This window comes from Globicephala melas, chromosome 21 (assembly GCF_963455315.2).
Source record: "Globicephala melas chromosome 21, mGloMel1.2, whole genome shotgun sequence".
Lineage (NCBI taxonomy): Eukaryota > Metazoa > Chordata > Mammalia > Artiodactyla > Delphinidae > Globicephala > Globicephala melas.
Window position 1 is genome coordinate 29974259 of NC_083334.1, and position 219527 is coordinate 30193785.

Here is a 219527-nt window from a genome sequence, read left to right on the forward strand (position 1 = left end):
CATCATTTATTTAATACAAATCTAGCAAATGATTTTGAAAGCCTACTAAGTGCATGGTACTCGCTGGGCAGAGGGAGGAGAGAGATTTTAAAAGCACAGGGTTCCTGCCTACAGTACTATCCAGCCATCATCAACATCAATATCATCATCTTCGAAAAACCCTTCTTAATGCTAATAAGTCACTTATAATCCACATATGCGACCTCGCAAGGCTTACTGAGCATGAATGCGGCCCCCAGCTCTGTGCCCTAAGGTTCCTGCCCCCACGTGATTTACTGTCAAGCTGGGTCAGAACTTGAACACAAGAAGCAGTCATGGTCACCCAAGGTGTCGCATAATCATGAGCTAAATTGTGACAGGGCTACACAGGTCTTGTCAACTGGAGTCCTCCTCCAGCTGTAATCAAGTGACCTTCATTCTCACTTTTTCCCCTAAGTCTTGGTTTTTTGTTTTGTTTTGTTTTTTTGGCGTGGCATCTTAGTTCCCCTACCAGGGACAGAACCCACGCCCCTGGCAGTGGAAGCATGGAGTCTTAACCACTGGACCGCCAAGGAAGTCTGTCCAGGGTTTTTTTTTTTTTTCCCCCTTAATCTAGATGGTGGCAATTCCGTTCTCCAAGACATGCAAAGTCAGGCCCCTTTCCATCTTTCTTCTCTCTTATTCTGTCAGCAATTTTCTCGTCTGCTTTTCGAAGACCCCAAAGAGTTGGTCAGGTCAACCTCAGATGCTCAGATGCTGCCAGAGTTTCCCAGGAACTTGAGGCGCACTCTCTGAGGCCACTGAGCCCAGAGTCCCCAGGCAGGAGCATCTGGCCGCACCTCTGGGGCTGTGAGGAAGGAAGTTGTAGCGCTCAGTGGTCAACCAGCCCTGGGAACTTGGGCCTCCTTGGGTTTGCCCATGGAGGTGGGGAAAGCAGTCCTTTGGTGCTCTGACCCTGAGAACTCTGGCCTTTACCCCTGAAGCCCTGGGCCCACCTCCTCCAATCTCTCATCTGTCTCTCAGAGGGGGTGTTGAGGATATGGCAACAGACACTGGGAAGGAGAGGAAAAGGCCGGTTCTGTAAATAAACGGGCTGCTCCCGGATGAGGCACCGTCCTTCCCACTCCCATCCCCTCACCCTTGTGACAGGCAGAGCAGAGAGCAGCCTTACGCCAGGGATTAGTGCAATCACAAGGTCATGGTGCCAGGGATTAGTGCGATCACAAGGTCACGGTAGATACCCAGGTCTGTAAATACTCCTGGAGAGCTTTAGTCATTGAATAGGAGCCAGGAGGGGAAAGACCGAGGGAGGAGGGAGAGCTGGATGCCGGCTAGAGCTAGCTTGAAAATCTACAGTAAAAGCAACAAAAAAGAAAGAAGCCTGGCTTTCCTCCAGAATGTGAAAATCTATAGAGGGAGTGGAGAAGGGAGGGGAAATGGGCAATTCCCACAAAAGTACTCATTTTTCAGGGTGGTTAGCCTGAACCTCAGAACACTGATCTGCCCCCCAAATGTTGTAAAAAGAAACACAAGAGCTAGTACCACCAGAAGTTTCAGGATCTCTGGGAATACAGTCAGCATCAGAATTGCTGAAAGTTCAAAGAAGATGAATTTTTGGCACCTTTGCTGGGGAGAATCTCAGAGAAGCAGGAAGAGAGAGCAGGGCTCCTGGGCTGATAGGGCTGGGGAAGAGGTTATACACAGTCTCCTTGGATAAGCAAGGACCACAGAGCAAGGAGATCACTTGTCGGAGGGGCCGCTCTGTGGGTTCTGGGGACCCTCAGGATCCTTAGGTCCTCACCCTCTTTAGGGTCGCAATCTGGGTGGTGCAGGCAGATAGAAGTGGTGGAGAAACGTGATCGGGAGATGAAAAGCTCCACGTGGGAGCAACTTGCCTAAGTGCATGGTACCTAAATAAAGAAAGCCATGGGGTGCTGGTGACAGAGCCACGGAACTGATATTCCACATTTTCACCAGATGAGGGGAGGGCAGACGAGGGTGGCTCAGCTGCAGTGTCACCAGCAGAGACAAATTCCAGAGCAGCTTGGATGAATCATCTTGGCACACGTACACTCACAAATGTTAAATGTGGAAGGTGGGGAGATGCAAACCCCGTTAGCAAAAGCTAGATTCGGGGTACATAATTTTTGGACCTGGTGTGTCTAATTCTGTTTCCAATGATTGAGTTGTTTGGCTGCTTTTAAGCGAAACTTGGAGCCACTTATCTAAAGACAGACCACCGTGAAGCTTCTGTCGTCAGAAGGCGAAGACCTAAGTGACTTAGGGTGACTTGGTGAATGCAAGTAGCTAATCAGAAAAGAAATGAGCTAATTGGGACACGGTCACACATTTATTAACATCAAATGCTATTCATATCTTTGTTTTCCTTTTAAAACCAAGGTTCCTAGTTCCAGAGTGAGTTTGTGTTTACAGCTGATGCTCAGAGGAAAGAGCTGGAACCTGCCCTTCCCACACCTCCCTTGGAATCTGCGTTGGAGACAGGGAATTGCCTCGGGCACACAGCAGATCTGACGCACTGGGCCAGTTCTTATCCACAGAGAAGAGCCTTGAAATTAAAGTCCTCCTTTGCCTTTGAGGACATGGGTTCTACCTCTGCAGAAAATAAAGATGAAGGAAGATTGTGATCAAGCAACTGGGAGTATAAGAAACTCTCTTAAGAGGTTCAGAGGTTAAAAGCTAGCCAACAATAGCTCTTGGAGCTATGAGAATGTGGACTCTGTTAGGTGATATTTAATCAATATGACATGTGTTGCTGTCATCTAAAAAGTGAAAACTCAAGGTATCAGTCCAGCAACAGATATTTAGTACGAGTTTGTTGTGTGCAGTGAACTGCACAGGCCCCTGCTCCGAAGACATCATGTCGCGTATCAAATTAGATTGGTGAGTCAAGAAATGTATGGAAAGCCACACACAAAAAAATCCACTGAAATTTTTTTTTGTGTGTGTACTCGGGCCTCTCACTGTTGTGGCCTCTCCCGTTGCAGAGCACAGGCTCCGGACGCGCAGGCTCAGCGACCATGGCTCACGGGCCCAGCCGCTCCACGGCATGTGGGATCTTCCCGGACCGGGACACGAACCCGTGTCCCCTGCATCGGCAGGCGGACTCTCAACCGCTGCGCCACCAGGGAAGCCCTCCACTGAAATTTTGTACCATTAAATGAGGAGATACACGGACTTAAACTCCACCGGGGAGCTGCGCATCGCTTGTTGCTTGAGACCAAGTGAAGTCACCACAGTTAGGGTTAATGGAAGGATGAGCCATCATAATCTGTAATTTGATTTAAAGTTTCGAGTCTTTCGTCAGAAATCGTTAATGATCCCATCTCATCTGAGCTCCAGCCAGCCACCCTCCCCTCAGCGCGGCTCCGTGTGAAGTCTGTGCAGGCATCTATGCCTTCTTGGCAAAGCCCCTGGGTGAACGGCTACAGCTGCAGCTGTTCGGAGAGCAGGGGAATTTACGAGCTTCACAAGGAGCACATTTGCCTTTGGAGTCCAATTATGACTTTTTTCAGGGAGAACTCGTAAAAAAGTCATCAGCGACAACAGAGTGCTACTGACCCCGGTCAGCAGAGCGCACGGACAACACACGTCCCATGTATATACTTTCCAGGACTCAGCAAACCTGGCCGCCTCTAAGCTGAGCTCCTCCAGGTCAGTTTTGCCTCCCCTTCTGCGAGATGCAGCTGCCGAACAGGCAGGGTACATTCCGAATGCATTTCTCAGCACCCGCCAGCACCATTGAATAAACAGCAGAGACACTGCTCCGAGCACGGGGCAGACTCATTTCCTGATTCTCCTTTGGTTCATCCTCATTCGGGTCCCACCCATGACAAGCAGATACAAGCTGGTAGAAGCCACACATTGACCTTCAACATCAAGGTCAAGAGACCCTGAAAAAACATCTACAGCAGTTACTGCCTAGAACACGCCGTCCAGCACTTGATTATATAGTCCTGGGTTATTTTGTAATTATGTCTCACCTATCAATGTGTCAGGTGATAAATACCAATTAGTGTCTTCTATAGATATCATGATCTCCCATCCCCAAATAGAGGGAACAAGTTACTTCTTTATTCTCCCCAGCCTACACTCCGCAGTGCTGAACACTTAGCAGGAAATGATAAACTGATAAGTTCAGTCTCCAACTGTCCTGCACCAACCAGCTAACCGATGTCCTAGCGTCGTTAGTCATGGGGTGAGCGCTGCAGAGACAGTGGATGACACGGACATGGCAGAATGCGGAGAGGTGCCTGACAAGCAAAGAGGTTTCCAAACCCATGCCCCATAGATGTTTTTAGCTGGCCAAACTCTTTCCCAATCTCAGCCTTACCAATGAGGATCAATGCACTGATGTAGCTAGTGGTGGGGACCCTATTAGCTCAGAAACCGGTACATCCGCTATAAGTCTCATCTGACGTCATTACAATTTTTCCTGAGCTTCAGTAGTTCTGGCAGAATTATCCTATGTAATCTTAATATGCAAAACAGAGAAAACTACTTCTCTTCATACAATAAGGTATTCCAAGATCTATGCTAAGTGGTAGGGAATACAGAGGAGTAAGAGAGGGTTACGCGTGAACAGGGAAAGTTGCATGTAAACTGAGAAGGGCCATGAAGTGTTAACAGGGTTATGCTAGAAGGTCATCCAGGGCACATCGAGGACGGACACAAAGGAAGGAATGGTCCATTCTACTGGGGGGCAGTGACAGGGAAGATTACCTAGGTGAGGGGACATTTGATCTTTGTCTTGAAAGGTGAGTAGGTTTCTGTTGATGATGGGGGGGGGGAACACGGTACACAGAAGAGAGGAATCGTGAGTAAAGACTCGGCAGTGAAATCGCAGCTACAGGGACTTCCCTGGCGGTTCAGTGGTTAGGACTCTGTGGTCCCCTTGCAGGGGGCACGGGTTCGATCTCTGGTCGGAAAACTAAGATCCCACGTGCTGCTTGGTGTGGCCAAAATTTAAAAAAAAATAAAAAACAAAAGCAGATCCATCAGGGGATTTGGAAGTCGCTTCTCACGGCCAAGCAAAGGGGTTAAGGAGGCACAGGGAGAAATAAGGGCAGGAGAAATGTGGGGCAAGGTTATGAAGGGACTTGTAAAGCCAGGCTAAGGGGGTTGGGTGTCATTCTGCAGGCAAACAGGAGCCACTGAAAGTTTTTAAAACCACAGAGACACATAATCAGATCTCTGTTACAGAGGGATCAGCCTTGACGCTGTATTGAAGAAGGATTGGAGGGGTAGACCCAGGAAGACATCTCACTCTCCTGCTTGAAATATTCCAAGGGATTAAAATAGATCCAGGCTTCTCATCGTGGCTCAGAAGGGCCCCGCCCACTCCTCCACTGCCTTCTCGGGGATCTACAGCCAAGGGCCCTTTGGCAGCGCTTCTCACACGTGGCCAGTCTTTCTGCCTGAGGACCCTTGCACTTACTCACGGTTTCTCTTGCCTGGAGTGTTGACCTTGGGCTCTCCCCAGGACTCCTTCTCAACCAGGAGGCCTCCGCTGTAATCTCAGACCATTTTAATGTACTGTATACATGTGATTCTTTAGCTTTTTAAATTACTATCTTCTGGGCTTCCCTGGTGGAGCAGTGGTTGAGAGTCCGCCTGCCGATGCAGGGGACACGGGTCCAGGAAGATCCCACATACCGCGGAGCGGCTGGGCCCGTGAGCCATGGCCGCTGAGCCCGTGCGTCCGGAGCCTGTGCTCCGCAACGGGAGAGGCCACAACAGTGAGAGGCCCGCGTACCGCAAAAAAAATAAATAAATAAAATAAAATAAATTACTACCTTCTACCCCCTCAAAGAGCCTTCACGAGGGAAGGGGTCGTTCTTGTCTTATTCGCCAACCTTAGACGGCTGAATGAATGAATGGAATTAAAGAGTGTGAAGCAGCGAGAATTCATCCGTCTTGGTGACTAAATGGACATGGGTGGGGAGAGAGGTGGGGGAGGAAGACCGAGATTTAGGTTTCCGGATTGGGTGACCGAGCAGTTGGTTATCCTTGACAGAGACGGCGAATGCAGGGGCGAGAGATTTTTTTTGGCCACACCTGCGGGGCTTCTGGGATCTTAGTTCCCGGAGCAGGGATCCAAGCTGGCCGTCCGGGCAGTCCTAACCACTGGACCGCCAGGGAAGTCCCGGGAGAGACTTCTGAGGCAAACTGTGTGAGCTCAGTGTTAGGTAAATTCACTTTGGGACATTCCGGGGTAGGAGACCAGGAAGCAACTGGATATGGGAATCTAGAGCGAAGGACAAAGGTCCAAACCAAAGACACAGATTTAGGAGCTGTCAGCACATTCGGCAGCTGGAGACCAAGAAAAGACATCAGCTAAACCAGAGAAGGAGAGGGTGTGGCTGTGAGGGGGAGAAACAGGAGGCGAGCACTGGGCCTGAGAACACGCCTCCCACGTGGGGAAGAAAGCAGGTCCGTGCATCCCAGGCTTCCCCAGGACTCCTGCGATGGTGGTCCCACTGCTGGCTGGGCAGATGCCACGATGCTGGGACTCAGGAAGGGTTTATAGAGCCTTCCAGGGCTTGGCCTCGGAGAAAAGAACAAAAGGGTTCAGTCCCCCAGAGACCTACCGAGGAATGAATGGCGTTTAACCAACTGCTTTGGACCCGTGCGCAGGAATTTGATCAATACAGTGTGTGCACGAATCTTCAATCTAAACAACAGAAATAGTTTCCTTTCTGAAAAAGAGACATTCTGGGAGAGTGTATAAGCCCACTTTTACAATTCCCCGTTGTACCTGTTTATTTGAATGAGGTACACTTCAAAGAACAATAGTCTAAATGCATTAACAAAGAAAGGAGAATGTAAGTTATAATCTTCCAAAAATAACACTACAAGTGTTTTTTTTTTTTCCTCCACGGGCTTTGCAAAGCCTAGTTAAAATCATATATATCATCATATATGTATATGTATATATGTGTGTATACATGTATTCACTTCCTTTGGATGTAGTCAGTTGTCCCTTGGTGTCTGCAGGGGGGATTGGTTCCATTGGATACCAAAATCCGTGGATGCTCAAGTCGCGTACACAAAATGATGTAGTATTTGCATCTAAGCTACACACATCATCCCATCTACTTTAAATCACCTCTAGTTATAATACTTAATACAATGTAAGTGCTATGTAAATTGTTGCCAGCGCTCGTCAAATTCAAGTTCTCCTTTTCGGAAGTTTCTGCGTTTTTTTCCTGAATATTTTTGATCTGCAGTTGCTTGAATCTGCAGATGTGGAACCCATGGACACAGAGGGCTGACTATATCCCTATCTATCTGTCTATCTATCATCTATCTATCTATCTATCTGAATCATTGTATCTTGCTTTTTCTTCCAAACATCATCTTGTATTTTTTTCCATGAAGCCTCAACATTTTGATGACTGCATAATATTCTTTCCTTATTATTGAACTTTTAGACTATTTCTAATTTTTCTCTATTTAAAATATATAATGATCTTTATAAATTGTTGGGGATTCCCTGGCAGTCCAGTGGTTAGGACTCCACGCTTCCACCGCAGGAGGCCCAGGTTTGATCCCTGGTCGGGGAACTAAGATCCCTCATGCCTCTCAGCATGGCCAAAAGTTAAAAATAAATAAATAAATAAAAATAAAAATTGTTGTATGTTAGTTTGCTCAGGCTGCCATAGCAAAATACCACAGACTGGCTTAAACAACAAATTTATTTTCTCACAGTTCTGGAGGCTAGAACTCTGAGATTAAGGTGGGTAGGGTTGGTCTCTCCTGAGGCCTCTCTCCTCGCCTTGCAAATAGTCCCCTTCTCGCTGTGTCCTCATGTGGTTTTCCCTGGGTATGTCCTAATCTCCTCTTCTTACAGGACACTAGTCATATTGGATTAAGACCCACCCTAAGGGCCTCATTTTAACTTAGATCTTTAAAGACCGCATGTCCAAATACAGCCACCTTCTGAAGGCATTAGGACTTCAGCATGGCAGTTTCGGGGGGGGACACGATTCAGCTTACAGCACATTGTGTATAATTTTTTTCTCACCTGCATTTCAGATTGTTTCCTTTGGATAGATTCCTAGAGTGCAAAGCACTGGGCTAAAAAATAAAAAATACTTTAAGGCTTTTGAAAATTGTTTTCCCAAAAGGATGTAACAATTGGTACTGTAGCAATCCACTTTAAAAAATATTTTTAAAATAAGAGAATGAATCAACGAAGGATTTCGTTCTGCTGCATCTAACAGAAACTCACCTCCAATAACTTAACAGGAGTTTGTTCTGGGACTTACATCGCAGCCCGGAAGCAGTCTAGAATTTGTGCAGGGGCTCCAGGGCAGCACCAATGTCGATGTCACTGGTCCATCTTAGTTTCTGCCTCCCACCTTTCCCATCTTTACCACGTGGCTTTCAGGTCTGCAGCCTTTGCACTGTGCTCTCTCTGCCTCTCGCCCCCACATCATCCCTGGCTGCTGCCTCATGTCCTTCAGATTTTTATTCCAAAGTCACCTTCTCAACAGCACGTTTGCTGGCCTCTACGTCCAAACTTCACCTCCCCTTTATTTCCAAGCCTTCTTTCCTGCTTCATTCTTTTCTTCTTAGCACTTACTGTTATTTAATATATATTTTTAAATTATTTCTAAATTTTATGGGGTTTTTTTCCTCCTCTAGGATGTAAACATCATGAAGGCACAGGATTTGTCCCTTTTGTTCATTATCGCACGTTTGCATACACACATGCGCACGCACGTGCACACACACACACACACACAGACACACACACACATACACACACACACACACACTTCCACTCTTAGGAAAGACTAAGCCCAAATTGATCCTTCCTTCCTCCCTCCCTCCCTCCCTTCTTTCAGTTTCTGAGGTGGCTTATCCAAGGTCACACACAAAGTTAGTGACAAGCCAGAAGAACCTGAACCCTAGTTTCCTGAGTTTTCTGCCCTTTCCAGCATTCCTAAACAAGAAGTCATGGACCCTGAAGAAAGAGCCTGATGGGTTTATAAATATAGATTGCTGGTTGAATTTAGATTTCACAAAGCTTTTTTTTAAAAATTTTTATTGGAATATAGTTGATTTACAACGTCGTGTTAGTTTCAGGTGTACAGCAAGGTGAATCAGTTACACATATACATATATCCACTCTTTTTTAGATTCTTTTCCCATATAGGTCATTACAGAGTATTGAGTAGAGTTCCCTGTGCAGGTTCATAATAGTTATCTATTTTATGTGTAGTAGTGTGTATATGTCAATCTCAATCTCCCAGTTTATCCCTCCCTCCCCCCCCATCCTCTGGTAAACATAAGTTTATTTTCTACATCTGTAACTCTATTTCTGTTTTGTAAATAAGTTCATTTGTACCATTTTTTTAGATTCCACATATACACGATATCATAGGATATTTGTCTTTCTCTGTCTGACTTACTTCACTCACCATGACAATCTCTAGGTCCATCCATGTTGCTGCACAAAGCTTTTGAAACACAGCACTAAGGCCATTATTTTAAAGTTGTTAGTACAGTACTTCCAATTACTGACATTTCTGGGGAAGTAGGAGGGAGAGGCTAAAGTATGGGTTTGTTCTGCCATCTTTATTCAATTCCTGATTAATCCTTAGCCCACTTTTCCAAAATTCCTTATAAAATAGAGAACACTGTAAATAATATGTTAATATTTGCGTAAAACAGGAGGTTAAAAATGTATTAGAATGTTCTTACAGATGCGCAGAATATCTCTGGAAAGACACACGAGAAGCTGTCAAAGATGATTGTGGGGAGGGGCAATGGGCGGCTGGGGGCACAGGTGGGAGAGGTGACTGGCCACCATGGGACCCAAGGCTACCTTTGAATATGGTTACAAAAAAATAAAACAGGCAAAAGACCCAAACTCTTCAGTCAATGCCTTGCCCCAGGAGCAGCCTGCTCATCACGTCAGATGTGACGCTACCAGCTCTCCATGTAATGTGGCCCCGCGCATGTCTCTGACCTCATCTCCTAGACATTCCCCTTGTATGGGGGATACGCTCGCTCCTGCAGCAAGGGCCTTCTTGCTGTTCCTTGAACAAGCGGAACTCGGCGCCACACGGGGCCTTTGACCTATGTTGCCGTGGCCTGGATCCCTCCTCTCCATCCTTGCATGGCTCACTCCTTCACTTCTGCAGGTCTCTGCTCCGCTGTCACCTCCTGGGGGAATCCTTCCCTCACCACCTCAGATCCCCATTGCTCTCTGCTCCTCCCATGCCACTTCCTCTGCCTGTCACTTACTCATAGGTTTCCTTGCTCATACGAGCGCCGGGAGCCTGGGACTCTTTTCCTGAGCACCTAGAATAGGGCCCACCCCAAAGACAGCACTCCATACATGTTTTCTTTTCTTTTTTAAAATATTTATTTATTTATTTATTTATTTTATTTATTTTTGGCTGCGTTGGGTCTTCAATGCAGCGCGCGGGTTTCTCATTGCGGTGGCTTCTCTTGTTGCGGAGCACAGGCTCTAGGTGCCCTGGCTTCAGTAGTTGTGGCTCGTGGGCTCTAGAGCACAGGCTCAGTAGTTGTGGCACATAGGCTTAGTAGTTGTTGCTCACAGGCTTAATTGCTCCCCGGCATGTGGGATCTTCCCGGACCAGGGCTCAAACCTGTGTCCCCTGCATTGGCAGGCGGATTCTTCTTTTTTTTTTTTGATTTAATAAAGTTTTATTTTTCAAAATATACAGTTGGTGGGACCTGTTCATGCATCTTCACTAGCAGCTGGAGCATCTCCACCCTTGGTATTTCTGGTATACATTACTTGAGCTCTGTGCTTTGAAACCAGTTTAATAAGTCCTTTACTAAGGAGCTCCTGCAGGGCTGCCCTGGCCAGGGAACCACGAATCCTCAGTCTCTCAGAGACGACAGCTGGACTTATAAGCTTATAGTTGGGAACTTCTTGACAGAGTTTGTCATACGTTGCTTTGTCCAACAAGACTAGGTTATTGAGCTTGTCCCGAACTTTGCCTTTGGACCACTTCTTCTTTTTGGCCTTGCCCCCAGATTTGTTCACTGGGTCTTTGTCTTTGTTGGCTAACTTGCCAGCATCTTTCTTCTTCTTGTTGTCCTTGGGCGGCCTAGCGAAGCCGGGAGAGCAACTGCTACCACTGCGCCTCGCTAAGGTGTCGGACGAAAAGGGCAGGTGGATTCTTAACCCCTGAGCCACCAGGGGAAATCCAGCCCCTGCAACTCTTAATATTCTGTTTTTTCCTAACCTGGGGGCTTCACTTTCTCAGAGCAACTTTCTTCACCAGCCATAAGTAATCTCACACCCAGCTTCGACACACCCAAGAGGACCTGGATGTTTAAATTCAGCTCTAGGCTCTCTCGGCCTTAACGCCATCTTCTGAGAAACCTCCGAGCCATGAGAGCCAAGTGGAGGAAGAAGAAAATGCGCAGGCTGATACGCAAGAGAAGAAAGATGAGGCAGAGGTCCAAGTAAACTTGTACACCCGTGGAAGCCGCAGGAGCAGAAACAAGGGCAGCCAGGGGCCAGGGACGCTGGTACAAATTGTTGGACTGCATGCCCACTGTCTAGAACTTGTCTCAATGGACCTAAAGCATCTATGGCCATTCTGATCGCCTCAGCCACCTTTGAGAGACCCACCTTGCTTGTATCAAAGTGGTCCCTTTAGGTCCTTGGCCCTGGACGTGGACAGACGTGGGTCACAGACCCACCCCTGGACCAATCAAGTAAGCCATGTAGGTGGGACAGGGTGATGGGCTCAAATTAAAGCAGGGATCCATTGGTGACCAAGTGACGGTACCAGGGAGAACACGGAGACTCCCCTCTGGAACCAGAGTTGGGCGGGAGAAAGGGCATTCTCAAGAGAGCCGGGGTGTAGGGAGGGGCATTCTCCAAAGCTGAGATACGTGAACAAGTGCACTGGGCCGCTGAGCACGGGAGCCAGTCCCCCATGACTGGTAATTATAATATAATCTGCTTCCCAGCTCTCCCCTCAAGCCCTCCCAACCCTCGCACCAGACGCTCATTGGCTTTTTGCCCCACCTAGTTACCAGCGATCCTCTTCCAAATCAGTGGCTTTGATGGGAATCGTATCGTTACTGTTTTCTAGAATTACTGAGGTTCGCCACGGGCACAGGCTGCAGACCAACGGCTCCTCTTACCAAAGTCACCTGAAGTGATGTGGGCGGAGGTGCTCTTTTCCTCATGAATTATTCCACCTGCAGTTGACTCGTGCTTTATTTTACTTCCCTTTTCACATCTGTGGCCCAGCTCGGCCCTCTGCCACCTGGTGTGACTATTATTCCTCCTTCCTTCCATATTGAGCAACGCAGCTCTCTCCTCCGAGGGCGGCACAGGGCCCCAGCAACCCCGGCAAGTGTGCCCACTTACTCGTAAACAGTTGTGACATCTGCAATCTTAGCACGAGAAGGGCCCATGGCAGTCAGCTGGTCCAACCCTGTATCTTACCGGGGAGAAAATGAAGCTAAACTATTATATCTGAGTTTCTCAAGGTCACCCAGGACAGCAGGGGCACAGGATAGCTGAGGTCTTGGTGCTTTCTGGTTCCTAACACAGTGATGTCGCCAGGAACAGGACAAAACGACCAGCAAAAAATAGAAACGGGGGTGGTGCAGAGAATCGGGTCCTGTGACCAAAATTCCCCACTGTCATCCTGCTCTTTGTGTTCTCTCTTAAAATAAATCCGTTCCCCTTATGAACACATGCACTGCAGGACCCCTCACCAAGACAGGACGAGACTCCTGTCCTACTCAGCAGTTGGTTATCAAGCCACTATCATGCTCTGTGGGGAATGGAAAAAAACAAACAAACAAAACACGCCAAACCAAACACCCCAGCCAAGAAAACAAACAAAAAACACATAAGTTATGGTCCCTAACCATGGGAAAGTTTTCAACCGGTTTGGGGGGAAAGCCCCAAAATATTTGATCAAGTTTAGGATACAAGGACTGTCAGAGCGCAGGGTGGGATGTTACTGAACACGTGGTGGAGACCAGCTTCCCAATAGTGCCCTTGCTCTGCATCTTGTCATCGTCCTATGTAAAAGAAAATGTAATAAAGACTTGCCCCAACCTCCATAAAGATGCCCCCAAGTCTCCTCCAGTTGACTTTAGAGGTTGAATAAACATAATTATTGTGGAAAAGGGATAAACATCAAGTGCCAGGAGCTCAGGGGACGAGAAGAGTGTTCGGGGAAACCCCTCCCGAGGGCTCTGATTACCGCCCCTCTTCTGGCTTATGCACCAGCTCCTCATTTGATGTCTGAGAAACTGAAATCCTGTAGCAGAGGAGGGGAGAATAGGACCAGAACTCAGATTGCCTGGTTTGTCAACTTTCAAACGATCATATGCAAGCAGCAGATGCACACAGGTTTTAAAAAAATCAAATAGTGCTACAAGGCTTATCACAAAAAAATAGCTCCTTTCTTCAACTGCCACCCTTACCTGAGAGGCGGTCCCTTTCAGCTTTACCTTCTTAGTTTCATATATCATGCTTATGCTGCTAGTTCTTGATTTTTCCTTCTATGGATATCTTACTATGAAATATGAGATTTTAGCTCCCTTACTACTCTCCCTTCCAGTTACATAACATTTTTAAAATTATTTATTTATTATTTATTTATTTTTGGCTGCGCTGGGTCTTCGTTGCTGCACGCGGGCTTTCTCTAGTTGCGGCGAGCGGGGGCTACTCTTCGTTGTGGCGTGCAGGCTTCTCACTGCGGTGGCTTCTTTTGTTGCGGAGCACAGGCTCTAGGCGCGCAGGCTTCAGTAGTTGTGGCGCACGGGCTTAATTGTTCCCCGGCATGTGGGATCTTCCCGGACCAGGGCTCAAACCCGTGCCCCCTGCGTTGGCAGGAGGATTCTTAACCACTGCGCCACCAGGGAAGTCCCACATAACAATTTTATCAAATCAATGTTCCATGTTTACATTAGTATTAAATATTTATGTAAACATTGTTCAGAGAGGAGCCATGTAGCACATGGTGATTACCTTTTCTTTCCTATATAACTTTTTGTTTTTCCTGGAATTAATAACTGCCTCTTTGTTGTTATTGTTGTTTAATTGGTTTTTTATGTGTCTTTAATTCATCTTCTAACTTTATGAATTATAAACTTATAATTTAAGAGTTATAAAATTCTTAATTTTATGAATTAGAATATAATGTATTAGAAAGTATTGAATATAATGTAATGTATTAGAATATAATGTATAAGAACTATACAATTCTTCCTAATACATCCAAACACATCAGGTGATCTCCCAATTTCTTATTTTTTCTTTTGAATGTCTCTGAGATTCCACAATCCTGAATTTCTCTGACCTCCAGCTCAGCTATGGACTGCTTTTTCGTAGGTCTGATGCACAGCTGTGATTCTGAAACTTCCCTTCATCTTCATCCTGGGAATTCCCTCCACCTCTCTCCTGTGTTAGGCCTATTTTCCAGGGATCTTAGTTTGTCTCTCCCTTTGTTTGGGAGGGATGCATCTTCCAGTAGCTTTTTGGGAATGGGGGAAAGGGAAGTGAATTTTTTGAGACAATGGATGCCTGAAAAATATCTTTATTCTGTCCACATGTTTGTTTTACACTTTTTTGGGTACAGAAGTCTAGGTTAGAAACCGTTTTTCCCTCTTGAGGCCTTTTGAAGGTCTTGATCCTTTTGTCCTGCTGTTCAGAAGGCTGATGCCATTCTGACTCCTTGACTTCTCTGAGTGTGACCTGTTTCCGGAAGCTTTAGGGATCTTCTCTTTATCCCTGAAGTTCTGAAGTCTCACAGTAATGTGAGAGGTTTGTGAGGGTTTGTGTTCATTCACTGTGTTGGACACTCGTTGGCCCTTTTAATTGGGAAACTGATGTATGTCAGTTCCAGGATTCTATCTTGATTTAGTTTCTCTGTTTTCTCTTTTTGTAACTGTTACTTAGCAGGTATTGAGACTCCTGAATTTATATCAATTTTTTTCATCTTTCATGCTTTCCACCTTTTTGTCTTTCTGTTTTACTTTCTGGTAGAGTCCCTCAACTTTATCTTTCAACCCTCCTATTGAATTTTTTTCTATCATATTTCTAACCTCCATGACGTCTTTCTTGTTTTCTGTATGCTCTCTCTCTCCCTCTTTAAAGGGCATCCTGATATTTTTTTAAAAGGTATTATCATTTAAAAAATAAACACAGTATCTTTTTAATCTCAATATTATAGTATTTTTTTCTCTCCCTGCATTGCCTCTGTTTCTTCAAAGTTCCCCCTACCTCCCCCTATTTGTTTTAGTCTACCTTTTAGGTTGGAGGATTCCCTCAAATATTTGATGTTTTTTTTTTTTTTTGGCCGCACCATGCAGCTTGTGGGATTTTAATTCCCCAACCAGGGATCGAACCCAGGGCTTCAGCCATGAGAGCTCAGAGTCCTAACCACTGGACTGCCAGGGAAGTCCGTATTCAATGGTTCTTGGTGGTGGTTCACAGTTATGAGCGAGGCACTAAAATCTATTGGAAAATGTTGAGCATAAGTGAGTGGCCTGAAGACAGGTGGGTGCACCAAAGCCATTGTACCAGGAGACAAATACCTGATTCTGTAGCCTTTGTCCCTTGAGCTGCAATGTCTCCCAATGAGATTATACCCCACGTTCCTGCCTAGGTTTGGGGGTGAGAATTGGGGAGGTATAAGCCTTCTTCAGCATTTTTCCAGCCAAATTGGGCAAGGGAGATGGGGGGTGAGTGTTGGCATTCTGTTCATTATGCGGGCTGTCACTCCACTGTCTTATTTCTGTCCTTGGTGGAGCCTGGACCCTAAGCCCTGAGCCTTCCTTGTTCAACCTCAGTCTTCTTCCTCCTCACGCAAGGTTTCAACCCATCTTCCTGTTTCCAGCCCCACCCAAACCATATCTCCCTCCCCACTCCTTTCAGAGGCTCCTGGTCCTTGAATCCCCCAGCCTGTCTGGGGCTTGGAGATGCCAAACAGCTGGTTTCTTGCTGCTTCCAATTTGCACAGGTCTAGGTTTTTCTGATATCGTAGGTAAGTTAGTTTCCACTGATCATAGCTTTTGTGTTTCTTAAAGGTTTAACATTTATTGTTGGTTGTGGCTGTTTTCACGTTCTTTGTCCTTGAGGATGTATGCTCCTCTCCTCCCTTACTGCCATTTTAGTGGAGGTTTGCAAAGCAGCAGAGATAAAATTATGTGTTCAGTAGATCATGCCTGACTCAGATTTCCACACGCCTATTTGAAAATTCACTGTTCCAGCTTTCTTTCTTTCCTCTGTTTCTCTCCTTCCCTTCCTCCCTCCCTCCCTCCTCCCTTCTCTCCTTCTTTCCTTCTTTTTCTTCCTTCCTCAATCCCTCCTCTGTCTTTCTCTCTTCTAGAACGCTGTTCCTCCCTCCTTGACTGCGTTGGGGAGGCTGATGTCCTCTGCTTTTTAAAATACTTTGAATATAAGTAGTACCTTGGACTCTGGTTTTAATTTAAACACATCACGGTTCTGCAATGGACTTAGAAATACCAACGCTCCGCAGTCTGCCCTTCCTAATCTCTTGCCTTCCTTGTGCTTGCTGGGAAAACTCTTTGGTATTTCTGGGAAGTAGAGTACTGGCATTTCATCCATTGCAGGTCCAACAAATTTTGTTCAGAGTTTGAGTTCCAGAACCTTGGCCCAGGGAGCATAGTGAGAGAGGGTAAAGAGCTCTTGACCAGGAAGGAAAATGGGGCCAGGTGAGGGTGGGACAGGGTATTAATTAACTGATGAATTAATTCAAAAATATGTATTGAGTGTCTACTATATTGCAGGCATCGTCATAGGTACAGGGGTTATGGAAATGAGTAAGACATTCAGAGTCTGGGGGGTAAGACAAACAGATAAGCAAACACAACATAAGTGTAAGTGCCCTTCATGCTCAACAAAATTAATTTAGCATCTACTGTATGTCAGGCTCTGTACTACCGGGCATTTTTATTTTATTTATTCCTTATAATAACATTGTATGTTAGACATTATTATACCTATTTTTTAAATTCAAAATAATTTTTAATTATTTACTGTTTTTAAGAATTTTTTATTGATACGTTTTTTTTCTTAAATTTTTATTGGAGTATAGTTGCTTTACAATATTGTGTTAGTTTCTACTGTACAGCAAAGTGAGTCAGCTACACATATACATATATTCCCTCTTTTTTGGAATTCCTTTCCATTTAGGTCACCACAGAGCACCGAGTAGAGTTCCCTGTGCTATACAGTAGGTCCTCATTAGTTATCTATTTTATACATAGTATCAATAGTGTATATACGTCAATCCCCATCTCCCAATTCATCCCACTTCACCCCTTTCCCCCTTGGTATCCATACATTTTTCCTCTATGTCTGTGTCTCTATACCCATTTTAATATAAGGAAGCTGTCAAAATAGAGGAATATACAAATTTATCCTCCCTCTCTCTCCCCCTCTCTTTCTTTCTTCCTTCCTTCCTTTTATTTCTTTCTTCCTCAGTCCCTCCCGCTCCCACCCCGTCTCTTTCCACAGGAGAGGTGAGCCCCCCACTCTGGTGCCCCTGCTGGGCTCAGTGTCCATCTGCAGAACTGAAGGCAGGGGCTCTGCTTATCGCAGAAGATCCCATCTGAAACGGGCTCTTCATCCTTGGACATCACCCGTGCCATCTCCTCCCTCCCACCTCCAAATCTAGGGAGAGCATCTTGTGTTGGATCAGAAGGAGAATACACGTCCCACTGGTAACCAGCCACGTTACTGAGCACCGTCTTCAGCATGGAAAGGACCAGGGGAAATCAAGTCCTGAAAACCTTGCACTAAAACTGTCCCAAACCACAAAAAACTCCGATGTGCCATCCTTTTTCTCTTCCTCATTTTTTTTTCCCTTTCCTTTTTCTTGTCAAGAACAAAAATGTACCAGAGTATTGAGACACCAGCTAAGGAATGGCCATGAGGACGGTGGGGCAGGGAGGGACAGGGTTAGGTCTAGAGAGGTTCTTTAGAAAAGCAGACCAGCTGTCCCCCTGGGGGAAGATCAAGGGGGTCATGTGGGAGATTTGGGGAGAGGCAAGTACACACACCCCTCTCTGAACTTGATCAGTTTGTAAAGCTGTCTCTGAAACAGGAACTTGCCTTGGGTCTCCTGAACCGAGGGGCTCAGGTCTAGCCTTCCTCCTTGTCACTGTCACCTTGTCCTTGGTAGCACTTGGCTGGCCGAGCTGGGTCCCTTGGCCAAGAGCTTTGCTCTTCCCAAACCGGGGCGGGTAAGTGGAGGCTGGGCATTCCTGGGGGGCTCTTCTCACTAAGGATGAGGTAGAGGAAGTTTGGGGGTGGAGGCATCCGAATGTCCCATGCATTAAGAACGGGAGGTGGGGGGCTTGCCTGGTGGCGCAGTGGTTGAGAGTCCGCCTGCCGATGCAGGGGACGCGGGTTCGTGCCCTGGTCCGGGAGGATCCCACATGCCGCGGAGCGGCTGGGCCCGTGAGCCATGGCCGCTGGGCCTGCATGTCCGGAGCCTGTGCTCCTCAACGGGAGAGGCCACAACGGTGAGAGGCCCGCGTACCGAGAAAAAAAAAAAGAACGGGAGGTGGTGGTGGGGTACGACAGAGATTCTGTCAAATTACGGATGTAGCCGACTAGATCCAGAGCAATTCTCAAGGGAGGTCCTCCCACACCCACAGGGAGGCCAAAAAAAGGCTTGAAATTCAAATGACTTTTGGTGTTTGGGGGTGCGAGAGAGGGCACTGGTAGTAAACAGAACAGAAGGGGAAAGAGAAAACAAAAGGCCTGCTTGGTGTCTTTCCTAAGAAGCAGCTCAGGGTGGCGGCAAAGGTGATCCGATATGAGGCTGGACTTGAATAATATTTTCTCTTATGTATCCACGGGCTGGCCTGCAAAGGGGACTATTCACACATTTTATATAAATTTGGTGTCTGCCCTGATTGCAGCAGCTGCTGTTCCCTCTCCTTTTTTTTAGCCACTGTTTTCAAGGCGACAGGGCAGAGATGCTTTGCCCACACTGTACCCACACGCTGTCTCTGCTTCTCTCAAACCAATTCCTGGCCCTGGTTTCCTCCAAAACTTGGTCCTTTCAGGAATACCATCATATTTTGTTATTGTTGTTGTTTTTGCTTTGGGTGAGAAGGATGGGAACACCGTAGGAGGACAGATAAAGATGGGCCCCATGATGAGAGGTGAGAAAACAGTAATTACATTTGAGAATCAGGTAGATGGAGAAATAAAAGTCCCTTGGTCCAGTACTTTGTTCTGTCCAGGTCTCAGTTTTTCTCATCTCTTAAAAAGAATGATGAGGATTAGAAAGGGTTGCCAGATAGACTGTAGATACTGGACTCCCAGTTAAATTTGAATTTCAGATAAACAGCGAATTCGTTATTAAAAATCTGACCTTATAATTCTGTGTATTTGAGGTAGCTCTTAAATCGCCACCCTCAGGTGATGTTTAAAGGATGGGCACCCACGGGGCACACAGTCTTAGAGAATCAGTTTCTCCATCTGCCTGAGATGGAGAGAGAGTGGGGTTTCATGCCCGTCTTCTCTGCTCCCGCCTGCCCTTTCACACCGGCCCTCTCTCTCTTCTAAAAAAGGAAAGAAAGGCATTGCCCTTTGTTGTAAAAGCCTCCAGGGCCAAGACAAGGGATGATTAGAAATATCTGTGTTTTTGTTGAGAAAGCAAATGCCTTTTGTAACTGAGGTACAAATCATTTCACAAGGTAGGTGGCTTCCAATTGATGGCTTTCCATAAAACTTGGAGGAAAAAAGCCTAATTGAGTTGACCACTGATAGATCATTACAACAATTTTTTTAAAAATAGGCTTTATTTTTTAGAGCAGTTTTAGGTTCACAGCAGAATTGAGCAGAAAGTACAGAATGTTCCCATATGCTCCCTGCCCTCCAACCTCCCCCATAGAGTAATTTTTGACATGATGTCTGACCTATAGCTCGAAGGAGTTCAAAAAATTGAATGACACTGCCAAATTCGGCTCTGCTGAAAAACAGATTTTTAGCTCCCTGACAAAGGTGGACTCGCTAGAAATCTTCACACGGGGTTTGTGTTCATTGAGTCTTTCCAGACGCCGCTCTGAAGCCGTGAGCCCAGAAGTATGTCCCAATTTTCCTTCCTTCTCATCAGCCCTAAGCACTGTCATAACAGCCTCACCAATTTGTTCATGTGAACAAGGTTTCTCAGTGCCTACGTTCATAAAAATGAGAAATAGATGGGTCTCTAAAGCTAGAATTGGACCTTGAGGAATAGAAATCTTCCAGTTCTCAAATTACATTGTGATTGCCATATAGCCCAGGTATGTGTCTGTGGTTGTCTTTACATGACTTCCGGTTCTGTTGCTGTTACTTAGTTCCCATGAGGTCTTAGACACTTCTTTTCCTTACTCTTTTTCCATGTGTTAAAAAAAAAAAAAACGAGTAAGACGGATAATACTGGTGCTAAACCAGCTCTTTCTTCCCTAAGTAATATTAATTAATGGATATTTAAACTAATTACATATGTATGTAAATATATAAAAGTACATATATTTATGTATTAAGGGAATAATTTCCAATAACATTTTACTGCTCTATGTTTAGTGATCAATAACATATATATTTACCTTGTTAACAAATAATTGTAATGATGACTTAGTTTCCAAAAAATGTTTTAACACTCGGAGCCTGAAGGTCGTGGGATAGTTTTAAAATTTTAAATTGGAAATCTATTTACATAGGCATTTTTGCTTCAGAAAATGTGAGGGGGTAATCAATAAGAGATGTTCAAATAATAAAAGATGTCATAAAAATATGACATTTGGATACACTTGTTTAGAAGAAGTGGAATGAATATAGAGTTCCAGGAAGAAAGGAAAGGATTTAACATTTCTGACTGTTAAAGAACTGCTTGTTCATTTTGAAAAAGGAATGATGGTAAGTGTCAAGTTACTGTGGTATTAGATTCTGTTGGATACATTTTAAAAGAGTGTTATGGGAATTCCCTGGTGGACCACTGGTTAGGACTCCACACTTTCACTGCCGGTTCCCACAAGCCCTGCAGCATGGCCAAAAAAAAAAAAAAAAAAAAGCTATATGACAGTTTTATTTTAAAATATACCATGCTAACAGAATACATCCTTTGAACCACTCAAACCTGTGATTAAAAGTTACACATGTCAATTTAAAAATGTTTGCAGAGATATGTAGTTTTCTATCATTTTTTTAGGGGGTGTTGGTAAAGAAAAGTTTGAAGACCACCACTTCATATCATTGTCTTCCCAACATTTCTGCTCATAATCCTTATATTTCTAGATACTTTACAACTTTGAACAATAAAAAAATGTAGACATCATTTTACCTACAATTTCAGAGGATTCGTAGTCCCCAGTTCTTTGTACCTCATCATGTTGCCCATCTACTCTGAACTGGGTGGTAGTTCCACGGTCATGATACAAGGGCTTAAATTGGAGAAACCAGAAATAAATCAGCCCCTAGACCTCAAGGCTGAACTATTTCAAGAACATGCAGTTACATTTCAGTGACCATGATTTGACTCATGGTGTACTCAGTAACATGTAATTACAAGCTGCGTTCTAACGGACTTGACTTCTACTGTAATGCTTGCTTGTCACCTTCTGAGTACAGGGGAGCTACCTCAGGGTTGGATGGTAACTAATTGAAATGATCTAACCGACCCTGATGTGCACCCCTCTGGAGAATGACTTTCTCGCATACCAGCCAAGGTTCTGGTGGACTTTCTTTTCAAGGAAGGCAAAAAAACGAATGCAAGCAACCATATGCCCAAATGGCAAAGGAAATCCACATCCACGTGGGGGGAAGCTCGGTCACAGGGATTGTAGCAGTTGAAATAGGAGAGTAAAGAAGCACCGTTCTTCACATCAGAACTGAAGAGTAAATGACAGTTCTTTTCTGTCATGTGCACTTCTGAGATCTCCTCTCTTATCAACTTTCAAATATACTATATGGTATTGTTAACTATAGTTACCATGCATCCATCCCCAGAACTTATTTATCTTATAACTGGAAGTTTGCACTTTTGACCACCTTCATACATTCCCCTCACCCCACACTAACCTCTGGCAACCACCAATCTGTTCTCTGTTTCTATAAGTTCAATGTTTTGTTTTGTTTTGTTTTTTTAATAGATCTTTATTGGAGTATAATTGCTTCACAATACTGTGTTAGTTTCTGCTGTACACCAAAGTGAATCAGCCATATGCATACACATGTCCCCATATCCCCTCCCTCTTGCATCTCCCTCCCACCCTCCCTATCCCAGCCCTCTAGGTGGTCACAAAGCACGGAGCTGATCTCCCTGTGCTATGCAGCTGCTTCCCACTAGCTAAGTATTTTACATTTGGTAGTGTGTATATGTCGATTCTACTCTCACTTCACCCCAGCTTCTCCCTCCCACCTTGTGTCCTCAAGTCCATTCTCTATGTCTACATCTTTACTCCTGCCCTGCAACTAGGTTCATCAGTACCATTTTTTTTTTAGATTCCATCTAGGTCCATCCACCTCACTACAAATAACTCAATTTCATTTCTTTTTATGGCTGAGTAATATTCCATTGTACATATGTGTCACATCTTCTTTATCCAGTAATCTGTTGATGGACACTTAGGTTGCCTCCATGTCCTGGCTATTGTAAATAGAGCTGCAATGAACATTGTGGTACATGAGTCTTTTTGAATTATGGTTTTCTCAGGGTATATGCCCAGTAGTGGGATTGCTGGGTCATATGGTAGTTCTATATTTAGTTTTTTAAGGAACCTCCATATTGTTTTCCACAGTGGTTTTTTAGGTTCCACATATAAGTGAGATCATACAGCATTTCTTTTTCTCTGTCTCACGTTACTTAGCATAATGCCTTCAAGGTCCATCCATGTTGCTGCAAATGGCAGGATTTCCTTCTTTTTTATGGTTGCATATATTTCATTGCATATATATATGTGTGTCTATATATATATGTGTGTCTATATATATGTGTGTGTCTATATATATATGTGTCTATATATATATACATATATATATATATATATATACACACCACATTTTCTTTATCTATTCATCTGTCAGTGGACACACTTTGTTTCTATGTCCTGGCTATTGTAACTAATGCTGCAGTGAACATGGGAGTGCAGATATCTTTTTGAGATAGTGATTTTGTTTCCTTCTGATATATACACAGAAGTGGAACTGCTGGATCACATGGTAGTTCTATTTTTAATGTTTTGAGGAACCTCCATACTGTTTTCCATAGTGGCTATACCAATTTGCATTCCAACGGTGCCTGAGGGTTCCCTTTTCTCCACATCCTTGCCAACTTGTCATTTGCTGTCTTTTTGATGATAGCTATTCTGATACGTGTGAGGTGACATCTCATTGTGGTCGTGATTTGCATTTCCCTGATGATTAGTGATGTTGAGCATCTTTTCATGTACCTGTTGATTACCTGTATATCTTCTTTGGAAAAATGTCTATTCAGTTTTTCTGCCCATTTAAAAAATCAGATTGTTTGTTTTTTTGTTGTTGAGTTGTATGAGTTCTTTACATATTTTGGATATTAATCCCTTATCAGATACTGCAAGTATTTTCTCCCATTCCGTAGGTTGCCTTTTCATCTTGTTGACGGTTTCCTTTGCTGTGCAGAAGCTTTTTGGTTTGGTGTAGCCCCACCTGTTTATTTTTGCTTTTGTTGCCTTTTGTTGCTTTTGGTGTTAAATCCAAAGAAATCATTGCCAAGGCCAATGTCAAGGAGCTCACCCAGTATGTTTTCTTCTAGAGTTTTATGGTTTCAGGTCTCCAATATTTTAATTTATACACTTTTCTTTTATGTACTTTTTATTTGTAAAGTCTTTTGTGGGGGCATTAAATAATTTTTTAAAAATTTATTTTTAAGCAAAAGAAACATAATGCACATAATATAATATCTGAAAAATATACAAGAGCATGAATGAGTCCTGTCTCCTCTTACCACCTCAGAAGTGATCTCCTCCCCAGAGGCCACCACTCTTACCAGCAAAACTATATGAAAATTTCTGATCACAGTTCAAACACATTTTCCTACCCCAAGGTCATCACTGGGAATGAAGAAGATTGTCTGGGGCACATATAACCTCTGGGAATGCTTGTTAACTTTTCTTTCCCTCCTTTGTTGTTGTCAGCTAATCCACTTACAGAGAGGAATGAACTGAATAAAGTCATTTTCTCCTCCCCCTCCCTCCTCCGTCTCCAAAAGCTTTTTTATTTTCTTGGTTTCTAATCCACTGAGGACTGGGAAACCACATAACTGGACCTTCTGAAATTAGATCTTCAGCCAGAATCAAAGAGCAAGCCTAAGAAAGGCATCTCCATGAAGATGCAGGGACTTGGCTACGCAGAGGCTCTTCCCCTCTTACCTTCCGGTTCAGAGTTCTGTTCCAGGGATTGAAGTTACCAGAAAGTGACCTCCAGGTCAGGACCATGTTCCTGATATGTCTTTGCAGCAAACCAGGACTGTGACATCTTCTGACATTATATGCTGGAGGGAGCATTTGGCCACTTATCCAATTAGAACATCCAAACCATCATTATGCATTAGGTGTAAGGATAAATCTAGCTTGTTATTGTTTAATTCCTAAATGAAGGAGTTAAGCTGGACTGGGCTAAAACCTCCAGCCTAGTGTTGCACTTAATTTTAACAACATTTGACAGACATGTGGAGTCATCATACAAATTATGATGAAATTTGAAAGAAGATTCCTTAGCAAATTACCTGTCTCCAGTGACTCATACTGAGTTTCACCAGTTCTCGGGGTTCAAACTGCCAGTCAGTTTTGTATATCTTTTCCAGTGGCAGGAATTTTAACATGAATGGATATAAAGTTGGCTAAAATTTCTTGAAAAATATATCAAAGACACAATTATTTTTAAGTTGAAGATAAAGTTAGTGGTATGTTGTTGCTTTTTTTTTAAATCACAAAGCAGCTGTGAGATCTCTGAGGTACTTTTAAATTAAAAACTAGTTATTTGCTTATAAAGCTAACTTTTTTCCTATAATCATAAAATAATACATGCTTATTGAAGAATACTTGGAAAATTCAGAAATAGAAAGGATTCTTTCTATAAATTTATTTATTTTATTTTTGGCTGCATTGGGTCTTCACTGCAGTGCTTGGGCTTTCTCTAGTTGTGGTGAGCGGGGACTACTCTTCGTTGCAGAGCACGGGCTTCTCATTGCGGTGGCTTCTCTTGTTGCGGAGCATGGGCTCTAGGCGCGTAGGCTTCAGTAGTTGTGGCACGCAGGCTCAGTAGTTGTGGCACACGGGCTTAGTTGCTCTGCAGCATGTGGGATCTTCCCGGACCAGGGCTCGAACCCATGTCCCCTGCATTGGCAGGTGGATTCTTAACCACTGCACCACCAGGGAAGCCCCTAGAAAGAATTTTTAAAAATAAAATATTTGTTCACTCTTCCTCTTTTGTACCTTTTGAACTTTGTATAGTGTGCATATATTTCCTATTGACAAAATAATGGAAGGACATAAATCCATCTGTTCAAATACCCTGTTTGATTTTCTTTGTTTTGTAATCACCAGCTTGTGTTGTGAACCACTGAAGTAACAGCCAACCCGCTTCACTGACCACCATAGGCATCTCTTGGAATAAACCAGATAGTTTATTCCAGTTGCCAACTTTAACTATATTCACCCCCAGTATTTTCTAATCGTAGCCCCTATGTAGGCTCGGTGCTGAGGAAATGAATTATGAAACTAGTCTAAGCAAAAATAAAGTTTAGTACGAAAGCAAGGTCAAAAATAAAATTTAGTACGAAAGCAAGGTCAAGGATCCAAACCTAAGGTATCTATCTATTCATTCTCTCTCTCTGATTCCACAGGCCCAGTTCTTCCCTTGTAATCACAGGGCATCACTGGGGATGCAGGATTCCAAGCCATGCACTGCCCTTGTTCAAACTGACGGAAAAACAATATCATCAGCATGAATCAATAGGAATGGTGCATTTAGCCAGGAGACTCTTATTTCTGGGGACTGGATGGGCACTTCATTTTGAAGTTTATATTAGTATCAGATTTAGCAGTATGGCAATGTTTTCCAAACTTTGTCACAGGGAAGTAATTTTGGCATGTGTACATATGTAATGTCTATATATATGTATGAGTATAAAAAGTACTATAGAGTGGGTGGCTTAAACAACAGAAATTTATTTTCTCACCGTCTGGAGGCTGGAGTCTGGGATGGGGTTGCCAGCATGGTTGCGCTCTGGTGAGAGCTCTCTTCTAGGACTGCAGACGGCTGCCTTCTTGCTGTGTGTTCACACGGCTTTTTCTTGGTGCTGTGGAGACAGGGAGAGAGATCTCTTCCTCTTCTTATATGGCCATCAATCCTATCGGATTAGGACCTCACCCTTATAAACTCATTCAACCTTAATTACCTCCTAAAAGCTCTACCTCCAAATGCAGTCAGATTGGAAGTTAGGTCTTCAACATATGACTTTTATTATGGAAGTAGCATAATTCACCAGATATATATACATATATATATATATTATAAATTTGATTTTATATACACACTTCCAGGTATTTCACCAAAGTTTTCTCGTTTTTGATTTTATTTTATTACTGTCCCTTACTGCTGTTTCCCTTATCCTATAAACAGAAATTGTCAATGTTTTTCTATTTTTCCTATTCTCAAGGCTCTGAGAATTGGAGCTAAGTGATAACCTTGGGTGTTGGGCAGGGATCACTGAACCAGGACTCACAACTCATGTCTTGCTATGTGATTCTGAGACTGTATCTCTCCTTAAAAACCTAAAGTCTTCCACCTGTAAAATGGAATTAATAATCTATAAACCTGTGAAAGTGTGAAGAAAGAATAGTTAATAATTTGTCGTGTAATGTTAGCTCTTTGTAATAGAAGTTTCAAAATGAAATGCAAAGATTTTAATTCAAAGGTATGAAGCTGATTGTTAAAGTTTAACAGACATTCTCAGCAATTACCATGTGCCCTAAAAACATTAACTCAGTCTCAACAGCAATGGTATGAGATAAGTTATCTGTTATCACCACCTTCTCCATTTTATAGAAATACAGAGAAGCAGAGTAACTGGTCCATGGCTACAGAGTTAATTAGGAACAGAGTCAGGAGTCACATCCCGGTGGCAGCTTGGTGTTAAGAGACCAGTTACCATGCAGTCATGAACTATGAAATTGCTGCTTATTTACTTCTAATAGTGTCACTTCCTTGTTCAAAAACCTCCAGTGGCTCTTAAAGCCTAAAGTAATAAAGTAAAACTCATTTGCTTAGCAATAAAGACCCTCCAGCAACCTTTCTTTCCTGTTTTGTTCCCCATGAAAATCCTTTCTTCATCCTCCCTGCTTCCACCGTGCTCCAGCTGCACAGGACCAGTCCCTTTATCTGGAACCCATTTATTCTCATGCCCCTCTCCAGCTTCCACATTTTACACTATCTACACCTTCAAGGTTCTTCCAAAGTGCTATCTCCTTCATACATTTTCTCCTGCACCTCTCAACCCCAGCTGGTTGTTTTTTTCCCACAAAATTTTCTCTTTCCTCTTGTCCCTGCTTGTGTTAGTTTCTGGCTTTTCTTTCTTTTTGTTACATTCCCTCCCAACTAAATGATGGGATTCTTGAGGGATGCGATATGCTTTCTCATAGAACTTTAAAATTTTTCATTATAATTTTAAATCATTATTGTTCTTCTTTGATAAGCAAATGTATGCAGGCTTATTGCAAAAAATAACACATTACAGAAATACATCTCTTAGAAAGTGAGATTCGTCATTATAGTCCCTCTTCCCATGCCCTAAGAGAACTGTGGCTAACAGCTTGGAATATAGTCTTTTAGACTTTTTTTCATGTAATAAATATGTACGGTTTTTATTTACAGAAATGGGATTGTATTATACAGGCACCTTTGTACCTTTTTTAGTCCTACTTATTTAGTATTTTTTCATATAGAAAAAATTTCATATAGTATTTTTCATTCTTTTTTAACAGCTGCATAGTATAAGATTATATGGCACTAATGGTATTTACCTGTTCAATCCCTTGCTGATGAGAATGACAGTGATTTCCAAATTTCACTATTATGCTGCAGCAAATGTGTATATATATTCCAGATATACACTTCGTATATACAAATAAACATACACTCCATCTATACTATATATATCTCTGGATGACTTTCTGTAGGACAAATCTTTGGACATGAAATTGCTAGCTGAAAAGGAAAGGAGATTCTAAATGATGATAATTATCGAAAATGTGGAGGGAAAGAGTCTTGTTTTATGTCTTCCTGAATCCTTCACAAACTTGGTGGTTAAGAGGGGGCCAGCTCTGGCGTCAGACTGCACAGGCTTGTAACTAGGCTTGGTCTCCATGTTTTAGACATCTCATCTATAAAATGGGGAAATGGTAGCACCTTACTCCCAGTGTTGTAAGACTTAAATGAGACAATACAGGTAAAGCAATTAACATTTAGTAAGTACCTGGAAAATAAGTAAGTACAAGATATATGGGAGGAAAAATAGTTAATAGGTTCAGATCATTGTTTGCTGAATGAATAGGACTGAATAGAACAATAGTAGTTTGAGTAATCTTTCTAGAAATGGATGGTACTTTGCTATTGAAACCAACAACAACTCTTTATAAAATGACCAGCTAGCACTAGAAGTGTGATGGCCTTGGAGCAATTCATCTTTGTGCGAAATTAACTGGCCTGAACCAGGATCAACCACTGACCTTGGCCTCTTCAGTCCCACACTTTCCCCAACGGAACTACCCGGCCCCAGCTTCAGCCTGGTACCTTCCATAATGGGTGTCTCTAAGGACAGAGCACAATGTGGTTCCCCAGAGGGTGCCCTGGCTCACCACTGAAGGTCGTTAGGGCATCTAGTTACCCAGCCGTGAACACTGAAAATGAATAGAAAAGTGCATAAATGGGTATAGAGTATAAGGCTCTCTGTTTAAATTCTTAGGTTCTGGACCAGTAGTCTCCATCTTCATGGAAAGGTTCCCACATCAATACTAGAAGATTCTGGGGGTAGTCAACCCTGGGTTCCAGAAACACCTCTGCCACTAACCAGCTGCAAAACCTTCAGCAAATTGTTGAACCTCATCTTGCACTGATACAACAGGGGACTGAGATAGCTGATGTGAAAGGCCTTTTTTGACATTCCTTTCCCAATAGACGGAGTCACATTTTCAGACATCCGGGCTGTTTATTGCACTGAAAAAAATGAATGCATAAAATCAGTCAATGTAAATACTTTCAAAATGTGTCAGAGATGGCAAAAGGACCACAGCAGGGCTCAGACGCAATAGACACTCTGTGCCACTATGGGAGGGGGTGGCAGGAGACCTCTGAGGAAACAGTGGAAGTACAGGAGTCAGAGAAGAAACTGTAATCTAACTGGGGCCAGGTCCTGGCTAGCGATAAATGTGGCAGTAAACGGGGATCCCAGTGAAGTACAAGCATCATCCAAAGTGCACTGATGACCCCCACCCCCACCCCAGCCCAACACTGGAGTCAAATTGTCCCCATCTTCTCAGGCCCATTTCAAAATTCACTACTTCCTTCTCGAGGACCCCTCCCAAACATATGCGTGTGCGCGCACACACACGTCTTGTTCCTCTAAAAGTTGGTAGTACTTTGTCACTCTGTGCCATTTTCATGGCATTTCCAGGAGGGATACAAGGCTGCGTCAACCTCCTAGTAACACTTGCATCCTCTCGCCGAGCTTTGCCTCCCAGGCATCCAATACAGTAGTGCTCAGGAAATATTTGTGGCTCTGTGACTGAGTAACTCAGGCAGGCCCCACAGGGACTAGAGTTTTATGGGTTTTAATATGAACCGTACCATGGAATCTGAGACTTTTTACCTCATGGCTCATACTGGAAACCATCCGTTCCAGTCGGATTTACTGGGAGCTGGATGGAATTTTGTTCCATTTCACCCTGAAAACCATAATCTAATTTTTAAATTCAAAAACATTTACATAGCACCTACTTCACGTTCGGCAGTAATCCAAACACTCTACAAATGTTAGCTCATTCACTCTTTGTAAGCATCCAGATGTAGAAAATAAGGCACGGAAAAGTTGTCACTTGCTCTGGGATCAAAGCTAATAAGCACCACAGCTGGGATTCAAACCCAGGCCATCTGGTTCCAGAGTATATGCTCTGCCTGAAATTTATGTGAGTGGCAAAAATCTTCATGAGCAGATAGAAAAAAAAAAATTGACGTTGATGTATTTATTTCAAAGGAAATGCTTTTTTTCTTGTGTCCCCCTTTCCTTCCTCATTCAAAGCAAAATGTTCTAAAGCAAACAGTCTTTTTTCACACCTGAGAGAGCAGGTCGGTTCATTTTTGCTTTGGCAATCAAAATGGAAGAGGAAACGTGTGGTTTCATCACTAGTGCTTTCGGGGTGTGTGCTGAGCGTGGTCCTACCTTCCTCCCAGCTCGTCTGGCTGGGGCCCCCCTTCCCCCAGGCTTTGCTACCTCAGGTCCTGGAGACTTTTTAACAGTCTGCCTTTCCCCTTCCAACACTGGGACGTGGACCCGCCTTTCCCGCAATCCCGCCCATCTAGCCTCAAGGGTCTTCTTCGGCCCTCCCCTGCGTCAAAGCCTTGTAACTAGGACTCGACCTTATCAACTATATTTGCACCAAAATCCCCAGGAATCGCAGCTCCCGGTCGGTCCTCCATCCCAGGGTCAATCCACTACGTTTCTGTGTTTCGAATGTTATGTGCCTGGCTGCATGTACATTGAAATATCTATCTCCTCACGTGCGAGGCCGGCATCAGAACCTGACAGACGAGCCATTGATAACTGTGGGACCCAGGGCAAATTCCTTAACGTCTCTGAGTCTCGGTTTCCTCATCGTGAAGGGGATTGATACCCATTAGGTTGCAGCGTGGATCAAATGCGGTAACGCAGAGGCTGCACCGGCACCCGACAGTTCTCTTCGGTTCCTCTTGGCAATATTACTTAATACCTGCTGCTTGTCTGTTTCCCATTTTCCCCCAGAGCTCCCTCCCGCTCCGAGGGCTGGAAAGGCGTCTTTGCGCCACGCTCTGAAAAAGTCCCTATACAGCCGTTAGAACTTACGACCCCCTTGGGCTCCTGGGGCACATGCATGACAACCCGGGAGAATCTGAGATGCTTCCTTCGACGCTAACCCTAAACCCCGATGGCTGAAGGCTCTGGGTCCGGGGAAGGCCCGGCTGAAGTCGCTGGAGCGGGCTGGGGGAGGAGGTGGGTGCTTTGGGAAGAATAAACGGGGTAAAGAGTGAGCCCGCGGGCCGGCTCGTCTCCCTGTTTCTAGGATGCCCTCATCCCCGGGCCCCTTTCCCACTCGGACACCTGCTGCCCGGGGCCGGCGTCGGAAGCAGGGCCTCCCCCTGCGCGGCCGAGGTGGTCCCGGCGCGCAGCCTCTGGGGCCGCCTCCGGGCGCCCCGCCCCCGCCGAGTCCGCGCAGCCCGCACGCCCGGCCGCGCCCCCTCCCAGCCCGCGGCGCCCCGGCACCCCTCTCCGCCCCCGGCGGGCTCGGCGGAGCATTGTACTCACATCCGGGGCTGGGTTTTGCTTTAATGCGAAACGTAATTAACCCGGAAAAAAGAGCCGAAGGACAAGAGAGAAGGAGGGAGGGAGGAGGGGAGGGAGGAGGGGAGGGGAGGGGGAGAGGAGCGAGAGGCGCGAGAGACCCCGAGAGTTTGGCGGCGACAGACATCCCCCGAGAGCGACGGCCCGCGGGGCCCCAGAGGCGCTTCCCAGCCCGATGTAACCCACGCACCCTGCCCGAGCCCCGGCCCTGCGCGGCGGGGTAAGTGGGGCGCCCGCGCGGGCCCGGGAGCGGCGCGGCGCCGAGGGGCGGGCGGGGGGGGAGCGCCCCCCCTGCGGGCCGAGGGGAGGTCGCCGCCGTCCCCCGGCCGCCTCCGGTGGCCCCCGGCGAGCCCGCAGGGCAGCCCCTCCTCCGGCCCTCGGGAGCGCCCGGGGTGTCCAAGGTCGCCGCCGCCAGGGGTCGGGCTGCGGGGTGGGGCCGCGGGCAGGGTGGGGGCGGGTGTTCTGCGGAGCTGCGTTTTCTCACGTTTGCAGCGGCGAAACTTCTCCGCGGGTTCTGGCGCTGGGGCCCCGGCTTGGCCACGACTTCCCGGGCAGCGGGTAGGGGAGACGAGCAGAGAACGTGCAGGCAAGTCCCCGGGGGCACGGATGGGGCCGTGGAGACTCATCTTTCTCTTCCCCTATTACCTTATTCCGTGGCAGGCCTAGAAGCCTCCCGAGGGAGAGACCTCCCTTCCCTCTGGGTCCAGCCCGGGCCCCTCGGGCTTCTGGAACTACGGACTCTGGGGTGACTTAAAGGAAACTGTACTAAAATGCAGATTTGGTGTCAGGTCGGGAAAGCACTCGAGGGGAGCTGTCTGTCTGTCTCACGAACTTCTTCCTCACCTTACCCGCTTCCCTCTTCTGCTCCAGTTCTGAAGACTGCTGTTTCATCGAATTAAAAAAAAAAAAAAAAAAAAGAGAAAAGGGAAAAGAGAGGCCTTGTAGGAACGAAAAGTGTGAGAGGAGGCGCGGCAGGGCCACCTCACTGGGGTCGGACCCATCTCCTCCCCAGGCCAGCCCTGAACCCCCAGCCTCTCGCTGTAAGGTTTCCTTGCTACTTGGTGGATCTTCCCCTTCTAACTCCTTCTCCCGCCACCCGCCCCGCCTTTCTTTAGGACTCCAGATGGGGATTTTCAGAGGAGAGTAAGGGACGGGGAGAGAAGGGGAGGGGACAGGCATTCTACCGGGACGCCAGCGGTGACACCCCCGAGGCATCTCGGTCCGCTGAGTGGTGGTTGCACTTGGGCTGAAGTTCCAAAATTGTACTTCTGTTTTCTTAATATATCTAAGTCAATCCCCTTTTTCCTCCTTTCTGGAGCTTCATCATTTTTCTGTTTGGTGGCAAAGCCTTCAGAAACAGTAAAGCCAAAGATCTTGAAAGAATCGAAGTGTTTTCTATTTCAGTTGCATTCAGCTGACATTTATTGGGTAATTAAGACACGAAAGGCAGTGATGAACAAAATGTAGCCTCTGTCTTCAGGGATTTTACCATCTGATGCAGGACACACGCGGTACACCAGGGCCTAGGACACAATGCAGTTGCTAAAATAGAGATCCAGCATGCTTTGAGGAGCCAGAGGAAGCTTTAACAGCCTTCTCATCCTTTCATATACTAGCTTTCACCATCGTGTGCCACTTGAACGCAGGTGACTTTTGCCATAGCTTGCAGTCTAGACTCTGTGGCCAGCCTGGTGTGTGACATCTACTAGGTGCTAAGTAAACGTTTCTTGAATGAATGAGTGAGTGACTGCAAGAGCATGAATTGTTTGCCCCTATCCAAATGGAAGAGAAGAGAGCAATGTGGTGGTGCCTCAAGCTCGTCTGAGCTGGTTCATGAGGGCTTCCCTTGGGTGTTGCCTTTGGACCTAAGTATCCTTCGCCCTCCTTGTAAGCCCCGCTTTTGACAAAGTGCCTATGGCACTCCTGCTGATGGGAGCCTCGCTCACTTCACAGATGGGTAATCACCTAGGTACGGATTGGGGAACCACCTGCCCTTTGGTGGAGCGTTTGCAGTGCTGCTTTTCCCTTGTCGTTGGTGCTTGCTTCTCTCTTCTGTATAAGGAAGTAGGGCCTGCAAATCCCATCGTGTCATCGTAGTGTGCTGAACCGTAATTCAGCTTGGTGTTTTCCCCCGAGGTTAAAATAAATCCTGGAGACATGCAGATTTTGGTCGGTGCCTACTTATGGAGAGATTCTGCAAAAATGGGAAGGGAGAGTCATCAGCCCCATCAGCCAGCCACGCCCCTCCGAGCAGCCCTCCTGCTGGCTTGCCTGGTATTTGCTGAAAGTGCCGGATCACTAGGGAGCCGGGAGCAGCAGGGCCTCGATCTCCGGATGTGCATCCAGCTGGCGCTTCATTGATCTCCGGTCTTCTTCATGGGGCAGGTGGGCAGGTGGGTGATGCCCCTGTTAAAAGGCTGGAACGCCTCAAATTAGATCTTGCTGTGGCCCCAGTGCAGTAAATATCTCTTCTGTTTCCCTGAAACTGTAGTAAGTAGTTATTTTGGCCGAGATAGTCGTGGAGCTTGGAAAAGATGATCTGGGTGCTGGGGCGTTGCACTGCTCGGCCTCTTCCCTCTTCCCACCGCTGCCTTACTTTCAGTTTTCCACGTGTCTTAGTGAGCTGGAGAGGACTCCGGCAATCCAATCTGTTAGGCTTTGGAAAGGAAGGAAGCAGAGCAAATAGTATAGTGTGACAGTCTATGGCAAGAGCAGAATCCTAGCCCTGCCTGATATAAGCCCATCATTGAGCCAGGGAATTGGCCAGGGCAGGGAGATAGGGCGGCTGGGGGGTGGGAGGGATGGGGTCCCTTGCTTCCTGTTCTGCACAGGTCTGTGGTTGCTGTAGTGGGACAGTAATTGGAAGGCCCCGTTGACCTTTACTCCGAACCTTGGGCTGCCTTTCTGCCCGGCCAGCTGAGATAAAAAGGGAGGTCCCCTTCTCCCTGAGAAACACTGGGGTTAAAGTGCAAAGGCAAGGGCTCGCCCTCCCATCAGCTGGGACTCCCTTTTGGCCATCCATTTGCGGAGCGGATCTCTGCTGCTGTGATTCTCCCACGGGCCAAGCAGGAGGTGGCTCCAGAGACCCTTCCTTGGCTTCTGATCGCAGGCCTGGTTCTGTTAACTTTCAGGGTGGCCTGGCCGAGATGGAGTCGGTGGATCTCTTGGACTGTTTTTTTTTAACCTTTTGGAGAATTTTTGAGAAATATGATGGTTCTTGGAGTAGACGGAAGAGTGAGGGCAGCTTGTGTCTTTCCTTGTGAGGGATTCCAGCATCACTGCCTTCCCAGTGGGATTTACTTACTGATATTTGAGGGGTGGAGACAGCCTGGCAGCTGCCTGCCCTGCTTTACCTAGCGGTGGGGGTCATGTACTACTTGTTAGGCACTACACACGCACACATCTTAACAACAACAGTTACACAGTGCTTGGTCTTTGCCAGACCTCCTCTTAAGCCCTTTTCACACATTATTTCGTTTAATGCACACAGCAGCCTTTGAAGTAGGTACAGCGATTCTCTCCATTTCGCAAATGAGGAAATAGGCCCTGAAGAGTTTAGTAGAGTCTGTCTGACTCTAAAACCCATGCTCTTTCACTTCACTCCAGCACAGCGGTGGGTCACTGAAATCAGCTCGCCCTCTTCAATGGTCACGTTCTTGCAAGAGTTTTGTCAGATGCTCTCAGACCCATCCTTGTCACCTGCACGTGCTCTGTGCCACACCTGGCCCCTCCTCCGTCCCTACATCCAGAGACGGGAGCACAGTGCCTTTAGACAGGCAGGCTTAGGCCCTTTAGACTTTCCCCCAGCACTTTGCAAGAGGCTGGTACGTAGGAGAAATAAGGATGCTTTCTTTTCCTTCTCCTACTGCCCAGGTTTTAGTGGGTGAGAAGGTCCAACTTTTAAATGAGGACCAAGCTGCTGTGCTGCTACCAGTAAGAAGGCCTACAGTGAAACTGAATCGCAGAGCCTAGTAACTGGATTCTGAAAGTGGGAGATCTCAGTTTTTATAGGCTATTTATAACCCCTGGGGCTGGTCCCTGTGCTGGTGAACTCTCTGGGGGGAGGTGGTCTCAGGAGCCTTGAGTCAAGGGCAGGCCTTTGTTTCGTACCAGCTCTAACAACCACATTTTCTCTGAACATAGATGAGGCTGCTGTTCAGAGAGGTCATGAGAGTTTAAAACATTTTGCTGTTTTTGGCATCTTTGTTGGAGTGGTATCAGTAGTCAGTCGTTCCTGCCGTTTCCCCAGTATTTTTTTCCCTTAAAAAATTCCTCGAGTGTCTCTTGCCCTCCATTGAGAGTTCTTGGGTCCAGGGGACGTCGGGCACCTTCTCTTACCCTCCCCATTCCTGTGGATGTCTGCATTCCTCAGCCTGCTCTTCCGCTGGGAATGTGTTCTCAGTACATTCTCTTCTCTCTCACATTATTCTCCGGCCTCAGACTATTTGGAATGCGCTCCTATGACAGCTTCAGAATGCAATGATGTTATAACGGTAGGAAATAGATGTTCCCACATTTTGGAAGTTAGAGTCTTTGGCCCAGTCTCAGAGCTGTGTTCTGAAATAGCCACGCTTGCGTTTTGTTGTTGTCATTCTTGTGTTTTTACTGGGCCCTGGGCATTCGTGGGCCCTCTGCAATGCACCCTTATGTAGGTGGGAGATGGAAACATAGGCGAACTCTCTGTTCGCATGGCCCATACGTTTTCTAACCTCCACACCCCAGTTCCTGTCTGCTTATTACAGTCCTCTCTGAGACCTCTGATGTCATTTCCCGATTAACTTTCTCCTGTAGAAATTTAGCAATTTCCCGTTGGTATCTCTCTCACTTACCACTGATGCTACTGTCCCCAGCTTCTACCCTCGAGGATGACAAGATAGCAGATGTATTCACTGCATCCCTGCCCGCCCCCCTATGTTAAGAAATGCCTTCCTGACTTTTTTCTGGAGCAAAATCCCTGAAATTCCCTTTCCTACCAACGCCAAGTAACATGAAAGAAAAATAACCAAATTTAAAAATGGATTCATTTTTTTTGAGTTTTGAACTACCGGAGATTATAGTGGATTATTTCATCCTGGGGCCAATACCATTTAAGGCTTTATCTCTGTTACCACTTTCTTTCGTTTGTATTTACCTCAGAAGTATCAGGACGATCAGGCAGATGAATCTCCCTTATTTCACTCTATTTTTTCCTGTATCTTCAAGCCACATTAGAGATCTTACAAATAAGACGTCCAGTACAGTAAGCCAGAGCTTTCATGACTTAATAGCTCTTCAGCTTTTCTTTAAAAAAACAAACAAACCTATTTATCCATCTTTTCATTCATCTATCTAGACATTTAACTTAAAGACGTCAGTCCCATCTCCCAAGTTTCAAGAAGGAAAATTCCACTGGGGGCGGTCTTTGTCGGGATCCCTGCTTCTGGGCGTGCTGTGCTGCAGGCTCTGTGACAGCAGAGGGAAAGAGGCACTGACTTGCGTGTGAATCTTCAGTTGACCCCCAGGACAGGGGCTCCTCTTATGAAGACCAGAGAGCAAGCAACCAAACCCACAGAGGAAAGAAAGAGCCTCTCTTAGGGGAGGCTGCAGTAGGAAGTAAGAAACCCAACTAGATTGGAGGGTGCCAAAGCCCTCTGGGTAGGTACCTAGCTTTTGGGCAATTGTGATGGGTGGAACATGGCTTTATTAGATTTAAGACTTTGAAACACTAAGAAGTCTCAAGAGCGCTATAATTTAGGCAAGGTTTTGCTTGTTTATGGACTCTGGAGAATTGAGAAATTTATTCTCAGCTTCAAAACTTGTACGCTGGGGATGGGGGTGTGTGTGGAGTTAAATAGCTTTCCCTCCTGCTAAATAAAGTAACATACATTTCCTGTAGAAAATTTGGAAAATATGGAAAAAAATATAGATGTAGATAAAATTCGCCTGTGACCCATAGATAATAACTGCTAATATTTTGGTGCCTGGATGTCAGTCTTTTTCTATCCGAATATAGAAATATAAAAATAACACTTAGAGGACTGGGATCATATTCTAAATCATATTATTGTATCTTTAAAAAACTTTGGGGGAGTTTTTCCCTAATTCATTTAAGTACTTGAAAACATAGCTATTTAAAGATTGTGCAACATTTCCTTATGTGAATGTCCTATCATTTATTTATTATTCCCTAATCATTTGGACATTCAGGGCATTTCCAACTTTGTGTCATTATAAATTCTGTTGCAGTTGCCATCGTTTTATTTTAATCTGTATTTGCATCTTTGTTTATTTACTTGGATGGAATTCTAGAAGTAGAATTTCTGGGTCAAAGGATAGGAACATTTTTAGCTCTCTAGTTCCATACCGCCAAACTGCTTTCCGGAAAGCTTCATACTACTGTCCCGGGTGTATAAGAATCCTAAGAAGTGTCTTCAGGAGACAGCCTTCTTACTTTTCTTCCCTGCTAATGCCTCAGTCTCCCATTGGGACCTGTTTTATTTTCTTAGGGTCTTGGTCCCAAGTTGTCTCTTGTATATTAATGAGCCTGATAAAGATGTCCGTTGTCTCAATTCCTAGGGGAGAATTTTATTCTTGGCTTGAATCTCCTCCAATGATGGAGGCTAAGGCACTGGAATGGGCAGTAGAGGAGATATTTGGGACGGGGATGTTGCCCTGTGCCCTCATCTCATTCGATGGTGGGCAGCCATTGATTCTTTTCTCATGAGCTTCATCTCGTCAGCTGGCAAGTGTTGGCCAGGAATCTCAGGTTAGTTGACATTTAACCCATTTTCTGCTGCTCATCAATGGGTAACTCCATGCAAAGTCCCTTTCTTTCTAAAAGTTTCACTTTTGGGAATTCCCTGGGGGTCCAGTGGTTAGGACTCTGTGCTTCCACTGCAGGGGGCCCGGGTTTGATCCCTCCCTGGTGGTGGAGCTAAGGTCCTGCAAGCCTCGTGGCCAAAAAAGAAAGTTTCACTTTTACCATCAATTAAATATTTAACATATTTTCATTTGCAGCACATACTTAGCAACTTATGTACTAAGGAAATCTAGATGGTGTAAAACTTGCTGCTTTTCTATTTTACTTTTCATTAAGGTACATTATTTACTTATTTGAATTATTGAGGCTATGTTTTGGTTTTGTTTGGGGTGTGTGTGTTTGTGAGAGAGAGAGAGAGAGAGAGAGAGAGAAAGGGAGAGAGGGAGGGAGGGAGACGGGGAGAGAGAGAGAGAGAGAAATTGATTGTGTGCAGACATAATTTTTTTTTTGCTGTACGCGGGCCTCTCACTGTTGTGGCCTCTCCCGTCGCGGAGCACAGGCTCCAGACGCGCAGGCCTAGCGGCCATGGCTCACGGGCCCAGCCGCTCTGCGGCATGTGGGATCTTCCCGGACCGGGGCACGAACCCGTGTCCCCTGCATCGGCAGGCGGACTCTCAACCACTGCGCCACCAGGGAAGCCCCACACATAATTTTGATTTGCATTTAACAAAGTCTAGGAAGGAATGTGAAGCAGGAAAGAAACATGAAAAAATGTTCTGCCTCACTGGGCGTCATTATATATTTAAACTAGCCACAGTTTAAAATAATGAGAACATTCAATGTATGTAAGATTATAGCAATGGTAACAATATATTGCTGGCTGCAGTGTAAACAGATGAAATACTTTTAGAAAGCAATTTTGTAATAAGTCTCAAGAGTTATAAAAGTTCATAACCTATGGTCTAGTCTTATTACTACTTGGAATTTATACTGTATCCATGTGTAAAAGAAGAAGAAAGTATAAAAAGATGAATTTTAGCATTAGAAAAATTGGATATCATCTAACTGTCTAATCATGGAGAAATGGTTTAAGTAAATTATAGTAAATCCAGTCCAGTGATGTTATGCAACCATTAAAAACACTGATTATAAAGACTGTGTAGCAACATGGAACATGTTTACGGTATAATTGAAAGTTTTAAGAAGGTTGATTATGTGGACAGAAGCATGAAAAAGCATGCAAAAGTGAAAACAGTTGGCTAGAGTGATTTTTTTTTTTTTTTTTAGCGGTACGCGGGCCTCTCACTGCCGTGGCCTCTCCCGTTGCGGAGCACAGGCTCCAGACGCACAGGCTCAGCGGCCATGACTCACGGGCCCAGCCGCTCCGTGGCACGTGGGATCTTCCCGGACCAGGGCACGAACCCGTGTCCCCTGCATCGGCAGGTGGACTTTCAACCACTGCGCCACCAGGGAAACCCTAGAGTGATTTTTTTTTTAATGCTAGCATTGTTATATTGTGAATTTTGCACTAGAAATGGAAGACACTGGGGAGATTGGCGTGCTTTGGAAAGACAGGGTGCTGAGTGCGGTGGGCCGAGGTCCCTTGCTGGGCACAGAGTCTGTGCTCTTTCTTGTCCGTGTGTTGTGATGGCCTAGGAGCTCCTCGCTGGGTGGTCTCGTTACGGAATCAGAGCGAAGGTGGAGGGGCTGGCCTGAGAGAGTACTGTCCGGTGCTCTGACACAGCCAGAACACTTTGCACGCTGCCCCAGGAGATGGGCTGAGAGTCATTGTCCAGTTGAGGGACCCAGGATACAGTGGGGGTGGGCATGGGGCAACTCCTGGGGCGCATCACCCAGTGTCACCCTCCCCCCAGTATTTTTACACTGGGGAACTCGGTTAAAATGAAATTTAAGATAACAAGTGATTTTAAAGTTTAAAAGACAGGCTAGAACTGTATAACCGAGGAGTGTCATGCAAGTTGGAAGGGACATTTCGAAGAGGTGATAGACAGTATGTGTATGTGCATCAGGGTGTCCTCCCCCTTATGGATCGGCTGCTGGTACTTCCTTTTCTCCCCTCCCTGCCTGGTTTTCGGGGCTGGGGGGGTGGTGGCAGAGTTAATCCCATCCGAGGAGCCTCTCTGGGAAAAAGGGGAGGAGCCAGCGGAGACTTGGACGATGCTGGGGGGCAGGTTGAAGAAGCAGGGAGAGGGGATTGGGGGCCGGTGGCGGCTGGCTCTCTGTACCAGCAGCTGCTGGGACAAGGGATGCACCCACGGGATGAGGATGCACTGTCAGAGGACGGGGCTCGGGACCTCAGGTTTGTGTGTCTGCGCCATCTTTGGGTTTGTCGCTTCTGTGTGGGTGGGCTTGTTCGTTCTAACCACACTTCCCGTGTGATGCTTGGTTCTCCTGCCGCCCATCCTGCCCCCACCCACCTCCCACATGCTGATGAGCCCTGTGACTCAGCTGCTTCTCAGGACATCAGAGCAGCTTTTTGTTTTCTGGGCTAGAACCACAGTCAGGAGATGTATAACCAGATTTCTTCTTTTTATCATCTTTCCTTTTGGTCCCTGAGGGTCCTCTCCCACCATGCAAGTGGGAAGCCCCCTCTACAAGAGTAGACTGTTGGAGGATTGTGGAAACAGTGGCTTCTCTGGCCTCTGACTTGAGAAAAAGACAGGCCCCTTGGGCTGAAGAGGGGACATTGGAAAGGCAGCGTGAAGTCGGGTGCTGTGCTTGCTGGCTGCACCCAGAGACAGTTGGCTTTGTCATCCACTGCAGTTTATACCCTTCCCCTTAGGGATGTCCCGGGTGGCGACAGCGCTGAATCCCCCGGAACGTCTGTCTCTGTGGCTGCGCTGGCATCAGGGGAATTTGCTGAGTTTTCTTGGGGGTTGGGTGCACCCTCACTGCAGGGCTGACCCAGCCTTTCTGCCTGGGACTCCTGATTTCCCCTGATTCCCTGGGGGAAGCTGCATCCTTTCTCAGGGATCCGCTTCCTCCCCAACCAGCGCTGGGCCTCTCCCTCCCCATTTTTGACCCTACCCCTTGGCTTGAACCCATCCCTCTCCCTTTCCTGAACTCACTTTGGCCAGTGGTGAGACGGGAGCTGGGATGGAGGCTTAGTTTGGGGAGGTACCGAGGAGCTGGGGATCTGGCCACAGGGACCTCTGACCACGTGATGCACTGCGTGCAGGGGTGTCTCCCCCCTGGCCCTCACCCTCGGGGTCCTCCTCTCCCACTGTGCTGCTACTTCGTTCTCCTCTGTCCTCTTTCTAAACCTCCTCTTTCCACTTTTTCTCCTTTTCTCTCCTCCTCTTTTACTCCCTTCTAGCTGTGCTGTTTCATCTGTGTCCTGTTTCCCTGCCTGCTTTCCTTTTTGTCTCCCATCATTGCCCAGCGAGTCGCCGCGGGATCCCCTGACCCGCCTCCCTCCTGACTGAGTCATCTGCCCCGTTGGGATTCTGCCTGACCTTACCTGGAATCAAGGGATTCACTGTTTCCTGGCATCCTGGTGTGTGAGCAGGGTATTTTTTTCTTGGGGCAGCGTCTCAGCACCGCAAGGCCCCGCCACCATCCACATCCTTAGAATTCGCCTCGTCTTGTGGGAATGTGTGTCTCTGCATGTGGGACTTTCCTCCTGGCCAGGAAGCCTGCGGGCGTGGCATCTTGGTAGCTCAGGGGCTCACCCAGGGTCATGGTGCAGGGCACGGCCCGAAGCCAGCCGTCTCTCAGCTGTGCTTAGTCATAGGCTCAGGGCCATGGTGGGCTTGGGTCACAGTGAATTTTTGCTTTGTTGGAGCCAAGCAGGACCAGGGGTGGGTGGGGTGGGTGGCGTCTGTCCTTGAAGTTCTGACTGTCACGTGGGGTTTTCTAACCCTTGGGCACCGTGTCGCACTTCTGCAGTGCATTGTGCATCCAGGTGGGGTGTAGCTGCCTGTTGGAGGGTGCTTTTCCTCTTGGGGAGGAGAACAGAGCTCCTGCCTTTTCCTTTGGCTCTTCAGACAGACGGAAGGGAGCCGGGAGAGGGGAGGCCTGTCTGAGGGTGCGGAATGTCTCAAATCGCCGGACCCTCTTCTGCAATCAGGAAAGTGTTCAGGTTTGGGCTTTCTTCTGCTCCCTCATTCCTTCGATTACAAGTGGCTTCTGGGAAATGGCAAAGTGAAGGAAGTGGTCCTGGGGCTGAGGGGTGTGGCCCTGCCCCAGGAACCCCTCGGATTTGATTCCTTGGTACCTTCATGGAGCTGGAGGGGCTGCTCTTCACACCTGAATTCTCGGCAGAGTTTATCCAGGCGTTTGCACGGGAGCTTAAATCCTTTCTGCAATAGTTTCTTTACGTATAAATTGGGTTATAACCTACTTTACAAGGTTTTTCTGAAGAGTGATAACAATACCTAGTGTTTATGAATGCTTTGTCTGCCACATACTTAATTCTCGCCAAAATCTGGTGTAGGTCCTATTATTATCCCCATTTTACAGACGCAGAAACTGAGGCATGGGAAGATTAAACAGTTTGTGGTCACACAAACATCAGTAAGTGACAAGAACTGGGATTTGAACCCAGGCCCCTGACCCAGAGTCTGGACTCACATCTTCCACGCGTGTAAAGTTGCCTAGCGCTCTGCTTGGCACGTAGTGGAGCCTCAGGAAAGTTAGTTGAATTAATGGATTTTGGTGACTGTTCATGGAACAGAGTTGACAGAAGTTTCCAGGGTCTGGTTGGGGTGGGACATCTGGGGCCCTGGGGAAGGACACCAGTGGGAGAGGGTGGCAGCCTCCCTTCTGCAGAGGGGAGTCAGGCCGGAGTGAGGCACCTGCTGTACTCTCCTTCTCACGGCCCCTCCCTCCCTCCTGCACACAGGGTGATGTGAGCAGAGCCCAGGAATGCCTTATGTGGATCGGCAGAACCGCATCTGTGGGTTTCTGGACATCGAGGAGAATGAGAACAGCGGCAAGTTTCTGCGGAGGTACTTTATTCTGGACACGCAGGCCAACTGCCTTCTCTGGTACATGGACAACCCCCAGGTGAGAGGTGGTGTGGGAAGGGGCAGGGTGGCCGGCCGCCCATCATTGCTGGGGGGATGCACACAGGGTTAGCCTCAGGGGCTCCCTCTGTCATGGGCAGCACAACCTGCTGGTCAGGAGGGAGGGAAAAACCCCACAAAGGGGCGCGCGCGTACACACACACACACACACACACACGCACACACACGCACACACACACATGCATACGCACACGCATGCACGCATGCACAGGAAACCATCCCAGACCTTAGCTGGAGGAGGAGGAAGCTCATCTCTCTCCTGCCCCTGGGGATCTGGTGCCTTTTCTCAGGCCTAGGAATTTAACCCTTGCACAAGTCCGGCAGAGGCCGGCTGGGCTGGATGCAGGCTCTGAGGCATGGCTTCCTTCCTCTTACCTGTGTCAGGAGTGCAGCCTCGTGACCACTCCTGTTCTTCCAGTCTGGGGCTCCTGCCCAGCAGAGAATTGACCTGGTTCCCTGAACTGGACAAACGTTGGACCTGTTTGGTCTCCTGCTCAGGGAGTCATAGGATCCTGGGTGGGAGGTGACTTTGGGGGCCACCCAGTTTGTGACAGATGAGAAACTGAGGCTCACATTGGAATTGACTTTGGCAGGGACGCGGCAGAACGGGGTGACTCGCTTAGCGTTCTGGGGCATCAGGCACGAAGACAGCCCCCGAGGCTTTACTGCTGTGCCCGGGAATCCCTTGAGTCATCACCAGTCTGGGAAAAAGTTGCTCTGCTCCTGATTTGGGATCTCAGGTCTTCTTTTCTGGCGCTCTGAGTGTTGTTCAGTCTTCCCTTCCTGCTGCCCTGGAGCAGTCTGGTGGGTCCCACACCCCTTCCCGCCCCAAGGCCTGGCATGGCCTGTGGACCCAGCAAGGTCGTGGGTCACGACCCTGTTGGGGCGGGAAGGGGTGTGGGCTGAGAGCTGGCTCTCGTTCAGAGACTTGGGCAGAGGAGAGTCTGAATGTTAGGGGAGGGGTTTTGCTTTAAGAGGTGAAGTGGAAAAAATCCGGGTACTCATCCTCTAGAGGCCTTTGGCATTTGTCCTCTGGATTTGATGGCTGAGAGAAAATGCTATAAATACAGACCACGTACTCAAGTCACTGCCACTAATCACCTTCTCTGGGAAAGACTTAACCCTAAATAGAAGCCCCATGTTTCACCCCACATCCCTGGTAAACCCTTCTTTGGGCTACTTTCATTTAACGTGCTGAGCGTGCAGAGTGAAACCTACACACAGACCCTCCCATCCTTGACGTACCTGGAATGCTCGCCTCTTACCATGTTTTGGTCTTGGGTTTGCCTCTGGGCTCTGCTACATCATTTTCCCTCCATTGCTCTGCACGGGTGCCCACAGCTGGGGCAACACATCTACTATGAAAGGAAGTAGCATTTAAGGTGCTGCCTTCCCACCGTTGGAGGGATTGGACTCAAGTCTTTGTTGCCAGTACACTTGGCTTCTGATGGGCCAGGGCTGAGCCCCAGGCTGGGGTCTCTGGGTCTACTCTTTTCCCTTTTCTCCCTTTGTGTACCTTCTCCTGCTCACCTGCCTTATTAACTCAGGTGTTTCGAATGGATTTTTGTCCTGATTTACCTGCTTAGTGCCATGCTTCCTGCCTGGACTGTTGTTATCGGAAATTCACATGCTTGGGGAACCCTGCCCAGCTGTTGCCAGCTCCCTCCCCTGAGACTGGACCCTCCTTCACGCCCTGGGCCACAGGCTGAGGGTCTTGCTGTTGGCGACGGATCACCCAGGACCATACTGCCACCGTCTCGAGTCTCAACTGTTGGCAGTGCTCGGGATTTCCCTTGCTGTGTCCTGCCCTCTGATTCGGCTGTTCCTTGGTTCCAGAACCTGCACTTCCCTCGGGCGCTGTGCCTCGGGCCGCCTTGCAGGGGTCTCTGGGGTCAGCCTCTGCGGCAGGTCGCACCCTGCCCAGGGCAGCCTCCTGCACCTCTCTGCCCCCTGAGCTGTCAGGATGCTCTTTGTTCCAGAGCCTTCTTCGAGTTTGAGTTACAAATAGAACTTGTGGTCCCTGCTCGAGATTCTTTACATTTTCCCTGGAAGCAGAGGTTTTAGCTGGCTTGGCAGATGCCTGGAAAAGGAGAGTCTTGCTGTGACATAGCAATAGTTCAGAACATTTTACTTCTTCTTCTTCAGTGGTTAGCTTAGCACTTCGTTGTGTTAACACCAAACAGCCGTTCCAGCTAAAGGGTAGATCTTTTTTGTAAGCTGTAAAATGGTATCAGTGAGCATTTATTAATATGTGCCACGCGCTGTTCTAAAGACTTCATTGGTTTTTTTTTTTTGAGTATATAAATGATTTTATTGCATAACAGTTAGTAGGCATTTTGGATACAGTTACTCTAATTTGGGACTTCCCTGGTGGCACAGTGGTTAAGAATCCGCCTGCCAATGCAGGGGACACGGGTTCGATCCCTGGTCCGGGAAGATCCCACATGCCGCGGAGCAGCTAAGCCCGTGCGCCACAACTGCTGAGCCTGCGCTCTAGAGCCCGTGAGCCACAACTACTGAGCCCGCGTGCCACAACTACTGAAGGCCATGCGCCTAGAGCCCGTGCGCCGAAACAAGAGAAGCCACCGCAATGAGAAGTCCATGCACCGAAATGAAGAGTGGTCCCCGTTCACCACAACCAGGGGAAGCCCACGTGCAGCAACGAGGACCCAACGCAGCCAAAATTAAATAAATAAATAAATTTATTTAAAAAAAGGCAATTAGTCTAACTTTAAGACTTTTTCACTTTTTCTAAATAAAACATTTAGAAAAATGTTTTTATTATCTCACTCTCTTATTTTTTATTTATTTATTTATTTTTATTGGAATATAGTTGATTTACAATGTGTTAGTTTCAGGTGTACAGCAAAGTGAATCAGTTATACATATGCATATATCCACTCTTGTTTTAGGTTCTTATCCCATATAGGCTCATTGGGTTTTCATTTCATTCCGACAGGTCTAGTTGGTAGGCATCATTATCCTCATTCTAAAGGTGAGGTGGGTGAAGCAGAGAGGGAAAGAAATTTGCCCATGGTTTTGTCATAAGAACGTGACTGAGCCGGTATTCTAACCCTGGCCGTCTGAATCCAGCTCGCCTGCTCTTATTGCTGAGAATGAGACAGTCATCCTAATGCTGCTTGGGAGGAAGGAGAGCTCTCAAAGGTGAGTCTGTGATTAAGAAAGAGAAGCTGGGGGACTCTCAGGGCTGGGAGGTCCTCTAGAGGGCAGGTGGTCGTCTGGCGTTTGATCCAAGTGTCCAGCATTTGATAAATGTGCGCTCATTGAATGAACGAATGAGGCTGTCAGAAGGGACGCCTTTGTGAAATGCAAAGTGTCCAGCACTGTTCTCCTGGGACTGGGGGTGGAGTCTACACCCAATGCAAGCTCTGCAGAGTGGGGCGAAGCAGGGAGCCAGGAGTCAGGAGGAGATGGATGGGAGGTGACCCAGAAAAGCAAACTGGGGGGCAGGGGGGTTGGCCTTTCACTGTGGAGAAGGACATTGGGGACTGTGTGTAGTTACTGAACATCTTAAGTTTATAAGGAAAAGGAGACACCTGATATAATAGTTTAGGTATTTAATAGGCATTAATAAGCAGGATTTTTTCTGAACTCAGGTCTTTGATCTTTGCCTGTTTAAACCACTTGGAAGTCGGTGTTTGGGAGCCTGTTTTTACTACCACTGCTACTAGTATTACTAACTGCGGGTTATACTTACTGAGCGGTTGCCATATACCAGCCATTGTGCCGAATGCTTGGCATGTGTTATCTCATTAGGTCCTCCCAGTAATCCTGGGGCGCGGGGACTCTCTCACTTTCTCTGCAAGGTGCAGAGATGGTCAGCGGCTTCGTTCAAGGCCATGCAGGTGGTAAATGCCGAGCGGGCCCTGGAGCCAGGTCTGTCTGACTTCAGCGTCTGCACGCCTCATCTTTGTCTGCCTCTTTCCTCCAGCGGATATGTGTGGTCCGTCCTGTGCAGGGTCCTGGAGATGGTGTGGAGGGGAATTCACCAGGAAGCTTCAGGTTTAGTTGGGGAGGTGAAAACAGCACACATAAAACTACAGTGCTAGTGGTTGCTGAGGGGGCAGGGGGGCAGGGGAGGGACGGAGTGGGACTTTGGGACTGGCAGATGAAAGCTTTTATATAGAGAATGGATAAACAACAAGGTCCTACTGTGTAGCCCAGAGAACTGTATTCAGTATCCTGTGATAAACCACAATGGAAAAGAATATGTTAAAAAAAAGAATGTATATATATATACACGTATAACTGAATCACTTTGCTGTACAACAGAAATTAACACAACTGTGTAAATCAACTATACTTCAATAAAAAAATAAAATAAAATAAATTTACTGGTAAGCAGCAACAACAAAAACAAAAAACCCTACAGTGCTAAAAAATCCCAGTCCCTCTTTATTTATTATTTTAAAATGAATTTTAAAATTTTATTTATTTATGTTTGGCTGCGTTGGGTCTTCGTTGCTGCACACGGGCTTTCTCTAGTTGCAGCGAGCGAGGGCTACTCTTCGTTGCAGAGCACGGGCTCTAGGCGCACGGGCTTCAGTAGTTGTGGTGCATGGGCTCAGTAGTTGTGGCTCACAAGCTCTAGAGCGCAGGCTCAGTAGTTGTGGCGCACGGGCTTAGTTGCTCCGCAGCATGTGGGATCTTCGCGGGCCAGGGAATCGAACCTGTGTCCCCTGCATTGGCAGGCGGATTCTTAACCACTGCGCCACCAAGGAAGTCACCCAGTCCGTCTTTGTAACAAGGTGGCGTATCATTAAAGTGAACAGCCCAGATGCCAATAGTTTGGGTGAAGGAGAAGGGGTTGCAGTTTTCCCCTGCGGTCCAGGGAAGATGTAGGGCCTGGAGGTGGAGTCTCAGATGGAACGGTCCCAGGCCTGGGAGACAAGAGATCAAGGATGAGGTCCTGGCTCTGCCACTGAGTTGTTTTGTACGTTAGGCATGTCATCGTAGGCACTTTGGGTGATCCTTAACGCGCGGCTTTTCGCCCTTCTGTTTCCCAAGGGGCTGAGACTAGAGCAAGACCTTTGAATTCAGCATCATTATTTAACACATATTTGCTAAATATGCCCCATGTGCCAGGCATCAGCCTAGATGCTGAGGCTGCAACAGTGCATTAGACAAAGTCTGGGCTTTCATGGAGCTTGCACTGTAAGTGAGGATATAGAGGATTAGATAAAATTGCTGCAGGGAGAACTGCAGGGCACCCCTTCAAGGAGGGGTGGCTTAGATCCAGGTCTGCAAGGATGAGCAAGGTTAGAGTCATTATTGCTACTAGCGATTCACGTTTGTAGCGCATTTTACAGGTCTGAAGTGTTCTCACTTACAGTATCTCACTTGACTGTTAGGCGCCTTGTCCTAAGCACAGCCAAAGGGGACAGGAGGGCACCTGTGAGGGAAGCAGCGTCACTATGGGACAGAGGCAGCACCCAGGAGGGAAGGCGAGCTTGCCTGCTTGGAGGGTGTTCAGGCTTCAGTTCCCCAGAAGGAGACCCTGAGACCAGGACTCACCGAGACAAGGATTTGTGGAAAGTTCTTTTTTAAGGAGAGAACTGGGAAGCAGGACAGGGAAGGGGACCGACGAGGGTCTGAGCTCAGGCCGAAGTCGGCAAAGGCTTAGTTAGCCAGATGCCCCGGGGGACCTGCCGTGAGTCAGGCCCAAGAGTGGTCCCAAGGGAGCTGGCTTCGCACACCGCACTGTGGACGGTCATGGTCTTGGCTCTACGCAGGGGGACGGAATGGATCCACTAACCTGAGGACAGCCCTTGGAAGCAGAGCTGCAGCAAAACGGCAGATTTAGGAGGCCAGCGGCATGTCCACTGGCGGGATGGTGGTGCGTGCGTGTGGGGGGTCAGCGTGCTGGACCAGGTACAGCCTTGAGTGCCTGATGGAATTTAGAATCCATGTGATAAAGTATGAAATCAAGGCTTTTTTAATCCAGGCAGTGGTGGCACCAAACAGATAGAGGATGAAACCCATTAGCTAAAAAGGACCCTATAAATGGAAAGTTTCAATACTATTGATTATGGCCCCTGATTTGTTTCATGCATTTAAAAATCAACCTGCTGACAATATCAAGCACACAGATAATTCCTGAATAGAGACAAACATTGGCTGGATTTCCTGCCAAACATTACAATGATATTATGGCACCAGCACATGTATTTAATTTAATGTTGGTCCCTGTCATGACAGAAAAGGTGAAATTTCTTAATTGGCCTGCTCTACTTTATTACCGACCAAGTAACCAACTATGTTTTAGTTGCACGGCGATGCTTACGTTCAACTCTTGTGATGCCCACGTGGATAGGTAATTGCGAGACTAAATTATATTGTCCCGAACGAAGGATAAACAGAAGCATGAAAACAATATTGCACTAGATAGTTGTCCTTGTCAGATTTACTCTGTAGATTGTATTTTCTCTCTTTTGCCAGTAAATACTCAGATGCTTTTACTTTACAAAGGCCATAATGTGAATTATGAATCATCGTAATATCCAAAAAGATAGCATTTCTCCCCGTAACTCTGGGGCCCCGATAAAAGCCCTTTGCTTTTTTTTTTTTTTTTTTTAAAGCTGAAAGCCGTTCTTTCCACTGAAAGGTGCACAGAGCTTAGCAGTATTACAAAAAGATGGATATTTGGCTACATTTTAGTAGAAAGAATACAGAAGAGTGGTAGAAAATGATATTAACATATAACATGGAATGGACAATAGTTTTGCCTTAAAGCCTGGGTGAAAATTGCTATTTTTAAAAAAAATTGCATTTTCTGTATCAAAAACCTCTTTGAGCAAAATTTGGCTGAAATCCAACAACGTTTAAAAGATTTTTGCATCATATGCTAAACCTGCCAAGAAAGTCAAAATGCCAAGAAGCAGGATGATAACTTTCTTTAAAAAATGGCCAAGGGCTTCCCTGGTGGCGCAGTGGTTGAGAGTCCGCCTGCCGACGCAGGGCACACGGGTTCGTGCCCCGGTCCGGGAAGATCCCACATGCCGCGGAGCGGCTGGGCCCGTGAGCCATGGCCGCTGAGCCTGCGCGCCCGGAGCCTGTGCTCCGCAACGGGAGAGGCCACAACAGTGAGAGGCCCGCGCACCGCAAAAAAAAAAAAAAAAAAAAAAAAGGCCAATACATACACATGGTATAAAATTCTAAATGTGGGAAAGCTGATTTAGTGACATGTGTTTCCCTTCCACTCCTGGCCCCCAGTCACAGGTCCCCTAACTAGAGGCAGCCAGGATTTCCAGGTTCTTGTGTGTCTGTCCAGAGATATATATTCTCAGCACATATAACCATCATGATAACTTTCAGGTCTTTATCAGTTTGGGGGGCAAAGTGTTGTTAATTCATGGATTTTATGTAATTGGTGTATTAACTATCCATGGAGACACATGATTTCAAGGGTTAAGTGGAATTTCTGGCCTGTTTTTGTCCATACTGGGTTAGCGTAGAATGCAGAATGCCTTTGGGGAAAAAAACTCCAAAAAGAAGATTTCGAGCAACAGATCTTTTTTTTTTTTTTTCCCATCAAAATGCAAATTCTGCTTAGGGTAAATTATTATTAAATTAATGGTTTTAGCATTAAAATGTTGTATGGACTTTTCGAGAGTTAATATAAAATACTGTAAGTGTAATTTTGTTTTACACGCTTTCTATAGGAATCTTACTCTTTAGGGCGATTCTCGTTTTTATAACAAGATGTACTTTGTTTAAATTAAAAAGAAGTAAAAATTAAGAAGCACTTTGGGGCAATCATGTTAATAGCTAGCACTACTGGGTATTAAAGTTCAAGCAGAGGTTTTACTAATGCAGAACCATGGGGATGACTGTTCTAAGTTTTCTTAAAATTTGTCTTCGGTTATGTTGTTGTTAAGTTTTGCTTTAGATTGTAACCTTCAGCATTTGTTTAGTGTATCTATTATATACATCTCTTTTTATATAGTTATATATGTATTTATATACAAAAGAATGCCATTTTATTATTTTAAAAAATGTCTCTAAGGCAAAGCAGGCAACTGTGTGTTTGCGAGAAGGGCTGCATATCAGATTTTGCTTCAGAATCCATCCTGTTTAGTTACGTCAGCCAAGCACAGGACAACTTGATGAACACGTTAATTGGGAAACACCCCTGTTTTTGAGCCTCTGTTGTCTCTACCTCTGACATTGTTGCTGTGAAGATTAAATAAAGTAATGAATGGGAGAGTGCTCTGATAAACTCTAAAGCACTACAGAGGTGCTATTTGTTCACGTTTGTTCTGGCAGTGACATCAGGATGGGCGGGGAAATGGGAGGGCCTGGAATCAGGGAAGACAGTGAGGAATTTGTCCTGGATTTTCCTGGGGTGTCTGCACGGTGATGGTGCAGTGGGAACAGAGAGGAAGGGACAGATAGATCTAAAGGCCGATTGAAGGAAGACGGTGGCAGGCTTGGTGACTGACCGAAGGGCGAAGTTCAGTGGTCAAAGGCGTGGTGACCTGGTTGACTGTGGGAGAATGTGGAGCGGCTGATGGACGTGGGGAGGTTGGGGAGGGAATCATTTAGAGCTTGGAGGGGACGTGATGATTGAGTTTGAGGCAAATGTGTTGGAGGCTGAGTTGAGGAAAGGTGTGAGGAGTGGGCTTACTGAGTTTAAGGTCCTGACTGACTGCCAGGCACCCAGGAGACACATAGGAGAAGGCCAGAAGGCCCAGCATCTCTCCTTCCCCCTGTTCGCTCTCTGAATCCTGGTCTTTTGGAGTTTGGCACCCAAGAGCCAGTTTGACTAGTTCTTGCCCTGCCCAGTTTGGGCAACTGTTTAGGGCGTCTTGGTGTAACCCTGCTGGTCCGGCTCTTGTATTTACCTTTCGGTGATAATCAACTCTTAGATAATGAGCAGGTCCTGGTAGATGTGAAGGACTGTCTCACAGGAGGTGGCCTGGTATAAAGGAAAGTGCGTGGTATTTGAGAACCAACAAGGGCTGGGTTCAAATCCTCGCCTGACTACCCAGTACCCATGTGACCCGGAGCACTTGCTTCTCCTGCTCCATCCCGACTTTCCTCATCTGTGAAATGGGTTGTTAGGGTGAACTGACAGTGTGCAGCAGGCTTGGTGCAAAACAGACTCTAAACATCTGTCAGTTTCCGCCTTCCTTTCTCGGGCTGTGCTTTGCCAAAGCAGCCGATTGACTCTGGGAGTTAGGACGTCTGTCTGTCTTCACCCGGCTGCTTGAGGAAGTCACTTCCTCAAGGTGAGGCTTAGAGGACTCGTGGTGAATGATGGGGCAGCCGTAGAACCCTCTGGCACTGACATTCCATGAATTTAGGAATCTGTAGATAGGTCTTCTGGTCATTTCTGTGTTCTTGTTACTCTCACTAGAAGATGGGGACATTTTTCTCTTTCAAGAAACAATGTTGCTTCTAGCAAAAAGGCTTCCCCTGGGAGGTGTGTCACATCTCTGTGGGCACCTCAGCTCCTTCCTTGGTGATGGGAAAGAATCAACCCCCTGCTTCCCAGTTAAGGGAGTGGGAGCTCCCTTGAGGCCCTTGGTGGCAGGAGAACCCTTGAGCAGAAAGCAAGGGTTGGCCGCACCTTCCTAAAGCCATCCGCCATTAAATAGGAACGTGCCTTATGCCCTACGTTGTTCCAGAAAATTTAGAAGCCCCAGAAACGGACAGGCTGCTCCTGACTCACAGACACCCAGCGTGGGGCTGGGATCTCCTTTCCCCCTCTCTGCCCACTGCCCTGGCGTCTTCCGCTTCCCTCTTGGTGATGGTGCAACGACGGGGTGACTGGCCTTTCTCACCCGCTGCTGGGTCTCCAGTGCAGAGTCAGCAGGCCCAGCCAGAGTCTGCAACTGGGGGCCTGAGACCTGGCCGTGGGGTGGAATCACCTTCGAGCTTTAAAAACATACAGGTGCCTGGGCCCTACCCTTTATGTTAAAACCCTGGAACGAAGCATGGGCATTCTTTGTATGAAAACGTCCCCAGGTGATCCGTACAGGCAGCCTCCCCACCAACCTCTGTCTCCACTCCCCGGCTGCTGGCCCCTCCCTAACCCCTTCCTCAACTCCCTCCCCCAGGTCCTTGACTCCCTTCTACTGGGGACCCTTTCCTTTCGCTCCCCCCTGCACCCAGTTCCTGTCCCACAGGAACCCTGCCCCAGGACAGGGGAACTGCAGACTCAAGTGACACCCAAGTTCGAACTTGAACGGGTCTTCCCGAAGGCACAATGTTTGCCAGTGGTAGAGAGAAGCTGTCCTGGTTGTCCAGTATCCTGTGAGGGTAGCAGGCTCTTAAGGACTGGTTTGGGAACTTAACCACCATGCAAATTGTGTTTTCATTTAAAAATCGAGTTGTCTCCTGGGTAGAGGAATAAGATGCTACTCGTGTCCTCAGAGTGCTTAAAATCTAGCAAGAAGAGACTTAAACTCACAGTAAAATACACTCCAATACAAAACTCAGGGCTGGGGGCTTCCCTGGCGGTCCAGTGGTTAGGACTCCGCACTTCTACGGCAGGGGGGCACGGTTTCGATCCCCGGTCGTGGAACTAAAATCCCGCAAGCCGCACGGTGTGGCCAGAAACAACAAACAATCCAGGGCTAGGCTTTGTCATGTGGACCGGTGTTCTCAAACTCGGGCCTATTTAGGGGATGCTTGAAGAATGAATGTGCACTTTCTGACCATATTCCACTTGATTCTGATTCAGTGTTTTTCCGGGTGAGGCTTGAGCCTGGGCCTTTTAAAACAGGCTGCCCGGGAGAGGCTGATGTGCACCAAAGTTGGAGGATGGCGTGCACGAATTCAGGCGGGGGTGGGAGGGCAGGGCAGGCTGCCGCGGTAGACAACAAGGCTTTGTGAAGGCAGGGCCTCCCATCCTTTCCCCGGAGGACGTGGTGCTTGCCTGGGCTCTGACACCTGGCCCTCCCCAGGCGCTGGGCCCTGGTGATCCTGCCCTGACATCTGGCTGCGAAGCCCTCTGCTCAGGCAGCTGGCACATTCTTCCTGGCCCGGGAAGTGTCTGCCCGGGGCCGCCATCCTGGCAGCGAGCTGTTGTCATTCATCTCCGAGGTCCAGCAATCGGAGCGGACCCTGAGCCATCCGTCTGGATCAAGCCTCTGTGATCTTGGCGCTATTTTCTCCTGTCACTCACTTCCCCCTGGGTGGGGAGGAAGGTGGGGGGAAGCTGCATTTTCAGACATGCGTCAGATTTTCCTGGCTCCTCATGGAGGAGGGAGGTGCCTGTGAGCCTAGGAGCAGGCAGGCCGAGGGTGGGCCGTGGTGAGGGGCCTGGGGACACCCCCGTCCCAGGGTAGCTGGGCCGGGAGACTGATGTGGCCTTGTCTCTGAAGCGGGAGAGTTCAGGGGGGCAGGGGCTGAGGGTGGAGCTGCCCTCCCTCTGGAGGGTAGGGGGGAGAAGTCGTTGGAAGGGGATCAGCTCATATCTGGCAGGACGCACAGGTTAGTGTCTGAGTGGCTCCCCAAATCCCACTTCATCGCTTGTAATTCAGGCTAAGGCTCTGGAGGCCTTCAGGCTGCGGTTTGGGGTGAGGAAAGCAAGTTGAGCAAGAGTGGCTCTGAGACTTGGCATCTGCGTCTTGTAATTAGCGCTCTGGGCCGGGGATGGGAGCTGCCCTTTGCTGGGCTTGCGCTGTTTATTCTTATGTAACTCTCACAACAAGCCTAGGGAACGGGGCGGATGAGCCCCATTTTATAGGTAGAGAAACTTGCCTGAGGTCCTAGGGCGATAATGTCTCAGGTGGAATTCCAGACGCTCAAGGGTTTGAAATGACAGTGTGCTGCGTCTAGGGTATCAGCGTGGAAGTCAGGAGACCCGAGCCAGTTATGTGACCTTGAGCAAATCCCCTCACTCATGAGTCACTTTCCTCAAGTGCAGAACAGGGGCTGGGGGAGGGCCAGGCGCCCAGTATCCAGCAGAGGCCTAGGGTGGTTCACGGCCTCCTCCGGGGCAGTGTCAGCTGCTCACTGGCCTTTTGGGGTGCTGTGGCTCCTTTATGGACTCTGATTTAGGGATACAAGGCCTATCTGTCATTACCCAATAGAGATTTTTCTTTTCTTTTTTTTTTTTTTGCGGTACGCGGGCCTCTCACTGCTGTGGCCTCTCCCGTCACGGAGCACAGGCTCCGGACGCGCAGGCTCAGTGGCCATGGCTCACGGGCCCAGCCGCTCTGTGGCATGTGGGATCTTCCCGGACCGGGACACGAACCCGTGTTCCCCTGCATCGGCAGGTGGACTCTCAACCCCTGTGCCACCAGGGAAGCCCCCAATAGAGATTTTTCTAAAAAAAACCCCAAAAAACAAATGCAATCACTATGTAGTTAAAACAAATGTGTAAATCTAATCGTCCATATTCAGAATGCTAAATCAGCTACTCAAAAGCAGCTTTTAGACTTATGGCCTCATTTGCAAAAGGGGGGAGATGACCTTTCTAGATTTCTCTCTAAATTTCTTGAGCTCTGAGAATCCTTTTGTTGTGGTTTTATCCCCATCCATTTTCTTGTGAATAGGAAACTTCACGCATTGCCTTTGCTTCAAGTGACGCATGTTAATTTAGGTAATTGGGCCTAGAAGGACACTTCCCTGCCACCTAAGGTATTTCTTAAGGGCAGTCTCCTGGAATGATGGGTCATTTCACCATTGACCCTTTAGGAAGTTTACTAAATCCCCATCGTCCTAGGTTTGCCTCTGTTGATTGCTTTGAGAAGACCCCAGGTCTTCAAAATGAGGGCTTCCAGGTTATTCTTTGAGGCCTACGGCAGCAGTTTAAGAGGCCACCAGGAGCTATGGACACCTCAGGTCCCTGTGGGATTGGATTTGCCAAGTTATAAATGAGAAACTCCACAGCTGTGATTTCTCATCTTGGCCATTTTTTTGGTACGCTACCGCCCGTGTGTCTTCATCACTTCATTTCTGACAGTGGAGAAGTTAGAAAGCCGAAGAGATTGTGCCAGGGTGGAATATTGCCAGACAAGGTGCCTGTGAGTTTCTTGATGTTTTTTAATAGTGCACTGACTTAGTGTTTTATAGTGTATGGACATCATTCCGTTTGGTACTCATAAGCGTCCTTTGAAATAGACTGAACAGCTATGTTTTTTTCTTTTCTTTTTTTCCTATATTGTGTGAACCTGTACCCTCTTTGTTAAGAAAAGAATTTGAATTTGAAGAATTTTTATATATATATATATATATATGAAATAGCTAACACTTGTTCAGGGTCATCTATATACCAGGGACACTTCCAGGTGGTGTAAATCTATTAACTCATCCTTAGAACTGTCTGGTGAGGTAGGTACTATCATTATCCCTCTTTTTACAAAGGGAAAACTGAGGCTTAGCAGTGAAGGAACTTAGTCACAGTCAAATGGTGGAGCCCCCAATTTTAACCACTGTACTAGAATACCTCTCTATAATAAATGAGACCAAGGGAAATGTTAAGTCCACATACCCACAGCAAGAATTATCACTATTTTACAGACGAGGAAAGTGAGCTGAAGAATAGGTAAGTGACTAGAGAATGAACTTATGGTTACTAGGGGGGAAGGGTAGGGGAAAGGGATAGTTAGGGAGTCTGGGACTGACAGGAACACACTGCTATATTTGAAAAGGATAACCAACAGGGACCTACTGTGTAGCACAGGGAACTCTGCTCGATACTCTGTAACAACCTAATTGGGAAAAGAATTTGAAAAAGAAGAGATACATGTATATGTGTAACTGAATCACTTTGCTGTACACCTGAAACGAACACAACATTATTAATCAACTGTAGTCCAATATAAAATAAAAAATCAAAAAAGCAATAGGTAGGTGACTTGCTCAAGGTTGCAAAGCCAGAAAATGGCATCAACGGAACCAGAATCTTGGTCTTCTGACTCTCAGTCGTGCTTCACTGCCTCAGATAGCATCCTTCTTAAAACGCAAAACATGTGTCTTTCAGAACCTGGCAGTTGGGGCAGGAGCCGTCGGATCTTTGCAGCTGACCTACATCTCGAAGGTAACGTTGGCCTGGAGCTCTGGGGATTCATGGTCCGTGAGTAGGTTGAGGATGTAAACCAGAGGAAGCGTCACACGTCGGGCATTGGCATCTGGGGATGTTGCCTGGCCATAAAGTGCTCCCCTTCCGCGGTGGCCCGTGGAAGCTTGTGGCTGACTGGGGCGGGGTGGCGTGTGGTCAGCAGGTTCTTGGAGGGTGGCCTGCGGCCTCTCACTCCTGGCACCCAGCAGTCAGTGATGCTGCCAGCTCCCGCAAAGGAGGGATGGGGGGTGGAGGGAAGAGTGGGACGTGACTTTGTTTTTGCAATCGGGACAAAAAGGAACACAACAACAAAAAACCTGGTGACCGAAAAGGATTCTTCCGAATGGCGTGGTTCCACTGGCGTGGCTCACAAGGAGTGAGGGCTGCACTGGAATTATATGCATTTCATTGAAGGGCCAAAAGTTAAATTATAATTAAATCACTGTGTTTTCAGAATGATATTTAATGTTGAACAACAACAGACACGTGGTCAAACCAAAAGCGTGGGTTGAAGTATATTTTTCATCTTCCAGTGCATTGGCAATTGCAAAAAAAAATTAATAAAGGAAAAAAGGAATTTAATATAAGGATATAGAGGTGAATTCAGTGTCTAACATTTTTATTTATTTAAATAGTTATTGACCTGTGATGACTTCCTAGTCTTACCATTTTGTGTCTTTTTATTGTTATTCTTCTTCTTTTCACACACTTGGTTCTTGGTAGGTTTGCACAGCAGAGGCACTTCATGTTGGCCCAGTACCCAAGTAGCCTTAATCCCTTGGGCCTGTGTCATAAAATGCATGGATCATTAACAACTAAATGTCCCTGACACCTTTCAGATACAGGGCTGGGCTTAGTAACTGGCCAACTTGGGGGGAGTGTTGAGGGGGTCTCTAGAACATGGTCACTGGATCACTGTGGCGGGGAGGCTACGAGCGCCCCGAGGACGTTCCCAGATGAGCCAGGAAGCCATTCAGCGGCCAGATAAGGGCTGGAGGGTCCGGTGGGCAGGCCGACAGTCCGTCCCCTGGTCCTGTTTGCACAGACAGGGCGAGAGCAGCCCCTCTTCCGTGCCGAGACCTGGGTGGGGCCTGGGGCTGCTTGCTGATGCCCAGACGGAGCTGCTGAATTCAGCTTTGTTCAGGGGCCCCTCCCTGGAGCAGGCACCAGCGCTGAACTGTGGTGCAGCAGTGATAAAAAAAAAAAAAAAAAAAAAAAAAAAAGGCCGGGAGATTTAGAGCCTCGTTAGAAAGAGGAGCTCTGTCCAGTGAGGAGAGCCAGGTGGCGCCCAGCCAGGACCGAGGTTCCGGAAGGCCCGCTCTCCCCACACACCCCTCACGTCAAGTCTCTTGGGGACCTCGGCTTCCTTGTCCACGTTCTCCCATCCTCAGGGGGGATGAGGCCCTGATCTGAGTGGCCCCTGGCTCCTTTTTGTAACAGGCTTCGGGAGTCCTTGGGCAGCCCTCCATCTCAGCTGGGCCGGAGGTGGGAGCAGCTGCAGGGGCTGCAGGCCAGAGTCTGGCAGACACAGCCGGGTGCCAAGGCAGAAGCTGCAGGCAGTGTCTGAGCGCCTTAGAGGGAGCAGGGAAGGACCTGCGGAGGGGGAAGGGCCTGTGGAAGCAGCCAATTTGCATGCCTTGTGGTTAGAATGTGGCCGCCTCCCGGCCCAGAGGTCGGAGGCCTGGGCCCTCCCGTCTCTGTCCTGTCTTGCTGAGAGCCCATTAGGTCATTTCGTTAGGAGGGTCAAAGAAAGAGGATTCAGAGAGCGGGGAGCAGAGAACCTCAATGTTAATGAAACTCCAAACCCTCTCCTGTTTGAGAGGGTTTTGTCGTTGTTGTTTTTCCTGATGGGAGAAGAGTGAATACAGTCTCCTGCAGAATCGTGATGTATAAACGTAGCTCAGATGAGGGTTTCTAGATTTCTCAGCTTGGGAGGCTGCCGTCATTTAGCAGGGATGTTCCTGCCTTTCACCCTTCATGGACAGGAGAGGCAGGACTGGATGGGTTTTGCAAAACCCACAGCTGCCACTGGGTCAGGTTTCACAGAGAGGAGAGCCTTTAACTGCTGCCTGACCCAATGTCAGAAAGCAGGGGTTTTCCCAGAAAAACATTTAGCCGGGCGCTGGTATCACATTCAGCGTTCCGGGTTACTTCTTGTTAACCCCTAGGTGTTCCCGCCCCGAGGAAAGCGTTTACCCGGCAGTGGCAGCCTGGCCGGAGCGTCTGTGTGGCCTCTTCGTTCAGGCGTGCTCCTTCTTGCAGGCTGGTGTTGGGAAGATGGGGTCCTTCAGAGAGGCCAGCAGAGATAAAGGTTCTTGACTTGACAGAGGCAGGACCAATTCTTGGGCAAACCAGAAAAAAATGGATGCTGGCCTCTGGTGCTACCCACCTCCCCGCTTTGCCTGGGGGCCCTTCTCTTCCACACAGCCAGGCCCACCGTCCCACCTCCAGCTCGCATTCCGTTTTGTCAGGGCCTGGCCCTTCCTTAACTGTAATGAAGACCCTCCTGGAACAGTGTTCCTGGCTTTTGCAGGGGCGGGGTGTCAGGGATCCTTTCTAAAGTCTGGTGAAAAGCGTGGTCTCGTTTCCCAGGTAAATCACGCACGTGTGCACACACCCTGATTTCGCCTGTGGCTTCAGGGCCCCTTGACTCCCTGAAGCTGGTCCAGGGACCCCAGCTTAGAGCCCCTCCGGCCGCTCCGGGTAGGTGGCTGCCCCTTCCCCTGCTCTGGATGCCACTGCGTGGGGCAGGGTCTCCATGGACACGGAGGCCGCGAGCTGCACCGGAGCTCCGAGACCGTGGCCTGCTGCTGCTGCTTCTGCCAGAGGGGCCCCAGCTCCACTTCCGGCCGAGGGCAGACAGGGTGGGGCGGGCTAGCAGTGCCCCGGCGTCCCACGACTTTGCTGCTCCTGTGGTCTGTGCGCGATCTGATAAGAGCAAGTTCCTGAGAGTCAGTCGAGCTGTGGGGCGGCCTCGCTTGCGTCACCCTGCGGGTGACCCATGCCCGTCCCTCCCTCACGTCCCCACCGCCTCTCGCTGCCTTCTCACCGAGGATTCATCAGTCAACACCGTTGTGCAGCTACTTAACTGCAGCCAGCGTCAGCCTGTCAGCCACGCTGCTTCTTCAAGAGCCTCTGTTCCTTCACTTCTTGTGAAGGAGGCTGCACGGCCTGTCCTGGTTACCAACAGACGGTAGGGGTGGGAGGAGTGGGGTTTGCCTCCCAGGTGGCAGGGATTCTGCTGGGGGGAGGCCAGAGCTATACCTGGAGCTACGTATATTCATGGTAAGTGAGACCCCCCCCCCCGCCCCCGCAACCCTGGCCCTTCTCTTGGAGGGCACAGCAACCAGTAGCTATGACTTTGTTTTCTTCTTTTGTCATTCCGGGACTCTAAGAAGGGGACAAGTCATTCCGCTCTGGCTTTGCCAATCGGGAAGCTGATCAGAGATGTTGAGGGTCTTACCCTTGCTCAACAGCCCATCGGGGCTGACCTGGAACTGACGTCCTGTTAATTCAGCAAGAGCTGCTTTGCCAAATAATCCTTCTGTGGTCACCATGAGGCAAATTATAGACGTGCATGCATTATTAGACGTGTAATCAGCATACCCCCAACTGAACGCTGGATAAACATACAAAAACAAATGAAACATACAACTGAACGCTGGATAAACATACAAAAACAAATGAAAAACCAGGCCATCTCTTTGAAAGCTTGGGTTCCGGTAATAAGCACATTCTCCCCGGATAGGCTGGTAATAAGTTGTGGTCAGAGTGGGCCTGTTTGTCACCCAGCCAGGGCGAAAGGGCCCACAGCAGTGCTGTCTCTTGTTGATGATAAATTGTCAGTGTCGGGGAGAAAGAACGAGTCCCCTAATAAGCCAGAGAAAAGTCTCGAAGCACCCAGCTTTTCACTGCCATTTGAAAGCCAAAGGTAGAAGGGCAGCCGTGAGATAGGTGGATACTGAGGACCGGGATGGCCGAGGCAGTTCTGTGACGGTCAAGGTTATACAGGAACCAAGGGCAGGACGCACAGGAGCTGTGGGCTCAAGGACCTGCAGGAACACGGATGCTGAAGGAGGAAGCACATGAGCCACTGACAGATCAGAGCATCAGAGGCAAACAGGATAAAGGCACACAGCGTGGCTCAGGTTGAATTCTGGGGTCTGAATCGCAGGAGAACAAGATGGCACGGGGGCCAGGACTCAACGTCCTGAGGCTCCAGCGCACGCCTCCTGGGAGCGCTGAAGATGTAACGGAATTTGCATTGTGTGTGTCTGTGCTCAGGATATGGGGGCTTACCTTTGCATACATCTTCATGTTTTTCGGGACTATTTAAACACTTTCTTAGGCCCTCTGTCCTCCACCTCACGTCATGGTAAACGTATCAAAATACACTCACATCCCTCGTTGACCCTAATTGTCCGGCTGTAAGATATTTGAAAGGATTTAAATCATTTTACTTTTGGAATGATTTGGCTGTAACTCATTTAATTTATGATTGGCTCTAATTTCTCGGCTGTCGTCTTGCACATCCAAGGATTCTCATGAACCAAGAAAATCGAAGCTACTAATTATTTTCGAATGTAGTGTGATTTTTGTGAATGTTTAATTGAAACGTGAATGAAGTTGACTTAATGTGTGACATCTTGTAGGCATTTATTTAAATACTTGTCAGTGAGGTTGATATAATGTTATACAGACATTTAATTAAATATTTATTAATGTTGCATTGTTTTAGGCCCCGGAGAAGCTCGCAAGGCCCTCAGCATTTTGCCCATTGTGCCAAGCACGGCACGGTATGTGGAGTGGGTGTAAACAGCCCCTCCTTGGTTGAGCAGCTCCTGTATGACAGGATGGCTCAAGTGCTTCACCTGCACGGTCACATTTAATCCTCACCATAGCCCTATGAGAATGTGATTTACTAACCCTATTTGATAGAACAGGAAATGGGGGTCTGACAACAGGGCCTCCTGGGTTTGGGGGCCAGGTGCTCTGGCACCAAGCCCAGGCTGTACCGCCTGTCCTTCCTTTGATCTTTTATAGGCTGCCACCTTGGTGCCCGTCTTGAGTACCCCGGGCAGTATTAAGGTTAATTCTCAGGTACCGTGGTGGATGCCGGCTCCAGCGAGGTCCAGCCCCCATCAAGGGCAGTCACCTAACTCCATGGGATGGAATCTGCTTTCCTTAATTTGTTCAGTGTATTTGAACCTGAATGAGGTGGGCTCACAACATGCACATACTCAGGAATATACATGTAAGAGGCAGGCTTGAAAAAGCAAGATAACACAGCAGGAGATAGAAAAACCCTTCTGCTTCAATACAGGTATGCTCTCTGATTCCATCGGCACCTCTCCGGGCAAGTGCTTATTTTCATGGTGAAACAGTCAGGGTAGAGATAAGGGAGGCTGGTCAGTTGTCCCAGTGCAGTGAGTGACGGGCTGCCTCACCTTTCTGCGAACTCTGATTGGAATCTATGTATTTGTGACAGTTCCACCTTTAATTCGAAGAGCTGTTTAGGGAGCAGGTTGGTGGTTGGGAGAGGAGTGGAATCTTGCTCGTGTGAATGGGGCCAGTGCATGTTTGTGGTCCAAAGAGAAGTTTTTCAGGACTCAGTGGATTTTAAGAGTTTTTGCAAGGATGACGATTCGACACAGATAAGAGGATAATGATTATCTCCGAGGGGTGAAGACGGGATTCCATTAGGGAGGGGCACACAAAGGGCTTCTAAGAAATAGGACCGATAGTGGCTTATTTCTTGATCTGAATGATGAGTGCAGGGTTTCCACTTAATTATTAGTTCTTAAAATGTTCAAATATGTTTTATATACTCTTCTTTTTGTATAAAGTTTTCCCAATTTAAAAAATTTGAGGAAAAAATTCCCCCCACAACTTTACAACACTGTTGGAAACATATTCATGTTTCTTTTATTTTTCATTTGATTTAGGTGAGCATAGCCACCCCAAAGCAGAAACCCAAGACTCCGTTTTGCTTTGGTAAGTACTGAGCCCAGGATGGGTTTTCTGAACACTCCTACAGCAGCTTCCTCTTTTGAGTGGAGACAGTCCTGTGACCACATGTGACTTACACCCTGTGTGTGTGAGTGACTGCTGTCCCAGCCATGTCCGTGGGTCTCAAGTGATACTCCTTTCCTTGGTCTCCCTGCAAAGATTGTTAACAACATGAGACAGAGGCACGGGGGCCAGTGATGTCTCAGTTTTCCCGGCTCCGCAGGGCGGGGTGCCGGGTATCTACCTGAAGTTTTCGGGAACCTTCATCTCAGAGCAGAGTAACGGTGTGCTTAGGAAACGTGGAGACTTGAAGGAGTTGGGGGATCATAGAAAAGGAAGAACGTTCTGTTGAGCGTCTTGTTGCCAAATGAGTGACCGGTGAGAGTGACACAGGAAGCAGAGCTGCTCAGTGGAGGCAGGTCATTGAATCATCAGTATTTAACTGCGTTCCACTGCCTTCTCAGTGCTGTGCTGAGTGCTACGAGCAGATGCTAACAGATAGCTTCTGTTGTCTCTCTGGTTCTGAGTGTGAGCTCCACGAAGGCAGGAATGCTCCTCTGCTTTGTCTTTGCTGTATCCCCGGCACTTAGAGTGTGGTTCCTGGCACACAGCGGGTACTCACTAAATATTTGCTGAATGAATAAATGAATGAACTAAGGGACTCTCTGTCTACCCCACAATGCTCACCTCCTCCAGTTCCGGCTTATTTATGCCTGGAAAGTAAAATAGTCCTTTGATCTGTCCCCTTTCCCAACTTCAGGTTGCTTCAAACTTCTTTTGTGCTCTTTCACCCACTCCCTTTAAATATCATGACCAAGCTCCAACATGACTCTCAGATCTTGTGGTCAGCGGATCTTAAAAAAAAAAACAAAAAACAATGAATCCAGAAGTAAACTGTTGACTTTATGGAGTGCTCAGAGGAAAGACCAGGTTGAAAATGAGGTCCAGGTCACAGACTTGATCGCAGGCAAGCTTCGTTACATTTCTCAACCACAGACAAGACCCCTAACCTGGGTCAGTTGTGCCAGTGGAAACTAGGGACACTGGGGCCAAAATTATATATGTATCATCACGACGGTCAATCTCTCGGTGCCTCTGAAAAGCTGTCCAGGCATGTGTCTTAGGGATGGTGGATGAGCTGCCTCCCAGCAGCACACTAAGGCTATTGTTGTTGTCTTGTGGCCAATGGAATAATCCACACCTTTTAAAAATGAGAGCCCACTGCTTCCCAGATATTCACGCGGGTGACTTTGCACCGTGGGGAGCATCTTCGTCTGCGCGGCGGGGATCCTCCGCCCTGCTAGTTGAAGCGCCTTGGTTTTGTGGAGTCTCTGTGTTGTGTGTGTTCTGACCCGGGTTCTTCTCTCTTCGTCCCCGTGCCTTTTGCAGTCATCAACGCCCTCTCGCAGAGGTATTTTCTTCAAGCTAATGACCAGAAGGATCTGAAGGACTGGGTCGAAGCCCTGAACCAAGCCAGCAAAATCACTGTATGTACGATCTTTCTCCTTTCTGGAGGGGGTCAGGGCCTCTTCCCCGCACAGGAACGACCCAGATGGCGGCAGGGACTTTCCCAGGACCCTGTTCCAGACTAGTTCCCCTACCTCTTCTCACACCTTGGCTGACTGACCACAAGTTGAACTGAGAGTCTGAGTTTGAATCAAGCTCAAGGGGAAGTTTATGGAGTGTCCCCTTTGTGCTTCCTGGGAGGGGAGGGCTCCTGGTCAGTCGTGGTTTGGGTCATTCTGGGATGCTGATTCAGAACGTGGCGGGATTGGAAAATGGATTGCTGACTCCGAGAAACAGAGTAAAGGAAACTCACATGAGGAGGGAAGTCGGAACTTGGTCCTGGCTTGGGGGAGACTCTTCTGACTTTAGGAAGCCACCTGGGGACCAGTCCAGGCCATGCACCGACCTGTTCTGGGAAAGCCTTCCGTTTATAAGCACCAGTTTACTGGCTGTTCTGTGAAGACTCTTGTTTTCCTTGACTCGGCTAACGAAGAACTCCTTTCTTAGAAATACAGAAAAAGAAAGGGAGACGGGTAGGGAGGAAGAGAGGGGGAAACTATGTTTGGAAAAAACTGGACCTTTAACCGATAATATAGGCAGGCTTCGGGCGTGCAATCCATGCTTTGCTGAAAAGCTTGATTTTCTGTATCGTACAGTCAGAAATGCTTACATTCTAGTGACTTCCGGTAACAACCCTTCTGTGCTGGGGCAGATCATCTTCCCCGGTATCTCAGGGTTCCCGTGAATAAAGTAATGGAAGAAACCTGTACACTCTACCCAGCCCTTGTGATACCGCACCCAAGCAGAGTACAAAGCGGATTTGCTTGTGGGCCCGTTATTCTGATAAACGTTGGTGAACCTGTGAAAAGAGAGAGAAATGCCGGGGTGGCATGGGGGAGGGAGCCGCTCACTCCCTTCTGCTACCCACATGTTTGTGTGTGCGGCTCTAGAACGCTGACTTTAGTAAAGGTTTTCTTCATTCAGGTTGAGGTCTTCACCCTTCTGTGTCTTCCACAATCTGGGGAGTTTCTTTCAATGTCTAATACCTTCTTCTCGTTAAGTGTTTCCTCCCTTGGTCCTGCCTGGTGAGCTGGGCTACACAGCCTGCGAGGCAGCGGTGGCCTCTTTGCCTTGCTGTTGTGCCTTGAGTGTAGAGTTGCTCTAAGCAGCTAGCTCCCCGTCCTCTTTCCTGGCCCCACTGGACAGAAGTGATTGGCGACAGGAGTGGGAGGGAGCGAGGTGGTACCGAGAGGCCGGGAGTCCAGAGGCCTGCGGGGGTGGCGCAGCCTCTGCAGGGGCTCCGTAACCTCCAGGGTCTTCCTGACTTTCCTTTGCTCCGTTTATACATCCCTTCACTCCTCCTGCCAGAGGTCCTGTGTGACAGAAGGAAGAGGAGGGGTACCCTCCTGCCTGATTACCTGCATTTTTATCTTAGGGCACCTTGTGTGCGAAGTGAAGCATCCCAGGGGAGATGCAGAGATGAAAGACACAGACAGCGTATCCAGTGAACCAAGCTTTCTCACGGGCCACATTCATCACCCCTCATGTCACTCCTGTGAGACAGGTGCATTCACTGCCATTTTTAAGATGAGGAAAACGGAAACGAGAGTCTTGCCCCAAATCTAGAGTTTAGTAAATGGCAGAGCTGGGATTCAAACCCAGGACCTTCTGCCTTCCAAGATCTCAAAGAGTTTATAAATATATGAAAAATGAGCAGCAGTTGTAAAAAGAGGTTAGATTACACACCACTTTTATATCTATGGCTTCTTGTAGCCTTGTGAAAACCTTAGGTAGGGAGGGCAGGTGTGATTATCTCTGTTTATAAACGAGGCAGTGGAAGTGCCTGGAGATCAGCGACCCTCCCAGGGTCAGGAGCCAGTTTTTCTGCCCGCAGATCACTGGTCATTTAGTGCTGGGTCATTGAGTTCTTATGACTGAAGATAATGGCCGACATAGTGGTATTTAAAGAATTGAGTTCGCTCGGAGTATCAGTATTCCTGTGTTAGTTTTCTTGGGCTGTCGTAACAAACTGCGTGGCTTAAAGCAACAGAAGTGTGTTCTCGCCTAGTCCTGAGAAGCCTGAAATCAGGGTGTCGGCAGGGCCCTCCATGTGCCCCCTGAAGGCTCAAGCGGAGAATCCTTGCTTGCCTCCTCCAGCTCCCAGTGGCCCCGGGCCGTCCTTGGCGTTGCCCGGCTAATAGCTGGATCCCTCCATCTCTGTCTCCACCACTGTCTGGCCTGTGTGTCTGTGTGACCTCTCCTTTTAGGAGGGCATCAGTCATTGGTCTTAGGGCCCAGCCTAAACCAGCATAAATTCATCTTAATTTAATTATATCTGCGAAGACCTTATTTCCAAATAAAGTCATGTTCTGAGGTTACGGGTGGACAATTTTGGGAGACATTATTCAACTCACTAAAGTTTTTCAAAAGGGTTGAAGTTTGAGCAGTAAAAGTAAAGCACAGCTTTCTCCCCTTCCCTCCCAAGTTGGATTATTCCTTGTAGCAACCTAGCCACGCCTGGTGGGAAGAAAGATGAGTCCTTGCAAATTTCGTTTCACATTGCAAATGGGAACCCTGTGGGCCTTCCCCATCAGAGGACCCTCCACGGTGGGTGAAAGGGGTCCCACCTTTCACTGGGATTCTGGGAGATACACAAACCAAGAGGATGAACTTGTTTTCGAGATCTGGAGTGTAGTTATTGGTGAGTTTGCCCTCTGCAGGCTGATTCAGAGTCTCAGAAGTGGAAACAGCTTTGCAGAGGCTCCAGGCGGTTGGCCAGAGGCAGCCCACGATGCAGGGACGTGAGTGGTGACAACCAGCGGTTCTCCGGGTGGGCTGACGGGTTGAGAGGCAACACAACAGCCAAGTCACCAGGAGTCCTCTTCTGGCCACCGTGAGCGCTGAAAGGCCACTTCCCTCCTTCTTTGCTGGGTTTCAGGAATTCATTTGGGTCATTTGGAGGCAGTCGTGTTGTTCCACGGTGATTATATCTCTGGACACCCCAGCACTAATCCACATCCCTAAAGAATTCTATCTTATCAGAGCAAACCACAGAGAAATCGGAAAGGGTGGTCCAGGTAGGTAGGTAGTGGTGTTAAGCAGTGGGGCAGTTACTTCATTTCAGCGAGCTTTAGTTTACTTCATCTATGAAATGGAGAAAATAAGGCCTACCTGATAAGGTCGTCTGAGATGAGAGATAATGCAGTAAAGAGATGGGTACTTTGCCTGGCACTGAACAGAGGCCCAAAGCAATGGGAGCTGCGGTTGTCCCTCAGCCAGAAGGGAAGGACAGGGTGGATTTCTGGCCCAATCTGGAGAGTTGGTGGGCAGAGGTCACCGTGGTGTAAGCTGAGTGCACAGGCCAGGAAGAGGGGCCCTGTCTCCTTTCTGGGGCCCCAGCGTAATCATGATGGTCTTAGTCGTTTCGATAGATGCCAGGGGGTGTGGCCTTTGGTCCCTGTCCTTGGCAGGCAGAGTTCTCCTATGGCCCTGAGCTGAGAGCTCTTTTTTTCTCCCCGTGGCTTGCAATAGTTTATTTTTTTTAATTAAAAAAAAAAGTATTTATTTATTTATTTTTGGCTGCATCAGGTCTTAGTTGTAGCACGTGGGATCCTCTGCTGCGGTGCGTGGCCTCCTCGGTGCGGCGCGCGGGCTTCTCTCTAGTTGTGGCGCACAGGCTCCAGGGCGCATGGGTGCTGTGGTTGCGGCTCGCGGGCTTAGTTGCCCCACGGCATGGGGGATCTTAGTTCCCTGACCAGGGGTTGAACCTGCGTCCCCTGCATTGGCAGGCGGATTCTTAACCACTGGACCACCAGGGAAGTCCCTTAATTTTTAATTTTTATATGGTTTTTAAAGGTTCCTTTCCATTTGAAATTATCACAAAATATTGGCTATATTCCCTGCATTATACAATATATCCTTGGGCCGTGAGCTTCTGAACAGTCTGGATTCTTAGGTCTTTCTAGCTCCCAGGGCTGTAGAAGAAGTGGAAGAGGATGTTAGTTTTTCTCGTGGTGTCTGCAGTTATGTTCCTGGCAGATCCACATGGGGCGTTGAGTCCTTGTGAAGAACAGGCTTTTTTTTTTTTTTTTTTTTTGAATTTTATTTTATTTTATTTTTTATACAGCAGGTTCTTATTGGTTATCTATCTTATACATATTGGTGTATACATGTCAATCCCAGTCTCTCAATTCATCCCACCATCTCCGCTCCCCACCCTTCCGCCCCTGCTTTCCCCCGTTGGCGTCCGTACGTTTGTTCTCCACATCTGTGGAAGGACAGGCTTTGTGATGCTGTGGGTACTGCCTCGGCAGCATCAGGGTCTGGTCTCTGTCTAGGTATTAATCGGCTTTGGGCAGAGAACCAGACTACTCTGGGCCTCTCTTGTGATGAAAAATTTTCCAGTATAAATGAGAAATGGACAAGGTGGAGGAGAAGCGAATGAGGATCGATGACCTCGGGTTGGGAGGGTGTTCAGGACTGTGGCGAACTGAAGAATCCGTTCCCCATCCGAAGAGTGGACAGCTGCTTCACTGGAAATCAAGAGTTTTACGCGAAATATCCCAGATTTTAACAGTGGATTGAAAAACACACTGGATAGGACGAATGAAACACAGTTGGGGCAAGTCTACCTTTGGGCCACCAGTTTGCAACCTGTGGTCTCAAGCTCGCCCTAAAAATTCCGTGATTCTTGCACCAGCAGTGGTGCTCGAACTCCATCATGGAGAGGAGCAAAGATAACTCATTCCACAGAAAGGACTGCATTTGTAAACGTTAGCACCGTTTATAAAAAGTTACTTAGAATATTTTGACAATTAAAATACTTTTGTAGTTTTATTCATATTTCTAACGTGTTGAAATTTATATCCTCTATCATTTGATGGCCGTGACACCTGTATGACTGCGTCACTCAGTTAGTGACAGGTCAGGAGTTACACCCCAGGCCCTGGGGCCCCAGAGCTCATGCTCCCCGAGTCCTGTACCGTATACCACAGGCATCTTACCCACTGCTGAGCGTGCTTTCTCCCGTCTTCATGTTCCTGGCTCCTTTTCGTCCGCCAGGTTACTGTTTCGGCATCTCTCCCCTTGGAGACCTCCACCACGCACACCAGCCACGCCAGGCGTTCCATCCCAAGCCGTTCCCCTGCTGCTGTCAGTCCCAGCTCCTGTTTATCGTCCTCACGGCACTCACCACGATTTGTAATCACTCTGATTGCTAGTCTTGCTCTGTAGTTTCGCTCAGTCTCCCTGATCAGCACGTATGTGGTGTGAGGGCAGGACGCGTGTCAGTGTCTGCTGTTTTACCTTTGGTCTCTAGCCAGGCAAGGGCTGACTCATAGCGGGTGCTCCGTACATTTGTTGAGTGGGTGTGTGTGTGGGTGTGCGTGTGCGCGGGGTGGGCGTGGCTTGCTGAATTCCTCATATACAGGTTTGGATGGATGGAAGGGTAGCGGGGAGAGAGGCATCGTGCTCTAATTTCGTACATTAGCTTTCCTCCCCTCCCCCTTCCTGCTGTTGCCTCCCCAACTTTTCCTAGACCTTCTGTTCCCTGTTAACTGTTCCGTCATTCTTCCCAGGTACCCAAAGTTGGGAACCTGCCCCTGACGACCGAAGTTGTCAAGAGCCTAGCAACTCCTCTGGCCCTGGAGAAGAAGCCCCAGGTGGCCTACAAGACAGAGATCATCGGAGGCGTGGTGGTACACACGCCCATCAACCAGGTGCTGGGGCCTGGCGCTGCCAGAGGGTGGAGGGGTTCGGGGGTGTCCGTGGTGTGTCAGTGACATGACAGAAGGGCTGGACCGAGGAAGGGGTGAGGGTAGCGGGGCCAGTGCACATGGGGTGGTCAAGAAGATACCGGCAGTGCAGAAATTGAGGCCACCGCCTCTGAAGCTCTGTGGCAGTACGGCTTTGCGTCACCCACGGGGACCGGCACTGTGAAGCCCGTGAGAAGTGGGGTCGAGGATGGCTGGAAACAAGCCCCGCTGTCCCTAGGCCTCGTCCAGTTTGCTTCAGAGTCTTCCCTTTCTCCCGGGTCTGCCCAACCTCCCCAGCCTTGGTCTGTGAACGCACCCCGTACAGTGCCTTCCCGGGGCAAAGCCAAAGGGTTTTTTTTATGGTTTCTTTCTCTCTCTCTCTTTTTTTTTTAACATCTTTATTGGAGTATAATTGCTTTACAATCGTGTGTTAGTTTCTGCTGTATAACGAAGTGAATCAGCTATACATATACATACACCCCCATATCCCCTCCCTCTTGCATCTCCCTCCTACCCTCCCTATCCCACCCCTCTAGGTGGACACAAAGCACCGAGCTGACCTCCCTGTGCTAGGCGGCAGCTCCCCACTAGCTACCTGTTTTACAGTTGGTAGTGTGTATAAGGGCATGCCACTCTCTCACTTCGTCCCAGCTTCCCCACCTGGTTTATTTCTCACTTGACTGCCATCGTGGCCCAAGAGGAAGAGATGATTGGCCGGAGAGGGTGGGGTCAGGGGTGTGGCTGCGTCAGGAGGGGGCGGTGCTAATCCTGCAGCTGTTTCCTTGTAGAACGGTGGGGATGGGCAGGAAGGGAGTGAGCCCGGCTCCCACGCCATCCTTCGAAGGTCTCAGAGTTACATCCCCACGACAGGCTGCCGTGTCCCCACTGGGCCCCCCCTCATTAAGAGCGGCTATTGTGTGAAGCAAGGGAATGTGGTGAGTGTCCATGCGGGGGCTGGGAGGGGTTCTGGGGACCCCGGGAGCCAGTGGGTGTGGGCGAGGCAGAGGGGAGGGCAGTTTGCAAGGAGGAGCGTGGAGCCAGCCACGCCCAAACCGCCCAAACCAGGGAGAGGCTGGGGTGGGGAGAGCTCCCGCCCCGCAGCTCGAGGTGATCCGAGGAGTCGCCCCATGAGAAGAAGTCCTTGCCCCTGACCCCCAACGTGGGAGCCTGGCTTCGGTGGGGCGGGGTCCCCAGGAGCTTAGAACCCGAACGCACCCCCGGGAATGCTGGGAACTCTTCTAACGTCCTGCTCTTTACCGTTTATTTCAGCGCAAGAGCTGGAAACGGCGCTTCTTTGCGCTGGACGACTTTACCATCTGCTACTTCAAGTGTGAGCAGGTTTGTAGTCACTCTGGGGCCCGCCTGAGAGGCCGTGGAGGGCAGAGGCACAGGAGTCACACCCACGTGTGTGTGTCCGAGCAGAGATGTGGGCACACAGACTCCGGGGGTGCTTGTATCTGACCTCCGTCCTTCTGGTGTGCGCATCTTCATGGTGATGTAAAGTGGCCTTAACTCCCTGCCTTCGTGGTCAGGGCCACAGAGCATCATCTTAGATTTCTTTCCTCTCTTGATTATTTTGAGACCTTGTCTTGTTTGCCACCTGGTCTCAGCCAGTCATCTCTGATGATGATGGCTGCCTGGTCTGGGCATTGGGCTGACAGCCTCATGCACTCTCTCTCTGTTTCCCCCCAGGACCGAGAACCTCTGCGTACCATATTCCTCAAGGATGTTCTCAAGACCCACGAGTGTTTGGTCAAGTCTGGGTAATTGTCTCTGCTTATTCTTCTCTGGTCAGAACTCCGTGTGCCCTCTTAACTCTTCTTTATTTTTTTAACATCTTCATTGGAGTATAATTGCTTTACAGTGGTGTGTTAGTTTCTGCTGTATAACAAAGTGAATCAGCTATACGTATACATATATCCCCATATCTCCTCCCTCTTGCGTCTCCCTCCCACCCTCCCTATCCCATCCCTCTAGGTGGTCACAAAGAACCAAGCTGATCTCCCTGTGCTATGCGGCTGCTTCCCACTAGCTATCTCTTTTACGGTAGTATATGTAAGTCCATGTCACTCTCTCACTTCGTCTCAGCCTTAACTCTTCTGTTACTCCCCTTCTGAGGCTCTATAGCAGAAACTTCTTCCAAGAGCAGGAAGATGTTGTCTCCTTGACATCTGTGGCTGATTCTCCACATCCAAGCTGCCGCAGCTGTGAAATGGCGCTGGGCAAACCTATCCTCTTCCCGTCCCCTTACTCTCGCTCCTGAAATGGGCCTATGTGATACTTTTCTGATGGAGAAAAAGAAAGGATATAGAACAAAGGAGAGGTGCTTCTCAGGTGTCAGCTGCTCATCTCACCGGAGGACTGGGCTCAGAGGTGGAGGGGGACTGTGCCCTTAGTCACTTGCTTTTCAGTGCATCTGCTCAGACCCCTGTTTATGCCATGCCTCTGCCCTGAACTTGTTATGCCTTTCTCCTCTCCTCATTTTGACAAAGTCCCTGATGTCTTCTTAATATGGGGATGAGTCACAGCAATGCTCTCGGGCAGGACGAGGAAGTATTTTTAATGTGTTCCTCTTTCAACTAGGAAATGGTCACCTTTCCAGTGCCACAGAGCGTAGGACGAGTTTGGGACCTGGGGCCTCTTCGAGTGCTCTCCCATATCCAACACCCATACAGGTGCCCCTGGAACCAAACTTTAGAGACTCAAGGGCATCCGGGCATCTAGCAGTCCTCATTTGGCCCTCAGTCTGCAGTCTGTAGGGGTACTATATGGAATCTCCGTCCCACGGACTGTGCATGCAGAGCCTGCGTCCCCAGGGAAGCTGTTAGCAGCAGGCTGACTGTTCTCACATGAAGGCATGGAAGGGTCTTGCATGAAAACGAGGTGTCTTGTGGCCCAAGGAAGCAGGCACTGTTGTGAGCCTTGCAAACGGCAGTTGCAGAGTGTGGAAGATTAGGGAAGTTCCCACCGACAAATTATCATGCGTGAAAGGTGCTACAGATGGAAGCTGCAGAAGTGTGGCCCCAGCGGTGACAGTGGGTGGAGGAGAGATGAGGCTTGCTCCTGACCCTGGAGGCCCGTGCAGGTTGATGGGTGTATTGGGGCAGCTTAGGAAACCCAGATAATGTTCGTCCCTAAGAGTGCTTTGCACTTTGCCTGAGCCAGAGTCAGACTGAACTCCGAGGAAAAGAATTGAGGGAGTTGAAGATCCTCGGGGACGGAAGTTGCCGAGGCCCTGCAGGTTCCAGGCCTGTGAGACTGGGGTCTCCCAAACCCAGTCACGGGGGTTAGGGCCTCTGAGTAGTCAGTTAATGTTTTGTTGACTTGAGTTGAATTGAAAGGCCACATGTAGCCTGAGAAGTAGATATGAAAAGGGTGGGGATTTCCTCCCTGTTTGCGTTTACCTCCCCTGTAGTAGATTACATGATTGTGCTGCATGTGCATGAATAGTTGAAAAGGTTAAACCATCTTATCCAGAAAGAAGAGCCATCTCCACTCGGATACTCAGAAAGTGATTATAATAGCTAATGAAATGCATTTCAAATGACCACTCTGTGACATTCATTGTACCAGGTGCCTCATATAACTTATGAGATGCCTTATATAACTTATAACTGATCTTTGCGGTAAGAAGCTTGGTAGAGGAGTGCTTCTGATTTCCATTTTACAGTTGGGGTAGAAAGGCTCACAAAGTTTTAAAAATATTCCTAAAGTACCTTTTCCCAGTGGAGTCAGGATTGGGCCCCAGGTCTGTCTGACCCCTGATTGCTGTCCCCGCCCATGTGGGGCTCTAGTCTCATGCTCCTCCTTTGCCCAGGTGCCCATGTCACTGGCAGCGCACCTGCCATTTCCTTCCAAGTCCTGATTCCTGAAGCCAGCCCTGCCTGTGATCAGTCCTTTCTTTCTTTTTCTTTCTTTCTTTCTTTTTTTTTTTTTTAATTTTTTGACCACACCACATGGCATGTAGGATCTTAGTTCCTCAACCAGGAATCAAACCCGGGCCCCCCTGCAGTGGAAGTGCAGAGGCTTAACCACTGGACCACCGGGGAAGTCCCCCTGTGATTAGTCCTTTCTTGGAATTATTCTAACTCTTGGCATATAACACGCAGTCTAACATCTGACTGTAAAGTTTTGCTCTTTTATGTTCTTTCATGGGGAAGGAATTAGATCTTTCATTCCTTACATGTTCCCCGTAGTGACTGGATGCACAGAGCAGGCATTTCACCCTGTAAATAATTTCGGGATGGGAGGTTTGTGGCTGAGCACCAGCTACCTCTCGCCTTCCTCCCGCCTTCCTCCTTGCGGAAGTAGGGTCCCTCTTCCAAACCTCACACCCAATTTGAAGCATCTTCCAGTGGTCTACTCTCTCCTTCCCTTTTTCCTCTTGAGCATCCAGTCCCCTTTTGAGAGCAGGGATTTAGGGAAGCTGATGCAGTTGCTGTGTGGGTGGAGAAAGGCTTTGGAAATAAGAGATTCAGGTCCCTTAGGAGAGGCACCTGGTAGTGGAGTAACTAAGAGCGTAGACTCTGGAGTTGGACCCAGTTTCAAATCCTGGCTCTGCCGGTTCCTTACTCCGGTGCCGTGGACAAGTCATGGAACCTCTCTGAGCCTGGGTTTCCCCATCCATAAAGTAGGGAAAGTCTTACTGCCTCATTGGATTGTTGGGAAGATTGGATGAAATAACACATTAAAAAACACAAAGAAGGGCTTCCCTGGTGGCGTAGTGGTTGAGAGTCCACCTGCCGATGCAGGGGACACGGGTTCGTGCCCCGGTCTGGGAAGATCCCACATGCCGTGGAGCGGCTAGGCCCCTGAGCCATGGCCGCTGAGCCTGCGCGTCCGGAGCCTGTGCTCCACAACGGGAGAGGCCACAACAGTGAGAGGCCCGCGTACCGCAAAAAAAACAAATAAACAAACAAAAAAATAACACAACAGATTGGTGGTTGTCAGAGGCGGAGGGTGGGTAGTGGCCGAAATGGGTGAAGGGGGTCGAAAGATACAAACCTCCAGTTATCAAATCAGTAAGTCCTGGGGATGCCATGTGCAGCACGGTGACTGTGGTTGATAGCACTGTATTCTATATTTGAAAGTTGCTAAGAGAGTAGAGCTTAAAAGCTACAATCTCATCACGAGAAATAAAATTTGAGTGTTACGTACGAGACAGTGATCATTTGCAGTGTATACAAATATCAAATCATGTTGTACACCTGAAATGAATATACTGTTTTTTGTCTTACAAATATACTGTTCTATGTCCATCTCTTAATAATATATATGTATATAAAATATATATTTAATGGAGCATAATGGACAGAACAGTGTGTGCTTGTGTATATATATAAAACCAATAAAATTTTCATCTACTTGACCCTCAGATAAAAACACTTGAAACAGTGCTTCTCACCAAGCACTTTTTATCAGTACATCTGAGCCACTGAAGAAACACACAGTTCTAGACAGTGTGGGGTGTGGTGCATGTGAGGCAAGAGGTTTTGGAGGCCAAGGAGCTTTGTCCTGTTAGAACTGGTGGTGGTGTGTACTGGGGAGGGGGATCCATGGGGATGGTTAAACCACTTGAGACCCTCCAGGAAGTGAAGCTGTAGGAAACCCTGTAATGCCTTCTGAGGCAGGGCAGCAGGAGGAATGGCCTGTGGATCCCCTTTTTAGGGTAGGGGGCACGGGTACCTGCCTCAGGGTGAATCAAGTCCTCAGTGGGTGACCAGCATGCCTGGTAACTTTCAGGGTGGGGGCATGGGTACCTGCCTCAGGGTGAATCAAGTCCTCAGTGGGTGACCAGCATGCCTGGTAACTTTCTATCTCTTTCTCTGTCTAGCGATCTGCTGATGAGGGACAACCTGTTTGAAATAATAACCAGCTCCAGGACCTTCTACGTGCAGGTAAAAAGCTCGCTGCCAGAAGACGCTGACGTTCCTTCTCTGTGGGTGGTGTGCTTGTAGGCCTGCCTTTCCCTTTGCTTTCTCTTTTATTTTGTTCGAAGTTTCTAGGTGGTAAATTTAGCCCCCGATAGTCAGTCCGACTCCCATTTTATTCTAAACAGGATGTTTGCCAAAAGCTTCCCAACCGTAAAATAATAAGAACGGGTTGAGCCGCTACACTGGGGAATGTGAGTTTGTACCAGCTGCTCGTAGCTGCTGGGCGCCAGCTCAGCAGAGAAAAGGGGAACTGGTCAGTGGTTTCACTTCTCCCTTGGAGGGTGTTTATAAGCCCCGTCTATGTGTGGACAGCACTGTGTGCGGAAGGACAAAAGCACAGAGGGCCCTGTGCGGGTACCAGGTGCACAGCCAGCTGCACAGAGAAAGCGATTGTTTGGACTCCGACGGTTCAGCTCTCAGAAGCATCTCCCCTCCACCCACAGCCTTGGAGTTCTCCCAACTCCTTCTCAAATCATAGGAGCTAGAAAGGCAGATTTCTAGCCTCTAGCCTGGCCTAGACTTTCAAGGCCAAGTCCTCGCTGCAGCCTGCCTAGCCGTCCACAGAGCGTGCCTTGATTCCTGCAGCCTCACGGTGATGGTGCCCGTCGAGCGCCAAGACTGCCATGGAGTGTGTTGGTTGAAATGTGGGGCTCCCCGACCAAAGCTTCTCAGGGTTCCCCGCGCGCTCCCCACTCAACACCTTCCCTTTCGTGAGGTCGACCCTCACCCATTTCGTGAGCAGCAGGTCCTTCTGAGCGGGTCCCCTTTCCTGAGCCCAGCAGACATGCTAGCAGCCTGAGGCATCTGTGTTCCATTCATTTAGACAAGCATCTGGGAAGAGCTGTGGAAAAGTGCTGCTGGGGCCCTAGAGCAGCCTCCACGGCCATTCAGGGACATGTTTGAGCTGTCGGTGCACCAAAAGAGTTTCCAGTTCTTGGACTAGACAGATGGGGCGTTGCCTCATCCTGGGGACCCCGCATTCAACAGAGCGGATCCTGAACCCGAGAGGGAGATAGTCAGGTAAACAGGCAGTTAGAACAGTGTGCAGAGGTGGGGAGGGCGTGTTGGAGAGATGAACGCAGGGGAGCTTTCGGGGCAGTGGAACTGTCCTGTGTGATACTGCAGTGGCAGATGTGTGAAATCGAATTTCACAGCACAGAGCATAAACCTTTAATATATGCAAATTTAAAAAATCATTTAGGAGGTCAGGTGATCCTAGCATGGCATGCAGAATATGACCAAAGAACCTAAATGTGTTACAAGTATGAAACAACCTCACTCGTGGGAGTGGGGGAATAAAACAACAAAAAACAAAACAAGAAAACTGTGAGAAGGGCTACCCTTAGAGTGAGTAGTCGTTGCCATGGGAACTCCCAAGAAGGGTACCTCCCCCAGTCTCAGGGAGTCAAGGGAGGTTTCCTGAAGGAAGATACACCGAAGCCAAACCCTTGGCGGAAGAGTGGCCCAGGCAGAGGGAACAGCAAACAACAGGGGTTAAAAAAGCTTGGAGATGAAAGGGGCACAGGTGCTGGGAAGCTGATATGGAGGGCCTGTGGCCTGTGGGCCTTGTTCAGGAGCTTGTATTTCATCCTGGGAGTTAGGGTCCTTGGAGGTTAAGCTAGGGGAGTGACCCAATCAGATCTGCCTCCTAAAAATCCCACTTGGGCAAGTGACCTAAGAGCCTTGTTTTCCTCATCTGTAAAGTGGAGATGAGAGCCCTCGGTCCTGGTCCTGTTGATGGGATGCTGGCGGTGAATGTCCTGTTTGGTGCAGTGTAGGGGACAGGTAAGAAAAGGGTTAGACAGGAGCCAGGGAGAGCAGTTGGAAGGCTGTTGTAATGGTTTCAGTGAGAGATAAAGGTAGCCTGAACTTGGATGGATGGAGAAAAGTGGAAACATTTGAAGCTATTGATAAGTCCTTTCCAGGACTTGAGAGTTGATTGGATGTGGGGTGAAGGGAGCGATTATGCTGGGGTTAAGAGTCTAGAACAGAGCCTTGGACTGGAGATAGTGATTTGGGAAACATGAACGTCAACCAAAAAAAAAAAAAAAGTTCAGAAGACACTGCATCCATCATTGGCACGAGTGTCTGCACATTGACCAGGACCTTATCATCATTTCTGTCCTACTTTGCCATCTGCTCCCACATTTCTAGGATACAAGAACACTCACATCCCCCTGAATAAATAAATGAGCAAATGGACAAATCTGTGTATAGCACCAAAACTCAGAATAGAAGGTTGGAGAAGAGTAGAGATTAAAACTCTTTAAGAATATGTATTTATTCATTTAAAAACAACAACTATAAACTCGTTTATGTTAATACAAGTAACATTTAATGAAAAATAACGCTTTCTAAAACAAAAAAGCAACAGGAGTAGCATTTTTTAAATATATTTTTGCAAATCTCTTTAATGGCTGGTTTATTAGAAGACAGCAGGATTCTCATATCTGCTTCTGCACTCAGTCTGTGGCCATATGTTGTTTTGATGGAAGAGTATGAAGAAAATCTGGCCCCGCAGAGACATGTATTTGGAATAAAGGGATATTTTAATAGCTCTTTCAGATAATTGTGGATCTTCTTTGATTCTATACCGAAACTTGACAAATCGTAGTTTCTTAATGTTTAGGTGCTGTGTGGAACCAGAAGCTGGTATCAATAAACTTTCATACTCTTACATTAAAATCCATTGGTCAGTTTTGCTCTCTGAATGGATCATATGTGGCAGGGCTGTATCTAAAGGTGGGATTGGTTCTTGGGGAGAGGTAGGGGTTATTAGCTTGTTGGAAAGGGAGGGCTGCAGAGGTTGGGAGTAAGATTGAGAAGGAGATGCCTAAAGCTTTTGGACAGCTGCAATGGAAGTAACCAGAGGTGCATATGGGAAGCCTTTTATTGATGGCCCGTTAGAACTCAGTGCTTGAAACCATTGCAAATGTTATGATACCGGTCTCATACCAGGTAATCAGAGCTCATCTGACTGCAGTGAAACCACAGACTGCAGTGACGCTTTTAATACCCTTCGTTCCTCTCACCTCAAAAAGTGCCCTCACGGACGGAAACCCTACTTTTCCTTTTGAACCAAGCACCAGAGACACGTACACACTTAAGCAGACCAGGAAGAGGGGAAGGTATAAGCTTGGCACTTCCCTTCTCGTTCTGTTGAGTTTCAAGGCTTTTTTTCTAGTCTCTTAGTAATTCACCACAGGGTGGGTGGATTTCAGCTCTGTGTTTTACTGGTTCATGGAGCTACCTGTGTGATGTGGTTTTAAGATAGTTTTGAGTGTTTGATGAAAGCTAAGCACAGGCTTTCCATAAAAGATAGGTATACACATACACTGTAATTTTTGCATATAATTTTTGAGGTTTCACTTAATTTCTGTTGCCAGTGGAGTCCAGTTCTTAAAACTACTAATAGAGATTTAAACTGTGATCTCAGTAATGTAATATCCTATTTCTTCTCGTGTGGGATCAGTATCTGCTTTTCTCTTTGAATAGTATATATATATATATATATATATATTTTTTTTTTTTTAATAAATTTATTTATTTTTGGCCGCGTTTGGTGTTCATTGCTGTGCATGGGCTTTCTCTAGTTGCGGCACGCGGGGGCCACTCTTCATTGCGGTGCGCGGGCTTCTCGTTGCGGTGGCTTCTCTTGTTGCGGAACGCGGTCTCTAGGCGTGCAGGCTTCAGTAGTTGTGGCACGTGGGCTCAGTAGTTGTGGCTCGAGGGCTCTGGAGAGCAGGCTTAGTAGTTGTGGTGCAGGGGCTTAGTTGCTCCGCCGCATGTGGGATCTTCCCAGACCGGGGCTCGAACCCGTGTCCCTTGCATTGGCAGGCGGATTCTTAACCACTGCGCCACCAGGGAAGCCCCTTGAATAATGTTTTAAACATTAGTGAACATTAAAATAATGTTTACTACTGTTTATTATCCTCATGGCTGGGTTCATTACCTAGGTTATCTGACAGAAAAATGTCCTTAAACGGAATTAGTGCATTAGGGAAGAAATGTAATTAGCAAACAATTTCCGTCTCAAATACTAAATGTTTTAAGAAAGAGATTTAATTGTTTTTCCCATCATATTAGCAAAGATTTTTTAAAAATTGTAATATTTAAAACAAAAAAAAAAGTAAAAAATAAAAGGGAATTCCCTGTCAGTCCAGTGGTTAGGACTCCACGCTTTCACTGCCGTGGGCCCAGGTTCCCTCCCTGGTTGGGGAACTAAGATCCTGCAAGCTCGCACTGTGGCCAAAAAATAAAAAAAAGTTTTTTAACTGTAATATTTAATTCTAACAAGGGTGCATGTAATATACATACATACATATATATGTTTAAATGAAATCTATATTATTGACTAGACATCACTCTGGCCATATATAAGAAGAGCCTTAAAAGCGTGGATACTCTGGGACTTTTCCCGGCGATCCAGTGGTTAAGACTCTGCACTTCCAGTGCAGGGGGCGTGGGTTCGATCCCAGGAACTAAGATCCCACATGCCATGTGCTGTGGGCCGCCCCCCCCCCGCCCCGCAAAAACATGCATACTCTTTAGCAACTTCCCTGGGAGCTGAAGAATCTTAAGTATGAAAAAAGCTTTATACACGAAGATGTGAATAGCAGTATTGTTTATATTAGAGAATTGGAAATGATCTGAACGAATTCTAGAGGATCTGGATTCTTGTGTTTGAGTTTCCAGCTGTTAAGTCAGGTGATTCCCAGTGTTCTCTGATTCAGGATTCCTTGCTAAGTGGAGCTGGGGTGAGCACACCTAGGTTGGTTGAGTGATTGCTCCTAGAGAAGGAGTGAGTGTTTGTTGACTATCTCAAAGGACAGTCAGATAGGTGGTCTGTGGCTTGTGGGTGGGGCGTTTTTTGCTCTGGTGATAAAAGGACTAAAAGTAGCTTAAAAAGCCCTGGAAACTGACTATTGGACTGTCATCATGGGGGTCTTGCAGTCTGGTTAATGGGAACGTTCCATCTCCTGTGTGATGCGGGAGACCTTTGTCTCTCCCTTAGCTCCCATCCCCATCTTTCCCTCTGTCTTCTCACATTTCCCCACCAAATCAACTTCTGTTCCCCTAGAAGGAAAATCTGTAAGAAATGCTATTCTGCTGATGGACAATTTAATTGCCACCATCTCATTCCAATTCAAAATAGCCTTTCTTCTCCCCCAAATACGTTATCTTATTATTATTACTTTTTTTACAGAAGTTGCCTTTAATTATCTTTTGCTCATATTATTTTAATTTACTTGACAATGACGATAATTTACATGCAGAGGCTCTTTCCATATAACGCACCCCCCAGAGTTGCAACTTGCTGTCTTCTACATTACTTTTTGTTTCCAGGGTCATCTCTATAATGTAATTGACTAGTGAAGTAATTAAGAATTTGAATATGACTTTCTACATAAATTAAGAAGCATGCTGGGGCTTCCCTGGTGGTGCAGTGGTTGAGGGTCTGCCTGCCAATGCAGGGGACGTGGGTTCGTGCCCCAGTCCGGGAGGATCCCGCATGCCGCAGAGCGGCTGGGCCCGTGGGCCATGGCCGCTGAGCCTGCGCGTCCGGAGCCTGTGCTCCACAGCAGGAGAGGCTGCAACAGTGAGAGGCCCGTGTACCGCAAAAAAAAAAAAAAAGCATGCTGTAATATTATTCTGCTTACAGTTGAAAACTTTTTTAATTAGCAAAGTATTCTTTTGAAACTGAGATTGGAAAATGCAATGTATAATTGGTCACTTTATCCAGAGAAAAGCAATACAACTAAGGTGAATTGAGATATAATACAGTTTTACTTTAAATTTCCTAGCTGTAGAAATAGACATTAGCATTTATGGATAATGTTATTTATAATAGAAATAATTATTAATATCTTTTCAAACAACCCAAGGAATCTGAGAGACTTCAAGAAATATAGACATGTGTACAGAAATCCTTAAGAAGGCTGAAAAGAATACAATAGAAAACAGGTAGGCAGTGAAGACCTGGTCACCCTCCTGTCTGTAAACCATTTTATGGGGCTGATAAACAAGCATATTAAGAAAAAGTATGTTACCTTCCTTGATCCCAACAATTTGATCCTTTAGGTAAGAATTATCCACAGTTTGAGTATGAAGAAAATGAAATTAAAAAGTTGTAGGGAGAAGGCAGCAAACATATTTATAATACTGGAATTTAAGGCTTCATCTGTGTCCCTCATATAATAATAACAACAACAACGATAATGACTAATATGAAGCCCTTTCTGTGTATTAGGCTCTTTCAAACTGCCTTACCTAAATGAGTTCATTTAATTTTTCCCAATAGTTCTACTTGTGGAACAGGTTAGCTAGCCCTGCTATCAGTAAAATACCTTCTGGAAGAATCTTGGAGACCGTGTCCTGGTTATCTTTTTAGACTAGGGATGGATTTCTCTTTCTGGGAAACCACCAGGTTGTCAGGTAACTGGGAAAAGAAAAGTCCAGGGAAGAGAGAGGGCAGGTGAATTTGCAGCTATGGTGCGTGAGAGGGGTCTTCTCCAGGGGCACCGTTGCTGCCTCTCTTTGGCCCAGCGTGCCAGGGTGTGAAACTGTTCCCCTTGTAAGTGTCCTGCACACACCTAACCAGGGAGGGTTGGTTTGGGGACAGGATGGGGTAAGCATGCAAATTTGAGGGTTTTAAAAAGACTGGTCAAGTATTACCTTGATATAATGCAAAGGGAAAGCATCATCCTAGGGATGGGGAGAGTGAGGGGTATATGTGGAGAATTTTGCAGGCCAGTGTGTGTGATGTTTGCATTCATGTATGCACGGGCATGCAAATGCACGCCGGTAATTTTGGGTGGCTCTATTGGGGAAGGTGCAGGGCGACAGAGAGAGGTTAACTAATAAAACGTTTCTGGAGGTCAAGGTTTCATTCAGTCTTGGTCCCATCTGTGTGCCTGGTACCTGATGTCACGTGTCACCCTGAGTAAGGCCTCAGTAAATGTTTGCCAGGTTCACTTGGATTCAGCTCCTGTAAAGCTGGAAAGCACTGAGAATTCCCAGGGCTCTACCTACTGTGGCTTGGCTTCTGATTTTCCTCTTTCTTCACAGAGCCGCTGCTGCCCCCTTCTGGGGTTGCTCGGTATTTCTGAGGGAGGAACTTTTTAAGGCCTCGGCTGTGCCCTCCCTGCATGTTGGTGAGCTTGGTGCTGCAAGTCTAGCAACTCTTGAGGCCTGGATGGGACTCAGGACAGACCCAGATCACTTGTGCTTTGAGAGAAGCCCTATTCCTGGAGAAACCACCTGTCTGGGAGGATTTGGTTTTAATGGGACTGGAGCTGAAAGTGGGATCATTTGTTGGGATAGCTGTGGTAGAAGGATGACTGCACTGGGTGTCAGAAGAACTGGAATCTAGACCAGCCCTAAACCTTGGGCTCTGGCTTTCTGGGCTTCATTTTCCTTTTCTGTAAAACAGGGGTGAGGCCAGGCCGATTGTGTTCCAGAGGGGGTGAGGGACTTCAGTAGGGATGGGCCTCTAAGCTCTCCCTCTGTCACGATCTCTGCCCCACTTTGAGCCCTTTTATTTATGGGGTGACAAATATGATTTTTCTGGGGAAAAAAATGTCCTCAGAAGTCCGAAAGCCACCGGCCTGGATGGTCTCTGAGATCCCTTCCAGCTCTAATGGTGTGATTTTACGAACTTAGAATTGAGTCACAGGCGTGAAAGCTGAAATCACAGCGCCAGACGTGTCTCTGTAAGTGTGGTGGGTGTTTTGCAGGCAGACAGTCCAGAAGACATGCACAGCTGGATTAAGGAGATCGGGGCAGCTGTCCAGGCCCTCAAGTGCCACCCCAGAGTAAGTCACTTCCTTCCTGTTCACAGTCACTGTCAAGCTCGTGAGGAGTTGTCCCGAGTGGGTGGGTTTTATTTGGTGATGTAGGGAAGCAGCCCGGTGCCCAGATGCAGTTGAAGCCCCGGGCTGTCTTGCTTGTTTTTCTCTTTTGACTGGTTTGGGTACAGATTTTTATTTTTTGTTTTTTTCAGTAGTTGGAGGAAGTGAGGTAGGGTTGGATAGAGAACCAGAGCTTCCGATGTGTCCTGCACATCTCCCTGCCAGGCAGACCTTGACACTTCTGGGGTGAATGCCGCTGGCCATATTTAATTTCTGTAGACGCGTGTCTCTGGGCCTGTGAGGGTGGTGATCCTGGAGGGGGTCCTCTTCCTGGGACCTTGGGATAAACATTGTCAGGAAAACGCTTACTTTCCTCTTTTTCCCGCCTTTTATTTTTGTAGGAAATGTCCTTTTCTCGATCCATTTCTCTGACCCGCTCTGGAAGCTCCAGGCTCTCAGGGGGGCCCAACTCTGTCTTGTGCAGAGGGCGGCCGCCTCTGGAGGAGAGAAGGGCCCTCTGCAAAGCCCCCTCCGTGGCTTCCTCCTGGCAGCCCTGGACACCTGTCCCCCAGGCTGGGGAAAAGCTGCTGCCCACTGAAGAGACTCCTGAGGACTCTTTCTTCATGCCTCGACTTGGGGAGAGCAGTACTTCTGGGGTGCTGCCCAGCTCCCGGATAAGGCACAGATCGGAGCCCCAGCACCCCAAGGAGAAGCCATTTGTGTTCAACCTCGATGATGAAAACATACGGACCTCTGATGTGTGATGAGGCGCAGTGCCCAGGAGGGAAGGGGAGGACTCAGATGTCCAAGGGGCCGTGACTCAGTTTCTCCACCTGCTGGAGGACAGTCGGAGGCCTTCCTGGCACTCACATCCCTGTGGAGCTCTCTTGGGGGAGGGGAGCATCCAGCTGTTTTTTTTTTTTTTTTAAAATCAATGCAGTGTTTTTAATTCGGGAAAGTCACCAGGTTAGACCTGTAGGCTTGCTCAGTGGAGAGCAGGGTGCCTCTTACCTTGACTCTTCCATGGTCCACCTGGTGAGCGGAGGTTGGAAATCCAATTTCATCCCTAACCAAGTTTTTGTTCCTTGTCCTTGTCTTATTAGTTTCTTCCCTTTGTTTTCAGGCCAGGTGCAGAACCTTGAGGCCAGTCATCTGGTTTTATCCTATTGCTGTTCATTGGCTGAAGTTTGACTGTGAAGTAGGAGGGTGGGAACTCACCCAACTGAAACTGGGGGAAGCAGTGGGGGACACCCAGGCTCCAGCTTGGCCGGGATACATTCTGAGGGGAGGTGTTAAAATCTGGGCGCTGGTCGTGGGGGGGCCCTGAATGTCGACCAGGGCAGATTCCCCCAACCTCCAGGGGACCTCCATAGGGGAAGAAATAGGGACTTCTTGTAAGGAATGGGAGAATGCACTCCCTACCCCAGTGCATCAGCCAGTTTCGGGAATTACTCTGTTCTCTTTGAGATGTTCTTTCACCCCAAATACTGTCGCTGTGAGAGACAGACCTGCCCACCCTGTTGCTGTGTCAGGCCCTTAGGATAGGTTTATCAGTGTTCAGTGCTGAGAACAGAACAGACATTGCCCTTGATACGGCGTTACTTGGAATGTGTGGAGGGTTGATGAGTGTATGATAATTCACTTGTGTGATACATCACATCTGTATTTTAGAGTTTGAGAGTTGCTTTAAAGCAGGTGCTGGGAAGAGATGGTGTTGAGTTCATCCAGCTAAAAATTTTTGATCCATGTTTTCCAGACAGAAGAAAAGGTCTCTTTTCGCAAAGACAGATGATCTTGGGTTCTTGCCTCTCAGCTCTTCTTTCGTGGGCCGACAGTAGTCTGATTTGAAGTGCTGTATATTGTATACCTTGGCAGGTTTGCTTTCTTTCTGTTCTTTGTGTTGCCCTTTGGGTGATGCCTCGTGTCTGTACTTGCATGATGAAATCTTGTCGTCTGACGAGGTCCTACGTTCATAACAGTGAGGAGATAACAAAGATCATCTTGAGAGATATTTATATCTTTAATAAAATAGAAACTGTGCAGAGAAACATTGATTTACAGCCTATGCATTGCTGGTTAGAGATTTCCCAGGTAGAAGAGCATAGATTGTATTTCCCATCCCGTATTTTAGGATGTACCTTCTTCCATTTGACAAGAGATCCTATTTCCAGGGTCCCTGGGAGAAATTATCTGTCCAGCTTATGTGGTGAACTGCTACCAAGGTTCCCTAAAGGGAGGGAGCTTAACTCAGTTCTATCTAGAACTCTTTATCAGCTAGATCAGTTAATTTTGTCTTTAAATTAAGAATTAACGAGTAGAGGAGGAGACTGTGATCAGAAAATCCTTAGTGGCTTGAGGGAAATCTTCTGTTTGTTTCGGGCAGTGTAGTTTCCTTGAAGACTGTGTCAGGTTGAGAACTTTTCTTGACCGTACTTCTTTGGAGATAACTTTCACTTAAATTGTTTGCCCTAGTGGTCCTGACATAAAAAAGGAAATCTACTCTAGATTTCTCTCTCTCTCTCTTTTTCCCCTCTTTTCTGCAGCCTCCTGTATACTTTTGTCCTTAGAAATCCCTGGTTTGGAGATTATTTATTTATGAGCGATCAAGGTGATAACATACTTCAAGTAGCCTGGTTTCAAGAAGCCATTACGAATTCTTAAAGTTCTTTGTCTCAGGTTTCATCTTCAGATTTTCCTCAAGAAAATTCTTTGGCTAGGTGAAAGAAAGTGCACAGAGATATGGAACTAACAAAGATAAATTAGGACCTTTTGAGATCTCTGTAAACATTCCCTGACTCATGGAAAGGTGTCATCTCCTGGTGTTTAACTTGTGAAAATCTACCCATTTCTTCCTCTTTTAAATCAACTCTCTGCTCGATTACTACTGCTAAATTAATTGGCCATTATGGTAAGCTGATCTGTTTCTTATTCAGTAAGGTTTATTTTGAGAATGTATTAAATTAAACATACTTATAAATCCAGATTATATTATCATAATAGAGGGGAAACAAGGATTCTAGTTGGCAGATACTTGGGAATTCCAAGTTAGAGTGTTGTTAATGTAGTTCCAACACCAGATAAATATAATTATCTTCAATGAAGCTTAGAGGCATTCTCATTGCCAAATCTTATTTCAGAATTCCTTTCGTGTTCATATTTCTTAGCTTCTGCTTAATTTCACATCACACCTTTTAATGTCACTACACATGTGAGCCAAAGATGGTGCATATACGACCAAAGCATTTGGTTTCAAATGTGAAAAATGGAACCAAATGGAAAAAACAAGGAGGGGATGCAATATCGATTAGTAGTTAAGTGCATAGGCTCTGGAATAAATCTGTTTGTTTTTTTTAAAAACAGGAACCAAAAAAGGTACTGCATTTTTTTGTGTGTGTGGAATAAAAACGTTCTCTGAGTTGTGCTGTCTTCATAAGACTTTTGACATGGTCTTGACCCACTGTGTGTAACAGCTTCAGGTGTCTCCCCATAGGTGAACTATTATTGTCCACTGTTCTTGAAAGTTAAGGAATTGCTTGCTCAGGGTCAGCTGATGGCTGGTGAACGTAGTTTGGCCTTTTGCATTCTGTGAGATGACAGTTCGTACTAAGGTGTCCATCAGGTAAAGCGATCTCAGGTGAAAATTGCAGAGTTACACATCTGTTTCTGAATAGAATGCTGAGCTCCCATGAGAAAGAGTCCAACTTCATAGTTCACTTGAAGCAGAAGGTGGTTTGTTGTTTTATTTTTTTCCCCTGAATGTCACTGTGCTCTGATATGGTCTGAAAGGATCCAATAAATAAGTGGCAGATTCAGTAGTTGGGCAGTGGGATTTGATATGTTTGTTTTCACTGTTAACCAGATAAATAGGCATAAGGAAGTAGCAGAGTTTTGGAAACTGAGTTTCCCAAATCAGCTTTGTTTATAAAGTTTGAACATGTCAGAAACGGACAGACTTATTACATCTTTTCTACCAATGTCACTTTTTTCCCTTGGTCCCTTCTTCTCTCTGTTACTGCCTGCAGTAGTGAATTACAGTCACTCATGCTTGGTAGAGTTTCAATAAAGAGATTATTTGGCCCAAAAACATATTGTTTGACCCCTTCCCCCGCTGCTCCCCAAGATGTAGCATGATTCTGTGTTTTGAACCAGTATGTTTCAGCTGTGAAATGCACTTGTAGGCTGAGCTGAGTGCATGGAAACTCTTACGCTTCTCATTTTAAGCGATCTCCTACTTGGTATGTAGCAAAAAATAATTTTCTAAAACTGTTTTGTCGCTTGTTTTGTAATAAAAACCATGTGAAATACTGAAGTAGGTTGTGTGTTTTCCTAACTCTGATCGTCTGTCCGTGGGTGGGTGAGTTGTCAGTCTGCCCCCGTTCTTGGTGTTCTGAATTCCACGAGGTGGGGGAAGGGCCGGGACGCGGGGCGGGGTGGGGAACCGGTGTGTGTGGAGAGGGCTGCCAGGTTCTGCCCCTTAAAGTCGGGGGCTGAAGGAGGCGGCATCCCAGTCCGGAGAAAGCGTTGCTCGTCTGAGAGCAGCTGCGGGTCCAGAGGAGAGTCCGCGGGAAAGTGGGAAGGAAGGAGGAAGGGAGCGGGATGACGAGACCCCTGCTGCGGCCCGCCGGGCTCGGACCGTTCGTCCTGACGTGGCTGCCGCTGCCCGCGTCTCCGGGGAAAGAAGTCCAGGCCAGGAGGGCCAGGCCCGCGCCGCCGTGCCCGCCACTGCGCCCCCTGCTCGGCGGGGGACGGCCCCGGGGCTCGACCGCTGCGGGGGCTGCCGCGTCTGCGCCGCGGCCGAGGGCGAGGCCTGCGGCGGGGCGCTCGGCCGGCCGTGCGCCGCCCGCGCCCCGGCTCCTCGGCGGCGGGGGACGGCCGCACCTACCCCAGCCTGTGCGCGCTCCGCGCCGAGAACAGCGCCGCGCGCCTCCGAGGCGCGCTCCCGGCAGTGGCGGTGCGGAAGCGGGGGACTGTGGAGCCCCAGGTGAGCGGAGGGCCGTGCGCTCTCCGCGCCCTCTTCAGGAGCGAGTTCCGTTCGCGCGGTTCTCGCTGCTGCATCGCCAGAGCGATTCAACGCCTCCTAGGTACCGATTTTCTTCCCTCCTTAGGTGTCCGGTTACCGGTTCCCATGTGGTTGCTCCCCAATTTCCTCCCTATAGCTGGTGGCCGCCGTCTTCCCTTTTATTTTCAAATCGGGGTGACAGGTCTGGTCTCATGCGACCGCAGTGAATACACAGTGGGAGACCGAAGAGAGGAAGGGGAGGGAAAGCGGAGAGAGAGGGAGGGAGGAGAGAGGTGATGCCTGATGCGGTCAGGCAGCGAGGGTCGTCCCCCACCCCCACCCCCGCCCAAAGAATGGAGCATCTCTTTGCGGGGACCAGAAGCGCAGGCTGGCTCAGGAGCAAGTACAACTTCATCGCCGCCGTGGTGGAGACGGTGGCCCCGTCCGTGGTCCACTTACAGCTGTTCCGCGGGTAAAGGAGGTCGGAGGAGGACGTAAGCTCCCCGGGCTAACTGTTCCCGAGCGCCTCCCTGCTCCTGGCCCCGCGCAACCACGCTCCCAGCACAATTTAGTTGTAAAAACCACGGTGAGGAAATCAAACGGCTCAAAGAGGTTGCATAGCCTGTTGGTCGTTTAGCCAAAGAGCAGAGACACAAGGATTCTGACTTCCAAATCTGGGCTACTCCTCTCTCTCAGACAAGTTCAAGGTCAGAGGTAAGAGCCAGAAGGCACCTTGATGGTGATCTTTGCCCGGCCCCTTCTTTTGCATGTAAGGAATCCCAAACCCAGAGAGCAAGAGAAACTTGTCCTATGTCACAAGGCCAGTTAGTAGTGGAACCTAAGCCGGGACCAGACTTCTGTGACTCCCTTCCTGCCTGGGTGCTGGATAATGTAGCACTAGGTCCACTTTTGCCCCCAGTATTACGATTAGGTTAGTCGTCTTTGAAGCAGAGGGGTGCTGCTTTTCCTGGAAAAGCAGAGTTGGAATCAGCTCTCAGTCCTGTTTCCAAAGAGACGGCCAGGACATTGAACACAGAGTCTAATTACATGTGGAGAGAATGAAAACAGGCAGGGAAAAGTAAAATGTCTGAGGAAACTGTGGTGGAAGAATGTTTCATAAATGCCAGGTTCCCATGCTTCCGGACTATGGCGGATGCCCTGATTTGCCCACCTTCTGCTTATGCTGTTGTCTTGCTGAGACAGGTCGCCTCTCAGCAGTGAGGATATTCTTGCATCCAGTGGCTCTGGGTTCATAGTATCTGAGGATGGGCTTATTGTTACCAATGCCCACGTCCTCACGAACCAGCAGCGGATCCAGGTGGAGCTCCAGAGCGGGGTCCAGTATGAAGCCACTGTCAAGGACATTGACCATAAATTGGATCTTGCCCTGATTAAAACTGAGCCAAATGTGAGTCTGCGATCCGAGGATTTTCATCAACTTGCGATATTTTCTTCCCCACCCCATCACATGTCTTTTCTCCCTGGCATATACTTTTTTTTTTTTTTCTAGTTTGCTTTTTTTCTGTTCTTCACTCCTTCTTTTGTTTATTTTCTTCCATGCCTGTCTGTATGTCTGTAACAATTTTTATTAACTACCCAGCTGTCTTTTTTTCTCCTTCAGTTCCTTCTTCAACAGATGCTGCTTCTGGGAAACTTATTTCTCTGCTTGTCTCAGAACACCGGAAATGATTGTAACGGATTCAAAGCTGCTAAGGAGTGCTTTGAGTTCCTTGCTATACGAAGTGTGGTCTGCACCCCAGCAGCATTGACATCATCTGAGAATTTTTTAGAAATACAGAAACTCAGACCCTACCCAGGTCTACTGATCACTGGGAGATTCATATGCACATTAAGGAGAAGCACTGCTTTGGGTGACCTCCTTTCTGTTCGTGGCTTATTAACTTTGTAAACTTCTGAGCTGGAATGGTGCTAAGTAAATTGCTAATGTCAGTTTATGTTCATCAGTTACTTCACTGGCGGTTTACTTATTGTAATTTCTATAAGCAATAATTTTAGATTTTTAGAGATGATCCCTAGCATCTTAACAAGTGAGAGTTTAGTGGTAGTTGGAGTGTAAGGAGGAAGACTCAGGCAGTTGTAGAAACTAGGTGGGTGGGTGATTCTTGCATTATAAATGCCGAAATGGTGGAGACCATGTCATATATGGATTGTATACAGATGCTGATTGATTCCAGTTTTAATTTGTCCATCTTGTCCCTCCTCACCCATGTGCAGACTGAACTTCCTGTATTGCTGCTGGGAAAGTCATCTGACCTGTGAGCTGGCGAGTTCTGGTGGCCTTGGGTAGCCTGTTTTCACTGCAGAACACAGGGACGGCAGGCATTGTCAGCGCCACACGGCGAGAGGGCAAAGAGCTGGGGCTGAAGGATTCAGGCATGGACTATATCCAGACGGATGCCATAATTAATGTAAGTCACAGGGGTAGGCTGTGCTCAGCCCATAAGATACTGGCAATGCGGTGAGAAGAACACTTCAGGGGGCCTTCTTTTCCCTTTGGCCTTTCGGGGATGTCCGGAGATCAGGTCTATCCTCATGAGAGGTACGGAATGCCACGCTGTTAGAGGTGAGCCTGTTTGATGTGATAACTGGATGGTCTCTTAGGGTCTGTCGCAGAGATCACTGCTTCCGTAGGAGGTGGCGGTCCTCTTGCTGTTGTTCTTTACCTGTACCGACTTCGGAGATGATCATGATGGGGCCCAATTTTGCCTGCCCTGGGGAAACAGGGGCTCACGAGGGCAGGCTGTTTTTGGGAAACCTCTTTGGGAACTATATATAGATGACTGGGAGAAAAGTACTGATGGCTTTTTCAAATTCTGTCTTCAGCATGGGAATTCTGGGGGGCCTCTGGTGAATTTGGTAAGTGACCACTTTCCTCGCTGCTTCACGCTTCTTCTGAACTTTCAAAAACTTGACAAATTTCATGATGCAGACTGGGATGTCGCTCTTGTGTGGAGATGTGTGGTACGATGCTTTTCTATTATTGCATCTTAAGTAAAGGGCTAGGAAAAATGTAAGATCTGTGATGGATTTGTCATCTTGGCATGTGAGCTCCTCCAGCCGAGGGGGTCAGGGTTTCCTTAACACCTACTTACATCTCTTCAGTGTGCTTTCTGCTTTCATTGGGTACTTAAAAAAGTCCTGGGTACTAAACCCAAATTGTGTCAAATGACAACTGTACTATGTAGTGTATATCCTTGAAGACCCCCTGCTTCTGCATGTGAAGAACTAAGTCTCATTCCAAAATGCTAATTTAGTATTGACCTGCTTAGAGACGACAAAAAAGCCACAACAACAATCCGTTGCTCTGTCATGTATTTAATTCTTAAATTTTATTTAACGTCCCTAATGGAAATGCCAGGGTTTCTAGTTGCTCAGATACAACAAGAGAGCAGTGCTGTTTGACACACGGCCTGTGATCATGCTCTCTGAGTCCCTTGAGCTGATTGTTTCTGGTTTCTCTTCACATATTACATTTGCTTGTCGGAGGAGGAATTGTGTGTGAGATCACTGAGCGCTTTTTATTCCTAACTTTTTTTTTTTTCACATCTTCATTGGAGTTTCAATGCTTTACAATGATGTGTTAGTTTCTGCTGTATAACAAAGTGAATCAGCTATATGTATACATATATCCCCAAATCCCCTCCCTCTTGCGTCTCCCTCCCACCCTCCCTATCCCACCCCTCTAGGTCATCACAAAGCACCGAGCTGATCTCCCTGTGCTCTGCAGCAGTTTCCCACTAGCCATCCATTTTACATTTGGTAGTGTATATATGTCCATGCCACTCTCTCACTTAATTCCAGCTTCCCCTTCCCCCCCGTGCCCTCAAGTCTGTTCTCTACATCTGCGTCTGTATTCCTGCCCTGCCACTAGGTTCATTAGTACTGCTTTTTTAAATTCCATATTTTTTGGATTCCATATATACGTGTTAGCATATGGTATTTGTTTTTCTTCTTTCTGACTTACTTCACTCTGTATGACAGATTCTTGGTCAATCCACCTCACTACAAATAACTCAGTTTTGTATCTTCTTATGGCTGAGTAATATTCCATTGTATATATGTGCCACATCTTCTTTATCCAGTCATCTGTTGATGGACATTTAGGTTGCTTCCATGTCCTGGCTATTGTAAATAGAGCTACAGTGAACATTGTGGTACATGTCTCTTTTTGAATTATGGTTTTCTCAGGGTATATGCCCAGTAGTGGGATTGCTGGGTCATATGGTAGTTCTATTTTTAGTTTTTAAAGGAATCTCCATACTGTTCTCTATAGTGGCTGTATCAATTTACATGCCCACCAAAAGTGCAGAAGGGTTCCCTTTTCTCCACACCCTCTCCAGCATTTATTGTTTCTAGATTTTTTGATGATGGCCATTCTGACCGGTGTGAAGTGATACCTCATTGTAGTTTTGATTTGCATTTCTCTAATGATTAGTGATGTTGAGCCTCTTTTCATGCATTTGTTGGCCATCTGTATGTCTCCTTTGGAGAAATGTCTATTTAGGTCTTCTGCTCATTTTTGGATTGGGTTGTTTGTTTTTGTGATATTGAGCTGCATGAGCTGCTTGTATATTTTGGAGATTAATGCTCTGTCAGTTGCTTCATTTGCAAATATTGTCTCCCATTCTGAGGGTTGTCTTTTCGTCTTGTTTATGGTTTCCTTTGCTGTGCAAATTTCATTAGGTCCCATTTGTTTTATTTTTGTTTTTATTTCCCTTATTCTAGGAGGTGGGTCAGAAAGGATCTTGCTGTGATTTATGTCATAGAGTGTTCTGCCTGTGTTTTCCTCTAACAGTTTTATAGTGTCTGGCCTTACATTTAGGTCTTTAATCCATTTTGAATTTATTTTTGTGTATGGTGTTTGGGTGTGTTCTAATTTCATTCTTTTACATGTAGCTGTCCAGTTTTCCCAGCACCACTTATTGAAGAGGCTGTCTTTTCTTCATTGTATATTCTTGCCTCCTTTATCAAAAATAAGGTGACCATATGTGCGTGGGTTTATCTCTGGGCTTTCTATCTTGTTCCATTGATCTATATTTCTGTTTTTGTGCCAGTACCATACTGTCTTGATTACTGTAGCTTTGTAGTATAGTCTGAAGTCAGGGAGCCTGATTCCTCCAGCTCTGTTTATCTTTCTCAAGATTGCTTTGGCTATTCGGGGTCTTTTGTGTTTCCATACAAATTGTAAAATTTCTTGTTCTAGTTCTGTGAAAAATGCCATTGGTAATTTGATAGGGATTTCATTGAACCTGTAGATTGCTTTGGGTAGTGTAGGCATTTTCACAATATTGATTCTTCCAATCCAGGAGGATGGTATCTCTCTATCTGTTTATGTTATCTTTGATTTCTTTCATCAGTGTTTTATAGTTTTCTGAGTACTGACTGGTCTTTTGCCTCCTTAGGTAGGTTTATTCCTAGGTATTTTTTTGTTTTGTTTTGTTTTGTTTTGTTTTGTTTGCGGTACGTGGGCCTCTCACTGTTGTGGCCTCTCCCTTTGCAGAGCACAGGCTCCGGACGCGCAGGCTCAGCGGCCATGGCCCACAGGCCCAGCCGCTCCGCAGCATGTGGGATCCTCCCAGACTGGGGCACGAACCCGTGTCCCCTGCATCGGCAGGCGGACTCTCAACCACTGCGCCACCAGGGAAGCCCCTATTCCTAGGTATTTTATTCTTTTTGTTGCAGTGGTAAATAGGATTGTTTCCTTAATTTCTCTTTCTGATCTTTCGTTGTTAGTGCATAGGAATGCAAGAGATTTCTGTGCATTAATTTTGTATCCTGCAACCTTACCAAATTCATTGATTAGTTCTAGTAGTTTTTTGGTGGCATCTTTAGGATTTCCTATGTTTAGTATCATATCATCAGCAGACAGTGACAGTTTTACTTCTTCTTTCCCAATTTGTATTCCTTTTATTTCTTTTTCTTCTCTGATTGCTGTGGCTAGGACTTCCAACACTATGCTGAATAACAGTGGTGAGAGTGGGCAGCCTTGTCTTGTTCCTGATCTTAAAGGAAATGCTTTCAGTTTTTTACCATTGAGAATGATGTTGGCTGTGGGTTTGTCATATATGGCTTTTATTATGTTGAGGTAGGTTCCTTCTATGCCCACTTTCTGGAGAGTTTTTTTTTTTTTTTAAATAAATTTATTTATTTATTTATGTTTTGGCTACAATGGGTCTTCCTTGCTGTGCATGGGCTTTCTCTAGTTGTGGCGAGCGGGGGCTACTCTTTGTTGCAGTGCATGGGCTTCTCATTGCGGTGGCTTCTCTTGTTGCAGAGCATGGGCTCTAGGTGCGCAGGCTTCAGTAGTTGTGGCATGCAGTCTCAGTAGTTGTGGCTCGCTGGCTGTAGAGTGCAGGCTCAGTAGCTGTGGTGCACGGACTTAGTTGCTCTGCGGCATGTGGGATCTTTCCAGACCAGGGCTCGAACCCGTGTCCCCTGCATTGGCAGGCGGATTCTTAACCACTGCACCACCAGGGAAGCCCTGGAGAGTTTTCATCATAAATGGGTGTTGAATTTTGTCAAAAGCTTTTCTGCATCTATTGAGGTGATCATATGGTTTTTATTCTTTAATTTGTTATATGGTGTATCACATTGATTGTTTTGCGTATATTGGAGAATCCTTGCATTCTGGGATAAATCCCACTTGATCATGGTGTATGATCCTTTTAATATGCTGTTGGATTCTGTTTGCAATATTTTGTTGAGGATTTTTGCATCTATGTTCATCAGTGATATTGGCCTGTAGTTTCCTTTTTTGTGACACCTTTGTCTGGTTTTGGTATCAGGGTGATGGTGGCCTCGTAGAATGAGTTGGGGAGTGATCCTCCCTCTGTTATATTTTGGAAGAGTTTGAGAAGGATAGGTGTTAGCTCTTCTCTAAATGTTTGATAGAATTTGCCTGTGAAGCCATCTGGTCCTGGGCTTTTGTTTGTTGGAAGATTTTTAATCACAGTCTCATTTTCAGTGCTTGTGATTGGTCTGTTTATATTTTCTATTTCTTCCTGGTTCAGTCTCAGAAGGTTGTGCTTTTCTAAGAATTTGTCCATTTCTTCCAGGTTGTCCATTTTATTGGCATATAGTTGTTTGTAGTAATCTCTCATGATCCTTTGTATTTCTGCAGTGTCTGTTGTTACTTCTCCTTTTTCATTTCTAATTCTGTTGATTTGAGTCTTCTCCCTTTTTTCTTGATGAGTCTGGCTAATGGTTTATCAATTTTGCTTATCTTCTCAAAGAATTAGTTATTGATCTTTGCTATTGTTTCCTTCACTTCTTTTTTATTTATTTCTGATCTTATCTTTATGATTTCTTTCCTTTTGCTGACTTTGGCTTTTTTTTGTTCTTCTTTCTCTCATTGCTTTAGGTGTAAGGTTAGGTTGTTTATTTGAGATGTTTCTTGTTTCCTCAGGTAGGATTGTATTCCTATAAACTTCCCTCTTAGAACTGCTTTTGCTGCATCCCATGGGTTTTGGGTCATCGTGTTTTCATTGTCATTTGTTTCTAGGTATTTTTTGATTTCCTCTTTGATTTCTTCAGTAATCTCTTGGTTATTTAGCAGCACACTGTTTAGCCCTCATGTATTTGTGTATTTTACTGTTTTTTTCCTGTAATTGATTTCTAATTTCATAGCATTGTGTTCAGAAGAGATGCTCTATATGATTTACATTTTCTTAAATTTTCCAAGGTTTGACTTGTGACCCAAAATGTGACGGGAGAAGGTTCCATGTGCACTTGAGAAGAAACTGTATTCTTCCTCTTTTGGGTGGAATGTCCTAAAAATATCAATTAAGTCTTTCTGTTCTGTTGTGTCATTTAAAGCTTGTGTTTCCTTATTTATTTTCTGTTTGGATGATCTGTCTATTGGTGTAAGTGGGGTGTTAAAGTCCCCCACTATTATTGTGTTACTGTCGATTTCTCCTTTTATGGCTGTTAGCATTTGCCTTACGTATTGAGATGCTCCTATGTTGGGTGCATAAATATTTATAATTGTTACGTTTTCTTCTTGGATTGATCTCTTGATCATTATATAGTGTCCTTCCTTATCTCTTGTAACAGTCTTTATTTTAAAGCCTATTTACTCTAATATGAGTATTGCTGCTCCAGCTTTCTTGTGATTTCCATTTGTGTGGAATATCTTTTTCCATCCCCTCATTTTCAGTCTGTATGTGTCCCTAGGTCTGAAGTGGGTCTCTTGTAGACAGCATTTATAAGGGTTTTGTTTTTGTATCCATTCAGCCAGTCTATGTTTTTTGGTTGGAGCATTTAATCCATTTACATTCAAAGTGATTATTGATATGTATGTTCCTGTGACCATTTTCTTAATTGATTTGTGTTTGTTTTTGTAAAGCTTTTGATTTCTCCATCAAATCTGAATGAGATCCTTGCTGGGTAGAGTAATCTTGGTTGTAGATTTTCCCTTTCATCACTTTAAATATGTCCTGTCACTACCTTCTGGCTTGCAGAGTTTTTGCTGAAAGATCAGTTGTTAACCTTATGGGGATTCCCTTGTATGTTATCTGTTGCTTTTCCCTTGCTGCTCTTAATAGTTTTTCTTTGTATTTAATTTTTGATAGTTTGATTAATATGTGTATCGGTGTGTTTCTCTTTGGGTTTATCCTGTATGGGACTCTCTGTGCTTCCTGGACTTGACTGACTATTTCCTTTCGCATGTTAGGGAAGTTTTTGACTATAATCTCTTCAAATATTTTCTCAGACCCCTTCTTTTTCTCTTCTTCTGCTGGGACCCCCTATAATTCAAATGTTGGTGCGTTTAATGTCTCAGAGGCCTCTGAGACTCTCCTCAATTCTTTTCATTCCTTTTTCTTTATTCTGTTCCCTGGCAGTTATTTCCAACATTTTATCTTCCAGCTCAGTTATGTGTTCTTCTGCCCCAGTTATTCTGCTATTGATTCCTTCTAGAGTATTTTTAATTTCATTTATTGTGTGGTTCTCACTGTTTGTTTGCACTTTAGTTCTTCTAGATCCTTGTGAGATGTTTCTTGTATTTTCTCCATTCTGTTTCTGAGATTTTGTATCATTTTTCCTATCATTACTCTGAATTCTTTTTCAGGTAGGTTACCTATTTTGTCTTCATTTATTTGGTCTTATAGGTTTTTACCTTGCTCCTTCGTCTGTAATATATTTTTCTGTCGTTTCATTTTTTTTTTTTTTTGATGGGTGGAGCTGTATTCCTGTTTTACTGGTTGTTTGGCCTGAGGTGTCCAGCACTGGGGTTTGCAGGCAGTTGGATAGAGCCGGGTCTCAGAGCTGAGATGAGGACCTCCAGGAGGACTCACTCCGATTAATATTCCCTGGGGTCTGAAGTTCTCTGTTAGTCCAGCGGTTTGGACTCAGAGCGACCCCCAGCCTGGGAACCAAGATCCCACAAGACGTGTGGCATGGGAGAAAAAAAAAAAGAAAAAAGGAGCAATACAATAACAAAGAATAAAAAAGAAATAAAATTAGAAAGACAAAAAATATATTAGGAAAAATAAAACTATAATTGAAACAGCTGCAACAAGGTAAAATAAAACCACAACAGAAAAAAGGAAAGAAAAAAAAGGGAACAAGCAAAAAGGAGAACCATAACAAAGTATAAAGAATAAAATTAGAAAACTAAAAGATTTATTAGAAAAAATAAAAATATAAATGAATCAAGGTAAAACAGAACCCCAATCTAAAAGAGGAAAAAAGAAAGAAAGAAAAACAAAAGCCTTGGCTATGGGGGGGTGGAGTTTAGGCGGGGGTGGAACTTCAGCAGGGGCAGGGTTTAGGGTGGGGTGGGAGCTAGGCGGGTGGGAGGTGATGTTTGAGCATGGGGCTGGGCCTAGGCGGTCGACGTTCAAGCGTGGAGCGGGACTTCTGCTTAGGGCCTGCAGGGAAGGGGAGCACATGGAAAGGAGGGCCTCTGGAGTGTGGGGTTCGGGAGTTTGGAGGTAGGGCCCTGGGTGAGGGTGTGTGGGTTGGGTTTAGGCCCAGCACGTTGGAGGGGGTCTCCGAGTGTAGACGTGGGGCCCCGGGTGGGTGTGCAGGGGCGGGCCTTGGGCTCTGCCCGGCAGGAGGGAGGCTCCGAGGGCTGAGGATTAGGCCCGGGAGCCCAACAGGTTCCCCGCTGCCTAAGAGGACAGGGAAAGCGCTGGCTGCGTTCCCTTCCGTTCCTCCGCGCCCCTCCCCCACCATCTCCACCAGCTGGACCCCTAACCGTGGGTGGGTCCCGCTGGGTGTAGGAACTCCTTCCTTCCCCCAGTCGCCCCTCAGGGGCGCCAGTCCTGTCCCGCCTCCACTTCTCCTCCCCCTTCACTCCCCGCGAGCCCCACATCTTACCTGGTCACTGGGGGTTCCTCCCGTCCCCTTAGGTGTCCATGGTCCCCCTCCAGTGCCTGGTAGGTACCCTAGTTGTGAGGAGACGCGAATTCTGCATCCTCCTAGTCTGCCATCTTGACTCCGCCCCCTTTACTCCTAACATTGCATGTGATTTTTTTTTTTTTTTTTTTTTGCATGTGATTTTTGTGCCTGCTTTTTCTCCAGTAAACAATGAGTTTACTAGAGCAGGGATGAAATGCAGAATTTCAAGCCACACTCCAGACCTATTGAATTATAATGTGTATTTTAATGTGATCGGAAGTCTCTTTTCTATCCTTCCCGTTACCTAACAAAGGCTAAGGGAAGATGAAATGCACAAAAAGGCAAGCATTTCCCACTTCATAAGTTTAGTTTCGTAGAGCTTTGTTCCTAAGGTCAATTTACTGAATCTTCTGAATAGTTTCATTGAAGTGTGGCTGGAAGTCAACAGATTTTTGCCTTTTCCGTGTTTATTTTTAGTCTCATTTAAGGAATGGAAAGGCATATACTCCTTACTCTCATATCTGTGTCAAAATACAAACTGTGGTTCACTTTGAAAAGCAATGTAATTTGGCCAAGAAAAAAAAGAGCTCAAGATTAAAACCCAGAATTCCTCAGCAGGATTTTGCACGCCTTGGTCCGCTAAGATGCTACCTGTTGCTCGACCGTAAGTGACCCTAAGCTCTCCTTCCTTTGCTTGTCAGTCTGCAGAACTGGGCTGCTGAATTGATGTCTCCTCCCTTGTCAGGATGGTGATGTGATTGGCATAAACACACTGAAGGTGACCACAGGAATCTCCTTTGCAATTCCCTTGGATTGCATTCGACAGAAAGGTAAGGGGAATTAGGAATTTTTCTTCCCCTCCCATGCTTTTCAGGAGCCCTCAAAGGGCTCCACTGTGGTGGAGACAATCCCTTTTTCTGGTCACGCTGCGTGGCTTGTGGGATCCTAGTTCTGCAACCAGGGATTGAATCCGTGCCCCCTGCAGTGGAAGTGTGGAGCCCTAACCACTGGGAAGTCCCTGAGACAATCCTTTGAGTTCTGTAGAAAACAGTCACTGGTACTGAGCTCTGATCACAGTGATCCAGGCAGCAGTACCAGCGGACTAGGTGCAAAGCCCAGCCTGAGCTGTACCCAGAGATAGTTGGATGGACTATTGTGGAAAGGAAAGCCCTGGGCTGGATGTGGGGAGGTGGGCCTGTGCCAGCGACAAAGGTTCTCTGAGGCATGTTTGTCTTGGCTGGCAGCCCGAAAGGGCAGCTAACATTGGAAGGATATTCTGTGACTCGGTCTGCCAAAAGGAGAGAAGGCTTTGTTAGTAACGCGTTGTAATTCTCCTTTCCAGGAAAGGCTGTTTCACAGAACAAACAGTTGGCTCTGCGCATGCTGCCCCTCACTGTGAAGCAAGCATGGGTGTGACCATGCCTGGGTTGTTTTTCAGAAGCACAAGCTATGGGTAGAGAGCCTGAACGGGGAAGGTAAAGCATTTGGACAGCGGCTGGCTCCTCTCGTGACTGCAGGCCCTACTTGTCACAGGGTAGGTGACTGCATCTGCTGGCACCAGCACACACTGTACTTTTCAGTGGTTTCTTTCACTGTGTCCAATGGTTCTAGGCTTCGGCACAGGGAATCAGACCACCCCTGGGGAAGAATGATGGTGACCAGCTAGAGGGCATCCTTGTCCCATGTGTGTGAGCCCTGAGCAGAGCAGATAGAGTCCCCACTGACAGTTGGAGGGTTGTCCAGGGCTCAGGAGACTAATTCATTGTGCTTCCTAACCTCATGGGAAAACTCTTCTGTCTCTTCTTAGCCTGCTTCAGGAAATGAAAAGGCCAGATCCACATTTCCATGATGTGACCTCTGGAGTTTTTGTATATGAGGTGATTCGAGGAACAGCTGCTGAAAGGTAAGAGCAGCTCGGGCCTCTGACCATCCTTCTCTGTTCTCACTAGATGTGCCCCGTGGTAAATGTGTGTAGGATCTAGACTTGCCCTATCTGATAACGGTGGGCCCTGCCTGCTGTGAGGCTACTGAACACCTACCTGAGGGGTGGCTGGTGTGACTGAGGAACTGCATTTTTAATTTTATTTAACTTTAATTGATTTAAATACAAAAACCCAGAAGCAATGTAAAATATTCTCCCCTGAAACACACTTTTTTTGTTTTGGGGAGACTGCGTTTCACTTTAATAACTGCATTGTGTAAGAGATTATCATCGTATAGCAGCATATTGGGTGTGTGCTGTTTCTAGAGGATTTCAAAGACTTAGAACAGAGCGTAAAATATGTATTAATAATTATTAAACTATGATATGTTAAATGATATTTTAGATATAGAGTTAAGATATTAAAATATATTTTTATATTATATATTAGTTTCATCTGTTTAAAAATTTTTTGAATGTGGCTACCAGAAAATTTTAAATTATATATGTGGCTTGCCTTACATTTCTGTTGGACAGTGCTGAGTGTACTAGTAAGGGCCCCCCTACCCCCGGCTTTTCTTTGTTTGGAAGGGATGGTTCTCTGCAGCCCAAGAATTCATGATATGAGTTCATGACCTAAGTTTAATTTGGAATTCCCAAATCTACTCTTTTGCTACCTTACTTATTAAGAATCAGAAGAATCCAGGGAGATAGGAGTTTAAGAACCTATTTTAGGTACTTTAAAACACTTTTTCTCTTTGAATTTCGGATGACAGTATCAGAGGCCAGCACTAAGGGCTTCCCTGGTGGCGCAGTGGTTGAGAGTCCGCCTGCCGACGCAGGGGACACGGGTTCGTTCCCTGGTCTGGGAAGATCCCACATGCCGCGGAGCGGCTGGGCCTGTGAGCCATGGCCGCTGAGCCTGTGAGCCATGGCCGCTGAGCCTGCGCGTCCCGAGCCTGTGCTCTGCAGCGGGAGAGGCCACAACAGTGAGAGGCCCGCGTACCGCAAAAAAAAAAACCAAAACCAAAACAAACAACAAACAAACAAACAAGTACACACAGTAAATAAAGCAAAGGCAAGAGACGTTTTGAGACATTTACAGTAACTACTTCGAGACAGGGTGACTTGGCCTACAAATATTCTCCTGGTCTCTCTCTTATACTTCTTCCATATCCCTCTCTCACTGTTTTTGTTTTTTAAGAGCTCAACAATCTGCTTAGATTATGGCAACTCTTTTCATGGGGAAGAATCTATAGGGTACTAACTGTTCAGAAGAGTTAAGTGTTAGGCCTCCTGTTACTAAATTTGACTCGTCACAGGCTTTTCTAGATGTTCTTGGTCCCTGCCCACCCCCTCCCCCCCACTTATTTTTAACTTCTGGCTCAAGGCCAAAGCTATCTCTTTCAGCTCTTCAAGTCCTTGCTCCTCAAAATGTGGTCTGTAGACCAGCAGCAATAGCATCAGCTGGAGCTTTTTAGAAATTCAGTGACAGGAGCACCACTGAAAAAGGACTTGAAAAAGAACTGGTATATGTATAGGTATAACTGAATCACTTTGCCGTATACCTGAAACTAACACAACCTACTCCAATATAAAATAAAAAGTTAAAAAAACATCAGAATCTGCTTTTTAAACAAGATCTTCAGGGGATTCAGATGCACATTAAAATGTGGGTATTACTGCTTGCTTGAAGTCCCTGATAAACTGCAAATCATTCTGCTGTCACCCACTTATATCTAAGAATAATGACAATAATTCCAGTAATAACAGCTGGCATTTATCAACCACTTATTATGTCAGGCATCATTTAAAGTGTCTTACGTACTTGTTCGAGCCCCCAGTAATTGTGGGATACAGGTGTTATTTTACGGAAGCAGCAGCTGTGGTGCAGAGAGGTGAATGACCTTGAGAGTTACACTGCAAGTCAGAGGGCAGGGATGTGCAACCTAGCTTAGCCCCCGTATTATCCTGCTCTTGCGTCTACTTTTGTTTCTGAGAGGCAGAGTGATTGGCAAGAAAATGGGTTTTCAAGTCTGAGAGATCCAGGATGAAACCCTACTTTAGCCTCTTACAAGCTGTGGGACACGGAAAAGGTCTGTCATCCTGCCTGAGCCCCACTTCCTCATACTTGGTGCACAGTTTGCATTCAGTAATACTTTGCAGGTTTCTTTCTCACAGAACTATCATGAATTCAGTTCTTTCTTTATGCACTGTCCCAGGCATTCCCCTGAGCTGTCCTGCTTCTCAGGCTTTCCCTGCTTTTAGTTCTATGCTCAAACTTCACATCCTCTTCCTTTAAATTTTTTTAAAAAACAAACTCTACATACCTTGGTAATCCTCCCACATTATCAATCTTCCCTGGGCTTCCCAGCTTCCAGTTTCTCTCTCTCTCTCTCTTTTTTTCTTTGGCTGCACCTCACGGCTTGTGAGATCTTAGTTCCCTGACCAGGGATCGAACTCGGGACCCTGGTAGTGGGAGCACTGAGTCCTAACCACTGGACCACCAGGGAATTCCCCCCATTTCTCACAAATGGTGTCGCCTGCAGTCATTTAATTTGATTTCCAGGCTATTTTTGACTTTAAGACAGATGATCAGCATGGCTATATATTTATTCTAGTGTTTTGTATTTGGAGCTGGTTTTTGTTTCTAAAATATATATTCTACGTGAAGCAAATATGTTGGAGGCTGAGTATAATCACAACTTTGAGGAAAAGGAGCCTAGAACCAGAGTCTTAAATATTTAGACCTTGGTGACTGGTTTTTGACTTACTGGAAGCTGCTTCTGTAGTGCAGCTCAGCATACCCTCCAGGTCCATAAACTATGGGTAAAGATGGGGCAAGTAAGTGGGCTGTCAACATCAAACTGATTAGAGTGTAACTGTCTGGAAAAATATATATTGCTTGGGCTTTTCACGTTTGTTGGTAAGGCCGAGTGTATGCTTCAGGTTAAGTGAGGTCAGGGATTAATAGAAATGAAAAGCTGAACCCCCTATTGCAAACCAAATCTCATATATGGGAGGAGCAAACTTCTTATACATTATTCTGGTAGAATATTGATTTTGGAAAGGCAAATAGGGTTGTTGTCCTCCAGTGATTTTGCAGAATACATTAGAGCAGGCCTCACATTCGGAAGGATGGAGGCTACTTCTGGTTTCCTGGTCTGTATGTTTTTTTTTTTTGCTGTATGCGGGCCTCTCACTGTTGTGGCCTCTCCCGTTGTAGCACAGGCTCCGGACGCACAGGCTCAGCAGCCATGGCTCAGGGGCCCAGCTGCCCCGCGGCATGTGGGATCTTCCCGGACCGGGGCAAGAACCCGTGTCCCCTGCAGCGGCAGGCGGACTCTCAACCACTGCGCCACCAGGGAAGCCCATGGTCTGTATGTTTAATGCCAGCAAAATGGTAGTGTCTTAAGAGACAGACATTAAATTCTAGATGGGGATAAGTAAAACTCTTACAGTTTCATGGTCCTTTCTTCTCCCCTCCCAGCTCTGGGTTGAGAGACCATGATGTAATAGTCAGCATAAACGGACAACCTGTCACACGACAACCGACGTGATTGAAGCTGTTAAGGCCAATGATTCCCTTTCTATCCTGGTTCGTTGGAGAAGTCAATCGTTGATCCTGACAGACACACGTGAAATAATCAATTAAGCGTCTTGCTTTAAAAAGAAACGATCTAACAAAACCAAAGCTTTATTACCTGGTTTCTATTGAAGATGTGCCAAAGATGGCAAGGGGTTTTAGGATCTGTTTCTTAATAAAGGAAAATGAATGCTTTAAAACACAAATACACACACTCTGGAACCATTAGGTTGGGGGTGTTATAACTGCTGCTAAGAAGCATTCCTAAGGCAAGTGGAAGAAGGACATGGTGCCAGGAAGTCTGGGGAGCTGATAAAATTTTATTTAAAGACAGGAAACAACTGAAAACAGGCAGAGTTTCTAGTTTAACCTTGACAAAAAGGACGCTTCAGTATTTAAAAACTTCTCTATAGCCACAAACTGGATATAACACAAATATACACAAACAAATAGATCTATCTACCAAATATTAAGAAAAAAACTGAATCCAGAGTATAAAGGAAATCACATTTTTCAAAATATTCCTTTATTCAAATAGTTTTTCAGGTTGTGTCACATTTGGCCAGGGTTTGTGAATACAGAGGATGGGCATCACCTAGAAGCCACACTGAAACTGACAAATGTGGATCGTCACAGAGGAAGGTAAAGATTCTCAGGCTGTCACCTAGCAGTAGAAACAACTTTGATCCCCATCACCTTTTCTGTGAGAAGGGCTTCTTCTTTAAAATACAAAATTTAGTAACTTACAGACTTTTACCTCTTTACCCAAGCTCTTCCTCCTGGAAACATTAATGATTAATGATTTTGAGTCTGAAAGCTGCCACAGTTTATTTTTTATTTTTAAAGGAAAATAGCTTTGGATGGGGTTTGTGAATATCCTTAAGTTTTTTTTTTTTTTTTTTTTTGTGAGATGAAGCAGGATTTGTGGTTTTAAAGTAGTATCTTATTTGGGGTAAGATTTCAATTTTAGTTTGTTTTCCAGATTTTTCTTAGAAGTTTTTTTTTCTTTTTAAAAGGGGGCATCCTTGAACCCTCTTAAGTTCTATGCAAAATTTTATGTTTCTATGCATTTTTCTGGGGAGAAGGTCCAGTTTCTTCATGACCCACAACAATTTAAAATGTACTGCCTTAGAGTGTAGAGATTATAAATAAGAATCTATCAATTATTACTGTTATAAAGAAGGTTAAGGTCAACGTGGTACAGAACTTTCAGGACAAAATAGAATAATCTGTTTTAACTTTTACATAATTGCCACCATTTAATACCGTAAGAACAGTGGTCATATTAATCAGAGATAATAAAGCTGAAGCTCTTAGGAAAACTTCATAATGATAGAGCATATTCAGAGTTATTTTAACTGGGATTCTTGGTCTTTATGTCAATTATTATGAGACTAAACTTTGAGCAGTTCTACCTTGATTGTTTCTAGAATTTATAAGTTGCCCAAATACCAGGCTCTTACTTTGATTTACCTTACAAACCCCATTTTTACCTTATATTCTTTTCAACTCAGATTGCAAGGGATGGGAACTAAGTTTTAAAAACCACTTATAATTCAGAACATTTTCTTTTATTCCCAGTGATTTGGGAACTCGAAACCTTGGCTGTCTCTTTCCCTATGACTGATTGCTATAGCCCACACTGAGAGATTTTGGTACCATGCTTATTTTGACAGAATGTGTTCAGTTTCTTTGCCCCCCAGATCACATCCTAACTCTACCCTGCACTCAGTAGTAATATCCTTTAAGGAAGAGTCTGCTTTTCTTTCCAGGGGCCTGAGGCCCCTCATATTATCTTACCTAATCATGAAGAACAGATTTACAGTTACTTGTATGAAATCTTTTTTTTTTTTTTTTACTAGTCTACAACATGGGCTCTCTAAACTGGTAAATACTACTTTTTTGATAGGAAAAGTCTGCCAAGAGGATGGCTGAACTCAGCCATGTTCAGCTATCCAAAACATAACTGGAATGAGGAAATTACTGTACTGGACATCTTCCCTCTCAGGCATAATAATGATGAAACAATAGGGTTTATTATCAGGCTCAGTTCAAATGCTTAGCTTTAAGCACAACAAATATAATTTTGAGTTTCATTCTACCTACTGAAAACACCCAAACGAGCATTCCAGGTTGGCAACATTTATTCTGCAATTTAAACTCAGAAAGTCAGAATTTCAGTGTAATTAAAATCCATCGTCATTTCTACTTCTGAAGATTTTCATTGGTTTAGCTTCCGATCTCCACTGCATGAGGACTCAGGGTCACAAAAGGCACAAGGCTAAAAATATTCACTTTGCTTATCCTGTTGGGTCCACTTGCTCCAAAGGATTGATTATACAGCAACGCACAGAAATAAAGTGTATGGAAACCCTCCTGCAGCTTATAAGTTAATCACTATCCTTTATATTTTTTGTATATGAGGAAAGGTGCAAACTTGATACCCATAATACTGTTTGCTTGTCATTTCTAGTCTGCAAGGTGAAGTTTGGGTTGAAAATCCACAGTCCAAAGAAACCTTCCTAACCAAAGCCATTCCCTCCAAAGAGGAAGGCAATGGTCAGGTCTGATAATAAGGAAGAGTTCTGAGCCTGTAGAGATGAATTCAGGAGACTTACCTCTCTGGGCCACGGTAGCCGCTCTTTTTAGTAAACAGTGCACCAATTGCTGCCGTCACTTGGCATCAGCCCTCCAGTAATAAGCAAAATAAGGTCAACAAACCACCAAATCCCAAGTCCTCCAAGTGTCAAGAGCTTCCCTACTGCTGTGCCAGTGTGTCCCAGACAGAAACGATCTACTCCAAAACATCCCAGGAAGAAGGAGTAGAGCAAAGTGGTTATGAAGTAGTGTCCGGTATACCTACACAAAGGGAATTAAGAGGAAGATGATTACCACGTGAAAATGAAAACACTCAACGATTAGTGAATTTCACGTAAGTGAAAAGATGGTGAGGCAGTTCCTCTGTGACCTCTTAACTGCCCCCCATCCCGCCCCCAAAAAGGAAAATCTCTAGTTTGTCTAGACCCTCAAAAGAGTACTTGCTAAGGTACGGAGGACCTTTAGGAATCAATACAGAGCTGGACTGAACAAGAAACTATCAAGCACATTTGCAAGACAGGTATGCTGGTAGGTGTGGAGTCTGGGCCCCCATCCCTCCTACACAGGCTCCTTTCCGGAGGGAGGCTGCAGTTCTGAAAGTAGTTCTCTAATGAGGTGTTACCTTCCCTTAAATGAACACTGATCTCCATATTCCTTTTCTGCTGTTTTGTGGCACCTAACAACAGGACTTCTTTGTAAGGTCTTATGTACTGTACATAAGACTGTACACAGTCTTATATGCTGTGATAACAATCAATTGCAGATGCTCTAACAGCATCACTTAACACAGTCACAGACTCTCCATTAGCAAATGGTACATGTAAATTCTGTGCCTTCAAGCGGAGTTTACAGAAATAACCCTAATTCTTTAAGGTAATACCTGATTTTCAGGGAGAAGCGTCCATACTTTTCATAATAAAATCTTTATTCCTGAAAATCTAAGGCTGTCTGCAAAGGATTTATGCCTATCCTAGGACTTTGGGAGCTACATCATCTGGTCCAACTCCTTCATTTTTCAGATGAGACGACAGAGACTGGGTGGCCAAAGGTCCTTAGCTGGTTGGTGAAAGAGACATTTAGAATTCACAGCCTCTGGTCTCCTGTCCAGTGTCCCCTCTGTTATAACTACATTGTTGGTGTCCATGGAGGATGCACAGTAGTAATCATGCTGCCCCTTTAACACTTAACGGTAAAAGAAAAAGTCACATCAAGAAATGACAAAACAGCTCTACCACCATCCAAGTAACAACTGCTCCATTCAGAGTAACACTTACTTTATACAAGGTTTATTCTCTCGTAAGAAGGTCCTAGGACTGGCACATTCGATTCCGTCCAGGGCGCGGCACTGTACGGAGGTGTGTTCCACATCACTGTAGGCCTGACCACCGAACTGGGGAAGAACGACCAAAACAAAACAACCAACCAAACTCACCAGAGCAAGTAACACAAAATATATCTTTATATTAGTAAAAGCTGACTCAGGACAATAATTATTCTAACAAAGGTGAGGTAAAGCTCTGCTAAAGAGCAAGGAATGCGGTGACGTGCTTCAAGTGATTTTACATTATTCCATCCTAAATGTACACTGTTTTAAATAAACTCTTTTTTTTCTTTCCTTATGACTGCCTTCTTTAATAATATAATAGAAAAGTTTATAATCAGTTTCATTAAATGCCATTTAGAGTAGACACAACACTTTATCCTGTATTTACAGGAAAAAAGAGCACATTACTGAACATTTGGGAATGGGTATTTAAAAAGTCAATGTGTAGTTGAGGTCTGTTTTATACATATTATAAACGAACATCATTAGGAAAGAACTCAGAATATCAGCTGACTCAGGACTTTACTTCGGTCACGAAACTGTGATTTTCAGATGTCTGTAATATATCTATAGTATAAGTTTAAATTCCAGAAAAACATTTCAGAACAGGACCTCTGACCCTTTGTGTAACTGAATGCTTGCAGAGAAAGCACAGCTGTACATTCTCCACTGGCACCTTACTAAGTGCTTCACTACTGTTTTTGCTGAAACATTCCTCAAAGGGAAGGGGTGGGTCCTGCCCCAGGACACGGGTGCCTGAATGTTGACAGTCCTCCAGGACTTCTGGGGGAAGTGACAGTCCGAGAACCTTGACAGGATCAACCCAGTGTTTAATGAAAATGGGTAAACGTAAGTGATCTCTATACAATACTCACTCAAACTTTTATCAGTAATTACCCATAGAACAAAATCTCATTGTATTGAAAATACTTCTTTACACATGACTGCAGTAAGTGTGGCCTTTTTGGCCTTATTACTTTCAGGTTTATTCCTCTGTGTCTGATTTAGCACAAAGAATATTTTCCATAATTCTCTTATAGCTGACTCTGTCTTGACTTGTATTATGTAGCATAGTATAACATAATGGTGAGTCCACAGTGGGGAGGAAGTATGTGAACTTCACTGGTTTTGGGGAGACTGACTAGGAAGCATGCATCCAGCTTTAGGGATACTATTAATGGAACTGAATGGCTTCTTTCCATTTCAAGAGGCCACTGTTATCAAAGGCTTCTCCTGAACGCTGTAACCTCCTACAAAGACATACACTGATAGACCCTACCTATTTCCTAAGGACACAGTGGAAACTGCTTGTGTGGTGAAAAGAAAGGTCACTGGCAAGAGGATCTTCGCTCCAAATGCATGTGTAACAAAGATACTGCTCAATCCATCATCAGTTTTAGAAACTGCCTAAACCTTTCTTTTGCTCTTTCGGGAAAGTACATACCTTGAAGGACTGTCAGGGGTGATATTTGAGTTCCAAATCTGTCAATCTCAATGGCCAAAGGAACCAAAGACAGGTTGGTCTTTGCACCTGGGTAGTTTTGGCACAGAGACTGCTTCTTCCTGAGGAAGCTAAATGTCTTGTTCAGCCACTGACCCTAGCCATGCTGAAAATTTCCAGTAATAGTCATTCCAATGAATTTTACAAAAAGGTAACTTAATGCCCCTTATACTTTTCTGTAACAGCATTTAGCCAGTACTATTTCTCTATGGAAGAGTTTGCTCATAAAACAAAACAAAAACCCACCTTGAGACAACCATAACCAAGTTCCTGGGATGCCGTTGCATTTCCAACATGATCCACTGGGTCTTCACATTCTATAAATTCATCGGGTCTGTAAATCACCAGTAAGAGCATCACTGTCATCATCATTAAGGTTTTGCAAATGGCTGTTTACATGTATATAATCAAAACAGGCAAGAGAAATTTCTTTAAGTTTTCTGGGGGTTAATTTCATTCTGACTCTTCCCCAAGACAAGAAATGCTGTCAGTTAGGCTGAAGCACAGCCGGTCAAACAGCCATCCAAATGACCCTTTGGTTGTGCCAGGGGCGTGTTTCTGGTCCTATTTCTACACGGATTCTACCTCTGCCATGGCTTCATCTCTTCCCTAGGCAAACAGCCACAAGGTATGAGGGCAAAATTGAAGCCAAAGGATTCCCAGCCCTCTTTGCATTTCCCAAACGCCTTTTCTTATTTGACTTAAAAGAGAGGTTAAAAATTTTGACTTGGCTCTGCAACAGTAAGGATATTCTTTTTTTTTTTTTTTGTAAGGAAGTGCCTTGTAGGTACAAATAACTTACTCCAATTGTGCCCCACTCAGTAGCAGCACCTACGATGGTTTCTCCTTAGGTTAAAGGGAGCAGGACAGAGAAGGCACAACACGTATACTTCTTCCGGAGGCTATATGATGTCACTCCTCCCTAGTTCTCCTCTTTGGGGATCCCAAAGGATCTGCCATCGACACACAGGGTTTTCCCCTGCATGAGTGAGACGAGTGAGAAACCTGTCACGATATTTACTTCCCGCGTTTTGACTTATTAGGTCCTCAGGTGGAGAGAGGCTGGGGGAAAAAAGCAGCCTGCCTCCCTCCCTTCCTCTCCCCTGCATAACACCCATATGTCCCAGGCCCCATCTCCATCTACACCCGCCTCGACGACTGCGTAGCTTACAGGTAAGAGCAAAGGATGACTGGAGAGTGGGGGTCGCCATATTCCCAGCTCGCGGAGCCGGTGGAGCTCTCCGGGTGGGCGGCGCCAGCGGATGTGGGCTCGGGCTCGGCGGTAGTGTTGTGCGAGTGGCTCCGAGAGACACAGTGCAGCAGCAGGAGATTCCCCATCAGCAAAGCCGCCTGGCCGCAGAGGAGTAAGTAACTCACCGGGCAACCACCCAGCACCATCTTCCCGGGCCCAGTGGCGGAGACCCGGACTCAACCTCAAACCCCGGCCGGCACCGCCGACCCAAGCCCTGCCTAGTCAGGCCTCTCCGCGTAGCCCCGCTCCTCGCCGCCAAACAGCCAATGGGAGAGCAGCTCGACGCTCCGCCCGACCCCGACAGCTAATAAGAAGAGGCTGCGCAGGAGGCGGGGCTGCGCGTCACTTGTGCCTGTCAATTCCGCTTCTGGGTCTCACGCTCCGCCTTCTTTTGCCTCGATTGCTTCCTCCAATGGGCTCCCTCGACCCCCGAAGTAGGCGGGCCTTGGAGGGAGGAGGCGGGACGGATAGTGATGGGCGGGGCAGACTAGTGAGGGTCTTAGGGGCCCGATAGAAAGTCCGTTCTCCCGCCGGGGACGGATCGCTCTCTACGTCAGTGTAGCCAGCGCCGCGTCGGGAGCGAGCTCGGACCAGAGCCGACTTGCGTCAGTGCCGAGCGCGCGCATCGCTGCCAGCTCTGGGGCCCCGGCAGGGCTGGGAAATGGTGGAGCGGGCGGAGGCAGGGGCGACCGAGTGTTGAGGGGAACCTGCGGACTCGGCCGAGATGGGATCGGGCGCGGGCTCGCCCTCTGGGACCCTCTGCTTCCTGTGGCTGATCTTGTTCGGCTTGGTGAGCCCAGCCCTCGGTGGGGCTCGGTCAGGTGGGTGTCCGCCCCCAGGACCCTTTGGGATTCGCGTTTCTTAGGGCTGGGATGCTCGGAGTTACCCTGTAGTGCCTGGGAGTGGAGGGGCCTGGCCTGGGGACTGAACCCGGAGTCGGAGGCGGAGCCGCTCAGCTGTGTGTGGACAGTGCTCGGACCCGAGGCTCGGGGTCTGGCGCCCCAAATTCTTCTCGGCACTGTTCTCGGGTCTGGTTCCTCGTCCTCGGTCTCATGCTGGGCAGAGCCTTTTGCGGCGCGCCCCACCCCCATCTCGCGCAAGGCTGGGGCCCCCAGACCCTCTCGGGCGACTCTGGGTCCGACCCTGACCTCGGGGGCTCGGCTGAGAGCCTTGGAGGCTGGGTGCGCGTGGGGGTTTTGAGAAGTGCTTTGAGAAATGGAGCTTGCTCTTGCTTGTACAGTCAATGTCACTGGGAAGCAGACCGGGAGATGGAACTTTTGCTCCAGGTTATCATGATTTGAAATTTTGATGTTCATTTTATTAGCGGAGTCACCACTAGGTACACAGAGCTAAATTTAGCGATGGAATGGGGGGGGGTTCTTATATTTTTCTTGGGCCATTTTGTTGTAGTAAGAATACTTTTTTGGAAACGAAGTGCTACATTTCTATAGCCAAACGGTCTTTTATCTTCTTTTTTATTGGGTTGGTAATATCTCAAATACGGACGAATAATCCCTGCTCTGCTTAACTCACAGGATTACAGTGATTTATGTGAAATCGCTTTTGACTTGTGAAACTAACCTTGAATATATAAGGTATTTGTATTGGAGATACCCAAACATAGTGGAAACAAACCGCCAACACACTAGCTTCTTTCTGGAAACACCTTCTTTCTTTATTTTGGCTCGTGTTAAATTATTGTTTGCACAGTTGTGTTTTCTTTATCAGCCATAGAGTATGATGGAGAGTGGGGTTTCTACTAAATCTTTATCTTGAGAGTTGTTCAAAGGTGAAGATTTCAGTGCAGGACTAAATTTAAGTTTTTTCTTATGTTTGGTTTATTCTTTTTCAATTAGGTAAATTTGCCCCATTGCAGGAATTTTGAAGCTCTAAATACTGAAACTTTATTGATGGGAAGCTACCAAATCTTTTATGGTTGAGACTGTTTTTGCTGTGGTATTCTATATGGTTAACATTTACCAACATTTAAGGGGAAGTAGGTTAAACATCTGGAGTTTTAGTAATCCATGATTCTGTTTATTGCATACCCGTATATAGATGGATGGAATATCCTTATGTTTTTTAACAGCAGCTTTAACAGTTTATGGCCAGTCCCTCACTGAAGCATGTGTATGCTTTCAAAATTTAGTCAGCGTTTATCAAACGCCTGTAAACACCAAGCTCAATGCTTGTGGAGGGGCAGAAGGTGACCAAATGTGCTGGGTCTATCTGAGGGATATAGGGGAAGGTTTTATTTGACAAAGTGATATTTGAACTGATCTATATAGGTGAATGTTCAAGGAAAGGAATAGGAATTCTTTCTAAGCAGAAGGGTTTTTGCAAGAGTATGGAGAGGTATGAGGATAGTTAGGGAATGATGAGAATGTCACCAGGCAGTCTACATGAAAGGGAGGCACGGAAAAAACCAAGGTAGGTTGCTACCAGCTGGGGAGAGTCTTCTTGTGATGTGCTGTGGGGTTTGGACTTTACCCTGGAGGAAGTTCTTTGGGCAGGATGGTTTTTAAGTAGGGATGTGGCATAACTAGATTTGCGGTTAATATAACTGGCTACACAGTAGAGGACAGAATATAGGAGGGAGGGACTGGAGGCTGGGAGAGAGCAGTTAAGAGCCTTTTGTACTAGTGTGCAGTGAGTCAACTCATGTTTCCCTACGGGAATGTTCTTCCAAAATCAGCTGACCGAATTTTTGCAATACAGGATGTTTAAAGCAGCACTGAAACCTTTTCTGCTAATGAAAGAGGAATTTGCGTACTCAGTAAGTACCACCTACACATCCGGTTACATTAGGAGTTAAATAGGTTTTGTAGGATTTTTTTTTTTTTTTTTTTTTTTACCATTTATAACATTGTGTCGATGAGGAAATGTAGTATAAATTCTCAAAAGCTGACACAGTAAACGTTATATATTTTTTTAAACTGGGGCTGACAAAGGTAACTTTGTATCATTGTGAACAATAACAAAGGGAATCAGGCAGGTATGAAACCTCATCTGATTTCTTCTTTTAAGATAGTGATTATGATGTGCAGACCTAGAATTTTTTTTGTTTTTCAAGACTAGAATTCTAGAAGAAATGAGATTTAAGGCTTACTCATGATGAATCATAAGATGAACTACATGGTAAGAATTTAGGTCTGTACTAATTTTGTTTTTAGGTGCCTGTGAATTATTTGGATTTGGTATGTTTGTGCCGAATAGGAGAATGTAGTCTTTTAAATATAAAGATAATTTGAGTTTCACTTTTATGTAAAAAAATAAAACATTTATAATTAAAATATGCACAGAACAAGTTGCTGGGTTCCAAGACAGTTTTCCAAACACATTTTAAATTTTACCTTACCGGGAATTCCTTGGTGGTCCAGTGGTTAGGACTCCGTGCTTTCACGGCCGGGGGTGCAGGTTCGATCTCTGGTGGGGGAACTAAGATCCTATAAGCTGAGTGGCGAGGCCAAATTTAAATAAATAAATAAATAATTTTTACCTTACCAAAGTTGACTTTATATGTGTGTGTGTGTGTGTGTGTGTATATATATATATATATATATATTTTTTTTTTAATCCTAGTTTGTGGTAGAATCCCCCCAAAGATGCAAGCTTTAAGTAACCGGAAGCATTTTCTTGGAATAGCCACAAGCTCAAATATATGACATAGATAGCCTCATGATATTTCTTTTTTTTCTTTAATGCCTAGTATATAGCAGAGTCTTGGAGTTATGCCACCTTTGTGTTAGAACTATGGGACTGCCGCATAAGTAAATCTGGTCCTCTAGGTATCTCAGTAACTAACCTCCCAACCACCCTGCCTTTGAATGGGGCCAACATGGACCCAATTAAAGTTGAATTGCACTTTGAATTGTGTAGTCTTGTTCATATATTATTGTAGTTTATTTTTCATTTTGTGAAAGTGTTATTTCAAATCGTTTTCCCCAAAGTGATCATGTGTCGGGTACTGCTTGAATCACACCCTTCAAGAATGAGTTAGGGAACCTGAGAAGTTCACTTATAAATACTTTGGTCAGTTATTAAATATGCGGTTGTTTTCGTATCGGTTTATGTTGATTTTAACGTAAGAATTAGAGTATTTCAGCTTATAATAAGTAAAAATGATGTCACTGCCAAACATTTGTCATACTGTAGGATAAAACCCATTCCCATACATGGGAAATGCTTCTTTCCCTTTGACACATTTTCCTTTTAATGAGATTTTTTTATGGCTTAACTCATTTTTGGAAGGTTCCCCCTACCCCTTCCTTTAGTAGCCCCTAAGAACTCTCATACAAGTAGACCCTGGGAGAGCCTGTTCCACATCCATTGACACATTGGCTGCTTCCGAGGGGAGGGTAAGCAGTCAATGATAGAGTCATACAGTGAAATGTGGCATTGCATTAACATGACAAATTGTGGGCCGTGAGGATTTGTGGAAAATTGATATGAAAGGTGCTAATCATAAAAAATAAAGCTTATTTTAGGTTGTACAGAATCATTTGCAATTATGAGATCTATGTATGTATAGCTGTAAAGATCAAAAGAGGTCATTTACTCAATACATTTGTTGAATATCTACTGTACCAGTGCAGGAAATAGGGGATGAGTACGGTACCATCCTTGGTTTCAAGAAACTTAAATTCCTTGGTAGAGGAATTTAAATTCTTTAGGGCATTAAATCTTATAAATGGTGAGTGTTTTTCCCAAAGGGCCACTTACAAACAAACTAGAGCAAAAGCCCTATTTCTTTTTAAATGTAAAACTGAGTAAATGTAAAAACAAATTATAACGCAAAAAATGTCAGAATGTAGGACGTAACAGTGGAAATTATAATTATGTTTGAAGATAGCTATTAATATATAATATATGTTTACTGGGCACTGACCTTGTGAATGGAATGGAAAGATATGGCCCAAAATACAGCAATTTATGGATCTAATTGCAATTTCTCTTCAAGAAATAACTCAGACAACAGAATTATCTTCTTCATCTTGTATGTGAAACCCAGGTTTATTTTCTATAGTGAAAGTACTTAAGGGTGGTTCTCTGTTTACACAATAGGTGGGAAGGAAAGGAGAAAAGCCCTTGGCTGAGGGTTTACATTTGTTTGCTTTGCAATTAGGTAGAATTCTTTTAACTTATATCCGTCTACAGTTGTAACCGAGGAAGGGCTTCTGTGTCCAGGGCACAGAAAGTCAAACTCTGACAGCGGGTGTTTGCAGCAAAGTAAGGGTATGTTGCAGGGCGCCAAGCAAGAGAGTGGAAGATAAGTCTCAGATCCACTCCAGCTTGGCTTTTTGAGTGAAGTGTTTTGTTTTGTTTTTTTTAAAGGGGAAGAACAAAGATGCTGGGATTAATCATCATCTTCTGACATTTCTTAATCCTGGTTTTGGGAGTCAGAATGCCTCTGGTTTACATTCTCTGGCCAGGTGGTCCATGGCTGGGGGTCTATGAGGGCATCTTGCTCCGGAGAAGCAACCTGAGTTTGTACGTGAACGATAGTAGTATCTACAATAGCAGTTTTAGGCACATAATGATGTTATCAACGACAGCAATCTCAGTCATCTAACTCTGGTTGATTAGTGTTCAGTTAGCACAGGATTGAGGTCAGAGAGGGCAAGAAAGGGGATAAAGTTTTGAATAGAGAGATTAATCATAAACTAAGTAAGGGGATTCATTTTTAGGGGGACTCAGTTTCTCAGATGCTATTACAAAACATGTATTTAGGCTTCCTCCAAAACACAGTACGTAAAAATATCTAAGGAGTTAAAGGAAGAAAGAAGTGCAACTAACACCTTTTTCTTTCTTTTACTAAATTTAAGACACTTTAAGTTTCATGTTTCAACTCTTATTTTTTAATACATTTATTTATTATTTTATTTATTTATTTTTGGCTGTGTTGGGTCTTCGTTGCTGTGCACGGGCTTTCTCTAGTTATGGCGAGCGGGAGCTATTCTTCGTTGCGGTGTGCAGGCTTCTCATTGTGGTGGCTTCTCTTGTGGAGCACGGGCTGTACGTGCGTGGGCTTCAGTAGTTGTGGTGCGCGGGCTTGGTAGTTGTGGCTCGCAGGCTCTAGAGCTCAGGCTCAGAAGTTGTGGCACACGGGCTTAGGTGCTCCGTGGCGTGTGGGATCTTCCCGGACTAGGGCTGGAACCCATGTCTCCTGCGTTGGCAGGCGGATTCTTAACCACTGCACCACCAGGGAAGCCCTCAACTCTTACTTTTATCTCCAGCCCATGTTTTCTAGTAATGTGACTTTTGATGGTGTGCATCAAATTCTGATAAAATAGTTTGTATTTTCCATGGAGCTGATTGTATTAAGATTTTAGTTTTCATTGTGAACTCTATACCAGTGGTTTTCAGGGGGGGTGATTTTGCCCCCAGAAGGCATCTGGAAGATAGTTTTAGTTATCACACTGGTGGTGCTTCTGGCCAGTGGTGGGTAGAGGTCAGGGATGCTCCTAACTATCCTACATTGCACAGAAAAACACCCACAGCAAAGAATTTTCTGGCCTCAAATGTCAATAGTGCTGAGGCTGAAGCTTTATAGTACAAATACTGTTGATGCACGTTCTCTATAGTGACATGGGAAACTTGATCTCTAGATTCCCACGAGCAAGTGCTACTATTTGGAATTAAAAACAAAAAATAAAAGGAATTTGGGGAAAATCTATGCAAGGTATGAACGGGAAAAAGAATAAAAATAAGCCAGGACTAGGGATGAAGGAATGTTGAAAAAATACAGGAAGAAGGGGTTTCATACAACCAGTGTATATTGTTTTTCAATGACATAACCAAAATATGTGCATTTCTTATGATGTTTTGGAACTCCTATGGCATTCAGAAAGTGGATCCTTGGATTTTAAAACCAAGAAGTCAGTATCAGAATAACAGCTCTTATATGTAAATAGAAGTTATTTTGGGGCGGTGTAATTTTGAAAGCCTTTAAAAAATAAAAGGTTCATTTTAATTTTTTTTCCAAAACAAGAATTGTGCATTAAAATGGGAGAAAGGGTAGAATGTGTCTTATATTCCTTTATTGGACTTTCATTCTTCTCTAACCATCTTCGTAAAAGATCCATAGCTTCAGTCCTGGCCTGAAACTAGCTATGTGACCTTATAAAGTCACTTAACATGTTTCAGAATGAGAGCTCTTTAAATATGTGCCTGCTCATTTGTAGTTGTCTTTTCTGAGGCATTTCTGTTTCTCTGTGATGTTTGCTTCTGAGTTGTGATGAAAAGATTTCAGTTTAGTTGCATATTGTTTAGCTTCTAGTATAAGAGTTGCCTGAGCCTATTAACATTTTAATCCCTGCCTGTAAGGATTTACTTAAGAAATCTTTTATTTTGAAATAATTATAGAATCATAGGAAGTTGCATATAAATGCACAGGATGATTGACTTTTTTTTTATCACACAGAGCTTCTCCTCTGTAACTCACTGAAAGCATTTATTCCTGCCATCTGTTCCTGCCATTACTTTTAGAGTGACTGTCTTAGTAGTTGAACAAATTACCATGATCTAAAAGAAAAATATTAAGGATAATATTGAAATTTGTGTTTTTAGGAATTTGAGAAAACTGAAGGTCCTTGAAAGGTTTATTCTGGGTGAGGAAATAGTCCTGTACCTCAGTTAATTTAGGATGAAGGATATTTCTACTTAGTGATTTGAAGCCTGCTTCTATCAAGGCCACAGATTTCTTTTGACACGGCTCCCATTTGGCAACTCCAAATATCTGAAGGATATTTTATCATAGTATGTCGTAAGTATGCCTTAGATCAGCCAGCCCCTGGTTGCTTTTGTGAGTATTGGAGTCTATTTCTGGTATTTTTATGTAATGACGTGAAGCCCCATTTAGATGGTATGTTATGCCTAATAAGATTTAAGGGGTTGATGGGTAAAGAGTTTGCAGAGTGTTAGTATGACATGTTGTACTGAATGAGATTTAATTTATATTTTCCTGTTTACATTGTATCTTTAAAAATTCCAAACTAGACAAGGTTATAGACATTTTTATGTACAGTGTTAGCTTGTGGAAGGTTAGGTGAAGATGCTTCATTTTAATTTGCATTTGAGAAATCTGAGAGGCATAAGGCAATTAAGGAGTGAATGAACTTGGATCCAAAGGAGAGGAGAGAGCGGGAGTGAGACGGTATCATAGTCTGGATGCGAGGTTAATGAGGCTGATGGGAAGACAGGAGGTGTTGAGATAGTAGATAATCAGTACTTTAAATAGTTTGTGCTTTTCTTTTTTAATTGAAGAAACACTCCTTTTTCCCCCTTTTAATTTCAATGGTAATTTGGGGTTTCAAAATACTCATTATAAAAACAAATTCAAACAATACGGACATGCATGAGTACAGGAAATAAAGTCTGAGTCCTTATCTCATTACTCTCTGGTTCTATTCCATCGTGGTAGCTGCTTTAAACAAGTTTGGTACATTTACTTATGATACTTACATGTTTGTTATGACACATCTTATAGTCTCATATATATGATATATGTTATAATTGTAATGTTTCATAGACACTATAAATAATACAGAGCTTATAAAGTGAAAAGTCTCTCCTCTCATCCCACTCCCTATAGATAACTACTTAAAAAATAATTATTTTACTATTGAAAATTTTAAACATAACAAAACAGTAGAGCGAAGAGTAATGAACTCCTCTGTACCCATTACCCAGTTTTAATATAGTTTCATATATCTCATCCCTCAAACGCACACTGGATTATTTTGATGCGAATCCTGGATGTCATATCATGTTGCCCTTGAATATTCAGAATGAATCTCTATGACATAAGGACTTTTAAAGAAAACATTACCCACAATATGCTTATTACACTTAAAAAATTAATACTAATTCCTCAAGATCATCACATATCTATACAGATTACATATCTATAAAATTTCCCTGGTTGTCTCAGAATTTTTTTTTTCTGTTAATTTATTTTAATTAGGATCCAGATAGGTCCAGATATTGCATTTGGTTATATGGCTCTTTTAATTTATAATGGTCCCCTCTTCCTCCTTTTCATGGCATTTATCTGTTCAAGAAATTCTACTTAATGAATTTATTTCCTGAATTGATCCCCACTGAGTAGAAGCTGTGAATCTGTTCTTCCCTCAGTGTTTCTGTTTGTGTATGCCATTCTCAAGCCTCCTCATAACAAATGTGGTGTTGGTATATGGAGATATATAGAGATAGAGGTTTTTCATCCGTGGTCCTTAGATGGTGACCATCTACTTCGTCAAGTTCTCTGAACAAACTGACATGCCATCATTGGCAGTTATGCTGGAGGAAGAAGAGATGTGTTGGATGTATTGAGAGACTGTATCAGATGCCAACATGGGGTGTGCCTTCCTAAGGGATTTGAATGGGCCATTTTAATTATACCCAAATTTTGCTTAAGTGATGACTTTACTTTTTTTCTAGTTATCTTATTTTTTAAATAATATATGATTATTTAATACCTTTGATAATTTCAAAAATACAAAATGGAAACCTAACAATAAAACTTTGTATTTATACATAAATCCTGCTTGACTGCTTCAATGCAGTGAATCAACATGGCTTTCTGCTCATTGTTTTATTTACTTATTTATTTTCATTTTAATTTTTTTAGGTAGATTTACTTATTTTTTTTCATTGAGGTATAGTTAATTTACAATATTGTATTGGTTTCAAGTGTACAGCAAAGTGATTCAGTTTTATATATATATATATATATGTATATATATATATATATATATATTTTAAGATTATTTTCCAGTATAGATTATTATAAGATATTGAATACAGTTCCCTGTGCTATATGGTAGGTCCTTGGTTTTTTTTTTTTTAATTTTATTGGATTATAGTTGATCTACAATGTTGTGTTAGTTTCAGGTGTACAGCAAAGTGATTCAGTTATACATATACATATATTCATTCTTTTTCAGGTTCTTTTCAGTAGGTCCCTGTTGTTTATCTGTTTTACATATAGTGGTGTGTATCTGTGAATCCCACACTCCTAGTTTATCCCTCTCCCCTCTCAAGTGATGAGTTTAGAACCCAGGCCCCACTCAGACGTGACTCCACTGTGTAATGAGCTATACAAGATTGGAATTGGGAGGAAGTCTTGCATGATGGTTCTGAGTACTTTATTTTTAATACATTTTATCTATTCAACTTTTTAGGACAGATTAGTGGCAGTAATTTCATTGGAGATAATTGCTACATTGTTAGGTATGTATTTATTAGAGTTAATCCATCAGGCATTAAAAGTAACTTTTCCCTCTTATTGTCCTTGACCGTATTGTAAGTATCCCCGTACCATCTCAGGGTATCATTCATGTTGGGTGAGGGTGGGAAAAGAGACAGTAGTAAACGGTGCCATGTTCTAGATGCCTTCCCTCCATTTCCCCACCGGAGCAGTTTTTTCCTTGTGTTTATGCCTTAAGATTTCTTTTAAGACAAGGGATTAGGGTTTATAGCTAAAAATTGTTTGAAAATGATTGCTGTGTATATACTGTTTGGATAAAGGCCGACATCCTTTTTTAAGAAATACATTTCTTCCCCCTCATACTTATCTAGTATATTGCTATTTTCCTATAAAACTTTGTATAAAACTATATATATTTTAGTGTGGGAATATCAGATGATTTTTCTATGAATTGAACATTCAGCTTTTGATTTCCATTGTATTTTAGGACATGTAGTTTTTCAGGTTCAGTTGTTATATAATGTTTGTTATTCCCTTTTCTGTAGGCTTTCAACAGACCTCCCATCTCTCTTCTTATGAAATAATAACTCCTTGGAGATTAACTAGAGAAAGAAGAGAAGCCCCTAGGCCCTACTCAGAGCAGGTAAGTTATCTCTTGAGAAATATATATGTATTTAAATTTCACTTTTTTTAAGACAAGGGTGTTATTTTCAGGAGTGATTGGTTCAGTGAGTAATGTCAGCCAGTGATTACGGCACTGGTGTCCATTGGACATTATTCTAGTAAAGTGACATACTGATCCTTAATAGCTTTTTTTTTTTTAAAGACAAAATAATCAACTTGAAACGTAAGAGGATGAAATAGTCAGTTAAGTAAAATTCTATGACCAGGGTAGGATGCTGGTTACATAGATTTCTGACCCTTACCTGACTGGTGATGGTTACAGTGGTCTTGTTATAAGAATAAGAATTCACCTCTCTCTCAGTGTGTGACAGGTAGAGTACTACATGCTGTATCTTTACTGACACTGGAGAATAGTAGTGTGTTATATGCATGTATTTCATATCTGGGAATGTTTGCTCAAAAATGAGTTTTATCTCCATATCAGAAGAAACATAATATGCTAACAGGGTAACCAATGCACAAAAATTAATTTTTATACTATTTTTCTCTTACTGTAAAGCTCAGAAATAATATATTTGGATATCAACTGACTTTGCAAACCCTTCAACTTTATAGAAGTATAATTTAACTTTATTATAGTTTAACAGTAACAGGTGATGAAGGATAGAGAGTTTAGCTTATTACCTCTGAATTGCCGATATATTTCTAACGATAAGGCAGCTTGTCCATTGTTTAGGGACTAGGCATAGTGAAGAGAACATTGGAGTTAGCGTCAGGAGCTTTTAGCTTTAGCCCTCCCTCTGGGTGCTACCACGAATTGGGTAGATCATTCGTCTTCATTTACTTCTTTATAAGTAAGGAATAAATGACTCTAAGATCTCCTTCCAGTGGAACAGTTTGTAATTTTTCCTTGTTTTGAACTGGACATTCTACTCTTTGATTTTTGTTTTGCCTTTAGAGTAGAATTAATTTGTGTTTTCATTGTTATTTTCCCCCTTTTCTTCACTTAGCAGCACAGGGACGATGTTTTCTACTTTATCGTGTCTCTGATGACCTTTATCAACACTGCACACATAGATACTTGGGATTGTAGTAAATGTCCTGCATGCACCCTGATAAATATTTGGGGAAGACGTGGAAGCACTGTTTAAGCACTGGGGATATGGCAGTGAACAAAACAAACTCCATGCCCCTGTGGAGCTTCCATTCTCGTGGGAGGAGAGGAGGAGACAAATAAGCAATATAGATTAATAATAGAGATTACTTAAGATGGTAAGAAGTGCTATGGGGAAAATTAAAGCAGGGAGGGGGTTGGGAATGTTGGAATTGGGGGTGGGGGTGAGGGGGTAGGACGGTTTGTGTTTTTTAATAGGATAGCCCGGGAAGACTTTACTAAGAAGGTAACCCTGGAGCAGAGCAAAGACCAGAAGGAAGGGAATGAGCAACCCAGGCAGCTGTTTGGGGGAAGAATGTAATATCACAAAACAATTCTCAGATTATCAGAATTCTTCTCAGAGGAGATGACAGTGATGTTTTTACGTCCTGTGTTTGTCCAAGAGCAGAAAGGATAGAAACACACACTCTAAAACTGTGGCGTTGGAAGGAGCTTGGTATTTTTGATGCCTCAGTGGAGAAAGAGGTAGATCGCAGAGTCCTGAGGTCCCCACACAGGATGTGGAAGCAGAACCCCAGGACCTGGATCTCAGTCTTGGCCTTAGAAGTCAGATGTTGAAGTGCCCTAGGAAAGGAGATCCTGCTGTTTCTTGGCAAAACATTCACTTAGAGTCCAGAAACAGTAGGGAGAATAAGAGGACACTCCTGATACTATTATTGTTTGTTGAGTCCCTCCATGACTGTCTTTTTTATTAGAATTATGGCAAAGTTGAATCCCCTGGTTCTAGAGATCACATTAAAGTGCTTCTTGCTAATGAAACAGTGAGTCACTGGGCAAGTTATTTTAGCGTTTGAGGTAGAGAAGAGGATCCCACAAGCTGAGGATGTGTAAGTGTAAGTTGCCTCATCACACTGTTATTTAATGTACCACTAATTAAGAAAGGAACAGAGTGCTACCAGTTAGACTGCTCTGCCTCTGTACGATGTATCCGGATTTCAAAGATGTTCACGTGAGGGGGGAAAGTCTGTTTAGAAGCGATGAAATGTGTTGAGCCATGTGAAGATATAAAATCATAAAAGGCTATTAATTTCGTCTAACCAGAACGAAGGAATATCTTTTGAAACTAAGAGGTTCATTTCATTTAAAACAAAAGGAAGAACTACTTTATACTATAGGTAATACAGGGATGGACTTAGTAAAAATAATCCCTTAAGTTATAGCTCAATTTTAAATGAATTTAAGAAGAGTTTAGATAAACATGCAGGTTGTTTTCCACAGTAGTTTATTAAAGGAAGGTAGGGATGATCAGAGTATATTTTTATGATTTACGAGTATATTTAAGGTTCTTTCATAAAATAGTTCTAGTCAGTACCAAGTTATTTTCATTCAGGATGGAATTTCTGTTGTTGAAAAGTTATTTAGAAGATAGTGTTTTATTGTTCTTTTCTCCTTTGTGCATTTAGGTATCTTATGTCATTCAAGCTGAAGGAAAAGAGCATATTATTCACTTGGAAAGGAATAAGTAAGAAATTTAATTTACTTTGGCTTTTCAGTAATTTTTTTTTCAGTGCTATATGGGTATCTTTTCTAGTTAGATATTGCTTAGTAGATTGATAAGAAGGTGAGAAAATAAGAGTAGATGTATGGAAAAAGCCATACTATTTTGCATTTCCATTGACATTAGAGCAAAGGAAAATAAATCTAAATTAAAGGAAGAGAAAGTTGTATTTAAGAAAACTTTAAAATCATGATCGGCCCAAGAAACAGCTGAGCAGGGGGTAAAGAAGTCTTTAGTAGTTTTATCAGTCTGCTAGAGCTGCCACAGCAAAGTACTACAGATGTAAACAACAGACATGTATTTTCTCACAGGACTGGAAGTCCAAGATCAAGGTGCCAGCAGGGTTAGTGTCTGGTGAGGGCTCTCTTCTTGGGTTGCAGATGGCCACCTTCTGGCCAGTGCTCATATGACCTCTCCTTGGCCTGTGTGCACAGGAAGCGGGGTAGATGGATGAGCGAGCTCTCTGGCTTCTCTTCTTGTGAGGACGCTAATCCTGTTGGCTCAGGGGTCCGCCTTATGACCTCATTTAACCATAACTTCCTTAGGTGGCCACATCTCCAAATACAGCCACTCTGGGGGTTAGGGCTTCAACATAAGGATTTTGGGAGGGGGACAAAACATTCAGTCCATAGCAGTGGTCTCTCACCCCCCTTTTTAATCTCTTCTCATTTTGTCATGTTTTCACCTGATCCCACCTCAGTAAGGCTAGTGATGTATATACATGTGCGATGTCTGGTCTGCATTCCTATGCTCTTTTTTTCTTTTCTTTTCTTTTTTGTAACATCTTTGTTAGAGTATAATTGCTTTACAATGTTGTGTTTGTTTCTGCTGTATAACAAAGTGAATCAGCTATATGTATACATATATCCCTATAAACCCTCCCTCTTGCGTGTCCCTCCCACCATCTAGGTGGCCACAGAGCACCGAGCTGAACTCCCTGTGCTATGCAGCTGCTTCCCACTAGCTATCTGTTTTACATTTGGTAGTATATATAAGTCCATGCCACTCTCACACTTCGTCCCAGCTTACCCTTCCCACACCCCATGTCCTCAAGTCCATTCTCTACGTCTGTGTCTTTATTCCTGTCCTGCCCCTAGGTTCATCAGAACCATTTTTTTTTTTTTTTAGATTCCATATATATATGTATTAGCATACGGCATTTGTTTTTCTCTTTCTGACTTATTTCACTCTGTATAACAGACTCTAGGTCCATCCACCTCACTACAAATAACTCAGTTTCATTTCTTTGTATGGCTGAGTAATATTCCATTGTGTATATGTGCCACATCTTCTTTATCCATTCATCTGTCGATGGACACTTAGGTTGCTTCCATGTCCTGGCTATTGTAAATAGAGCTGCAATGAACATTGTGGTACATGACTCTTTTTGAATTATGGATTTCTCAGGGTATATGCCCAGTAGTGGGATTGCTGGATCATATGGTAATTCTATTTTTAGTTTTTTAAGGAACCTCCATACTGTTCTCCATAGTGGCTGTATCAATTTACACTCCCACCAACAGTGCAAGAGGGTTCCCTTTTCTCCACACCCTCTCCAGCATTTATTGTTTGTAGATATTTTTGATGATGGCCATTCTGACTGGTGTGAGGTGATACCTCATTGTAGTTTTGATTTGCATTTCTCTAATGATTAGTGATGTTGAGCATCCTTTCATGTGTTTGTTGGCAGTCTGTATACCTTCTTTGGAGAAATGTCTATTTAGGTCTGCCCATTTTTAGATTGAGTTGTTTGTTTGTTTGTTTGTGGTAAGCGGGCCTCTCACTGCTGTGGCCTCTCCTGTTGCGGAGGACAGACTCTGGATGCGCAGGCTCAGTGGCCATGGCTCACGGGCCCAGCTGCTCTGTGGCATGTGGGATCTTCCCGGACCGGGGCATGAAAGCTTGTCCCCTGCATCGGCAGGCGATCTCTCAACCACTGCGCCACCAGGGAAGCCCAGGTTGTTTGTTTTTTTGATTGAGCTGCATGAGCTACTTGTAAATTTTGGAGATTAATCCTTAGTCAGTTGCTTCATTTGCAAATATTTTCTCCCATTCTGAGGGTTGTCTTTTCGTCTTGTTTATGGTTTCCTTTGCTGTGCAAAAGCTTTTAAGTTTCATTTGGTCCCATTTGTTTATTTTTGTTTTATTTCCATTTCTGTAGGTCAAAAAGGATCTTGCTGTGATTTATGTCATAGAGTGTTCTGCCTATGTTTTCCTCTAAGAGTTTTATAGTGTCTGGCCTTACATTTAGGTCTTTAATCCATTTTGAATTTATTTTTGTGTATGGTGTTAAGAAGTGTTCTAATTTCATTCTTTTACATGTAGCTGTCCATTTTACCCAGCACCACTTATTGAAGAGGCTGTCTTCTCTCCATTGTATATTCTTGCCTCCTTTATCAAAAATAAGGTGACCATATGGGCGTGGGTTTATCTCTGGGCTTTCTTTCCTGTTCCATTAATCTATATTTCTGTTTTTGTGCCAGTACCATACTGTCTTGAGTACTGTAGCTTTGTAGTATTGTCTGAAGTCAGGGAGCCTGATTCCTCCAGCTCTGCTTTTCTTTCTCAAGATTGCTTTGGCTATTCGGGGTCTTTTGTGTTTCCATACAAATTGTGAAATTTTTAGTTCTCGTTCTGTGAAAAAATGCCATTGGTAGTTTGATAGGGATTGCATTGAATCTGTAGATTGCTTTGGGTAGTAGAGTCATTTTCACAATATTGATTCTTCCAATCCAAGAACATGGTATATCTCTCCATCTGTTGGTATCGTCTTTAATTTCTTTCATCAGTGTCTTATAGTTTTCTGCATACTGGTCTTTTGTCTCCTTAGGTAGGTTTATTCCTAGGTTTATTATTCTTTTTGTTGCAATGGTAAATGGGAGTGTTTCTTTAATTTCTCTTTCAGATTTTTCATCATTAGTGTATAGGAATGCAAGATATTTCTGTGCATCAATTTTGTATCCTGCTACTTTACCAAATTCATTGATTAGCTCTAGTAGTTTTCTGGTAGCATCTTTAGGATTCTCTATGTATAGTATCATGTCGTCTGCAAACAGTGATAGCTTTACATCTTCTTTTCCAACTTGGATTCCTTTTACTTCTTTTTCGTCTCTGATTGCTGTGGCTAAAACTTCCAAAACTGTGTTGAATAACGATGGTGAGAGTGGACAACCTTGTCTTGTCCCTGTTGTTAGAGGAAATGGTTTCAGTTTTTCACCATTGAGAACGATGTTGGCTGTGGGTTTGTCATATATGGCCTTTATTATATTGAGGTAAGTTCCCTCTATGCCTACCTTCTGGAGGGTTTTTATCATAAATAGGTGTTCAATTTTGTCGAAAGTTTTTTCTGCATCTATTGAGATGATCATATGGTTTTTCTCCTTCAGTTTGTTAATATGGTTTGTCACATTGATTGATTTGCGTATATTGAAGTATCCTTCCTGGGATAAACCCCACTTGATCATGGTGTATGATCCTTTTAGTGTTCTGTTGGATTCTGTTTGTTAGTATTTTGTTGAGGATTTTTGCATCTATGTTCCTCAGTGATATTGGCCTGTAGTTTTCTTTCTTTGTGACATCTTTGTCTGGTTTTGGTATCAGGGTGATGGTGGCCTCGTAGAATGAGTTGGGGAGTGTTCCTCCCTCTGGCATATTTTGGAAGAGTTTGAGAAGGATGGGTGTTAGCTCTTCTCTAAATATTTGATAGAATTCACCTGTGGAGCCATCTGGTCCTGGGCTCTTGTTTGTTGGAAAATTTCTAATCACAGTTTCAATTTCAGTGCTTGTAATTGTTCTGTTTATATTTTCTATTTCTTCCCTGTTCAGTCTCAGAAGGTTGTGCTTTTCTAAGAATTTGTCCATTTTTTCCAGGTTGTCACCTTATTGGCATATAGTTGCTTGCAGTAATCTCTCATGATCCTTTGTATTTCTGCAGTGTCTGTTGTTACTTCTCCTTTTTTATTTCTAATTCTGTTGATTTGAGTCTTGTCCCTTTTTTTCTTGGAGAGTGTGTCTAGTGATTTATCAATTTTGTTTATCTTCTCAAAGAACCAGCTTTGAGTTTTATTGATCTTTGCTATCATTTCCTTCATTGCTTTTTCATTTATTTCTCATCTGATCTTTATGATTTCTTCCCTTCTGCTAACTTAGGGATTTTTTTTGTTCTTCTTTCTCTAATTGTTTTAGGTGTATGGTTAGGTTGTTTATTTGAGATTTTTCTTGTTTCTTGAGGTAGGATTGTATTGCCATAAACTTCCCTCTTAGAACTGCTTTTGCTGCATCCCATAGGTTTTGGGTCATCGTGTTTTCATTGTCATTTTTGTCTAGGTAGTTGTTGATTTCCTCTTTGATTTCTTCAGTGATCTCTTGGTTATTTAGTAATGTATTGTTTAGCCTCCATGTGTTTGGTATTTTTTTACAGATTTTTTCCTGTAATTGATATCTAGTCTCATAGCATTGTGCTTGCAAAAGATACTTCATATGATTTCAATATTCTTAAATTTACCAAGGGTTGATTTGTGACCCAAGATATGATTTATCCTGGAGAATGTTCCATGAGCACTTGAGAAGAAAGTGTATTCTGATTTTTCTGGATGAAATGTCCTATAAATATCAATTAAGTCCATCTTGTTTAATGTGTCATTTAAAGTTTGTGTTTCCTTAATTTATTTTCATTTTGGATAATCTGTCCATTGGTGAAAGTGGGGTGTTAAAGTCCCCTACTATTATTGTGTTACTGTTGATTTCCTCTTTTATGGCTGTTAGCATTTGCCTTCTGTATTGAGGTGCTCCTATGCGGGGTGCATAAATATTGACAATTGTTATATCTTCTTCTTGGATTGATCCCTTGATCATTATGTAGTGTCCTTCTTTGTCGCTTGTAATAGTCTTTATTTTAAAGTCTATTTTGTCTGATATGAGAATTGCTACTCCAGCTTTCTTTTGATTTCCATTTGCATGGAATATCCTTTTCCATCCCCTCACTTTCAGTCTGTATGTGTCCCTAGGTATGAAGTGGGTCTCTTGTAGACAGCATATGTACGGGTCTTGTTTTTGTATCCATTAAGCCAGTGTATGTCTTTTGGTTGGAGCATTTAATCCATTTACATTTAAAGTAATTATCAATATGTATGTTCCTATTATCATTTTCTTAATTGTTTTGGGTTTGTTTTGATAGGTCTTTTCCTTCTCTTGTGTTTCTTGCCTAGAAAAGTTCCTTTAGCATTTGTTGTAAAGTTACTTTGGTGGTGCTGAATACTCTTAGATTTTGCTTGTCTGTAAAGGTTTTAATTTGTCTGTTGAATCTGAATGAGATCCTTGCTGTGTAGAGCAATCTTGGTTGTAGATTTTTCCCTTTCATCACTTTAAGTATGTCCTGCCCCTCCCTTCTGGCTTGCAGAGTTTCTGCTAAAGATCAGCTGTTAACCTTATGGGGATTCCCTTGTATGTTATTTGTTGCTTTTCCCTTGCTGCTTTTAATATTTTTTCTTTGTATTTAATTTTTGTTAGTGTGATTAATATGTCTTGGCGTTTTTCTCCTTGGATTTATCCTGTATGGGACTCTCTGAGCTTCCTGGACTTGATTGCCTATTTCCTTTCCCACGTTAGGGAAGTTTTCAACTATAATCTCTTCAAATATTTTCTCAGACCCTTTCTTTTTCTCTTTTTCTTCTGGGACCCCTATAATTTGAATGTTGGTGCCTTTAATGTCGTCTCAGAGGCCTCTGAGACTCTCCTCAGTTCTTTTCATTCTTTTTTCTTTATTCTGCTCCGTGGCAGTTATTTCCACTATATTATCTTCCAGGTCACGTATCCATTCTTCTGCCTCAGTTATTCTGCTATTGATTCCTTGCAGAGAATTTTTAATTTCATTTATTGTGTTGCTCATCATTGTTTGTTTGCTCTTTAGTTCTTCTAAGTCCTTGTTAAACGTTTCTTGTATTTTCTCCATTCTATTTCCAAGATTTTGGATCACCTTTACTATCATTACTCTGAATTATTTTTCCCGTAGACTGCCTATTTCCTCTTCATGTGTTTGGTCTGGTGGGGTTTTAGCTTGCTCCTCCTTCTGCTGCTCCTTTCTATGTCTTATGTTGTTTAACTTACTGTGTTTGGGGTCTCCTTTTTTCAGGCTCCAGGCTCATAATTCCTGTTGCTTTTGTTTCCTGCCCCCAGTGGGTGAGGTTGGTTCAGTGGGTTGTGTAGGCTTCCTGGTGGAGGGGACTGGTGCCTGTGTTCTGGTGGGTTGGGCTGTATCTTGTCTTTCTGGTGGGCAGCACCTCGTCCGGTGGTGTGTTTTGGGGTGTCTGTGAACTTAGTAGGATTTTAGGCAGCCTCTCTGCTAATGGGTGGGGTTGTGTTCCTGTCTTGCTAGTTGTTTGGCATGGGGCGTCCAGCACTGGAGTTTACTGGCTGTTGGGTGGAGCTGGGTCATAGCATTGAGACGGAGATCTCTGGGAGAGCTCTCGCCATTTGATATGATGTGGGGCTGGGAGGTCTCTTGTGGTTCAGTGTCCTGAATTTGCCTCTCCCACCCAGAGGCTCAGGCCTGACATCAGGCTGGAGCACCAAGACCCTGTCAGCCACACGGCTCAGAAGAAAAGGGAGAAAAAATTAAAATTAAATAAATAATAATTTTAAAAAATTATTGTAAAAAATAATAATAGTTTAAAAAAAAAAGAAAAGAGCAACCAAACGAATAAACAGATTCACCAATGATAACAAATGCTAAACAGTAAGCTGAGATAAACATAAAAATCGGAAAGAAGTCAATCGCAGACAGCAAACCCCAAGTCTACAGTTGCTCCCAAAGTGCACCGCCACAATTTGGGGATGATCGTTGTCTATTCAGGTATTCCACAGATGCAGGGTATATCAAGTTGATTGTGGGGATTTAATCTGCTGTTCCTGAGGCTGCACAAAGAAATTTCCTTTTCTCTTCTTTGTTCACACAGCTCATGGGTTCAGCTTTGGTTTTGGCCCCGCCTCCGTGTGTAGGTTGCTCCCAGGCATCTGTTCCCACCCAGACAGGAGGGGGTTAAAGCAGCGGCTGTTTAGGGGGCTCTTGCTCATTCAGGTGGGGGGGTTGGGAGGGGTACAGTAGTTATAATTGGAATGCGGGGCGAGCCTGTGGTGGCAGAGGCCGACGTGACGTTGCAACAGCCTGGGGCATGCCGTGTGTTCTCCTGGGGAAGTTGTCCCTGGATCATGGGACCCTGGCAGTGTCGGGCTGCACAGGCTCCTTGGGGGCGTGTGGATAGTGACCTGTGCTCGCACACAGGCTTCTTGGTGGCTGCAGCAGCAGCATTAGCGTTTCATGCCCATCTCTGGGGTCCAAGCTGATAGCCGCGGCTTGCGCCCATCTCTGGAGCTCGTTTAGGCAGTGCTCTGAATCCCCTCTCCTCACACACCCCGAAACAATGGTCTCTTGCCTCTTAGGCAGGTCCAGACCTTTTCCCGGACTCCCTCCCGGCTAGCTGTGGCGCACTAACCCCTTCAGGCTGTGTTCAGGCAGCCAACCCCAGTCCTCTCCCTGGGATCTGACCTCTGAAGCCCGAGCCTCAGCTCCCAGCCGCCACCTGCCCCAGCAGGCGAGCAGAAAAGCCTCTCGGCCTGGTGAGTGCCGGTTGGCACTGATCCTCTGTGCGTGAATCTCTCCGCTTTGCCCTCTGCACCCCTGTTGTTGCGCTCTCCTCCATAGCTCTGAAGCTTCATCTCTACCAGTGAAGAGGCTTCCTAGTGTGTGGAAACTTTTCCTCCTTCACAGCTCCTTCCCAGAGGTGCAGGTCCCGTCCCTATCCTTTTGTCTCTGTTTATTCTTTTTTCTTTTGCCCTACCCATGTTTATTCTTTTTTCTTTTGCCCTACCCAGGTACGTGGGGAGTTTCTTGCCTTTTGGGAAATCTGAGATCTTCTGCCAGCGTTCAGTACGTGTTCTGTAGGAGTTGTTCCACATGTAGACGTATTTCTGATGTATTTGTGGGGAGGAAGGTGATCTCCACGTCTTACTCCTCCACCATCTTGAAGGTCCCCCCTATGCTTCTTGAATTAGTGGGCAAATGTACTTTTCCAGGCATTTGTTAAGAGGAGCCAGGTCTTTGAATATCTTTGAAAGGCAGTCATCAAAGCTAATGATCACTAGCGAAAAAGAGTTAGGATAGATAGCCTATTATTATGGCTATCAATGAACGGGGGACTCTGTTTGAGTGAGCGCTTATTTTTTTCCTCCCAGGGCTTCTACAATGGCAGTCTTAACCTTTTTTGGTCATGAATCCTTGCTGAAAGATACGAAGCCTCCTTGCAGAGGGATGGACATAATTACTTCTGCTGGGTTATTTGGCAGGGACTGTGGGTTGTGGGGCCACCTTTTCTCTGCCTGTGCTCAACAACTTTAAACATAAACTAAAAGGGTGAGTTAGATAGGAGGTCAAAATACCACTTTTATTATTGATGAGGGCTGGGTTAGAGGATTTACCATAGAATGAGAGCCTGATGGACCTGCCAGTCCTGAACCCCGGATTAGGCAGATTCATCCACTCACGTCAGCCTGCACGGTGGCAGGCCTGCTCCTGGAGGAGCGTGGCAAAATCTGTGCTCCCACTGGCAGGCAGTGACTTCCAAGGAAGAGGAAGGGCAGAGCAAAGCCAAGTACCATCTCCAGTTTATTCTTTTTAAATTCACCACCAGAGGGAGCAAAGAGTGTGTATGTGTTGGGGAGAAAGGGGAGAGACAGGGCAGTGACTGAACAGGGTTGGATAATGGAAAGGACTCAAAACTCCACGGGCTACTCCGAAGCTCACTCAAGGAGACTTTCATAAAGGTAAAGGGTACAGGACATCAGGACAAAGAAAGCAGAGGAGATCGTCAAGGAGTTTGAACACTTCCAGACAGAGCCCCCCAGGGTCCTTTTTCAGTTGCACAGATGTGCTTTGTCTTCAGATTACAAACCACTGAGATATGACTGAAGCATCATCTTTTCAGGGTAAACAAGCATCATGTTTACCGAAGGGGTCTTTTATACTATATTGGTCACGTGGCTAAAGTCAGGCTGTGTAACTGATTAAACTGCACGTAAACCGTTGATCTCTCCATCTCTTAAACAGTCTAGACAGTCTGAGCCTGGAGTTTAGAAGGTTAAGGGTTACTTCATAAACCACTAGCTGGCACCCTGCATCCATGCCTTGTCCATAAGCCTTGGAGATGAGTATACTGCTGCTCCATTGCTGCTGCAAATGACACAGGTCCTTTGCTTGACCAGACTTTGGTCAGGCTACTGAACTTTCCCCTGGGTGCATGTCTACACTTCCTTGGAAAATCCAGTTTTAGCAAGAACCCTGCTAAGTGAGTTTAGCAAGAACCCCCCACCCTCAACATCTGATCAAATTCCTCATCTTCCGCCATCCCCTCGGGTGATGTCTGGTCACCGTGGCCTGTCTTCAGTAAGAATCCGTGAGTCTGTTTAGCCAGAGCTTCCTTCACCGTGGTGTTTCATCTTAGTAATTTTCCATCCACTGACCCCCACCCTGCTCATTGGGTACAAATTCCCACCTGCCCATGCTGTGCTTGGAGTTGAGCCTGATCTCTGTCCCTCACTGTAAAATGCCATTGCAGTGGTCCTGAATAAGGTTAGCCTCACCATCTTTAACACGTGTCACTGAATATTTTTTTCTTTGACAGTCATGGCGCCATGACTCGTATAGGATCAGATTCATCACTGGACCCCCCGGCCTCTCACTCTGGACCCTAAGTATGCACCTTGAAGCCCTTGTCTTCAGTCCTGACTGACTGATCGGGGATCCATTGGTGACTCTGACTCCTGAACCATTGCTCCAGACAAACATCTGTTGAAGCTGACTTGATTTTTACAGTTTTGAGTATACCCTCCGAAGCTGGGTTAGAGTCCCAGGCTTCTTTCGACAGGTACCTCCTGGGCTGGAAGGTCTTCCTGGCTCCGTGTTCTGAATGGGGATTACTCCCTGATGTCCTGGGCTGCAGCTTCTTCCTTCCTGACTCTGTGTGAAGTCTCTCTGTTCTCTCTTTTGGATCTGGCTTCTCCCTTTGGAACTTCTCAGTCAACTAAACCACCTCTTCTCACATCCTGCTGACTCTCTGCTATGCCAGCTCTGTCTGCTTCTGTTCTTGTTGGCATGTTTTGCTGAGGATAATTTGGAACTTTGTTGGCGTCTTTTGGAAACTTGAGATCTCCCCAGATTGACTGCTCTAATACTGCTCCCTCCCTGTTGCTTCTGCTCCTCCGTCCTCCTCTTACCACCATCAATCTTTCCCCCAGTTCCCTTGGATCCTTTGATATGTCCCACTTCAGACCGCCACCTCCTCCATCCCTCTGTGCACACCCGTCAGACTTTCCTCTCCCACTGCAGCCCCTCAGCTCCCCACAGCCACTTCCATTTTTGGTCCCTTGCCATCCATCGGGGGCTCTCAAGAAACTCAGGTAGCCTTTTTTTTTTTTTTTTTTTTTTTTTTTTTTTTTTTAAAACATCTTTATTGGAGCATAATTGCTTTACAATGGTATGTTAGTTTCAGCTTCACAACAAAATGAATCAGTTATATATATACATATGTTCCCATATCTCTTCCCGCTTGCGTCACCCTCCCTCCCACCCTCCCTATCCCACCCCTCCAGGCGGTCACACAGCACCGAGCTGATCTCCCTGTGCTATGCGGCTGCTTCCCACTAGCTATCTACCTTACGTTTGGTAGTGTATACATGTCCATGCCTCTTTATTGCTTTGTCACCGTTTACCCTTCCCCCTCCCCATAGCCTCAAGTCCATTCTCTAGTAAGTCTGTGTCTTTATTCCTGTTTCACCCCTAGGTTTTTCATGACATTTTTTTTTTCTTAAATTCCATATATATGTGTTAGCATACGGGTCTCTTGCAGACAGCAAATATATGGGTCTTGTTTTTGTATCCATTCAGCCAATCTGTGTCTTTTGGTGGGAGCATTTAGTCCATTTACATTTAAGGTAATTATCGATATGTGTGTTCCCATTCCCATTTTCTTAATTGTTTTGGGTTTGTTATTGTAGGTCTTTTCCTTCTTTTGTGTTTCTTGCCTAGAGAAGTTCCTTTAGCAGTTGTTGTAGAGCTGGTTTGGTGGTGCTGAACTCTCTCAGCTTTTGCTTGTCTCTAAAGGTTTTAATTTCTCCATCAAATCTGAATGAGATCCTTGCTGGGTAGAGTAATCTTGGTTGCAGGTTTTTCTCCTTCAACACTTTCAATATGTCCTGCCACTCCCTTCTGGCTTGCAGAGTTTCTGCTGAAAGATCAGCTGTTAACCTTATGGGGATTCCCTTGTGTGTTATTTGTTGTTTTTCCCTTGCTGCTTTTAATATGTTTTCTTTGTATTTAATTTTTGACAGTTTGATTAATATGTGTCTTGGCGTATTTCTCCTTGGATTTATCCTGTATGGGACTCTCTGTGCTTCCTGGACTTGATTAACTATTTCCTTTCCCATATTAGGGAAGTTTTCAACTATAATCTCTTCAAATATTTTCTCAGTCCCTTTCTTTTTCTCTTCTTCTTCTGGAACCCCTATAATTCGAATGTTGGTACGTTTAATGTTGTCCCAGAGGTCTCTGAGACTGTCCTCAGTTCTTTTCATTCTTTTTTCTTTATTCTGCTCTGCAGTAGTTATTTCCACTATTTTATCTTCCAGGTCACTTATCCGTTCTTCTGCCTCAGTTATTCTGCTATTGATCCCATCTAGAGTACTTTTAATTTCATTTATTGTGTTGTTCATCGTTGCTTGTTTCATCTTTAGTTCTTCTAGGTCCTTGTTAACTGATTCTTGCATTTTGTCCATTCTATTGTCCATTCTATCTCCAAGATTTCGGATCAACCTTACTATCATTATTTTGAATTCTTTTTCAGGTAGACTGCCTATTTCCTCTTCATTTGTTAGGTCTGATGGGTTTTTATCTTGCTCCTTCATCTGCGGTGTGTTTTTCTGTCTTTTCATTTTGCTTATCCTACTGTGTTTGGGGTCTCCTTTTTTGCAGGCTGAAGGTTCGTAGTTCCTGTTGTTTTTTGTGTCTGTCCCCAGTGGCTAAGGTTGGTTCGGTGGGTTGTGTAGGCTTCCTGGTGGAGGGTACTAGTGCCTGTGTTCTGGTGGATGAGGCTAGATCTTGTCTTTCTGGTGGGCAGGTCCACGTCTGGTGGTGTGTTTTGGGGTGTCTGTAGACTTATTATGATTTTGGGCCGCCTCTCTGCTAATGGGTGGGGTTGTGTTCCTGTCTTGCTAGTTGTTTGGCATAGGATGTCCAGCACTGTAGCTTGCTGGTCGTTGAGTGAAGCTGGGTGCTGGCGTTGAGATGGAGATCTCTCGGAAATTTTTGCTGTTTGATATTATGTGCAGCTGGGAGGTCTCTTGTGGATCAGTGTCCTGAAGTTGGCTCTCCCACCTCAGAGGCACAGCACTGACTCCTGGCTGCAGCCCCAAGAGCCTTTCATCCACAGGGCTCCTTAATTTGGGATGATTGGTTGTCTATTCAGGTATTCCACAGATGCAGGGTACATCAAGTTGATTGTGGAGCTTTAATCCGCTGCTTCTGATGCTGCTGGGAGAGATTTCCCTTTCTCTTCTTTGTTCTCACAGCTCCCAGGGGCTCAGCTTTGGATTGAGCCCCGCCTGTGCGTGTAGGTCGCCGGAGGGCGTCTGTTCTTTGCTCAGACAGGACGGGGTTAAAGGAGCCGCTGATTCGGAGGCTCTGGGTCACTCAGGCCCGGGGGTAGGGAGGGGCACGGAGTGTGGGGCGGGCCTGCTGCGGCAGAGGCCGGCGAGAAGTTGCAGCCTGAGGCGCGCCTGTGCGTTCTCCCGGGGGAGTTGTCCCTGGATCCCGGGACCCTGGCAGTGGCGGGCTGCACAGGCTCCCCGGAAGGGCTTGTGGTTAGTGACCTGTGTTCGCACACAGGCCTCCCGGTGGCGGCAGCAGCGGCCCTAGCGTCTCATGTCTGTCTCTGGGCTCCGCACTTTTAGCCGCGGCTCGCGCCCGTCCCTGGAGCTCTCTCAAGCAGCGTTCTTAATCCCCTCTCCTCGTGCACCAGGAAACAAAGAGGGACGTAAAAGTCTCTTGCCTCTTCGGCAGTTCCAGACTTCTCCCCGGACTCTCTCCCGGCCAGCCGCGGCGCACTAACGCCCTGCAGGCTGTGTTCACGCCGCCAACCTCAGTCCTCTCAACTCAGGTAGCCTTGAAAGCAGCTACCTGAGTCTGAAAAGAAGAACAAAAGGCTATTTGGAAATAGAACTGAATGATTTGTCCACTCACATGGGCTTTGGAAACATCCAGACAGCAGTTAGATGTCTCTTCAGTCTGTTGCCTAAAATTTAGACCACAGCAAAGGAAGATTACATATCACGGCAAGAGAAAATCTTAAAAGTCTCCTCCAGAAGTATTGGTAGGCAGGTGACCTTAACTTGTTTTATTTGCCAGAGACAATTCAGATGAAAATACGAAGTGGAGATAAACAAATAAGATTGTATTGCTGTTTTACTGACTCACGGCTAAAATTTTAAAATGAAAACTCTTAAGTTCTCTATTTGTGTCTCTATGTTTATGTATTTCTATATATATGTATGTTATAGGTGTGTGATAGTTTCCTACCTCTGGATGGTATTATCACATTAATTTATAAAATCCCTTAAAGAGTTCTATTCAAATTGGTTTAGAGATAAATGAGCACTTAGATAAATTATGTTCTTAAAACTCTCAGGAATACAGAAACTAACCCAAGTTTTTTTAAGTTCACATGATCTTGAATAATCTTTTTGCTAGTTCTTATATTGTTGATACAGTTGTTGATAAATTGACAACTTCAGTGGTGTCGGCTTTAAATATGTAATGCAGATATGCAATTTTTTCCACCTATGTTTACTATTCAAATAAGCTTATGTTATCTCTACCAGATATTTAAGATTATAAATTATAAATCAACCCTTAGGACAAAATGTATAATAAAAAGGAATTGCTTGATGTCAAGCATGGCAGTTAAAAAAAAAGAGGCAAGAACCATAAATATATAATTTTTTGTTCTTCGCTTTTGTGATTTTTTTTTTGATACTTGCGTGACTTGTCAACAAGAAAAACAACTTAAGAATGGATGGCTAGCTTTGTTTAATTAATGGCTCATGAAATTTTCATGAGTAATTCAAGTATAATTGTTCAGAACAAGTAAATTAAATAGATGTAAGTGGACTAAAAGTTTATAAATGAACTTTTCAATGGTAATTATGTTTTATGCCTCCTGAAAAATAGTTTCAAACATTTTTTTCATAACTTGAAACCTTAAAGCTATATGAAGTTAAGTCAAAGATGGGTAATCATTGACTACATAATTTCCAAATAAGATAAAATATTGAAATATTAATTGCCGAAGAGAAATTTAATTTTATTTACTTTTGGCATCTTGTTTTCATATGGTATAGAGAAGCTAAATATATTTAGGTCTGTTAGTAAGCATGAGGAATTGTACTGTGAAAAAGACACATCTCTAGAAATTATGAAATAATGTATTCATTGTTACAGAATGATAGTATGTAGCAGACAGTTTGCAATTGCCTGCTTCCTAGTTTTTACTGAAAATTAGAGTTACTAATGATTAAAAAATCTAATCAATATAAATAAATGAAACCACTAGGAATAATAAGGGTAAAGAAAACAAACTGTATACAAGGAAAATATAAGGTGTATTTTTGATAAGGAAGGGTATGAAAGATATGTTTTGCTAAGGGTAAGAGAGGATAATTTTGTCCCAAAGTAGAATGAATGGTTGTTCCAGAATGAGAAAGAAGAAAAATGTAGGACAAAAACTGAGTGATGTAAGAAAATTTCTAAAGAAAGTTTGTGGAAAAGGGACCTTGGAAAAGGAATCTTTCCTTGTGTGGTCAAAACTGGCTACTATTGGATGGATTTATTTGTAAGGTTTTTTGGTTTGTTTGTTTGTTTAATTTGCCTTAGTATTAATAGTACACTGATACAAAACCAGAATTTGGTTTTCTTTCTCTGTTAAAACACAAGGTTTTCTTAGATTATTGGTTTCCTCTTAATAGGAAATGGTAAAAAAGGTTGTTTTCTTTACATTTAAGTAATCAGCTTGGGAGGATAAGATTTTGTGTTTTAAGATAATTTCCAGTGTGTCTTGTGTTTATCAGGTCTTTGATTATTTCAGAAAACCAGATCTTCTCAATATTAAGAAAGCTAAGAGTTTTTTTTTTTTTTTTTAATAACTGGGTAACTTTCTGTATGTGCCTTTGAAATCTTTTAATTGTGACTTTGGTTAAATGGACAGCTAAGTGTTGTTTCACAGTGACACCTGTGATCCAATTTAGTCAAGTGTTCAAACCTTTTGGCATTTTTGACAATTTCCCCAAATCAAATTCTAAGTGGAGTCTCTTTGACCCCAAACTAACTTTGATATTTCCAAAATGGCCCTTGGAAAACCTCAAAGGATTTGTCTCCTTATGAAAAGAGAGATGTTGAACTAATCAGGTTTATTTGATGTGTTAACGCATCTTATATTCACGGCAGTATAGTTATTTGCATAAGTTCAGTCAAAATCTATCCTCCTTGTAACACAAAGCAATTGGAAACCTTTCTTATATTACCAAGACTTTGATTGTAATGTCATATTTGGGAATGATGTGTACTGAATCAGATATGACCAGATAGCTCTAAGGATCTAAGGTTGACTTTAAGAAGGCAATGTTTATACAGCTCCCCTTGGAAGAACCATCCTGTTCCTGGCTTACAGGGTTTCCTGCCTTACAGGTGAGTAAGGAAGGTCACTTCTGGCAGGCCCAGGAACCTCAGGATGTTTGGGGAACCTTCAGAAGAGAGGAATTCACCCAAATCTATAGGTATTGCAGTCAGATCTGGTGGCAAGTTTTTGACTTGGCTTCTTAGCCTTGAGAGGGAATGCTCCAGCAAAGCAAACTCAAACAAGGTACTATGTGGTCAATCACTGTTTTTGCTGTACTTATGTAAATAACCAGGCCAAATTTAATGAGACCAAACTTCCTTGCAAACAAATTAGTCTTACTTTATCTTTCACAGAAATGGGTGTGACTGTAGAGAGAATGTGCTTTTTTGTTTGTTTCAATGGAAAACTATAGTGAACTGTTGCTGCTTTCATCTTGCACATTTTGCCAGCTTTACCAAATCCTGAATTCTTCTAGTTTCCTCCTGTATCTGGCTACAACTCTCTAAGTTCACATTTCCAAATTTTGTCCTTTCTGACTTGGAATCATTGACAACTAAAACTGCCCTTTTCCTGAAACTCTGTAAGCTGCAGCTGGAAGACTTGATAGAAACTTCAAAAAAAAATGATTACAATAGATCATGTATGGGCGAGCTTCATGCCTCCTGCTGTGTGGACCTCTCAGGAAATTCATCAGAATACCTGATGCTATCACCAGTGACATTGAAACTGCAAACTAGGAAAATGTGTCAGGTGGCCAGTGCCAACCTCAGTCTAACACCTGAAGATGCTCTAAGCTCAAGTCTAAAAAATCTTGATGGCTTCCTCCTGGACTTAGAAACTGGGTTTCTAACTACTAATCTTTGTTTTTCTTTTATTTTTCATAGCAACTCCCCTCATTAAATGCCTGACTGCCAGCACCACCCAGCAAATATCCTCTACTATCAGGTTCCAATAGATGATTCAGCTGGTCTGTAATGAACAAAAGACAACTGAATGAGGAAATGGACTTGTATTATTCAGAGGAAAGAAGAATGTCTTTTCTTTCCTTGAACAAGCAGGGAGACTAACAAAGATTCTTTACTTGACCAAACTTTAGTCAGGTTCCTGAACCTTCTCCTAGGTCCAGCAGTGTAGTTTGTTGTAAAATCTAGTTTTAGCAAGAACTTCCCCCTGCCCCCCATATCTGATCATTCTGGATGTCTGATCAGGTTCTTTATCTTCCACTCCCCTTCCCCGCCCAGTGATGTCTGATCACCCTGGCCTGTCCTCAGCAAGAATCTGTTAGGTTAGTTTAGCCAGAATGTCCCTCACCCCTGTTGTTTCCTCATAGTAATTTTCCATCCACTGACCCTCACCATGCTCCTTGGTTATAAATTCCCACTTCCCCGTGCTGTATTTGGAGTTGAGCCTGGTCTTTCTCCCCACCGCCCTGTAAAATCCCTTTGCAGTGGTTCCTATACTTATGTCGATAATAAAGTCTGCCTTACCATCTTCAACAAGCATCACTGGATATCTTTTCATTGACAAAGCTAACCCTATTTTGCACGTGTGGTTTCCACTATCAGTCTACCTTAACATGGAAGGAAGCTTCAGGAATCAGCAATGATTGGTTCCTCTAACAGCTGACACAGATTTTGCCCCCGTACTTAGGAGGTCAAGGAGCGCTGCTTCTTTATCTAGGACATTTAAAAGAGGGTAAAATCATTTATTTTCTTCCAGAAATATGGTGTACTATATAACCTAATTTATACTTTTCCTATGAGATGTATCAGAAAACTTTAAGGATGTTACGTATGTTTTATGCAACCAGCATTTTGTGACCGTGAGGACAACGCATGATTTCAGATGCAGGTCCCTTCATGAGCTTTTAGTTTTATGGTAGCTCCTTCTTTGAATAACAATTTATCAGGTGAAAGTTTTTATTTCTGCTCATCTCTTCTGGGATAATGCCTTATAAGTTGTGTCCTTAGTTGCAAATAGATAAAATAATTTTAAATGGTGTGTTTTATTCCTCTTGCAGGGACCTTTTACCCAAAGATTTTGTAGTTTATACCTACAACAAGGAAGGGGCTCTGATCTCTGACTACCCTGATATACAGGTAATATATTTTCCTCCTGACCCTATATCAGAATTTAAAATAATTATAATTTTAAAGTGCGTTCTCTTCAGGTACTCAGGACTGTTACCTTGTGCTTCCCCAAGGACCTCTTTTGATATTATTATATATGGCATTGTCCTGGGGTGGGAGTGTGAGTGCATTGACATAAATTAAACAGTATTTACCTTACGGCTCTCCTGGTTCTCCATGGTCAAGTGATTTTTAAAAGAGCAGGAAAATAATCTTCTATTGAATGATAATCCTTAGAGATTATGAAGGGGAAAAGTCTGATTTATTTTTTTATTTTTTATTTTATTTATTTTGCTGAAAATGGATACCTCTTAAAGTACATCTTACTTCCTTATTAAACCATTTGACTTGCCATTAGTACTTAGTAAAGAACAAACACTTGTTTCCTATTATACGTTCTGATTTTTTGCTGAAAACAATTATTTTCTTAAGAATTGTGGTCCTTTTTGCATCAGAGAACAGAGTTTTCCTGAGGACAGAACTGGCCAGGAATACTTGAAATAATTGGCAGATGTCAACTTTGCTTTATGTGTTATTTAATTAGAGCATAAATATTTCGAATTTTAGTTGGTAAGAGTGTCTTAAAGTCCCTTTTGGCAGTTAGGTATTATATATTATTATTTTTTGCTATAGTTTTCATGAGAAATCTTTGTTACCATTAAACATGTATAATTTTTCCCCTGAGCTTTGTTATGTTTTGCTAGGTGGAATTGTTTATGTTAGTTTTGCACTTTTGCAGCTCTCTTCAAATAAATAGAAGGCAAAACCTTTATTTTATTTTATTTATTTATTTTTAACATCTTTATTGGAGTATAATTGCTTTACAATGTTGTGTTAGTTTCTGCTGTATAACAAAGTGAATCAGCTATACATATACAAATGTCCCCATATCCCCTCCCTCTTGTGTCTCCCTCCCACCCTCTCTATCCCACCCCTCTAGGTGGTCACAAAGCACTGAGCTGAACTCCCTGTGCTATGCGGCTGCTTCCCACTAGCTAGTTATTTTACATTTGGTAGTGTATATATGTCAATGCCACTCTCTCACTTCGTCCCAGCTTACCTTTCCCCCTACCTGTGTCCTCAAGTCCATTCTCTATGTCTGTGACTTTATTCCTGTCCTGCCTCTAGGTTCATCAGAACCATTTGTTTTTTAGACTCCATATATATGTGTTAGCATACGGTATTTGTTTTTCTGTTTCTGACTTACTTCACTCTGTATGACAGACTCTAGGTCCATCCACCTCACTACAAATAACTCAATTTCATTTCTTTTTCTGGCTGAGTAATATTCCATTGTATATATGTGCTACATCTTCTTTATCCATTCATCTGTCAATGGACATTTAGGTTGCTTCCATGTGCTGGCTATTGTAAATAGAGCTGCAATGAACATTGTGTACATGACTCTTTTTGAATTATGAAAACCTTTATTTTAGATTAATTATTAGTACTTAAAAAAGGCAGTGCTGACTTAGATCCATCCTTTGCTGGCCTTTGCTGACTTTGCTGACTCCTTTATCTCAATGTTGTGTTTGTCCATTGTTTTATTTTATTTTATTTGTTTTGTTTTGTTTTATTGTTTTTCCATTGTTTAATAGCAAAATAGTAGAGGAGTTTAAATGTATGTGATAGCATAAACCAGAACACAGATAATCCATTCAGCCGTTCATCCATCCATCCAGTCATCCATCCGAAGATTACTACAGCATGAGACCAAAGACCACATAATTTATGCCACTCAACAAAAGCAGTGATTTTAAAAAGGCATTTTTTCTCTTGGAGCGGTTTCTTGGCCTGGATTTTGGTAACACACACTGCTTGGACTTGATTCCTGGCTCTATTATTTATTTGCTGGTCAAGTTTCTTAAACCTGTTTGTGCCTTAGAATCCTCACCTTAAAATGGGAATAATAATTATAACTTCATGGAGTTATTGGGAAGCTTAAATGAGTTAATACTTGTAAGATACTACTTAGAACAGTCAGTCCAACAACTGTGAACTCAATATTATTTTTTACTATTGAAAGTTTATATGCTTAAAAGTGCTAAAAATAGATTTCAGTTTTATAGAAATTTATTCAACTCTTATCATAAAGAATTACAATTTAATTATGTTTTCCTGGGTGTTTGAAAAATATAAACTAAGACAGATGGAGCCTTTCACTTATTGGTTATTGAATATTGTTCAAATAGATAAAAGTGTGACTATAGATTTGAGATAGTAATTAAAACTTTGGTACTGGGATTTTTGTGTGTGTGGCAACATCGTCAGATATCATCATGGAATATACTTTTGTTCATAAAATGCAGTTAAGTTACACTGAGAAAATGTAAATGCTTTCCCTTGTGATTCTGTTATTTAAATTAATTTGTAAAACTCTTATGTGGCTTTCATCATCAGCATCTTTCACAAGGCCATTTTTCACAAAGAAACACAGTTTTAATAACCACTTGATATGAGTTGCTGTGTGAAATAAAACTCCAAATTAGTATTAGTCTTTGAACTTTGGGGTACCTTGCAAATGCATTAGAAAGTCTCTCAACTAACTCCCTCGGTTAATTAATGCTCCTTCTTTCCTCTGAAAAATTTGTTGACTGCCGCAAGCTCGCTGGCCCTTGTGGCTAGTAGGCTCTTCTCAGATACTTCTGAGTACTTCTACTCCCAGTAGTTGAGTTTTTTGCTTACAGTTTTTGTGTTTCCAAAACTGTTTATGCCATTTATACCTTTACTCTAATCATGTGATTCAATTGGATGTTTTGTAAACTTGCGAAATAGGATTTGTTGTTTTTTTAAAAAACTAAATTGAAGGCTTTGGAAAGATTTAATAAAACCAAGTTATTAAAGAAATACCATCAAGTTGGTAGATTGAGTGATCAAGTGCTGGATTTCAGTCATGTCAAATGAGAGCTTCTATTATAGTGGAAGTAGAAGCATTTAATTTTTGAGCGCTGTGAGTTACTGTATTACTATCTCATAAGTGCTACCTCATCTGTAATAGAAGAGGTGTCTCTTTTCCTCTAGTGAGAAGAAGGCAGTATCAAAGCTAGACTTTAACTACAAAGCACTAGAAAGAAAACAGTGGTTGTAAATAGCCTCACACTGGAAAAAGTTGTAAAATGTTGAAATTTCACCTGTGTTGTTTAGTGCATAATTGTTTAATTTTTAAAAAAATGTTCACAGTTTTAGACTTATAGGAAAAGTTGCAGGAATGATAGAAAACATTCGTGCATACCCTTTACCTAGATTCTCCAAATGTTAGCATTTATCACATATACTTTATCCCTTCTTCTCTCTCTTTTTTTTCTTTCCTGAAGAGTATGTTGTACACCTGGTGTCCCTTTACTCTTAAATACTTCAGCGTAAATTTCCTAAAAACAAGAATTTCTTTTATGTCACCATAGTATAGTTCTCAAAATTAAGAAGTTAATATTGAAGCAATACTGTTATTCAGTTACATACCTTATTGATATTTGTTTTGGTCCATTATCCTAATAATGTACTTTATAGTGAAAGGAAATCCAATTTCACGTGTTATGCTCAGCAGTCTCCCGTTTCCTTTAATCCAGAAATCCATAGTCTTCCCTTGTATTTCACAACATTGGCATTTTTGAGAAGTACAGGCCGACTTTTTGTAGAACGTCCTGCAATTTGGGTTTGTGTGATGTTTACTCATGATTGGATTCAGGTTATGCACTTTTGGCAGGAATCCACCCTGAAGGGACATTGAGCCGTTCTCTGTATCATATCATGAGCATGTGCTGCAATTAGTTTATCACTGACAGTGTTAACATTGATGATTAAGGAGTTGTCTGCTGGGTTTCTTCTCTGTAAAGTTACTGTGTTTTGCCTTTTTTGGTTAGATACTTTGAAGCTTAGTAACTATCCCAATGCTTCTCAAATTTTTACCCCCTAGTTTTAGTATTTAGTATTTGCCTGAATCAGTTGTTATGATGGTTGTCAGAATGGTGATTTCCTAATTTCATCAGTGCTTCTGTATTCACTGGTGGTTTCTACTGTAAGGAAGAGTTTTTCCTTCTTACTTGTTTATATCAGCATAGACTCATGGGTTCTTACTGTATCATTAGTGAAATTGAAAATCTTTTCATTTATATAAGGGCATTTTTATATCTTCTTTTGTGAATTGTCGTTCAACTCTTTTGCTCCATCTTCTATTAGGTTTAATCTTTCCCCTTTAATGTTTCAGAGTTCTTTGTATTATATATAATATAGTATAGTTTTATCTATGATAAAAGTTACAGATACTTCTCACCAGTCTCTGAGTTGTCTTTTGACTTTTTTTTTTTTGGTGTTTCTTTTAATGTAGAAGTTAAAAAAATTTTTTTAATACAGTGAAAATTATCAGCCTTTTCTTCTGTTGACTCTAGATTTTGAGTGGTAGGAAGTCTTTCTCTACACCAGCTTAAAGAGGAATTCACCCCTGTTTTCTTTCAGTTCTTGCATGAGTTAATTTTTTTAAATGTTTGGAGTCTTGATCCATTTGGAACTTATTCTTATGTATGGTGTGAGGTACCCTTTTTTGAATGTCTAACCGGTTGGCTGAGCTCCACTTGTTAAAAAGTGCATCTTTGCCTCAGTGACTTGAGATGCCACTTTTATCATATAAGGTTCCACATGTATTTCAGTCTATTTTGAGACTTCGTATTCTGCTCCACTAGTTGGTCTCTCAGTTAACGCACCACCAGGACCCTACTGTTTTAATTATTAAGGCCCGATGATATGTCATAAGGTCTGGCAGGGCTGGTCCTCCTCCTCCTCCTCCCACTCCCCTTGGCTTTTCTTTTTTAGTGCTTTACAGTTGTTTTAAAGATGAAAAAATCTCATTGTGTACTAAAAAATTCTGATATTAGTAAGTGATATGCTTGCATTTCCACTGGTCAGTTTCTTGCTCAAGATTAAGGATAAAGTCTCTTTAATTTTTAAAGATGGTTAAATGTATAACTAATAATAATAATAGTATAATCAGTATGCTTATATGAAGAAAAGAAAATCATCGGATCAAAGTCACTGTTTTTGCCGTGTACTGAATTTTTTCCCCCTTGGTGTCACTAGCCTGTCACAAGGTCCTCTTCTGTATTGGATTTCAGTTGGCTGCTGTGGCATCTTCTTGCCTGTGATTAAAAATGTTAAACATGACGTTATGCTTCCTTGTTCTGCTTCTAGGTTTAAAGGTTATAGGAGTAGAGTTGTTTGTACTTAGTGTCCTCTGGAATTCTGCCTAAACATTTGTGTAGCTGTAGAGTGATAGTAGACAGTCTGAAGATAGTACAAAGAATGCCATGTGATAATGATGGGATGCCAATAATAAAAATTTTTAGTTTATGGGCCTTAAGTAATTTTGTTAGTTCTGCAGTTTCTATGATGATTTTCAGCAATGTAACAGTATTTGAAGATAATACAGTTTTTATCATTTAGAATCATTGTCATTATCGGGGATACGTGGAGGGCGTTTATAATTCATCGATTGCTCTTAGCAACTGTTTTGGACTCAGGTAAGGAATTTTCTTTATCAATTTTTTGGGGTTTTTTCATTCCCTTATTTCTTTCCTCTTTACCTATCTCTGTCTCCAGATCAAGTCGCTTTAGGGGACTTACATTTAGATTTTACTTTGATGTTGCTGAAGGTCTTTATAGCTGTGTTTCAGATGTCATTTTCAGCATGTTTATTTAGGACAATCTTGCAGTTGATGAATTTTAATAACTAAAGAAAAAATTTCATTTTTTTGAGTCCACTAAATAAACTTTGCTATTTAAAATAACGTATACTTTAAATTTCTGTCACCCTTCAGGTTTATAAAATTTTCACCTATATTCTTTCATCTAAGGTGCATAATGACTGTGAAAAGGGGCTGATTATTTCCATATTTAGGTGAGCAAGCTGAGGTTCAGAGAAATCATATCATGTATCAAGTGAAGTGATAATAATATTAAAATTAAATTTATTAAGGGCCAGGCAGCATGACACTGGGCTGGTTGATTGTTTGCATGATTGATTGAACTAAGAAATATTACTTTAAATTCTCAAACCAACTATATAAGATGGCTATGATTATCTCCATTTAAGTAATGATACTCGTAGAACAGTTACTGTGTACCAGGCAACGTTCTAAGTATTTTGTGTGTATTAAATAATTTAGTTTTCAGAACAACTCTATGGAGAATGTAAACTAAGGCTAGTAGGAAACATTTGGGATTCAAACTCTGGTCTTCTGACTCCAGACTTCACACTTTTAGCCACTGTTCTGAATTGCCTTTCCTTATACAGCAAACCCTCAGAGAGGTTAGGTAACTTTCAGGCAGTCATGCTAGTGAGTAGTCGTCTTGTGCTTTAAGTTTAGGTCTGCCTGCCTGTAAAGCCTCTCTGTTTTTCTCTATACCATTCTACCCCTTCTTACATATGTTAGGAAGTAGGACTTTTATTCCGGTTTCTTAATTCCTTTTCCTGTGTATTTTTTTTTTCATTCTAAAACCTTGTGTATGTGTAATACAACACTTAAGAGGCTTGCTGCATATAGAGAATGTGAGTTATGGGATTGAACCCCTGCAAAACAGCTCTCATTTTGAGCACATCTTTTATCGAATGGATGATGTCCACAAAGAGCCTGTGAAATGTGGGGTTTCCAACAAGGATACAGAGGAAGAAACCACAAAGGATGAAGAGGAAGAGCCTCCCAGCGTCACTCAGCTACTTCGAGTAAGGACATAATGTATTTCTTCATGGCTGAGACTCAAGTTAAAAAAAAATGTTGTGTTTGTGCCTTAAACCAATACCTGTTATTACTGTGTTTTTGCCAACTGTATGCCAGACATTGTGATGGGTACTAAGGGGATAAAAAGACGAGCAATACGCAGTTCCAGCCAGCAAGATGAGTACAATCAGGCTTCTGTGTTTTGGACACTAGGGCTTAAGTCTTAAACAGTAACTGTATTTCTTTTTGTCATTGCTACCTAATAGCCCTTTACAGTGACTTTGAGAGGGCTTTTTAAAAAATATTAATTAATTAATTTACTTTTGGCTGCATTGGGTCTTCATTGCTGCACGCGGGCTTTCTCTAGTTGTGGCGAGCCGGGGCTACTCTTCGTTGCGGTGCGCGGGCTTCTCATTGCGGTGGCTTCTCTTGTTGCGGAGCACGGGCTCTAGGTGCGTGGGCTTCAGTAGTTGTGGCTCGAGGGCTCTAGAGCGCAGGCTCAGTAGTTGTGCCGCACGGGCTTAGTTGCTCCGCGGTATGTGGGATCTTCCCGGACTGGGGCTTGAACCCGTGTCTCCTGCATTGGCAGGCAGATTCTTAACCACTGCGCCACCAGGGAAGTCCAGCCGTGGCCTTTTTTTTTTTTTTGCGGTACGTGGGCCTCTCACTGTTGTGGCCTCTCCCGCTGCGGAGCACAGGCTCCGGACGTTTAGGCCCAGCGGCCATGGCTCACGGGCCCACCCGCTCCGCGGCATGTGGGATCTTCCCGGACCAGGGCACTGCGCCACCAGGGAAGCCCCAGCCATGGTCTTTTTGATGTAGATATGCTTTACACAGACTGGAGTGGTAATTCTGGAGGTCTAAAGTGAGAAAGAGAAAGAGAGGGAAAGAGAGATTGAGGTTTAGAACTTTAATGATCTCAGATTTTTTCCAGGGACACTCATGGTATCCCTGTTTTGAGACTTCTTTAGGATTCCTTGGCTTACTCTTGACAGGAGTCTCTCTCTCTTTTTTTTTTTTTTCTGTACGCGGGCCTCTCACTGTTGTGGCCTCTTCCGTTGCGGAGCACAGGCTCCGGACGCGCAGGCTCAGCGGCCATGGCTCACGGGCCCAGCCGCTCCGCGGCATATGGTATCTTCCCGGACTGGGGCACGAACCCGTGTCCCCTGCATTGGCAGGCGGACTCTCAACCACTGCGCCACCAGGGAAGCCCTTGACAGGAGTCTCTTAACCTGAACTGTTTCTAGGACCAGAGGAACCTCAGTTGCAGAGAAGCCAGCTTTCTACATAATGAGATGATGTCGCTGTGGTAGAAGAGGCTTGTGCCTCTTCTTCTGGTGTATTTTAATTAACTCATACTAGTTTATGGCATTATTTTCATTGCCTCTCCTGCCATTCATTCTTTTGACTTTTGTACTGTTCTTTTTAATCATTGGAAAACATTAAATTTTAGCTCATGCTATACTTTATCTAAATTTCTGTAAAATCACAAAACTAATTTTTTTTTAAAGTGGCACCTTGTATGTCAGGGTCAATTGTATCTCAATGAAACTGGAAGGAAAAAAATAAAGGACAACAATAACAAAATAAAATGACAACCTTGTCCTTCCTTCTGCTCTGGGTTATTGGCAGATATTCTTTCTTCTACTCCCAGCAAAGTGATGGAGTTTCCTATTAACGTGTGTGTGTGTGTGTGTGTGTGGGTGTGTGTGTGTGGGTGTGTGTGTAGTTTAGATATTAGAAGATCAGTTATTCTGCTTTGGAAACTTGAATAACTCATATTGTCTTTAACTAGATAGACTATTTCTCAGATCAGTACAGATGGCAGATATCACTTTTTTAAAAAAAGTGTTGTTTTGGCTTTATTGATCTAGGATGTGTTAAAATCATTTTATGAAGTTCTTAACAGACATGAAATAAGTGACTAGAGGTTAGGGTAAGATCATTATGTATGAAAAACGTGTAGCCTTATACCTTTTTTTTTTTTTTGCCTTTATGATGTTTGTGTGTTTGACAGAGAAGAAGAGCTGTCCTGCCACAGACCCGCTATGTGGAGCTGTTCATTGTCGTAGACAAGGAAAGGGTAGGATTGGTGACAGTTTTTCTTCTTTTTCATGAAAAGCAGATGAGAAGTGAGCATCCCATGAAGGAAATATTAAATATAACGTATTTGTATTGATTTCTGTTAAATGTAATTTAAAAACTAAAATGACTTTTTTTCTTGATACTCATACATGATATGCCTAATACCTCCAGAACTGAATGTAGCAAATGAGATTACCTCTACCTTTATTTTTTACTGGTGATTTTCTTCCCCCGTTCTTTTGGGTGATTTGCATATGCTAAATTTCTTAAGTGAAACTGTTCTGCCTCTCAGTTAAGCTCTTGAGACTTTTTCAGAGACATTTAAAGGACGGTGATGATAAACCCAGTTAATCAGATATTGCTTTGTTGCCTAATAAAATTGCTTTTCTTTCTAGATTTCAGCTAACCTATTTAAGAGACAGAAAACTATCTATCTAAGAGAAAGATATCTCTAAGAGATATCTATCTATCTATCCTATTTAAGAGTTAGAAAACTTCCAGGTTCTTGGCATGCTTTAGAAGGGAGCAGAGGAGAATAGGTCAGCTTAGCATTTACTATTTATTTTATTGTACAGGATAACACCAGGGCATTTTCCTTATTCATACTTAAGAATTGTGCTTTACTCAACTAAAAAAAGTTATGTGTCTATTTCAGCATTTACAGCATTATCAATTTTAGATACAGGTGCTATATAATTTAACCTATAGATTATTTGAAATGTTTTGTCTGACTTGTACTTCCAACTTTGTTGTTTGTGCAAATAAGCTGTTTGCAGAAACTTAACACAGTTGACAAGTCCTTTCTTGTAACCTGCAGAGACAGTTTTGAGAATTTTTATGTTTTTTTAAAAAAAATCCCTTATTGTATGTAGACTGGAAAAAAAAACAAGCCATATTTTTAAGAGATAGAAATATATTCAGATTTGTTCATTATAGGTTCATTATCCTCAAGTGTAGAAGGAAGAAGCATAAAGGAGTATGAACAAGCATGAACTTTGTCCCAGATAATGTGTAAAATGTTCCTGTAGAATGTTGTGGACAAGTGACAAAAATAGAGATTTGAAAAGTTTTTCTTTATTACTCTCTCCACATAGGTATAAAATGGTTCAAAATAAAAATGGTTCTATTTTAATCAAACCTTGTCAAGTGTATTAAAAAAATTTTTTTTTGTTTAGGAGAATCATGATAAAATGTCTAATTAATAAAATCTGATATATTCTGGTATTAATGCCCTTATCATAGAGCAAAACCACCTAATCTTTTAAAAGTGTTCTTTTAATTAGTTATTAAATTGGTTATATTAAAATAATATTAAAATAGACATTTGGATTTAGCTAGATCTCAAAGAAGTGAATCAGTCATAATCAACTGGCTTAATATGGTTAAACTTTTATATATCTCTATATTTCTATCTACATATAATGTTTTCACTAGTGAACGTTGGTTAATTTCTGATAATTAATTTAGCCCAGAGTTTAGAAATTGGTTATTGGTAATGTCGTTAGCCTAAGAGGTGAAAGGATCAGGAAGTCTTTCAGATTGTCTTTCATTCCTTTATCTATGTATTTTGATTGTTTTAAACTCTACCTTTGTGAAATGCTTGAAAATATTTTTGCATTAAAATGAATTAAAGACTGTTAAGCATGAAACTCATTTTAAAGTTGTACTGCTTTGGAGAAGATTAAGATTTCAGTGCTTTTTCATTATTCATTTCACCCACGTATCTGCTTTTCTTTTATTCCTATTTATCACTAAAATGTATCCTTTAGACTTATTAGTTTGAAATGCAGGAGAATGTCTAAGTGCCTCAGTTTTTGGTTCAGAGGAAATATTTGGATTCTTATCTTCATTGTAAGAGATTATAGAAATTTTATTCTTAAATTGCTTTGGTGATAATGATTTCCCTTCTTTGCTTTTCAGTATGACATGATGGGAAGAAACCAGACTGCAGTGCGAGAAGAGATGATTCTTTTAGCAAACTACTTAGATAGCGTGAGTTGTATTTTCTATCAGCTGGGATTATTCTGTCCTCTCCTCTCACAGTCTCCGAATGGAATTTTAAAATTGTCTCATTTTGAGCTCTGATTATTCTAGAGCCTAAGTAAGTAACTCAGTCTTTCAGGGGTCTGCTCTCTAATTTGTTTTGTAACTGTTTTATGTTTAAAAGTAAAGTATAATTGGAGAGAGAGAGACTCTGAGACAAGCAAGAGATTTCGAATTAGCATCTACTTTATCTTTAATGTCAACGAAAAATTCATCAGCTGATCTAAGAAAGAAATGGAAAATTTTATTTAACCAAATTTGAGGATTATAACCCAGGAAGAGCATCTCAGAAAGCTCTGAGAACTGTTCCCCTCGTTAGAAGTCAAGGCACAGTTATATAAGTTTTTTGAGACAGAGAGCTGTACATTCAATGAGGCATTATTGACAGTTTACACAATCGAGATTTAATTATCATCGTGGCCCTTAACAGGTCAAGAAGGAATGTTATCTTTTAAGGAGTTGTCTTATTGATGCTAGGAGAATGCTGCTCTTTATGGTTGAGCAGGTATTTCTGCCAATGGGGGAGGTTTGGTCGATGCCTAATGCAGATACACAGTGCACAGTGCGGGGAGAGAGGAGGCCAAAGGGCAGAGAAAAATGTATTTGTTTAAATTTTTCTCATCTTGCCATAAAATATGACTTTTATTTCATAGCAGATAGGCTAAGGTACTTTGGTATTTATAGAAAGATCTTTGAATTTTTACTGAGAGAATCTTATTTTAAATAAGGCTGCCTCCTCTGAAACTATGACACTGTGTGTGTGTGTGTGTGTGTGTGTGTGTGTGTCTATGTGAGAGAGAGAGAGAGAAGGAGGGATTTGGTTTGAGATTTTGGAGTTTATTCATCCAGTGGGAGATGCTGGAGAATTAGCTACATGTTCTTATAAGATAATTTCATCTCTAAGTTGTTCCCCTAATACAAATACCAAGCATAATAATGATGATGATGATAATGATAACATTCTATTGGATATTTATAACATTCTAGAAACTGAGTCAATTGCCTTACATTTATTAACTCACTTATTCCTCACAGTATCTCTGTGAAATAGATATGAGTTCCATAATCCTTTATCTGAAACCTTTGGGGTGCATGTCATTAGAATTTTAGTTAAGAGTTTAGGTAGGTAATATAGTTCACTTCGCATACATTTATAACATACAGTTCACTATGTATTACATTACACCTCCAACAGGGTCCTGGGGTAGCACCTTGTAATCAACCTCATTGACATTTCTGTAGTGAAATATATGAATATTTACATTAAGTGAGCTAAATATGGACTATAAATAGGCTTGCATTAGTTTAGGGAAAGTTTTGGAACCAAAATACCCAAAACTTTAAATATCCAGAGTTTGTCAGATTTTGGAATGGAAGATAAAAAGGATTTTGAATCTTTACTTTTGTTTTATGGATGAGGAAACTGAGACCCTTTGAGAAGTTAGAGTCTCATTATATTGAAGGGAATTTTTTTTGGAGGGGAGGAGTCCTGTTTTTAATTTAAGTAGTTGTGTTACTTAAAAGATATTCTCATATTGTTTATTTTATTGTATTATTTTTTATTGAAGCATAGTTGATGTACAATATTATATATGTTACAGGTGTACAGTATGCTGTTTCACAATTTTTAAAGGTTATACTCCATTTATAGTTATTATAAAATATTGGCTACTGTTCCTTGTGTTGTACAATATATCCTTGTAACTTATTTTATATATAATAGTTTGTACCTCTTAATCCCCTATCCCTGTATTGCCCCCTCCCTTCCTTCTCCCCACTGGTAACCACTAGTTTGTTCTCTATATCTGTGAGTCTGTTTCTTTTTTGTTATATTCACTAGTTTGTTGTATGTTTTTAGATTCCACATGTAAGTGATACTGTACTATACTTGTCTTTCTCTTTCTGACTTATTTCACTTAGCATAGTACTGTCCAAGTCCATGCATGCTGCTGCAAATGGCAAAAATTTCATTCTTTTTATGGTTGAATAATATTCCATTGTATGTATGTGTATATATATACCTCACCTTCTTACCCATTCATCTGTTGATGGACACTTAGATTGCTTCCGTATCCTGGCTATTGTAAATAATGCTGCTGTGAACATTGGGGTGAACATATCTTTTTGAATTAGTGTTTTTTCTTTTTTCGGATATATAACCAGGAATTATTCTCATATTCTTTAATAAATTTTATATATTTTTATTTGTTTTCTTTCCAGATGTACATCATGTTAAATATTCGAATTGTGCTAGTTGGGCTGGAGATTTGGACAAATGGAAATCTGATCAACATAATCGGAGGTGCGGGTGATGTGTTGGGGAACTTTGTACAGTGGCGGGAAAAGTTTCTTATAACACGTCGGAGACATGACAGTGCACAGCTAGTTCTGTAAGTGATTTTTTTTTAAAGGTACTATTAATGGCATGATCAGAATAATAATTTTTGCTTTTTTTCTTTTATTAGAATCATTCTGTTAAGGTTTCTGAGCATTCATTTAAATGAGGAAAATTTTTGCTACTGTAGGACAAGTGACAGTATGATAATAAGACCTGTCTTTTGTGTTGGAGCCTCTGTGACCTTTATCCCATGTCCTTCTTCCTCTTTCTTGGGTTTACTTCCTCATTTTGGTATGGCATGTTTTCTAGTTTCTTCTTGTGTAAGGATATATTGAAAGAAAAAATTTTGACCTCTTGCATGTTGGAAAATGTGTTTCACGGCCTCAAAACAGAATTTAAAAATTATCTCCTGTACACCAGAAAGTAGCAAAACATTGTAAATCAACTGTACTTCAATTAATAAAAAAATTATCTCAGTTTGAACTCTGATTATCCTAGGGCTTAAGTAACTCAGTTTTTCAGAGGTGTGCTTTCTAGTTTGTTTTGTAAATTTCAGGTTATTTTGCTGAGTATAAAATTCTAGGCACGAAATGTTTTCCTTCGGAATTTTGAAGGCATGGCCATTGTCTTTTGACTTCCAGAATTACTATTGAGAAGCTTTAATTCACTTTGGTTCCTGATCTTTTGTATGTGGCCTTTTTTTTTTTTCTTCTTTGGAAACTTGTAGGATCTTCTCTTGGTTCCCAGGCTTCTAAATTTTCCTGATGCTACGCTTTGGTGTAGGTCTTTTATCACTCACTGTGTTGTGTTCTTAGTGGGTAATTTCAATCTTGAAACTGCAGTTCTAGGAATTTTTCTCAAACTATTTTGGAGATGATTTCATCCTCTTTATTTTTATTCTTCATTCCTTCTGGATTCCTTTTACTCAGCTATTGAGTTTCCGGTGCTTGTCCTCTAATTTTATTATCTTTTGTCTCCTTCTCTTTGTCTTTTTGTTCTGCTTTCTGGATATTTCTTTAAATTTACCTTCTAAGGTTTTTATTAGTTTTTCATTTCAGCTATCTTATTTTTAATGTTTAATATTTAGCTCTTTTTTGTCCCCCTTAAAATTTTTATATGGTCAAATTCTTTTTTTTTTTATCCCAACAAAAGGTTCCACATATTTACTACTGGGCCAAAGCATTAGTGCAGAAACACTGACACAAAGAGAAAAATCACTTTCCTAATAAAACCCATCCAGCTGTTTGGGTAGTAGTGATGTTCTCAGAGTGATATGGTAAGATGCAAGTGTCCTTGACCCAGCAAAAATGTGCGCCACCTCATATGCGAGGCTCCTTACAGACCTAGCTTGGTTCTTCTCCAATGTCTCGTCTTGGGGTTGTACCTGATTTTATTACCAGTCTTCATTTGAATCCACTGGGGAATGGGACGATTCCCTGCTTTTGTTTCTTGGCCAGGGATTGCTTGATCCTGAAAGTCTTGTGAGAAGACATGGCGAGGAGCAAATTTAACCGTACGTAGGATGGCAGAGAAGAGAAGAGAAGAGAGCTGGTCAAATTCTTATTTCATGGATATAATAATTTTTTAAACTCTCTTTGAGATATTTCTGATATATTTTTTTAAATTTTCTTCTTTCTACATAGTATTTTCATGGAACCATAAAAAAACTTAAGCTTATGTAATCACTTAATACAAATATATTCCAAAAGTTAATACAAAACCCTCACTTAAAAATACTAAAAAAATTTCTTGCTTCTTAAAAATCTTCTGGTTGGTGGGCTGACTTTTTGCCAAAAAATGTTTTATGTAATAATTTTTGCCTTCCTTAATGCTGATGGTACCTAAAACTCAAAATTTTTTTCTGAGGAGAAATTTCCCTTGATTTAATTAATTTATTTATTTACTTATTTATTTACTTAGTCATACCAGTTAGTTTAAAGCAAGGCACTGAGAATGCCTAAATGGATTTTTATGGCCCCATAACCACAAAAGCTTGATCCTGACATTTTTATTAATTTTTAGTAAAATTGTACCTGGAAGTGTCCTCATACCCTGGCAGTGAGCATGCCTTCTCATTCACAAAAGGAACAGGCACCAGGCACACTCCCTGTGCTTTGCCCAACCACACCTACCAAGCTGTCTCCTCTGTTTGGTCTCCATCTGCCATGTTAGAGGCGTTTCCCAGATGTCTAATAATCCCTGGTTGTTTGTGGTTAGGAATGGGGTACTAAAATTCCTTTCGGAAGCATTGAGGACATAAGTGGGGCTTGGGGACTGTGGGGTTCACTACAGGGTGATCTGGCTAAAATGTTTTCTTGGCAATCCCCTTATGTCAATATCTCTAGGCCTCTTGTCCTGGCTGTTCAGATGCCCGAGAGAAGGGTTTATTCATTCATGTAAAAGATATTTATTAGATGTATTCCTAGGCTCTGGGGTATAGCAGTGAACAAAACAGACAAAATTTCTTGCTCTCATGGAGTTCATATTGTGGTGGAGGAGATTTACCTCATAAGTGAGATAAATAAGTGTATATAATATGCTAAATAATGATAAGTAGTAAGGAGGAAAAATAAAGCAGGGAGGGTAGAGATAGAAGAATTGGGGGGAGTGAGGTTGAAAATTTAGGTAGCTTGGCGAGGGAAGGCCTCAATGAGAAGATGACCTTTGTGTAAAGACCTGAAGCAGGTGAGGGAGTGAGTTAGGGCTGTATATTGGGGAGGAGAGTTCCAGGCAGAGGGACCAGGTCCTTAGTTACAGGTGTGTCCGCGATGATTGAGCAGCCCTACGGAGACCATCGTGTCTCTTCTGTTTCCTGTGCTCCCTGCCTGCAGCCTCCTGTGTGAATATGTCATTTTGTTACCTGATCTCAATAGAGTTTTTGAATAAATAGATATACTGCATTTTAGGAAGGTTTTTTCATCTAGAAGGTACAAAACAAATTGGTTTGATATCAAAAATGTATCTTCATTTGTCTGAAAAATGAATTTGTAATATTAATCTCCACTCTGATAATAAAAAAGAATGTCTTTAATTGAATTGTGATTTTTAAAATGTTATTTACCTTTGCCATTTTTCTCCCAGTTTTCATAGGGTCTACCAATCAGTTTAAGATTACCCAAAGAAATAGGAGCAATGTGTACCTTTTCCTCCCCAAGTACATTTTATAACTTATACCTGTTCTCTTCATTTAGGAAGAAAGGTTTTGGTGGGACCGCGGGAATGGCGTTTGTGGGAACAGTGTGTTCAAGGAGCCACGCGGGCGGGATTAACGTGGTATGTTTTGTTCTTGATGTTCATCTTTGGAATCTGCATTAGGAAATGTCCAACATTCAGTGACTCTGTACTTCCTCTCCTAGTCCTTACCGCGATATTTTGGCTATTATGAGGGACATGGTAGAAGTGGCAGATGTGTTCTTTCCCTGGAGACTGAATTAAGTTTTCTAATATTTATTGTGTGTTTATTAGCGCCTCACTTTTTATGGATGAGGAAACAGAGGTTCCATTTGAGAAAATTAAGTCAGAACCATGAACTTGTTTTCCCATCAACCACCATGAATAATCTGTTGGTGCTAAAGGAATTGATCTGTTGCTTAAAGAGTCTATCTCTATCATCAGTATGTTAAGTCACACCAGTTTCCTACTAGACTGCCGTGTCTACACACTGATGTTGGATGCTTGCTTTATTACGTAGGCTATCAGTATTGTAGTGATGAATTTCCTTTTGTGAAAAAGTAATCTGAGAAACAAAAAGCATATCCTTTTTGTTCAGAAACCTAATGAATACCTTCCTGTGTTTGGGCAGTTTGGGCAAATCACAGTGGAGACATTTGCATCCATTGTTGCTCATGAGTTGGGTCATAACCTTGGAATGAATCATGATGATGGGAGAGATTGTTATTGTGGAGCAAAGAGCTGCATCATGAATTCAGGAGCATCGTGAGTAACTGAATTCTTTCTTTTTATTCTTTTTCCTTTTGCTTTTTTAAAACTATTGAACATTTGTTTAATGCTAAAAATAAACAATGAATTGTTTGGATTGGAGTAATGTGTATCTTTTTGAATTAGAGTTTTCCCCAGGTGTATGCCCAGGAATGGGATTGCAGGATCATATGGTAGCTATATTTTTAGTTTTTTAAGGAACCTTCACATTGTTTTCCATAGTGGCTGCATCAATTTGCATTCCCACCAAGAGTATAGGAGGGTTCCTTTTTCTCCACACCCTCTCCAGCATTTATTACTTGTAGACTTTTTAGTGATTGCCATTCTGACCGGTGTGAGGTGATAACTCATTGAGTTTTGATTTGCATTTCTCTAATAATAGCGATATTAAGCATCTTTTCATGTGCCTGTTGGTGATCTGTATGTCTTCTTTGGAGAAATGTCTATTTAAATCTTCTGCCCATTTTTTTGATTGGGATGTTTGTTTTTTTGATGTTAAGCAGTATGAGCTGTTTGTATGTTTTGGAAATTAATCCCTTGTTGGTTGCATCGTTTGCTAATATTATCTCCCAGTCTGTAGGTTGTCTTTTCGTTTTGTTTATGGTTTCCTTTGCTGTGCAAAAACTTTTAAGTTTAATTAGGTCCCATTTGTTTATTTTTTGTTTTTATTTCTGTTACTCATTTTTTAGAGAGGGATCCAAAAAATATTGCTGCAATTTATGTCAACAAGTGTTCTGCCTGTGTTTTCCTCTAAGAGTTTTATAGTATCTGGTCTTATAGTTAGGTCTTTAATCCATTATGACTTTATTTCTGTATATAGTGTTAGAGAATGTTCTAATTTCATTCTTTTACATGTAACTGTCTAGTTTTCCCAACACCACTAATTGAAGAAGCTGTCTTTTCTCCATTGTATATTCTTGCCTCCTTTGTCATAGATTAATTGACCATAAGTGCGTGGGCTTATTTCTGTGGCTTTCTATCCTGTTCCATTGATCTATATTTCTGTTTTTGTGTCAGTACCATACTGTTTTGATGACTGTAGCTTTGTAATATAGTCTGAAGTTAGGAAGTGTGATTCCTTCAGCTCCATTCTTCTTTCTCAAGATTGTTTTGGCTATTCAGGGTCTTTGTGTTTCCATGCAAGTTTTAAAATTTTTTGTCTATTGGTAATTTGATAGGGATTGCATTGAATCTGTAGATTGCCTTGAATAGTATGGTCATTTTAACAATATTGATTCTTCCAATCCAAGAACATGGTATATCTTTCTATCTGTTTGTGTCATCTTCAACTTCTTTCATCAGTGTCTTATAGTTTTTGGAATACAGGTCTTTTGCCTCCTTAAGTTGGTTTATTCCTGGGTATTTTATTCTTTGATGTGATGGTAAATGGGATTGTTTCCTTAATTTTACTTTCTGATATTTTGTTGTTAGTGTATAGAAATGCAATAGATTTCTGTGCATTCATTTTGTATCCTGCAACTTTACCGAATTCATTGATGAGCTCTAGTAGTTTTCTGGTAGGGTCTTTAGGATTTTCTGTGTATAGCATCGTGTCGTCTTCAGACAGTGACAGTTTTACTTCTTCTCTTTCAATTTGAATTCCTTTTATTTCTTTTTCTTCTCTGACTGCTGTGGCTAGGACTTCCAAAGCTATGTTGAATAAAAGTTGCAGGAGTGGGCATACTTGTTTTATTCCTGATCTTAGAGGAAATGCTTTCAGCTTTTCACCATTGAGAATGATGTTAGCTGTGGATTTGTCCTATATGGCCTTTATTATGTTGAGGTATGTTCCTTCTCTGCCTACTTTCTGAAGAGTGTTTGTCCTAAACAGATATTGAATTTTATCAAAAGCTTTTTCTGCATCTATAGAGATGATCATATGGTTTTTATTCTTCAATTTGTTAATGTGGTGTACGGCCTGTTTTTTAAAGTGCGTTATTTGTATTTTCATGGGAGAGCTGGATTTGACATGAACACAAGTCATGTCTTTCCTCAACGTGTGCTGGAAGCTATCACCTTAGCAGAGGTTGGGATGGGGAATGGAGGGGCTGGAGCTGGAGCTGGGTTTGTGACGGGACTTCCCCTCTGCTCAGTGGCAACACTGCCCTATTGGGCCTGGGGTTTGGTCCCCAGTTGCTGGAGCACGAGCGCTGAGGGTTGGGTCTGAGCCCGCTCTGTTCCCTTTAAGTGTGTGCTGTCCCCTTTCCCAGCACCAGCACCCTCTCCCTGGGGTGGGGGGGAGCAGTGCTGGGACAAGAGGGGCTGGTGTGGGCACTCAGCGTGGGTCTGGGCACAAGCTGCAGCAGTCCAGCAGCAGGCAGAGATCTGCAAACAAAGACAGTTTTGTTTCTTTCTTCCCAATTTGTATGTCTTTCATTTCCTTTTTTATTGCATTAGCTAGAGTGGTCAGTTTTGTCTGATATTAATTTAGCTGTCCCAGATTTGTTTTTTTTTTTGGTAATGTTGACAGTATATGTTTTCTATTCCTTTACTTTGAACTTTTCTTTATTCTTGTGTTTTAGATATATGTTTCTAAACAACCTATATTTAGGTTTTATTTTCTTAATCCAGCCTGGCAATATTTGTCTCTTAATTGAATCATTTAATCTACTTACGTTTAATATGATCACTAATACACTGTATTTATGCAAATGTAGGTGACACTGATTATAAGATACCATTATTAACATACCACTTAGAATGAAAAAAATGGTGACTATCAAGTTAATTCAAATTTTAAGATGAATCTCAATTTCAGGGTATTTTAAATGTGTAAAGAATGTGTTTTAGAAAAACACATCAAATCTGCTGTATTACAGCTATGGATTTTAGTTCCCTGCTAAAATTTTCAAGCTTCTCATTTTTCTCTCTGACCATAGGAAGCACAGATTTTCTCTTCCTGGGTTATTGTTTGATAATTCTAGTATCTAGAGACTTTATGGGACTATATCTGTTTTTTTTTTCCCCTTATAGTGTCTTTTAATTTTTTTATAGTTCTTCTCACAGTATCTTGTGTCTTCATGTTATGTTTTGATAAAGTATTGGGCATTATATTTGAACAAGTTTTGGTAAGAAATAATTTGAGAAGTAGGATTATGTTATCTTTGGCATATTAAATCTTCTTTTTGAGGACAGATTTCCCACCTACTACTTCATATGCTATTTCATGAACATTAGTTGACTGTTATAAGTTAGGCTTTTTTTTTAGATGCAAGTGATATAGATGCTAGTGTTTTTACAGATAATCAGTTGGATCCAGTTCTGTTTAAAAAGTGGATAATTAACTTTGTAATATAATTTTTTATCATTATTTAAGATATTTGAGGGACCTGGTAGTATTCCCCTCACACACTGCTCTTGGATTCCTGGGCGTGTGAGGGGTGCTTTTCCTGGGAGGTACCTTTCTAGAGAAATGGCTTTCTTAACTCTGTCCCTCAATGCCACCTACATCAGAAAGCCTCCATAATCGGAGGCTTTTAAAAGAGTGCTCTTTTTTAAAAAAATTGATCTGATTAAGTGCCATCACTTAGAGTTCTTTCTTAGGACTTCCTGTTCCTAGGCTGTGGGGTTAGGATGGTAGTGGTGGTTTTGGTGGTTTTGGTTATTTCCAGGTTAGTCATAGAGAGAATGTTTTAAATGATAGTTGGGGTTTTTTTGGTCATATCCTGGGGGACCATTTCCATCACTGTTAGTCCCATGTATCTCCTTTTGAATCAGTTTTATAAAACTCACCTAGATGTGACAGAAGAGATTCGGAGATGCTTTAGATTCATATCTTAGTTCCCAGAAGTGATAGAGAGTAGGGGTATTTTAGTTGCTATTATTCAAGCCGAGTGTCAGGAGAAAGATCATCCTTCTTATTACTGTAGGTGACATCCAAGGATGACTAGGGAGAGAATATCTTCATTTTATTATCCACAGTGTTAGTGAAGGCCAACGTGGGGATGTTTGTTATTATCTCCACATACTAAACAGCAGAAGAAGCGGTTATGATTTTGTTATCCTTTTCAGTATGATAGTCAACTTCATTGTGGGTGAAACAGATTTTTTTTTTTTGTAGATTGCTTTAGGATCACACATATAAAACATTGTTTCTATGAGAAAATGTGTTCCAAGGACTGTATAACAAGCTTATTTCAAAAATAATCTGTTCAGAAGTGGTGAACTTTGTAGATTAAAATTAGGAGCTCAAGTGTAGGAAATATACACATATGTCTGTACAACTCCTGTGACTATCAGCTGATTAATATATTCTTACAGAAAACATTATTGAATATGTACTGTGTGGTAGGCAATGTACTAGCCATATAAAGAACAATAATAGGAAATAAAAAACAATTGTTTAAATTGAAGTCTCCTTGTTTATCAGATAATTATCACATGCTCTAGTTTGACATTTCTACTTGAGGTCCTTAGACTCAAACTCTTGTTGTCCTTCCTAAAACCTGCTCTGCCCCCATCTTCCCGTGATAGTTAATGATAGCGCCTTCCTTCTAGTAGCTCAGGACAAAAATCTCAGTCACCCTTGACTTCTCTTTTCTCACATTCTTTGCCTTAATGCCTATTTCTTTAAACCATATAAATAATCCAAACCCTTCTTACTGCTTTCACCACTGCCAGTTGGTCCGTCATCATCTGTTGAGTGGACTTCTTCCTGCTTAACATAGCAAACATGGTGATTTTATTAAAACGTAAATCAGATCACATCATTCCTGCTTCACGCTTTCCATTGTGTCATTCCCCTCCTTATTTCACTCATCGTAAAAAGTCAGATTCTTGCAATGGCCTCTTCACACCTTGCTGTCTGTATCCCTCACTGTCTCACTCCACTCCAGCCACGCTGGCTTCCTTATCTGTTCCTTGAACAGGCAGGCCTCTCCCTTCGGGCTTTTGCACTTACTGTTTCTTCTGCCGGTAATGTTCTTCCCCTAGAAATCCAGTTTTGATTCAGTTGTCTCAGTATTTGAAGTGCCTGTCCTGACAGCTCTTTGAAAAACTGTAGTCGCTCCTCCCCCTGCAGAGGTCGTCCTCTTCACCTCCTCATCTTTTTCCCCAACGTGACTTGTCTTCTAATGTACTATTGAATTTATTTCTTCATTATGTTTATAGTCTGTTTCACTCAATAGAATGTTGCCTTCACAGGGGCGGGGATTTTTGTCTGCCTTGTTTACTGTTTTCTCCCCTGCACGAAGAAGAGTGCCTTGTACATGATAGATGTTCCACAAATATTTGTTGAAGGAACAGTGTTGTACAAAAGGACTCCTCCTTACAATATTCCTAAGCAGAGAGTAGCAAGAAAAAGAAGAATGTGGAAAACGAGTGTTTTTGTCATTGTCGGAAATCTTGTGCTAGGTCTTTACTTTCTGTGTGACTGCTTTCCAGTCCGAAGAGCCAGGAGCCAGGACTGTCTACTTCCTGGGAGACTCTGGGCCGGTTAGCAAAGAAGAGTTTACCCAGGGGACAAAGTCTCCCAGAAGGGATCTGTTTCTTAGATTCCTTGGATGTACAGAAGACACGGAATCAATAGGAATGCTTTCTCAATCACTGTAACGTAACATGGTTCTCATTCCCACTGTTACTTTTGGTACCATTGCTCAAACTGATGAAAAAGATTCTTTCAGGGCACCAAACGCCCCCAATAAAATTTTAATGTGACTTGGATTTCTCAAAGGTTCTTGTTTTATAGATGAGTGTGTCTCCCACTAGTCTTCAAAAGTGAACCTAGCCAGTGGGACTATCTAAAAATATCGTTATTGAGTAAAACAATAACTAAAAACAACCCAGCAACACATAGAAACACATCAAAATTGTGTTCGTATAAATACCACATAGACAGTTCAAGTTGGACCGTTTCTAGAAGCCCATCTAGCCTTCAGAGTATTAACTACAGTTCTTAGAAATTACCATCAGAGGCATTTGAACCTCAGACTGTAGCTGAAATTCTGCCCTGTGCAGGCTGCTCCTTGGTAGCTACAGTGCGTGCATCGTCACTGGATTCATGTTATTGTCACATAGCTCCTCGTAAGTGTTAGTGAGGGGAGCGCAGGAACGTCATTTCAACAGAGTGAAAAGAGGTTGGGGAAACAGAGCTCGCTTCACATATTTGAAGAACCTTTACTATGGAAGACAAATAAAACTTAATTCTAGAGAGGACTAGATAATTTTTGAGGTCTCTTCTGATGCTGAGATTTATGATTCTGTGAATATTTTCTGTATCTTCTGCCATTTTATTTTTTGCCATTTTATTTTATTTTATTTTATTTTTTTGTGTGTGGTACGCGGGCCTCTCACTGTTGTGGCCTCTCCCGTTGCGGAGCACAGGCTCCGGACGCGCAGGCTCAGTGGCCATGGCTCACAGGCCCAGCCGCTCCGCGGCATGTGGGATCTTCCCAGACCGGGGCACGAACCCGTGTCCCCTGCATCGGCAGCCAGACTCTCAACCACTGTGCCACCAGGGAAACCCCTGCCGTTTTTTTTTTTCCCCGCCATGTCTCGCGGTTTGCAGGATCTTTGTTCCCCAACCAGAGACTGAACCTGGACCCTTGGTAGGGAAAGCATGGAGTCTTAACCACTGGACAGCCAGGGAACTTCCTCTGCCATTTTATTTTATTTTATTTTATTTATTTATTTATTTATTGTTATGCGGGCCTCTCACTGTTGTGGCCTCTCCCATTGCGGAGCACAGGCTCCGGACGCGCAGGCTCAGCGGCCATGGCTCACGGGCCTAGCCGCTCCGCGGCATGTGGGATCTTCCCGGACCGGGGCACGAACCCATGTCCCCTGCATCGGCAGGCGGACTCCCAACCACTGCGCCACCAGGGAAGCCCCCTCTGCCATTTTAAATGTTCACTTCTTTTTTTTTTTTTTTTAACATCTTTATTGGAGTATAATTGCTTTACAGTGGTATGTTAGTTTCAGCTTCACAACAAAATGAATCAGTTATATATATACATATATTCCCATATCTCTTCCCGCTTGCGTCTCCCTCCCTCCCACCCTCCCTATCCCACCCCTCCAGGCGGTCACAAAGCACGGAGCTGATCTCCCTGTGCTATGCGGCTGCTTCCCACTAGCTATCTACCTTACGTTTGGTAGTGTATATATGTCCATGCCTCTTTATCGCTTTGTCACTGTTTACCCTTCCCCCTCCCCATAGCCTCAAGTCCATTCTCTAGTAAGTCTGTGTCTTTATTCCTGTTTCACCCCTAGGTTTTTCATGACATTTTTTTTTTTTTAAATTCCATATATATGTGTTAGCATACAGTATTTGTCTCTCTCTTTCTGACTGACTTCACTCTGTATGACAGACTCTAGGTCTATCCACCTCATTACAAATAGCTCAATTTCGTCTCTTTTTATGGCTGAGTAATATTCCATTGTATATATGTGCCACATCTTCTTTATCCATTCATCCGATGATGGACACTTAGGTTGTTTCCATCTCTGGGCTATTGTAAATAGAGCTGCAATGAATTAAATGTTCACTTCTTGTTGGTTGAAGACATGACTTAAGATTTTCAAAGTGAGTAATTGCTATGACTTAAGATCTTTTTCTTCATGTTTATTACAGAGGTTCCAGAAACTTCAGCACCTGCAGTGCAGAAGACTTTGAGAAGTTAACTTTAAATAAAGGTGGAAACTGCCTTCTTAATATTCCAAAGCCTGACGAAGCTTACAGCGCTCCTTTCTGTGGTAATAAATTGGTGGACCCTGGGGAAGAGTGTGACTGCGGTACTCCAAAGGTCAGTTTAATGTGTGATGTTTGCTTTGCGAAGTTACCTTGGGATTTGCAAAAGAATAAAATAGCTCGCTTTGGGCAACTCTAGCATAGGAGCTAAAGTAAAATATAGTGGCAAAATGAGGAGTGGTATTTTGCTTGTGGGCATAATGTTCCTGGGATTGATCATCCCCTCCTTCCTAGAACATAACCAATGGTGTCATCTGTTTTGGTGTCCAGGAAAGCACCATGTTTATTCTTCTGTTTTTTGCTACCTTCTACCATTTCTGTTATGGTTACTGAGTCATTTATTGATTTTAAAGAACGAATCAGTTTTTCTCTTGGCTCTTTACTTAGAAACTTTTACTATTCTGGCACTGCCATTGCAGAAACATTTATTCAGTTGACCTCATTTTAATAATAAATTGAAGCTGGCCCATTGTCCAGAGTTCTTCATTAACAAAGTTCTTGCAACTCAAATTAACATCCTCCCTTTAGTAAGCTTCAGTTCACCTACCGCTCTCTGGCTTTCTCACACCTGTTGCCCACACTTACTGCCATAAGTCTGTGCCCGTCTTTATTCTTCTTCTTCTATATCTTAGCCATTCTCCTCTCAAAATGGCCTACTTAAGACTTCCTAGACAAGGCTTAGGAGGAAAAAAAGTTTTAATTAAATTTCAAAAATTAAAAAAATTTAAATTTTAAAGAAATTGGTTCAATTGTATGTAAACTTTACTATATTCTCAATCTTTTCCACAAGTGCTGCTTCTTCTCCCTTACCTGACCACACATCCCTGGCTTTTGCCAGAAGGCTTTACATTCTAGAAAGGCAGTACGTTTTTTTGGTTTTGTTTTCTGCGGCGGAGGGGCACGCCGCTTGGCTTGTGAGATCTTAGTTTCCCAAACAGGGGTCTAACCTGGGCCCGCGGCAGTGAGAGCACAGAGTCCTAACCACTGGACCACTAGGGAATTGCCAGGCAGTATGTATTTTATGACGAAATTGTCATGGGCCTTCATTGCACTATTGCTGCATGTCAGCAGCCTCTGCTAAATGTTTTCCATGGTGTGATCCTCACAATAACTCTAGGAGGTTGATATTTCTTTATATTCTCATTTTCAAGTGAGGCAAATAAAGCCTAATGAGGTTATGTTTAGTCTCTAAATTAATGTTATACTGTTAGGATGACCAAGCTCTTCTTTCCAGGCATTCTCCTAAAATATTATATATGTTTTGATTTCTCCTGACTATTTACTTCATTATCGAACTAATTGAAATAGTCTATATTTGCTTCTCGAGCTTTTGCACTACAAATTACTCTTGAAAAAAGTACCTCTTCCCCCCAAATATCACAGGTGTTTTTCTTGGTATAAAAGTTTCAAATAGCAAGCACAAGCAAAATTTCCCTTTATTTCTCCCATACATTTTTTCCCTTCCTTCTGCAGTGGTAACCATTCTTATGAGTTCAGTGTGTCTCTTTATAGATTTTATCCTATGCATTTATATACCTATATACAGTATGAACATTTGTACCATAGTTGGGTTTGTTTCAGGATTTTATTTTTTTACATAAATGAAATCCAACTTAATACATTGCACGCAGAGGTTTTTTTTCTATTAATATATCCTACAGATTTTTCCCACGTCATTATGTTATTTACACATAATCCTTTAATCTGCTGATTAGTATTTCAGTATAAGGATATACTGTGATTTATTTCACCATACTCTCATTAAAGGGCATTTACTCACTGTAGTTAGTATTTTTCTGTTGCAAACAGTACATCCTTGTATATGCTCCGTGTGTGTGTGTGTGTGTGTGCATACATACATATACAAGTATTTATCTAAGATAATTACATAAAGGTAGAATTATTGAATTGCAAAGTATGCATGTTTTTAATTTTATTAGAGACTACCAAATTTCCTACAAAAAGGCTGTGTCAGTTTGCACTTTTACCAACAATATGTCATGGCATTTAGTGTCCCCCATAGTTTTGTTAACTGAGCAAGGTACAAGTTTTACTCGTGTTTCAAGATTATCATCATATAGCCCCTCTATAATTTTTTCTAGCATTTTTGTAATTACGGTTTTTTGTATTAGCTCTATAATTGGTGTGGGGGGGTCATGTGGAGTGAGCTAGAGAATTAACTTTTACCCATTAATTGTCAGTTATTGCAAAACCATTTAAAATGGTACTTTCACCATAAACAAAATTCCTGTATACATAGTCTATTTCCGGATTCTCTTTTCTTTTATGAAGCCATCTGTCTGTCTTGCACAGTAGTTGTGAAAAAAAATTAACAGCTGTATTGAAGTATAATTGAATACAGTGTCAAAAAAAACCCACCCCAAATTCGGACTTAGATAAGAAAAGGCTTTATCCAGAAGAAAGACTATTGTAGTAGGGAGAACACACTGACCTCAGACATCTGGAAGCGTCTCAAAATCAAACAAAAAGGTTTTTCTTTTATAGGGTAAATGTGGGAGCAAACAGAGATAAGCAGAATCTTTTATGGGGAAGCTGGATAAGCAGGGGAGAAAAGCCAGTGAGGTCTGATGGGAAGTTGTCTTTTGGTCAGCTGATTGCCAGGAGAAGCTGGGAAGGGGTGGGGATACTTGTTCCCTTTTTTTTTGTGGAGACAAACAGAGTTCAAGGGCCTATATAGGAAAGAGAGAAGGCTCACTAAAGTTTGGTCAAGACAAAGCAAAGGGTAAGAAACAGGCAATTATAAACACTTGTCAACAATGAACTGCACCCATTTAACACATACAAGTTAGGTTTTGATACCTGTTTGCCTATGTGAAACATATGTTTTTGTGCTTTTGGTGTTACATCTAAGAAATCTTTGCCTAGTCCAAGATTTCAAATGTTTTCTCCTAGAAGCTTTATCATTTTAGGTTTTTTTAAAAAATAACTTTATTTCGATTTTATTTATTTATTTTTGGTTGCATTAGGTCTTTGTTGCTGCACACAGGCTTTCTCTAGTTGTGGTGGGGGGGGCTACCCTTCGTTGCGGTGCACAGTCTTCTCATTGCAGCGTCTTCTCTTGTTGCGGAGCACAGGCTCCAGGCGTGCGGGCTTTGCTAGTTGTGGCACGTGGGCTCAGTAGTTGTGGCTCACGGGCTCTAGAGCACAGGCTCAGTAGTTGTGGCGCATGGGCTTTGTTGCTCCACGGCATGTGGGATCTTCCCGGACCAGGGCTCGAACCTCTGTCCCCTGCATTGGCAGGTGGACTCTTAACCACTGTGCCACCAGGGGAGTCCATTGTTTTAGGTTTTACATTTAGGTTTATGATACATTTTGACTTAATATTTTGTATGGTGCAAGGTATAGATCATTTTTCAAATTTTCAAATTTTTATTATGAAATTATTATAAACTGACAGACCATTGGAAAAACAGTCCAAAGAGTCCTATGTATTTTTTGCTCAGTTTCCCCCAAAGGGTGACAAATTATATAGTTATAGTGCAGTATAAAAACCAGGACACTGACATTGGTATGTTAACTAGATTACAGACTTTATTGAGCTTTTACCATTTTAACCTGCATTGGTGTGTGTGTGTGTGTGTGAACTTTTATGCCGTTTTATTCCATATATAGATTTATGTAACCACCACCTCAATTAAAATACAGAACTGTTCCGTCACCACAAAAGAACACCCTCCTGCTACCTTGTTGTAATTACACCCACCCTGACTCCAGCCCTTATCCCTGCCCCTGGCTTCCATCTGTGGTTTTGCCATTTCAATAATGTTTGCCATTTCAATAATAAATAGAGGGACTTCCCTGGTGGTCCAGTGGTTAGGACTTTGCCTGCCAATGAAGGGGGTGTGGGTTCAATCCCTGGTCAGGGAGTTAAGATTCCACATGCCTCGGGCCAAAAAACCAAAGCATAAAACAGAAGCAATGTTGTAACAAATTCAATAAAGACTTAAAAGAAATAATAATAAATGGAGGGACTTCCCTGGTGGTCCAGTGGTAAAGAATCCGCCTTACAATGCAGGGGACGCATGTTCGATCCCTGGTCAGGGAACTAAGATCCCACATGCCTTGGGGCAACTAAGTCTGCGCACCACAAACAATGAGCTCACGCGCCTCAAACAAGCTCATGCGCCTCAACTAGAGAGCCCGCATGCTGCAAACTACAGAGCCCAAGTGGCTGGAGCCACAACTAGAGAAGAGAAAACCCACATGCCACAACTAGAGAGAAGCTCGAGAGCTGCAATGAAGAGCCTGCACGCCGCAACAAAAGATCCCACACGCCTCAATGAAGATCCCACATGCTGCAACTAAGACGCGACACAGCCAAAAATAAATAAATAATCTTTAAAAATAATAATAATAAATGGAATCATACAACATATAACCTTTTGAGACTGACTTTTTTTCACTAAGCGTAATGCCTTTGAGGTCAGTCTAGGTTGTTGCATGTGTTAATATTTTTTTAATTTTTTATTAGCGAGTAACAGTCCATTGTATGGATATTACTTCAGAGATTTGCAATAATGTTTAGGGTGGTATTTCCACCAGCTCTAAGGGCCTATCTGAAGTTTGTTTAACCATTCACCCATCAAAGGATATCTAGGTTGTTTCTAACATTTTGCTATTATGAATAAAGCTGCCATGAATTATAGTCCACTCTTTATCATCAGAGAATTAAAAATATGGTCTTCATGAGTAAACATATGAAGAATCTCAGCAGAGAAATGTATAATAAAGAACCAAATGGAAATTATAGAACTAAAAAGTCTAATAAATGAAAGATTCACTGGGTAGAATTAATAGCAGATTAGGATGGCATAAAAAGAGTCAATGAACATGAAGTAGAACAAAAGAAATAATCCAATCTAAAGAAAAAAGAAGAAAGATTAAAGAAAAATGAACAGAGCATCAGGGACATGTAGGCAATATCAAAGAGCCTAATGTAATTATAAGTGAAATCCCAAGAGAAGAGTGAGAATGAGATGGGAAAAGTATTCAAAGAAATAATGGCTGAAAATTTCCCATATTTAACAGAAAATGTTAAGTTACAATTCTAAAACACTAAGTAAAGCCAAATCAGAATCATTACTAAGAACAATTGTAGGCACATTGTAATCAAAGTGCTGAGATAAGCAGAAAATAATGCAAGAAGTCAGAAGAAAATGGGGAACAAATGTATACATGGCAGCTGATTTTGGGAGCAGAAGACAGTAGAACAGCAGATTTATGGTTCTGAAAGGAAGAAACCGTCAGCCTAGAATTCTGCAACATAGGAAAATAAATATTCTTCAAAAATTAAAGCTTAGAGCCCCTGCCCCCTTCTCTCCTCCTCCTCCTTTCTCCTGTCTTCTTCTTTCCCCCTCTCCTTTCTCCTTCCCTTCTCAAACAATTCATACCTGAAGACATTAGTTGGAACATAGGAGAGTAGATGTCACTGGGTGGAAGGTTCGGAGCAGGGGTAGGGAGCCATGGTGGGCCAAAGTGGGGTGAGAGAAGCCAAGCAAGATAAAAAGAATGTCCACATGGGTGCAAATTCACCCAACAGAGAAGTCAGACCTTGAGCATGAAGAGAAGTGCATTTATGGATGCTTAATTTCCTGTGATCATTAAACACACTGTTATAGACTGAATGTTTGTGTCCCCCAAATTCATATGTTGAAGCCCTAACCCCCAAGTATGTCTGTATTTGGAGAAGGGATCTCTAGGAAAGTAATTAAGGTTAAATGAGGTCATAAGAGTGGGCCTTGATCTGATAGGATTAGAGTCCTTATAAAAAAGAGACACTGGAGAGTTTGCTTGCTTTCTCTCTGAACACATGCACTGAAGAAAGGCCATGTGAGCACACAGCAAGAAGGCAGCTGTCTGCAAGCCAAGGAAGAGAGTCTGTGCCAGAAACTGAATTGGCTGGAACTTTCATCTTGGCCCTCTAGCCTTCAGAGCTGACGTAATAAATTTCTTTTGTTTAAGTCATTAGTCTATGGTATCTTGTTCTGACAATCCCAGCAGACTAAGACACATACTCTCTGTGATTTCAGTCCTTTGAAATATGTTGAGACCTAGATAATAGCTAAAGAGTCACTGATAAATCCAGAAGGATAGTAAGGGACTGTTTCCAGAGAGTAACTGTTACAGTCAGGTTAGAAGGAAGCATAGGTCTAAGATAAGAATTTTATTAATGAATATTGATGGCAATAATTTATTTCTTTATTGACAGTCATTTTCTCTTCACAGGAATGTGAATTGGACCCTTGTTGTGAAGGAAGTACTTGTAAACTTAAATCATCTGCTGAATGTGCATATGGCGACTGTTGTCAAGACTGTTGGGTAGGGAATTCCTCCGTATTTGGAAAAAATAGAAAAAGGAAAAATATGCATATATCAAAATTGGTTTTCTCTGATCTGTAAGAGAGCACTATTTTTATTACATGATTACATGAAAAGTTTTATGACACTTGTTTGCAGTTTTGTGTCATGTTCTTTTATGACAAATGGTCTAGAGAGAATTTTTTTCTTAAGTAAAAACATTTTTTTTTCTGATTTAAGAGTGATCTATGTTTTTCATTAAGAATTCAACAATAGAAAGTAGACACTGAAAGACCCTCTATCATTTTACCCTCTTCAGGTAGCCATTGTTTGATAATTTGTTGTTAGTCACTTTTTCCTATGTAAATGTGAGTATGAGTGTGTGTGTAGGTGTGTGTCTGTGTGAAAGTGTGTAAACATGGGTATACATATTTTTACTATGTACTTTTTTCAGTAAGATACCATGGATTTTCTTCCATTCATGTAGTTCTACAAGGTTATATAGTTAGTATTCCTTTGTATGGCTGTACCATAATTTCTTTATCTGGTCTACCAATGATGGACATTTAGATAGCTTCCAATATTTGCTTATAAGTGGAATTGTTGGGACAGAGTATGCATATGAAAATTTTTGACACGCATTTTATATACCTTCTACAAATGTGCCAGTCTGTAATTGCCAGTCTAATCAATACACTGATTACTGTACAGTGTACAGTATAGATTACATCCGCACTATTTTTGTTTCCTCATACTAACATTGGTTGCTAGCCAGTGTTACAATCCAGGTTAGTTTGATAGTTGTAAAGTGCTTTTATATCTTAGTTTAATTTGCATTTCTTTTGGTTATCAATGAGGCTATGCTTTTTCATTTTCCATGTTTCATGACTTTTATGAATAGCCTATTACGGGCCTTTGTTCATTTTTCTATTGGGTTGTTTAATCTTTTGTTTTTGTTAGAACTTTTTATAGATATAAATATTGTGGTTTCCAATTTGATTAATTTGTGGGAATTTTCCTGATATTCCTTTTCAATTTCAATCCCATTACCCTAGTTCCTTCCAGGAGGTACTTTGTGCCGAGGAAAAACCAATGAATGTGATGTTCCAGAATATTGCAACGGTTCTTCTCAGTTCTGTCAGCCAGATGTTTTTATTCAGAATGGATACCCTTGCCAGAATAACAGAGCCTATTGTTACAATGGCATGTGCCAATATTATGATGCTCAGTGTCAAGTCATCTTTGGCTCAAGTAAGATATGTTATTTATATTGATTGCTGTGACTTTATTTTTTTGTTTTAGTTTTTGTTAAAAATGGAAAGCAAACGTTATTGCTAAAATTGAAATTCTCCCGTTTCCTCTCTCCTATCATGTTACCCTCTTTCCTTCTCTGTAGGCAATCATGGTCATTAATTTGATGTGTCCAAGTTCAGTTGGTGATTTTTGTTTTTATCACACTTTCTCACCTCTCTATCCTGTGTATATTAACATTATGTGTATACATATATATACACAGTATTGTATTCTAGCTTTAATAAATTCATGTAAATAGTATGGGGACATACATATGGGTCTTCTGTTTTCATTGTTCACTCAAAATGTTTTTGCAATCCATCTGTATTGCTATATTTAGATCACAGAGCATTAGAGTATTCTATTATATAAATGGAATCCATTCTTTTCCTAGTAGTATTTAATATATTTTTTATTGTGTCTCTTTTTAACTATTTCATTTTTATCAAAGTTATACATACAGTAGATTAAAGAGCCAAATCATTCACAAGATTTTATGAAAAAGTAAAGTGTGCCTCCCCATAATAGCCCCATCCCTTAAGGCAACCATTTCTACCTTTTCTTGCTGATTTCTAGCCGATTACTTTGTTACTTACTTGCTCCAGGTCTTTAGATAATTTCTTGGTAATGCTACTTTTGGATTTTTCCATTCTAGTTATTAACTGTTAATTTTTCACTGTAGAGGATGAGAATTTTATGTCTTACCTTCTCTTCTCTCAACACTTGTCAACTCTCATCCTACTCATGCTCATTTTTCATTCTCCATCCTCTTAATATGGATTAATTATAATTTTAGGTAGAACAGTGTTGACTGTTGTGATTTATAACAAACCAAAAAAAATTGGTCTTTGTCCAGTTCCTGGCATGAGCTCCTAAAACCCTTGGAATTTCCCAAGTGATGAGAGCTGTAAAAGTGTCTTTTGTTATGTCAATGAAGTGACTTTTGGAAAGTCCCTCAGTGACATAAGGATGGGGCTGGTTGCCAGGGAACTAACCCTGTGATTAGCGGTTGGAACTTTCAGCTCCCCCACCTCTGGGACTGGAGATTGCCGTACTCACAAGTGGCCAGTGATTTAATCAATCATGTCTATGTAATGAAGCCTCCATGAAAACCCCAAAGGACAGGGTTTGGAGAGCTTCTGGCTTGGTGAACAAGTGGAGATGCAGGGAGTGTCACACTTGGCGGGGCCTGGAACCTCCAGGCCCCTTTCTCTATATCTTGCGTATGCATCTCTTCCATCTGGCTGTTCCTGAGTTATATTCTTTGATAATACACCAGTAATCTAGTGAGTAAAATGTTTCTCTGAGTTCTGTGAGCCACTCTAGCAAATTAATCAAACCCAAGGAGGGGGTGGGTCATGGGAACCTTGATCAGATAGGGTCGGAGGAGAGAAGACTAAGCATGAAATGGGACTTCCTTTATGTTAATCAGGTCATGGGACACAGTGGTAGAGAGCTGTGAACTTCTGATATATTTTGCAGGAATGGACAGGTTATTGCAGACCAAAAAAGTACTTACAGATAGGCATTTTAGAGAAGCAAATGCTATTATTTAGCAAGTATATTATCTTTGTAGAGGTCTGCAAAAAAGTCTAGGACGATCGAAGGAACAACATTATTGGGGGGGGCTTGTTATTAATTTAGTCACTTTTTCCTGATATAAATGTGAGTGTGAGCATGTGCTTAGCTAGAGTTACTGCCATGTGACGTTTATCCTGTGCAAGTATTCTGCATCCATTGTCAGATTACTTGATCCTCCACTTCTTTTTTCTTCCAACTCCTTTCACCTCATATCCATTTTCTTGTAAACTGAACAACCTAGTATCAGGTGTGTAAGACAGACACATGAATTTCCATTATTAGATAGAATGTACTGCCATTTTGGCTTCAAAATATTTACAAATAAAATATTTTTAGGAATACGTAATTAAGTGGAAAAATCAAACATTAAGTGGTACATATATAAAATATAAGAAAACAAGAATGGATTGATACTTTATTAGCTGTCACGGCTATTTGTCAATGTAATTAATACCTAAATTAAGCATCCATATATGGTAAGTTAAAAAAAATAATACCTGGAAGTGTTTTCACCAACCCTCCCAGCCTGATCTAACCAGGGGTGCAGTAGACCTGTGTTTGAGAGCAGTGAGAATTAATATGCTGAAAGTGCTACCATACTGTGCATGGTTTTTAATTTCATCATGGTTAATATAAATTTATTTATTTATTTCTGGCTGCGTTGGGTCTTTGTTGCTGCGCGCAGGCTTTCTCTAGTTGCAGCGAGCGGGGGCTACTCTTCACTGCGTGTGTAGACTTCTCCTTGTGGTGGCTTCTCTTGTTGTGGAGCACGGGCTCTAGGCACTTGGGCTTCAGTAGTTGTGGCTCGCGGGCTCAGTAGTTGTGGCTCGTGGGCTTAGTTGCTCCGCAGCATGTGGGATCTTCCCGGACCAGGGCTTGAACCCATGTCCCCTGCATTGGCAGGCGGATTCTTAACCACTGCACCACCAGCCAAGTCCCATCATGGTTAATAATTTCACCTTGTTTAATGACACTTCTTTGAGGACTTGAGTCCAGGCTAACTTTTAAGTACCATCTAAGCTTTATTTTCACATTTTGTTGTCAATTATAAAATGTGGAACAAAATGTTTTATATGTAGGCCCTGAAACCTTTTCAGAGGTGTTGAGGCAGTTTATCCAGGCGTATGGACTGTCGTAGGGAATACTTTTATTTCTGAATTAAATTGCCATAACTTAAAAATATATTTTTTTTAAATTTTAATCTTATTGGGGTATAGTTGATTTACAATGTTGTATTAGTTTCAGGTGTACAAAAAAAATTTTTTTTGCTGTTCCAGAAGCCAAGGCTGCTCCAAGGGATTGTTTCATTGATGTGAATTCCAAAGGTGACAGATTTGGCAATTGTGGTTTCTCTGGCAATGAATACAAGAAGTGTGCCACTGGGTAAGTGGAGGCAAGAGTGTAAAAGAATATGAAAGGTTGTAAGATCAGCCATCTTTAGCATCTTTTACAGCTCCTTGTGACTGCCGACTTTTCTCCCCCTTAAACATCTAACTTTTCAAATTTAACAATTTTGTAAAACATGACTTCAGAGAGATTCTGAATAGGAAGGGTAAAATTATTCATACCTTTTGACATTACCTGTCTAAAATATAATGATTTTTAGAATGTTACTTTTGTTTATCCTGTTCTACAATAAGAAGCCCAAATAAACACTCTTCTCCCTCTTCCTTTCATTAAAAGATTATGCTGCTAAATCCATACGTAGAGGTATCTGCAGAATTAATTCTGGACTTTATCATTTTCTTCTGGCTCTATATAATTTGAAAGTGACAAATTAAAAGCCTTTTTTGTTTCTATAACATTTGCACATCGTAAAAAAATTAAAATTATTACAAAAATATAAACAAAAGTTATCCATAATCTGTCTGTATGTATTCAGTAATTTCAGTGTATGTCTTCCTTTTTTTTGTTGTTTCTGTGCACTATACATACACACACTAACATTTTGTATAGTTGGAATTATTCTATAATACTGTGCTTCTCTTCTACTCACTTCACCTCCTACTCTGCCAATTAAGCTAAGCAACTGAGGTAAAACAATGCTTACTAAGAAGAAATAACAACCGTGACCTCCGTGTTCCAAAATCCAACAGACATCTTTAGGTCTTCATGCTTCTGGACCTTTCGGTAGCATTCAACTCTGTTGACCATTTTCTCCTTGAAGAAACCCCTTTCCTTGGCTTTTGTGTAGAATATTCTTCTAGTATTTTTTTTTCTGTTTCCAGATGCTCCTTTAATGTATTTATTTGTAGGCTCATCTTTCTCTACTGAGCCATTAAATGTGAAATACTTCAGCTCTACTGGTCTACATGTCATCCTCTGCCACAGGGCCTTGGCACGTGCTGTTCCTTCTGCCTGACATGCTCTCCTCTCTCTGCCATTTTAAGTACAACTTCTCTGAGAAAGACTTCCTCAACTTCCTTAACAGGGTCAGATGTCCCTCTTATAGATGTTCTTAATGCTGTGTGCTTTTATTTTTTTTAACGTTAGCCAAATTATGTTGTTCTAATTCTTTACAAATTAGTTATCCACATAAAGTATACTTCACAGAATATTTAGAATATACCTTTCTTGATATATAAAACAGAGTAGGTTGAAGGAAGTTAGAAAAACAAGAAAGTATTTCAAAAGAGGGTATGAACATAACTGTTTTGACTACCTTGTATAGTCTCAAAACTAGTTGTAGATATAAGTTCTCTTGCATTTATATAGCACTCTTTTTCTGGGGAAGTCAAACTATTATTCTTAATAAATTTTTAGTATATTTAAATTGCACGGGAAGGTTTTATGTCCAAACCATTGCTTTAGCAAGAATAATCACTTAAAAGTGATACTGCCTTAGAAAAGATATTGGGTCGGCCAAAAAGTTTGTTCGGTTTTAAGTACAAATAAAAGACACATTTTAAATTTTCACGAAGAACTTTATTGAACAACATATTCACTGACAGAATGAACTTTTTGTCCAATCCAATAGGTAGTGTAATAGGTAATTTTCCAGATAAAGGGAAGGTCAGATACAAAACCAGTTATAGGCACAGCATTTTTAAGATTCTTTTGTGGTGTTTAGAAAAGACCAAGGAGGGCTCTGTCCTGCACTTGGAGGAATTGGACCCATCTTGGCTAACATGATTAGGCTAAATCAAAATGAAAAAAGTAGCAATTTGAAAGTTGAAGGATGAATTGGTTAAAAAGTTGTATGTTTCTCTTTCATTGAATTTGATGTGTTGTATTTTCCTTATTGTTCAGTTCATAATATTTTCTAAGTTATACTGTGATTTCTCCTTTGACTCATGTGTTATTAAAAGTATATTGCTAATTTCCAAAAATTGGGAATATTCTGGTTATCCGTTTTTGATTTCTAGTTTAATTCCATTGAGAACATACTCTCTATGATTTCAGTTCTTTTCAATTTATTGAGATGTGAATTAGTGTCCAGCATATAGTCTATTTTGGTGAATGTTCCATGTTCAATTAAAAAGAAAAGAGTATCTTGCAGTTGTTGGATATATTATTCCATAAATGTCAAGTTAATTAATGGTCTTGTTCAGATCTTGTATATTTTGGGTGTGTGTGTGTTTATCTGTTTACCCTTCAGTTTCTGAGACAGGTGTGTTAAAATCCCCAGCTGTGATTATGACGTTGTCTATTTCTCCTTTTAGTTCTATAAATTTTTGCTGTATGTGTTTTGAAGTGTGTTCTTCAGTGCTTATGTTATTAGGTGCATACACATTTAGGATTGTTATGTCTTCTGGAGAACTGATCCTTTCATTACTACCAAATTTAATACTTCAGATTTTTTTTTTGTAGTATTTGTCTCATAAGACATCTCATTTGTTTAAGTGACCATCTGGTTACCACCCTTGTCACTACACTGTAAAGTCCATTCTGTGTTTAACATAGTGCCTGGCACATTGTCATAGTAAGTGCCTATTAACTGTTTGTTGAACGAATGAGGGAACAGATGATATATCTAATGGGTGGAATTAGTGTGACTAATTGAATGAGCTGAGCTAGACCTTGGGATAAGTGGATTGATGCAGACCTGGAAGGGGCTTGCTACATATGCCTCATCCTTGTCTTTAGCCTGGTCCCGTTTCCATATTTTTATGAATATCTTGATGAAAATATAGCAACTACATTTACAAAACTTAAATTACTGGGTAGCTGATTTGAAAAGCATTTTATAATAGTAATATAAGAATAATGTAATATAGTCATTAGGAATACACATTTGAAGTTAGACTCTGGGTTTGAATACTGCTTTAACCACTTAAGATCTCTGAGACTTTGGACACGTTACTTCGCTTACATACTTCATTTTTCTCTTCTGTAAAATGGAAATAATAATGGTACCTATTTCTAAGTATTGTTTTAAAGACTGAATGAGTTGGTGGATGTTAATACTAAGAAGAGTACCCGGTTCATTGTAGGACTTATCATCATCATCATCACACTCTTTATAATCATCCCCATCATAGAAAATGCATAAAATCTAGAAAAGTCTCAAGACACTGGTCACATATGGTCCTGTCATCCAGAGATACTCTGTTAAAGTTTTATTGTTATTTCCTTCTCATGTGTATTCATAAGCATATAAATATGTATCATACACATATATACACACACATATGTGTACTCAGAGACCCATATCTGTGTGTATAAACAAAATTGCATAGTATGATTTATACTGTTTTATAAGTTGATGTGTTTACTCTCCACTCTATTAAGGGCATTTATAGGATATACCCAGCTTCTTTTAACCATTTCCTTATGTTAGAAATGTATGTTTTTTCCAGTAATTTGTTTTTTTAAACAAGGCTGTGATAAATACAATTTAAGTATTTATGTCTCTGATTGTTTCTTTAGTAGATTTTTCTCAAAAGAAAATGGAAGATAGTTTTAAAGGCTCTTCATAGATGCTTCTAAATTGACCTTCAAAACGTTTGACTGATTTATACTTCCACTACCCCCTCATCAATGTCAGAGTATTGTCTTAAGAAATACTTTTCCAATTTGTTACATCAAATAGATATTTCATTCTTGCTTTGAATGAATTTGTAAATACTTATTTAATTTCTTGTTGTTGTTTTTCAAAAATGTTTAAAGGGATATAGAGAAAATGTGGTTTCCACTCTTACTCTCTTTCTCCCTCTTCCCACCCTGCTCTTCAGGTGTGTCTTTGAGCTTTTTGTCTGCCTCTCCAGGGTTTCTTATGCACATATACACTCCTACTCCCCACCGACTCCCACCCCCTACTGTGCACATTGTCTTGTTCCATTTCACCAAAAGAGCTGGCCTCTCTTGCAGAACAAGATGGTGTCGTCCTTTTAAACTATTTGTTTATTTACATTTTTTATATTTTTATACAATTTTTAAGGGTTCCTTTCCATTTACATTTATTACAGAATATTGGCTATATTCCCCATGTTGTATTGTACAAATACATCCTTGAGCCATTCTTTTTTTTTTTTTTTGCGGTACGCGGGCCTCTCACTGTTGTGGCCTCTCCCGTTGCGCAGCACAGGCTCCGGACGCGCAGGCTCAGCGGCCATGGCTCCCGGGCGCAGCCGCTCTGCGGCATGTGGGATCCTCCCGGACCGAGGCACGAACCCGCGTCCCCTGCATCGGCAGGCGGACTCTCAACCACTGCGCCACCAGGGAAGCCCCCTTGAGCCATTCTTAACATTCAATAGTTTGTTAAACTTTTTAAATGAAAAGTTTTAAATACACAGAGGAGTAGAAAGAATAGTATGATGAACACCCATATATCCTAGATTAAAACACTGTTAATATTTTATCATATTTACCTTGTCTAGATTTTGCTGAACCATTTTTAAGTAAATTATCAGCATTATGTTGCATCACTCCTAAATTCTTGAGTATTCATCTCCAACATATAAGCCCGTTCTCAATACTGTTATCATACCTAACAAAATTCAGAGTTTCCTAATGTAATGTAATCCCTGGTCAGTATTGACATTTCTCCAATTGTCCATGTCCTCAAATTGTCTTTCATAGCTGTTTTTTTTTCCCACATCAGGACTCAAACAAGGTTCACACATTGCATTTAGTTGTCATGTCACTTAAGGCACTTTAAAAAAAAATAATAATTAATTTTATTTTTGGCTGCATTGGGTCTTCGTTGCTGCGAGCAGGCTTTCTCTAGTTGCGGCGAGCCGGGGCTACTCTTCGTTGTGGTGCGCGGGCTTCTCATTGCGGTGGCTTCTCTTGTTGCAGAGCACGGGCTCTAGGCACGCGGGCTTCAGTAGTTGTGGCTCGCGGGCTCTAGAGCGCAGGCTCAGTAGTTGTGGTGCACCAACTTAGTTGCTCCGCGGCATGTGGGATCTTGCTGGACCAGGGCTCAAACTTGTGTTCCCTGCGTTGGCAGGCAGATTCTTAACCACTGTGCCACCAGGGAAGCCCCACTTAAGTCACTTTTAATCTAAAATATTCTTCTTCAGTTTATTTATTTTTTTCTTTTCAATGACAGTGACCTGAGGAAATGACTGGGCCAGTGGTCTTTTAGGGTGGCCCACGTTCTGGATTTGTTTGGTAGTTCCTTCTCAACGTTGCTTAACTTGCGTCTTTATTCCCTGAATTTTCTATACATCAGAAGTTAAACCTAAAGTCTTAATTAGATTCAGGTTAAACATTTTGAATACTTTGTAAGTATTTGACTACTTTGTAAGTGGTAGATGATGTCAAGGAGGCACATAATTCTGGATTGTCTTATTATTACTGTTACTAAGTGGCAATGACCAGATCTTGCTCTTGTAAAGTTAGGTCTTTCCCACTGCAACTATCAATTAATATGTGGAGTGATGATTTTGTACCGTATAAATATCCAGTTTCCCACCAGTGTTTCACCTCATGGTTTAAGCGTGCATTGATGATCCTTGCCTGAAGCAGTTATTCTGTTGGTGCTTGCAATATAATTTTTATTACTATAACAATGAGCATCTCTTAGCTTTGTAGGCTGTTTGCATGTCTTACTTTGTGAATTGCCTATTTGCATCTTTGCTAATTTTTTTCTGTTGAAGTGACTATCCTTTTAATGATTTGTGACAGTTTTCTTTTAATATGTTAAGAGTATTTTCCTTTTACTTCTTAATATGTCAGTAAGACGATACATGAGACATTACGTATATCATAGCAGCATGAATTTTGGTAGGTTCCAGTAGATGCTAACTGAGATCTGCTTTCTTCTATGCTTTGTTTTAGAGGTTTTCATATCTAATTTCAACTAATTATGTGAGATAGGCATCATTATTTAGGTCTTGTTTTTCAGATGAAGAAACTGAACTTAAAGTTTAAGCACTTTACTCAGGTTACCTCGTGAATAAATGGTGACATAAGAATAAATGTAAAGATGGGACAAAATAACTAACTCTTAAGTGAAGGATGGAAGGAAGAGGAGGCTTAGTAGCAGCATGTGCAAAAAGTAAATAGGGGTGTTAGCTGAGGATAAATTCAAGGACGTCAATAATGTAATGTAGTTACCATAAGAGCTACTGTCATCCTGGGCTTCATAGAAGTACAGTATCTAGAATAAAGGAAATGACAGTTCATCTTGTTCTTTGCTTGTCAGGCTGTAACTGAAACTTCATATTTTACTCTGAGCACTGTGTTTCAAGAGGGAGTGAGACAAACTAGAACATATTTAGAGGGGAGCTTCCTTGTTGCATGAGAAATGATTGTAGACTATTGTCCTGTGAAGTAAGTAATTAGGACCTATGTGATAATTGTCCTAAAAAGCTGCCATGTGGAGGAAAGAAAAGACATTATCTGTGTGGTCTCATGTTGAAGATCTGGGACCAATGAGGAAAAGTTATAGGGAGAAAGATTTTAACTCAAGAAGTAAAAGATATGGGCTTCCCTGGTGGCGCAGTGGTTGAGAATCTGCCTGCCAATGCAGGGGACACAGGTTCGAGCCCTGGTCTGGGAGGATCCCACATGCCGCGGAGCAACTAGGCCCGTGAGCCACAACTACTGAGCCTGCGCGTCTGGAGCCTGTGCTCCGCAACAAGAGAGGCCGCGATAGTGAGAGGCCCGCGCACCGCGATGAAGAGTGGCCCCCGCTTGCCACAACTAGAGAAAGCCCACGCACAGAAATGAAGACCCAACACAGCAAAAATAAATAAATTAAAAAAAGAAAAAAGAAGTAAAAGATATGATAGCTGGTATGAGAATATTTAGGAGGTGATGAATTAGAGGAATTGGAAAACAATATCCTATAATGACTTGGCAGTGATAGCATAGGGGAGATTTAAGAATAGGGTAGGTGCTTGGATCAAAAGACAATCAATTAGGACTTCCCTCATGGCACAGTGGTTAAGAATCCGCCTGCTAATGCAGGGGACACGGGTTTGAGCCCTGGTCCGGGAAGATCTCACATGCCGCAGAGCAACTAAGCCCATGCGCCACAACTACTGAGCCCGCGTGCCACAACTACTGAAGCCGTGCGCCTAGAGCCCGTGCTCCGCAACAAGAGAAGCCACCGCAGTGAGAAGCCCTTGCACTGCAACGAAGAGTAGCCCCCGCTTGCCACACCTAGAGAAAGCCTGCATGCAACAACGAAGACCCAACGCAGCCAAAAAAAAAAAAAAAAGACAAAGACAATCAATCTAATAGGAAATTTCAATACAGCATCATAAGAGTTGATGTTAGGGATACTTATTGTACCCTGAAAGGCTATAGGAAGGACATTTAACTTACACAGCCTTGTAATAGGAATTGTAGTCAGGGAAGTCTTCATAGCGTTGTTACTGAATTAGTGAATTAAATTAGTGAATTAATGAGTTAATGAATTGAGTCTTTAAGTAAGAGTGAGCCAAGTGAAGAAAGGTGGAGTCCTGTCATACTTATTTAACATTACAAAATCTAGGTTTCTCTTTACTATAACTCTGTAAGAAGACACAATTGAATTTTGGTATAGTTCTATTATTTTCTGTGTAAAAGCATTTATAAAATTATATCACATTTAAAAACAACTTTATTAGTTAGACTTTTTTGAGCCCTAGGCAGGTAGTGAAGAGAGATTATTACGTGTCAGCATCCACACCCCCTGGTACCCTACTAATTTGCATCTTTGCATCCACTTACCTCTTCTCTGCCATATTTAAAGAGAGCTACTTTGATCTCTGTTTCTCTCACACACTTTTTCTGTTGAGATTCCCTTTAGCTAAACAGCAATAAACTCCCTGCCTATATACAAAAAATATATGATTTTTCTTTTGTATCTACACTGGATGCATTGTAGTTTGCATTATTTATCTTTCCAGGAATGCTTTGTGTGGAAAGCTTCAATGTGAGAATGTACAAGAAATGCCTGTATTTGGAATTGTGCCTGCTATTATTCAGACTCCTGGGAGAGGCACCAAATGTTGGGGTGTGGATTTCCAGCTTGGGTCAGATGTTCCCGATCCTGGCATGGTGAATGAAGGCACCAGATGTGGCGTTGGAAAGGTAATCATAATGTTTTCTAAAACAAAGTAAAATTTTAAAAATTAAAAAAATCATTATATAAAGCTAGTGGTTCTTTTCTGGGTATAAAAGAAATCTCTGTTTATTGTAGAGATTTGGGAAAATAGAAAGCTACCAAGAATAAAAATAAGAACAGCTATACCTCCTGATGATTTATAGCCATATAATGCTTTCTTTTTTAAAAAAAATTTTTATTGCAGTATAGTTGATTTACAATGCTGTGTTAGTTTCATATAATGCTTTTTTTAACTTCAGAAATGATCAGTTTTCATCATGGTCACTGGATCTGCTTAGATTAGAGTATTCATTATCTGCATCTCATTGGATAATTTCCACAATTTCATTAAAGAAACTTCTGCATCCATTAAAAAAGAAACAACTATAATTCTATTATCCCGATTTCTTCATTGGGGTCATATATTATAACCTGTGTTTTCTATGTTGTAATATACTGGGCATATCCCCCCCTCCCCATCAATGTGCTGTAATTTATTAGCCAGGCTGCTATTACTGGGATTTCCAGGATTGTGTGTGTGTGTGTGTGTATGCATGTATGTGTGCATGCATCCGTGTCTTTATACTAGAAATGTCATAGCGCTTGTCCTGCCCATGCATCCTGCTACCCTGGCCACAGCTGTTTTGATCCAGCGTTAGCCAAGAGTTAGCTGCTGACTTACTACAGCGGTCCTGGATGAGAGGAGCTAGGCCTAATTCCTTTTTTGGGGGGGAATATATAAGTAAAGAAAGGTAGTTAAGAGTAGCGCTGAAACTACGAATTCTTTGAGAGATAGCATGATGTAGGAGGAGGGCTAGAAGGGTTATGGTGAGCTTCAGCTATGTACAAGAGACAGAGGGAGCAGGATTGTTGAACAAGTTGAAGAAACCAACTCATAGGAGAATAGAGGAGGGGAGAGCGAACATAATCAATTGATTATGTGGGACACATGAAAAAGACAGAGGGACCTGCAAGTTACCTCAGTTTCTACCAAGTTTTCAGTTCCAATTCTGTTGCCCCTCACTTCTTACCAAAAAGACCCTGGTATTCTTGTGCCTGCCCTTGCCACGCCATAAACTCAACTGCTGCAGTTACTATAAACAATGCTAAGGTAAATGGCTTTCTAAAAAATTTCCCAAAATCCTGATTATTTTCTGAGGTTAAATTACTATAAGGGGGTGTGTACTTTTAAGGTTTTAGATATAGTTTTGCCAAATTTCTCTTTAGAAAAGTATTTATTAGTTTATCTTCCAAGCAGTTTTCAATAATAAATGTTTTAACTCTATATCCTAGTCATGATTAGGTGCTATTGTTTTTAAACTTTCATTTGGTAATTTTCTTTTTACTCTTTCTCGATTATTAGTGATGTTGAATTTTTTTGTCTCCATATATTTATTCCTTCTTTTGTGATTTGCTTGTCGATGTTATTTGTTCATTTAAAAATTGATGTGTTTTTCTTATTGATTTTAGAGAACTTTAACTTATGTCAGATAAGATGTAATACGTGTAATATATTTGCCCAGTTATTACTTGCCTCTTCCTTTTGTTTTTAGTATTTTTTGCCATGTTTACATTTTTATGTAAACAAATCTATTATTCCTTTCCTTTATGGTTTCCAACTTTACTTACATGTTTTACAAGACTTTCTTAGTATAGTATCAGAGCATTATTTTCTAGTAGATTTTTAATTTTTTTTAATACTTAACTCTTTAATCCAGGGGAATATGGAGTGTATAGTATGAGGTTGGCATTCTTCTTTTTTTCCTTTTTCATTTTATTCATTCAGAGATGATGACTATATGCTGATTTCTAATGTTACATTTTTTCAGAATGGTTTGTTATTTGCCATCACCTTAATTATAATCTCTCTTTTAATCTGAAATCTTATTTAAATTACTTATTAAATTTTCACATATACTTGGGCTTGATTTCTGCTTTTTCTCTTAATGTCCACTGATTGGTCTGATACTCATGTGTCAGTATTGCCTTCTTTTAGTTTTTGTCAGTTTTATAATATATTTTTATTATCTGGTCATACAAATGCCCCCTCATTCTTTTTTCATAGTTTTCTTGGCTATTAATATTCATTTATTATTCCAGATGAACTTGAGATCATTTTGTCAAGGTGCAAAAAAAAGTTTTTAAATAAAAGCGCATTGGAATTTTGGTTGGGATCAAATCAAATTTATAAATTTGTAATGGGGAAAAGTGACATCTTTACATTATTCAGTCTTCCCATAGAAGAACATGGTATGTCTCTCAATTTTTTGGGGGGGGTCTTATTTTAAAGATTTAATTATAAAGGTCCTTTTTATTTTTTGTTAGTTTTATTCCTAGGTATTTTATATTTTTATTGTTATTATGAATAGCCTCTTATTATGTTTTCTAATTTGTTATGTTACATTTTCTAATTGGTGTTTATGGATAAGAGAAACTGTTTTGTTTATATTTTTACTGGCTATTATTGATGTTCAGAAAAATATATTCACTTGTATATATTTATTTTGTTACCAGCCATATACTTAGTGTCACATATTTTTATTGTTGATTGTATTAAAATTTTCTAGGTAAACAATCATCTGTAAATGATAGAAAGTTGATTTCCTTTCTGATACTTACAATTTGGATTTATTTTCTTGTGTAATTGCAATGATAGAGCTTTCAGGATAATTTTAAATAATAATGATAATAGTGTACTTCTTTGTCTTCTCCCTAACTTGACTGGGAATGCATCTAGCCTTCCAAGGTTATATATGATTTTGGCTATTGGCTTGGGGTAGGTAGTATTTTTCATTTAATGGAGAATTGTTTTAGTTGTGATTAATAAGAATAAAAGAACAAATAGATTAAAAATTTTATAGGTAGTTTTTTCAACAGCTATTTTAATAATCACTACATCTTTTCCTTTGACTTATTAATGTGCTGGGTTATACTGATAAATTCCTCAACATTGAATTGTCTTTACATTCCGGGAGCAAATACTGGTAATGTAGATTTATTCCTGGATTCTGTGTGCTGGTGAATATACTTTTATATTTCTGAAGCTGTATACTTAGGCTTTTTTAATTTATGAAATTTTACTCTGTGGATTATAGTCAGTACTCTTAAATCTCACAAAAACTCAGCTAAAACTGAATTAAAGCATAGCAGGAAATTTACTGATTCAAACCACAGAATCAAATAAAGAGCTTTGGAACCCAGAATCTGAGATAATGTCCCTGTAGTTCTTTTCCTGTATCTTCCATTTCTTCTTCTCCCTTGTTGATCCCCTCTCCGCCCACCCCCACCAAGCCCAGCTTTATTGAGATACAATCAATATGTAACATTGTGTAAGTTTAAGGTACACAATGTGATGATTTGATACACATATATATTGTGAAATAATTACTGCAATAAGGTTAATTAACACATCTGTCACCTCACATAAATAGAACTTTTTTTTGTGGTGAGAACATTTAAGATTTATTCTCTTATTACCAACTTTCAAGTATATAATACAGTATTGTTCACTATAATCACCATGCTGAATATTAGATCCTCAGGACTTGTTCATCTTATAACTGGAAGTTTGTACCCTTTGACCAGTGACTCCCCATTTCTCCCCTTCCCTGGCCCCTGGCAACCACCCTTCCACTCTCTGTTTCTGAGTTCAGCTTTTTAAAAGATTCCACATATAAGTGAGATCATATGGTATTTTTCTTTCTCTATCAGACTTATTTCTCTTAGTCTGAATGCCCTGAAGGTCCATCCATGTTGTTGCAAATGGCAGGATTGGTTGTTCGGGAATGTGTTGTTTAATTTCCATATTTTTGTGAATTTTCCAGTTTTCTTTCTGTTACTGATTTCTAATTATACCACTGTGGTCAAGATAGAGACCAGATGGGATTTCAATCTTCTTAAGTCTTGCTCTGTGGCCCAGCATATGATTTATCTTGTGGAATGGATACATACAGAATACCAAATATGTATTCTGCTGCTGTTGCATGGAATGTTCTGTCTATGTCTTTTGGTCCATTTTGGTCTGTAGTGTTCTTCAGGTCTGTTTCCTTATTACATTTCTGTCTGGATCATCCATCCAATATTAAAACTGAAGTCCCCTGTACTATTATTATATTGTTGTCTATTTCTCCCTTTAGTCCTGTTATTTGCATTAAATATTAGATGCTCCAATGTAGGGTGTATATATACTTATAATTGTTATATCCTCTTGATGAATTGACCCCTTTATCACTATGCAATGACCTTCTTTGTCTCTTGTGATTGATTTTGACTGAAAGTCTATTATATGTGATACAAGTGTAGCTACTTCTGCTCTCTTTTGGTTACCATTTGCATAGAATACCATTTTCCATCTCTTTACTTTCAACCTATATATGTCCTTAAAGCTAAAGTGAGTCTCTTGTTGGCAACATATTGTTAGATCTTGATTTTTTAATCCATTCAACCACTTTGTGTCTTTTGATATGGGAATTTAGTTCATTTATGTTTAAAGTATTTAATTATTGATAGGTAAAGACCTACTGCCTGTCAGTTTGTTAAGTGTTTGTTGACTGTTTTTTAGTTCTTTTGCCCCTCTCTGTCTTCTTTTGTGATTAATTTTTTTGTAGTGCATGTTTTAATTCCTTTCTCTTTATCTTTTGTGTTTAAGTTTTTTCCCTTTGTGGTTACCATGAGGCTTACATAAAATATTTTATAGCTATAACAGTCTATTTTAAGCTGATAACAACTTACCTTCAATTATATACACAGCTCTACACTTTTACTTCTCCTTTCCTTGTATTTTATGCTATTGATGTCATACTTTACATCTTTTTATATTGTGCATCCATTAACAAATTATTGTACCTATAGTTATTTTTTTCATCATTTTTTCTTCCATTTTTATTGAGATATAATTGACGTACAGCACTGTATATGTTTAGGGTGTACAGCATAATGGTTTGACTTACATACATCATAAAATGTATCACAGTAAGTTTAGTGAACATCCATCATCTCATATAGATACAAAATTAAAGAAATACTTTCTTCTTGTGGTGAGAACTCTTAGGGTTTACTCTTGTAACAACTTTCCTATGTAACACACAGCAGTGTTCATTACATTAATCGTGTTGTACATTCATCCCTAGTACTTACTTATCTTATAACTAGAATTTGTACCTTTTGACCCCCTTCATCCAGTTCTCTCTCCCCCGAACCCCACCTCTGGTAACCACAAATCTGATCTCTTTTTCTATGAGTTTGTCTGTTTGTGTTTTGAAGTATAGTTGACCTATAAAACTATGTTAGTTCCTAGCGCACAACAGGGTGATGCAATACTTTCAATTGTTACGAAATTATCAGCATGATAGCTCTGGTTACCGTCACCATACAAACATATTATGTTATTATTGACTATATTCCCCTTGCTGTACATTTCATTCCCATGCCTCATTTGGAGTTTGTGTCTCTTAATTTCCCTCACGTATTTCACTCATTCCCCCACCTTCTTCCCCTCCGGCAACCACCTATTTGTTCTCTTTATCAGTGACTCTGTTTCTACTTTCTTATGTTTGTTCATTTGTTTTGGTTTTTAGGTTACACATATAAGTAAAATCATATGGTATTTGTCTTTCTCTGTCTGAGTTATTCCACTTCGCATAATACCCTCTGGGTCCATCCGCATTGTTGCAACATTCTTATTATGGCTGAGTAATATTTCATTGTATGCATGTGTATGTGTGCGTGTGTGTGCATGTGAACATAGGGGTGCATATATCTTTTTAAATTAGTGTTTTTGTTTTATTTGTAAAACTACCCAGAAGTGAAACTTCTGGGTCATATAATAGTTCTATTTTTAATTTTTTGAGGGACCCCCATATTGTTTTCCATAGCAGCTGCACCAATTTATATTCTCACCAACAGTGCACAGGAGTTCCTTTTTCTCCACATCCGTGGCAACACTTGTCATTTATTGTCTTTTTGATAATAGCTATTCTGACAGGTGTGAGGTAATATCTCATTGTGGTTTTGATTTGCCCGTTTCCCTGATGATTAGTGATGTTGAGCATCTTTTTATGTGATGCCTGTTGGCCATCTGAATGTCTTCTTTGGAAAAATGTCTATTCAGATTCTCTTCTCATTTTTAAATCAGGTGGTTTGTTTTTTGGATGTTGAGTTACACGAGTTTTGTGTGTGTGTGTGTGTGTATGTGTATTTTGGATAATTCACCCCTTATCAGGTATATCATTTGCAAATATCTCTCCCATTCAGTAGATGACCTTTTCATTTTGTTGATGGTTTCCTTTGCTATGCAAAAGCTTTTTAGTTTGCTGTAGTTCCATTTGTTTTCCTTCCCTGAGGAGACATATCCAAAACAATATTATACCTTTAGTTACTTTTGATTTTTTTTAAAACTTTTATACTCGACATAAAGTGATTTACACACCGTCATTACCGTATTAGAATATTCTGATTTTGACTATATATTTACCTTTACCAATGAGTTTTATAGTTTTTTATGTTTTCATATTGTTACTTAGTATCCTTTCATTTCAACTTGAAGAAGTCTCTTTATCATTTCTTGTAAGGCAGGTCTAGTGGTGATGAAATCCCCTAGCTTTGTTTGTCTGGGAATGTCTTTAACTTTGCATTTCAGAAGGACAGGTTAGTACTTGTGGTTGGCAATTTTTTTCACTCAGTACATTGAATATATCATCTCAATCTCTCTTGGCTTGCAAGGTTTCTTTAGAAAAATCCACTGATAGCCATACTGGGCTGCTGGTGGATTTCCCTAATATGGGATGAGTCATTTTTCTCTTGCTACTTTTAAAATTCTCTCCTTGTCTTTAACTTTTAACATTTTGATTATTGATTATAATGTGTCTCAGAGCAATCTTCTTTGGGTTGACCTTGCTTGGGGTCCTGTGAGCTTCCTGTACCTGAATGTCCATATTCTCCCAAGGTTTCAGAAGTTTTTTGCTATTAATTCTTTTTTTTTTTTTTTTAATTTTTGGCTGCATTGGGTCTTCGTTGCTGTGTGCAGGCTTTCTCTAGTTGCAGCGAGTGGGGGCTACTCTTCATTGCAGTGTGCGGGCTTCTCATTGCGGTGGCTTGCTGTGGAGCATGGGCTGTAGGCACGCGGGCTTCAATAGTTGTGGTGAGTGGGCTCAGTAGTTGTGGCTCATGGGCTCTAGAGTGCAGGCTCAGTAGTTGTGGCTCACGGGCTCTAGAGTGCAAACTCAGTAGTTGTGGCACACGGGCTTAGTTGCTTCGCAGCATGTGGGATCTTCCCGGACCAGGGATTGAACCTGCGTCCCCTGCATTGGCAGGCGGATTCTTAATCCCTGTACCACCAGGAAGTCCCTGCTATTAATTCTTTAAATTTTCTTTCTGCCCCTTTCTTCCTTCTCTTTCTGGGACTCCCATGATGCGAATGTTTGTTTCCTTGATGGTGTTCCGTAATTCACATTGGCTTTCTTCACTCTTTTTTATTCTTTTTTTCTTTTTGTTTCTCTAATGGGCTAATTTCAAGTGATCTGTCTTTGAGTTCACTGATTCTTTCTCCTGGGTGATTAAGTTGGTTGTTGAAGCTCTCTGCTGAATTTTTCATTTCTGTCATTGTATTCTTCTGTAGGGTTTCTTTTTGGTTACTTTTACTGGTTCCTATTTCTTTATTAAACTTCTCATTATGTTCATTCATTGTTTTCCTGATTTTGCTGGGTTGGCTACCTGTGTTCTCTCACATTTCATTCAGTTCCTTAATGATGATTATTTTGAGTTCTTTATCAGGCAAACTATAGATCTTCATTCTTTGGGGTCATTTATTGGAACTTTATTAGTTTCTTTTGGTGTTGTCATATTTGCTTGATTCTTCCATGTAACCTTGCATTGGTGCCTGTGCATTTGAAGGAGCACCAGTCTTTACAGACTGGTTTCAGCTGGTAAACACCTCCTGTCTGTTCTGTGTGCTGATGGGATTACCTCTGGGATCTCAGTCTGCCTGGTTTGGAGCTGGTTACAAAGCTGTTTCTGGATGTGCAGCAGGGCCTGCAGTTGGTGAACTTTTTATCACAGACTTGGTAGGGCATGGGTGCTAACTGGTCCCTGGGTGGACTGAACTTCCTCCAGTACCTTTTTCAGGAGGTGGCCCCAGGACAGGGGTCTGCCTCAGGGTCCACAGTTGGGTCCTTAAACAGCAGGTCTATTACCAGTTGCATAGATGGGTGGGGCTCTCATCAGGTACCTAAGAGAGCTGCTGTCTGTTCATTAATTGGGTCCCTGGATGGGCAGGACTACCCCGGGACTGTGACTGAGATTGGCTGGAATGAAATCCCAGAGCTGTTTCAGATTCCACAGCCAAAACTGAAGTCTATAGGCCTAGTTCTTGAGGCATGGATGTGCATGTCCCCAGCCAGGTCCTTGGACGTGCTGGGCTGCTTCCTGACTGTGGCTTGAGGGTCTGGAGCTGAGTGTGGCACCAGTTCAGTTCTCATTAGGGACAAACATGAGTATCTCCTTTCTAGTGTCTCTTCATATAAGGGCACTAATCCCATTGGACCAAGGCTTCACCATCATGACTTCAACAAACCTTAATTACACATCTTCAGATACCATCACATGTGGATTAGGGCCTCAACATATGAATTTTGAGGGGAACACAATCACTGAGTCTGTAACAGACAGCCACTAGAATGGAGTTTAGTTAATTGAAGTTGGATAATCATTCCTGCCTCATTGCCCACGTAGCTTTTGCTGTTGAGTCGTGCCTTGTACTCGGTGTGCTAAAGGCTGATTTACCTCAATATTGGTACATTTCAGTTGTTTTGGGTTGCTTATTCTTGTTTTGGGCATAAGGAAGAAATATTGGTCAGGGTTCTCCAGAGAAACAGAACCAAAAGGGCGTGTGTGTGTGTGTGTGTGTGTGTGTGTGTGTGTGTGTGTGTGTTTATATATATAAGGCTTTTTATGAGGAATTAGCTTACACAATTATGGAAGATAAGAAATCCCAAGATCTCAGTGGGCAAGTTGGAGACCCAGAAGAGCTGATGGTGCAGTTCCAGTTCAAAGGCTAGTGGGTTTGAGTCCCAGAAAGAGTTATGATTCGGTTTGAGTCCAGAGGCAGGAAAAAACCAATGCCCACCTAGAGGGCAGGCAGGTAGGAGAAATTCTCTCTTATTTGGAGGAGGGTCAGCCTTTTCATTTTATTCAGGCCATTAACTGATTGGACGAGACCAACATACGGACAATCTGCTTTACTCATGTGATCAACTTATGTATTAAGCACATCCAAAAACATCCCACAGAAACATCTAGAATAATATTAGATCAAATATCTAGGCACTCTGTGGCCCAGTCAAGTTGATACATGAAATTAACCATCACAGGTCCACACCTTGTCAGCTTGGTGTCCATATGCATCTCCTTAAACCATACATAATCTCCAAGACAAAAACAATCTTCAAAACAATCTTGAAGACAATAGCACAGTCATAATTCTGCCTAACATGGTAGAAAAACTGTGTACAACCATTGTATCCTGCTTACAACCGAAAATGCACTACTTCGAAGAGGAGATAAAATCTTTGGCTATTGTTTACTTTTCTTAATATCCTGTAACTTAAATCCTGTGATGTAAAGTTAACAATACTTAAAGTCAATACATTGTGAGTTACCTAAGGGACTAAGAGAGAGAAGAAAAAGATATTTGATACACATATACACACAAGCATATCATAACAAAATAAGGAGGAAATACTCATGATAATTACATTTTTTTTTCTGTAATATAGTTATAGCTGCTATTTTTAACTACCTTCTTCCCTACTAATTCTGTATTCTCTTTGCCTTCAGCAAGGACCTCAGCTGATTATGGTTCTTTACTTGGCAGGATGCCCTAAACCTTCATTCCTGAAGGCTCTGGGCTCTTAGTAGTCCTGCCAGGATTGGGTTGTTGTAGTTTTCTATTGGTCTTTATCACAGGGTATGATAATATTAAGAAATGCCCTAAGGGATCTCCTGTATTCCAGACATCCTCTTCCTTACTACCATTGTGGAGTAGCAGTCCAATTTCCCCTTGGGAGTCAGGATCAGTCACCCCAGCCTACAGTAACTCCCTTCTTTGTTTATTCAGAGGCATGAACTTAACTGGAAGTCTTAACTTCCAGTTCAGTGGCATCACTGTTGTGTCTCCTGATGGAAGCATAACTCCCTCTAGAGCTAAGACTTCTAGGCCAACAGAGCATAAGGTCCTGGGAGCAAGCAAACATTTTGCTAGTGGGTCACAAGGAGAAATAGTAAATGGTGCCACTGCACTTCCACCCCTTCAGTCCTGGACCCATGGCTCCTGGCGCCCTCTGTCTCATATAGGTGGACACATAAAAGTAATCATCACAGTCAGTTATTACAAGTTATGAAGTTCAGAGTGAAAATGTGAATTGGAAAAAAAATCTGTAAAAGATGGTGGATTGTAATATTCATTTATCCTGTTTGCCTTGCCAATATCTCTCAAAATATAAAGAAACAAATTAGGGAATAGATTCCAAAGTTTGAAGTATATGAGATTTCATCAGTAGATAAAAACTTCAACACGTTTTGAAACTGAAAGAGGAGAGAAAGTATTGATAGTTTGACTGAGTAGTGGGACCTACAACTTACAGTGCAGACTGATAGGGTGTGAACAAAGAGCCTGTATCTTAGTCTGGCAGAACCCTAAACAGATTGGTGATTTGGAAACAGTGGTTATAGCTGAGAGGGGTTGGTGGAGGGAGGCATGGTATTGAAAATGGACTTAAATTTATTCTACCAATGGAGAGGCTAGCTCTTCTGTCTGTCTGCTTCTCCTATCTTGTCAACAAAGCATCAGCAACCAGTTGCCTGTTCCCCTGGGAACAGGTTGGAGATGAGAAGATAAGATTTTTGATATTATTTGGTCATCCTCCTAGGAGATACCTGTCTCCCTGTCCTAACCCTAGTATACTGTTCTCCTTCATGCATGTATAACTGGACTATAGATGGATTGTTACATAAACTTGGACAATTCTATGAGGAAGCTGAACGAAAAGACTGAAACAGAAAAATGAGAGAGAAGCTAAAAGCTTGCAAGGATCAACTAAAGATTTTTAAATCCAACTAATTTAAATCTCTAATTTAGAGAAAGAAAACAGTGAAGCGAACTTGTGTCAGAGTACTTGTGAGGAATAGCTTCCAGAGACAAACCCTTGGCCCCCCCCAAAACAAACAAAGGTCACATATAAAGGGATGAGATTGAGAATTGAAATCTGGGAACCAAGGGAGCAACACATTCATGTTTCCGAAAGATTCTCAACCTAGAATTCTATACACAGCCTAAGTAGCAATGAAGTGAGAGAGCACAATAAAAACATTTTAGACAATGTATCGTTTCAAATTTTCTTTTCAGAAAATTTATCTTTATTTATCCTGTCTTAGGAAATCATCTAACACAATGTTCTAACAAATGAGGAAGTATACCAAAAAGAGAATTATAGTCTAGGACACAGAAGAACGTCAAAGAGAAATTCTAAAATTGCAGCTATGTACCAGGCCAGTAGAGTAATCAATTTAGATTGGAGCAAGCGGACCCTGCAGGGAGGTTTCTAGAGAAAGAGGGAACTTGAAAGAGGAAAGGACATGAGAACTTTGTTTTTTTCTTTCTTTCTTTTTTTTTTTTGTGAAGAGATTGAATACTGATATGACAAAGGCCAGTTGTATAAGAAGAAAGACAAGTATTAGCTGTAGTAAAAACAAAAGCTGTATAAGAAGGAAAATACACTCTTAGTAACTCGCTTTGAAATCAACAGTGTTTTGTCCTAATTGTTGGCAAGGGATATTTATTCCCTTCTTTATTGTTTCCTTGTGGAGGAACTTCCATGGTAATAACATTCCCAGGCTTTTAAGTGACTGGGAGGTGAGAAGAGGCTGGGAGAGTGGCACTTAAGACTCTCAGAGGATATTAAAGGAATGCAGATCCTACTGTGAGGTGGACTCCATCAAGAAGCCCACCCATGAGCGTCTGGGGATGCTTTGCCTGCAGATCCCCCCAGGTGGCCAACAGGCACCTCCAGCTTGCTGCATGCCTTACCCAGACACCCTTCACCCTGTGGCCAGCACTCTACGTGCCCTCCCAACAGTGGTGCAAGACTGAGCTTTTGCAGACAGCTAGTGAGCATGTGCAGAGAGCCAGCTAGAATCTGCTGGCCAGAGAGGGAACGCAGATTTGAGCTCCAGTTTTGGAAAGGGTTGTCAGCACTTGGCTTGGTATGTTGCAGGATTGAGAGAAGAGAATAGGCTTAAGAATTCTTCCCTAAGAGGGAGCAAGAAGTATGGAGCAGGCATGTCCTAGAGAATCTGAGAAAGCCTCAGAATCCCTAGCAGGACTGAAAGAAGGTATTTCTCTCATAAAGGTAGTTAGTAAAGACTGGAGGAGTTGACTGCTACTTCAGATGTGAAGAGAGTAATGCAGAACTTCCAGGAACATGAAAAGTCAAGCAAAGATGACAACATCAAAGGATCACAGTAATCTTCCAGTACCTGATCCCAAAGACATGATGATCTGTAATGTACCAATAAAGAATTCAAATAGCTGTTTGAAGGATGCTCAATGAGCATAGAAAAGACAATTTAATGAGATCAGGAAAGCAATGCATGAACAAAATGACAAGTTTAACAAAGAGATAGAAATCATAAAAAAAGAACCAAACAAATTCTGGAGCTGAAGAATATAATGGATGAAATGGAAAAAAATATAATGGCATCAACCTTAGAATGCATGAAGCAGAAGAAAGAATCTGTGAGCTGGAAGATAGGAACTTTGAAATGATCCATTCAGAGGAAAAGAATAACAGAAGAATGAAAAAGCATGAAGGAAGCTGATGTGATCTATGGCATAACATCAAAAGAAGCAATTTGTGAATTATTGAGTTCCAGAGTAAACTAGGGAGAAAGGGGCAGAAAGCTCATTTAACAGAATGATGGCTGAGAACTTCCCAAAGCTGAGGAGAGAATTGGATATCCAAGTTCGCGAAGCAAATGGGTCATCAGACAAGTTCAACTGAGAGATCTTCTTCAAGACACATTATAATAAATCTGGCAAAAATTAAAGAAAAAGAATTAAAGAAAATGCAGCAAGAAAACGGAAATTTGCAACTTACAAAGGAAACTGCACAAGGCTATCAGTGGATTTCTCAGCAGAAATCTTACAGGCCATATTCATATTCATATTCATTTATTCTTCTTAGTCCATATTCATATCTTTCTGTTTTTCTGTTGGGTTATCTTTGTTATTGTTTTTACAGGCTCCTCATATATAAAGAATATTAACTGATAGTTATGTCTGTTGTAAATATTTTTTTCCAGTTTGTCATTTGTTTTGCCATAAAAAATTAAAATATCATGGAATCATTTCAATTTTGTCTCTTAAAAAGAATGTCTGTATATGAATTAGTTTCATAATTAGTCATGATATTGGAAGACAGGTTTTGTCTTGTCACAAAGTATCTTTTTATTCTTATTTTGGAAAAAATTTTAAAAATTAACGTGTCAAATTTTATCAAATGCTTTTTTTTTTTTTTTTTTTTTTTTTGCGGTACACGGGCCTCTCACTGCTGCGGCCTCTCCCGTTGTGGAGCACAGGCTCCAGACGCGCAGGCTCAGCGGCCATGGCTCACGGGCCCAGCCGCTCCACGGCATGTGGGATACTCCCGGACCGGGGCACGAACCCGTGTCCCCTGCATCAGCAGGCAGACTCTCAACCACTGCGCCACCAGGGAAGCCCTCAAATGCTTTTTTGATATTTATTTTAATAATGACAATTTATGTAAGGTATTATAGTAATAGATTTCCTATCATTGATCCTTTTCTGTAGTAGTGGGATCATCTCTGACTTGAAAAAAATCCATTTGTGAATGTTTTACTTTGAATTTCACATTTATATATGTATGGAAGGAAAGATTATAGTTTTATCTTTGTTTTTGGCCTTTGTGTCATCTTTGATCATTAGTTCTATCTAAATTAGTTAATTTCACTTATTTTTCTAAATTTTCAAATATGTGATATGGGAATTAACTATTCCTGAAAAGTGTGAAAGAATTCACCTATGAAATAATCTACACCCAGGTCTGTTTTTTTCTGGCTAGTTTATTAATGTGTTCAAGTTTTCTTTACTCATTACTTCTTTTTTTTTCAGATCTGTAGAAATTTCCAATGTGTAAATGCGTCTGTTCTGAATTATGACTGTGATATTCAGAAAAAGTGTCATGGACATGGGGTAGGTAATAGCCTCTTTTGGTTTGTTCATGAAAGTAATGCTGAATAATGAGAATTCTTAGTGAGGATTCTCTGTAAGACTTCTTAGATTTTTAGATATTGGGGAATTTAGATACCTGATAAATTGTTCATTCTTAAAAAGTGTCTATGGATTTGCATGAATTTAGTCTTTTCTCTTGGTTTCTATTCTTGAGTTCATTGTGTAGAGCAACATTCACAATTAACAAAAGTGGTGTTTTGTTTTGAAGGTATGTAACAGCAATAAGAATTGTCACTGTGACAGCGGCTGGGCTCCCCCCTACTGTGAGGCTACAGGGTACGGAGGAAGTGTGGATAGTGGACCTGCATACAATGGCAAGTAATGTGGAGGGAAGTTAGTGTGGTCTCTCAGTGGCCCATGTCAAAAGTGGGGCATCCTTGTCCCTTGCCCTCGCTTCCACATCTGTTAATCTATTTGTGTCTTTATATTTAAAGTTGGTTTCCTGTAGGTGGCCTATAGCTGGGTCTAATCCATTCTGCCCATCTCTGCCTTTTTTTTTTTTTTTTTTTGCGGTACGCAGGCCTCTCACTGTTGTGGCCTCTCCCGTTGCGGAGCACAGGCTCTGGACGCGCAGGCCCAGCGGCCATGGCTCACGGGCCCAGCCGCTCCGCGGCATGTGGGGTCTTCCCAGACCTGGGCGTGAACCCGTGTCCGCTGCATCAGCAGGCGGACTCTCAACCACTGCGCCACCAGGGAAGCCCATCTCTGCCTTTTAATTGAGTTGTTTTGGCCAATTATATTTAATTTGATTATTGATATGTTTGGGTTTAAATCTACCACATTGATATTTTTCTATCACAGTCTCCCTTCATGTGATACTGTGCCATTTCAGGATCCTTCCATGTCTCTCCTCTCAGCTTTTGTGCTATTGTCGTCATACTACATATGTTATAAACCTATAATACATTGTGATTATTTTTGCTTTAAACAGTTGATTATTTTTAAAAGAAATTTAAATAATAGAAAAGGTCTTTATATTTACCCACATAGTTACCATTTCTGGTGCTCTTCATTTTTTTGTGTAAAGTCAGATTTCCATCTGGCATCATTCAATTTCTGCTTGAAGGTCTTTTTTTCACATTTCTGCTGGTGACAAATACTTTTACCTTTGTATATCTGAAAAAGTATTTTGCCTTCTTCTGGAATGATGACTGGGTAAAGAATTCTAAGGTGACAGTTTTTTCCCCCCCTTTTACTTCTTCACAGATGTTCCTATGTTGTCTTTTGACTTGCACTGTTTTTCCTGAGAAATCTGCCATCATCTTTTTTTGTTTGTTTTCTGTTTATAGTGTGTCTCTTTTTTACCCTCTGGTTGCTCATAAGATTATCTCTTTAGCTCTCATTTTTAGTATTTGATTATAATGTGCCTTGGTGTGCTTGGGATTTCTTAAACTTTTTGGATTTGTGCTGTTATAGTTTTCTTCAAATTTGGAAAAATTTTGGTCATTATTTCCTCAAATATTTTTTCTTCCTTTTTCCTTCTTTTTCCTCTCCCTCAGGGACTCCCATTACATGTATATTTGGCTACTTGGAGTTCTTTCACATCTCAGTGATTTGCCTTGATTTTTAAAAATTCTTTATTCTTTGTGTTTAACTTTGAATAGTTTCTATTGTTATTCTTCAAGTTCACTCTTCTTCTGTGATGTCTGATCTGCCATTAATTCCATCCAGTGTATTGTTTATCTTAGACATTGAAGTTTTTATCGCTGTGAGTTCTATTTCTCCCTCCCTTTTCCTTTCGTTTTCTTTCTCTCTCTCTCCTTCTTTCTTTCCCTCTCTCTTTTTCTTTGCCTGCTTTCCTTCCTTCCTTCCTCCCTCCCTCCATCCCTCCTTCCCTCCCTCCCTCTCTCTCTCCCTCCCTTCTACTCTCTCTTTCTCCGTTCCTCCCTCCCTCCCTTCCTTCCTTCTTTCCTTCCTCATGTCTCTACACAGCATGTTCAATCTTTACTTATCTTCTTGAACATGTAGAATACATTTATAATAATTTCTAATGTCCTTGTCTACTAATTCTATCATCTGTATCATTTCTTAGTTTTGATTGATTGATTTTCTCCTCATTTTGGGTCATATTTTTCTGCTTCTTTGCATGCCTTCTAACGTTTTTACTGAATGCCAGAAATTGTGAATTTTGCCTGTTGTATATTAGGTGTTTTTGAATTTCTATTGCTGAACTTTGGGCTTAAGCTTAAGTGGGCTTAAGCTACATGGATGTAGTACGGTTCTTTTGAATCTTTTTTTAAAGCTCTATTGGGGGGACCTGAGCAGCATTTAGCCTAGGGCTGATTTTGCCCCATTACTGAGGCAAACCCCTTCTGTTTATTCTACTCAATGCCATTAACTATGGAGTTTTCCACTGGAAATGGCAGGAACAGGTATTCTTTCCAGTCCTGTGTGAGTTCTTGGGTTTATTCCCACTAATCCTTTCAGGAGATTCTTTCTCTGGCTTCAGGTGGTTTCCTTACATGCATACACTGATCAGTACTCAACTGAGTATTTGAGGGGAACCCTTTGCAGATCTTTCAAGTTCTATCTGTGCAGCTGCCTCCCTTCTGGTACTTTGCCTGTGAACTCTAGTTGTCTTGGCTTCTTCCTCAGACAACTAGCGTGCATTCCTCAACTCGAGGAGACCACTTGGTTTTGCTTGGATTCCCACACCCCTCATCACAGTCTGTTAACTTTCTCTAGGCAGCAAACTGGGATTGTTGTAAAGCTCACCTTATTTGCTTTCTGTCTCTCAGGGATCGTTGTTCTTTATTGCCTTATGTCCAATGCCATGAAAACCATTGCTTCATGTATTTTGCCTGGTTTTCTGGTTGTTATAGCTGACAGGATAAATCTGGTCCCTATTACTGCATCTTGTCTAGAAGCGGAAGTCAGAACTATGGATATTAATGGCTGTGTATCATTCCATTGATGGATGTGCCATAACTTGACTTAGCTGTTGTCTAATTATTTGACATTAGGTTGTTTCTAAGTTTTCGATACACATTGATAAGATTGTAGTGTACATCTTAATACTCATGCATTTTTCCCAATTGAAGTATAAATTGCCAGTTATGGTATTATTAGATTGAAAGGTATAATCCTTTTTATGATTCTTTATTTTTAATTAATTTAATTTATTTTATTTTTTAATTTCTTAAAATTTTTGGCTACATTGGGTCTTCATTGCTGCCTGCGGGCTTTCTCTAGTTGTGGTGAGTGGGGGCTACTCTTCGTTGCGGTGCGCAGGCTTCTCACTGCGGTGGCTTCTCTTATTGTGGAGCACAGGCTCAAGGCGCATGGGCTTCAGTAGTTGTGGCACATGGACTCAGTAGTTGTGGCTCATGGGCTCTAGAGCACAGGCTCAGTAGTTGTGGTGCACGGGCTTAGTTGCTCTGTGGCATGTGGGATCTTCCCGGACCAGGGCTCGAACCTGTGTCCCCTGCATTGGCAGGCAGATTCTTAACCACCACTGTGCCACCAGGGAAGCCCTAGATATGATTTTTTTATGCAGGGAAGCCTACAGGTTTTTTTTTTATGATTCTTGATAAAAATTCCAAATGAAGTTGTGTAATGCCACTGACAGTATGAAGGTACCAATTTTAACATAACCTGGCCAGTGTTGGATGCTTTAATTTAAATTTTGTCTACTTATTAGTGAGTATAAACTGATACATCAAGCTTGCTTTAATTTTTCATATTTTTATTTTTAATTGGGTTGAGTGTTTCATATAACTTTTGGAACAGAAAGTTTTGGTACTTTTACAAATTTCAAACTATGAGGATAATTTCACTGTTTACCACTCGTGTTCATATTTACTATATTCTTTCACTAAAGAACATGAAACAGACAAAATTAATGTTAATTAATGAATTTTTAAAATTATAATAAAACTTTCAATCCATAAGCCATAAAAAATAAGATTGATAACTTCAGCTACCTCAGAACAATAAACTTATGCATGGAGAAAAGCATTGTACCATAAGACAAATGACAAAATGGGGAAAATATTTCCAACTCACATACAGATAAAACTATTCTCCCTAACATATAAAGGCTTTTAGAAACTGAGAAGAAAAAAAACCAATAGACCAACAGAAAAACAGTCAAAGGACTGAGAAGAAAAAGAAATACAATGTTTCCTTAAACATGAAAAGTTGCTCAAATCATAGTATAAAAAGAGAAATGCAAATTAAAATCATAAAAGATATAGTTTTTCACCTTCCAGGTTGGCAAACATGCAGAAGTTTGACTCTATAGGTGAGGCTGTGAGGAATTCTTGTATATTGCTGGCTGGCCTTCTAACTTTTAAAAGAAATTTATTTTATTGAAGTATAGTTGATTTACAATGTTGTGTTAATTTCTGCTGTACAGCAAAGTGATTCAGTGATACATGTATATACATTCTTTTACATGTTCTTTTCCATTATGGTTGATCACAGGATATTGAATATAGTTTCCTGTGCTATATAGTAGTAGGACCTTGTTGTTTATCCATTCTATATATAATAGTTTGCATCTGCTAATCCCAAACTCCCAATCCATCCCTCTCCCTCCCCCCATTCCTCTTGGCAACTACAAGTCTGTTCTCTATGTCTGTAAGTCTGTTTCTGTTTCGTAGGTAAGTTCATTTGTGTCATATTTTAGATTCTGCATATAAGTGATACCATATAGTATTTGTCTTTCTCTATCTGACTTACTTTAATTGGTAGGGTAATCTCTAGGTCCATCCATGTGGCTGTAAATGGCATTATTTCATTCTTTTTTATGGCTGAGTAGTATTCCATTATATATATATGTACCACATCTTCTTTATCCATTCATCTGTCAATGGACATTTAGGTTGTTTCCATGTCTTGGGTATTGTGAATAGTGCTGTTATGAATATAGGGGTGCATGTACCTTTTTGAATTATAGTCTGAATATATGGCATGCTAACTTGTAACCATCACTGTGGTAGACAGGTTTATAGTGCCTTAAAAAAAATGATGAATGCATTCACCTTCTGATACAGCAATTCTACTTTTGGGAAATTATTCTACAGATATACCTGCACCAAAATGATATGACATATGTACAAGGTTATTCATTGTAACATTTTTTTTTGTAACAGCGAAGATTGGAAAAATAAAAGTATTAATAGGGTACTTACTGACTGAATAAACTACGGGACATCCTTGCAATGGAGTTTTGTATAGCTGTATAGAAAATGAGGTGGTGCTGTATGTATAGTTTGGGAAGATATGTAGTATAGCTAAGTGATAAAAGTAATGTGTGGAATAGCATTTATGCCATGCTACCTTTTGTGTAAGAAAGGGTTAACAATAGAACATATTTTGTTCTTGCTTATATTTACATGAAGAAATACTGTAAGATTATATAAGAAATTAATAAAAGTGGTTATCTTCAGGGAGGCAAAAATGAAGTGGGTAAGCATGAGGAGTGAACAAGACTTCTCAATATATTTCAGTTTATATCAGTGTGACTTTTGAACAATGTGAAAATTAATGTAAAACGTATCATCACCTAGTATGTTCTAGTTAATATGAGTTAACTTCTAATTTAATGATCATTAATGTAAAATCCTTCTCTGTAGAAAAGAATACCGCCTTGAGGGACGGACTTCTGGTGTTCTTCTTCGTCATTGTTCCTCTTACTGCATTGGCTGCTTTTGTCTTCATTAAGAGAGACCAGCTACAGAAAAGCTACTGCAGAAGGAAGAGATCACAAACATATGAGTACTTAGATTATTTTTCTTTTAAATTCATATTAAAAATTTTAAAGTATAATAATTATTAATGATGATAGTCATACCATAGAAGCTGGTTTAAAAATAGGGTTCTAAGTTATCTCTCCATTCTTTTGACATGATTAGCAGGAGTTAAAGGGCAGTGGTGACTCAGCCACCTATTATAATGGTGAGGGGAACGGATTATGGTGACCAGCCTGTATGCTACTGAAAATGGCTGCTAGGATTCAGTTTACTTGACTCTGATTTCTGATAGTGGAGTAATTGGACTACAACTTCTGATTTGGGCTTCGTTAAAAAATTTTCATCCATGTCTATTTCAAGTATCAGTTCTCATAGGAAAAGAGTTCTTCAAGTCTGTTTTGAAAACAGATTTTGTGAATCATCAGCTTTTAAGAAATAAGCTTTGATGGAAGAAAGGGCTGTCATAATTCAGACAGCTGATATTTCTAGTCTGTGTGTTGGACTCTTATACAACTGTCTCTCAGCGATCACTTCTAACATGTTGGCATTGGAATGTAGCATATATTAGCCTGGGCCTTGTAGTCAGATCTAAGTTCAAGTTCCAGTTTGTCATTTGCTAGAATTATGAACTGGAATAATAAAAAAAGTTTCTGAGCATTGGTTTACTTCCTTTAAAATGGGAATAATGATATTGCCTATCTCTTCGGGTTGATGTGAGGATTAAATGAGGAAATACTAACAAATAAAACCCATAGCACAATGTAATTACTTAATAACTAATCTTTCTTATGATAATGGTCCAAAATGTTCAAATCTTGCCTCGATGGCTCACTTTACTTCATTGCCCTATTTCTAACTTACCTCACTTACTGTATAATGTTTTCCTAGAGTATCCTGATGTTAGCTTTATTTTTCTTAATGTATTCTAAAACAGATTTATATTTCTTTTTTTAAAAAATATAATTTATTGAGGTGTAGCACCCTCGCCCACCCTTTTCTTTGGCCACACTGCACTTGGCCAAGCACTTGGCTTGGCGGGATCTTAGTTCCCTGAATAGGGGTTGAACCCAGGCCACAGCAGTAGAAGCGCCAAGTCCTAACCACTGGACTGCCAGGGACTTCCCCAGATTTATGTTTCTACCCTTTTTCTTAACTTCAGACTGACCAATCCCTATAGATAATTCCCCAGTCTGCATCTCTGAAATTTTAGTTCCATAGCAATAGCTATCTCCTATACACTTCTACCTAGCTGACTTACTGTCATTTCAGCATGTCTAAATCTTAGCTGACATCTTTCCAGCCAGCTTGTTTGCTCCTCTTGGACTTCCTAATATTCAGAGTGACTACTTCAAACCTAGGAATATGCTTTTACTCCTCTCTGATTTCAGGAAGACTTGAGGAGAGAAGTTGGAGAACACTGGCCCAATTGACCAAACTACATAATTTCTTAGAATTTCAGTTTATTTAATTGTAAAATGAGGTTAATAAAACTTTCTAGTACTCTAAGGATTAAAACTGGGTGAAAGCTAATAAAAATGCTGTAAAAATTTTAGTTGTCTTCATGATCATCATCACCACCACTACCAACAACATTATTCTGTACTTGGGAAAATGCAAGGTCTATGTAATATATCATGTAGAAATGTTTTAATCTTAATTTAGCTCAAAAGTAATTGTATCTTTCAGGTCAGATGGCAAAAATCAAGCAAAAGTTTCTAGACAGCCAGTGAGTGTTCCTGGACATGCTTCTTCAGTGGCTCCTCCCAGAGAAGTTGTAAGTTTAAATGAAAAATTCTTTTTCTTTACTATATTATGATATCAAAGTTTTAAAGATTAAAAAAATTGTTACATCATATAGGAATAAACATAGATAATTTCCAAAGAATTTAGGAGTGTGGTCTATAGGTAGTCTCTGGGTTAGTTAATGGAATACCAGCAGGGTCCGTGGCTCAGAGGAGATGGGAGAAAACATCTAGTCATTGAGAATGTCTTGCCTTGAAACCAAGCTTGGGAAATGACGTGGGATTTATGCTGTCACTGTTTTCTCCTATGTCTGCTATCCTTCTGTTTTTAATGCCTGGCTTCCCCAGGGCATGTTACTGAAGATCTGGTGCTGAGCTCCTGGAATAATAGGCCTAGTTGTCTCAGCAGTGGGACCAGTAATCACTGTCCTTGGGAGTGTATTAGGGAATACTGGGATAATGATATACTTTTTCTAATATGCATATATCCCTAAGAAATATATAATATTACTTTGTCTGCTTTTAAACATTGTATGTTTTGCTTGCTATCTTACACATATATCTACAACTTGCTTTTTCCTTTAACATTGCTTTGTGATTTGTCCCTAGCAATACGTGTAGCTCTAATGCATTCATTTTCACTATTGATATTATGTTACATAAATACCACACAGTTTAAAAATCCATTTTTCTATTACTAGTTTCCAATTGTTCATTACTATGAACAAAGCTAAGGTAAACATTCTATATGTTTCTCATGCACATGTGTGAGTTCTAGGACTGTACTAGTACAGTGGTTACTATCCACATGTGGCTATTTAAATTTCATTTTAAATTAAATAAAATTAAGAATTCCATTCCTCATTGACATTTTAAATGCTCGATAGATCATATGTGGCCACTATTGTAGGGACACCACAGACATAGATTGTTTCCATCATTGTAGAAAATTCTGTTAGAGAGCTCTGATCTAGGGGCATACAGGAATTAAATTGCTGGGTTGAAAGGTATGTGAATATTTACTGGAAAATGCCAAATTGTTTTCCAAAAAGGTTACACCATTGGGTGTTGTACTGTCAGTGGTGTATGAGCATTCCTGTCAAACTACATCTTTGCCAACACTTGGTACTGTCAGACTTTTAAAGTCTTTCCAGTTATGTGGAGGTAAGATGATTAGATATCCTAATATGGAAGGATACATATGGAATCTCCCAGTTCTTCTCCCTTTTCCTTTATAAAAAAGAAACAAAACTTGTTATGCCCTTTTTCCCCCTTAACCATATATCTCAGAGATTTTTCCATATCACTACATATATAGGACGATCACACAGTCCCTACATATCCAAGTTAGAAATTATATATGTGTTCTTTTTCATCTTTGACATATTTTTTTCCTTTTTTATTGTGGTAAAATATACATGCCATAAAGGTTGCCATTTTGACCATTTTTAAGTTTACAATTCAGTGGCATTAATTACATTCACAATGTTGTGCAATCATCGCTGCTACCTATTTCTAAAACTTTTTCATTACCCCAAACAGAAACTCTGTACCCATGAAGCAATAAGTCCCCATCCCCCACACCCTAGCAACCACTATTCTACGTTTTAAAAAATTGAGATATGGGCTTCCCTAGTGGTCTAGTGGTTAAGAATCCGCCTGCCAATGCAGGGGACACGGGTTCGAGCCCTGGTCCGGGAAGATCCCACATGCCTCGCAGCAACTAAGCCTGTGCGCCACAACTACTGAGCACGCATGCCACAACTACTGAAGCCTGCACACCTAGACCCTGTGCTTCGCAACAGGAGAAGCCCCACTTGCTGCAACTAGAGAAAGCCCACGCACAGCGATGAAGATCCAACACAGCCAAAAATAATACATAAATTAAATAAATAAATTTATTAAAAAAATAGTGCAGCCTTGGGGCAGGGTCCTGGTTCCCCCTCAAGGGATATACATAACAAGATCTAAAAAAAAAAAAAATTGAGATATAATAGACATAACATATAAGTTTCAGGTATACAACATGATTCAATATTTGTGTATGGTATGAAATGAGCACCACAATAAGTCTAGTTAACATCCATCACCACACATAGTTACAAATTTTTTTTCTTGTGATGAGAATTTTTAAAGTTTGCTCTCTTAGCAGCTTTCAAATATGCAATGCAGTGTTATTAACTACAGTCACCATGCTGTACATTATATCCCCAGGACTTATTCATCTTATGACTGGAAACTAGTACCTTCTGACCACCTTCATCTGTTTTCACCCATCTCCCTCTCCTGCCTATGTCATTCTGCAACCTGTTCTCTGTATCTAAGAGTTTGGTATTTTTTGGTTTGTTTGTTTGTTTTTAGATTCCACATATAAGTGAGATCATACAGTATTTGTCTTTTCCTGTCTGACTTATTTCACTTAGCCTGAATGCCCTCTAGTCCATCCATGTTGTCACAAATGGCAAGATTTCCTTTTGTTTGGTGGCTGAATAATATTCTTATATATATATGTATGCGCCACAGATGGACACTTAGGCTCTTCCACATGTTGGCTGTTATAAATAATGTTGCAATGAACATGGGGGGGTGCAGATATTTTTACAAGTTAGTGTTCTCATTTTCTTTGGATAAACACCAAGAAATAGAATTGCTGGATCATATGGTAGTTGTGTTTTTAATTTTTTGAGGAACCTCCATACTGTTTTCCATGGTGGCTGTACCAGTTTATTATACATTTGCATCAGCAGTGCACAGAAGTTCCCTGTTTTCCACATCAAAATCAAGGGTTGTAAATTAGTGGTATTTACAGTACCAGTTAGGTACTGTATAGGTTTGGCAATACATTTTTGGAAGATTTTATTTAAAATACATGGACATAGGAAATATGTTACCTTTTAACTAATAGAGTTGATTAGGGCCAAGATAATACTTCATTATTTTTGAATTTAAAAAAATATAATTTTGACAAGGGCCCAGGGAGCCTGCTGAGCTCTCAGGCTGGTCCCATGCCCTCCAAGGCCCCCCCTTCCCTCCCCGGCCACATTGGTTCTGGGGACATAAGAGGGTAGGCCAGGGAGATCAGGAGAAGCAGGTGGGAGGGGCCCTACCAGACCCCAGACCAGAGGAAAAGGAGAGGAGGGGAGGGCGTTTGCCCTGCCCACACGAGCCCAGAAAGCCTGCTGGGCTCCCAGGTGAGGTCCCCTGCCCTCTGAGACCAGGGGTGGGGGGCACACCTGGGCCCCTTCTGTTCCATTGAGCCTAAGCCCCACCCCCTTACCCCCCATCTTTTACAGCCCCGTGAGTGCTAAGCATAGGCCCTGCCCACCACTCAAATCTCACCCTTGCTTAGGCCCTGCTCTCCACAGCCAAGGCCTTCCCCCCGCCCCTTTTTTCTTTTTTTTTTTTTCCTTTTCCCTCCTCCTCTTTTTTACTATTGTGATACTGATGTACCTTCTGGTTGTTGATTCATCTATATTTTTATTTTTACATTCTTTCTAATATAACTGTTAGTTTCCTAGCCTAATTTTATTTTTTGCTTTGTTATTGTTCTTTTTCTCTTTTTTTCCACCCCATGTGGCTTGAGGGATCCTGGTTTGCAAGCCTGGGGTTGGGCAGAAGCTCCTGCGGTGGGAGCTCTGAGTCTGCACCACTGGACTAACGGGAACCTCAGACCCCAGGGAATATTCACTGGAGTGAGGTCTCACAGAGTTCCTCATCTCATCACTAAGACCCAGCTCTATCCAATATCCTACAGACTCCAGTGTTGGGAGCCTCAGGCCAAACAACCAATAAAACAGGAACACAATCCCACTCATAAAAAAAAAAGAGAGACAGCAAAAAAGTATGTCATAGATGAAGGAGCAAGGTAAAAACCTACAAGACCAAATAAATGAGGAGGAAATAAGTAATCTACCTGAAAAAGAATTAAGAGTAATGATAGTAAAGATGATCCAGAATCTCAGAAACAGAATGGAAGCACAGATTGAGGTAATACAAGAAATGTTTAACAAGGACCTAGAAGAAGTACAGAACAAACAGAGATGAACAGCACAATAACTAAATGAAAAATACATTAGAAGGAATCAATAACAGAATAACTGAGGTAGAAGAATGAATAAGTGAACTGGAAGACAAAATGGTGGAAATACTGCCCTGGAGCAGAATAAAGAAAAAAGAATGAAAAGAATTGAAGACAATCTCAGAGACCTCTGGGACAACACTAAACACACCAACATTCGAATTATAGGGGCTCCAGAAGAAGAGAAAAGAAAGGGTCTGAGAAAATATTTGAAGAGATTATAGTGGAAAACTTCCCTAACATGGGAAAGGAAATAGTCACCCAAGTCCAGGAAGCACAGAGAGTCCCATACAGGATAAACCCTAGGAAAAATACACCAAGACACATATTAATCAAACTAACAAAAATTAAATTCAAAGAAAAAACATTAAAAGCAGCAAGGAAAAACAAAAAATAACATACAAAGGAATCCCCATAAGGTTATCAGCTGATTTTTCAGTGGAAAGTGCAGGCCAGAAGGGAGTGGCAGGATATACTTAAAGTGATGAAAGAGAAAAAGCTACAACCAAGACTACTCTACCCAGCAGGGATCTCATTCAGATTCAATGAAGTCAAAAGCTTTTCAGACAAGCAAAAGCTAAGAGAATTCAGCACCACGAAACCAGCTTTACAACAAATGCTAAAGAAACTTCTCTAAGCGGGAAACACAAGAGAAGAAAAAGACCCACAAAAAAACCCCCAAAAACAATTAAGAAAATGGCAATAGGAACATACATATCAATAATAACCTTGAATGTAAATGGATTAAATGCCCCAACCAAAAGACACAGACTGGCTGAATGGATACAAAAACAAGACCTGTATATATGCTGTCTACAAGAAACCCACTTCAGACCTAGGGACACATACAGACCGAAAGTGAGGGGATGGAAAACGGTATTCCATGCAAATGGAAATCAAAAGAAAGCTGGAGTAGCAATACTCATATCAGATAAAATAGACTTTAAAATAAGGACTGTTACAAGAGATAAGGAGGGACAGTACATAATGATCAAGAGATCAATCCAAGAATAAGACACAACAATTATAAATGTTTATGCACCCAAATAGAAGCACCTCAATACATAAGGCAAATGCTAACAACCATGAAAGGAGAAATCGATAGTAATACAATAATAGTAGGGGACTTGAACACCCCACTTACACCAATAGACAGATCATCCAAACAGAAAATAAATAAGGAAACACAAGCTTTAAATGACACAATAGACCGAATAGATTTAATTGATATTTTTAGGACATTCCACCCAAAAGTGGTAGAATACAGTTTCTTCCCAAGTGCACATGGAACATTCTACAGGATAGATCACATCCTGGGTCACAAAGAAGCCTCAGAAAATTTAAGAAAATTGAAATCATATCAAGCATCTTTTCTGACCACAACACTATGAGATTGGAAATCAGTTATAGGAAAAATACTGTAAAAAACACAAATACGTGGAGGCTAAACAATACGTTACTAAGGAACCAAGAGATCATGAAGAAATCAAAGAAGAAATAAAAAAAATACACAGAAACAAATGACAATGAAAACATGATGACCCAAAATCTATGGGATGCAGCAAAAGCAGTTCTAAGAGGGAAGTTTATAGCAATTCAATCTCACCCCAAGAAACAAGAAAAATCTCAAATAAACAATACACTTTTAAAACAACTAGGGAAAGAAGAACAAAGAAAACCCAAAGTCAGTAGAAGGAAAGGTGTGGTGAAAACGGAACCCTCCTACACTGTTAGTGGGAATGTAAATTGATACAACCACTATGGAAAACAGTATGGAGGTTCCTTAAAAAACTAAAAATAGAACTACCATATGACCCAGCAATCCCACTGCTGGGCATATACCCTGAGAAAACCATAATTCAAAAAGAGTCATGTACCACAATGTTCATTGCAGCACTATTTACAATAGCTAGGACATGGAACCAACCTAAATGTCCATCAACAGATGAATGGATAAAGAAGATGTGGCACATGATATACAACAGAATATTACTTAGCCAGAAAAAGAAACGAAATTGAGTTATTTGTAGTGAGGTGGATGGACCTATAGTCTGTCATAGAGTGATGTAAGTCAGAAAGAGAAAACAAATACCATATGCTAACGCATATATATGGAATCCAAAAAAAAAAAAAAAGGTACTGATGAACCTAGTTGCAGGGCAGGAATAAAGAGGTAGACATAGAGAATGGACTTGATGACATGGCGTGGGAGAGCGAAGCTGGGGCAAAGTGAGAGTAGCATCGACATATATACACTACCGAATGTAAAATAGTTGGCTGGTGGGAAGCAGCAGCATAGCACAGGGAGATCAGCTCGGTGCTTTGCGATGACCTAGAGGGGTGGGATAGGGAGGGTGGGAGGGACACGCAAGAGGGAGGGGATGTGGGGACATAGGTGTGCATATGGCTGATTCGCTTTGTTGTGCAACAGAAACTAACACGGTATTGTGAAGCAATTATACGCCAATAAAGATCTATTAAAAATATATACAATCTTAAAAATTAAATATTCTACACTCAGTAGCAAAGACATGTTGAATAAGCGAAGTATTTTAAAATGTCAACATTAATAGTCATCTATTCATAGATTTTTAAATAGATTGATTACTTTTATATGGAAAATAAACTTTATAGAAAATATATTTATGAGTGCACTGTGGTAATAACTTTTTTTTTCCTTTTTAGCCTATATATGCAAACAGATTTCCAGTACCAACTTATGCAGCCAAGCAGCCTCAGCAGTTCCCATCAAGGTCTGAAGTGAATTTGCTTAGATTACTTGACCAGAATAAAACCCAGGGTTAATGTCTAAATAGTTCTCTTGTATTTTTAATTTAATTTAGGACAAGGTATTTGTTGCTAACAGTTTAGATAGAACACAATTTGCAGAAAAACTTTTAAGAGCTTTTATATAAGTTTTGTCATATTAATGCAGTGTCGGAATGAAATTTTAAAGAAGCCCAAATGAGACATTCAACAGCTGCTGTAGCCTTTGGTGTCTGTAAGATTCAGAAGCAACGACCTTTAAAATAACCAGCAATGGGAAATCAGATAGGCTGGACCAGCCTTCTTATTAGGAACAGCTAGAAAAAAGCTAGACAATATAAGAAAATATGTATTTCAAGGCATCAGAAAACTACCAAGGAAGTGAGAGATTATGGGACTATGGTCCAGGAGAGGAAGGCAGTCCAGAGATAATCTCAGCTTTTGGGACCATTTTTCGTCCTAGACTGTAAATATCTACCTATTCTGAACGTGAGAGGATAGGAAGCTGAGGAGAGCTTTCAACAAACTCATAGGGATGAGGGGACAAAGACTGGAGCCCTGTCAAGGAGGTGGTACCCTGGCAAATATCCCAGTCTTTGTGTTGGGACCCCGGGGTAAGGGTGAATCAGACCCTCAACTTATTTCCTGCAGTTTTATTATTATTTTTTTAATGTTTGGCCCCCAGTTTAAAAAGCTAGACATATAAGAAAAGAAAATGTGACTAAAACCAAGAAAAGCAGACTCAGAGGGTATGCAATTAATATCAGAGATGGACTTTAAAGTAACTATGACAATTACATCAGCGAATTAATAGTCAAGATTGAGAATTTCAGCACAAAACTAGATGTGCTGGACTTAAAAACCTAAAAAAAGAATTAAATGGAAATTCTAGAACTGAAAACCACAAGAAAAATAAAAGACTCAGTGGATGGGCGTAACATCAGCAAGAAAGGAGAAAATTTATTATAACATTTTGCATCACATAAAATACATCTCACCCCCCCCACCCCACAAAAGTCCTTCAAATTACAGTTGAATTGCACACTGAGTAGTATCCTCAAGTATAAACTTTATTATGCAGTGAGAGTGTACTGAAATCCACCCGAACCTCAGGAGCAGATTATATAAATAGTGAGACACATACTCACCATGTAAAGTTCTAGTATGTTATTGGAATAGAGGTATACTAGAATTGGATGAAGAAGTTAGGGAAGAGTATCCACAGGTTAAAGCATGAGAACTGAGAAGGACTGGTATAGAAGTCATAGCAGGTTTAATTCTTGGAGTGGAAATTATATTTGAGAGAGCTGGAATTTCAGTTCTATGTATGTATGTAAGGTTTATACTTAGTTGTGATTTGCTCCCCTTAACTCCTAACAGTACAGGAGGTAATTCACATAGTATCTTCAGTTGTCTTTTACAATTTGTCTTTTCTATTTCATGTACTGTCCTTTTTTTTTTTTGTGGTACGCGGGCCTCTCACTGTTGTGGCCTCTCTTCGTTGTGGAGCACAGGCTCCGGACGCGCAGGCTCAGCGGCCATGGCTCACGGGCCCAGCCGCTCCGCGGCATGTGGGATATTCCCGGACCAGGGCATGAACCCGCGTCCCCTGCATCGGCAGGCAGACTCTCAACCACTGCGCCACCAGGGAAGCCCCTCATGTACTGTCCTTTTTAAACACATATACACCAGCACCTTTGTACATTATTGGTTATATACTAGCATGACTTTAAGGTAGTTACTCCATTTTAGACTCCGATTGGAGACTTTTAACCATTACATATCCGATTCATAATGATCTCAGAATATAAGGTACCCTTAAGAATTGTCAGTGGTGTCAAGAATGGTGTTATGTTGGGCTTGTAATGAAGGTAGAATTATTTCATATGGTTGAAACATACGATTAACTGTCTTTCTTCCCCCTCACAGGCCGCCTCCACCACAACCGAAAGTATCATCTCAGGGAAATTTAATTCCTGCTCGTCCTGCTCCTCCACCTCCGTTATATAGTTCCCTCACTTGATTGTTTTTTTTTTTTTAACCTTTCATTTTGCAGACATCTTCAGGGAACTGAGCTAATACTTTTTTTTTCCTGATATTTTCTTGAAAAACCTTTCTTCCTGCTGCAATTATGAATGAAAACAAAATACCACCAAACAAACTTTGTTAATACAGAAAAACAGAACTTGAGTAGTGGGAAATGAGAAACAGAAGAAATGCAGTAAAGCCAGGGAATTTAGAATACATTTTCATTTCCATTACTGAATACATTTTATTCGGTCATCTGTGAGGTTAATGCACGTGACATGGATTATGTTATTTGAACACGTTACTGTAGTGATTTTCAAATTAACTGTATTGGTTTAAGTTTTGTCATTATGTGCTTAAATGTAATTCTGAATTTTGACCTTAGTTATCATTAATGTAGTTTCTGATTGAACATGTAATAATCTAATACCTGTGAAAACTAATTAGCTGTCAATTAATATCTAATATTTTTAATCTTGCACAGACTAATAATCATCACACACTAGAATTTTGTGTATCTCATTCACTACATGAATAAAGGAATACTCTGTCTTCAGAAGAATGCACAAAATACAGAATTAAGATACCATAATATAAATTTAAAAGTGCAAAAACACACTAAAAGTGTGTATGTGTATACTTACACACAGTTATTATCTTCCATTTTAATGAACATTCTATGGATATATGATTCTGTGGATTCTATGGCTAATAGATTCTGTGGGTCTATCAATGGATAATGAATATTAGAAAAATTAATTTAATAATAGAATTTTTATTATGAATCATGTTAAAGCATAGCATCCTTTTACAATAGCATTATTTTAAATTAATTATAAACTTTAAGGTACGAAGTATTTAATAGAACTAATCAGATACGCTGTTGATTCTTGGCTGTAATAAAAAGCAGGAACAATTATAATATCTTCAATCAATTGAGCTATCATAAAACCACTTGAGAATTTCATAAGCACTTTAATTTTAAGTCCAAAATCTGAAACTTCAAAGATTGCTATTAATATAATTTAGAATGTTTACATTTACTAAGGTGTGCTTGATAATGTCTCTGTTGACACTAATATTTTTAAAGAAATTAGGCTGGAGAAAGGAAGGAAGAAAAAGTTTTCTTAGATAAGCGCAAAAAAGTTAGTGGTATCTGTGAGTTATTGTCCCAGCTATGATAAAAAAATGAATTTTTACTGTGGAAGAAATGGTATGAATGATAAAAATTTAAGCACCTAAATTTTTTTGGTAATTTTTCATAATAAAGTTTATTAATAAGTTTATTAACTGAATTTCTTTAGTTTTTAAAAAATTTTTGGTTTGTGTATACATACATATACAAACATAAGATTTACAATAAATAAAATACTTGAAATTCTGATTTGTGTTGCCCAGTAATTTCTTAAATACTCAGCTATTTATAACCTTATTAATTAAAACATTATACTAATTTTCCAGACTTCTGCCAAATTGTGAACAGTGGCTTTTTGTTAAAAAGAAAAACAGATTGGTTTTGAAGAAGACACCTATCTGTCTTCTGAAGATGGTACATTATTTTAACAATCAGGTACATATTAAAAATTGTAAACAGTCCCAAATAAAGATTCTTCATTTCAATTTAAATCTCTGAATGAATTAATATACAACCAAAAATGTTTGTGTTTGTCACTGAGATAGTCCCACAGTTTTTGTACAGCTTTGCAATTGTCATTCATATCACTGAAATTTCACAGTTGGTAATATATTAACTATGCAACTTAAAACTTTTTTCAGAATTAGATAATTCCTTGGATCTTTGAATATTTAGAAAGTTTTTCTAAAAGACTGTTGATCAGTCTGAACTTCTTTTGCTTTTATATATATTTTTACATATTTTATATTCTTTTCACTTAGGTTTGTCCTTGATTTATCTTGGATTGTTATTAAAAATTGTAAAATTTCTTGGTCATAGATGCCACTTAAAAATTTGAAAATATTAAAGGTAGTCTTTGCCATCTGCTAAAGATGTTTTAATAATCAAGGATAAATTGTATGTAACTTTGGTGTTGCTGTGTGACTGT

At 42.3% G+C, this 219527-nt stretch overlaps 5 protein-coding genes and 1 long non-coding RNA gene across 13 annotated transcripts; 3 read left to right on the plus strand and 3 right to left on the minus strand.

Moving 5' to 3' along the window:
- Positions 1–10667: 10667 nt before the first annotated feature.
- Positions 10668–12417, minus strand: LOC115867879 (small ribosomal subunit protein eS25-like). Its single transcript, XM_060291508.1, has 2 exons — positions 12371–12417; positions 10668–11090 (listed from the first exon to the last, which is right to left on the minus strand). The coding sequence occupies exons 1-2, from the start codon at positions 12415–12417 to the stop codon at positions 10715–10717; spliced, it is 423 nt and encodes a 140-aa protein (XP_060147491.1). The 3' UTR covers positions 10668–10714.
- Positions 12418–25103: 12686 nt separating this feature from the next.
- Positions 25104–32446, minus strand: LOC132594386 (uncharacterized). Of its 2 annotated transcripts, none has more exons than XR_009560533.1 (4): positions 32098–32446; positions 29091–29236; positions 26202–26321; positions 25104–25403 (listed from the first exon to the last, which is right to left on the minus strand). It is a non-coding gene; the product is annotated as an uncharacterized lncRNA (long non-coding RNA). The 2 variants fall into 2 exon arrangements; XR_009560534.1 differs by lacking the exon at positions 32098–32446 and adding an exon at positions 31578–31622.
- Positions 31671–88790, plus strand: PLEKHA2 (pleckstrin homology domain containing A2). 7 transcript variants are annotated; one of them, XM_070044600.1, is made up of 14 exons: positions 40540–40672; positions 41690–41869; positions 42360–42454; positions 43217–43380; positions 57358–57414; positions 63381–63429; positions 64834–64931; positions 70527–70667; positions 71492–71638; positions 71973–72041; positions 72396–72466; positions 76537–76600; positions 84373–84450; positions 84888–88790. In XM_070044600.1, the coding sequence occupies exons 4-14, from the start codon at positions 43240–43242 to the stop codon at positions 85248–85250; spliced, it is 1278 nt and encodes a 425-aa protein (XP_069900701.1). In that variant the 5' UTR covers positions 40540–40672; positions 41690–41869; positions 42360–42454; positions 43217–43239; the 3' UTR covers positions 85251–88790. The 7 variants fall into 7 exon arrangements, with proteins under 7 accessions (XP_030689550.1, XP_030689531.1, XP_030689569.1 ...); XM_030833690.2 differs by lacking the exons at positions 40540–40672; positions 41690–41869; positions 42360–42454 and adding exons at positions 31671–31833; positions 33750–34006; XM_060291408.1 differs by lacking the exon at positions 42360–42454.
- A 133-nt stretch (positions 88791–88923) lies between these two features.
- On the plus strand, positions 88924–107728 carry HTRA4 (HtrA serine peptidase 4). The gene is given in 13 exon segments (XM_030833748.2): positions 88924–89203; positions 89206–89322; positions 89325–89467; positions 89845–89957; positions 90689–90893; positions 91721–91775; positions 91778–91914; positions 92330–92362; positions 100593–100677; positions 101190–101247; positions 101655–101750; positions 105259–105308; positions 105311–107728. Coding segments are annotated over 13 exon segments (1326 nt in total). The 5' UTR covers positions 88924–89082; the 3' UTR covers positions 105424–107728.
- On the minus strand, positions 107192–112276 carry TM2D2 (TM2 domain containing 2). Its single transcript, XM_030833735.2, has 4 exons — positions 111949–112276; positions 111024–111111; positions 109227–109342; positions 107192–108213 (listed from the first exon to the last, which is right to left on the minus strand). Exons 1-4 carry the CDS (start codon positions 112173–112175, stop codon positions 108000–108002), a joined length of 645 nt encoding a protein of 214 aa, XP_030689595.1. The 5' UTR covers positions 112176–112276; the 3' UTR covers positions 107192–107999.
- A 262-nt stretch (positions 112277–112538) lies between these two features.
- Positions 112539–218846, plus strand: ADAM9 (ADAM metallopeptidase domain 9). Its single transcript, XM_030833762.3, has 22 exons — positions 112539–112850; positions 122785–122882; positions 125441–125499; positions 143272–143350; positions 148814–148890; positions 149897–150092; positions 152105–152170; positions 154093–154164; positions 156436–156605; positions 159745–159826; positions 160356–160489; positions 168063–168234; positions 174426–174518; positions 175553–175748; positions 178649–178754; positions 186656–186839; positions 201035–201115; positions 201363–201468; positions 206734–206875; positions 208537–208624; positions 215356–215423; positions 217366–218846. The coding sequence occupies exons 1-22, from the start codon at positions 112754–112756 to the stop codon at positions 217457–217459; spliced, it is 2460 nt and encodes an 819-aa protein (XP_030689622.1). The 5' UTR covers positions 112539–112753; the 3' UTR covers positions 217460–218846.
- Positions 218847–219527: the final 681 nt, after the last annotated feature.

What these genes read in the sequence shown, in the direction of transcription:
- TM2D2 (XM_030833735.2), bottom strand. Translation starts at nt 112,175, where the DNA reads ATGGTGCTGGGTGGTTGCCCGGTGAGTTACTTACTCCTCTGCGGCCAG. An exon ending in GTCATCCTTTGCTCTTACCT is followed by an intron (nt 111,112 to 111,948) that starts GTAAGCTACGCA and finishes GGTGATTTACAG; the next exon opens with ACCCGATGAATTTATAGAAT. An exon ending in TTGGTTATGGTTGTCTCAAG is followed by an intron (nt 109,343 to 111,023) that starts GTGGGTTTTTGT and finishes GTTCTTCCCCAG; the next exon opens with TTCGGTGGTCAGGCCTACAG.
- PLEKHA2 (XM_030833690.2), top strand. Translation starts at nt 43,240, where the DNA reads ATGCCTTATGTGGATCGGCAGAACCGCATCTGTGGGTTTCTGGACATC. An exon ending in AGCTGACCTACATCTCGAAG is followed by an intron (nt 57,415 to 63,380) that starts GTAACGTTGGCC and finishes CATTTGATTTAG; the next exon opens with GTGAGCATAGCCACCCCAAA. An exon ending in ACCAAGCCAGCAAAATCACT is followed by an intron (nt 64,932 to 70,526) that starts GTATGTACGATC and finishes CATTCTTCCCAG; the next exon opens with GTACCCAAAGTTGGGAACCT.
- ADAM9 (XM_030833762.3), top strand. Translation starts at nt 112,754, where the DNA reads ATGGGATCGGGCGCGGGCTCGCCCTCTGGGACCCTCTGCTTCCTGTGG. An exon ending in CCTCGGTGGGGCTCGGTCAG is followed by an intron (nt 112,851 to 122,784) that starts GTGGGTGTCCGC and finishes CCTTTTCTGTAG; the next exon opens with GCTTTCAACAGACCTCCCAT. An exon ending in TGGCTCCTCCCAGAGAAGTT is followed by an intron (nt 208,625 to 215,355) that starts GTAAGTTTAAAT and finishes TTTCCTTTTTAG; the next exon opens with CCTATATATGCAAACAGATT.
- LOC115867879 (XM_060291508.1), bottom strand. Translation starts at nt 12,417, where the DNA reads ATGGGCCCTTCTCGTGCTAAGATTGCAGATGTCACAACTGTTTACGA. An exon ending in GATGTCACAACTGTTTACGA is followed by an intron (nt 11,091 to 12,370) that starts GTAAGTGGGCAC and finishes CGGCTTCGCTAG; the next exon opens with GCCGCCCAAGGACAACAAGA.